This window comes from Jaculus jaculus, chromosome 11 (genome assembly GCF_020740685.1).
Source record: "Jaculus jaculus isolate mJacJac1 chromosome 11, mJacJac1.mat.Y.cur, whole genome shotgun sequence".
In the NCBI taxonomy this organism is placed as follows: domain Eukaryota; kingdom Metazoa; phylum Chordata; class Mammalia; order Rodentia; family Dipodidae; genus Jaculus; species Jaculus jaculus.
In genome coordinates this window covers 5,617,337-5,905,694 of record NC_059112.1, presented here as the reverse complement: position 1 = coordinate 5,905,694, position 288,358 = coordinate 5,617,337, and the positions used below count along the sequence as shown (strand labels likewise).

Genomic DNA, 288,358 nt, shown 5'->3' with positions numbered 1-288,358 from the left:
AGAACATTATGAGTGACGAACAATAGATGTCAAGTTGAAATGCTTCATGCAAAGCAGAAATAAATTCATATTGATAGGTTTCTGTAAAGCAGAGTTTGTTACTAAAAGTTGTCTTAAAAGCAAAATTCTTTTTTTTAATTTTTTTGTATACTTTTATTTACTTATTTGAAAGTGATGGACAGAGAGAGAGAAAGAGGCAGAGAGAGAGAGAGAGAGAGAGAATAGGCACGCCAGTGCCTCCAGCCACTGCAAACGAACTCCAGATGCATGCACCCCTTTGTGCATCTAGCTAATGTGGGTCCTGGAGAATCGAGCCTTGAACCAGGGTCCTTCAGCTTCACAGGCAAGTGCTTAACCGCTAAGCCATCTCTCCAGCCCTTAAAAGCAAAATTCTAATATTAAAACCATGTTTTACTCATCCATTTTATTTCCTATAGAAAAAAAAATAGTCCCAAGACATGTGAAAAGTAATTGCACTTCAGAGGCATGTACTGACTTCACTGATGGAAATGAGGAGATGAAAGAGGAAGGGAGAAAAGATCATTAGTCACAGTGTACAGGCGTGTACTCATTAGATAGACAGAAGACAGGAGCAAGTCTGTCAATGAAAGGCCAGCGGGACTAAATCCAGGCCAGAAAAGAGAAGAGACTGCCAGTCACGACTGCCTGCCGAAGCCAGCACAACAGAGTTTTCAAAGTAACACGGCATGCCCTGAATGGTTGGGTCTATGATCCAAAACTACCCATGCTCCTCACAGTGCTGGGGACCAAACTCCAGGCTCCACACCCACCAGGCTGGCACCCGGAGCTCTGTGCACACTAGTCAAGCGCTCTATCAGTGACCTACATCCCCAGCCCCCAATTTCTGTTCTTTATAAATTTATAATTTCTGTGACAGCAGCACAACTAAGAAAGAATATAAATGATTGATTTTCTTTCTAAAAGTCCTATGATTATACCCTCACAAATTTTGATAGATATAGGATCCCTCAACTTGTGATTCCAAGATCTCATTTCCAGAAGATGGTCACATTACAGTATATGTTTTATGTGGATTTTCAGCACTTGAATCATCCATGAAATACACTAAGCAGTCGTTGTTTCTCAAAGTGATGATCATAGAGAATATTAATGTATCACAGCTCCTCGGAAATATCACTGTGACTGTCAGCTACACTCATAGGCATACACGGAGTTGCTAACAAAGCTCTTGCTAAGGCTGTGACGGGTCATTGAGAGCATGTTAGCTTGTCATCTTCACACTGAGATCCTCGTTATATAATTAGGGATCTCAGAAAATGGCTACAACAGAGATAAGTCATTGAGAACTTTTCTAAAATTACAAGCTATGTTACTGATTCTAATTTTAACTGATCCTCCTATATAAAAATTTACAACTTGTGGTCTTTCATTTCCTTTCTCTTCTCCATTTATTTTTTGGTATTTGATTATAGCATAGTAACACAATCACCAACAGGTGGTCTTCAAAGTCAAAGTCCAGATATTTCACATCAAAGGAAGATATAGAATTATCCAGTAACAATTATGAAATTCTTTTATTGTATCCCAAACTGCACCACCAACGAGACCCTTCTTACACGTGAGGTTTTATAGAAGCATCTTGCTGGTTCCTAAGTCATAGTTTTCAGATCTGTGGTATAGTCATTGGTACAATTCTTGATAAATTCCAGTTCCTCATTGTTGCTAAAGCAATTTCCTACAAAATAGCTAAAAACAATGATTTTATTTAATTCCCCATGACCTGCATAAGCCAGATGTACAAGGTGGCACATGCATTTGGAGTTCATTTGCAATAGCTAGAGGCCCTGGTATGTCCATTCTCCCCACCCCACAAATAAATAAAATAAGATTACTTTTTGCTTTCTCTTGTCCCATAAGGCATATATTCATGGGTCTTGACCTTGATACACAGCCCTTTTTGGAGAATCATTATTCTGCCAATCACAATAACAAAGAGAAACTGTTATAGGGATCCTTCTGGATCATCTACACTATTTAAAGAATAAATTAGACTACTTGGGGTAACTTATCCTATTAGTTTCTTTATTAAAGGAATTGTTCCCTACTTCTCCAGTCCCTTGATATAGCTAAACGGCTCCTAAAAGTCTGAATTTATTCCCAAAAAGTAACATCAACCCAGAGAAATTACAGTTTTCTATTGTTCTTAAACCATGCATCCATAACTAGGCAAACTTAGTCTACAGTTTTTCAAAGGTCAAAGTCCTGATTAAAACCATCACTTTGGCATGCAATCAAAGACCTGGGAGCAGAATCTGCTATGGTCTGAATGTGTCTCCCAAAATTCATGTACTGAAAATAATCCAAAGAACAACATTGTGGAGAGGTGGGACCTTTGAATGGTGATTACTTCATCAGATCTCTTTCTCTTGAAAGAATTAGTGACATATTTTGCTAGATTTAATGAGACAGTGAGTTCTGCCCCCATGTTTCCTCTTTTGTCTTCTGTCAATGTGTATGCATTCTTACCTGCTTTGTCACGGTACAAAAGCCTTTGCCAAAGACCACTTCTTGATCTTGGACTTTCTAGCCTCCAGTACTATGAGTCAAGTACACTTCTAATAATCATAAGTTACTCAGACTGGGGTAGTCTGTGATAGAAACATGAAATGTACTAAGATCTTTTATTGTGAATCTGCTGTGTTTTTCCCATAGAATTATTCAATAACCTCTACAGAAGAAAAAGCATCAGGATTATAGGAGCACAGAGATCATCTACTTTTCTTGCCACATTCAGACAGGGGAGAATATTTACTATGGCTTCAAAGTTGTGTGTGTGTGTGTGTGTGTGTGTGTGTGTGCATGCATGTGTGTTTGGTTTGTTTTAAAAATCTCCAGAGATGAAGATCATTTGTCCCAGAAACATTTCAAATAGGAAATAGCTTTGATTTCTCTTATGTAGACAATGTCTATGTGGCTGCCAGAGGGTACTATTTAAGAAAAAGAGGTCAGAAATCCATCTCATTGCCTCTCAGAATAGCCACGGGGAAAGTGAAGATAATACCAGGAGGGTTCTTACCAGTCTCTTTATCCTGGTACCAGAGAAAAATCTCAGCTGAAAGAAGAATGGATTTTTGCCCTTTTACCAATTTCATTCAGATTCAAACAAATTTAGCAAAGTCTTTTAAGATTTGTACATGAGATGGTCAATGAGATAGACACATAAACACAGTTCTCAATGCCCAGCTGTCTTGATTCTTAGGCTCAGATATGAAGCATAGAGGGTGGCTGTGTGAAAGGTTCTGAGCTTCAAAAGGAAGATCTACTGAAACCTGCCTACTTTCTGCATGTCATAGGCAAATGACATGATCTTCCTCAACTTCTCTTTGCTATCAGAAAAATGGATGAAATTCATACCTATTTCATGGGATTGTGAAGTCCCTATTGCCATTGCTGGGAACCCAATAAATGTTATCTACTGACATTGTCCAAAGTCATTCCAGAATTGTGGAGATATGAAAAATAACAATTTACCTGATCCCCAAATTCAATCCTACTACATGGACAAAAACTAAAGGAGCTAGGCATGGTGGCATACGCCTTTAATCCCAGCACTCGGGAGGCAGAGGTAGGAGGATCACTGTGAGTTCGAGGCCACCCTGAGACTGCGTAGTTAAATCCAGGTCAGCCTGAGACAGAGTGAGACCCTACCTCAAAAAAACAAAAAAGAAAAAACCTAAAGGAATGAATATAAGTTGCTGGGTAATTTGTTCAAATTCTTTTTCAAGCTTCGTTTTGGTACTGCAGATGGTCTTCCACTCATTTTTCTCACTGAAAAAAATCTACAGAGGAGAAACTTCATCAGAAATTTCAATGCTTTGATGGCCTGAAGAGGAGTTGCTAAGGTGTGAAAGCACCAGCGTGGTGGCGCACGCCGTTATTCCCAGCACTCGGGAGGCAGAGGAAGGAGGATCCCGGTAAGGCCGAAGACAGCCAGGAACTACAGACTGAGTTTCAGATCAGCCTGGGCTAGGGTGAAATCTTATCTCACAAAAAAAAGGTGGGGGGGCTGGAGAAATGGCTTAGCAGTTAAGCGCTTGCCTGTGAAGCCTAAGGACACCGGTTCGAGGCTCGGTTCCCCAGGTCCCACGTTAGCCAGATGCACAAGGGGGCGCACGCATCTGGAGTTCGTTTGCAGAGGCTGGAAGCCCTGGCGCGCCCATTCTCTCTCTCTCCCTCTATCTGTCTTTCTCTCTGTGTCTGTTGCTCTCAAATAAATAAATAATTAATAAAAATAAATAAAAATAAAATGCTGGCTGTGGTGGCGCACCCTGAATCCCAGCACTCTGGCAGCGGTGGTAGGAGGATCACTGCGAGTTCAAAGCCACCCTTAGACTACACAGTGAATTCCATCAGCCTGGGCTAGAGCGAGATCATACCTTGAAAAACCAAAAGAAAATAAAAAGTGAGAGCTATCTACTTCATTCTGATTAAGGAATTAACTCTTAAACATACTGACTATGTTCAGAAAACAACCAAGAAATTAGTTCTTTATAGAAAACTAAACCAAATTGAGTTTTCCTTGACGTACAAACAGGTGTGGTTCTAGAAGAAAAGTACTAGCCAATGCAACAAAACTATAGGAGATATGTTGGGCATATAGATGGTAATACATACATACAAACACACACACTCACATATACACATGCACAAACATGGCGGGCGCATGCCCATATTGTAGCATTATATGCCAGGCAGATAGAGACAAAAGGGAAATGAGAGAAGGAGGCCTACTCCTGTTTTCCTGTTTGTCAGTCTTGTTTTTTGTCCTCATTCCTAACTTTATTAAAGATATCTTTATTTATTTATTTGACAGAGACATAGAGAGACACAGAGAATAGGCATGCCAGGGCCTCTAGCCATTGCGAACAAACTCTAGATGCATGTGCCATCTTGTGCATCTGGCTTACAGGGGTCCTAGGGAATCAAACCTTGGTCCTTTGGCTTTGCAGGCAAGTCCTTAACTGCTAATCCATCCCTCTAGCCCTCATTCCTAACTTTCCCTCTTCAAGTCTTCCCCCTAGAAACTTCCTATACCTGCCACACACATTCTCTTCTCCCTAACCCTCTCTCTGGCTCACTCACTCTGTCCTCAACTCACACTCTCTTGCTCTCATTTTTCCTTTCTCTCTCCACCCCCTCTCCAATCATTATATTCATAAAGAAATTGATCATGGACCATCCATACCAAAAAAAAAAAAAAAATCTCAGGGCTGTAGAGATGGCTTAGCAGTTAAGGTGCTTGCCTGAGAAGTCAAAGGACCCAGTTTCAATTCCCCAGTACCTGTGTAAGCCAGATACACAAAGGGGCACATGTATCTGGAGTTCATTTGCAGTAACTAGAGGCCCTGGCGTGCCCATTCTCTCTGTGTCTGTTTCTTCTCTCACTCTCTCTCCTTGCAAATAAATAACTAATTTTTTTTGTAATTTTTTTAATCTCTACATTTGAACTTAAACTTTTCTGCGAATACTAACTTCCTCTGTAACAAAACAACACCTCTAATGCAAGCCTTCCTGCTCTTGACAGTGACCCATTCATAGAAATACACATCATCCCTTGTATCCTCCTCTGTAATTTACTGAAACATAAAAGCTGTCCAGAAAATACAGCTGTGCTCACAGAGACCTTATTGGTTTGGAAGATAAAGTAGAAAGAAGTTACAAAAAGGTAGAAACAAGTGTGAGTGATTCACTGTGAGAACAGACTCCCAGGTAAGATTTACCTACTGCAGTCAGTCCTCTTATGCCCATTGCCACCTGTTCCCCTGCAGTCCACCATATTCCTTTGCCTAAAACTTTGTGAATATTTATTTGGACACCAGCCATTCTTCCTAGTGATACAAACAATACCCAACTAGCTGAAGGGCTTTCATCACAATCATATTCATTTTGAACATTTTGAATTAACTCAATCAGATGGTTTTCCTCCTTGCTTCTGGAAGGGACTTAAACTTAAAAGCATTTTGATTCTGAAGAACATGTAAAAATAATTTAGAAGTACTGAAAGCCTTTTTCGCCTATTCATCTGTTCATCTGGTTACATATACTGGCCGCATCTAAATGCCGGCTCCTGCTCAGGTAGGCCATCTTGCTGACTGAGGAAGCTGGGAGAGGAGGCATTGAGTTGCAGCGCAGGTTGATCAGGGCAACAGAATCTGCGCTAGGAACTCCTGTGAAATCAAACAAAAGAGCACGTCTGACCTTACGGTTAAAAACAGTTCTAAAGATATACTGCCCTTGCTGTGGCAAGATTTGGGATAATTATTATCCTAACTTAATTGACCTGAGGACATTATGTGTAAATGGAGCAGGTGAAAAATATATTTGAGCTATACGTGCTGTGGTAATTTCATTGATTTGGATATTTTTATTAAGTGAGCAACTTGGGTCTCTAGCAGTCTGGCTGGAGGAGGTGTCACTGGGAGTGGATGGTGAGTCCAGCCCTAAGGTATGTGGAGCTCTGGCTGTTCATGCTTTTTTGGTATTTTCTGGCTATTTGATGGTGTCTCTCTGCTTGAATCTATGGAAATCAGCTAGCTTCTTTCACCACTGATTGTATTTTCCTGGAGTCTCTCAGCCTGAAATAAACCCTTTCCTACCATAAGCTGCTTCAGGTTTGATGTTTATCCTAGCAACACATGCCAAGCCATTATCCCCCCGCAGCTCACAGTGCAGAGAATCCTCAGGACCAAATTTTTAGAGTGGATGCCCCCCTCAAGCTTCTAGCCAGCAGCAAGGCAGAAGGGAAAGGGTTTGGTCATGATTCATTGGCCAATTTCTCCTCTACTCCACGCTTTAGGCTGATGGTTGTGCCTTTGTGGTTTCACCTGCCTTCAGGATCAATCCTTCCTTTGGAGACGCTCTTAGCTGCCAGTGACTTCTCACCCTGCTTTGAGTTCCAGTACTAGTAAAATAGCATCTCCACATACAGCTTTAAAATGTGGAAAGAGGACTGGAGACATGGCTTAGTGGCTAAGACATTTCCTGTGAAGCCTGAGAATGCATGTTTGGATCTCAGGTCCCACATAGCCAGATGCCACTGACACAGCACACAATGTCACACATGTGCACAGGGGCACATGCATCTGGTGTCCATTGACTGTCTGACAACTGTCATCATAAAACATCACGCCATAATTCTGACATGCCACTGTGTCTTCTTGTTCTGCTTAATGTTTTTTTTTGTTAGAACTTCTATTGTCTGTTCACTGTTTAGCCCTATCCACATGAATATAAACTACCTAAGAGCACAGACCACTGAGTCCACTGTTCTATACTCTGAGCTTCCACCACAATAGGCGCATGGCAAACATTTCACTAAGTTGAACTGAACAGGAAGTTCATTATGTTGGCACTGAGATAGTGCCCTTGGTGACAGGGGATACACCATCACACTTGCAATCAAATATAAAACTAACCATACTCTCAACTCTCATTGCTATTTATCAAAGGATCTAAGAAAGCATGTCCATCCAAAATTTTGCTCCTTGGTGATTATAGCAGCTTTATTCATAGCTGCCAAAACTTGAAGGTAACCATCATGCCCTGCAAGTGGATGAACTATGGTACATCTACACAATGAAACAGCATACAATGCTTAAGAAAAAATGAGATTTAACATCTTTAAAAGACATAGAGGAGCTGGGTGTGGTGGTGCATGCCTTTAATCGTAGCACTTGGGAGGCAGAGGTAGGAGGATCACTGTGAGTCCAAGGCCACCCTGAGACTCCATAGTGAATTCCAGGTCAGCCTGGGCTAAAGTGAGACCCTACCTCAAAAAAAAAAAAAAAGACATAGAGGAATGTTAAATATTTGTTATGAAGTGAAAGAGGCCAGTTTGAAAGTATACACACTTGTATGGCATCCTGAAAAAGACAAAACTATAGAGACAATAAAAATGATGAGGGCTACAGCGGGCGTGGTGGCGCACATGTTTAATCCCAGCACTCAGGAGGCAGAGGTAGGAGGATCACCATGAGTTCAAGGCCACCCTGAGACTATATAGTAAATTCCAGCTCAGTGTGGGCTAGAGCAAGACCTTACCTTGCAGTGGCTAGAGGCCCTGGAGCACTCATTCTCTCTCTCTCTCTCTCTCTCTCTCTCTCTCTCTCTCTCTCTCTCCCTCTCTCTCCTTCTTTCTCTCTCTCAAATAAATAAATTACTACATAACTAAATAAATAAAATACTCAACCAGCAGCAGCTATGGGAGGAAACAGTTTTGAGAAGTTTCAACATGCTGGGGGCATGGCAGGAGTACACATTGGTGTCACATCTTCACATCAGCAGGGACGAAGCAAACAGCAGAAGAGCACCCAGTGCGGCTAAACTGCAAATAAAGACCTCAAGGCTCACTGCCAGCAACACTCCTCCTTAGCAACCCCGCAGTTCCTAAAGGTTCCACAAACTTCCCAAACAGCAACACACTCTGTGGACTAAGTATTCAAACACATGAGACTATGGGGGCATTTTGTGTTCAAACCACCCACAGGAGGGAGTAAGGAGAGGCCTGGACAAAATATTCTGGATTTCATAAAGGGATGTGTTTGAGTGTGTGTAATCTGCCACTTTCACTTTAAATTCCTACTGTCCCCTATGTCCCATGTCACCCTAGAGCTAATTGTGAGCTTTAATAAAGTTTGGGTTATACGATCTTCAAAAATATTATTTCACTGGAATCATTTTATATGTTAACTTTGAAAATGTCAACAGCAGCGGCCAAGTGGAGGAGCTTAGGAGGCCTATGCATTTGCCATTTCAAAGGCTTAGCTGTCAGCACAGGGGTGGAGCAGCCTGCTGTGCTCCATGTTCTGTATAAACAGTTCCAGAAATGCTTAGCAGATAATAGGGCACCCATGGGGACTGTGAGCTCAAAGGACTCGCGTGGAGCCACCGGCCATGAAAGAGAGCGATGCCCAGCTCAAAGTGCGCTGGCTTGGAGTGGGCTCTTGCTCCCACTACAGAACAAAGCAGGGGAGCAGCAAAAGCCCGTTTCCAAAGGAAAGTGCTTCATATTTGCCAGAAGACAATAACACAGTGGCCAACGTCTGAGTAACGTTCAGTGTCCTTCCTTCCTGCAGCAGGTTTGTGAAGAAGTCTGACAGCCTGAGGATTGAGGGCCAGAACTCATTGCTTGCCAGACGACCACCGATCCCTTCGGAAAGCTCTGAAATCCTTCTAGACTTCATGCAAGGGAACCGGGTGTAGTTAAGGTGATAGTCATCTTTTGTGTGGTTGTTGTTGTTGTATTTTGCACCTAATGGTATTAGTCTTTGTTTCTGAAATTGACCTGAAGTTACAAAGTAAACACAGGAACAACACAATCACTCTCATTCAGTGCATGACAGAAGAGATGGCAGTTAGGTGTGTATCTGCGTTAAATTGTCTAAAGAGTGAAGAGAGTACATTCCCAAAAATACTGCTGTACTTTGTAAAAAATGATGATGAAAACATGCAGACTGGTCCATATAGATGCTCCACAAACATTGTTGACTGCCTCCCAATGTTCTAGGCGAGCATTATCCAAATATTAAGAAATTTTTAAGTGCCTGCAAAATGGGGCTGGAGACATGGCTCAGTGGCTAAAGGCGCTTGCTTAAAATGCCTGTTTGTTTTTTTTTTTAAAAAAAAGACCATGTTGTATATCACCCATATATACAGTATTAATTTTTTAATTATTTGTTTGAGACAAGGTCTTACTATGTTGCTATAGGCATGTCTCAAACTGCTGGGTTCAAGCGACCAACCTCCCTCTGCCAAAGAAAAGATTCCTGTCACAAAGGAGCTTGCAAACCAGTCTATGCCAAAGCAAGCAGCCCTATGATAACTGTCCATGGCAAGCAGCTGCCAGAGCAAGAGGTTGCCTTCCAACACTGCAGGAAGCAGGAGGTGGGCTTCACCGCACCACTCCAAGCCCCACCTGAAAGACCACGCCACTAACTCCCTCTTCTCTTAGATCTTACATGACAGGAACCACAAAAAGCCTTTCCAACATGAAACCTCTTCAAACATCTTCTAGCTCGCTGGTAGGTTTTTTTGTTGTTGTTTGGTTGGTTTATTTTGGAGGTGAAATTATTTGTTGGGTTTCCCTGTCCCATGAAACCTTGCACACCACTTTTTAGTCATCTTTGAAAGAAACCCTTTCCAAATGCCACTGATGGAATCTGAGAAGCCACCTGGGTGCAGGCAGGTTCCGGAGGGAAAGCCTTCTCTTTTGCTTGCCTTGTACTGACATCCAGTGGACATATGCTGCTATGACATGGAAATGCATAACTAGAATTGTAATCTAAATGCTAATAACGAAATTCCATCACCCATCTTCCCTTCATCTGCCTAGATACTTACCTCCTCTACTGGTTTTTTATGCAGATTTTAGGAAACTTTGTGCAAAAACAATGCCAGAAAGTACAAAAATACCCTTCCACACAGAAAATGCAAAAAAGCAAAGGCCCCTTATACTTAGCTTTAAAAAAAGAAACTTGAATTCAAAGTTATCTTACATAAGACAAGGTGACCTCAGTGTCAACCATTGGGGCATGGAATCCCATAAGATCCAAAACAGACATTATACTGGAAAAAAAAAATCTTTCTTTTTATATATCTTCCTTTCCAAACAACTAATTTCCCTACCCGTTCTTATTTCATCACAAAGAAAATTGCATTCAATCGAAGTTTCAGCCCAAGAGTTTATTGCTAAACAAAAAAAAAAAAAGAAAGAAAGAAAGAAAGAAAGAAAGAAAGAAAGAAAGAAAGAAAAGAAAAAGAAATGCTCCCCATGATTTGTGAGGCAATTGGAAGAGGGAAACTCCCTCATCTCTGCCCACCAGAGGCCAACCTCTTTGTTTCTCGGTACCATTTCTCCTGAACTGTTTTCCATAAAGAAGAAATAAACTTGATCTATAAAGGCATTAATAGATTTGATTACACTTGTATGGTAAATGGCTGGGTTGGCATGTCAGCAAGGGTATTCTAAATGTTAATCCATGGGCTATTCACTGCAAGGCAGCTTGCTACTAAAGAGAAGCCTCTGATTAAAACCTCAGTGCCACAGATTTGAATAACACTTGGAACCCCAAAACAGGTAGAATTCTCAAAATAATAATAATTAATACAATTACTTAAATAAGCTGCCAGAGAAAACGAACAGGAAAGTGTGTTAGAACGAGTGGGGCTGGACCACCAAAGACAGAAAAATACATCTGTAGCAATGAAACTGCAATCATATCTTTGTATTTTAATTTTTTAGTTGGCACGCAGCGGTATCATTTATGCTGGTATGCATCCACAGCTTGTAGGACCAGTGGGGTCCACACAGCGTCAAATCCTGTGTCTTATTTGAAAGAGCAGGTGTCAGATTCTACAAACATGTCTCTCCCTCCATATATCCGTATTCTCCCTCTCCCAACTGCCCACCTTCACTTAGATGTGTCTTATGCATTTAGCTAATCTAGACATGATCCCATGTAGAATGTAGTTTTCCTTCAGGAAGTCTTAATGCAACCTTGACGCAGCAAAGAAGTACTATGCTGGGGGAACAACAGAAATTAAATCAAACTTGATTTGGCCCCGGGAATTTTGTTATTCAGTAAAAAGCTGGTAGCACACTTTTCTTCAAGGTCACATATAGTTTTGCTCCAACACTCACAGATAAAACCATAGATCTGACAGGTAGAAAGGCAAATGTTCCAAGATATATTTTGGATAATACTTATAAATAAAGAAATGCAATTATTTTAGCCCAAAATTAGCTTTTTATAATTAAAAAAAACACTGTGGTTGTAGCAATCTTGAGCTCCAAAAAGGGCAATTACATATAAATAACAAGCCAAACCAGAAAAGGTCTTCTTGAAAGATCTTAACTCACAGAGACACCTCTTGAAACTGAGAAACAATGGCTCATACGCTGAAAGGGAGACAATCAGGTGAGGGGATTAGAAAGTAAGAGGCCTCTCTGTTTTTAACTTCATAAAGTTCAAAGTGCTACAAAATGTGTCAAAACATTATCTTCCAACTAAGTGGTCCCTCACACTAAGCCTTGATTATACAGATACTTGGTGCTGAGAACTCACGTCTTCACTCAGCTCTACTGCTGGATTACATGGTAGCCAGATTGAGAATGTGCTGAAAATCTGTTATAGCCCTAATGTTTATATCCTTCAAAACTCCTGTGCTGAAATTGTAACCCTAAAGTGAGATTCAGAGGTGGGGACTCATCATAAAGGTGGAGCTCCCCAAGTGGGACTAGTGAAAGAGGTCTGGGAGAAATCCCATGCCCCTTCTGACATAGGAGGCTCCACAAGAGAATATTGTGTGAGGCAGAAAATGGATCCATAATCCAACACCAAATCTGCCTTGATCTCGGCTCTCAAGCCCCCAGCGCTGGCATAAATGAGTTATTGCACACAATCCCACTCATGGTAGCAGTGCCCAAATGAGCAGGACAAAGCCCCAGCAGAAGAAAAACAAGATAAAGATTTGTGGGAGATAGGAGGAAGTTAGGCTTGACGTACGAGCACTTCAAAGTAAAAACCACATCCATACTCCTGTTTATTCCTGGGGTCTCACTGTGCACAGCAGGACAGCACCATGCCCAGGAGAGCAAGGGCTATTTAAGGGCCCATCTACTCACAACTGCATCTCAGTTTTTTCCATTGTATATCATATCAAAAATTGTCATAAGCAATGGAACGCCCAGAAGCCATAAATTGTTACTAGAAAATTTTTAGTGTCAGGGACAGGATATCTTCCAGTGAGTTCTTGGCCAGGGAGGTCATTGATACCCCCAAAACATTCCAGGCCATTGCCAAGGCTCTTGGTTTCCCACCAGGAATTGGTTGTAAGATCCTATTGCTGAAAACTCCCCATATTTGGGCTGCAAGGCCACTAAGAAATCCTGCTGGAGCTGAGCTGAAAATTTCCTCCATGTAGACCAGCTAACAGAAAGCTAGAAAAAGCAGTTCAATGGGAGAGAGAGAAATCACCAGTGGAGATACTCGACAGTGAATATTGCAATCCTTAAATTTGGCCACCAAGACCAAATGAACCAACGGGTACAATAGTGGCATGTCTGTTATGGAGGAAATCAACCACTCTCTAATTGGCCTGGAGGCCCATTCCATGGGAATGGAATACATCCCTGATACTAAAACCCTACAACAGGGGTAGTCATGAGCCCTAGGGGTATAACATCTGCTAGTATTTAGCTAAATGTATATACTATATTCACCAAACTGCCCAGTAAGCACTTCTCTTAATGTTCATAGCCATATATTAATGCTACTCTCACTTTTGGTTACAGAAGCTTCTCTTTTCAGATGGTAGTGACCTTGGGATGACTCATAAGTCACCATGGTGCTGACAGGGGAGTGCTCAGCACTGAAATATCTCTGTCATACCTTCCAAGGCCCAGAGTCCTTTGCAGAAGAGGTGGTGGAAGAATGTAAGAGCCAAAGGAAGGGTAGGACTCCTTACAATGTGCTCCTCCAGACACAAAATGGCTTGGATATACATGACCTCACAGTATCTGACACTACCTACACAAGCCCATCATAAAAGGAGGAAAAGATCATGACATCAAAATAAAAGAGAGACTGATTGAGAGGGGGAATGGGTATGATGGGAGAGTGGGGTTTCAAATGGGAAAGTGGGGGAGGAAGGGAATTACCATGGGTTATTGTCTACAATTTTGGAAGTTGTCAACAATAAGAAAAAATAAAAATAATAAAGTGTTCCTGATTTACACATTGAGAAAATTGTCATAAAAATAGCTCCTATGTCATAGGTTTACTATGAGAAGTAATTCACAGGCTCCTTAGCAGTGTTGAACATGCAGTAATTGCTGTATGAGTTTGCTGCAGCTATTGCAGCACAGTTTACTTATATTTATAGCTGCATAGTTAGACAGGGAGGACAGAGCATCAAAGCCTTGTGCTGCTTGGCGGTCTACAGCTATCCACCTGCCTCAACTGGAGGACAACAGATTGCTGACTGCCTATATATTTCTTAAAATCCATCGAAATTAAAAGAGAAATTACTAAGATGAGGAGGATTTTATGACTTTTCACTGCCTAAGTTGACCAAAAGAACATGACAATTGATATTCATAGTACAAAGACAGAAACTTCACATAGAACCTTATTTCTGAGTATTGCTAGAATTAGAAGGCTTGAAACAAAGAAATAGCTCAATAGATCAAAATACCATCTGGAATACCAAATGAAGGCAACTTGGAAGATGTGAGCCAGATCAGAAATAACAGACGCTACCCCAGTGATGGCAGTGGGTGAGTAGAGGCAGGCACTACCTGTCCATGGGGGAGCAGAGAAGACCTCCTCACCTCCCAGCATCCCCCAAGAATGCCAGGGATTGAGCCATGCATGCTCAGTCATTATTTCCAACTGGACCACATTCCTAGGGCAGAGGGTTATAGAAAAGATTTAATGTTGGAAATCACAAGTGGTGGAAAAGAATTTCCCACTCTCATATTCCCCAGCTTCCTCCATCATTGAGCTTGAACAGTTAATCCCATCATCACACAAAGGGAAGAAAAGGAAGCAGTCTTTTTTTCAGAACAGTCTTGTTACCGCCTCTTGTAAGACACTCTTCAATACCAACTATTGCTCTTCCAGGAAGACTTGTCAAGCAATTACATTTACTCAAGAAGTCTCTTTTGTAGATCAGCCTAAGCCAATTACAAAACTATTCTGCAGACATAGTTGAAAACCAGCTCCTGGGCCAGGCATGGTAGCACACACCTTTAATGCCAGCACTCGGAAGGCAGAAATAGGAGGATTGCCATGAGTTCAAGGCTACCGGGAGACTACATAGTGAATTTCAGGTCAGCCTGGTCTAGAGTGAAACCCTACCTCCAAAAACCAAAAGACAACCTCCCCCCAAAAAAATTAGCAGTAATAATCAATCAGTTCATTTCCTATTTAATTCTATTTTTCAAACACTATCTACTCTACTATCCCACATTAGTGCAATGAGACTACATAACAATATTATAATAAAATGTATCCTAATAGTAAAACACAGAAAACAGAAATGCCAACTGTTTTCATATAAAACAATTCTCATTACCATTATCCCAGTGAGAATTTAAGGCTCAAGATTAAGAACTCTTACAAGTTAAGAACAAATAGATTAAAGTCAACATCAAAAGTTTTTCTCTGTAGAGATCTCATAGGTAGGACATTACCAAAACACTTAATTTCCCAGCAGAGCTAAAAGGTAAGACCCTATTGCTAAAGATGCCACAGGCCGCAGTCACAGGACATAGGAATAACATGCTAGAACTGAAAGGGAAACTAGCTTTCTCCTGGCTAGCCCTCATAGTGCCGGGAATCCGTATGGGAGCTACTGGGTAATAATGAAAACCAACAGGATAAATAAGCCGGGGACCCTGCAGACTACAGAAATCAACCATCTGGACCAGAAGGACACACCTGTGCAATCGTGGCATACAGCCTCTGTGGGTAATCAACCGTTCTTTGATTGGACATGAGGTCTGCTCAGTACTCATATCTAGTACTGGAAACCCAGTCAGAATTCCATGGTCAAGAAACTCACTTCACAAAGAAATCCCCACCTCTCTCTGGAGAATAAAAGTTGGGTAGCACACCAAAAACCTCTGAAGTAACTTTTCATATCTCCTTTATCCCAAGTTGCTTTAACCATACTTGGTTAGAGAATCTATTTTATTTTATAGATGACAGAGAAAATGGAGAAAAACCAAGCAAGATCCATTGATATGACAAGAAGATAGCCAGATGCCCACCATGAGACATGCCGCCTCTACCACATCATGTGGGGCCCAGGAGTAACTGCAGAGGAAGCTGCAGCTCTTACTGCCAGCCTGACAACCAGCTGCAGGGTGATGGTGACCGACACAGTGATTAATCGAAGTAGAAATCCAGAGGCTAAGGAGAACTCAACACCAAGTCAGACTGCCAACAGACCTGCCCTGGCTCAGGGAACATTGTGGAAGAGGGGTGAAAAAATTATAAGAGCCACAAAGTGGGCAAGAATACCCTAAGGCATGGTCTCCCTGCTACCCCACAGGGACTAACTGACCATACAGAGAATATGATTACCCCACTGAGAAGGGCCCCTAGGGCAACAGGAACAGGGGTGAGGAGATAAGAGTATAATTCATTAGAGTATTAAATTAAAATAAATAAATTAAATTAAATTAAAATTTTTTAAGTTTTCCTTTGTGAATTGTAGGTCAAGTGAAATTTTTAATGAAAATACTAAAAGCTATCAGCTCTTGCCTATAAATCTGTTTATCCAATTTTATGCTGCCCCTGCATAAAGCTATTTAATTTGGGGGTGTTGGTTTGGGTTTAGTTTTTTGGCAGCAGGACTACTCATTTCTTCCCTAGTCAAAATTGTTATCTCAGGGCCCAAATTAGTGAATAAGTAAACACCAAAATCCAGTGCTTTAACAATAAAAGTTCATGGCATCCACTGTGGAATTCTGGTCCATAGGAGGGAAGAAGGTTGTATTCATCACTACAGAATTACTCAGGGACTCAAGCTGATGAAAGCTAAGTCATCCTTGATCTCTAAGGTCACCTTGGGCACCCAAACCTAAGGGGCAAAGTGGAAACAGGAGGAAAGGGCCATATCAATGTCTTCTCTCCCCAGCCCTTACGTCCCGCACAGGAGGGAGCCGCACCTTCCGGAGGGTCAGCTGCCTCTGCCACAGCTCTCAGACACAGTTCAGCTCTGCGGCCCGGGGCTGACACACCTGCATTTTCAGAGTTCAGCGCTAGTATGACATGCAGCCTGCTGCCTATCACTAGAAAGTTGAATGTACAAGGCAATGTCTAACCCTAAGACCATTACTCATTGTTTATAATAAAGGTGAGAAGAATAAATATTGCCCTGCCTAACACTGACCCTGTAAGCCCTTAGAAATATTCTCCCTGTCTGCTTGCAGCAATCAGTTTGAACTTAAACCTATCCTTCTCCAAATGTGATTCTATTTCTCCCCTGAAGCATCATCCCAAACCAATCAATTCCCTCCTTCCACTTGAAAGGAAACCACCATCTTCAAACAGATACCCTAGTTCTCTTGGCCACTTCTTTTCTTAATATTTACTATTTGTAGAGAGAGAAAGAGGGAGAGAGGGAAGGAGTGAGCATGGGTGTGCTAGGGCCTCTTGCCACTGCAAATGAACTCCACGTGCATATGCTACTTTGTGCATCTGGCTTTACAGGGTTGCTGGAGAACTGAACCCAGGCCAGCAGGCTTTGCAAGGAAGTGCCTCTGACCACTGGGTAATCTCCCCAGCCCCTTTCTTGGCCACTTCTGATATGGGATGCTGCTGAGTCCTGAGGCAGCTTTGACTCACTGCCCAAGTTTTATAGTGTTCTTCCAAAAGTATGACAACAAAATCAACTATAGTATTCCTGTAGTAAGTTTGTTTGTCTTTTTTGGTTTTTAGTGTTTTTTTCTGGGGGGTGGGGGGGAGCAGCTCGAGGTAGGGTCTTACTCTGGCCTATGCTAACCTTGAATTCACTATGTAGTCTTATGGTTGCCTTAAACTCATGGCAATCCTCCTGCCTCTGCCTCCCAAGTGCTGGCATTAAAGGCATGCACCAACCACACCTGGCTTGTAATAAGTGTTTAAAAGAATTAGATTTCTTAAAATCCTGAATTTCTCTCCTGCAATTTATTAGCCACTTACACATAAGTTTTTGTTGATAAAATGTCATGACTGCGTTACAATTTCTGGGGCATATATCTGTATTGCTGATAATGTCTCAAGATTATGGGGATACTTTTTCTAGTTTCAAAAGCTACTCCCTAGTTTTATAAACTTGGATTAGTTACATAATTCTTGAACCCATTTCATCCTAAAATAGAATGATAATTTCCCCTTTTAGAGGTCATTTTAGATATCTAAGGCTGCCCTAACAAGCCAGTGCAGACTAAGTGGCTTAAATAATTCATTTTCTCATAGAAGTAAAGGCTGAGATAGTAACTTGGCTGTTTCTTCTAAGACTTGCCTGCTTGACTAGTAGGCTTCCATCTTCTCCCTGTAGCTTCACATGACCTCCCATTTGATACCTGTATCCCCATTTCTCCATCTTTCCTAAGGGCACCCGTAGGGTTTGTGAACCCTAACAAGTTCATTCATCCTTATTACTTCTGTTGATACCCCATTCCCAAGTTATCCATGAATGCTAGGGTTAGGATTTCAGCCTAAGGCATACATAGCTGGTCATATAAAAGGGTCACTAGGAACAAGGAGTTAGTGTGGATAAAGTACTAATAAAACATGAAGACTGAGCTGGAGAGATGGCTTAGTGGTTAAGCACTTGCCTGTGAAGCCTGAGGACCCCTGTTCAAGGCTCCATTCCCCAGGACCCATGTAAGTCAGATGCACAATGGGGCACACACACCTGGAGTTCCTTTGCAGTGGCTGGAGGCCCTGGTTTGCCCATTCTCTTCCTCTCTTTCCCTCTCTCTCTCCCTCTTTCCTTCTCTCTCTGTTGCTCTCAAATAAATAAATAAAAAAACAAAAACAACATGAAGGCTTTGGAATATAGTCACAGCATGCAGAGTAACTCCTGGCTTATACTAGGTACTTAATAATCTGCCATAGAAAGAAAATTAAGTAAGGTCACAGTAGTTTGAATGAAATGTCTCCTATGGCCCCATGTGTTTGTGACTAAGCCTCGTACTTGATCCGCAGATGGCAGAGCCTTTGGGAAGTGCAGTCTGAGGGAGGTGGATTCACTGAGGGCAGGGCTCGGGACTTCATATTGCAGCCCCTTGTCGGTGCTAGCTAGCTCGCTCTTGCTACTCCCTCCCAGCTTATATGACAAGACGTGACTCCCCAGTTATTTGTTCTGCCATGCTTCCCCCCCACCCACCCACCCCCGTGATGAATCTCCCCATCAAAACTGAAAGCTGAAATAAACCCTTTCCTCCCGTAAGCTCACTCTGGTTGGGTGCTGTGTCCTGGCAACAAGAGGGCGCCTGCTGAAAAGCTGTTCACGAACCTTCCACTCCCTTCTCTGCTGTCTAAGCTTCATCTTGAGACCTGACCCCAAACTAGGCTCCAGGCAAATATCTGTCTGGTGCTCTCTTTTGTAAGAAAAGCTCAGTATGATCAGGCAGTACGCCTTTTCTCTGTCATAAGTCTCCACCAGCCACCCTCCCCAGATTGGCTCCTCAGTCACTGCTCGTTCACTGTCTGCATCAGATAATGGACTTCCTTCCTCCACCCTCAGTGAACTCTTGCCTAAGATTTTTTTTGCTGTGTGAGGACAGGGACTAATATTAATTTCTTTAGCATTTCCATTAAAAAAAAAAAACTCTTCCGTTAAAAAAAAAAAACACAAATAGGAGACTAGAGAGATGGCTTAGTGGTTAAGGTGCTTGCCTGTGAAGCCAAAGGACTCAGGTTCAATTCCCCAGGACCCACATAAGCCAGATGCACAAGGGGCACATGCATCTGGAGCTGGTTTGTAATGGCTACAGGCCCTAGCATGCCCATTCTCTCTCTATCTCTCTCACTCTCTGCTTGCAAATAAATAAGTAAATAAAAATTATTTTTAAAAACCCACAAATAGGGGCTGGAGAGATGGCTTAGCAGTTAAGCACTTGCCTGTGAAGCCTAAGGACCCCAGTTCAAGGCTCGGTTCCCCAGGTCCCATGCTAGCCAGATGCACAAGGGGGCGCACGCATCTGGAGTTCGTTTGCAGAGGCTGGAAGCCCTGGTGCGCCCATTCTCTCTCTCTCTCTCTCTCTATCTGCCTCTTTCTCTCTCTCTGTCACTCTCAAATAAATAAATAAATTTTTTTTAAAACTCACAAATAGAAGCTGCTTTTTTTAAATCTTGAAATAAATTGCACTGAACAAAATGAATATTTCCCTTGCCAGAGGAAACAGAGCCCTTGCATAGATATTTCCTTCCATTTCAGATCCTTTTTTTAAATTCCATTATTTTCCACCATATTTTCTCCACACTGTGACATGCCCTACCACAGAGAAAAGTCATCAGATATCTTCCCTTCTTTTTACCTTTCGGTGGCTCGTGCTTCTTTCTCCTTTCTTCATGCCCTGCTGGGATGTTGAGTTGTCTGCATCGCTGATCAGTGGCTAATTTCCTTCTTATCAGGACTAAGAAACTTAATTGCCACCTGCAATACCGCTGGTATAATCCTGACACTATCATACACAGAGAACAGGAGAGCCATTAATAAACATGCAGTGCTGTGAAGAATTTAACTAACCCCTCTCCAGGTCATTAAATCTATGCGTGTTTGATAGGCAATAAAAGAGAAATTTAGAATCATCGTGGCAGCTATAGGAGTCCACCTTAGCTCTCCTGCTCTGCCTTTTCCACCAGAAAAGAGAAGTGACCCATATACTTTTTTTAAATATGACCAGATTCTACTCATTATTACTGATTTCAAAAGTCTATGCATATTTCACAGGCAGCTGCTTCATAAATAAAATGCCGAAATTTCAGCATTACATTCTCTCCACTTCAAGTAGGAACATGAAATTTGGTTTGATTAAATAAGGAGTGGGGTTGTGCTCTGACTAGTAAAGTTGTTTTGTAGGACTGATGTGGAGGGCAAGTGCCAATCAACATGTTTCTGTTTGTCACTTTTTATGAGTTTATATATATATTATATAAAGGATATTATCCTGTGTTGATAAGATACCAAATACAGTCAGATTCTAGTCCCAGAAATAAATAATCAAGCCAGTAAAGATAAAATAGAATGGTCTTGCAAGTTTATTCTCTAAAGTTAAAATCAAAGTTATCATTCATTCCATAAGACAAGCCAAAATTACTTTTGACATTTTATTTCTATTTCTTGCCTCAAAGATGAATTTAAACATAAACTATAGAACATGGAATGGATAAAATACCTAATTTCTGAAAATCAGCTAACTCTATCATAAGCCTTCACTAATGGCTAACACTGAACCAACTGAGACAAAAAGTAACCCAGGAAACATCAGGCTACTGAACATTCATTTGAATTTTATAGGGAGACCTGTGCAGTAATTTGCCCTGATGGCCTACCTTTCTGCTGGGGAAGATCCCTGTGTCGCTGCCCCAAATCTCTGACCGTACCACAGTGATGTCACCGAGCATCAGGTCAGCACAGCACAGAGGAGGACAGCCCTGGCCCTCTTGGCTCCCCCCGCCATCGGGCAGAAGTTCCGTAGGACATGTGGGCTGGAGGGGGCTTGCAGGCCCTGAAGGAGCAGCGCAGGCTGGGGGGTAATGGGAGGACTCTACCATACTAGTCCAGTAGAGCTGTTGCAACACAAGATGGGGCAGGAGGAGAAATGCCAGCATCTGAACCCTCCCCGGGTGAAACCATAGCCCCATTTTGGGGGCTGCGGAGAGATAAGGAAGTAGAATATCCTAGCTAAAAGCTTCTGGGACATGAGACTGAGAGAGCAAAAGATTTCAGTTCACGATACAGATATCCCAAACTCTGTTATTCCCAAGATTTGTAGATTTTCTTTTTTTAATATATTTTATTTACTTATCTATTTGTTTGTTTGAGAGAGAGAAAATGGGCGCGCCACAGCCTCCAGGCACTGCAAAGGAGCTCCGGATGTGTGCCCCTCCTTGTGCATCTGGTTTACGTGAGTCCTGGGGAATCAAACCAGCGTCCTTTGGCTTTGCAGGCAAACTCCCTAACCACTAAGCCATCTTCTCTAGCCCGATTCATAGATGTTCTTGAAAACATATCCAGTGTTCCTTGCAGAGCATTGGGTGATGGTGTTTTGTAACTTTCAATAGGCAAGTGGGTGTTTTACTTGGAGGAACATCTACAGGTGACCTACCTCTGCATTTCCTTTGGCCATGTCAAGCACCTAACCTGCGGTATCCCTGCATCATTTCCTCTGCCTGCCCTTGATTACTCCTAACCCAAACCCCACTCAATTCTCCAAGTATCTGCTTAAATATGAATTCCTTAGAGACTCCCTACCTAATAAAACTTCCAATTTAGCTGAAATCGTCTTGTCATAAATTCTCATATCATCCTCAACTTTCTGTCATACCATATCCTGCAATTCAGGTTGTAATAGAGAGTGATAGTTTGAATGCAAAGAGTCCCCATAACCTCAGGTGTTTGTTATTATGTCTCATACTTGGGCTACAAAGAAGTGGTTAAGGCATTTGCCTGCAAAGCCAAGGACCCAGGTTTGATTCCCCAGGACCCATGTAAGCCAGATACTCAAGGTGGTGCATGCACCTGGAGTTCGTTTGCAGTGGCTGGAGGCCCTGGCACACCTATTTTCTCTCTTTCTCTCTCTCTCAAATAAATAAATATTTGTTTAAGACTCATACTTGATCCATGGCTGGTGGCAATTTGGGAGGTGCAGCCTTGGTACATCACTGTGGACAGACCTCAAGGTTTATCAGCCCAGGTCTAAGCGCAGTGGAGACTACTTCCATCCACGTATATGACAGCTTCCTGCTCTGCTGCGCTTTTCCCTGACACAATGAATAAGGCAGAATAAACCTTTTCTCTCATAGTTGGTCTCACCCAGACTTGAGCCCACACAGTGAATCATCAGTAACTCGAAAATCATACAGTTTAGGGAGGATTCCTGCCTCCCAAAGCTAAGTGCATAGGCTAAGACAGTCATTAACAGAGGTTGGGCTGGTGTATGAAAAAGAAATCTTGACACCTTCGTGGGGATCTTGTGACCTGCTCTGAACTGTCTGAGCAGAGAAAAGCAGCAGTAGGAGTGCTGTGGAATGGACGGCGGGCAGCAGCCAGGCCCTGCCAGCCCCACCAGCCTACGACAAGGATTTACAGGAACCTCCCACAAGCAGCATGAACACTGTAAGAGGGAGCCAGTACTGAGACACCTGGCTGTATTCTGACCAAGAGAGTGTCCTTGCAGGTAAGAGGGTCCCAGCAGCAGGCCATCAAGTACACACCAAGGACATACGAAGGGGTACTCCAGAGATCTTACTGACTGAACGGACACTTGTGCCTGTCCCGTCCCTCCCTCTTCCCTCAGCACTCTGCCAGTGCGTACACTACTCACAGGGTCCACAACAACAAACTAGGGAAGGAAAATGGAATGAAAAGGAAGTGACCTTCTGTCTCTTTCCCAGTTGATAGTTCTCTCACCAACAACCAGGCTCTAATGAGAGAGAGAAACAAATCATGTATCAGAAAATGAATGTCTCAGTGGTTCTGAGCAATTTATTATGTCAGGAAATCCACCCCCTGTCCCCGCCCCCCCAGCACTAGAAATCATTAAGGAATAGAAAAGGGACAATCAACAAATACAGAGTTTAGAGCCAGGCGTGGTGACGCACACCTTTAATCTCAGCACTCAGTAGGCAGAGGTAGGAGGATCATGAGAGTCTGAGGCCACCCTGAAACTACATAGTGAATTCCAGGTCAGCCTGGGCTACAGCAAGACCCTACTTTGAAAATCCAAAAAAAGAAAGGAAGGAAGGAAGGAAGGAAGGAAGGAAGGAAGGAAGGAAGGAAGGAAGGAAGGAAGGAAGGAAGGAAGGAAGGGAGAAAGGAAGAAGAAAACAGAGTTTCAACTTAAGATGGGGTGACTTCCCGACAAAGCCATTATAAATTGAAACTATCTTAAGTGTGAAATATCAGCAATACAGGACACTGTAGATTTCCAGATCTTTACCCTCATGATCCTATGTCTCAGTGGGAGCTGCAATGCTCCAGCATCCCAAGGGAGAAATGGACTGCATATTTCTAGCCCAGGAAAAGCTTAAAATTCCAAGTCTGGAGCTGGGGAAATTGCTTAGTAGTTAAGAAATTTGCCTGAGCCGGGCGTGGTGGTGCACACCTTTAATCCCAGCACTTGGGAGGCAGAGGTAGGAGGATCGCCGTGAGTTCAAGGCCACCCTGAGACTCCATAGTGAATTCCAAGTCAGCCTGGGCTAGAATGAGACCCTACCTCAAAAAACCAAAAAAAAAAAAAAAAGAAATTTGCTTGAGAAGTCTAAGGACCCTGGTTTCAATTCCCCAGGACTCATGTAAGCCAGATGCACAAGGGGTCACATGAGTCTGGAGTTCGTTTGCAGTGGCTAGAGGCCCTGGTAGGCCCATCCTCTCTTTTTCTCTATCTGTCTCTTTCTCTCTTTCAAACAAATAAATACATACATTTTAAATCGAAGTATGTGTCCTACTTTATGAGGACATTAAGCTAAACCATCATGTGTCAGGGGCCATTTGTAACAGAAAGTGTCAATAGGTGATAAAAAAAGTAAATTAAAGAGAAGAGAAAGGAAGGGAGGGGGTACTTAATAGGTTGATATTGTATATATGTAAGTACAATGATTGAGATGGGAAGGTAATATGATAGAGAATGGAATTTCAAAGGGGAAAGTGTCGGGGGGGAGGGAGGGAATTACCACAGGATTTTTTTTTATAATCATGAAAAATGTTAATAAAATATTTTTAAAAAATTTTAAAAAGACATAATTTTAATTATTAAAAAAAACGTAAATTATTTTATGCTTGCGTCCCACTAAATGCAGACAATATATTCATTGATGAGCAAATTATCTAGAGCAGTTTCATGAAATTATCAACGTGTTTGCCAGCTAAAGCTCTTGTCTCACTGGACTGTAAGGTCCGTGGATACAGTGGTCACATTCCCAGAAGCAGCCCAGCTCTGGCATGTAGTGAACTTCTTTTTTTTTTTTAATTTTTTATTTATTTATTTGAGAGCGACAGACAGAGAGAGAAAGACAGATAGAGGGAGAGAGAGAGAATGAGCGCACCAGGGCTTCCAGCCTCTGCAAACGAACTCCAGACACGTGCGCCCCCTTGTGCATCTGGCTAACGTGGGACCTGGGGAACCAAGCCTCGGACCTGGGTCCTTAGGCTTCACAGGCAAGCGCTTAACCGCTAAGCCATCTCTCCAGCCCAACATGTAGTGAACTTCTAATCAATACTCACTAAATAAATTATTAAGTGTGTACAGAAGTTGGTGCTATGGACCTTTCATTTAACATTTTTTTATGACTTTTGGGCCCTAGGAGTGTAATGCCTGATGGTATCTGGCTAAATGCACATATTATGCTCACCAAACTGCCCAGTAAGCACTTCTCTTAATGTTCATACCCATATCTTAATGCTACTCTCTCACTTTCAGATACAGAAGACTCTCTTTTCAGATGGCGGTGATCTCTGGGATGACTCAAAAGCCACCATAGTGCTGAGAAAAAGTGACAGAGGAGTGTTCAGCACTGAAAAATCTCTATCACATCTTCCAAGGTTCAGGGTCCATTTCAGAAGAGGTTGTGGAAGGAATGTAAGAGCCAAAGGAAGGGTAGGACGGCTTACAATGCAATCATTCAGACACACAATAGTCTGGATATCCATGACCTCGCAGGGCCTGGCACTACCTACATAAGACCATCATAGTAGGAGGAGAAGATGACGACATCAAAGTAAAAGAGACTGATGGCAAGGGAAGGGGATGTGATGGAGAGTGGAAGTGTGAAGGGGAAAGTGGGAGGAGGGCATTATCATGGTCTGTTATCTAATTATGAAAGTTGTCAATAATAAAAAAAATTAAGTTTTTCATGTCTTAGGTGGCTGAGGTAGGAAGATCCCCATGAGTTCAAGACCAGCCTGGCATATAGAATGAGATCCAGGTCAGCCTGAGCTAAACTAAGATCCTGCTTCAAAAACAGAGAGAGACTCTAGGGTTGAAAAGAGAAGGGAAGAGGGCTAGGGAGATGGCTAAAAGATTAAAGGCTCTTGCTTGCAAAGCCTGTTCCTCTGGGTTCAATTCCTCAGTACCCAGGTAAAGCTAGATGCACAAAGTGGTGCATGCATCTGGAATTCATTTGCAGTAGCAAGAGGCCCTGGCACACCCATTCGTTCTCTCTCAGATAAATGAAGGACGGAGAGAGAGAGAAAATAGGAGAGAGAGCAACAATGTCTCTAAGGGAAAGACTTCCTTCTCCCAGAGCCTGAAGCTCCTCAGAAGAAGGCTGTGAAGATGTAGCACAGGTCAGTCAGATGGAAAACATCTTCCACGGAAGTGATGTCTCATGGCCCGGAGTAAAGCCAGATGGTCAGAGAGAGAAGGAGTTGCTTTTCCCTGTAGTTTCCTCTTCTCCTACAGTGTGTCTCTTGGAGTAATATTTCATCCCAAAGTTATCGAAGTCCCTGAAATTTCAAGAACAGGCAAGCCTTTTACAAGCAACAGTAAAAAATTCTGAGCAGCTAAGCATGTTGCCAGGGAATTAATAATAAATCTGTACAGATTGCTATTCCCTTGAGATAAAAGGAAAGAAAAAAAATATTAAAAAAGTGATGCTTCTGGCAAATGAAAAACTAATGGAGTGTACAACTCTCCTGGGAAGGGAGGAACGTGGTGCTGGCTTTCATTCCCAAGACTGAAGCCTGCCACAGGAGTAATGAAGAGGACAGCGCCTTACACATGGGCTCTGAGAAAGACCCAAGAGCTGATGCAAAGAGGATTACTCCCGTTCACTGCTCATTAGCACTTCCCCTGCAGACAGTAACTGGCCAGCCTGAGCCCAAACTTCACCACAGAATGTGGTGACAGCACCTTCTGCATCCTAAATAAAGAATATAATAGCACATTGTCTAGTATTCAGTAAGAACTCAGTATGCTTTTCATTCTTTTCTATTATATGATCATTTATTATAGGTAATTTAACCTTTGTCCCAAAGAGCTCTTTACTCCACAAAAAGAAAAAAAAAAATCAGCCTTTACCTACTGACTCTTACAATTCTATATAGTAACTGGAAGTCGATGACTTGGCAAGTGTTTCCTTCTCCAATTCCAAAGACATCACTTCTTTTTTTCTTTTTATTTATTTTTTTTTTCTGTTTTTGGTTTTTCAAGGTAGGGTCTCACTCTGGCTCAGGCTGACCTGGAATTCACTATGCAGTCTCAGGGTGGCCTCGAAATCTCAGTGATCCTTCTACCTCTGCCTCCCGAGTGCTGGGATTAAAGGCGTGCCACCACGCCCAGTTATGGACATTATTTCTTGGGAGTGGGAATCATGCTTCTTTGGATTGCACCTCCTCCCACCAACACCTCCATCACCATTCTCGTTAGTCAGCAACTGATTATAAGAGCAGTGCGGCCAAGATCTATATTTTTCCCACAATGGTACTCCATTAACACAGAACCTAGTACTTTGTAAAGTATCAAGCAATCCCAATAAGCCACGTCCTAGACCAAATTAGTATTTATTTGTATATATGCGCAGTGGAGAGTAGAATAACAGAAGAGTCATATGTGCCCAATCACATGAACACTAAGGTCTGCTCAGAGTTTGCTCCCACTTGCCTCCACGGTCTCCAAATCCTCTAAGTCCAACAGTGGTTAGGGGAAGAGCACAAGAATGAGGAAGCCCTCTGCGGACATCCAACTCACATGTCACCAGCTAGAGCTTGTGGATATGGACCAACCAACAGGTAGAGAGAGAAAGCTGGAAGTTATATACAACTGTGTCTCCAAAGGAAGGAAGAAACCAGTTTCGTGAGACTTTAGCCAGATTCTCTCATGTCACAAGTCAGTCTATATCTATTGAGCAACTATTTGGAATAATGATAAATCGGGCAGAGAATTTTTCAGTCAACAATAGAAGCCAAGGTTTGAGAACAGGGCTCTATGAGGCAAGGATGCATGGGAAGAAAGGCAATAAACAAGACAGAGGAAATGAAAGTCCAAAATCAGACCTAGGACTGAAAATGAAGAGCAAGAAACTGTGAGAGCAAAGACAGTGGTCACTGTCACGGCTCAGCATCGTCGGGCACCCGCAGTAAACCGGTGGCCATGGAGGGAGCCGTCAAAGTTCGCACGCTTCAAGTACAAGTTGAAACCTGAGGCAGGGTCGGCCAAGTTAGATCAGTGTGTCTCAACATGCGCAGGTAGGAGCTGAGAGGAGGGACTGTCAGAAACATAATGCAGCCAAAGCCAAAAAGACGCCTACAGGAAATCTGCTCTTGGTTGATATGAACCCTACCCACTAGATATGACTGGACAGAACAGGGCTCCTCCAGAGACCCTCGGGCCCCCCATTCCTTATTTGCTCTTGCACATTTAATGCCAAGGGGCGGGCCTGAGATCCCTGCATGGACACAGGGGACCGAGGCCCGTTTGTGCCTCCCTCGTGTAGTATAGTTATGTCCGCCAAGGTCATAGAAGAGGGTTGTTCATGAACCTCAGAAAACGAAGGAAGCAGTAGGCTTAAGAAACTCAGTTTGTAAACCTTTGGAAGCTCAGAAAGTGACAAGACTCCTGAGCCCTGCCCCAAGTTTCTATCAGCAGTTACAAAAAAAAGAAACCGCTGGGGAAGAGAAGTCTCAGGTGAAGGTGGCTGCAAGTCCGGCCTGGAACTCCCACATACAGCTTTCCTACGCTGCCACCCTCCCGGGGCGGGCTGGTCAGTGACTCGGCTGTACCAGTAGCACCTACATCGGTCTGTAACCCCAATCAACTCACTGGCTCACTGCGCCCGGCTTGGCTAGACCTGTTCCTCATGTCCTTCCCACATCAGCACTGTATCATTGGCCCATGACCCCCCCCCAGAAGTCACGTGACGCCTCACCTGGATACCTGGCACCTCTGCTGCAGGAAGAACAAGGTGTGTCCTTCCCATGCAGTCACCCTGCACAGCTGCCCTTGGCAGCCCACTCCCCTTCTCACTTGCAGGTTCCCCCTTGTCCTCCTACAGGCATTGCAATTAGTGCTTCCTTAAGGGCTTAATTGTAAATTTGTTTTGATTAATGAGCCTCAGAGCTGACCTGGCAGTTATTGAGACATTTGAGAGCTTCTAGATTTATTTAGTGTTCAGACCCCTGTTCCTTGTGGGGCTCCTCTCTCTGTCAGCAGCAAATCTTCAAGTCCAAAATTGTCTACGGTAGAAAATGTTTTATGTGTCTAATTAACTATTTGTCACTTTGAGGTAAGTACTAAGATAAAATCTCACCATCCCATGCAAGGTGATGGATGTGTACCTTTTTATAGTGCCACACAGAGCAGGGAATTCAAGAATCAATTTCTAGACTTGGGAACAATGACAAGATTGTTTAATGCATTAGTTTGTGCTCTGACATATCACTCAGGATGTGATGTTCCAAATGGTTTTTCAAGAACTTAAAGCCCCCCACTTCCCAAAGTTGTTTTGGGTCTCTACTTCTAAAATTCAATGCAAAAACTAAAACTGGCACTATCTATCCTAGCAGAGCATAGCTTGGACCCACAGTAAGATTTATTGTGAGAGCCCACCTAAGAGATTGGCATCATGCATTCCCAGATTCCTATCCCTGTCACTGAGTACCAGGTGAAGACTCTCAGAAAGACAATTAAAATGAGCTTGAGCAACTAGGGACTGTGTCCACCTCATGTATGGGGTGGTCTGAGGACTGGTCTTCACATGGAACCAAGGCAAACAGATCAAACTATGTATTGCCAAGACTTCATGTCTCACTCTTTTGAAATGTTACATTAGTCTATGATTAGCTCATTGGACCACCAACCCATGACGAAATTAATCACTATAGCAAAGGGAAAACGTAATACAAGTCCTATAGGCTGTGTCTTATTCTTTCTTACAGCTTTGCTTCTCATTTGTTTAAACCAATCACTTCATCACTTAATCTATCTTTAAAAAACAGGCATAAGAATGTCTTTATTTACCTTAATTGGAAGTACACAATAAAACTCCAAAAATCTTTCAGAAAAGGTATTTGAAGAGAAAGTTCTTAGTTGTCTGAGAAAATAAATTGGATCTCTGGGCTGGAGAAATAGCCTTGCAGTTAAGATGCTATCTGTGATGCCTAAGGACCCAGGATTAATTCCCCAGTACCCATGTAAGCCAGATGCACAAGGGGTCATATGCATCTGGAGTTCATTTACAATGGCTAGAGGCCCTGGCATGCCCATTCCCCCCCCTTCTCTGTCTCTTTCTTTCTTACACACACACAAGTAAATAAATAAATAATACAAAATCCATTTTAAAAATGAATTGAACCTCTTGTATACCTGCTCTTGTATCACTTTGTATAAGTACTTTGAGAAGCCACTTGGCATTGTCTTACAGAGCTGGGCCTGCATAAAGTGCAGCCTAGGAACGTCACTCTGAGAGCCAGAGACAGAGCACAGGTCATGCTCAGACATTCTATTCCACCTGCTTCCCCAGTTCTCTCCTGAACTCATTAGGTTTGGCCATCTGGTTACTTTATGGGGAGAGAGAGGGGAGAGGGTGGGGAGAGGGAGGCACCTCCAAACATTTGTAAGCCATTAGCCTACCCATCAAATGATGGCATTACCTGTGACAGTTAGGCTGTCCCCTGGTGGAGTAGGGCTGTTCATCTCATGGGGACCAGATTGCTCTCCTCAGTGGTAACCGCTGTACCAGTTTCTCCAAAGCACCTTGCAGAACCAGAACCAAGAAAACGGCTACCCAGGCCTCACCTCAGCCATCTGCTTCATTATGCAGTCCTGGCCCTGCCCAAATTGTTCTTAAAAAAGGCTCATGTTGGTGCTACCAAGAAAGACATGGAGGTCACCGAACCCCTTTATCTATACTTCCCAAGGTGGACACATTGGTTAAATTGACTTTCCCTACTTTTCATCAATAGCCACCTCTCTAGTTGGTGTACTGGAGAAGTCAGTGTAGACCTTTGAGACTCCTGGAATGAGGGCTTTGGCCCTGATTTGACCAAGAATAATGCTCCATTGTGTTAAACCTCCTATGTCTAGGGGTTATTTGTTGTTTCAGCATAATCGATCCTATGTGGTACAATCCTCAAGAAGACTTGTACACAGGTGCAAAGTGATCATTGTTCATAATGATAAAAATCTGACAACTTAAAGACCCATTAACAAACATGATTGATAAGAATCATGGAATAGTTACACAGTGAAATACTATATGCCAATAAAATACATTCCTATAACAAAACTATAGGTGAGGTATTTTTTAAGTTTATTTTTATTTATTTATTTGAGAGCAAGGCAGATCAAGAGAGAGAGAGAATGGGCATGCCAGGGCCTCTAGCCACTGAAAATGAACTCCAAACGCATGCACCACCTTGTGCATCTGGCTTATATGGGTCGTAAGGAATTGAACCTGGGTCCTTTGGCTTTGTAGGCAACTGCCTTAATCACTAAGCCATCTCCCCAGCTCTATAGGTGAGTTTTAACAACATAGTATCAAGTGGAAAAAATAGAAACCAGGATAAGTTTGGTACTCTTAGTTTTACAAAGGAACAAAGGAAAATGTATTACTTACTGTGATGGTTTGATTCAGGTGTACTCCATAAACTTGGGTGTTCTGAATGCTAGGCCCCAGCTGATGGCAATTTGGGAATCAAAGTCTCCTGGAGGCAGTGCATTGTTGTGGCCAGCTTCCTCTTGCCAGTGTTTGGCACACTCTCCTGTTGCTACTGTCCATCTGATGTTGGCCAGGAGGTGATGTCCACTCTGCTCATACCATCATTTTCCCCTGCCATTATGGAGCTTCCCCTCAGGTCTGTAAGCCAAAATAAACCCTTTTTTTTTTTTCACAAGCTGCTCTTGGGCGGGTGTTTTCTGCCAGCAATGCGAACCTGACTATAACACTTACTTATACAAATCACGACATAATGTGTATGCATAAGCATACAAATACATGTTCTTTTAAAAGCAAGAATGAGATAATCGGAAAAATCAGTAGAGCCAGGTGTGATAAGGCACATCTTTAATCTCAGCACTTGGGAGGCAAAGGTAGGAGGATCGCCATGAGTTCAAGGCCAGACTGGGGCTACAGAGTGAGTTCTGAGTCAGCCTTGGCTACAATGAAATTCTACCTCAAAAAAAAAAAAAATCAATATCGCTTTAAAAGTTGAAGCAGGAGATGAGAGAGAAGAAAACATAGGCAAGCACAGTTACTGGTGCAGTTATAGGGAAAAGTAAGGGTGAGGATGGAATTTTCATGGTTTATTGCATATAATGATGGAAGCCATCAACAGAAAATGTTTAAAAATTAAAATAATTGTTTTTCTCCTACTTCTCGTTTTGAAATGCTACACCACGTGCCCATTTTCTGAAGTTAATACCAGATAATTCTCTCAGTGCTCAGAACACCAGTAGGAGTGGCCAGGGCCAAAACCAAAAAGGCTAGAGAAGATATAAGGATAGTTTTTTGTTTGTTTGTTTTTTTTTTTTTTTTTTTGGTTTTTCAAGGTAGGGTCTCACTCTAGCCCAGGCTGACCTGACCTGGAATTCACTATGGAGTCTCAGGGTGGCCTCAAACTCATGGCAATCCTCCTACCTCTGCCTCCCGAGTGCTGGGACTAAAGGCGTGCACCACCACGCCCGGCAGGATAATTCTTAATGATATAAAAATCTCTCCCAGAAATCTCCATTAAATGACTGGGGCCAGAGCTATGAACCAGAGGAATTTAAGTTCCTCAGACTTACTCTAAAATTAGCTTACCTTACTCATTAGGAATAGTTTGGATTACCTCAAAAAACCAAAAAAAAAAAAGAAAGAAAGAAAAAAAGAAAAAGAAAATAAAGTTTGGGTATTTCTTCTACTGTATTAGAAATCTCTTGAAATTATGGGCTAGGTTTTATTAATCTTTGATTTCTAGGAATCTATGATGGTACATGTAGCTGATAGTTAATAGTATTTAAATTAATAAGTTGCTATAAATGTAACTTTTCAAGTTGTGGTTTTATAACTGAGGAAACTCGGTAGCATGGTGAGTCCTCCTCCAAGTGTAAAAATGCACGTGACCACTGCTCAGTGGGCCTGTGGGCCACCCTGTCCCCATGAGAGAAGTCCTCAGAGCAGGCGTCGCTGCTGGCTGGTCAGCAAATCATCTGCTCCTGCACTCTCCGTGGTTTCCCGCTGTGCATAAAGAAGCAATCAGAAGAGAAGAAAGGGAAGAGAGAAGAGGCAAGAGTTCAGGAACAACTAGTTTTCTGTGTTTTAGAAACGCTTGCTACTTACAATAATTTTGTCAGGTTTTTTGAAATATCAACATGTAATATAAAAAGCACAGTGCTGGGCTGAATACAAACAGGTGACAGAAAGGGATGTTATTTCTGCAGCATCAATATTTACCAATCTGGTCAAACTCTGCAGTAGCCATGATGAACAGGTACCTGGTTATAGCCAAGGGAACGTTGGGTATTTGTTGTAATTTCTGCTCACTAGAAACTGATTGTTTTTTCTTTCTCTAGTTTCATCATTTTTAAAAGCATGTTCATTTATTTACTACGTGGGTTTCTACATTTTTGTCAGGCTGTTTCCCCAACATTATTAGCCAATGTCAGATGCTCATGGTGGTAACGCTTATGAAGGCACCCAGTGGAACGTAATGAGGCCTACAGCCAATAAATAAATAATGTCGACCCGAAAAGAACAGTGAAAGCACAACTCCTGCCCGCAAGTAACTCCAAACTCTTAACTGCTCTACAAAGTATCATGAAAAGAACACTGTGCCCATAGCAACCCAGCAGTTGAACTCTGATAGGGTTTTTGGTGTGTGTGTTTGTGTGTTTAATCTTGGGAGGCAGGAGGATGTGAATTCACATACCTACTCTAGTTAATAATAACTTCTAAATCTGGCATTTCCTGATAATACAATAAGCTTATAGGACAGCTTTTATCCCAGGACCTTAAAAGGCCTAAAATCAGGCAAGACTTATCAGCTCGTGAAAGATGAAGAAGCCCCCAAAGATTCTGCAGCTTGCCCAAGGTCAGCAGAAAACACAACTGAAGGTAACTGGCTCCCAGCCCGCTCTAATTACTAGCCAGTCCTCTCCTTCATTGGCTTGAAGTCTTGCCTTAGGGTCTTAAAACCTTCAACGAATCACTAAGGTCCAGGGAATGTTCCCACAGGGCAGTTGTGGTTAATTGAACATCTTGCACATTGCAGGATTCAGTTATTAGCCTCATTAATTAGCCTAAAGTATTTCTCACAGAACAAATTCTCAAAACACAAGAAAATTAAGGATTTCCCCTTTGTTTTATAATCTCACAAATGAAGACGTTAGAAAGAAATCACAACTGAAACAAATGTATCACACGTTCACTTATATCTCAATAGGAAACAAAGTCAGTTGTCCGGCGCTCGGGTGGAGGCACAGCTCACTGCCCACACTGTTCCAAATGCAGCAGCGTACACTGCAGTTGACCGTGTATGGCCACATATTCAAAACTAGGCAACGACGTGTGTTTCGGCACTTCCTCCTCCACCTTTGTGCTTCTCTGCTCAGGACCCACGCCACCTTTCCTCTCAGCTCTCCTTGGTCAGGTGAGCTCCCACGAGCCTCTTCTTTGGTCCTTCTTGGCCCTGAATCTTTGTCTGCCATCCTTCCCGCTGGTCCGTCTCTGCAGGCTAGAAGCACTGCTGTGTGGGCATCTCCATCAGGCATCTCTCCTGTGAGCCAGTGGGCTCATCTGTATATTAGACTGAGCTTCAAACAAGCAGGTAGTGGATTCACACTCCATGAAAGAGTTTAGGGGTTCTTTCTAATCTACAGTGACATAGGCTGATGCATTTAAGAGTTCAGAAAAGAATCCAAAATTGGTGGCGGGGCGGGGGGGGGATGGATTTTCCTATTTCAGAGCCAAGCCATCAAAGGCTAAGAGGATGTGGCTATCACTGTGGAGGAGGAAGCTGGACAAAAGGAGAATCGATGTGTTCTTGGGCCTGTCAGAGAATAGGAGCCGTGAGGAAAAGCACCAACCCACGACCTAGAGAACCAGACGAAGCTAGAGAACCACAGCTGGGATTCGCAAGCCTCGAACTGACCCTCTGCAACCACACCTGGTAGGAACGGGCACATGGTCGTTTTGAGAAACTGCTTCGGGCCAAGTGCAGAAGAGGAACAGACCCTCTGGGAGCTACAGGCATGGGGGATGCCCATGCCCACACACGTACGGCCACAGTCATGACTTCGCTCTCCAGAGAGCCTACCATGCTCTCATAGTAAATAGCCAAGAAAAATCCTTGGCTGTGGCAAAGGGAAAGAGGAAAGTAACCAGAGTGAACTACCTAGAGATATCGCCACTGCAAAGGCCTGCTTCCCAGAGGGCAAAAAAGACTATACCAGAGCCTTACACCCTGTAGATAGGAACATATTGGTTAATTCCAGCCCTTTCAAGAATTCCAGAGTCACATAAAAGGTAAAAATAAAACTAAGAGACACTGTGAGGATGATAGCCCAGGCTCACTAGGAGGCTGGAATTCAATCTCCAGGTGACAGAATCCTTCCCCTGCCACACCTCACCAGCATACCAATAAGGTTCTGATGCTTTACCACTGAAAGGAGTGCTGGGCACACACTCCCCAAAGAGGACCTGGAAAGACACATATACACCAGGACAGAAAGGCAGGGACACACAGACAATTTGAATCTGTGACACTGCAGCCATAGCAAACATGAAAAACCCTCTTCTCTTCAGAACCGGTGTTAGGCAAAGGGCAACAGAGTGAAGAGAAGTTCTTAAACAAGGTTGTCACTACAGAGAAGTTTGTTTTCTGTAATTTTATGTAAACAAAGTCATACTATATGATTGCCTACCTTCTTTCGCTCCCCGTGATTGTTTTGAGAATTATTCATGTTGTAGGATCTGTCAACCACTCATCCCTCTCTTACGCAGCTCCTGGGTCCCATGTACCGATGTTACGCAGTCCATTATCCATTCTGTCATTAATAGGCTCTTAGGTAGATTCTACCTTGGGGTTATTACAAATAAAGCTGTTACAGTCACTCACTAGGAAAGTCTTGTGTGTGTATTTATTTTTATTTATAATACATAAACAATTAGTTATAAAATAGTGGTATTATACAATATCTGCATTTAAGTATTTAAGATATCAGTCAGCTGTTTGACAAACTGGTTATACCACCTTCTCATTCTCACCAGCAATGTCTAATTAGTTTCAACTTACAATGTTGGGTTATTTCATACTCTCCTCATTACTTGATCTCATTGATATTTTTTCAGCCATTCTAGTAAGCATGTAGTGTGACCTCACAGTTTTAATTAATTAAACTTATTTAACTTCAACAGTGACTAGCAGTGTCACACATATTGACATGCCTCTTTAACATCCGTGTATCATTGGCAATGAGTGTGCTTAAATCCCTATGTTTCTTTTTCTTCTCCTTCTTTGGGGTGTGTCCTTAATAAAATGAAGATCCCTGATGAAAGACAGTGGTTGGAAACAGAGTCTCCCATGAGACTCAAGGACAGGCCATGTAGCCAAGCTTGAAGAGTAGGCAGTGTAAGGAGCCAGTTGTGCCTAAGCCCCTGGGTCAGCTTTCCACGTACTAGGTTCTGACATTCAACAAGTCCTGCCTACTGGGCTCCTGGCTCAAGCTGTGGGAGATGAAGGGAAAAGGCTGAGAGGACAAAAACAGGGAAGGGCAGTGGTGACCTTCCGTAGGCCTGAGCTGAGAGAGAACCAGTAGGAAATAAGAAGTCGCACCCAGGGCTAGGTGAAGGAGAGACTTTTTCTTCAGCGGGATACCAAGTGGCAAGGAGCCCAGGGTCCAGCAAACAAGCCCTCTCTCAGGAGGCTAAGAAACCATAATAAGACTCCTTGGGTCATAGAAACAAGATTTAAAAAAAGACAAGAGAGCCGGGCGTGGTGGCACATGCCTTTAATCCCAGCACTCGAGAGGCAGAGGTAGGAGGATTGCCGTGAGTTCGAGGCCACCCTGAGACTCCTTAGTGAATTCCAGGTCAGCCTGGGCTAGAGACCCTACCTCAAAAACAAAAAAAAAAAAAAAAAAAAAAAAAGACAAGAGAGTAGAGAGGGGACTAGGTGGGAAAAGGCCAATGACCAGTAGAAATGGGAGGGAACAAGAAAGGGTAACAGGGGGAAAATGTCAAAAATACATTACATACATGTGTAGAAATGCCATGATGAACCCAGGGTTATATATAATTAAGGTATGCTAATAGAAAGTTGTGCCCAGAAAAACATGAATGTGCCCAGAAAAACCTGAAGACAGCCCCATGCCGAGCGCTACGAGCTGCAGTGGGAGGGAGGAGCTCATCCCCAGAGCCCGGGGTGGCCCCGGGCACTCAGAGCAGGGGGCTGCGAAGGGAAGGGTGAAGGACGTGAAGGACGGCGCCTTTGGAAGCTGAGAAGGAGACTCAGAAGCAGCCATGTCCCCCGTGGCTGCTCTGCCCTGGAGCTGAATGAACTGGGCGAAGCCCTTCAGCTGCTCTGTCCGTATGTTCATCATCTCGACAACAGCTGGGGACGCGGCTTGGCAGCTAAAGGCACGTGCTTGCAAAGCCTGCTGGCCAGGTTCAATCCCCAAGTGAAGCCAGTTGCACACAGCGGAGCCTGGGCCTGGAGTTCGTCTACAGTGACAGGAGGCCCCGGTGCATCGATTCTCATTCTCTCCCTCTCCCTGCCTGCAAGTAAATAAATATACCTTTTTAAAAAAGAAAAGCACCCCACCCCCTTGTATAGCTGGCTTACTTGGGTACTAGGGAATCAAACCAGGGTCTTTTGGATTCGCAGGCAAACACCGTAAGCACTAATCCATCTCTCCAGCCCCTTAAAACCATCTTTTTTTTCTTTTCAAAAAAATAAATTGGGGGGGGTGTTTCAAGGTAGGGTCTCACTCTAGCCCAGGCTGACCTGGAATTCACTATGGAGTCTCAGGGTGGCCTCAAACTCACGGCAATCCTCCTACCTCTGCCTCCCGAGTGCTGGGATTAAAGGCATGCCCCACCACGCCCAGCTTCAAAATTATTTTTATTAACAACTTCCATGGTTATAAAAAATATCCCATGGTAATACCCTCCCTCCCCCCACTTTCCCCTTTGAAACTCTATTCTCCCCATCTCAATCAGTCTCTCTTTTACTTTGATGTTTTCAACTTTTCCTCCTAATATAATGGTCTTGTGTAGGTAGTGTCAGGCACTGTGAGGTCATGGATATCCAGGCCATTTTGTGTCTGGGGGAGCACGTTGTAAGGAGTCCTACCCTTCCTTTGGCTCTTACATTCTTTCCACCACCTCTTCTGCATTAGACCCTGAACCTTGGAAGGTGTGATAGAGATCTTATAGTACTGAGCACTCCTGTCACTTCTTTCCAGCACCATGATGCCTCTGAGTCATCCCAAGGTCACTGTCATCTGAAAAGAGAAGATTCTCTACCAAAAGTAACAGTAGAATTAATATAAGAGTATGAACATTAAAAGATGTGCTTACTGGGCAGTTTGATAAGCATAGTATTTAAGATGACCATTTAAGTGTTTTCTTTTTCCTCAAGAGGCTCTTTGAAATAATCTTTTATTAGACCAGACTTGACTTACATTATTTATTTTGCATATACATACAGATTTTATTATTTGTTGATTTCTGGAAACTTTTTTATAACCTGTTTTAAATATATATTTTAAAAATATAAAAGCAGATTAGAACATTATTAGAAGTTTTAGAACTTTCCTGACAAACTTAGTATTGAGTACTTTTTAATGTAAATATAAGCCTTGGGGCTGTTGTATGTTAGTGTTCATAGAAGCACAGAGAGAGAAAGTAAATTTGAAACAGTTATAATTTTTTTTTTTAATTTTTATTTATTTATTTGAGAGTGACAGACACAGAGAGAAAGACAGATAGAGGGAGAGAGAGAGAGAATGGGCGCGCCAGGGCTTCCAGCCTCTGCAAACGAACTCCAGACGCGTGCGCCCCCTTGTGCATCTGGCTAACGTGGAACCTGGGGAACCGAGCCTCGAACCGGGGTCCTTAGGCTTCACAGGCAAGCGCTTAACCGCTAAGCCATCTCTCCAGCCCCAGTTATAATTTTTTTATAGGAAGTCCCCATGTGTCAGCAGCAGTTTGGGACTCACCCATCATCCTGTTGGGACCAGGACCTGAGATGCCCTGTGTCTGTAGATCGCCCGCCCCTCCTCCAGCTCTGCAAGCCAGGGAGCCATGAAAGCAGAGCCCTCAGGGATTTCCCTGGGGAGGCGTAAACCCAGAGAGGCTTGTGCCCGGTCTCCTGTCCACTGAGCCTTGTGTGCCAGGTTCCCCCTCGTGCTTTAAGGCCACCTGACCATCCTGTAGATTGAGCCCTGCAGGGAAGCACGAGTGACCCACCGCAACCGCAGGTGTCTGCTCAGGTGCAGTCCCCATTTCGTCCTTGCCTTAGAGAGCTGCCCCAGCCGCAGCATGTGAGAGCAAGGCAGTTTCTCCAGGTTTCCAGCATTGCCTGGGATGGCCCCAGAATTTAGCTCTTCCTCATTGGCCTTTTCTCTATGGGGAGACACAGCAGGACAGCATAACCCTTTTTTTTGTAAGTGTGAAGGGGCTTTCCCTCCTTCTCTGGTAGGTATGTAGTTGGGTTTAGGGCTTGAGTGACTTTTATCACATTTGTTTAGCTCAGAGGCATTTGTAAAACCTTGTAGTGAGACTTTTATCTTGGTTTGTCTTTACTTTCATTGAGCTTTTTTCTCAGTGTCAGGCCTTGGAATGGTGGAATTCCCCAGTAGCCCAGATAACATGATCTCTGCTTATCCACCTTTCTGTGGCCTTGGGTTTTTGCCAATTTTAGTTCTGCCAGCCAGTATCTCATTACTGGAGAGTGTTTTAGAAGGTGGCTGTGTGGAGTAATCTTTGGTCTTGAAGCTTCTCGTCTAACTTCAGCTGAGCTGCTTTTTTGTTTTTCCCAACGAGAGTCTTGGATTTTTTTACAGCTACAGGGCAGCTCCCTGATCTTGTCATTTTATAACTTATAAGAGTAAGAAAATCTTGTACTTTTTTTCTGTCTATAATCTTAGTTACTTTTATTGTTTCTTTTAGGGGCCATTCAACATTAAAAGCTGGCTTTTCTAAATTAAAAATAAAATAATAGTAACAATCAGGCGTGGTGGCACACACCTTTAATCCCAGCTAGGGAGGAGGATTGCCATGAGTTCAAGGCTACCCTGAGAGTAAATAGTGAATTCCAGGTCAGCTTGAGCTAGGGTGAAACCTTACCTCAAAAAAACAAAAATAAATAAATAAGATAAAATAATAACAGCAATATAATGATAAATGTAAAAAATAATAACAATACTGACTTATATACATGGGATATTCTTAGGAGAGCATAAGTAAGTATGCTGTTAGAATCCTACTAAGCAACTAAATATTATCTTAGTAGATTGATGAGTGCTTACCATCACATTTACTGAAGTATAAGATAAAAATATCTCAAAAGATACATATATGTGTATATATACAATTTTTTTCAAGGTAGGGTATTACCCTATCCCAGGCTGGTCTCACCAACATATGTAGACATATAAACAGAATTATGGGAAAATATACTTCAATACCTCAAGTTTGAAAGAGTTTAGGTCCTTTTAATTTTGTCCATTCAAATCTTTATCCTAGAGTTATCTAGAGTGAACTATTGTATAAAGAAAAACATGGAAATATGTTTAAATATGCAATAAGGAAAGGCCATTAAGATAAGTTGACTAGTACAAACCAAAGTCTTCAACATGCTCCAAGAAACAAATTTAAAACTTCCTAAGAATTTATAGACAAGTCTTGATCTGGTTAGTTACCAGTGTGATGTTTAAAAGCTATAGTGCCTGCTGTTATCCAGCGTTCCTTTGTAAAGGGTCTATTCCTTTGTCAAGGGTGTGGGTGAATGACGAGAAAACCCTGTGAGCACCCATTCAAACAAAGACACACACAATGGGAAGACACACGCCCAGCAGGTATCTGTACAATTAAGAGCCCATTTATCCCCAGATGATGTTTTTAGACTGTGAAAATAACCATCATCTATAAACACTAACTTGGTCTGCCTGCCCTGATGGAGGACACTTTGTTTTGACAGTGAGAGCATCTTTCTCCTTCTTCAAATGCAAGAAGAACTCTTCCTGGATGAGGCATCCTTTACTACGAAAAGCATGCTTGGTGATGGAATCACCACCCTGCTGACGGACCGAGCAGCGAAAGCGTGCCTTCTCTCCTGGATTAAAGTGACTGCTCCTTGACTCGGTTATTAGAATGAGGGCTCTAATAGCTCCTTGTTCTAATTTTCCTTATCAGCCTCCACAGGACCCATTTTGTGCGGCCTGTGAAGTGTTAGGCTGCAATTGTGTGCTTGAATACAAAAGGGGAAACTGAATTAGAGCTCCTTAAGACCATTACACTGTCTTATTTAGTGACACTATTCTCTTCACCATTTCTAAGCAATGAGCTAAGTGTTCGTCCTGAGTAGTAATAATAATGCTCACGGTTAACCAGCACTTTGCAGAGCACTCTTGCATACAGTACCTCCTTTGAGCCATGTAGTAATGCTGAAACAACCTTGATGGCATGGCTAGATGATAGCTTTAAAACAACAATTCCAGGAGGCAGAAGCTGATGAACCTGGTGAGAGAGCAGAGTTCTCCTACCTGGCGTGTGGAGCAGGTGAGCGGGGACAAGCATAGCCGCCAGCCTTCCTGCCACACTGTGTAGCGACCTTCAGACCATAACTTAATGATTAATCTTTGAGAGGACAGAGTGGGGGCTCAAGGGGTGAGTATAATCAAAGGACAATACACATGTAAAAATGTTGCATAATGAAGTGTCGTATAACGAAAATATTGTACTGTTCATATGTGCCTGATCGTCTGAATGAGATGTCCCCCATAGCATCACGTGCTTTCAATGTTTGATCCCAGCCAGTGGCAGTGTGGGAGGTGGAGCCCTGCTGGAGGAGGTGTGTGGACTGGGGTGAGCTTTGGAGTACTCTAGCCCAAGAGCTCCTATTTGCCCAGGCTAACGCCCTCTTGCGGCTTTCTGCCACCTACTGTGGCAAGAGGTGATGCCCAGCCTCCGCTCTGCTCTGCCTTCCTGCCACAGTGAGACTTCCCCTCAAGACTGTGAGATAAAGTAAACTACACCATGTGCTAATACAAATTCAAAGACTTAAACTGACTTAATTCAAGGCAATATAGAAGTACTAATCCTATCAGAGAAACTTCATAACAGGGGACATGTGGTGGTTTGATTCAGGTGTCCCCCATAAACTTAGGAGTTCTGAATGCTACGTTTCCAGCTGATGGAGATTTGGGGATTAATGCCTCCTGGAGGCAGTGTATATTTGGGGGTGGTCTTATGGGTGTTATAACTAGTGTCCCCTTGCCAGTATTTGGCACAGTCTCAGGTTCCTGTTGTCCACCTGATGTTGGCCAGGGGTGATGTCCACCCTCTGCTCATGCCATTGTTCTCCCTGCCATCATGGAGCTTCCCCCTCCAGCACCCCCTCTAGCCAAAATAAACCTCTTTTCCCCACAAGCTGTTCTTTCTTGGGTGATTTCTACCAGCAATGTGAACCTGACTGCAACAGGGCATATGCATGAATATTTGTTACTAATCTGTAAATTATGGAGAACACATATTTTAAAGGGTTAACGTTTATTTATTTGAGAGATATAGACAAAGAGAGAGAGCAAGAGAGAGAATATGGGAGTGCTAGGGCCTCTTGACACTGCAAACAAACTCCAGACACATGTGCCATTGTGCATCTGACTTTATGTGGGTGCTGGGGAATCGAGACTGTGCCAGCAAGTTTTGCAAGCAATCACCTTTAACCACTAAGCCATCTTCCCAGCCTGGTTAAGGTTTTTGAGTAACAGTTCTGTGTTGATTCATGTATATTTAGATATTCTGTCCCATGACATGAAAGTCCAAATGTTATAGAAGGTTTCAGTGTTGCCACAAATGATCTTTGATTGTGAATGACTCTGGCACACAGATAGTTGAAAGACAGAGGCCATGAGTAATGATTCACTGGATAAGAGTGCTAGCCCTGCAAACATGAGGGCCTGAGCCCATCAGTGCTGAGAGCTGAGGAGATGGCTTAGTGGTTAAGGCATTTGTCTGCAAAGCCAAAGGATCCCGGTTCGATTCTCCAGGACCCATGTAAGCCAGATGCACAAGGGGGCACATGCATCTGGAGTTTGTTTGCAGTGGCTGAAAGCCCTGGCACACCCATTCTCTCCCTCTCTTTCTCCCTCTCTCTTTGTCTCTCTCTCTCTGCTTTTTTCTCTGAATCAAATAAGTAAATAAAATATATTAAAAAAAAAAAAAAAAAGCTAGGGGAAGCCACACATGCCTGTAACCCTTGTCCCATGGTCAGAGGAGAGACTGCTGGAGAATCACTGCTACTTGTTAGTTAGCCAGTTTTGACCAAAAACAGCAGCTCTGGGTTCAATAGGAAACTCCTTTTCAAGGGAATACAGTGGAAGAGTGATAGAGAAAGGACACTCAGCATTCTCCTCTGGCCTCCACACATGGTGCATGCAGGGATATATATTATATATATTTATATATATATTTATACTATTACTATTTATATACATATAGATACTATTACTATTTATATATATATAATCAAATTAATAAATAAAATTAAATATTTTTTAACTCACTGAGTTTTTGGCTTTCAACTACACTTCATCTACCCACTCAGTGATGTTTTTATGAAGATGTAAAATATTCTTATTCTTCCTCATACTTTTGTTCTCAAAAAGATATAAATGCAAACGTGCATTGCTCTTTTTTCCTTGTCAGTTGTTCATCTCCTCTGCTCCCTCTTCTACTTCTATGGATTCTTTGGAAACAGAGATTATAGAAAAATGGCACCTTTTTGTTTACGAATGCTGCTTTGTCTCTACAACGAATGTCTTTAGGGCGGCAGGAGCCCAGTGCTGCTCTCCTGGGCAGTGCGTGTGCAATGGCCTAGGCAGGGGCTTCCCACAGAGGCCTCTGTCTGCCCAGTTTCTCCACATGGAAGATCTCCAGCTCAATTCAGGCTGCTGTTCCTGGGCACCCCTCCCCGGGCAACCTGCCCTCTTGGGCAGATGGAGGAAAGCATGACAAGATGGCCACGGCCACACTACTTTCCAAAGTGTCCAGTTGTCAAGAAGATTTTAAGTTATGGTAGTAGAAAGGGCCAAAGATTCCTCTCCACAAGAAGGAAGAAAAAAGAGAAAATATATAAAACTGGGTACAGGGCTGGAAAGATGGCTTAGCAGTTAAGTGCTTGCCTATGAAGCCTCAAATCCCCAGGACCCATGTTAGCCAGATGCACAAGGGGGCGCACGTGTCTAGAGTTCGTTTGCAGTGGCTGGAAGCCCTGGTGCGCCCATTCTCTCTCTCTCTCTCTGCCTCTTTCTCTCTCTCTGTCTGTTGCTCTCAAATAAATAAATAAAATAAAATAAAATTTTTTTTTAAAAAACTGGGTGCAATTGTCACATATAACCACTGCCAGAGAAAAGACATCCCATTCCAAATGAGTGGTCCTTCCTAATCCCGCCCCCCTCCGTCACCTGACGTCCAGGCCTTGGCCCTTGCTCTCAGAGCACTGCCAGGTGACTCAGTGACAAAGGCTGTTCAGATTCCTGCTGTGACATGGATAAGCATGAGTAGTGTAACAGCTTTTCCCACACATCTGACACAGCAGCCGTTTCCAGAGTCCCTGCAAAGCTGACACACAAGGAAAGAGAAGCAAGGAAAACTGAGCACACTGGACATGACTGGGGAAAGGGGATGCTTCTCTCGGATGTCTGTTTCTTCTCTTTTTTGGTTTTGAGATAGGGTCTCATGTAGTCAGAGTGGCCGAGTCTTGAACTCTTGATCGTTCTGCCTCAGTATGAGAGCCGGCATTACAATCATGAGACACCACATCCAGCTCAGTTCTTCTTATATCCATAATTTATCTAAGTAGTAGCCTTTCCTCATCCCAAAAGTGTTGCTATCTATATTTGTACTTAAAGAAAATCAAATAACCTTATGCGATTTTTGTGACATGTTTTGAGATAACGGGAGGCCCCCTGATGTGTTGTGAAATGAAAGATAAATTGTTTGCACTAAGTGAGGTAGTTGTGGAAAGTGCAAGGTGCTTCTAAAGTAAAATCAAATGCACAAATATTTCCTCCAGAGCTTAAGCTCCAATCCTGAACCCTAAAATTATTGTGATCCACTTTTGCTGAAGCCTCTTATGACAACTTATGTATGATTCCACGAGCCCTATAAACTACGTTATGCTCTATCTTTCTTTTCCTTCATAAAGCTAAACTAAGTCAGAAAAGGAATTATTGAAATGATAAGCTGCTCAGTGTGCCACCTACTGGCACAATGTGTAAACCCATGCAACGTTCCTTGATTAAAGCTGATATTCTTAGTCTGGTATCACCAAAAATCAAGGCAAACAAAATCAAAACCTTAAGTTTTTAACAAAAGAACGGAGCATACACTACACACAAAATGGATATTTATTTCCTGAAATAATTCACAAATCTCTGAGAGATCAAAGTAGTGTGCATGTATGTATGCAAATGTCACTGGGAAACATTAGCTTATACAATGAGTATGTGGAAATAATAATAGTTGGACATAATAACAGTATGACAGCCCCTTCCTGTCCTGGCAGGAAAGAAGCATCAGAGCATAATTGGAACCAACAGTCTTTCTAACTTTTTCGCAACCTGACTACCCTTAGCAATTATCTCATTTTCCCGTGACTTTCCATTCTAGCAAATCTCAATCACTAGGAGTTAACCATGTGCTGGGGCCTTTTATTTCCTAATGAAGATTGGCATGTTACATAATAATTGTATTAAGTAAATTTGTATTTTTATTAATGATTTTGGATAGAAGAAAAGCCATGTAGCAGGTGTGTGGGCTGCACACCTTCAGCCCCAACATTCAGGAGGCTGAAGTAGGAGGATCAAAGCTAGCCTGGGGATACAAAGTTAAGTTCCAGGTCAGCCGGGCTAGAGTGAGATCCTGTCCTTAGGAAAAAATATATTTCTGCCCTACATACATGTGATGTATATTATTCATTATGTCAGTATATCACTTAGTATATATTACACGTTGTACTATATTTACAATGTAATTTCTGCCTAGGTACAAAATAATTAAAGCTTTGCTATTGCTATTTCTTTTTCTTTTTACTAGTTCTACTTGTTTTATTTTTGTTGGGGACAGCATCTCATCAAAGCCAGGCTGCCCTTGAACTCACTGAGTAGCTAAGTCGGGCCTTGAACCTCTGATCCCCTTAGCTACAGGGATCCCAGGTGCATATTGCCACATCGTGATTAAAGCGCTGCTATTTTTTAGCACGTATTCAAGGTTCTAGAGAATAATGGTGAAAATCGAGGGCTCTGGACTGCGACTACGCAGAGTGAAAACGTGACTTCCACTCTTTACTCACTACGTAATCTGGCCACTGACCATGGCGAGCTTCAGGTACGTCTACATACACACGGAGGTGGTGACAAGAGTGCCACCTCACAGGGCCAGGGAAGAGACTGGGAGCCACTAGGCACATCGGAAAGTTTCCCCTTCTCTGTCTCATTAGCTCAGAACGCTGCCGGCACCTGCGTCCTCGCCCGCGCTGTGCGCGTCTCCCCGGCTGCCCTCAGCAGTGTGTGAAGTAGAACGCCACGTCTCAACGGCCCTGAGCACTTCTCCAAGTAGACCGCTGCCTTTCCCAAATCTCGTCTTCTCTTAGGATCAAAACGTAAGGTAATCATTCTCATTTTATTTTCAGAAGGATTTTAGCATATTCGACCTCTGTAACAGATTTTAAATGTTAAATTCTAATCGTTAAACCAAAACATAAGCAAACCAAAACCTCACTCCTTCCCCTTCCCTGGACACAAATAAAATGCAGATTATTAAAATGCTGAAATATTTTTGAAACCGTAATTATTATGCCTATTACTTACTCAACCCTTCCACTAAGTGAATGACAAGGTAAATTAGCTCGAAGGGATGCATCTTTTAGTTTAGGACAAAGAAAACAGAAGGCCAAACCTTGGAAATTAGTCATTCTTCTGCCATCTTGTGGTTTAGCTTCCACACTGCAATGTGTTCACTTGATCAGCTCTGTAAAAACTAGACCAGACCGAGAATGTTGTATATCTATGTAATTCTAAAATTTCTGCACCTACTTAAAGCTGATACTTAAGAGTACAAATGATTACAGTTTGTCTTTTTTTGTTGTGGTGGTTGTTTCAAAATGCCAGATGCTCAAAGTTTTGAGAGCAATGAAGCCACTCTTGACTCAAGGTGGGCTTAGCTTAGGAGTTAGAATGCTGAACACTCAGTCAATAAATTATAATCTTAACTGAGTAGAATTTATAAAACAAAATGCTTTTGTTTCCATGGCTCCAGAAAGGACTGCCACAGAAAACCTTTGAAATAAGAAAAACCACAGTTCAAACAGATCCATCATTTTCCTCCTAAAATTAGGACATTAGACTACAAATACATCCATCCCTAAATAATGCCCCGCTTTGTTGCAGGTATCCTGTGATAAATGGCTTCATTAGACACTTCCTAGTCTGTGTGAAACAGCTACTGTAACTGATGCTTGCCTGTGAATTCTCTACCAGTTGCATTAAAAAGCACCAGAACATAGTGGTTTAAACACTACATCGCATGTCAGTAAGTTTCGCGTGTGTATGTGTGGTCACTTGCTATGTCAGAAGAGGGTTAGTCTAGGATGGCCTCACCTGGGACAGCTGTTCTGTGCTACCCATGGTCTGTTACTCAGCATACATGTGGTAGGTGTCAGTGCTTGGTGGAGCAACTCACAATTATAATGACTTACTCACTTTGGCATTTACAATTTACCTCTTCCCTTGTCCAGTCTCTGGCTTTAACAGATGTTGATATATATCTGCTTCCAAGTCCAGCCAGTGTCTAGCTCAGGTTTGAGAAGGGACAATGTCTGACTGCAAAACCTCCTGGTACTGATGGCAAAGACCGCACAGTGCTTGTCTCAGCAAAATGCTCATACTTCTAAACACAGCAGAGAGAAAGAGACCAGGTTCTATGACATCCCTCAAAGCTGTACCTTAAGTGAACTATGGGCCTTCCACTAGAAACTACCCCTTAAAGGTCCACAGAGCCTCCCAATATCTCTTTGGAAACTAACCCTTTACTTATGGGACTAAGGGAACACTCAACACCCAAACATAAAACAGGGCATTTTCAGAGTGTAGCAGGAAGCTTACATGATGTGAGTGGAGCCGCTGCTCCATGTTGATCTGCTCAATCACTCTACTCACATGGACTGGTCTGTAAGTTCCTTCCTCTTGAGCTTTTTCATCTAAAATGTTTGAATGCTTACTGTTCTCAGCACGCTAAAAATTAAGGATCTCTCTACCACTGATGACCACACTTACCCCTGGCCCTCATGGATGTTTCTAGTTCTCTAGGACTTTCTCAAAAGCCCCAGCTAGCCCTCACCTCTGGGCTACTACTGGGAGCCCCTTCAGCCACATTCCTTGTTCTCCAATGGAGCCTGAGAACACTTCTGCATCTTCAGGGAGACAAAATGAGCACCTCAATCACTCCATTCCAGAGTGAAGCACTGAGCAGAATATCTCCGCCCAGCCTATCTGTTAAAAAGCCAACACAAGGGAAGAGAAAGGAAGGGAGGAGGGGACTTAATAGGTTGATATTGTATATATGTAAGTACAATGATTGTTATGGGGAGGGGATATGATGGAGAATGGAATTTCAAAGAAGAAAGTGGGGGGGGATTAACATGGGATTTTTTTATAATCATGGAAAATGCTAATAAAAATTTAAAAAAATAAAAATAAATAAATAAATGTTTTAAAAAGCCAACACAAATACAATTCGCCTGCAATTCTCCAACCGACTGGTCTCAACCTCCCAGAGGCCTGGGTGGTAACAGGGAGCAGGGCCACACTGCCTTCTGCTACTCTCTTCTCCCTCACCTGTTCAAGTTTCCACCCGAGCTGAGAAAGCACATACACCTCTTTCCACGTGACAAGCACCCTCACGTAGCCTACATTCTCTTTACTCCGCAGCTATAGTGTAGGATCTCCTTACACTTTTACACTCTTAAAATATTAATGAATCTCAGCCCATCGCACCTCACCAGGGCCCCAGCTGAAACCACAGAGTTATTGGGGACATGAGCAAGAGTGCTGCTTTCTTGTTGAACTTGGTACCAGTACAAGGGTGAAAGAGATAGACACAGAGAACACTTAACTCCTACCAAACCTGATATCCAGAGACACAGAGGCTGCCAAGACCTCATCACTGAAGTAGACCTAAAACTAACCCAACATGGCTCAGGGAAATTCACAGAAGAAGGGGTGGAAAGATTGTTACAACCACAAGTTGGGACATTATACACAGAGACATTGCCTCTTCCCCATAGCTGATGGCTAACTCCACAATGCATGACCCACAACCCACAATGAAGAGGGTCCCCGCAGAGCGGGGGAGGACAGGGAGGAGGCTAAACATGGTACCAACATGGCTGTTTACACACTGAATATGTACACAACTACTAAAGAAAAAAAATTAATGAATCTAAAGACCTTCAGCAGAGGATGTGTCTACTGATATTTAGTGAGTTGGAAATTAAATATGATATAATTTCAAAATATGTCCAAATTAACTTATAAATAATAAATTAATTATATGTTAATGCAACATACATAATAAAATTTCATAGATTAAAAAATAAATGCTTCATTACAAAGGAAAATCAGGGCTACAGAGATGGCTTAGTGACTAAGGTGCTTTCCTATATAGCCTAAGGACCCAAGTTCAATTCCCCAGTACCCATGTAAGCCAGATGCACAAAGTGGTGCATATCTGGAGTTCACTTTTGTTGGCCAGAGACCCTGGCATGCCCATTCTCTTTCTCTCTTTCTCCTTCTCTTCCCCCATAATAATTAAAGAAAAAAAGAAAACAGAACATTAGGATGGAGAGATTTCTCACTGGTTAGGGTGCTTGCTGAGAAACCTGATAGCCCAGGTTCATATCCCCAGGATCCACACACAGCCAAACACAGAAAATGACATAAGCGTCTGGAGCTTGCTTGTAGTGGCAAAAGGCCCTGGTGTGCTCATTCTTTCCCTCACCTCTCTCCCTGCTTGCAAATAATATTTTTTTTAATTATGAGAAGAATATCAATGAAAAGAGTGACATTATTTAATATTTCTGGAAATATATGACCTCACAGCAGGTGAATAGGTTTATATTGATACAATTGTAATTTTCATTGTTTTAGCTGAAGCATAAGAAGTCTGCTTTATACATCTATGAAGGTGGAAAAGGGAGGAATCTAACAGCCTTTTCAGATTCTACTAGGTGACCTTCTTCCATACGATTCCAAACTTTTTGTATTTTCTTGAAGTTGCACAATGTGATGAGAAAATCTGTATTAGTGTACTCTGTGAGCTCCATTATGTTAAAATGTAATTTCTCATATTTTGAATTGATCTATTCACCCATACGTGATTTGGTACCAAATTGCTTTAAGAAAATATCAATTCACTGAGTAAAACCAAATGTAAAACATTCTCCAAATGTTGACAGACTTCACTATCCCGTATCACAAACCCACTTCCATTAGTACATCATCAAGTTCTTTTTAATGGGACCCAGTGAAGTTCAAGATAGCACACGCAAGTCTTCAAAGAAATTTCAAGTTCTCGCTTGACAGTTGTGTTAATTGCTTTTCTCGTTGCTGTGTCCAAGTACTTGGCAAGAAGCACCATAAAGGAAGGAGGGCCTGGGCTCACGATCAGAAGGCACAGAGGGCAGGGCAGCCTTAGCAGCTCACAGCGCGTGGCCGTGGCCGAGGGATGAGGCCGCTTTCACACCCCTCGGTGGACTAGGAAGCAGAGAAAGGAACAGGCTGCTGCTCACCTGCCCTTCGCCTTGTTGCTTTCTATTCACTCCAGAAGCCCAGCCCATGGGACGTTGCTGCCCACATTCAGGGCACATCCCACCCCCACCCCATGTCCCCTCTGGAAAAGCCCTCACAGATATATCCACAGGTGTGCCCCATGAAGATCTAGGTGTCTCTTAATTCACGCAGGTTAAGCAATCAAAATTAACCATCACAAAAGCTCAAAATTATTATTTGAAAAAGTTACTCTCAATTGTTTTCCTTTGTGATTCATTTATAAGAAATGTTTGCCAAATATTCAAGTCTAAAGCATTCTCAATAGCTGTCAGTCACTCCAGTGGAAATTGTTCCTTCAGGGCTGGAGAGAGCGCAGTCATTAAGTGCATTTCCTACACAAGCCTGCAGGCCTGTAGGAGTGTGAATTTCTAAAACCCCTGCAAACAGCTGGGGGAGGCCACACACCTGTCAGCCCACGCTTGTAGAGAGGGGAGACGAAGAATTGCGGGGAGGGGAGGGGCTCACAGCAGAGCTCCAGAATCAGTAACCTCAGTAGCAAAGAAAAACAGGCAGGTGGATGACTGAAGGAGACACTGACTTCTCCTGCATCCTCTGCAGGCACCACATCAGCACATACATGTGCATATACCACACACACACACACACACACACACACACACACACACACCACTACCACCACCACCACACATATGCAAAAAGAAAAAGAAGGAAGAAAGGGTGGGCAGATTTAAAAAGGGATTTAGGGGGAAAGGATGGGGAAGAGGGAGGAAGGAAAACTATGCATGGATATTCTCTCATCCAGAAGAGCAAGTGTGTGCTTTTAGTGAGCCTCCTATGTAAGTAGGTAAGATTTGACGGGAAGATCAATGGAATATCAGCATAGTCATGGGGGAGCAGTGGGGACAGCAGAGGTGTCAGTAGTACTGCGGAGCATCGTGTCCAGACCTGGTGGTGTCCTTTACTTAGCTTAGTTTATTAGCTCTATATAAATACCACCATCCACCACGACCTTTCTAATTTATTCCTCTTCTGATCATAAATATTTCTATCAAACAGTCAAAATAAAAATCTATTTACTAGGCTGAAGAGAAATCTCACTGACAAAAGCGTTTGTCTGCAAAGCCTAACTACCCAACCCACATAACGCCAGATGCACAGTGGTGCATGCATCTGGAAGTTCATTTGCAGCGACTGGAGGTCCTGGCATGCTCTCATTCTCTCTCTCTCTCTCTCTCTCTCTCTCTCTCTCTCTCTCTCTCTTTCTCTCTCTCTCTCTCTCACTCTCACTCATTTCTGTTTACAAATAAATATTTTAAATATATATAAAATATTTTTAAAAATAAAAAAAAATTTACTGTATAAATGTAAAATAAACATAGATATCACAATATGTATTACGCATACACATACAGACCATACTTTCATACATGGAAAGTGTAATCCATCCCACACAGCAAACATCAAAAATATATACTTAGCTGCAATATGGATTTCATTTGTAGGAAGCTTGCCTTTCTAAACAAATTTTAAATATATGTATGTGTTCTGGTACAGACCTCTCATCCCAGCACTCAGGGGAGTGAAGCCAGAGGATCAAGGTTCAAAAACAGCGTAGCTTCATAGACATTGTCTCAAAATGCATTGTGTATGTTTTGTTTTGTTTTGTGCGTGTGTGCGCACGCATGCACGTGCACGTTGTTACATAATGAACCTTTTTTATCTTTATCCACAGTCTAAATGATCTGCCCAGACTGGACACCAATTCTCTATAGTCCAGAAAGGTATTTGCAGAGATATAAATTGTCAGCTATGTCTGCCCCCACACATGTGGCTTCTCTCTGAAAATACTATTTTCAGCTGACAACATAACATTTTCATCTTGTCTCCATTCTGAATTAAAGGGAGAAAAGACCTAGATCATCTCAATTGGCATAACCTGTGCCCCGTGACAAATTGCTTCTCAGAGAAATTAATGATCCCCTGAGACACAGACAAACTATTTGACTTGTATTCTTCCACAGTGATAAAATGGATGAATAATGGATGTTTTTAGGCAGTACTTGACAAAAAAACTTACAGAATACAAACTTTAAAGCACATCCTCATGGGACCCTATTTCCAATTTTACTATCCATGTCAACATGGTTGATCAGGGTTCCACTAAGTTGAATATTACACACAACACACGATAGCTATTAACAAGGTGTTAGTTACAATCTCTTAGGTTTACAAACAGCATCAAATCCTTCAAGCAATGCTCAGTCCTGACAGTAGTGTCTTCTAAACTGAACCAATACAAAAGTGAAAGTCCAGAAGCCCATGACTTGTAGAATACTCTCACTGGTCTTAACTCACAATAAAGAGAACGTCTGCCATGCTCCTTCTTCTCTGCTACATTATTGTTGATGACTTTTGCATATATTTTATATATATATATATATATATATATATATATATATATATATATATATATATTAAACCCTGGAAAATAAATGACTTCTATAAAGAAAAATCAAAGGAGAATTATTTGCATCAATGGTGTCAGTGTTATTTTAACTGTCTTTTAATCCATCTTGAGTTACATGATTCAGTAGCTACTATTACTAACGGACAAATAGTTCAAGACCCACAGGTGGATACCTGAAACTACAGGTAGTACCCAAACCTACATTCTTTTAGTCAAGAATTGTCATGTTTTCACTTAAAGGAAGCACTCTATGCCTTTCTTTGGCATCGTCAAGTTATTAGCGTCACTACTTATATTAGAACCCTCCACAACTCTCAGAAACAGTGACCTGGTCTTAGGACCTCCACAAGACTGCTATTAGCTTTCCATCATGGGGTGGAAGGGATAATGAGGCCCTGGCCCCTTTGGGGATATAAGCAATTAACGGATGTTGGGGAGCACAAAAGACCTTTTCCATAGCCCTAAGTTTCCCAAATTCCTGAAACTAACTCCTGACTTAAATTTCTTTAAATAGCCCCAACTAAACTCATTGTTTCACCAAGCTAGACTTAGGTGGGATAATTCCTTTGGCCTGTCATTGGTGCCCACTTGAGAGTGAGTGGAAGTTTGTCTACCCAGGGAAAGATCACACACTATTCTTATGATTTGGGACCATTGTTAAGTAAAATATAGGTTACTTCACTCAATCAGTACTAAGACACTGTGTGTGTGTGTGTGTGTGTGTGTGTGTGTGTGTGTGTGTGTGTGTGTTCCATTTATCTCTAACTTGGAACTGGAGAAGGCACCAAGTCACTCATCCCTCTTCCAAAGTCATGTCAAGAAAGGATGGCTTGCTAGCTAGGACTCAACACACCACACCACATACACTCTGCTTAAAGAACTCAGCTTTCTTCCTTCATAGGCAACAGGATTGGCTGAACTTGACCAATCACCAAGTGGTAATGAGGCACCTCCTCCAGCCTTCATGCTAGGGTAGGTTCAGGGAAATTTTCATCAGTGAACATTACACAGGAATGCAGCACTCAGTGCTACCTGCTAGCCAGTGCTTAATTCCTAATGGGGAGCCTGATTACCCACCCTCATCTAGCAGCAATAGGGCAGCCCTTCCACACCTAGGGTGCCAGGGGGGGTGGGTCAGGAAACCGTCTACTCCCACTCTGTAGAAACGACGAAGTAACTCCCTCCCCGCCTACCCAATGTGGGAAGAGGCATGAAGTAGGAGTTTTGAGTAATGCTGACGTGTCAATGAGGGTCACGGTAGCAGATGGCTTCAGGTTCCCTGAGAAGAACTTCCAGACCAGGCACAGTTACGGCAGAAGAAGCTGGCCTGCTTTCACAGGACCAAGCAGACAGAGAGAGAAGTACAAGCCTAAAGCCACACAGCACAGCACACTTCAGGAACTCCAGCAAGGAGGCACACTTTACATATCTTTAGATTGAAATCTGAAACCCACCATCATGCCTTAAGATCCACCCAGTGACACTGCCTCCAGCCAGGTGGCTGCAGATGCAAACTACAAACAAACAAACAACTGAATGTATTGGAAGCCACCTATTCTATTCAAACCACCACAGTCATCAAGTGAACAGGGCTCAGTGGAATGCAGGTTTGGGGATACAGAGGGCCAGGCCGAGGTTGCCCATGCTTGGTCCCTGCATGCTTGACCAGCTGAGACATGAGTATAATACAGGTTTTATCTTCATCATTTTGGTTTGTGCCTTTTATTATTTTTTTTAAGTTCAGACAAAAAAATAACATTCAGTTGTGCACTATCTCCAATCCTGAAACCCAGTGGTGAATGGTGCTTTCTGGGAGACAGTCTGCCCCAGCTTCCACATGGAGCCCCAGCAATGACCTCATCCTTTCCTCTTTGTCCAGGTCATTGAAGAGGACTTCTGCGACCCAGCAAGTTAGGCTGAGCACTTGATCAGAGAAGACATGGGCCCCATGCCACTCAAGGTGACAGGGCATGCCAGCCCTGCTCCCCCTGAGTACCCACCAGCACTTAAGAGAGCTCAGTCTGTACCTCAGTGCTCTCTACATGCATGGGCAACAGGCTGAAAGAGGGCACACTGTCTAAAGGTGACTTAGGAGGTTCTTCCTCAAAACTTCAGGGTTTGGCTAGGCGTAGTGGCGCACGCCTTTAATCCCAGCACTCAGGAGGCAGAGATAGGAGGGCTGCTTTGAGTTCAAGGCCACCCTGAGACTACATAGTGAATTTCAGGTCAGCCTGAGCTAGAGTGAGACCCTACCTCGGAAAACCAAAAAAAAAAAAAAAAAAACAAAAAAACTTCAGGGTTTGAGAGCAAGGCCTCTCACTTATCTACATGTGAGACATAGTATTGTACCCACCTTGGTATTGTACCAGACCTTTTCTGTATGTATTTTAAACATCTTATTTATTGAGAGAAAGAGGAAGCGAGCGAGAATAGGTACACCAGGGCTTTCAGCTACTGCCAGCAAACTCCAGACACATGAGCCATCATCTGCATCTGGTTCACGTGGGTACTGGGGAATCTAAACCTAAGTCCTCAGGCTGTGCGGGCAAGTGACTGCTAAGCCATCTCCCTAGCCCTTTTCTGTATGAAAAACTATGCAAAACACTTTAACTAAACCCAAAATCAACCCAAGAGACATGAGAACATATCCACTTTAAAAAAAACAAAACAAAACTGCTCCAAATGTGAAAAATAACCCAGACATCCGTGAAGAGGCAAATGAGAATATTAGCATATTCATACAGAACATCACTTATCAGCACTGATCTGCATACTACAGTAGCTTAATGGTACTGTACTGAATGTGCGAGTCTTTGTTTACCATGTATTGCTTTGATAAAATTAAGGCTGGGGGCATCTGAAAGAACTCCATTTGCCTAACAGTTCTGGTAGCTGGAACGTTCTGACTGAATTTTGGCAAGGGTCTCTTGGCTATGCTAACACATACCAGAAAAACAGAATCAGTCACCCATAGAAAGAGCCAAGGGTGTGGGATGGGTCTCACTTTATAACAACCCATGCCCACAGGAATTAACCTGCTCTGATAAGACTGCATGAGTCCACTCCAAGCTTAGAGCCCTGAATGTCTAATTAGGCCCATTTCTTATAGGTCTTGCTGTGTAGCCATTTCCTCTGGACTGAAGAAGGAAGGAGGGAGAGATTAGGCACACCAGGGCCTTCAGCCACTGCAAATGAACTCCAGACACATGCACCACCTTGTGCATCTGGCGTACATGGATCTTGGGGAATTGAACCTGGGTCCTTTGGCTTTGCAGGCAAGCACCTCAACCAGTAATCCATGTCTTGAGCCTCCAATTGGCATTCTTGAAAAAGAAATGAGTCTCTCACAGCCTGGCTCATGAGGCTGTAGGAAATGGGACTAGTCGGAATGCCTTGGAAGCACCAAAACTGAGTAATAATTACTCTTCCCTCCTTGAGACAAAGCTGGCATAATCTGAAGCAATATGAGGAGATAAATCATTGATCAAATGGCTTATGTGAGCTTGGTTACCTCCAGCTGAGGTCTCCATCAATATTAGGGACTGAAAGACAATAAAGGACAGGCATTGCTGAGGAGGCTAGACATACGACAAGCAGTGAGTGTTTGATGACCAATTCACCAGGTCACAGAAGATTATGTTCCCAGGAGAGTGAAAAGCAAGTCAATCAAGCAAGGACTTTGGGACTAATTTGGGGTTTAGTGGCTTCCTGGAGCTCCATGGTGAGCTTTATAGGGTAGGAGGCTCTGGAGGATGTGAAAGATTTAGACCAGCATCTAAATCAAGTTTCTGAAGTGCTAAGACAAAGCTGAAGTGAGGGAAGGGGAGGAAAGGGCTCTTTGTCCAGGTCATTCAAAGGAAATGTGGCAAAAACCTGTGTTGAGCTAGTTTGTGGGTAAGAATGATAGGAAGCCAAATGCTGCGCTGTGACTCTGGAATGCATTCAAAGTGTAAATGGCTGCTGTAGTTACCTTCTCATTAATGGGACAAAACATCCAACCAGAAGCAGATGGTGGGAGTAAAAGATTTATTTTAGCTTGTAGTCTTGAGTGGAAGACTCAGGATTGCAGGTTCAAATGGCAGCACAGAGGCTGGACATTACAATGGACCACAGCAGGTGGAAAACATGAGGGAACCCTACTCTGGCAAGGGAAAGCTTTCAGATTACAGATCCAAGACAAATTCCATAATGGCAGAAGCTGGACCCCTTTTGCATGGTTTGATTCAGGTTCCCTCATAAAATTAGGTGTACTGAATGCTAGGTTCCCAACTGATAGTGTTTGGGAATTAATACCTCCTGAAGGCAGTGTATTGCTGGGGTGGGCTTATGGGTGTTATAGCCAGTTTCCCCATGCCAGTGTTTGGCACACTCTGTTGCTATTGTCCACCTTATGTTGGTCAGGAGGTGATGTCCACCCTCTGCTCATGCCATCATTTTCGCCTGCCATCATGGGAGCTTCCCCTCGAGTCTGTAAGCCACAATAAAACTCTTTTTTCTCAAACACTGTTCTTGGTCGGGTGATTTCTACCAGCAATGGGAACCTGACTGCAACAGTATAAATTGGTACCAAGAGTGGGGTCAATTGCTGCTAGAAACTTGTGTGGCTTTGGCTTTTTGGAGTTGATTTTCAAAAGAAATGTGGAAGGATTTAAAACCTTGGCCTGGGATGGCTTGCAGTACTATAAGTACAGCTTGATGGACTATTCTGGTCAGAGCTAAAAGGTCTGAATGCAGTAAGAACTATGACTGAGGTTTGGCTGAGGGTGAGAAAGAGCTTTGCCTGGACTGGGCTAGAAGCAGTTTGTGTGAGAGACTTGCTGTTATGCCTGTGTCCTGAGTAGTTGTGTAGGATTGCTTTGCATAGAAATGAGTTGGTATGAGCAGAGGGATATAGCATAGAAGTGTAATCCTTGGGCTAAAACTTCTGCCCATTCAGCTGCAATTACATGAGATTACAACCTTTGAGATTAGGCCAGCTGACCTTTATTGGAACAACAGCAAGAATGTAGACTCTTTAAAAAAAAAAAATTATTTGAGAGAGGGAGAGAAGAGGAGGCAGATAGAGAATGGATGTGCCTGGGCCATTAGCCACTGCAAATGAACTCCAGACACATACACCATCTTGTGCATCTGGCTTACGTGGGAAATGGGGAATTGAATCTGGGTCCTTAGGCTTCACAGGCAAGTGTCTTACCCACTAAGCCATCTCTCCAGAAGGGGCCTGAGTGCTCAAGGAGTATCCTGTTCTTCAAAGACTGCTTTATTCCCCCTGGATTAACAAAATGGCACCTTATCTGGTAATGTGGAGTGTAAGAATTGCAGGAGAGGGTCATTGAGTTTGCATCATGATCTTGTGTTTTGGAAAGGGACATGGACAGTGTGAAACAGGTTTGCTGGATGCCTGCATGGAGACCCAATAGAGCCGTGTGGATGGACCGTGGGTGGGTTGCAGTGGAGATCCAGTGGAGATGCTGGGACCACGAGATGGATGCTAAGAACTGCCCACCCGGGCTCAAGTTTTCCAGGACTATGAGTAGCCTAGCTGGAGGGGTGGAATTGGAACTCCAGAGGCTTGTTGCTGGTTAGAATTATGACATGGAGATTTGTCACTGACTAGAGTTGTGGACTTGGACTATAGTTTGATGTTTGCCCTGTTTAAATCTTGTGTTTGTTGAATATTTCTTCACTATGCCCAATGACGTCCTTTGCAGTATGAATGCTTATTCTGTACCATTATGTGTTTGAGGGAGATTTTTTGGCATTATGACTCAGATGTTTGAATATCATTAATATTGATTAAAAAAAAAAAAGAGGCATCTAAAAGGGCCTGAATGTATTGCATCTTATATCATGTATGGTTATCAGTTTATGGGGGCCAGGGTCAGAATGTGGTGGTTTGATTCAGGTGTCCCCCATAAACTTAGGTATTCTGAATGCTAAATTCCCAGCTGATGGAGATTTGGAAATTAACACCTCCTGGAGGCAGTGTATTTATTGTTGGGGGTGGGCTTATGGGTGTTATAGCCAATTTCCCCTTGGCAGTGTTTGGCACTCTCCTGTTGCTATTGTCCACCTTATGTTGGCAAGGGGATGATGTCCACCCTCTGCTCATGCCATTGTTCTCCCTGCCATGATGGAGCTTCCCCTCAAGCCTGTAAGCCAAAATAAGCCTTTTTTTCCCCCCAAAACTGCTCTTGGCTGGTTGATTTCCAACAGCAATGGAATCCTGACTGCATTTTTTTTTTAAGTGACTGTATTATGTAAGCCTCACTCTAGCCCGGGCTGACCTGGAATTCACTATGTTGTTTCAGGGTGGCTTTGGATTCATGGTGGTCCTCCTACCTTTGCTTCCCAAGTACTAGGATTAAACATATGTGCCACCATACCTCATTACCACCATTTTCAAATAAATGTTACTTCTCTACCAACTGCCTCCCAGATTCTAAGCATGTAAGAAAAAAAGATACAAGGCAGGTAATATTTGACCTTCTGAAGACAGGTTGAGCTCATTCTAAAATGAAAAACAACAAATGTATACTACCCACATGAGCTGTATGTTTCAAGCATTAGCATAACGATGTCTTCAAAATGATAGGGAAATAAATTTCAAGTAGATATATTTTTTACTACCTCAGTATTTAGCTTGCAAGTGTCTATGCACATGAGTAAATGTATTAATGATACGGTAAACACTCGAACTTTATCAAACTGTCTTGTGTATTAGTCAAAACTAGGAATTTTAAGGAAATAGCTTTAAAAGTATAAAAAGTAGCTGGGCGTGGTGCCACACACCTTTAATCCCAGCACTTGGGAGGCAGAGGTAGGACTGCCATGAGTTCAAGGCCACCATGAGACTAGTGTGAATTCCAGGTCAACCTGGCCTACAGTGAAACCCTACCTCGAAAAACCAAACAAAAAAGGCATTAAGTCATAGGGGCCAGGCGTGGTGGCGTGCGCCTTTAATCCCAGCACTCAGGAGGCAGACGTAGGAGGATTGCCATGAGTTTGAGGCCACCCTGAGACTCTATAGTGAATTCCAGGTCAGCCTGGGCTAAAGTGAGACCCTACCTCGAAAAACCAAAAAAAAAAAGTCATAGGGCACTCTTGCTAAAAGTAGGTATTAAATAGCTGCTATGTGCTTATAGCATGTATGGTATCTGCGGAGCAATCACATGAAGACAAATGGACCCTCTTTAGTGTTTGTGTAGAAAAGTAGCATGAAAGGTCATCGATCATACTGAAAGTTTCTTGAATATATAGGAACCCCCATAATTTTTTTCATTTCAAACTCTTGCTCAAAGATCTGCTGAAGCCTCTGGCCTTAGGTAATTGCATTTGGTTGGAACACATTTTCCTATCCAAAATAAAAGACAACACATTGCTTCCACCCCCTCTTCCAGTGTTCCCTGAGCCCTGGCAGGTGGGAGAGACATCTCATTGAGCACTTAACTCTGAACAGCCTCTTTATTTTCAGGACTATGATGAGTTTGGTGTCTCCTCATTATCTACCGCCATCCCCCAAGAGAAGCTTTTCTGATCAAAGCTGAGACAGAGCTACTATTCTTTCTGTCACCCCGTTACGTCTGCTGGCCCCTTGAGAGTGTAACAGAATGTCTCAGCCAGTACCGAGCAGCTGAATATTACTTCTCATCATCTTGATGAGTCCTGGGTCTCTCCAGTAGTCAGTCATCTGCAAAATGAAGGTTTTCTAACCAAAAGTGAGAACAGCCCTATGGGCATAAAGATAACCATTTAGAGGGGATTAGATGAGCACAATGCATCCATTTAACCGAAGAACTATGGTAGATTCCCTCCTATGGCCAACGATCTTCTAGGCATAGACTTTTGATTCGATACCAAGCATAAAGTCCCTCCCACAGTGGTCCTCAAATCCAATTGGAGAACAGGTGGCTGGCTACTCCAGTAACTGACAGGTCACTACTGCACCAGTGGGCACATCTTGCCTAGTTGGCCAGTTGAGTGGCTCACAATGTCTACTGCTGATGAAGACTGTTAATGACTTTTCTCTCATGGCAGCATGAACAGCACTTTCCAGCACTAAACCTGTGAGTCAGCAGGGTGCTTCCAGCTCAGTTCTAGCTTGATTTCTGGGTCCTATGGTTGAGGTATGTGGGATCTTCAGCCACAGGGCCTTAACATCGAGTCCTGACGGGCAACCAAGAACACTAGCCTGTACTGTTTTGAGTGGGTCAAGGGCCTCCTGCACCAACTCACTGGAGGTGTCCCATCCCAGCACAGTACTCATTCTCTTTTTTAATTATATATTTTTAATTAGCTAATGAAGAAGTAAATGGAGAAGAAGGGTATTAATAAGTTGGGTAGGGGATTAGAGGGTAATTGGGGGGAATAAGATTAAAATAAGTTACAGGCATAAGAATGGAAAAAAGGTTTTTAAAAAAATCATTTAAAAAATAACACAATTACAGAAATGTATCATATATACAAACTATGTATGACGTGTGTGTACATACACACACATACATACACATATATACACAGTTAACTTGCTTCATCTTTCATCTCTTTATTTGAGTAAAAAGAAGAACACTTTCCTCATTCCGTAGGTTTCTGATATTATAATAATTACCTAAAAGTAAAATAAAATTATCTCATCATTTGACAGTTATGGCACATAATGCAGTACAGAAACAATTTGCCTAACTAATATAAGACACAGCACTACATAAGTAAAGTGTAAGATACGTCAATGCTACTCTCGCAAGGTGATCAACTGTATCAAGTGACAGGCAACAGATGTGCCACACAGGGCAGGCTCGCCTGCATTAAGTACGTGTACCGAATCTTTCTGAACATAAGAAGTGCGCCCTAAACTTAAGTCAGGAGTATTCAAAGCAGAGCGGGCACATAAGCAGCACTGTGCAGGGTGGCAGGGCAGCATGTGCCCAGCCTGCAACAAAACCACACAAAAGCAGAACTGCATCAGCACCGCCACCACCCCAATGCAAGCTGCATAAAGCATAAAGATTTTAGGTGATTTTTTTGTTATCCTTCACGTTTTGATCCCGAAGCCTAAAAGCAATGCCTGACCATGGTCTGTATATTTAAATTATCCACTAAAAATGGGGAAATAATGTCCCTAACAGATAACAAAAAGGAAATAATTTCCCTTATAGCCTGAAAAGAAACATTTTCTACTTAATATTTATTTTCATTTTTACTTATTGGACAGAGAGAGAGAATGGACACACCAGGGCCTCCAGCCACTGCAAACAAACTCCAGATGCATGCAACTGGCTAACGTGGGTCCTGGGGAATCAAACTTGGGACCTTTGTCTTTGCAGGAAAATGCCCTAACCACTAAGCCGTCCCTCCAGCCCTCTACTTAATATTTTTAAATGTGACAACACACAGTCTCTGTTCAATCCAAACACTAGTGCACTACTCTAACGAAAGAACTGTGCACCAGACGGTTTGGGTGTCATTCTACTTCACCCTGACCACTGCAGCCTCCCTTTTCATGGAACAGACAAGATTTAAGCACCTTAACTATGCAAAATAAAATCCTTTAGTTGTTCTCACCTGAGGGAACATAGAATGAATCCCCAGTAGCTATTAGATAAGGTGTTTCATGTAAGGTACACAAAAGGTCACCAAAGCTGACATAAAAAATCTGCAAAATTAAAAACAAAAACAACAAAGAAATATCATTTCCAATTGGAAAAAAAAAAAAAAAAACCCTTAAAGAAAATGAAGCAGGAAAATGGCGACTCCCCATGGCGGTCTATGATGTAGTTCCTAGAGCAGTGAAAACGCAACATTAGATGGCAGGAGGGACCTGGGCAGAGGGAGGCGGCCCTTAGTCATCAAGGAAGTCCATCTAATCACACGAACACGAGGAAATAAAGAAGCCTGTTTTTCCCCTGGAGGCAGTAGAGGTGTGGTGGAAAGAGAAATTTTAAGCAGAAAAGACCAGGGTACTGCCGGTGGTGGTAATGCCAGTAAGGCTAGGAGTAAGGGTCTATTTCTACACACTTCGATGGTGAACAGCCAGGGAAAGGCAGATCTACAGTCCTGTAAGTGCTTGGGAACTGAGCTGTGTTCAAACAGTATCAATGAAACTGGGAGGAAATGAAAGCAGAATATGGAGGTCCCAACATCGTGATTCAGAGTAACAACCCAGCCTAGGAGATCTGTGGCTGACAAAACTAAGACAATTAAACCATAAGGCATATGGTACTTTGTTAGGGCAGCAACAAAAAAACTAATGTGATTTCATTTTTGTTCCAGTCTTATTCTTTATTTATAGTTTTCTTCTGTACAAAAAATCTCAACAGCTTTGCCACGAAGCTTTATTAGAGAAAAAAGTACCTAGATTTCATGTAGGCCTTAAAGATCACATGCTTCTTGCGCAATAAATTACTCAATCTGAATGATAAATCACAGGTAAGAAGCCAATGATTTTTTAAGTCCTTTAATTTCTATAATACCCTTCAGCTCTAAAATTCTTATTTATTTACAAAGCTACATTCTAAGACTCATTGAAGGAAACATCATTCCTGTAAGCCTCTGAACCTGAAAGCAATGCATAAAATAGCCACTTTAACAAGATCACTGACAGGTCAACTCCAAACAGAATAACAAGTAAAATGATTTCCCTGAGCAGTGTAACAACAGGACTTCATTGCCAAGGAAACATTATTTTATTGCCTCATCACATCCCATGAGTCAGAGTTATAAATATTGCAGAACATAAACAGAGAAGATACTCACCAATATATCTGGACCTACATACTGCCTCCCCTTTTCTTCAAGGGGTCCTAAAACCAATTTCCCAGTAGAAAAAAAGGGCGTGTCCAATGTTTTATAAACTTTTAGTTCATCAAGCTCAATAAAAAATTTATACGTATCTCGTGGCCGTATAAGATCTAGAAAGAAGCAGTAGTAAAAATAAAAAGCAATGATAAACTGGACATGTTGACACAGGGTTAGAATCCCAACACTTCAGAGCTAAGACAGCAGGACTGTGACTCCTAGGCCAGCTACACTACAGAGGAAACTCCTCAAAATATAAAGTAATAGCAATGATGCTTCTCAATAATATATTATAAACTTATTTATACCAGAGTTACTTAAACATACTAACTCTACATTAGACAGACTAATTAGAACTACTGGTTTTGGAGCTGGAATGCAGAAGTCAAACTTCCTGTCTTATAAGCAGCATGACCTTAGACAAATTACTGAGCGTCTATCACTAAGTCCTTTATTTCTCTTTCTATAAAATGAACACTAATTACTATATAATTAAACAGATGCTGTGAATGACAAAGAACTAATGCAAAGCATTTAAAACAATGTCTACCTGAAAGTAAGCATGTTATTAGTGTGTTAAAAAGTGGTACTATTATCATTTTTATTGAGATTCCATAACAAAAGAACTCATGTCTTTGAAAAGCTAAACATACAATAGAATCCATCATTACAGTGATGGCAATCACTTCTTCCTCAATCTACAGATGATTAAAATCAGACAAAACCTACCAGAAAACAGTTTCAGGCTGAAGAGATGGCTTAGCAGCTAAGACATTTGCCTGCAAAGCCAAAGGACCCCGGTCTGATTCCCCAGGACCCATGTAAGCCAGATGCACAAGGTAGTGCATGCATCTAGAGTTCGTGTGTAGTGGCTGGAGGCCCTGGCACACCCATTCTCATTCTCTCTCTCTCTCTCTCATTAATAAAAATATTTTTTAAAAAGAAATCATTTTCAACTTCTACTCAGAGGAAAAAAAAAAAAAACACTACCTCACTTTCTAGAGTTTCCCTTTTCCTTACAAACTCCAGACTTATAAAACATTTATTAATCTTCATCAGCTTCTGACTCAACTTCCCAATCTACCTGGAGTATTAGTTATCCTGATACACTGTGCAGTAAGGGAAATACATACTACTTTTGCATCAGATCAAACGTGACACAACTGTAGCCAGGTATAGCAGCACACACCTCTGACCCCAGCACTGGAGGTAGAGGCATAGGGGTCACTATGAGTTCAAGGCCATCTTGAGACAACAAATTCCAGATCCGCCTGGGCTAGAGCGAGACCCTACCTCAAAAAAATCACAACAAAAGCGACACAACTGGGCTGGAGAGATGACTCAGAGATTAAAGGCACTTGCCTGGAAAGCCTGATGGCCTGGCTTCCATTCCCCAGTACCCATGTAAAGCCAGATGCACAACGTAGCACATTCGTCTAGAGTTCACTTATAGGGTTAAGAGTCCTAGTGCGCCCTTCTCTTCCTCCATCCCTCTCTCCCTCTCTGCCACCCCCTCAAAGCAAATAAGTATATTAAAAAAATTTTTTAAGTGACACAACTTCTTAACCTGGCAGAGATCCAGCAATGCTTGCCTTGCTTCCTTCCTTAACATTTTCTTTGTAGAGGCTGTGCATACACGTGTATGAATGTTCGTAAGGGTTCAGAGACAGCCATCAGTGTGCAAGGTCTTGTGCTCACATGCATGTGCATGTCTGTGGGGGTCAGAGAGGCGTCCTCCCTCAGCCGCTCACCACTCTGTGTTTTCTTGAGACAGGATCTCGCACCTGACCCACAGCTCAACAATCTCCTACATTAGCAGTGAGCTCTCGGATCCACCTGTCTCTCCCTCTCCGCTGGATTAAAGACGTGCTACCATGCCTGGCATTTTACATAAGTGCTGGAGATCTGAACTCAGGTCTTCACATTTTGATGTCATAGTGTTTTACCACAGAACCATGGCTTCACTCCTCGAACAATATTTTCTACACAAAACTAAACCGTGCTTCTATACTAGCTGCTAAATAAACATGTCAATACAGGATAACTGTTCAGATGTTAACTCAAGACATCCCATGGGAAAAAAAAAAAACACCTCACTGCCAAAATGTATGTAGGAATAGCAATAGTGTCTTCCTGGTTTGAACTTTGTGTGTCTGACTTCAGAGTAATCATTCATGGTGCTAAATAGTACAGTCCAAACAGCTGCTTAGACATTTGTCTTGGGAACCCGTCCAGCCTCACAGAAACCAGCTGTTTCTTGTCAGTGTAATGTCGCACAAGGCTGCTAGGCCCGTACATTAAGACTGAAGGTGCCCTGCCCACAACTCCTGCCCATCCCCATAAGTGGGTATCCTGGAGGCTACTGGAACGTGCTGTACTTCCTAGTAAGAAATCCCTGCCAATACATAATTTCCCAGACAGAGAAGGCCTACTGACACTGCTGGAAGAGGCTACACTTGTACTCCTGAATTGACATCAGCATTCTCCCAGGACTGTCCTCAAAGTGGCCGTTCACTGGAACATATATGAATATTGGAAGAGTAAGAAAGGAAGGAGAGAGAGCAAGAGAAAGGAAGGCCAAACATCAAGCCAACAGTTTGTTTTGGCTAAGATGGAAGTATTTTCAGTACCATTCCTAATCTTACCCATGGGGATAAATGTGCTTGTTTCTGGGTCCTTCACTCGTGTTGGCTGCAAAGGATCTCCTAGAGGTATATCCAAATTCAATGCCAATTTATCACCTGTAAAAGAAATACCATTAAAATACAAACTACTTAAAGATGGGCATAGTGGCATGCACCTTTAATTCCAGCACACAGGAGGCAGAAGTAAGAGAATCACCATGAGTTTGAGACCACTCTGAGACTACATCGTGAATTCCAGGTCAACCTGGGCTAGAGCAAGACCCTACCTCAAAAAAAAAAAAAAGAAGCCTACTTTACTTAAAATTCTTCTCAATTAGCAAAGTCCACTGTAAAATACAGCTACTGACAAGAGGTAAAACAGCCAAAAGCATGTAGCTTCTTCTGCTTACATACAAATAAGCACTCTTATAATAAAAACTCAGGCTCCCAAGCACACAACATAAATAAAGTCAACACCCTCTCATCTCTGTGCTTTCTTCACACCTACTAATGTACGCCAACTTACTCTTGCGTCAACAAGGAGCTAAATGATGTCCTGCAAAATTTCTCCACACTAGTTATACATTAAACTTCAGAAAGAGATCAGTAAAAAGTCTACTGTCACCAAAGTGTGAGCACAGAATAGGGAAGGCTCATTTTAATTGGGAAATTTACTTATGAGGGAAGGTTCCATACTACATTATTTTTTTTTAAATTTTTTTGTTTTATTTATTTGAGAGGGACAGACAGAAAGAGAATGAGGCCTACAGAGAGAGAGATAGAGAGAATGGGCGTGCCAGGGCCTCCAACCACTGCAAACAAACTCCAGACACATGCAACACCTTGTGCATCAGGCTAACGTGGGTCCTGGGGAATTGAGCCTCGAACCGAGGTCCTTAGGCTTCACAAGCAAGTGCTTAACTGCTAAGCCATCTCTCCAGCCCCCATAATACATTATTACTGCTAGTTTTCAAACCATGAAAATAACTTACTTTTAAAATTAAAAATAAATGCAGTGAACATTAAAAACAGTTTTACTGACAGATATTATGTCTAATAAGAGGTAAATTTCAAATTTGCAAAGTACTGCATAAAATCTAGGGCTGGAGAAATGGCTCAGTGGTTAAGGCACTTGCCTGCAAAGCCTAATGACCCAGGTTCTCAACTCCCCAGTACCCATGTAAAGCCAGAAGCACAAAGTGGCACATGCATCTGGAGTTTGTTTGCAGCAGCTAGAAGCTCTGGTGCACCCATATTCATTCATTCATTCATTCATTCATACATTTTCTCTCTCTCTCTCACTTCTCTGTCTCTCTCTGCTTATAAATATGTAAATTTAAAATTTTTTTAAATGAAAAGTAAAATGAAATCTAGGTTACTTAGGAACCAAGTCATACTTCTTTCATGGTTATCAGGACAGATACTTTTTGCGTTAACTTTTTTATTGACTTTCCCAGTGTTTCCTTTCGCCTTCCTTTTATATGGCACTGGGGCTGGGGATAGTACTCCATGAATCACGAATCCTCCTGAAATACAGTAACAAAAAAGGTATAAATACATGCCTTGGAATGTGAAAAGCTTGCAACAAATACCAAAAGTAACACTTCTTTTCAGAGTGGAAGGTATTACACTTCCTCTCCTTTACAGCTGATAGTTCCAGTAACACAAATACTCATGACCTTCAGTCATTCTTCTGCAGTCTAGAAGCACTGAAGAAACATGAATGAGAGATCTGGTTTTGCTGGACATCAAGTCATCAATGGAGAGTTAACAAAATAAGGCGTCACTATTGCAATGAGTTCCAAGTAGTAATCCACATGAGTGTCCTTTCACTGAGCTATATCCATCAAAATAAGAAAATAATTTTAGCACCTTAGTTCCTTGCCTACCCTCAATGACTTTATAGAAAATAAAATGGTTGATAAGAATGATGAAAAGTCTTTAGCATTATTAGCTATAATTCTAAATGTGGTAGTCTGAATGGATGTTCAAGAAGGAATTTTATTCAATTTTATAACTTGGTGTCACTGTGGGTGGATCCTAGGGCCCAGCCCTGAGATATATTTGGGAGCAGATCTGTTTTCTAGCAAAAAAAGACATGCAGAGTGCTTGAGTTCTGCCTGGGTTTCCTTCTGTGTGCTTCCTTCTGATGGTGGTTGTATTTCTCTCTGTGTGCATCTGTGAAAGAGGGCCAGGTTCTTCTGCCACTATGGAACTTCCCCTGAGTCTGTAAGCTTCAATAAGTTCCTTTCCTCCCATAAATTGTGTCTTGTCTAGAAGTTCATCTTGGCATCTGAAGCTAACTACAACATATAATGCTTAATTTCATGCAATTAGGAACTATACCAATAACATAGTCAAATAGCTGCCAAAGAGAAAAAAAAAAAATCTGTCTCTCTAAAGTCACTGGAGAAATATGAATATGAATTCTAGTCTACCAATGTATCTGAAGTTGGTGTGGTGTGGTGGTTTGAGGTAGGTGTCCCTCATAAACTTCATCTGTTCTGATTGTCTTGTTCCCAGCTGGTGGTAGTGTGGTTGGTGGAGCCTTTCTGGAGATGTGTTGTTAGGAAAAAGATGATGTGTGTTATAGCCAATGCACCCTTGCCAGAGATTGGCTCACTCTCCTACTGCTGTTGTGTTCCACCTGATACTGGCAAAGAGGTGACGTCCGGCCTCTGCTCTACCACCCTTTTCTCTGTCGTCATAAAAATTCCCCTCAAGTCTGTAAGCTGAAATAAAACCTTCCCTTCCACGAGCTGCTTTTGGTCAGGTGCTTTTGAGCCGGCAATGAGAAGGAAACTGTTGCCGTTAGTAATCCAATGCATAATGAATGTAAATGTGCACAATGTGCCAGATACATGCCAATTTAAACCAGTTATAACAATCGTGTTTTCATTATTAGACACAATGATGAAAGTCAGGTCTTACCTGATGGCCTTTCTTGGTAATCTACCCTTTCCCCTCGCCAATATTCCAGAGGCTTCAAACGTATTCTCTTGGTCCTGCGAACATTTGGTGTGTTGGAGGGAAATACTATTTAAAAAAAAAAGTTTGAGAAAAATATGTTTATACATGTTTTTAGTTAGATGACAGAAATGGAAAGACTCCTATTACCTTTCAGTACATGAATGATTGTAGACAAACTAGAAAAACAAAACTTTGAGATATATTTGTGCCAATAATGAAAGAAAAAAAAATGAAAACTGAAGCCTTTATATTGGCCAAAATGTAAAAGTTTGATACTACCCATCTATGCTCAAGGCATTCTCAACAATGCTAAGTTCCATATGTCAAACAGAACAAATTCCTGTTTTATTGACTTCACAATTACCAAAGCTATCAATTCTGGATATAAGTTCCATGACAAGGCTTATTAAAATCTCCACTACAACTGTGCTATTTAAATTAAAAAAAATCCTCTTACATTTTCTACCCGTGTTTTGTATACACGCTAGCTGCAAGGTGGCTCACACAGACACATTTAGGATGTCTCCATCTTCTTCATGAACGGCTTACCTCATCATGAGCTTCATTACCATGCTTGTAAGTTTAGGAGTCCACTGCACTTGGCCTCATTTTACAACCACACTACTTTTGTTTTTGTTTGCATTAGCCTACCTAATTCTTTGGATTTTTATTTATTTATTTATTTGACAGAGAAAGAGGGGTGGGGGATGCACCAGGACCTCCAGCCACTGCAGATGAGCTCCAGATGCATGTGACCCCTTGTGCATCTGGCTTACATGGGTCCTGGGAAATTGAACCTGGGTTCTTTGGCTTTGCAGGCAGACACCTTAACCACTAAGCCATCCCTCCAGCCCTGGATTTTCATTTTGATTTTGTGGTACTGGGGACCAGATCCAGGGCCTCTCAAATATTAAGACAAATATTTTATCATGAATTACTCCTCAGACTGACTTACCTGAAAGCTTAAGCACTCATTATAAACTCTCAGATTGTCAGCTGGTATCTGCTAATCAAATCCAATAGTTTCTGAACACGAGGAAGCCAATCCATGCACAATTAATTACTGAACCACATGCTTCTGTTTATTCCTCCATGATTCTTCTTGCTCTTTTTTGTTTTGTTTTGTTCTGTTTTGAGGTGTGGTCTTGCTCCAGGCCAGGCTGACCTGGCATTCACTAGGCAGTCTCTCACAGGAATCCTCCTCCTGCCTCCTGAGTGCTGGAGTTAAAGGGGCGCACAACCACGCCCACCTTCCCTCCTCGTTTTTAGTGTTTTAGTTAAATACCCATTCCTTGTCTCCCTTGTACTTCTGTTCATCACAAGGATTTATCATGCTTTTGCACTTGTTTAAAATTTTATTTTGTATTTTATTTTGAATAGCTTCAACCAAGAGTCTATAAGGTTTTTTTCACTCTTAATATAAGAGACCCTCTAATTTTGACACTAACAAATCAGACTTCCTTTCTCCATGATTATATGAAAATAACATTCCTTGGGACTGGAAGTATAACTCAGTAGCAGAATGCTTGCCTAATCAGTAATGTCCAAGGCCACTCTTAACATGCCAGAGTAAACAGAGAAAAAGACACCCTTTATCCATACATTCAACCTTCACTGTTTTTCCACTAGGTAAAAACGAAACTTATACACTAATTTAATTTTATTATCCCATTTCTTTCTGAACTTTCTCGCCCACTGTACTAAGTTTTACTAAGAAGTACAGGTTGGGGCTGGAGCAATGGCAGCAGTTAAAAGCACTTGCTTGCAAAGCTTGCTGGGCTCTGCTTCAATTCCCTTGAACCCATGAAAAGCCACATACACAAAATGGCACATGCATCTGAAGTTCATTTACAGCAGCAAGAGGCCCTGGCATGCCCATATTCTTTTTCAATCATTCCCTCTGCTCCTAAATAGAGTAAAATATTTTTAAAAAGAAAAAGCAATAGTAGCAGTACAGATTGCAACTTATTATGAAAATCCCTACGCAAGCATCTAGTCGCATCACTGTGTAGACATACCCTATGGTATAAGGCAACGGTTTGGGTACCTACCTAATTCCTCTCTACAGTGTAGCTGGGGCCCATGACTGTCTTCTAATCAAAATGCTAAAGTAAAATAAGCAAGAGTCTCAATGAAATATGACAAGTAGTTCAATGTTTCCTTTGCTACTTGGAATCTAGATTTAAAAAAATAACAAAGGAGGCGGCTATTTGTGAAGAGCAAAGATAAGCGAGAGGGGGCGGAAGGAATGGGAAAGTGATACAGGAAGAATACAGTCATATACATACACGAAGCTACCATAATGAAATCCATTAATTTTGAGCAATATATCCTCGCAAAAATATTTAGCAATTGAAAACGCACTAGGCCAGCCGGGCGTGGTGGCGCACGCCGTTAGTCCCACGCTCGGAAGGCGGAGGAGGGAGCCCCGCCGAGTCTGACACTAGGATGAGGCTGCACAATGAATTCCAGGTCAGCCTGGACCAGAGTGAGACCCTGCCGCGGAAAGAAAAAAAATAAAGTACACCTGGCCACTGTGATGGGGGATTACTCATGTAATTACAATCTGACTTCACACACCTTTGTTTACAACACAGAAAGCCACTGTGTCACACAACTTAGGAGGTCCCAAGAATCTTTTTTTAAAATTTTTATTTATTTATTTATTTTCTCAATTTTTATCAACATTTTCCATGATTATAAAAAATACCCCATGGGCCCAGACGGGAGGCCTAGTGGAACTTCCTGAGCCTAACTGCCTCTGCCCAGTCATGACTCAGCAGGGGGCCAAATGGCCTCTGGCCTGCCACTTCCGCACAGGAAGTAAGAATCTCCTGTTCAACCAGTCATCTCAAAGGTCGCAGTGTGCTATTGGCCCTTACATCTCACCCCACCCTAAATTCTCCACCTTAGTTCTCAACATTATATAAACACCTGCCTGTAACAATAAAGTGAGTTCCTGCTTCAAAAGGAAAAAAAAAAAATATACCCCATGGTAATACCGTCCCTCCCCCCACTTTCCCCTTTGAAATTCCATGCATGAATCTTTACTGGCAAGTACCTTGTGGACAGCAATGGATTTTTGATCCCAACACAAGCATTTCACAGGTCCTATAGCTCCCACATTTGCTGCTGTTTAGCAGTGAGCTGAATGAACACAAAGGAAGCTGTCAGGGACATTCCTTACCTGGCAGTGACATTTTCACTAGGAATGAGAACACTCTACCTTAGCTTCTTTGATTAGGTGATCAAAGATTGAAAGGATTAATAAATCAACAGCAGACTAATTCAGCTTATGAGGATGTCATATGAAATTCATGAGAACTGAATGTTTTACCAATCAATATAGGTAATAGTTTTGCTCCTGCTTAAGAAATACTAACTCATGCTAATAAAGAATGAATATAGTGTAAGGAAAAAAATAGCTTACCTATTTTGGGGTGCATTCTCCTATCTGGTGACTCCTCAGGTTGTTTTTTTCTTGAATTATCTATAACATGCAAAAGATAGTATCAAGAGCAATGGCTTCTAATTCTATGTTGACCTAAACTGTACTAATGGCAAAATTAAATGTAAATAAAAATAAATAAACAAATAAAATAATGTAAATAAAAATTAATCTGAAAACTTTGGCAATGTGTTTTTTATTGCAAAGAAATTTAAACTATGGAAAAGCCATGTAGCATTACTTTAGACCTTGCTACAGTTAATAAATTTAAAGACCATAACAGTTAAAATTAACAAAAAAACAACAGATTATTGTTCCACTGGTTAATTAAAATGTATGAAAAGATATGCAAACAAGGGGCTGGAGAGATGGCTTAGTGGCTAAGCGCTTGCCTGGGAAGCCTAAGGTCCCTGGTTTGAGGCTCGATTCCCCCAGGACCCATGTCAGCCAAATGCACAAGGTGGTGCATGCATCTGGAGTGACTTTGCAGGGGCTGGAGGCCCTGGCGTTCCCTTTTTTCTCTCTCTCTGCCTCTGTCTTGTCACTCTCAAATAAACAAATAAATATAAATAAATAAATAAGCAAACAATATGCCAATAATGTACACTATGAAACCTACAAACTCCACCTGCAACTTTCATAAAGTTCTAATAGTATACAAATGTACTAAAATTAGCAATGAGCTTACACACTAAGGAATTCTCAACTTTAAGCATAGCAATGAGCATCTCAAGTTGGCTGGCATCAATCCTTTTCCTTCCTATATAACAAGTGATCTTTATTACAAAGCAGAATCTGGGCTGAACAGATGGCTTACTGGTTAAAGTGCTTGCCCACGAAGCCTAAGGACTGAGGTTCGATTCCCCAGTACCCATGTAAGCCAGATACACAGGGTGACACATGTCTGGAGTTTGTTTGCAGTGGCTAAAGGCAGTGGCACACCCATTCACATATTCTGTTGTTTTCAGGAAATAAGTAAAATACTAAAAAAAAAATTAAAAAGCAGAATCTCATTTCCTTCTTGAATATTTAGTAGCTTTCTTTTAATTTATTACACAAGTAGATAACCCCTGCCATTTTTAAAAGACTTCACTCTGAGTTATCAGGGCACATTCATCACACTCTACCTAACATGTTCCAGTCAGGAAAGACAGTCATCGCAATCTATGCAACAAGTTCCAGTCAGGGAAGACAGTCATCTCAATCTCCTTAACAAGTTCCTGTCAGGGAACACAGTCATCTCAATCTATGTAACAAGTTTCACTTATTGGTCTTCTGTATCATGAATTCTTTCTTACCTTCAACTACTATTTTTTTAAAAATTGGGCACATACTGATCTAATTTGTGTCACATCTATTCATGCAACTGTCTTTATGTCTCCTTTTGGGTTCTAAAAAAATAACTGACTAAAAATCTATGGCCACATCTTCATTTATTCTTTTTTAAAATATCATTTTTATTTCTTTATGAGAGAGACAAAGAGAGATAACAGGCGTGCCAGGGCCTCTAGTTGCTGCAAATGAACTCCAGACACATGTGCTACCAAGTGCATCTGGCTTATGTGGGTCCTAACAAATTCAACTTGGGTCATTAGGCTTTGCAGGAAATAACTTTAAAAAAAAATGTGTAAGTGGGGCTGGAGAGATGGCTTATCAGTTAAGAAATTTGCATAAGCCAGATGCACAAGGTGGCATATGCATTGGGAGTTTGTCTGCAGTGGTTAGAGCCTCTGGTATGTGTATTCTCTCTATATCTCTACCTCTTTTTCTCTTTCTGTCTTAATAAATAAATAAGTAAATAAAATATTTTTCAAAATAATTGTGCTGGGCTGGAGAGATGTCTTAGCAGTTAAGGAGAGTGCAGAAAGATAATTTTCATTAAGGTACAAAAGCTTGCACTGACTACATAGATTTTGATAGTAATTATCATATACTAAAACAGGTTCTGAAAGGAAATTAAATATTACTGACATCTGTTTAATAATCAAGGGAAACAAAAATTTAAAAATTTAGCAGAAAATACTTTATGCTAATGAAATATCTCTAATATACATTAAAAGTCCTGTTATTAGATTATTGCCATGATTTCTTTTCCAGAAATAATACAATTTTTACTAAGAAAAAAAACATGTCAAATAGCAACATATACTCATATCTGTCAAATATCTTCATGTATGACTACATGTTCATGTGCACTGTCTACATTATGCTTATGATTTTAGATTGTTTATATGCATAAAATGGCTATGAGTAAATTATGTATGTTAAAATTGTTAAATTTGCTCAATTTCCTTTTTAAAAAAAAATTATCTGAGCCAGGTGTGGTGGCTCACACCTTTAATCCCAGCACTCGGGAGGCAGAGGTAGGAGGATTGCCATGAGTTCAAGGCTACCCTGAGATGACAGAGTTAATTCCAGGTCAGCCTGGACCAGAGTGAGACCCTACCTCGAAAAACCAAAAAAAAAAAAAAAATTATTTGAGACAGAATGGGGTAAAGAATGTGTATGTCACAGTTTCTAGCCACTGCAAATGAACTCCAGATGCATATGCCACCATGTGCATCTGGCTTTTATGTGGGTTCTGGGTGGTCAAAGCCGGGTCCTTAGGCTCCGCACAGACAAGCGCCTTACTGCTAAGCCATCTCTCCAGGCCCTAACCTGCTTTTGATTCATAATATAACAACAGTCTTACAAAAAGATACCACATAAAACACTCATTTAAGCTGGCTTAGCGGTTAAGGTATTTGCCTGCAAAGCCAAAGGACCCAGGTTCCATGCCCCACACCCACGTTAGTCAGATGCCCAAGTGGGCGCACATGTCTGGAGTTTGTTTTCAGTGGCTGGAGGCACTGGCGCGCCCATTTTCTCCCCCCCCCCCCCCGCCGTCTTTCTCTGTGAAATAAGTATATTTTTTAAAATTGTGTAAGATATTTGGAATTTTGTTTGGTAGACTCTTATGTGATAAAATCATGCCATTCTTGCCATTCTTGGGTTTTGATAAAGCTACAAATCAGAATATTATATCCTTTTATTAGTCATGTTTTGTTATGACTATTTTACTTCCCAGACCTTTTTAATGTAGTTCTTAATTGTAATGGTCTGGTTCATAAAAATGTTGTTTTTCCAGCTAGAGAGATGACTCAGCAGTTAAGGCACTTGCCTGCAAAGCCTAATGACCAAGATTCCATTCCCCAGTACCCAGGCAGAGCCAGATGCACCAACTGTTAACATGTATCTGGAGTTCATTTGCAGCAGCTGAAGGCCCTGACACTCCCATTGTATCTTTCTCTATCTCTGTCTGCTTGCAAATAAATAAATAAGAATCTTAAAAAAAAAAAAAAAAAAAAAAAGAAGTGCTTTTCACTGGGCACGGTGGTACACACCTTTAATCCCAGCACTCCCAGGCAGAGGTAAGGGTACTGCTTTGAGTTTGAAGCCAACCTAGGATTAGAGGAGGTGTGAGTTCAGGTCAGCCTGGGCTACAGTGAGACTCTTCCTTGAAAAATCAAAAAAAGAAAAAAAGGTTTATCTAACCTGATTTTTCTTTAATTTTTTAAATATTTTATTTAAATATTTCTTAGGGGGGAACGACAAAAAGGGAGGGAATGGACACACTGGGGCTTCTGGCCACAACAATGAACTCCAGACACATGCACCAGCCATGTGCATCACCCTTCTGGGGAACTGAACCTAGGTCCTTAAGGATTTGCAGGCAAGTGCTTTGACCCAGAAGGCATTTCTTCAGCCCAACCTAATGTCTTTATTTAGCCAGTTTTCAGTACACCCTCTCACTATGCACACATGAACAATTACATACTAAAGACAGGGAATTTAGACCCAGATCATGATGGCAAAGAGATATGACCTGATCCAGGGGTTTCTTCCTTAATGGCATGAGCAATTGTATCTCTCTCCTGAAGGCTGTCTTCCTATCAACTCGATCTCGCCTACCTCAGATGCTAAGAGTGAGCCCTCCTAGCACCTCGCATGAAACATTTTACCTCTGAATGCACAAAAGTGATGCTTTGCCAAAAGGGGGAACCGAAAGCCCAAGTTCCCAGAAAAAAATAAATAATAAAAAAAAACCTCACCATATCAAACTCTGTGATTGTAAAGAGCTAAAATGCTGGGAGCCAAAAATTCATCTTAGGCTATCTTTGGCCCTCTAAATAATCATAAATCACACACTTCCTTGTGACAATCATGTAAATACTCCTAAAATGTACAGATAGCTAGTGTCCTCCATGAACTCGAGAGACCACCCTTTTCACCTGATGAATATAAAAACCTATAAATGGTAGAATGGGTTGTAGCTACTATAACCTTAGGATCTTGTGTGCTTAGCTGGTAACTTAAGTCTATCTTCTCCCCTTTACAGTGGGTCTACCCACATATGGTCCTCTAGGTTTCAGAGCTTTTACTCTTGTAAGAGGAATGCGAAGCTGGCATTTAGACACCAGCAGGCTTCAAAGGCACTGAAGATGGACTCCTCCTTCATGGCCAGCTTTGGATGCCACCTTCATTAGCCATATGAAAAGGTGGGGGTAGCCAGGCATGGTGGCACATGCCTTTAATCCCAGCCCTTGGGAGGCAGAGGTAGGAGGATTCCCATGAGTACGAGACCACCCTGAGACTCCACAGTGAATTCCAGGTCAGCCTGGGCCAAAATGAGACCCTACCTTGAAAAACCAAAAAAAAAAAAAAAAAAAAGAAAGAAAGAAAAGAAAAGAAAAGGTGGGGGTATTAATTGCTTTGCTGAGGTCTACTGAGGGAAAACTATTCCTCCTGGTCAAAAAGAATGGAATCTGACCAAAGGGTTGTGGTTAGGAACACATGGCCTGGAGGAGAACCAGTTAGTGTAGTCAGGCTAAATGCACAGCAGATCAAACTGCCTTCTAAATGTCTGTATTTGGGGGCTAGAAAGATAGCTCAGAGGTTAAGGCACTTGCTCGCAAAGCCTGATTCAATTTCCCAGTACTCATATAAAGCCAGATGCATAGTGGCACATGCATGTGGAATTTGTTTGCAGCTGCTCGAGGTCCTGGTGTACTCATCCTCCTTCTCTTCCTTTCTCTCTCTTCTTCCTCTTTTTTATTTGAGAGTGACAGAGAAAAGGGGGTGGGGGGGAGATAATGGGTGTGCCAGGGCTTCCAGTCACTGCAAACAAACTCCAGATGCATGTGCCCCCTTGTGCATCTGGCTAACATGGTTCCTGGGGAATCGAGCCTCGAACCAGGTAGGCTTCACAGGCAAGGGCTTAACCACTAAGCCATCTCTCCAGCCCTCCTCTCTCTTCTTGCAAATAAACAAATAAAAGTGTGTGTGTGTGTGTGTGTGTGTGTGTGTGTGTACTCGTTCCCATAGATTAGTAATGCTTGAAGTATTAATCACAGTTTCTTACTACAATGAGCAAAAGTTAATTCAGAGATGCACAGCTGACAAAAAAAAATTGTTGTGTGTTTAGCTTCAAACAGGTCATGTGAAACCACCCCATCCAAACCCCAGGAAACCTCATGGAAGACAGGGCAGAAAGAATGTAGGGTGGCACACACCTGTAATCCTAACACTCGAGAGGCAGAGGTAGGAGGATTGCTGTGAGTTCGAGGCTACCCTCAGAATACAGAATGAATTCCAGGTCAATCAACCTGGGGTAAAATGAGACCCTACCTAGAACCCCCCACCCCTACAAAAAAAAAAGAATGTAGGGGCAGGAGGATGGGGAGGAAGGCTGTTACATATTGTCTTCCAGACATGGCAGCTGTGATTTCCTGCGCAAGACTGAACCTGTCAACACTTCACCATTGATGAGGGATGGACACATGAAACTTGACACCTCCCATAGAACCTAATGACTTCTATGGTTGCGGGGAGAGGGGAGCCAGGTTCGCCAGTGGAGTAGCCACTTAAGCTACACATACCATGGTAGATCATCTTTCACCTGTGATCATGCAAGCAAGAGCCTGATTTAACTCAGTGGGGACAGGATGAATCTAAGATGGATATAATGGGAAAGAAGAGGGTGGTAATGGGGGGAGGGGAGAAAAGAGGGTAACTAAGGATAAGATCAAAATGTACTATATACACATACAAAAACGTCAAATGCAAAAAAAATATATTTTTTAAATAAAAAGCATGGAATATGAGTTCTCCCTCTGGCTCTGAATGGAAGCAAAACATTTTTATCTGTCCCAAATATAATATTCAAACATTGCATACTACTAGCTCCCCCCTCGCCACCCAAGAGTTAATCTAACTGGGTGAGTCACCTGTCAGAAGAGGACGCCTCAGTACAGCTGAGGAGATGGGACACAAAAGCCCCTTAATAAGCTGACGCACTGACACACCTGTTGCTTGCTTACAGACATGCTCAGCAAAGCCTCAGCACTTCCTCAGTGGTAACTCAAAAGTGCACACTTTCCTTTTCTCCTTTCTTTCTTCTCTGGGTAACTCCCAAAAATCCTGAACATGCTTGCCAGGACACTCTGGGCTTCCTCACGGTTTCTCTGAAGAAACTCCCCACCTTTATCCAGCTGCTTACAGACCTCCGTTGCTGGCCCCAGCTCAAAAGGCACGACTCTTGCTGTTGTCCACTTCCCTCCTCCAGGCAACTGCCAAGATTTACAGTTTGCCTGTCCTATTTTGCTTTCAAACAAATTTGCCCTCAGTCTTTAAAATCTTGTCTAAGAACTCTCTAAGTAACTCCTAGGAAAAGGAAAAAATCACTCTAAGGATAAGTTATAGTAACACTACATAGGAAGATCTATGAAATGAAGAAAAAAATGTTCTCAGGCAAAATCTACAGCTTCTTCACAAATAAAAAAGTAAATAACACACACATACAAAAAATGTTAAAAGGAGATATGTAAACATTGTCTACAAGAAGTATTTAAATTCTAGGAGAAACATAAAACTAAAGAGAACAGAAGGGAAAAGAATTCGTGAATTTGCAAGCAGGGAGCAATGTAATATATCCAACCACACATTCTTTAAGAACATGACGAAACAATTTCTCAAACTCTTTATGGAGATATTAACAACACTTAGTATGGCAAGTTTCAAAATAATTCAGTACATTCGGTAGAGAAAACAGTATAACGAATTCAACATATCCATCACCCACCTCCAGCAGCCTTCAGGTAATCTTGCTTCATGAGACCCCTTTTCAATATGGCTCACACTCCATACGTGCTGGCGTTCATCTACCCTGCTGAAGACCTAGGCCCACCCTGCTGCATCTCCACAGAGCAGATATGGAGCATAACAACATACCTAAATATTCCTGAACGTCCTCCTCCTCCATGTCAGAAGTACTCTTTCCTGATACCACAAAGTTCTTCAACCTGGAAGGTCCACTTAACATAAAAACAAAACAAAACACTAAATATGTGTGCTTGTTTAATACAGATTATCTATGCATCTATGATTTATGATTATTTTCTTAAAACTGCCATTGGTTTCTTCCTGGTTTAACTTAAAGTGCTATTACAGCTCACTGAGAATGTATTCCCACGAAGAGTAAACAAAGTCTATGATTTAACCCTATGACAGAATCAAACGTCTTTATTTTATAGCTTTGACTATATTTAAGTGTATAAAAGATGAGTTCCGTTGTGCACCTAAGCTGGACAGAATCTCCCTTGTGTTACCCAGGCTGGCCTCAAACATGTGATCCTCCTGCCTCAGTTTGGTGAGTTCTAGGATTACAAACAGACATTTACCTCTAAGCTCAGACATAAAGTTTTAAACTAATTCATAGGTCAAGTATGAATTAAGTCAAATCCAATGGCAACATTGTTGTATAAAAATAAAATTGAGGGGCTGGAGAGATGGCTTAGTGGTTAAGCACTTGCCTGTGCAGCCTAAGGACCCAGGTTCAAGGCTCGATTCTCCAGGACCCACATTAGCCAGATGCATAAAGGGGTGCACGCATCTGGAGTTCATTTGCAGTGGCTGGAAGCCCTGGCACACCCATTCTCTCTCTCTATCTGCCTTTCTCTCTCTCTGTCACTCTCAAATAAATAAATAAAAATGAACACAAAAAAAAAAACTTTAAAAAAATAAATTAAGTTAAATTGAGGGCTAGAGAGATGGCTTAGCAGTTAAGGTGCTTGCCTGCAAAGCCAAAGGACCCAGTTTCAATTCCTGAGGACCCACGTAAGCCAGATGCACAAGGGGGTGCATGCGTCTGGAATTCATTTGCAGTGGCTGGAAGCCCTGGTGCACCCATTCTCTCTCTCCTTCTCTCTGTCCCCCTCTCTCAAATAAATAAATAAAGTTTAAAAAAATATCAAAATAGGCCAACCTGCACTACAAAGCAAGTCCTTGTCTCAAAACAAATCAAAACCTTTAACAAAGAAGAGGTTAGAAGAATATGTAATTGTGTTTACTTGTATGTAATTCAAGGAAAACAGGAAATCTGAAATGTTCTGCTCTTTCCACCTTTATGTATTCTGTATATGCTCTGCAGTGAATCAAAAGAGAAGAACCTTGAAGATATGCATAGCTGGAAAAGAACTCTTGGAGGGACAAAGCATGCAAGGGAAAAGTCATTTTAGTGGAATTCTTACTTGAAACAGGAATAGCAATCTTGGAAATATTGTCATTAAAATAATCCCTTTTATGAATTGTAAAGATTGCTCAGTGGTTAAACATGTTTGTTTATAAAACCTGATAACCTGGGTTCAATTTTTCAGTACCCACATAAAGCCCAGATGCACAAAGTGGTGAATGCATTTGGAGTTCTTTTACAGTGGCCGGATGCCTTGGCACACCCATATTCACTCTCCCTGTCTTTTTCTTTGTCTCTTTCATAAATAAATAAATTTTAAAAAATATATCAAAAAAAATTGAAAGCAAATGAAATCTGTGTAATATTAAAAAATGGAATTTAAAATGTAGTTATAACAGTCCTAAATGCTTTTCCTCCTATTATGAATCCAGGACAGTCTTGGTTATAATCTCAATAATAAGGAAATATTAGTCATCATTTGTGAATCTGAATTTTCTATAATTTGCCCCTTCTATTTATTTAAAGGTTTGACTTCAGATAAAATACATGTAGATTTTTAACAATATATCCACAAACTCTTTGATATTCTTCCTTTCAAAAAGTGTATCTTAAAGAAAAAAAAAACGAGAGCCTGGAATGGTGAGGTGGCTCAGCAGTTCAAAAGCAAGTTAAAAAGCTCAGCTTGCTTATAAAGCCTGTCAGCTTAGGTCAATTCTCCATTAAGCATGTAAAAGCCAGATGCAAAGTGGTGCATGTGTGTTCATTTGTGGTAACCCTACAAGAGACCCTAGAACGCCCATACATACACATACTAAGACACACACAAATGAATGGATGGAGGGAGGGAAGGAAAGGAAGGAAGGGAAGGAAAGAAGGAAGGAAACAAACAAAGAGTAGATCCTGGGCTAGGAAGATGGCTCAGTATTTAAAAGCTCTCTTACAAAGCCTGACGATCCAGGTTCGATTCCCTGTATCCATGTAAAGCCAGAGGCATCATGTCTGGAGGACATTTATAGCAGTAAGAGGTCCTGGCTGGCTCTCCCTCATTCTCTCCCCCATCCACATATCAATCAAAAAAAAAAAAAAAAAAAACAATTTTTAGGGCTGGAAAGATGGCTTAGTGGTTAAGTGCTTGCCCGTGAAGCCTAAGGACACCAGTTCAAGACTCGATTCCCCAGGACCCACGTTAGCCAGATGCACAAGGGGGCGCAGGCATCTGGACTTTGTTTGCAGTGGCTGGAAGCCCTGGCGCACCCATTCCCTCTCTATCTCTCTATGTGTGCGCGTCTCTCCCCCCTCCCTCTGTTACTCGCAAATAAATAAAGAAAATGAACAAAAAAAAATTTTTAAACAACTTTTAAAAAGAGTAGTTTCTCATTTCCCTCCTGCTGAATGTTATCTAGACTTGTGACATACTTCTAATGAGCAGAACACAGTAGACAAAATTGACAATTCACAGAATAGGCCACTACAAAGCACATGACTTCTATCACAGGCGATGTTTTCTTAGATCACTTGCTTTGCTGGAAGTTGGCCAACATCTGAGCAGCCCTACTGAAAAGGTCACATGGCAAGAAAATGAGCTCTCACAGCAAAAGGGATTCTAGCCAACAGCCATGAACAGCCATGTGAGTGAGACCTAAGTGGAGGCTCTAGCTTCAGTCAAAGGAGTATCAACAGAAAGGCATCTTTAGGGCTGGAAATGGCTTAGCGGTTAAGGCACTTGCCTGTGAAGCCTAAGGACCCATGTTCCACTCTCTAGGTCCCACGTAAGTGAACATACAAGGTGATGCAAGTGCACAAGGCCGCACAGGCACAGAAGGTGGTGCATGTGTCTATAGTGCAGTCGCCCAAGGCCCTGGTGTACTAATTAACTCTCTCTCATTGAAAAAAGAAAACATACACCCTGAGATTACACAGTGAACTCTAGGTCAGCCTGAGCCAGAGTGAGACCCTACCTCACAAAAAAAAAAAAAGAAAGAAAGAAAGAAGAAGAAAATACAAAGCCAGTCATGGTTGCACACACCTTTAACCCCAGAACTCAGGAGATCCTTGTGAGCTCAAGGCCACCCTGAAACTACACAGTGAATTCCAGGTCAGCATGGACTAGAGAATGAGATGCTACCTTGAAAAATCAAAGGAAAAAAAAATACAAAAAAGAAGCCTATTTACTGTCAGGCACTAACAGGCACAGGCTGGAGCCTTCAGGACAGGGGCTTGAGCCAAGGCTAAGGAACCCCCCGGCTGTAGGAGGCCACTCCCTCTCAAAGGCAGGCACACATTAACTTAGGCTTTCCCCAAAGTCCTGTAACCTTTGTCCAGTTGCCTAGGAAATTCCTTAGTACCTTCACAGAGCCCATCCCCCTGAGGCCCTAGATCACCTGACCCCACAACCTCAGATGCTTATAAACCCACTTCCCTGACCACAAAAGGAAAGAGCTGTTCAACTCTCTCTTGGCAGTGTCTTTCTCTCCCACGCTCACCACCCCACTCACCACCCCAGTTGTCTGGGCACCTTCAGGGGGACCACGGCCAGCCCAGAGCAAGAACCCAGGAACCCACAATTTACTACTAAGGATCCCTAAATTCCAAGAAGATAACTAAGCCAAAGAAACAACACATTTGAAAGTCAGTAACAAAATTAAGGAGGCTTGGGATATGTCTTATTGAATTAGAGACTGAGACATCCCAAGTTTGATTCTCCAGCACACATGATGTAAAAAGCTGGGTGTGGCCATGCATGTTTGTAACCCCAGTCCTGTGGAGGGGGATTTAGACCAGAGAACCACTGAGGCTTACTGACCAAAAACAGCTCAGTTTGAGGGTCGAGTGAGACTTTATGTCAAAGAACTGTGTGGATCAACAATAGATGAAAGACATCTGACATTCTCTACTAACCCTAGATATGCACATACAAATTCCACACAATACATCACATGCCATCCTATACATACTCACACACAATCATGAAAAAAATTATTAAAATTAGGTTTGGGGATAATTTGTTACATTGCAATAATAACTAATATAGTGAGTAAATTCTATTATTACTAGACTATACACCTACCTCACTTCCAAAATTGAAATTTTAGATTCCCCAGAATACGAATTCGGCTCTGTTGGCATCTTGGTGGCACACTCACTGGTCTGAGACTGCAGGTGAACACTCTGTGCACGAACAACACTATTTTGATCCTTGCACTGCCCCTCAGCTCTATAAAAATGAAAAATATCAAACTTTCTTCCTTTGAAAACTCTTTTAGAAATAACATATAAATAGGTATAAACAATATAAAATCAACTGTAGAAATATCAGCCATAGTCAAGTCCTAAGATAAGTAGTTCAGAAAAAAGTATTCAAAGACTTATCAGTATTTCTTTTTTTTTTCCGAGGTAGGGTCTCACTCTAGCCCAGGCTGACCGGACTTCACTATGGAGTCTCAGGGTGGCCTTGAACTCACAGCAATCTGCCTACCTCTGCGAGTGCTGGGATTAAAGGCGTGCGCCACCATGCCCGGCTTTATCAGTATTTCTAATTCGAAAAATTCAGAAAGAGCACACACTTTGTCTAACTGAGGGTAATAAAGGAATGGCACTGGGAGACATTAGCTATAGACAGCATATGAGGCATACTACAAAGTGTATTAGCTATAACTCCCGATTTGTTGTTGTTTTATTTTTTGAGGTAGGGTTTCACTCCAGCTCAAGCTGACCTGGAATTCACTATGTAGTCTCAGGGTGGCCGTGAATTCACAGCAATCCTTCTACCTCTGCCTCCCAAGTGCTGGGATTAAAGGTGTGCACCACCATACCCAGCTAACTCCCAATTTTTAAAAAATATTTTATTTATTTGACAGAGCGGGGAGAGGGGGGTGTGGACAGGCTTCTCAGGGCCTCCTGCTTCTGCAAACGAACTCCAGATGCATGCACCAGAGGCATCATGTGGTGTGTGTGTCTGGAGCTCATTTGTGGCAGCAACAGGCCCTGGTTAGCTGTGTCATTTGTTTTTCTCTCTGTCAAATAAATAAGTTTAAAAGAGTAGTTCCTCACTTCCCTCCTGTGGAATGTTGTCTGGCTTGTGAGTTGTTTCTAGTGAGCAGAACACAGTAGGCCACTATAAAGCACACGGCTCCTACCATGGCCACACTGTGCACCTGGATTTATGAGTACTGAGGAACAGAATCTAGGTCATCAGGCTTGGCAAGCAAGTGCCTTTAACTACTGCTCCAACCAATTCCCAATTTTAAAATGAGGACATGAGTTCAGGGTAGTACTGTGCTAGGTGTCCCTGAATTAACTGCAGAACCTAGATTTCGTAACAGCTCTTTAAGAAGGCAGACTGTCTTAAGCAAACTCTCTGTATAATAATTAAGTAACACATATTGCACATAAAGGAGAAATTACCCAGGACAGCAGAGGCTGTCCTTCGGAGCCAGGTCAGCTGTGTCACTGTCCGGTGGCCCACACTGGGAACTGGAATGTTCCTCGTGGCCAACAGTAGTTCTTCTAGAGCGTTTAACCTTTACAGACTTCTGGACTCTTGAGCTGCGCCGAGTAGCTGCCTTTTGCCTTTCTGGTGGGACACGTCTTCCCCCAGCATTCTTAGATAAGTGATTTCTTTTCTTAGTAGGTTTTGCAGGCTTCTGAGACTTCTGTCTATTCTTATGACACACTGGTAATTCATTTCTTATTGAAGAATTTCCATCAATAATACCTGAAAGAGGCAGTAATAATTTAAGTTTAGTAGTTTGTTCAGATGGTCTGGTTCACTATAGTATTTGCAGGTAAATACATATACACTGACAAATTTCATAAGCTAATAAATTTCTTTCTGTATTAACGTTTTTAGAAATCTTCAGTTTACAGACATGTATTAGGCCACCTTTTTTGGGGTGTGTGTGCGTGTGGTTTGTATGCACATTTGCATACAGGTGGAACCCAGATGTCGGGTCCCTTTCTCAATCATTCTCCACCTTATGTTTTGAAGCAGGGCCCCAAAGCTGATTTGGCCAGACGAGTTAGGCAGCTTGCTCGGAGGTGCTTTACGCCTGCGCCGCCTGCTCAGCTCCGACACAGGGCCTAGCCTGGAGCTCGTCCATGAGAGGCGGCAGGCCAGCCAACAAACTCCAGGGGTCTTCTTGGTGCTGTCTCCTAGCACAGGAACTAAAAGCGTGCCGCCATGTCTGCCATTTCACTGCTGTAGTGGGGACTGAATTCAGGTCTTCCTGCTTTTAGGATAGCTAACCTCTGGTTGCCAACGTGACAGGATTTAGAACCACCATGGACACGAGTCTCAGGGAATGTGTGTGAGGAATTTTCTGTAGTTAATTGAGGTGGGGGGATGCACCCTACCTGTGAATAGCACTCACTCATGTGCTAGAGTTTCCAAATGAATAAAGAGGATTCAGCAAGTTGAGCAGCAGCATTCACTCTGAGTCCAGTTCCTGCTGCCATGCACACTTCACATTAGCATCATGGAATGTGTCATAGTCGGCTTCATGTTGCTTGGATGAATCTCCAAACCAGAAGCCGTTCATGGGATGAATGGGATTTATGTGAAGCTTAAAAACTCAGGGAAGCCGAGCGTGGTGGCGCACGCCTTTAATCCCAGCACTCGGGAGGCAGAGGTAGGAGGATCACCGTGAGTTCAAGGCCACCCTGAGACTACAGAGTTACTTCCAGGTCAGCCTGGACCAGAGTGAGACCCTACCTCGAAAAACCAAAAAAAAAAAAAAAAAAAAAAAAAAAAAAAAACCTCAGGGAAACACTGTAATGGGGTGTTAGGGGTCCAGGAAACTCTTTGAACCCCAAATCCTAGGTTCGTTTTTAATTTTTTTCTGAGGTAGAGTATCAGTGTAGCTCAGGCTGAGCTGGAATTCACTATGTAGTCTCAAGGTAGCCTTGAACTCATGGCGATCCTCCTACCTCTGCCTCCCAAATGCTGAGATTAAAGGCGTGCGCCACCACACCCGGCTCCGGCCTCATATTTAATTTCAATCAAACAATTAAATGAAAAGACTGAGAAGGAGGCAAAGACGGGAGGATCGCTGTGAGTTTCAAGCCACCTGGACACTACATAGTGCATTCCAGGTCAGCCTGGGCTAGAGTGAGACCCTACCTCAAAAAAAAAAAAAAAAAAAAAAAAAAGATCGAGAAGGAAAATTACTGAATTATTATATTCATTAAGGGAAGTACCATGTGGTGGGCCTGGAAAAACCATGGAAAGAAAAGGGAGAAAATTTGAGGAGCTCCTGCCATGTGGGAAGCTGGAGGGAGAAAAGAAGTCCATGTAGAGACTAAGGGCTAGGGGACTCTTAGGGCTAGGCCTGGGCCAAGCCAGCCAAGGCACAGCTTAAGTTCCCAAGTAGTCAGAAAGCCCGCCCACCCCTTGTTCATAACCTTATAGTGGTGGGCTGGCTTCCAGCTCAGATGAACCAAGAAGGACAGCTGATGTTAGCCCTGACACAAAGTTCCAGGGGTTGAACTTAACCAACCACAATGTCTGAATCCTCTGAAAGCCCTCCCTCCCAGGAGGGTTCAGGTGGTTTGTGGAGAAACAGGTCTAGGTAAGTAGGCAAGAGATAAGAAGTCAGATCATATTTGATTTCTACCAAGTGCAGACTTTCCTGCTTAGCATTCAGTCACCCTAACTGTACCCCCTCAGTTCCCTAATGGCACAAGAATCTGGCCCCCTTTACACAGATGCACACACGGAGAGAGAAGCTACCACCAGCACCACCAAAGGAAAGTATCAAAATCCACAGAGAGGGGCTGGAGAGAGATGGCTTAGCAGTTAAGGCGTTTGCCTGAAAAGCCAAAGGATCCCAGTTCGACCCTACAGACCTACGTAAGCCAGATGTACAAGGGGATGCATGCATCTGGAGTTCATTTGCAGTAGCTGAAGGCCCTGGCATGCCCATTTTCTCTCTCTGTCTCTCTTTCTCCCTGCCTCTTTCTCTCTCTCAAATACTAACTAACTAACTAACTAACTAAATAAATAAATAAATATTTAAATAAGCACATCTTTAAAAATCCACAGATAACCCCAGGCAGAGCTCAAGCATTCTGCATACCACCTTTAGGCTGAAAACAGATCTGCCCCCAGTAACATCTTAGGGCTAGACCCCAGCATCATCCATAGTAACACCTCTTCCAGCCTGGCGGCTGGAAGTCCAAGTTATAGCTTTAATAAAATATTTGATTCAGCCAGGTGTGGTGGGACATGCCTTTAATCCCAGCACTCAGGAGGCAGAGGTAGGAGGGTCGCTATGAGTTCGAGGACACCCTGAGACTACATAGTGAATTCCAGGTCAGCCTGAGCTACAGTGAGACCCTATCTCAAAAAATAAACAAACAAAATAAAAATAAAAACAATGAAGATTGAGGGGTCATAATAAAGGGAATTCTTTGAAATAATTAATCCTATTGGGAGACATAAATTCAAGATACCACAAAACATAAAGATGAACTGTAAGCCCAAACTATACCCTGTACCTTAAACTGTTTGCTATCAGGTGTTCTGTTTCATCAATAAGAAAGGTAACTAATTCAAACAAATTCTTTTTTATTTTTTGTGATGTGCACCTATACATACATATGTATCTATCTCCGAACTTGTGTGTAGGCACAGGCATGTGTGATGTGTATGCAGGTGTATGTATCTATATTCACTGTGTATGTGGGCACATGTGCATGCATGTGTATGTGTGGGCACATGTACAGGAGCAGGACACAAGCACGTGCAGGGCCAGAGGACAACCTCAGGCTTTATCCTCAGGAGCATCTACCACTTTTTTTTGTTTTTGTTTTTGTTTTTCGAGGTAGGGTCTCACTCTGGCTCAGGCTGACCTGGAATTCACTATGTAGTCTCAGGGTGGCCTCGAACTATCAGAGATCCTCCTACCTCTGCCTCCCAAGTGCTGGGATTAAAGGCGTGCGCCACCACGCCCGGCCTTACCACTTTTTGATACAGGGCCTTTCATCAGCCTGCAGCTCATCTATTAAGCCAGATTGGCTGGCCAGCAAGCTCTGGGGATCCTCTTTCCCCACCGCCCAGCACTGTAATGACAAACACCTGCTACCAAGCCCAGCAGCACATGTGGGCTAGAGGTCAAACGCAGGTCCTCACGACAGCACACAGCTCGTAACAAATGGTTCTGTGCTTGCCTGTCTTCAACACATTCTTCACACAGCTTCAAGAATTAACTTTGTAAGTCAGGACAATAGTAAGACCTCATTTAAAAAATAAATTTGGAGCTGGAAAGATGGCTCGGTAGTTAAAGGTACTTGCTTGCAAAGCCTGACAACCCAGGTTCAATTCCCCAGTTCTGACATAAAGCCATATGCACAAAGTGGCACAAGCATCTGGACTCTGTGTGCCATGGCAGAGGCCTTGGCATACCCACTCTCTGTTTCTTTCTTTCAATTTAAAAATAAATAAAAATATTTTAAACATAAATAAATTTTTAAAAATTATGAGGCTCTACAGTCTTAGGATTAAATCCAAATACTTTCAATTTTAGTTTATTTATACATTTATAGTTTGCTTACTTCACTGGCTGCAACTCTTAACCCCATCTTCCAAACAAGTAATGAACAAAAACGCCAGTAACAGTTAAGGAGCTTCCTTCCAAAGCCTAAGAACCCCAGTTCAACGCCCAGGACCCATGTAACCCAGAGGCATAAGGTGGCACCTGTGTCTGGAGTTCATCTGCTGTGGCTAGAAGCCCTGGTGTGCCCATTCTCTATCTGCTTCTTTCTCTGTCCGTCTCTCTCAAATAAATAAAATATATTTTTTAAAAAGCCAATAAGGGGCTGGAGAGATGGCTTAGCGGTTAAGCGCTTGCCTGTGAAGCCTAAGGACCCCAGTTCGAGGCTCGGTTCCCCAGGTCCCACGTTAGCCAGATGCACAAGGGGGCGCACGCGTCTGGAGTTCGTTTGCAGAAGCTGGAAGCCCTGGCGCACCCATTCTCTCTCTCTCCCTCTATCTGTCTTTCTCTCTGTGTCTGTCGCTCTCAAATAAATAAAAAATTTTTTTAAAAAGCCAATAGGACTGAACTACTGCAGATTCTCTAAAGCACTGGTCATCAAATAGTCATTCCTTAGACTATTAAGATGAGCATCACTTCGGAACTGGTTTGAAATGTAAATTCTCAGGCATGCAGAAACAAAAACTCAGAGCCAGGCGTGTTGGTTCATGCCTTTAGTCACAAAACAATCCCAGGATGCAGTAGGAGGATCAATGTGAATTCAAGGCCAGCCAGAGAATACTTAGTGAATTTCAGGTTAGCCTGGGCTACAGTGAGGGCCTACCTCCAGGAAAGAAAACAAAAAAGCCCACAAAACTCACCACCCCCCAAAGTCTGCTTGAACAGGCCTTCCAGCCAGTTGGAAGCAACTAAAGAAAGAAATCTGATCCTGGGCTGGACAGAAGGCACTTGCTTGCAAAATATGATGGCCCTGGTTCGATTTCCCAGTACCGGTGTAAAGCCAGATGTACAAAGAGGCAACCCATACTCACACACTTTCTCTCTCAAATAAATAAAAATACTTCTTAAAAACTGGTCCTAGTTGTGTTCTCCTGAGACATGTCATACTTCCTTCAGATGCTACTAGCCCATAATTCATCTTTTCTTAGAAAGTTTTACCCAATACTCAACTCTGAGAAAGGTTCTCAATCGTCTAGTGATGTTTCTCGCACACTTTACTGCTTACTTCTCTCTACCTCCTTCAGCCAGTGCACAGCTCTTTGAGAGCAAGGAATTGACTGGTGTTTTCCCTAACATATGTTTATGACTATTCTTAGGGACATTAATAGGGCACTTTCAAGAGACTGAGCAAACAATACTGCCCTAGTCTGGGCTGGTGAACCAGTGAATTTATTGAGGCTACTTTTTTTGTTTTGGTTTTTTCAAAGTAGGGTCTCACTCTAGCCCAAGCTGACCTGGAATTAGTTTGAGGCTGGCCATGAACTCACAGCAATCCTCCTTCCTCAGCCTCCCCAGTGCTGTGTACCACCACGCCCGGCTCAAAATTACTTGTAAGAAATGGGTGACTAGTGGCTGGAGAGACGGCTTAATGGTTAAGGTGCTTGCCTGCAAAGCCAAAGGACCTCAGTTCGATTCCCTAGGACTCATGTAAGCCAGATGCACAGGTGGCGCATGCATCTGGAGTTTGTATGCAGTGGCTGGAAGCCCTGGCACACCCATTCTTTTTCTCGCTTTCCCTTTCTCAAATAAATTAAAAAAAAAAAATTTATAAAAGAAAAGAAATGGGCGACTCAAAGGCAGCCGTACCACTGAGAAAATCACACATGCAGGTAACAGGGTGGTGATGTACCACACCACAGTCACACCTGGCAGCTCCTTGCCCTACCTACAGGCAGCGCCACTAAAAATCACACGTGCAGGTATCATGGGTGGTGATGTGCCACACCAGTCACACCTGGCAGCTCCACGAAAGCTGCTTATTCCTCAGCGACCTTCGGAGCTGACTGAGCAGCCATTTTCTCAGTCTTGGGAGCTTTCTGCCTCCTCCCAGGAGAGAATATGTCATTTTGGAGGAAATAGCTACACAGCAGTACTCTTTAACATATAACAACAGGAGAAAGACTGTTGTAAAGACTTGGGTGAAAACTGAAGCAGGTACCCACTTTCAGGCTCATGACGTCACACAACCCTGAGAGTATTTCTATTTCCTTAAGTTCTCCACTTGCCCTCATGCTGCCTTGTGTTTCGATGCCTCAGAAAAAAATAGCAGATGTTACTTTCATGTATGTAAAATGTCAACAGTGCAACATGTGTCTTTCATACAGCTTATGAGCAACCCATACTTTTCTGGATTTCAAATTGCAGTTTCTTCTGTCATCACATGATGAAGTCTCCACTCATGAACTATAAACATTCTACTGCTTTTGTGACTCCAGGCCTAATCAAAAACTCATCAACTTCACAGCTCTTAACACAAGTCATCTCTTCTGATAAGCTACAGATTCTAGGTTATTTTTAATGCTTTATTTACTCAAATAAAGATTTATTTACTCAAAGACAACTACCTACCACAATACAGGACTTCAGACAATCCAGAGTGCAAAGTGCAGTTCACCAAAGAAGTGATAGCATTTCAATGTCTACGTAATCATATTTAAATCCTTCTAAAACCTCAAAAAGGCCCTGGGAGATCTAGTATTCTCTCATATTTCCTATTAAAAAAAAAAGCATCCAACTCTACCTCTCCACCCCTGCCATCTCTATCCTTCCCCACATCATCTTCCTCCACCAGAATGCAAAACTACATCACAGCAAGACTCTGGTCTGGGGCTATTTTCAAAACACAGGTCTACACCAGAATACTGTGTGGGTCTGAGCATAAAGCACTCTTTATAGCTGATAGAATATTAATGATCCAATCTAACTTTGTCTACATTATTATTATTTTGAAGAAGAATGTAAATCAAACATAAATCTCTTAGAGAATTTTTTGGGAACCTTACAATAGGACAATAAAAATAAAAATACTTACTTCCTTCTGGTTTTACCACCCACCAATCAGATGGACGCCTGGAAATTCTGTGACTTCTGTTGACAGTCAAGGTCACGTCTTTAGGAACAAATCTGCTCCCAGACCCACTAGGAAGATGTTTTTCTCTAGATTCTTCCGCATCTTTATTGATGCTACTTTTTCTTTTCTTTTTTCCTAATGTAAAGAAAACCATAAAAACAATTCAAATTCTGCATCAGTTTTCAGATGATTACAACAAATTTTTAAAAGTAAAATTCTCAGGGCTGGGGAGATGGCCCAGCAGTTACAAGTACTTGCTTGCAAAGCCTACTGGCCCTAGGTTTGATTCACCAGTACCCACGTAAAGCTACGTGCACAAAGTAGAAGTTGAGTTTGAAGTTCTATGAGGCCCTAGCACACCAATGCTCACTCCCTCTTTCTCTCTCTCAAATGAATAAGTAACATTCTCTATTATAGAAAATTCTTAAATTTACACTGTAGGCTACATTCACCTCTGTTTCCTAAAGATTTATGTTTTCACTAAGAATTCTTACGTCAACTACATGTAAACATTTCACCTTACTTGCTAATTATCCTTCACTCCAAACCTAAAAGAGTATCTTTGAAAAAAGGAAAGTATATTAGGGTCTTTTTGGGGTTTTTTTGTACTATGCAGCAATGTGCCAAGCTAACCTAAGTATTTAGTGCTTTTCATTTCGGAACCATCAACGATCTTACTCAATCTAACTTTCTGAAGAGACTAAGTGTGATCAAATTATAAAGGTAGAGATGAGATTAGATTATGCAGAATGGCTCAATCCATGTGCCTTTAAAGCTGTAAGTGAAGAGAAATGAGATGATGGAAGAAGGGTAAGAGAAATTAGGAACCTGAAGAGCCTGGTACTGTTGGCTTTGACAACACAGGAGTACCAGAAAACACAGGTGGTTCAAGAGACTAGAAGAGGGAAGGGAATAGATTCACTTGCAGAACTACCACAGAATACAGCCATACCAACACCTGGGATTTTGTTCAGTCAAACTTCTGACCTATAAGTGACAGATACAAAATGTGTGTTGCTTACGCTACCAAGTGTGTGGTGATTTGTTACAACAATGGAAAAAGCCACTCATTAACCAGCCTACACAAAAAACACTCAAGACACAAGGTCTTGTTTTCTGTGCTTTCTTTTTCATCTTGTACATCTGTGGTATTCATCTGCTTGCCTCAGACACCATAAAAACAATCACGATGGCAATGGAAGTGTCTCACTAACTTGTCTTTCACCTGCCACCTTAGAAACAACAAAAACCACATGAGTTGGCAGTGAACTATATAAAAATCTTGATACTCTAGAAAAGAACGTATAGGCTTATGAGACAGGCTTAGATTGAATTTGTCCGCCTTCCAGAGCTCAACAGAGTATTAACAATGTACAATGGAGACGGGTGTGGTGGCGCATGCCTTTAATCCCAGCACTCAGGAGGCAGAGGTAGGAGGATCGCCATGAGTCAGAGGCCATGCTGAGACTACATAGTGAATTCCAGGTCAGCCTGAGCTACCGCAAGACCCTACCTCAAAAAACAAAAACAAAAAAATTATATATATAAAATGGAGAAAATAAATACACAGTAATAACTGATTTAACACTTACCCACAGGCGGCACCTCCTGGGAAACAGGATCATTTTTCATCTCTTCACAGCCATCCACTCCTCTCTCTGAATTTCTTTGTGAATTGTCTTGGGCAATAGATGGCATCTCTCTATCTTTACACTGTCCAGTACTAAGCTGTTCTTCCACTACATCAGCTGTTAATGTTCTTCTTGGTTTCTGTTTTGCAGTCCTTTTGTTTCCCGATGAACTTGTGGTATTCTTAGAATACACTTCACATTCTGGAGATCTGCTATTATTCTCCACTTCATCTGTCAAAGCACAACTTGTGCCCCGTTTTTTACTAGAGGGCTGAGATCTCTCTACCGATTGTGCTTGATGAACGTCTGAGTTACCTGTCAAAGTCCTGCATGACACAGTGTGGTCTTTTCCTCCTGACTTCCTGTCTTGAAGGACTGTAGCGCTTTCATCAGCAGAAGGTGCTACATGGTGTTTCGAGTGTTTGCCTTTTCTTGGTATTGTAACCCAAGGTTGACTTACAAAACTTCTATCTGACTTATCAATGATAAATTCATCGTCTGCCAAGTTCACGGTACTTGGAGGAAATGGGAGACGCGGAGCCACTGCCGTATGCCTGACAACGGGACTGAAACAGAATGAGACTTTGATCATCACCTCCATGTAGACAAGAAAAACAAGTATTCTGAATAGGAAATAAAAACATAAGTATCTCAAAAAAGATGTTCGTATTTTCTCAATTCTCTCTTAATCTCACAAATTTCTCCTTTTTTGTAACAGTTAAGAGGACCAGAGAGATATAATCTGAACAAGTGATGTGATGCCCCTCTCCAGCACATACACAAGACCCAGAAATTTACAGATACACCATTACAACTCAAACACACTAACTTACACTACAAAATGAATGTCATATACACTAAGAAATTGTGTTTGTTGCATAAAATGCTTTTTCATCATGTGGAAAAAAAATAAAACTATTTCTGAAAAATCTTATGAAATGATATTTTTTGGGGGGATACATGACTTTAATCCCAGCACTCAGGAGGAAGAGGTAGGAGGATGGCTGTGAGTTCAAGGCCAGCTTGAGACTATATAATGAATTACAGGTCAGCCTGAGCTACAGCAAGACTCCTAACTTGAAAAAAACAACCAAAAAAAAGGGAGGAGGTTCTACATTAAATAAGTAAAATTAGTAATCTTTAGGTATGGTTCATATAAAAAAAATTCTTTTTTGACAGCTTCAAAATAACTAACCTCAATTGGCTTTTTCTCTCAACAGTTTCTAAAAACAAGGTGGAAAAACTCTTCTTAGTTTGTGGTTGGATTTCATATTCCAAATCTTGCCCTCTTCTTTGAGGCATTTTTGGTGATGACCCTTCTTGTCCTTCTGATATGTTCTTCTTTACTTCTGAGACGTTACTCTCTCTTTTGTTTGAAGTATTTTTATCTTCAAAATCTAGTCTGAAAGGTTAAAAAGGAGGCAAGTCAGATTCTCCCATAAGGTCAAATGCACTCATCCCAAAGGTCTCCAGCAGCAAAAGATTCTACACAGTGCACTTTGGTTCCCAGCAAAGAGGAAGCTCCAGGCACGGAAGCGTGCTCGTAGCTCACCCACACTTCACTGTCCCGGGAGCGACCTCACAGCCTCTCCTGTCAACTCACAGTGCATGAGCATGAGCTCAGCACGGTGACAGACAGACATGAAAATGTCAATGGACATCAGGACTTTGTAAGCTCACTGACAGAGGACTGCAGAGATGGATTAGTGGTCAAGGTGCTTGCCTGAAAAGCCTGAAGACCCAGGTTCAACTCCCCAGAACCCACATTAACCAGATGCACATGGTGACACATGTGTCTGGAGTTCGTTTGCAGTGGCTAGAGGCCCTAACACCCATTCTTTCTCCCTCTCCTGCCCCCCTCTCTCTCATAAATAAATTTTATTTGAGAAAATTTCCCAATAGATTATTGAAATTAACCTCCACATTTCTCAAGTACATTTTAATAGCTGCTTCACTAATTAAAAACTGAAGCTACACAAAAAACTGTTTTTTCTCATATTATCCCTTAAACCTTGATTTAAAACATTAAAAACTGAATTACCACTTTTTAATTTGAAAGATAAAAGCTGTAAGCAGGATTAGTATTATTTAAATAAATTTACCTTTTTCTGGTTTTAAAAGAAACCTCTGTACTGGAAGACCGTGTATTTACTGAACGTATGAAACTGCAAGCCTCTGTCCTTTGGGCGTCAGAGGGAGCAGCGCTCTGTGGCGGAGGCGCCGTGGCGTGCCGAGCAGCAGGCGAGACGACCGACAGATAGCACTCATCGTCAGCCTCCTGGCAGGAGCCGCGCTTCTCACCGGACCTTCTCTTCAAGCTGGAGGCACTTTTAGGTGTGTCTTTACAACTGACATCATTTGTCAGGATGTTCTGATGAACTTCACTAACCCGAACTAGGAAAAAAAAGATCACAAAAAGGTATTTGTTAGTGGCTGGAGATATGGTTTACCAGTTAAGGCGCTTGCTGGCAAAGCCTAAGGACCCATGTTTGATTCCCCAGGACTCATGAAGGCCAGATGCACAAAGTGGCGCAAGTGTCTGAAGTTCGTTTGCAATGGCTAGAGACAACGGTACACCCATTTTCTCTATCTTCCTCTTTCCCTTTCTCTTAACTAAAATTAAATATTTAAAAAAAAAATTTCAAAGACTTTCCATTGTTGTTTGGTTGAAATCTAAGTTCCTCACCATAGAAAACTAGTGATTAGGCAACTTACCATTTAAAAATAAAAGATGGGAGGGAATTACCATGGGATATATTTTATAAGCATGGAAAATGTTAATAAAAATTTAAAAAAATAAAATAAAAATAAAAGATATGTTAGTTAAACTACATTAGACTCAAATATGCTTTCTAAAATTCAATAATTATGTGTAGTTTTCAGAAAACATGTCATTAAATTTAGAAATAAAGATCTACAAATAAAATATACAAGTGGGCCAGAGAGATGGCTTAGTGGTTAAGGCACCTGCCTGAGAAGCCCAACAATCCAGGTTCGATTACCTAGTGCCCACATAAGCCAAATGCACAAGGGGGTGCATGCATCTTGAGTTCGTTTGCAGTGGCTAGAGTCCCTGACATGTCCATTGTCCCTCTTTCTCTATCTGCCTCTATCTCTCTCAAATAAATAAATAAAAATAAAATATCAAAAACTAAAATAAAATACACAAGTACTTTAAAAGTTGCAATTTAGGGGGCTGGAGATGGCTTAGCGGTTAAGCGCTTGCCTGTGAAGCCTAAGGACCCCGGTTCGAGGCTCGGTTCCCCAGGTCCCACGTTAGCCAGATGCACAAGGGGGCGCACGCGTCTGGAGTTCGTTTGCAGAGGCTGGAAGCCCTGGTGCGCCCATTCTCTCTCTCTCCCTCTATCTGTCTTTCTCTCTGTGTCTGCCGCTCTCAAATAAATAAATAAATAATTTAAAAAAAAAAAAGTTGCAACTTAGGGCTGGATGGATAGCTTAACAGTTAAGGTGTTTGCCTGCAATGCCAAAGGACCCAGGTTCAATTCCCCAGGACCCACATTAGCCAGATGCACAAGGGAGCACACTCAGCTGGAGTTTGCAGCGGCTGGAGGCCCTGGAGCACCCATTCATTCTCTGTTCCCCTTGTGCTCACTATGCGTTTTGATCCACACCTATCCATAACAAAAACTCCTAGTGCAGTAAGGACAGACTTATCTTATAAAGTACCTCTACCAAAAATAAAGCCCCTCAGTTAACATGACATCATATTAAAAAAATAATTGGGGGCTGGAGAGATGGCTTAGCAGTTAAGGGTTTGCCTGTGAAGCGTAAGGACCCCAGTTAGTGGCTAGATTCCCCAGGACCCATGTTAGCCAAATGCACAAGAGGGTGCACACATCTGGAGTTCATTTGCAGTGGCTGGAGGCCCTGGCGCGCCCATCTTCTCTCTCTTTTTATCTGCCTCTTTCTCTCTCTGGCTGTTGCTCTCAAATAAACAAAATAATAATAACAATAATAATTGGAGCTGGAGAGATACGTTAGCAGTTAAGATGCTTGCCTGCAAAGCCTAAGAACCCAGGCTCAAATCACCAGTACCCATGTAAGCCAGATGCACAGGGTGGCACATGCATCTGGAGTTCGTTTGCAATGGCTGGAGGCCCTGGCATACCCATTCTCTCTCTTTCATAAATAAACAAATAAAAATAAAATATTTAGGAAAACTAAGCACTCTCTTCAGCAGCACATATATTAAAATTGCAAAGATACAGAAAAGATTAGCATCTTTGCACACACTCGTTGGCTAGTCATGTATCCCTTTGGAGAACTGCTTATGTTTTAATTTGGAGAAATGTCTGTTCATGTTCCTTCTCTCTCTTTCTTTTGTTTGGTTGTTTGTATTGGAGAGCTATAGGAATGCTTTACATATGCTGATATATATGCAATCAGACAAAGGGCTTCAACATGTTGCCTCTTCCACACTGTAAAGTGTCCTTCATACTTGTTGAAGGAACAGCTGCTTCCTTTGTAGAAGACATAAATAAAAGTGTGACTCCTCAAAAAATTACTATTAGAATTTGAGCCGGGTGTGGTGGCGCACGCCTTTAATCCCAGCACTTGGGAGGCAGGTGTAGGAGGATCGCTGTGAGTTCGAGGCCACCCTGAGAATCTATAGTGAATTCCAGGTCAGCCTGGGCTAGAGTGAGACTCTACCTCAAAAAAACAAAAAAAAAAAAGAAAAGAAAGAAATTGAATGCAATTCTAGCTAAAATTTCAACAGCTGACAGGAACTGGGTAAGACCAGAAGTTCAAAGAAACCTAGAGTGTAACACTGTTGGACAGACACAGTAAGAAACAACCAAGGTCAAAGTTCAAGAGCACACTGAATTATAAGAGATTCAATACATGAAAAGTAACACACTTGGGCTGGAGAGATGGCTTAGCAGTTAAGCGCTTGCCTGTGACGCCTAAGGACCCCGGTTCGAGGCTCAATTCCCCAGGACCCACGTTAGCCAGATGCACAAGGGGGTGCATGTGTCTGGAGTTTGTTTGCAGTGGCTGCAAGCCCTGGTGCGCCCATTCTCTCTCTCTCTGCCCCTCCACCCCCCCACTCTCTCTCTCTGTTGCTCTCAAATAAATAAATAAAATAAACAAAAAAATTAAAAAAAAAAAGAAAAGTAACACACTTAGAAAAGAACAGACTACAGCTGATAAAACTGATCATCTGGAAGACAATGGATTTGGAAGATTACATCAGAATTAGAGATATTTAATGTGACTTACAGTTTTAAGGTATCCATCTATTTCACAATTTTACCTAGGCTGTTCCTGACCTTGTCACATGAGCCAGCACCAGTTTTGGCACTGTCAACTATTCAACTTACCCTGAGGTACATTTTACCATGAGTATGCCACAGACCTGATGTACTGGTTGTTCTGTCAGGTGCGAGGCCTTGCAGAGAGGCTGCTTTCGTCCTGCAGGAAACAGGAACTGACTTTGGAAGTGATGACTGGCACTGAATATAAAAGAAGTGCATTAGATCTACTATTTGTCTACAGAGTCAATTCTCATCAAACATGGCTTTAAATTTAAAACCATCCAGCCAGCAGTGTATGCTGAAGTACTGACTGACAATAGATTTAATCAACTATCAAACAACCCTATTTCACATATCACTGTTTCAGTTTTTATATATTATATACCATATATAATCATATACATCATATATGGCGTATATAAAATGGTTAAAACTAGAGTAACACAAATGATTACGTTAGCCCAAAATCACTGTTTCAGTTTTTATATATTATATACCATATATAATCATATACATCATATATGGCGTATATAAAATGGTTAAAACTAGAGTAACACAAATGATTACGTTAGCCCAAAAGAAGCACATTCATCCAAGTATATACTGATCCCCCCACTTTTTTCTGAAGTAGGGTTTTGCTCTAGCCCAGGCTGACCTGGAATTCACTATGTAGTCCCAGACCTGCCTGGAACTTATGGCCTCTCGAGTGCTGGAAGTAAAGGTGAACACTGCCACTCCTGGCTTTACCACACGTGTGTAAAGTCCAAACACACAAAAGTAGAAAACAAGGAAGTGCTTAGGGAGTTCACTTTCTGTCTGTCAAAGGGCCTGCTCCGTGGCCAGCTGGGCTCGCGCCTATCTGCAGATTGGCTTGTTCTATCTGCCAAAGCAGCCTGCCCCAGTGTTTGTACAAAACCTGAATTATGGTGAATACTTATTTTCTTTCCTCTGCAAGCATTAAATTTTATACAATAGAGATGTCCATGGGAACAGAATCCCCCCCCCCCATGGACTCAGTTTCAAAAGGGGAGAACAAGTTGAGTTTTACTGTTGGTACAACAGGCAATGGGTTTATGTGTGTGTATGCGTGTTTTTAACCTCCATTAGTCAAAGGATATTGTGAGAAGGGTTCAGAGAGGGTCTTTTGCCTCAGAAGTATAGAAAATTAGTTGTAAAGGACATACTGCTAGTCCTTGCTTCCCTATCTCCTTAAATTCCATGAACATACTTAAGTTTGTGATTTATTCTCAAATGGCTGATTAACGATGGGATCACTGATGGACCACTATGACCTACTCCATCCCATCTACAGGAACCTTAAGAGTGGGGCTGGAGAGATGGCTCATGTTAAGGCACTTGCCAGCAAAGCCTATCAAACAACCAGGGGTCAATTCCCCAGCACCAGTGCCAGAAGCACAAGTGGCACATGCTTCTGGAGTTCATTTGTAGTTGGAGCCTCTGGTATGTCCACTCATTCTCTTTCTCTCACTGGCTCTCTGTGCTTGTAAATATTTTTTTTTACAAAAAAACAATAGTAAAAGCCTACAACAGATTTTGCTTTTTTAAAAAATATTTTTATTGGCAAGGGAGAGAGAGAGAGGGGAGTGCACCAGAGCAAATGAACTCCAGATACTTGCACTTCTTTGTGCATCTGGCTCTAGTGGGAAGCTGGGAAAAGAACCCTGGTCACTAGGCTCTATCAGCAAGAACCAGAACCCGAGCCATCTCGCCAGCCCCACTCCTGAGGCTCTTGGAGCTAGGAGGGAATAGATCATAGTGCTCAGTCAATAATAATCCCGGCTCTTCAAAAGAATTTTAAAGGGAATAAAAGGATAATATTCATCAATATAGCTGCACAATTTAAATATTTGCAAGCTAAATCAACTTCATGAAATCAAAAAATTTTATCCTAGGACTTAGTTAACTTTAACTTTTACAGGTCAAAATGATTTCTCACAATACAGAAAGCCTCTCAATTCTGACAGAAATGGTCCTGTCTTCATTCCTTGGAGCCAAAGGTTCTCTATATAGGCAACGATCAGCAACCAGGATCATGAGTTTAAGACCAGTCTAGGTACATAACTGAGTTCCAGGCCAGATATAGTGAGATACTGGTTGCTGACTGTGTATTTACAAGTTTTTGGTGAACACTGTTTCTAATAGCACATATCTTTTGAACTATTTACCTTGGATCATTAGCTTCAAAAATTCTAGCTGAGGGCTGGAAAGATGGCTTAGCGGTTAAGCGCTTGCCTGTGAAGCCTAAGGACCCCAGTTCGAGGCTCAGTTCCCCAGGTCCCATGTTAGCCAGATGCACAAGGGGGTGCATGCGTCTGGAGTTCGTTTGCAGAGGCTGGAAGCCCTGGCGCGCCCATTCTCTCTCTCTCCCTCTATCTGTCTTTCTCTCTGTGTCTGTCGCTCTCAAATAAATAAATAAGTAATTTTAAAAAAAAATTCTAGCTGAGCATGCTGGCACCTTTAATCCCAGCACTCCAGAGGCAGTAATAGGAGAATCACCATTGAGTATAAGGCCACCGTGAGACTTACAAAGTGAATTCCAAGTCAGCCAGGACTAGAGCAAGACCCTACCTCAACAAACCAAAATAAATGAATAAATAAATAAATAATAATGGACTTCTTCAGCTGGGCGTGGTGGCGCACGCCTTTAATCCCAGCACTCAGAAGGCAGAGGCAGGAAGATCACTGTGAGTTCAAGGCCACCCTGAGACTACATGATGAATTTCAGGCCAGCCTGAGCTAGAGTGAGACCCTACCTCAAAGAAACAAAATCAAAAACAAAATCAAAAACCAAACAAACAAAATCCTAATAGTTCTAGGTATAACTCAATGAAACACTATGTGCTTATTATTCATATACAAGGTACTGAGTTCAAACAAAGCATTAAAAATATTCTCACTGGGCTGGAGAGATGGCTTAGTGGTTAAGTGCTTGCCTGTATAGCCTAGGGACCCCAGTTCGAGGCTTGATTCCCCAGGACCCACATAATCCAGATGCACAAGGTGGCACATGCATGTGGAGTCCGTCTGCAGTGGCTGGAGGCCCTCGCATGCCCATTCTTTCTGCCTCTTTCCCTCTCTGTCGCTCTCAAATAAATAAAAATAAACAACAAAAATTTTTTTTGAAATAAAAAATATGCTCATTGATGAGAGAATAATGGAGACAAGGAGGGGATATGATGGACTGTGGATGTGTGAAGGGGAAGGTGCGGGAGGGGAGGGAATTATCATAGTTTATTGTCTCCATGGAACCTGTCAATAAAAAAGTGTCAAAAATACTCTAATTGAAAATTTACTGTTTCAGGGTCTGGGGAGATGGCTCAGTAGTAGATGCTTGTTACAAAGTCTGATGGCCCAGATTTTATTCTTCAGTACCCACATAAGCCAGATTCACAAAGTGGTGCATGTGCCTCAAGTTCATCTGCAGTAGCAGGAGGCCCAGGCACACCCATTCTCTCCCTCTCTCTCAATCCTTCTCTAAAGTAAATAAATAAACCAACTAACAATTTTTTTAATTAAAAAAAAGAAAATTTACCAATTTACTTAATAAAATAAATCTATTAAGGTACATAACCAACCAAAAACTGTTTTCCCTAAAAAGCAATACAGGGCCTTCAGTCTTCAGAAAATAACCAACTTGTCAACCTCATCACAAACTTTAATACCTACACATTTTCCCCAAAACCTGAGTATTATTTTAGAACAAAGTATATGTAAAATTTGGTAGATCTGGCCAGGCACATGCCTTTAATCCCAACATTCGGGAGGCAGAGGTAGAAGCGCAAGGCCTTCCTGAGACTACATAGTGAATTCCAGGACAGCCTGGACTAGAATGAGACCCTACCTAGAAAAATAAAAAATTTGGTAGTTCTAATTCCCAATTTCAAACACATGAAATACCAAACCAAAATTTTTAGAATACCTTCAAAGTTCATGAGGATTCTATTTCAAAATAAGATATGTACATTAAATGTAATAATGTACACTGTTTAGTCTCATGCATTTAAATATTAAGCTTACATTCTACTTCCCAACTTACTTTGCTTGGTGACTGAATACAGTCTTTAACTTTGGGTGTTGAACAAACCAATGATGCTGTAGAATTTGTGGTAAGATCAGTGATGAGACCTAGAAGCATAGAATTTTAAAATAAAATAACGTATATGTAGTGGCTACAATTAAAAACGGCTTTCTTTGCTCTGTGAAGAAGTGTCTGTTGACTCTATAGGCTCAATTATCCTACAGTAGAGGCATGAACTCAAAGTTCAAAGGCATCAGAAACAGAAAAGCAAGCAAGATTCCTGGGGAGACATCAGCTCTTCTTCCAGCCTGTAAACCAACATATGCTACCACTGGCTTAGTGCATTTTGTGCTGCTATCCCAGAATACCTGACACTGGGCCAGGGATGTAGCCTAATGACCACAAGGCCCTTGGCACTAGAGAATTTGGGAGGCAGAGGCAGGAGAACTGCTGTGAGTTTGAGGGCAGCCTGGGAATCCAGAGTGAGTTCCAGGTCAAGTCAGCCTGGGCTAGAGTGAAACCCTATCTTGAAAAGCAACGACCCCCCCCCCACTCACCCGACCCACACACAAAAAAAAGGAATAAAGAACATAGGAGAGTGAGGGACTTACAAGGACCAGAGACTTCAGAAATTTAGTGGCCAGCACAAGCTTTTTGCTCATACAAGTGCAGCAGAGGGAAAAGGCAAGTGCACAAGTGCCAGGAAATGAAAAGGCAGTCAGATCATAGCCTCATGACCGTAACTGGCATAAACCCGTTACGAGGGCAGAACCTTGATTGTCTAATCATCTTTCCACGGCCTCTCTGAACACTGTTGCATTATGGATTGAACTTCCAACACGTGCTTTTGGGGGAAACAATTAAACAACAGCATCCACTCACCTTACTTTTTTCATTGGCATATTCATGCAGATCAGCACTTAGGTAAGGTTTTTACCATAATTCACCACTTCCTTAGAGATAGCTGTAAATTTACAAAGATCACTTCCAACTCATATGATCCCAAGGATTATACATACATTCCCATTATAGCCTCTCTTCATCTGAAATGCTAGGATCTGGAAATACTTTGGATTTCATGGGGTTCACCCCCCAACTTTTGGACTATGTGCATATATATCCATTAGGAGGTATTTTGAAGTCAGGTCTAAACACAAAATTCACTTACATTTCACAAGTATCTTAAACACATAAAATTGAAGGTAATTTTATATAATATGCCTAATTTTGTGCATGAAAATGACTTCCATGGTGTGACATATTTACACTAAAACTTTTAGATTTTGGAGCACTTCAGGTTCTGGATTTTCACATGAGTACTGCTCAATCTGCATGTAAAGTATACTCTCTTATGTAAAATATGTGTGTACAGACAGAGATGACAGAAATCTACTGTGAACTAAAGGTAAGTTTATCCTTATCTTTAAATCTAAGTATTATCCTTACTGTTCAAAAGGTACAAGAAAGATTATGCATATGTACACAAAACTATCAACAAAATTTTACATATATTTAAATGGTAGAACATTTGACATTAATTAAATATAAATTTTATTTTCATCCACTCAAACCATCCAGATTATCTAGAAATGAAACCTTACTTTTTTCTTCAAAACAATCTTGTAAGACCTCCAGCATGTTCTGGCCTTTTTTCCTATGAATGTCAGGTGCCCTAATTAAAAAAAAAAAAAGAGTAAATATGTTATATAATTTTTATAAGGTACTTAATTTTTTTCCATCCATTTGAAAATTCCAATACTTATACTACTCAAGCAAAAAACAAGGACATGACAATCTAAGAGTTTTGACAAGTAAATTCATCCTACAGAATTAAGTATGTTGTTATCTACATAAACATGCTCCAGGCTTGAACATTTGTGTCTAAAGCTTTTTAAGGCTGGAGAGATGACTTAGCGGTAAAGGTGTTGGCCTGCAAAGCCAAAGGATCCTGGTTCAACTCTCCAGGACCCATGTAAGCCAGATGCACAAGGGGGCACAGGCATTTGGAGTTTGTCTGCAGTGGCTGGAGGCCCTGGAATGTTCATTCTCTTTCTTTCTGTTTCTCTCAAATAAATAAATAAAATATATTGAAAAAAAAAAAAAGAATCAGGGCTGGAGACAGCTTAGCGGTTAAGGTGCTACCTGCAAAGCCTAAGGACCCTGGCTCGATTCTCCAGGTCCTATGTAAGCCAGATGCATGTGGTACAGTATGCATCTGGAGTTGATTAACAGTGGCTAGGGGCCCTGGTGCGCCCATTCATTCATTCATTTATTTTCTCTCTCTCTCTCTCTCATAAATAAAAAAACTTTAAAAGAATGAATCAGGGCTGGAGAGATAGCTTAGCGGTTAAGTGCTTGCCTGTGAAGCCTAAGGACCCCGGTTCGAAGCTCGATTCCCCCGGACCCACGTTAGCCAGATGCACAAGGGGGCGCAGGCATCTGGAGTTCGTTTGCAGAGGCTGGAGGCCCTGGCACGCTCATTCTCTCTCTCTGTCTATCTGCCTCTTTCTCTGTCGCTCTCAAATAAATAAATAAATAAATAAACAATAAAAGTATATGCCAATATCATTTTTAAAAAAAAGAATCAATTTTCCTTTATATCTTTAAAAAAAGGGGGTAACAGCCGGGGTTTGATGTCCCAGTGCCCATATAAAGCCAGCTACACAAAGTGGCACATGCATTTGGAGTTCACTTGCAAAATAGTAGGAGGCCCTGGTGTGTTCATACTCACTCTCTGTCTCTCTCTCTCAAATTAATTAATTTTTTAAAAATCTGCTTCTTAAAGTAAAGATAAAACTGCAGGGTACAATAGTGCAGCCTTTAATCCCAGCACTCAGGATTGCTATGAGAATGTTTAAGTGTGAGAGGGAGGGGTCTGGCGAGGTGATTCATCTCTTCTTTACAAGCCTACCAGCCCAACTTCAATTTCCCAACACCCATGCAAATAAACCAGAGAAAGTGCTGCACATGGCGGTAGAAGGTGGAGGCAAGAGTTGGAAGCTTGTAGGCCAGCTAGACTGATGCTCATGCAGTAGCAGAAATGAGACCCTGTCTCTAGGTATATCCACACGTGTGTCATGGTACATGTATTCCCATACACACAGTTTAGACACAATACATACCTGGAAGGACGGCAGAATCTTGCTCTGTAGTCATTTTTCAGATGATCCTAAAAGCCAGTAACAATTGGTTATCTTTGTTTTAAATAGACTCAAATGCAACATTCCTTTGACCACAGTAGCTGCCCCTTACCTTCATGGACACCATCCTCCCCTCACTCCACATCCTGACATCCTAAGCTGGGGCACTCTCAACCCCACTCATGTTCGCTCTTATATACTGCTCTGTACCTGCAGCTTCTCACCCACAGGGGCAGCAACCCCCTTTGCGCCCACAAAATAGCCTTATATTTTATTAAGAAACTTGTCTTCAGTCGATTTACATTCCTTCTAGTTATTATATACCACATTTAAATCAAAAAAGCTATTTCAGAGACCAGAGATATGGCTCGGTTCATAGAGTTCTTTGCACATCTGTAATGCTATCATCCTGGGGAAGGCAGAAGGAAGAGTACCAGGAGTTCAAGGGCATCCTAAGCTAAAAAGTTAATTTGAAGGCCAGGCGTGGTGGCACACGCTTTTAATCCCAGCACTTGGGAGGCAGAGGTAGGAGGACCGCTGTGAGTTTGAGGCCACCCTGAGACTACACAGTGAATTCCAGGTCAGCCTGGACCTGAGTGAAGCCCTACCTCAAAAAGCCAAAAAAGAAAAGTGAATTTGAGGCAAGCCTTGGCTACATGAAAATTTGTCTCCAAAACAGGACAAACAAAAACAAAAACTTGGGAAAATAAAAGATATACTTCAAACTTCAATTTATTCATCAGTTGATTTTCAATTTGAGCTTCTCCTACTCACTGTGAGATTACGTTCCTCAAAGAAAGTAATACTATGCAACACAGCAGAAATGTCAGTCTCTAACTGCCGGTGGTCTGGTTGTTGTAAAGCCTTTGTTGCTTCTGACTATATGTCATGCATCTATATATATATATATATAATGTGTTATGTGTGCGTGTGTATACATGACATGTTGGTACACAGTACACACTTTTCATACATGTGTGCAAACAAACACAACAAAAGATCAATGACACTAAAGATTTCTTGAAAGAAAAAATAATCCAGCCAGGCATGGTGGCGCACGCCTTTAATCCCAGCACTAGGGAGGCAGAGGTAGGAGGATCGCCCTGAGTTCGAGACTACCCTGAAACTACATAGTTAATTCCAGGTCAGCCTGGACCAGAACGAGACCCTACCTTGTAAAACCAAAACAAAAAAAGAAAAAAATAATCAGGCCCAGTGGCACACATCTTTAATTCTAGCACTCAGTAGGAAGAGGTAGGAGGACTGCTGTGAGTCTAGGACACTCTAAACATTCATTCCAGATCAGTCTGGAACTAGAGCGAGACCCTACTTCGAGAGGGAGAGAAAATACAGGCTTAGGATAAATGATTTGGTCTTTGGAATATGTTGTAATCATAGCAAGTTTCGAAGTAAGAAAAATCACGGGTGTCAAGAAACAAAAACCTGGCTGGAGAGGCGGCTAGATGCCTAAGGAGCCTGCCTGCAAAACCTAGCGACCTAGTTCGATCCCCCTGTACTCCTGTAAAGCCAGATGCACAAAGCTGGCGCATGCATCTGGAGTTCATCCGCAGTGCCTGGAGACCCTTGCGTGCCAATTTGTCTGTCTGTCGCAGCTTAAAAACAAACAAACAAAAATACTTTTAAAAGGGGGTGGGCTGGAGAGGTGGTTCAGCGATTAAGGCGCTTGCGTGCAAAGCCGAAGGACATCGGTTCTATTCCCCAGGATCCACGTAAGCCAGATGCACAGAAGTGGCGCACGCACCTGGAGTTCTTTGCGGTAGCTGCCCTGCTATGGCCATTCTCTCTCTCTCAAATAAACATTAAAAATTTACAACAAAAACAAGTCCAGTCCTCATCAGGCATGCAGCTTTCTAAAAGTTCTATTATTATTTACTCTGTGTGAGAGAGGGAGGGAGGGAGGCAGAGAGGGACGGAGGGAACGCGCGCGCGCGCCGGCGGCGAGGGACGCGGAGGTCTGAGCCCGAGCCCGGGCTTCCCCGCCGGCGCCTTCCTGGCACGGCCCGCCCCGAAGGGCGCGGGCGCCCGCAGCCCGGCTCGGCGTCGGCAGGCTGCAGGACGACCCGGAGGCGCCCGCCAGGCCCCGGAGAACGGACGGGCCGCCCCGCCCCGCCCCGCCCCGCCCCGCCCCGCCCGCGCTCACCAGACCCGACGCCGCCGCCGCCATGTTGCCGCCGCGCCGCACGGAGCCGCTGACCCCGGCGGCCCGCCTGCCGAGGCTCGCGGAGGGCGAGCGCGCACACAGCCCCGCCGCCGCCGCCGCCCTACATCACCGCCGAGCCACTCCGGGAGGGAGCGTCGGCCCGCACCGCCCCGCACGTCCGCTCGGCCCTCAGCAGAACGCGCGGCGGCGCGCGACGCCGTTCAAACGCGCCGCGCGTGCGCACAGCGGGCGGCGCCACCCAATAGAACGCGACTCGTTGTTATTGGGCGGTCCCGCGCGCGCGCCGGCCACGCCCCCTGCGTCGCCACGCCCCCGCGTTGCCACGCCCCCCAGCGGCGCCCCGCCCTCCCTTGCTGCCAGTCACAGCCCCGTCGGTTCGTGGGCCGCTGTGGAACGCCCGGCCCTCCTCCACGGAGTCCGAGCGGGCCTTGAAGGTGCGGCCGTGGTGGACCGTCAGGTGACGCAGCCCCGTCGCCGGGCTGCCCATGACCTCTGCAAATAGACTCCCGTGTGTGACACTGCAGTTGCACGGAGCGTGGCCGAGAAAATGGCCTGCGTCAGCTTCCGTTAAGAATGATGTCGGGGCGAGGGTAGGCTCACGGGTTCAAGGCCCTTGCCCACAAATCCTGGCGCCCCAAGTTCGAGTCCCCAGTATCCACCCAAGAGCCAGATGCGCAAAGTGCTGTGTGTGTCTGGAGCTTGTTTACAGTGGCAGGAGGCCCTTGGTGCTCCCATGCCCAGCTCCTGTCTTCCTCTTTCTGTCTCTCTCTGTCCAAATTAGTTAATTAAATACTTTAAAAAAGAAGGCTGCTCTGAGGAGTGTTTTACACCTCTTCTGAGTGATCTAGAGTCCACCTGTGTGGAAGATGCTACAAAATTCATGCTCCAGGACGTCCTCAGGTGAGCCTCTTATTCCAGAGGCAAATTCAGGCCATTTGCAGAGGATCATGGGTGCCAGGGCAAAAACCTTTAGAAAAGAACTCAACTCAAGCCCGCCATTCCAGCACCTCAGAGATGGAGGAATGAGGCTCATTTAATTAAGGTCACTGTATCCTATAAAAATCAAACGTGAAAATACCACCTAGGTACTTTCACATATTTTTTCCAAAGAGTTACGCACCCAAACTGAATTTACTCTAAAAATTACAGCACAGTTGCAATTACAACAAATTTTGCTGAGGTGGAAAAAAATGCTTTTTATGCTTTGGGATTTTATTTTTGAGTATAATGTTTTTCTTACCCCTTACTTCCAAATATTGGTACTGCTGTTAAGTAAATTCACTTGAAATGGCCTTTTCAGAACAAAGTGTTCTAAAAAGGAACTCATGTTCTAGCCCACAATTGCCAAGTTAGTAAAGTGTGTCTATAAAGAGTGCAGATAGGTGGTAGCAGACTCTCAAAACACAGTTTTACTATGCAGTGCATCATTAAGGCCTACAGTGATTCCTTAACTGCAAGTAATTATAAATTTACATATACATGTATGTATATATGTGTGTGTGTGCGTGTGTACATTAAATGAAATGCTTTTTACATTTACAATTATGTCAATCACTTCCTTCTAAGATGCAGTTATTTTCCAATTAGGGACATATTGTTTCTCCTAAACTAAGTGCACATACAACCAACATTCACTATGTCTTTGTTATATTGTACTTTACTTGTATGAAAAGGAAGTTTGTCATCAAAAATATTTTCAGAAAAAAATATTTTCAGATTCTATACAGCAAAACAACAAAGTTCTGCATTTTAATTTTAGGCTGATGAAGAATGTAGAGCATGCCATTTACATCTCAAGCAGTCTTTGCTTTGAAGGTAGTATGGGACTATAAAAATGACCATGTATGTCAAAAGTGTGAAAACCTATCTTTCTTAATAATGTGAAGAATTTGGGTTTTGTTTACTTGCCTTCAGAGATTGTCAAAATGCAAACAACTCTCTTGCTGTTATAACTTGATAGAGAAATGAAGACAATAACTTAAAACATTAGCAGCATTGAGAATTAAAGTATTGAGATGGCTCAGCATTTAAAGGCGCTTGCTTGCAAAGCCTGATGGCCCAGGTTCAGTTCCCCAGTACCCACATACAGCCAGATGCACAAAAAGTGGTTGTTGTAGACAGCTTTACATTGCTGGACTTCCAAACCAGCCACAAGTATGGGAGGAAGGGATGTATTAAAGCTCCCAGGTCTCTGGGGAAGTTCGATAATGGCAGAAGAAGCTGGTCCCTCTCACAGGTCAGAACACAGAGAAATGCCACCACCACCACCTGCGTAAGCAAGCACACTGCAGAACTCCAGGCAGGACTCCAGCACTCTGCATTCCTTACGCTGGACATCAGATCCGCCCCAAACGCACCTCAGGACTGGACTCTAAAATCTGCCCACAGTGACACCTCTTCCAACCAGGTAACTGGAAATCCAGGAAGCTTTAATAAGGCTGGAGTGGTTACTTAGTGGTTAAGCCACTTGTCTGCAAGGCCTAAGACCCAGGTTCAATCTCCCAGTACCCATGTAAGCCAGATGCACAAGAAGCATTAATGAAATTAATGATTCTAAAGCCGGGCGTGGTGGCTCACGCCTTTAATCCCAGCACTAGGGAGGCAGAGATAGGAGTATCGCCATGAGTTCAAGGACACCCTAAGAATACATAGTGAATTCCAGGTCAGCCTGAGCTAGACCTACCCCTCAAAAAACAAACAAACAAAAACCCTGAATCTATTGGGGGCCGGCCATTCAAACTACCACAGTGGTGCATGTATGTCTGCAGTCAGTTTGCAGTAGCAAGAGGCCTGGCTCATGAATTCTCTCTGTCCCTCTGTCTCTGTCTCTGTCTCTGTCTCTGTCTCTGTATCTCTCTCTCTCTCTCTCTCTCTGCTGGCAAATACATAATATTTTTTAATTATCAAAAGAGTTGTTTTCAGTGGCTTGCCATGTTTTTACAGAGTTGAACATATTGGTGAAATGTCATGTACTTGATAATGTTAGCATATTTTTAAATTAAATATACTTGTCAATTTAAGCAAAACTCATAAAGAATAAAATGTCAAACCTTATCTTTCAGGCAGTACCTAAAACGTTCATTTTGGGGGTTTTTGTTTGTTTGTTTGTTTTTGTTTTTCGAGGTAGGGTCTCACTCTAGCCCAGGCTGACCTGGAATTCACTATGGAGTCTCAGGGTGGCCTCAAATCCGGCAATCCTCCTACCTCTGCCTCCCGAGTGCTGGGATTAAAGGTGTACTCCACCACTGCCAGGCAGATTTTTTTTTTTAAGGTTGAAGAAATAGAAGCTAAATTGCAGAGATGTGGCACAGGAATGATGAGTGGTTGACATAGGGAAAATTTGCATTTTGTCTATTGAAAACACTGTCCTACCCTGCCAGTATAACAAAAATTCACTTGTAGGCCGGGCGTGGTGGCGCACGCCTTTAATCCTAGCACTCGGGAGGCAGAGGTAGTAGGATTGCTGTGAGTTCGAAGCCAGCCTGAGACTCCATGGTGAATTCCAGGTCAGCCTGGGCTAGAGTGAGACCCTACCTCGGAAAAAAAAAAAAAAAATTCACTTGTATTAAAAACTATGTTTGAATCATCAGTCATTGGTAGGCCATAAATAGTCCAGTTGTGGTTAAAATTAAAGCTGTTTTGATGTGTAAACATAATTATATTCATTCCACATATCTGTAATCTATTACAATGCATTACAATACATATGACATACACCATTGATAAATGTAAGTCAGTTGAGGGTCAGGAACAAGAAAGTACCAGGTGAGCAGGGCACAGTGGTGCACGCCTTTAATCCCAGCACTCAGGAGGCAGAGGTAGGACCACTGTGAGTTCAAGGCCACCCTGAGACTACAGAGTGAATTCCAGGTCAGCTTGAGCTAGAGTGAGACTTTACCTTGAAAAACTAAAAAAAAAGGGAGTAGCAGGTAAGAACTGGAAGCTCCTTTTCAGACTTGCTGACTGAATCAAGGCTAATAAACAGTAAAGCCATGCGGACATCCGGACATCCAGAACTGTGGTGAAAATATGTACTCATCACTTTGAATGACTCAAAAGAAGCTGGGCGTGGTGGCACACACCTTTAATCCCAGCACTCGGGAAGCAGAGGTAGGAGGATCACCATGAGTTCAAGGCCACCCTGAGACTCCATAGTGAATTCTAGGTCAGCCAGGTCAGCTAGAGTGAGACCCTACCGCAAAAATCAAAAAAAAAAAAAAGAGTGAATGACTCAAAAGAACACTGACATGCTGGTTCTACATGACTTACTCTGACACTTCATTCAAAGCTGTTGAATGTGTTTGCTGCGTGACCATTTCCTGTGGCAGAAATATCACTGGTGGGGCTGGAGAGATGGCTTAGTGGTTAGGCACTTGCCTTTGAAGCCTAAGGACCCTGGTTCAAGGCTCGATTCCCCAGGACCCACGTTAGCCAGATGCGCAAGGGGGCGCACGTATCTGGAGTTCGTTTGCAGAGGCTGGAGGCCCTGCCGCGCTCAATCTCACTCTCTCTATCTGCCTCTTTCTCTCTCTGTCACCCTCAAATAAATAAAAATGAACAAAAAAATTTAATAAAACAATAAAATTAAAAAAAAAAAGAAATATCACTGGTGACTGTGGTGGTGAGGCTCTGGCCCTTTCCTAGTTTGTTCTACATGGCAAGAAAAGAATCACATGTCAACCCATGGAACTGTCACCATGGCAAATTAGAATCATGTTTGGGCAGGGAATTCTTCATTAAATAAAGCACATTGCAGTCTTCTCCCGATCAAACCCAATTTAACACAAACTTACTTTTGACTCAGTACCTACAGAATATGCTCAATAAACAGTATACAGAGGACAAATATCATAATAGAGATGTGTGCAAAGCGCAGTAGGAATGAAGAGGCGAGAGTCGCAGACGTGGGTCTTAGAGGATGAGAAAGATAGCCCCACATAAGCAAGGAGAAAGATGGGTCTACGAGCACAAAGTGTGGTGAGGGAAGAGGCGTGAGGAGACGAGAAAGGCAGAGGGCACCGACACGTGTAGGAATAAGGAGAGTCACTGCAGCGGAAGACACCCGACTCTGCAAAGGCCTTCTCCCGCGGACCTTGGTAGAACACGCTGGTGGTGGTCCGTGAACAGTAGAGTTCTTCAGAAAATGAAAGAGGGAATCGCAGAACCATGAAATCCGTTAAGAGTTTTAAGGAAGGGGGAATGTTTGGATTAGGTTGAATGTCAAATGAGTGAGAGAAAAAACCCTGGTGACAAGGAGACTTTGAAATATCTGTAAGAGGATGTCCATGGTGGTGGTGCTGGGGAGCAAAGACGCTGGAACTGCCAAAGGGACTAATTGGCTAATAATGTTCAAACCAGATTTTTGCATTTTTTTTAATGTTTCGTTCATTTATTTGCAAACAGAAAAAGAGAGGGAGGGAGAGAGAGAGAAAGAGAGAAGAAAGAGAGAATGGGCATGCCAGGACTTCTAGCCACTGCAAATGCATGCGTGCACCACTTTGTGTGTCTGACATTAGGTAGGTAGTAGGGAATCGAACTCAGGTCATTAGGTTCTGCAGGCAAACACCGTAACTGCTGAAATATCTCTCCAGCCACGGTTTTTAAATTAAATTAATTTATTTATTTGAGAGAAAGAAAAACAAACCAAGGTCGTTAAGCTTTGCAGGCAAGTAAGGCCTTAACCACTGAGCCCAGTCTCCAGGTCCCCTGTTAATTTATCTAATTTTATTTGTTTATTTGAGAGTGATAAAAAGAGGCAGAGAGAGAGAGAGAGAGGGAGGGAGAGAGAGGGCGGGAGGGAGGGAAGGAGGGAGGGAGGGGCAGGAAGAATAGGCACACCAGGGCCTCTAGCTGCTGCACACAAACTTCAGACAGATGTTTCACCTTATGCATCTCGCTTTATGTAGGTACTAGGGAATGGAGCCTGAGTCCTTAGGCTTTCCAGGCAAGTGCCTTAACTGCTAAGCTATCTTTTTTTTTTTTTTGCTTTTTTGTTTTTTTGAGGTAGGGTCTCACTCTGGTCCAGGCTGACCTGGAATTAACTATGTAGTCTCAGAATGGCCTCAAACTCATGGTAATCCTCCTACCTCTGCCTCCCAAGAGCTGGGATTAAAGGTGTGCACCACCACACCCAGCACCCCTGTTAGTTTTTTATGGCATAATTTTATTGACAAATTTCATGCATGCATAATGTATTATGATCATAACCCCCCCTTATTTTCTTTTGTCCTCCCTCCACCCTTTCCAGATAATCTTCCTTTCCCAATTACTTCCAGTTTGATGTCTTCTGTTTTGCTTTCCTGTTGAGTCTTTTGAGGGAGGGAAGACACAGTTTGGTCCTTGGCATACTAAGGATTAACTGTACTTAAAAAGCAGCAGACCAGGGCTGGGGAGATGGCTTAGTGGTTGGCATTTGCCTGCAAAGCCTGACGACCCCAGCTTGATTGCCCAGGACACACATAAACCAGATGCACAGGGGCGCATGCATCTGGGGTTCAGTTTGCAGTGTCTGGAGGCTGTTGCACATCCATTCTCCTTCTCTCTCTCTCCGACTTTCTTTCTCTTTCTCAAATAAAGAATTTAAAAAAAAATCAGCAGACCAAAGCAACACATAGTGTCTGATGAACTGGTTTTAATGATTTTGCTTATTTATTTATTTATTTTGCAAAGGCAAGAAAGATGAAATTAACCAGATGCTAATTTAACAAAAATATTCTTGTCTTTATATTTTTTGGAGACAATCTTTTCTCTTTCCTGTTAAACTCTATGCCCATAAAATGAGTGACTACTTTTTCATATTGCAAACCCTGCCATGGAGGCTTTCCAAACTCATACAAAAGGTGGGTCAGGTCACTCAAGTCAGGAATTTTCCCATGTCATTAAACTCATTTTTTTTAAAACACACACACTTTTTAGGGCTGGAGAGATGGTTAAGCAGTTAAGGCACTTGCTTGCAAAGCTTAAGGACCCAGGTTCCATTCCCCAGTTCCCACATAAGCCAGGCGCACAAGGCCAGCATGCACAAGGTTGCACATGCATACAAAGTGGTGCCGTGTTTGGAGTTCAGTTACAGTAGCTGGAGGCCCTAGTGTGCCAACTCTCTCTCATAAAAAAAAAAAAAAAGGCCAGTTTGTTGGGCTTGCCTCAAAATAAAAAAGACTTTTTGCTGAAAACTTTCATAAATATAGACAATATACTATGTTCATAAGCCCCTCCCACCACCCTCTCTCAATTCATTTTCTTAGTTTACCAAAACTGAAATGTAGTTATTATTTTGTTTTTAGAAAATACAGTGGGAATTGTATTCTATCGTTTGAAGCTTTGAGTTTCAAAAAGTGGATCTAGACGTAATATAAAGGCAAGCCAGCAATTCTCAACCTTTAAATCCAATGTCTGTTTCAAAGTGTCCTCATTCTGAGAATGCACCCCTGTTGTTTGTTGGCAACTAGTCTGCATTGTTCCAACCCTACCAATAGACAATTTGGCCCCACAACCAACCGCAGTTGTAGTTTCAGGGGATCCACGTCCCTAGGGAGACATATGTCTTCTCCATCAGGAAAGGAGAGGTAGACTGAAGATTTGGCGGTGTTTTGATTTCTGAGAACAGAATGATCTAACCAAACCCAGATTGTTTTTATTGTTGTGGTTTTTGTTTTGGGAGCTTTGTTTGTTTGTTTGTTGTTTGTTTCAAGGTAGGGTTTCACTCTAGCCCAGGCTGAGCTGGTGGAATTCACTATGTATTCTCAGGGTGGCCTCAAACTTACAACAGCGACCCTCTTACCTCTGCCTCCCAAGTGCTGGGATTAAAGGTGTGTGCCACCATGCCTGGCATGATTGTCTTAAATTTTGAATAGTTCTAGAATGCTGGTAGTAAAGCAGACAACGGCGGGACTCTCAGGAATCTTACAGAACAAAACACAAGTCCTGCTTACCTTTCCTCTTCCCGTCATCCCCTGTATTGTACTGGGCCAAACGCAGTATCTCAATGACTGTTTTCCACAAGCAAATCATGACTATAGTTTGGCCACAATATTCATTGAATCTAACAATATCCACAGATCACAATATCTGTCTGTGGACCACATACAGAATGCATAAAAGAGCAAAACAAACCTTTGAAAAATTTTTTAATTTACACACTTTGCTGGCTGTGTTGGTGCATGCCTCTAACCCCAGTCACTGGGAGGCAGAGGTCAAGAGGCCAGCCTGAGACTACATAGCGAATTCCAGGTCAGTCTGGGCTAGAGCAGGATCCTGTCTCAAAATTTTTTTCTTTCTTTTGCAGATTTCTTTGCTGGATGTTTATTTTATTTTGCCAAATACCCACCGATAATGTACTTACTGAAAACATTTATGAATAAACGAGTGAGAAATTCATGTTCCCAAAGCTAGTGAACCATAAAACTGGGCATGGGATAAAGAAAGCTAGGTTATTTTATTTTTAAATTTCAACAAAGTTTGGCCCTTAGCATGTTTAATCAACAGAATCAGTGCTAACAAAAATATACTATGATGTAATTAATGAAGGACAGTTTATTCAGGTCATGTCTTTTAGAACTTCAGATGGACATCAACAAACAAAAGAATGCTGGAAAAGCCGAGTATGTCCTTGATGTCTCCCCTGAAGCCCACAGTGTCGACAGACACCTGTTTCTTTCATCCTCAAGCGATGCTAATCCTCTGTTTATTTTAAGTTTACACAGAGCTGTCCTTTCCAAGTTGTTCTGTGCCTGATCTTTCTACCTGATAAAAAGTAAAAAAGCACTTGTATGTATGTATGAGTGTGAGTGTGAGTGTGTGTGTGTGTGTGTGTGTGTGTGTGTGTGTGTGTCCTGTTGGTGGTTAAAAAGCAAGTGGGGACTTCCTCTTTGAACAGTTACTTGCCTTTCCTCTCATACCACGGAGCAACGGAGAGTTCATTTTGTTTGAGACTGGATAGAGCTGCAACCAAGCCAAACACGAAAGAGGGGATGATGGCTAAAAAGCCCCCCAAGCCAGCCCCTCGCAGGATCTTCCAGGAGAGATCAAAGATTACTGCTCTACCATTGTACTTTGAAGGATTTTTGTTAGTCAAGCGCTCTGACGACCAGGTAAGTCTGAAACTGTAACAGTGAACTTGGGAGTTTGTTCCTAGCATACAAGTTACCTCATGGTGATGTGATGTGGCAAAGCTTCCTTGTTTCTGTTTGGGTTACATCCCTTTTCTTTTCCTTGAAATTGGAAAAATGATTCTAACTTCTTTATTTTTTGTTTTTTTAAGGCAGGGTCTCACTCTAGCCCAGGCTGACCTGGAATTCACTACATGTTTTCAGGGTGTCCTTGACCTCACAGCTGTCCTCCTGCTTCTGTCTCCCAAGTACTGGGATTAAAGGTGTGTGCCACCACGCACAGCTGATTCCAATTTTATATAACTTAAGTCTAATGTGGCTAAAACATAGATGCACATGATAAAGTTCATACTGTTTAGCATCGTGTTCAGTTATATGATCTGAAAAAATTGTTCAAAATAGTAACTTGGAAACAGACTTAGGGTGCTATCGTGAGTGGTAAGTACACTAAGTTTAAAGGAATATACATTTGCTGTAAAGTGAAAAAGCATTACATACTTTTAAATGTAAAATTTTAAATCTATGGTTAGCCAGAATTATTGCCTTTAAAATTGTAAATGTGGTCAACTTTTTAAAAAAATCAGAAATAACCACGAAAAGGCATTATTAAAGAAGAAATCACTAATTTTGGTAAAATTGAATAAAATTTTAGCATTGACTGAAGCTAAAAAAAAAAAATCAAGTGTATTCAGAAACAGCAGAAGAAACATTCTAAAGTTTTATCTTGCTTTGCTTTTCTCCAAAAATACCAGGGTTAGGCTCCATCTTAGAAGGCACACACGGGTAAAGCTTTAGAGCGGAGGGCTAAGCTCCCAAGCAGAGTACCTGCATCCCCCTCCTTCCACAGGCTCCCTCAGCCCCACCCGAGCCTAAGCTACCTCTTTCAATGGAGGCCTCGCCAGAGAGGACTGCGGCAGCCTCTTACCGCGCGGCGCGGTACGGCTGGGAGATGGCTCAGTGCTCGGTGTTCGCCTGCAGAGCCTGACGGCCTGGGTTTGATTCCCCAGTGCCCACATCAAGCCAGATGCATAAGGGGCGCAAGTGTCTGGAGTTGTGTTTGCTGTGGCTGGGAGCACTCATCTTTTCTCTGCCTCTCTCACCCTTTCTCTGCTGTCTCTCAAATAGATGAAAATATAGTTTTAAGTAGTTTGCTAAGCAAAACAAACTTTCAAAATACACTGGGTTGTTTTTGTTCATTTGTTATAGGCCAAACCTGCGAGAGTTCAAGTATTTTTCAACATTGTTTAAAACTGTTCAGTCATGTAAGACTTACAAAACACATGCCTGATCATTATGCCTATAGTTATTAACAATTTCTTAAGTCAAATTTCTCACTGTAGCCTTTTCTATAAATCTCTTTTTAAAATATTTTATATTTATATAAATTTACATATGTTATATTTATTTGATAGAGAAGGAAGGAGAGAGAAAGGATGGGCACACTGGGGAACTCCAGCCACTGGAAATGAACTCCAGACGCATGCGCCCCCTTTGGCATCTGGCTAACGTAGGTCCTGGAGAATCGAACCTGGGTCCTTGGCTTTGCAGGCGGATGCCTTAACCACTAAGCCATCCCTCCAGCCCCCTTTTCTATAAATATCTTTATTGGGCTATAGAGATGGCTCACCAGTTAAGGCACTTTCCTGCACAGCCTTACAACCCAAGTTCGATTCGCCAGCCTCCACATAATGCCAGACGCGCAAGGTGGCGCACATGTCCGGAGTTCATTTGCAGCATCTGGAGGCCCTGATGTTCCCACATTCTCTTTCTCTCTCTCCCTCTGTCCCTTCTGCATGGTGGTTCATGCCTTTAGTCCCAGCACTTGGGAGGCAGAGGTAGGAGGATAGCTGTAAGTTCAAGATCAGCCTGAGACTACATAGTTAATTCCAGGTCAGCCTGGGCTACAGCAAGATCCTATCTCAAAAAAAAAAAAAAAAGGGCAGGGTATAGTGGCACACACCTTTACTCCCAGCACACTGAAGGCAGAGGTTTGAGGATCATTGTGAGTTCAAGGCCACCCTGAGACTACATAGTGAATTCCAGGTCAGCCTGGGCTAGAATGAGATCCTACCTTGAAAAAAGCAATCTCGTTATTTAAGAAAATATTTAATGGTTATTTTACATATGAGTGAGAATGGGTTTCATTATGATGAAGTTCACTATATTTCTTCCTCATATAGAGACACATTGAAATATATCTATTTTGAGATAGCTTTAGCTTCCACTGCTGTTTTCCGGATACACACTAAAAATTATTAAACAGGGTCTGAGGAGATGGCTCAGTTGGTAAAGTGCTTGCCTTGGATGCATGAAGACCTGGGTGTGAGGCCCAGTACCCTTATAGAATACAAAGCTTCGTGTTGATCGCTGTGGAGACAGAGACAGGTGGGTTCCTGGAGCTCACTGACTAGCTAGTCTGACCCAGCTGGTGTGCTCCTGGCCAATGAAAGACCCTGTCTCAAAAAGAAGTGGATGGGATAGCTAGGAAACACACTGAGCTTGTTCTCTGGACTACACACACACACACACACACACACACACACACACGTGTACCTGCAACAATATGTGCACCCTACACATGTACAAACATGCATATGCATATATTGATAACACACACCAAAAGATCATACATGAGAAATTTTTATGAGGATAGTGAAAGATGCAAAGTATCTATCAATGATGTGAATGGTGAAATAACACTCAGTTTTGCTGCTGTTGTTCAGCATTTATTGAATGCTTGCCATGTTCTGGGCCCCATGTCCTTTACGTGCATCATTACCCCATCGAAGGTCCAGCAAATCCACAAAGACAGAGCAATGGACCGCATTCTCTACGTCTATCCTTGGTCTCTCAACAGTGAACTCTCACACGTGAGACACTGTGATAACACGCATTGCTGTTCAACAGGCTTTTATCTTTATTTAATTTTTTTTTTTTTTTTTTTTTTTTTTGCCTTTTCGAGGTAGGGTTTCACTGCAGCTCAGGCTGACTGGAGTTCAGCATGTACTCTCAGTGTGGCCTTGAAATCACGGCAAGTGCTGGGATTAAAGGCAGGCAATGAGCCACCACCGCTGGCACTGCTCAGTAGTTGTAAGTATATTCATAAGCCTGTGCAGTGAGCACCACTATGTCTAGGATATATGAGTCGCTATGAAAAGCAATTCCACGAGCAGTCATCCTTCTCTCTTCTCCAAATTTATATCTTGATGATTTCCACTTCTTTCGTGTTTGAAACCACCAGACTCAGGAATCACAGAAAAGAGAATCCATCACTTACTAGTATCACTGATAAAGTCCATCAGCGTGGGGCTTTGGTGTGAGGTTCAAACTGCTAATCCTTTAACCTAGGTTTAAGCCTTGAGCAACCTGAAGTCACTGACGTGGTTTGAGAGGTCCAAACCCACACTTCTTGGACGCCCTTTGTCGCCCAGCCCAGCAAGCAGCCGAGCAAAGCACTCCATCTGGTAAAGGAGGCTGAGAGAGGACAGAAAGGGGCTGAACGGACCATCCTGCCACCCAAACTTACCTGTGTTCTTCAGAGGAAACCAGACAAACATACTAAAATAAACTTGAGAGAGATTTCACTAAGTACGGACTGCCAAGGGGCTGCAGAGAGGACGAGGCTTCAGGGCACACCCTGTGCCTGCAGAAGGTCCTGGTCAGGCCTGGAACCACCTGAGTTTGAATGTCCAGATCCCAAGTAAACAGCTGCTGTGGCAACACACACCTGCAAACCCAGTCTTCCCAAAAGGGAGAAAAGACCAGGGAATTGCCTGAGTTCACATTAAAAAACAAAAACAAACAACAACAAAACCCAGCAAGCTCTGGTATCAATAAGACACTCCAGATCAACTAAAAATGGTTTCTTTGGCACCAGAACCTAGTGTTTTGCTCTGACCACTGAAGGGGCATACTTCATCCATTGCAGGCATTAAAATTAAAATCAGCCTGGTGTGGTGGCGCATGCCTGTAATCCCAGCACTCAAGAGGCAGAGGTAGGAGGATCACCATGAATTCAAGGATACCCTGAAACTACATAGTAAAGTCCAGGTCATAGTAAATTCCTGGACTAGAATGAAACCCTACCTCAAAATAAATAAATAAATAAACAATAAAGTTAAAATTACCAAATAGAAAATATATTTATGTGACACTAATTAAATAGACTTATGATTTCTTTCCCACAGGAATACAAACATTACTGGACAGAGTTGAGAGGAGCCACACTTTTCTTTTATACCGACAAAAAAAGTACAATAGTAAGTAGCTTAACATGTTCAACTGATTCAACTTCCCCACTAAACCCTTATCATGCAGTCTATTACTGGTTTTGGGTTTTCTATCAACAAGAAATAAAGACACTCTGGGAAGACTAATTCAGATGAAAAAGTTAAGTCTACGCAGGTTTTTAACTATGAGAGGCTTCATGGTAAAGTATTCTCAGGCACCTCAAAGTATTAAGTCATGCTTTGGGCTTCGAGAGGATCACTAGAACTTAGTTTAAAAGTGGAAACGTCCGATATCTGGGTACAAATTGCTTAACGCCAAATGAAAGCTTCCGTTTTCTTCCTTCTTATCATGTTATGGCGTAAGGAGCAACATGATTCCCCAAACGTCATAGCATGCACTGTTACAATTCAATTTCACTAGGCGGACAAAAGCATGCCGAAAAACAGAGACTTTTAACATCTAATAACAATAAACCAATTCTGGGACTTATTTGCTTTAATTTCAAATTGTGACTGTGGGCTGGATAGATGACTTAGCAGTTAAGGCACTTGCCTGTGAAGCCTAAAGATGCAGGTTCAAGCCCCCCAGTACCAGCGCCTTTAACCACTGCAAATGAACTCGAATTGTGATTGTGTTTCATTTTTCCATGAATAAAATGTGATGTTTTTGGCTGGGAATATCCTGTACCACTTGCCTACCATGTATAGAACCCTGGGTTTAGTCCCCAACATGGCCCCCAACAATTATTAAAAAAATTAGCATTTTTATTTTTTTAATTAACTTATTTACTTGAGAGAGATAGAGGGAAAGAGGGAGGGGGAGAGAGAGAGAGAGTGGGCAAGCCAGGGACTCTTGCTGCTGCAAACGAACTCCAGACATATGTGCCACCTTGTGCATCTGGCATACATAGGTCCTGGGGAATAGAACCTTTGTCTTTGCAGGCAAGAGCCTTAACCATGAAGCCATCCCTCCAGCCCTTTTTTTAAAAAATTATTTATTTGAGAGTGACAGACACAGAGAGAAAGACAGATAGAGGGAGAGAGAGAATGAGTGCGCCAGGGCTTCCAGCCTCTGCAAACGAACTCCAGATGCATGCGCCCCCTTGTGCATCTAGCTAACGTGGGACCTAGGGAACCGAGCCTCGAACTGGGGTCCTTAGGCTTCACAGGCAAGCGCTTAACCGCTAAGCCATCTCTCCAGCCCCCTTCAGCCCTTTTTAACCGGTTTATTGACAACCTAAGATATAATAATTTAATGCAAATGTTGATCTACCTTGGGATACTAGTAAGAGATTTTTTGTTTAGTTATGAGTACTCTAGATGCCTTGATATCATTAGAACTATCATGTACAGGTCTACTGAAAGAAATAGAAAAAGAGCTTCACATATTCCATCTATAGGCATTTACCACCCTTAGTAGTGAACTATTATGAAACCCACCTGACTCATAATGGTCATCTCTCATCAAGAGTTCTAGGTAGAAAAGACTTACACAAAGACATTTACAAATACCATAATAAACTCGTTTGTTTATTTATTTATTTTGATTTTTTTGAGGTAGGGTCTCACTCTAGCCCAGGCTGACATGGAATTCTCTCTGTATTCTCAAGTTAGCCTCAAACTCATGGCGATCCTCCTACCTCTGCCCCCCCCCCCAAGGACTGGGGTTAAAGGCGTGCGCCTCCACACCGGGCTCCCTTGTTTTTCGAGATGGGGTCCTACTCTGTCCACTGGCCTCTGACTCATGATCCTTACATGCCCAAGTTCTGGGATTACAAGCATGCACACTATTTTTACTCCCGACTTAAGAGTCAAAAATAGTCAATTTAAGGAACAAGAAAACTGTAAGTTCACACAGCTAATAAAAGAGGTGTAACCATGGTCTTGCTTCTTAACTGCTGTGCTGTGATTCCTATGTGTGATTAGAATGAAATGCTGACAATGCCAGTTTTGATGAAAAGGATGAAGACCTTTGGGAAAGTTTTTTGGGTGCTCAGCTCAGGAGAAAGCACTGGGGCAGACCAGGGGAGAGCGGGAGGTGTTCATCTGGCCTATGCAAGGAGGATGTAACGCTGCCTTCACATACCTGCAAGGCTGTGAGGAAGCCACGTGAAACAGTCACTGAACTGGTTCAGTGCTATTCCAGAGAAAAGGACTGGGGCTAGTGGATGGAAAGCACATAGAGAACTAGTGTAGCTCATTGCAAGAAAGAACTTTCCCGTAGCAGAGCTGCCTCTGCCTTCTGTGTTGCTAGACACGTTGAACCGGAGGCTAGAGCACAGGATACATCTGTGTGGTATAGCGTGTGCCTCTCACCTGCTAGGCGATGCCTGCAGAGATGGCCTGGAGCAGATTCATGAAGGCCAGTTAGACCGACAGCCTTTCAGGCTCTCTACAACACTACCATTGAGAACAAGAGATAGGACTTCCCGAATGAATGGATGGAGCCACTCTCTCTGACTGGCCGCCTCTTCCTCTGTTGTGCCCTCCTCAGAGCTCAACCTGCACAGTCCACCAGAAGAGATGTACATTTCACTTAAAATTCTGGTTTTGTTTCCTTGTATCTCTCATTTTTAAAAATGTTATTGTTATTTTTTGGTTTTTTGAGGTAGGATCTCACTCTGGTCCAGGATGACCTGGAAGTCACTAGATAGTCTCAGGGTGGCCTTGATCTCAGTGATCCTCCTACCTCTGTCTCCTGAGTGCTGGGATTAAAGGCATATGCCACCATGCCCAACCTCCTTATATTTTTTTAATTCTTCTTTTTTTTCCATTGGAAATAAATAGGTCAACCCAAAGTTGCCCCTCAACCTCATCAATATAGAAATGAAGCTGGAAAAAATTTGCCCATTTATATGTCCTACCTTAGTCAGAAAAGTCAAGTGAGAAGGTTTATCAGAGTATAGAACAATGAATGGTATGTGGTATAACCACTAAAAACTAAAAGGAGATTTAAAAAAAGAATGGAGCTAATTTGGCAAAAAAATTTAAACAAATGAGCAAAGCATAAAAGCCTTATTACAGATGGCTCTTTTTCAGATTAGAGGGCAGACTGCCTGTTATAGACAGACAAACCCATCAAGACCAATCGCTCAGGACAATTGGTTTTCCTCTTTTGTTTTTCAAGGTAGGGTCTCACTCTAGCCCAGGCTGACCTGGAATTCACTCTGTAGTCTCAAGGTGGCCCTGAGCTCACAGTGATCCTCCTGCCTCTGCCTCCCGAGAGCTGGGATAAAAGGTGTGTGCCACCACGCCCAGCAGAGCAAATGGTTTGGTGTAGATGAATCACAAGAACTCCCTAACAGCAACCTTGTAGCCGTGCTGTATGGCAAATGTTGAATAATGGCTTTCTATAGAAAATGTACGCAGGAATGAACAAAAGCTCATAAATGCAACTAATTGATAGGGAAGATGTGTAACAGACAATGAGAAAAATATCCAGTTCTCTCTTTGTTGTCACTTCCATAAGATGCTTGATCCAAATAGAATGCTTTCCTTAATTTCTGTTGAATCAAATCCTTTGGTAGATTCAATATTAGGTTTTTGAATTCTGAAAGAATATTTTAGAAATTATTTCCCCATTTACCAGGAAACAGTTTTAGACACAACCAGCATTGAAGTTCTATCTGAATTATTGACATTTATTCTCTAACTGTTTGAAGTCTAGACTCAGGGACAAATGAGTGGATGTTGGGGAAAATCTAGCCTGTACCTTGATCTTATACAGTCATTGAGCAAATTATATCTTTTTACATATTTAAATTAAACACGACAAAGACAAACCAAAACCAAAGAAGAATATGCAACAGAGACATGTATATGTATGTATGTATGTATACTCAAAATCTTTATTATTTGGTCTTTTAAAAATGTTATTTATGTATTTATTTATTTGAGGGGGTGGATAGAATGGGCATATGAGGGCCTCCAGCCACTGCAAACAAACTCCAGACACATGTGCCACCTTGGTCATCTGGCTTACTTTGGTCCTGGAGAATTGAACCAGGGTCCTTTGGCTTTGTAGGCAAGTGCCTTAACTTCTAGGCAATCTCTCCAGCCCTTATTTTGTCTTTTGTGGGGAAAAAACAAGTGCTTCCTCTGGGACAGCAGTTAATTATACACTGATTTGTAAGTGGTTTACCAATTTCCATGGTGTAAATGCTGTGGCCATGGCTGCTTCAGCCTTTCAATGTGACCTTACTGAGCATGGTGATAGAGAAAAGGCACAGTAGTATTGTTGCATGGTACCTTTTACTCTACAGAACAAAGATGTGCATAACCTTGAGAGCACAGAGAACAGTAAACTATAACAATATAATTCAAAAATGGTAAAAATTGAGTTTTGACTACAATGATGATCTTATTTTTAATATAATTTATTACTATCTGCTTACATAACTAAAGTTTGAATAATGGCTATGTTAAATCACCTGCACAGTTAATGAAAATTTAATCATTGCCTTTTGCAAATTTGTGAGTCAGGTCGAGCATACTGCAGCATAGTGCATTTCCAAATACCCACCGGTGTTATATCATACAAAGTGCAAATAAGTTGAAACTGTCATTTTTTCTCTTTATGCCAGACCAAATGTGTTTAACCCTAACTAATTTAATGAGACTTCCTTTTATCTTTGCAGTATGTTGGCAAGCTAGACATAGTGGACCTCATATGTCTTACTGACCAGAATTCAACTGAAAAGAATTGTGCAAAATTCACCCTGGTTCTGCCCAAAGAGGAAGTCCAAGTGAAGGTGAGTGCGGAGAGACAGTAGTTTGTCGAGAGCCAGGCTTATGAATAACATCCACCTCGACAACCAGCAATTGAGTTACAGCATGGCCTGCGTCTTATTCGTACTTTGTTAATATTTCCTGCCCTCTGCCAAGGACGATTGTTTTCTGAATTGGATTTTAAAAGCACGTTTGCATTTATTTAGTATACAAGCACAGTGAAATTTTATACTTCTACCCTCTGACAAAGTCAAGGATCCCACCTGGTGTTTTTGTTGTTCCTGAACCAGCGAAGTGAGCTCATAAAAGCCAGCCAGCAGCCATGGGCATCACGTAACAGGGACTTGGAACCGGTGCAGATGATACTGGAGAAGTTGCCAAAAAGTTACCCACTGACTTTGAAAGTGCTGGTGTTTAGTCTGATAAGAATCACCTGGATTTAGGAAACTTGAGGCTCACCAGCCAGAACCTGGGGCCCAGAATCCATGTTTCAGCAAGCTCCCCATGACTCTCGGGTAGGGTGGTAAAGAACTCAGGTAAAGAACGTCGGGTGCCTAGGTTTAACTCTGGCTTATGAAGGCGTGAGCGTATGGCGGCAGGTACCTTACTTAACCTCCCTGTGCATGCGTCTGGACTTCGTGGCTCAGAAGTCAGTCTCTCTTGTGACCTACTCGAACCACTTTATTAGAATTGCAGCCTTATCCCTACTTGGCCCTCTGGTCACACTATCAAGCTGGCTTGCCCTGTTCTACGTTTTATTTTTCTATTTATTGCCTTTGGACCTTCTTAGGTGCTGTGCAGTCTTCCTTGTTACAAAACCCCATGAGGACAGGACTTTTGTTTTGCTCCCAACACCTACATGATGTTTACCACTTAACAGCATCTATCTTTTAAATGGACAGATCTGTAAAATAACAATAAAAACCCCTTTTCATGAGGTGCTAGGAAGACAAAGGACAAAATTACAACTACAACATATAAAAAAAAAAACCCTCACAATTGGTGTTTTTTTTTCAAGGTAGGGTCTCCCTCTGGCCCAGTTATTTTTTACTCTAGAATCAGGCACCCTTCCTTCCATTAAACAGAGTAATGATTCCAGTGGGCTGAGCAGAAAAGATTGAGTTCATAGTCATGGAAAGGCTAGGAAAATGAAAAACAAATAATAAGTGAGTTGGTCATTTTAAAAGTTCCCATGTAAGACAAATAGAAAGAGAAGAGACAGAAAAATAATTAAGTGGTTAACATTAGCCTACTTTTTGGGGTATGGATGAAGACAGGGGAACTTCATGATTGTCCCAATTAAAAGTGGACTGTGTTAGAAATCTGGTTGTGATGTTACTTTTCTGATATCTCAGAAAGGGCAGATAACAACTTAGTTTTGGTTTACTAATGTAGAGCATTAGCAGGAACGACTCTGTTTGACTGTTAGTGTGGTCTATAGGGCTCCTCCAGACGTATCTACCACGTTGTGCGTTTGACTTATGTGGGTCCTAGGGAATTGAACCAGGATCTTTTGACTTTGCAGGCAAGTGCCTTAACCTAGGCTATCAATCCAGCTCATGGTTTCCCAAAATTTTAAGCATGCCAATGCTAAATACCAATGAAGAGAATAAGCATTCTTTGATTCTTTGACAGACTGCAGAAATAAATTTGCTAAGATTAAAGTTTTTTGCTTAAGTATTAGTCTGTATGATTCTACTTGTTTAATAAGCAAGCACCTTAGAGATATACATTTCTGTTTTTTCTTTCCTTTTTTTTGGTTTTTTGAGGTAGGGTCTCACTCTAGCTCAGGCTGATCTGGAATTCACTATGTAATCTCTGGGTGGCTTTGAACTCATAGCAATCCTCCTACCTCTGCCTCCCAAGTGCTGGGATTAAAGGCATGCACCACCACACCCAGTACATTTCTATTTTCTGATAAAAGAAAGTGGAGTTAATGTTAATAGTTCTAAGCAAAAAGGAGAATGAATTATTTCTTCTCTTTTTCTAATTTGAAATAGTTTAAAAATTTCAGCGGACCTTTTTTCAGCAGAGTAATATGTAGTTTGGTCAGTGTTGCTGAGTTTTGATGGCTGACATATTTTGTCATAAAACAATCATGTGAAATTATGCAGTTACCTAAAGTACACAGACAAGGCCACCTGAGACCACATAGTGAATTCCAGGACAGATAGCCCGGGCTAGAGCGAGACCCTACCTCAAAACCCCACCCCCAGAAAAAATTAAAGTACACACACAGTGATGCTCATATTGTTTTCTGCCTTGTCTTTTTGTTTTTCTTTTCATGCTTAGGCAGAAAACACAGAAAGTGGGGAAGAATGGAGAGGATTCATCCTTACAGTAACAGAGGTAAAAGGTTATTCCTTTCTTTTTCTGAGACAGGCTCTCAGCATGTAGCCCAGGCTGGTCTTGAACTCAAGATCACTTGTCAACACCTACTATGAACCATGGAGAAAGAAAGTAGTTGAAGGAAATGAAGTTGAAAAAGAGAGGTCTGAATCCTTGATTTTATTCCCAAAGTTACATCTTTTTTTTTGTTGTTTTTTGAGGTAGGGCCTCACTCTAGTCCAGGCTGACCTGGAATTCACTATGGAGTCTCAGGGTGTCCTCGAACTCACGGTGATCCTCCTGCCTCTGCCTCCCAAGTGCTGGGATTAAAGGTGTGTGCCACCACGCCCGGCTTCCAAAGTTACATCTTTATCAGGTAGGAAGAGAAGGAAAAACTTAACACGCAGCATCTTTTCACACTGTCATAATTCTTGTGAGGGAAATGACTGGTGAGCGGGGGTCGGGGTCAGCTTTCACCATCTTGTCTTTCCGACACAGGGTTACTGTGCATGCTGCTGACATCTGTAGCTTCCATAGCGTACTCTGAAATGATTACCAATTCTCGGTACTTTAAAATGCTGTGATGGGTTTTATGAATAGCATGGGCAGCATAACATAGGGAGAGACCATCAAAATGAAACATTGCCTTCCAGCATCTGCACAGGGGCCCTAAGACAAAGGGATGCTTATCTGTTAATGGTGGTATCTTATCAGGAGCAAATACTGAGACCTACTGCTTAGAGTTAACTGTTGCAGCAAGATAACTAACATTAATTTGAAAAAAGCCACTGTAGCAACTGTCTTCAAACACATGATGCTCTGATAGCCAGTCTTCCTCAGACAGAGTGCCATATTGTCTAATGTTTGTAGAGCACAGGAAGACTTCCAGGCTTATTAGGGTCAAATACAGGTTCGGTTGCATGGTAGTTATGAGCAAAGGCTTTGTCGTTACAAGAAGTAAGCTTGACGCTTTACCAAAGTAAATACCAGGGTGTTTTTTTTTTTTTTTCATTGTTATATGTTTGTTTCAAGGCAGGGTCTCACTCCACTGTACCCTGGGTTGACCTAAAATTCATGGAGATCCTCCTACCTCTGCCTCTTGAGTGCTGGGCTTAAAGGTGTTTGCCACCACACCTGGCTGGTTACCAATCTTTATGATAACCAGCTACAGGAAAAAGGTCAGAGGTTCAACTACTGTATAGGGAAACTATAAGAGGATGTAAAAGTAGGTTTTAAATTTGCAATGGACATACTGACTTGTAGGAGTTGAGGGAAGAAACAGTGGAATCGTACTTTTTCTTCTGTCATTGAAGGGCCCTACTGGGTACCATTGTGGCTCTTTTTGTTTGTTTGTTAGTTTTCTTGAGGCAGGGCCTCACTCTAGCTCAGGCTGACCTGGAATTCACTATGTAGTTTCAAGGTGGCCTCAAGCTTACAGTGATCCTCCTACCTCTGCCTCCCGTGTGCTGGGATTAAAGGCGTGTGCCACCAAGCCTGGCTACCATTGTGGCTCTTAAACTGGATACAAACATCCCAAAGGTATGTAGCTCAATATGAAGGAAATCACTAACCTGAAGGGAAAAATCTTGGCCCATATTCCCAATACACTAATAATACTTGATATTTTGGCCCAACATTTTCTTATACTTTCCCTTGAGATGGGGATTTAAAAATGCTGCATTTGCTTATTTATTTATCTTTATTTTTTTGAGGTAGGGTCTATTTCTAGCGGAATTCACTATGTAGTCTCAGGGTGGCCTCGAACTCACAGCCATCCTCCTACCTCTGCCTCCTGAGTGCTGGGATTAAAGGTGTGTGCCACCATGCTCAGCTAAAATGCTACTTTAAATTAAAACATAGTTATATTACAGAAGATAATACAAAATTCATGTGAATAGTTGAGAGAGGACAAGTTGTTTCAAATTTTATACTCTATATGTATCTGGGGCCAAGGTCCCAGATCAGTTTGTGTGAGTAATTCATTTGTGAAAATACTTGACCAGGGCTGGAGAGATGGATTGGCAGTTAAGGGGCTTGTCTGCAAAGCCAAAGGACCCAGGCTGGATTCCCCAGGACCCATCTAAGCCCAATGCACAAGGTGGCACATGCGTCTGGAGTTCGCTTGCAGTGTGGCTGGAGGCCCTGGGGTGCCCATTCTCTCTTCCTCTCTCTCAAATAAGTAAATAAGAATTTTTTAAAAAGTTAAAAATAATGAAAAAATTCTGGCCATTGCGAGTATGCATCCCAAGAGAACATAGCTGGTGGCAATGAGGCCCTGAATCCTGGCAATGAGTACAGCTGAGGAGGGCGCGCGGGCATGCCCGGGGGATCCCTAGAGAGGGCAGCCGCGGCAAAGCTAACCCGTAGAGGAGAAAGTCCCCGGTGCACCTGGAGCGCGCGTCACAGGCGCGGCACCGTGGAGACCCCGCGCAGCCCCGCGCAAGCCCACGCTGCCACGGCGAGGCGGAGCTCTTTGCAAGTTCCGCTGAGAGAAGGTGTGAGCAGCGGTCCCGGGGCTTCTTGACACTGCTGAAGAAGCGAGTTCAGGATGAGCTGAGGGGGCTGATGATGAGCTCGTGGCACAAGGTCCAGGCGCGTCGCTCCGAGACCCGAGCACAAGGGCGCTTTAGGAAGAAGGGTGGGATATCACGCGCAGGTTTTGGTTGGTTTAGAGGAAGGCCAAGGTGTCCACCTTCGGCGCAGATGCTCTGTGTGTGTGACCCTACCTCTACTGTCGCGATCCTTCCTATCGTTGGAGCGTCTTCGCAGCCTCAGGCCTGTCTTTACTCAGACTAGTACGCTGTTGGGCTGTCTTTCTAGTCTGCACTATTCTAACTGGTTTCAGCTGTCAGTCCCCCAACATGTCTCTCTTCTACCTGGACAAGTAATTCGACTGCATGAAGTCCTAGAGAGAGAGAAGAAAAGAAGACTTGAGGCACAGCGGCCACCAGGCGCGTCTGTCGACGGAAAGAAGGACCCGGGGGAAGGATGCGCCGGAGCCTCGAGCCCCAAGCCAGCGTAAGTGCTCCTAGACTCCGCTTTAGTCTCCCGCGATCGTGACTCACCTCCAATGACCAACTAACTACCAACTCGAGTTCCACTCCTGAGCTCTCTAAACCAAGGGACTGAAAGTCTTGGGGATGAACTGCATATCACTGAACACCTGCCAGAGTTCCTCTCTTATCTCATGATCAAAATAATGCAGATTTGAACTAACTCTCTCACCACAGAGGAAATCCCCTTCTACCCACACCTTAGGCCAAATAGACTTCTTTCCGGAGCTCAGACCTAAATAAAAGTGCCTATGAAGAAGGAAGGAAAGAAAGGTTTTATTTTTTTCACCCCACAACTCTACAATTGATAAATCTTCTATCATTAATTATACCACAGAATTTTTTGTTTTTTCGAGGTAGGGTCTCACTCTAGTGCAGGCTGACCGGGAACTCACTATGTAGTCTCAGGATGGCCTCGAACTCATGGTGATCCCGCCTACCTCTGCCTCCTGAGTGCTGGGATTAAAGGCATGCGCCACCACGCCCAGCTTCACCACAGAATTTCAAATACTTGAAATATTCTGTTTGATTAATAAACCACCAAGCAGTCACTGACTTTGTACTTTGAGGAAGGATGTGGGTAAGGTTATAGGGTGCTGGAAGAAACGTAAGGGACAGCATGCTGGAATCATGAACGTCCCACATGCACACGTGCACCTTCTTCATTGTTGAAGATTGTGGGCCCTTTCCTCCTGGAACGGTCAGCAAAGCGTGTCCCGGTTCCATCTTTGACCTCAGGTCCTGCTGTATGGTCTGTATGTCCTGTGTCACTGCATCTGACACTTATTGCCTGAAGATGAAACCACACAACAGTCAACTCACAGGATAAAAGTCACACAGACTGCTGCTTTTTCTTTTTCCTCCACAAGCAAGTAATAACTTTATTACACATAAACAAATAAAATATTAAAATTATTCCTTATCACTCTACTCAAACATTTTTGTGATTAACTTAAAAAAATTTTTTTTGATGGCTTTCTCGGTTCTATTTATTTATTTATTTATTTGAGACACAGGATAAGAGGCAGAGAGAGAGAGAGAGAGAGAGAGAGAGAGAGAGAATGGGTGTGCCGCTGCAAAGCAAACTCCAGACACATGTGTCCCCTTGTGCATCTATCTGGCTTACATGGGTCCTGGGGGATTGAACCAGGGTCCTTTGGCTTTGCAGGCAAATACCTTAACCATTAAGCCATCTCTCCAGCCCAGTTTTCTGGTTTTTCAAAGTAGGGTCTCAGTCTAACCCAGACTGACCTGGGATTCACTATGTAGTCTTAGGGTAGTCTCGAGCTCACAGCTATCCTTCTACCTTAGCTTCCCATGTGCTGGGATTAAATGCATGTACCACCTTGCCCAGCTGCCATTAACATTTTTGATGTAACACATTTTCTGCCAGGATTTTTCTGTGAGTATGATTATTTATTTCACTTCCTACAATATACATTGAAATTAGAAAGTGCTGAATTTTCTGTGTGTACATGGCATGTGTGCATACCTGTGGGTGTGCATGTGTATGGGTGCATGTGTGTGTACATATGTGCATGTGTATGGGTGCATGTGTGTGTACATATGTGCATGCCAGAGGCTGCCCTTGGGAGTCTTCGTTGATCACGCTCCTCGTCTTCTGAGGCTGGGTCTGTCATGTGGACCCGGGGCTTGTGGGTCCGGCAGTCCATCTAGCCAGCCGGCCCCAGGCCTCACTCTCTGCTTCCTGCTGGGATCACAGTGGACACCACACGCATCTGACATTCACATGCATGCTGCAGATCTGAACTCTGCTCCTCATGTTTGCACAGCAAGTGCTCTGCTGACTGAGCCCTCTCCCTAGCCCTCAATTTCTTAATTTTCTTCTTAAAAAAAAATCACAGGTCTGGAGAGATGACTCAGCAATTAAGGTGCTTGCTTGCAAAACAAAAGGACCCAGGTTCGACTCCCCAGGACCCATATAAGCCAGATGCACTGGGGGCACACGCATCTGGAGTTCATTTGCAATGGCTGGAGGCTCTGGCATGCCCCTTCTCTCTCTCTACCTGGCTATTTCTGCATCTCTCTCTCTCAAATAAATAAAAAAAAAAAAAATATTTAAAAAGTCACAATGCCATAGATGCATTATACCAAAAGGAGCCAACTCAGACATACTCCTAACGCAAGCTCCGTAAACAGAGCGCAGGGAGAGAGGCGGTGTCGGGCGCTGTGCAAGGAGACCATCGGGAACTGTCAGTCCAAAACTGCGGGCTGTCAACTGATGCTGGGGACGCAGCACTTTTGCTCGAGGCTGTCACATGCTGGTGATGATTGTGTGTGATTCCTACATAGCTCCCCTGGTACATTTTTGTGTCAAAGACAATTATTGCAGGCTAGAGAGGAGGCTCTGTGGTTCAGGCACCTGCCTTCAAAGCCTAACGACTTGGGTTCGATTCCCCAGTACCCACATAAGTGGTGCATGCATCTGGAGCTCGTCTGCAGCTCTGGAGGCCCTGACTAGCCCATCTCTCTGTATGTCTCTGTTCTATCTTTCTCTGCTTGAAAATAAACATTATTTTTAAAAAGATAATAATTACAACTCTTCAACATACTTTGCTAGCATTGCTTTTAGGTAATGATCTTCATCAGTTTTTTTTTTTAAATCTCTTTTTATCTCATTTCTCCAGATGTTTTTATACAGTTTCCCGGAAAGAAGCAACTGAGATGTTGGAGAAGAATCCTTCTTTGGGAAATATGATCCTGAGGCCGGGTACCGACAGTAGAAACTACTCCATCACTATCCGCCAGGAGATAGAGTATGTTAACTAAAACTGTCAAACTATGTTATCGTATAGGACTAACATCACACAGGTTCTGGCCAGTACCAGCTGTGCATGTCATTGGGACTGAAAACAGAAACACCAGAAAAGGAAGTAGCGTGGCATAAATGCAGTTACGACTGAGCCAGGGCTGTAGCAGGAAGAAGCAGGATTACTTTGATCTGAATCACAGCTGTCTTGTTCATTCAACTCAGCACCTATGTGCAAAGTACTTCTCTAGGCACTGGGGGTGCAGGAGGATAAAGCACCTACTATGTGGTTTCAAGGACGTTACATTCTTGTAAGACGACACAGACTAAGTAAGTCCATGTCAGACACATGGAGTAAAATAAAGCAGGGTGAGAAAGACGGGACTCTTAAATGGTAATAAAGAGGATGTGTCTGTGGTTGTTACTGTTTTAATACAGAGTCGTTGTGGAAGATTTGCTTGATAGACATTTAAGCAGAGGTGTGAAGGGAGTGAGGGAACAAATCGGGCCAGTGTCTGGGCAAGAGCCTTCCAGACAGCAAAAGCATGCATCATCGGCAGAAGAGTGTCTGGCTTGTTCAAGAAACAGAAAGAGGCCATTGTGTCTGCAATTGAGTGAGCAAGGAGAGAAGGGCTAGGAGAGGCAAGGCGGGGCCATCGCCCAGCGTCCTGCAGACCCCCGTAGGGAGAGCTGGCTCGGCGTGGTGTGGGAGTGCATTGGACTGTTTGACGCACTGGTTTATTTATGGTTAAGGGCTATGTAAAAGTCTCCTGCTAAGGTTCTTCTTTTTTTAGCAAAATGCTTTACCTTTGATAGAATAATGCTTAAATGCAAAAGGCAGTTTTTCTCTTTTGTTCTAGGAGTTGGATCTTTTCCTGTTGTGTGTTCACAGGTGAGCAGGTACAGATGTGTTTGCAAGCACATGTGCATGTGGAGGCCAGATAACAGCCTTGAGTACAACCTTGGGTGTCCTTCCTCAGGCATAGTTTATTTTAATAAAAATTTATTTGAGAGAGGCAGAGAAAGGAAGGCGGGGAGGGGAGTGAGAGAAGGAGAGAAGGAGAGAGAGAGAGAGAGAGAGAGAGAGAGGGAGGGAGGGAGGGAGGGAAGGAGGGAGAGAGAGAGAGAGAGAGAGAGAGAAAGGTCATACCAGGACCTCTAGCCACTACAAATGAATTCCAGATGCATGCACCACCTTGTGCACCTGGCTTTCATGGGTAATGGGGGATTGATCCTGGGTCCTCAGGCTTCATAGGCAAGTGCCTTAACCACTAATCCATCTCTCCAGCCCTTATCTACCTTAATAAAAACAACAAAAGCTTTTTATTGGGCAGGAAAGAAGGCTTAGTGGTTAACACACTTGCCTGCAAAGCTAAAGGACCCAGGTTTCATTCCCCAGGACCCATGTAAGCCAGATGCACAGGTGGCAGATGCATTTGGAATTTGTTTGCAGTAGCTGGAGGCCCTGGTGTGCCTATTTTTTTCTCTCTCAAATAAATAAATAAAAATAAAATATTTAAAAAACTTTTTTTCTCACATTTTCCATGATTATAAAAAATATCCCATGGTAATACCCTCCCCCCCTTATAAAGCTTTTTATTGACAACTTCTATAAATATGGACAATATACCATGATTATAATCCCCTCCCAACACTCCTCTTATCCCCCCGCCCCATTCCCTCTCCACTGAAGCTCTTCTTTCCAGGTAGCCTCTCTTTATTTTGATCCCATAGTTTTCTTTCCTTCCTATTAGGCAGGTCTTGTGTAGGTAGCATCAGCCACTGTGAGCACGTGAAGATCAAGCCCACTTGTGTCTGGATGACATCATTGCTTGCAGTCCTCCCCTTCCTTTGGCTCACTTCTCCCTCTTCCACAGTGGCCCCTAAGCCTTAGCGGGTGTGATGGAGATGTCTCACTTAGTGAACTCTTCTTCTCAGCACTTGCTCATTTCTCCCATTGGTCATCACCATCTGACTATCTAGCTGTTTTTGAGATAAAACTTCTCACTGGCCTTGAACTTGCCAGGAAGGCTAGATTAGCAGGGCAGCGAGCCTTAGGGATCAGTCTGTCTCCACCTCCCCACTGCTGGAGTTACAAACGTATGTGGCCATGCCCTGCTTTTTATTTTGTTTGTTTGTTTGTTTGTTTTTCGAGGTAGGGTCTCACTCTAGCTTAGGCTGACCTGGAATTCACCATGGAGTCTCAGGGTGCCTCAAACTCAGGGTGATCCTCCTACCTCTGCCTCCCGAGTGCTGGTATTAAAGGCGTGCACCACCATACCCGACCATGCCCTGCTTCTTTATGTGGACTCTGGAGCTTAGGAAATTGAGTATCACATAAAGCACAATGTTTTCTTTTAATTTAAAAATATATTTATTTATTGGATGAGTGGGGGCAGATTGAGAGATAGAATGGGTACCCCAGGGCCTCTAGCCACTGCAAATAAAGTCCAGACCCATGCACCACCTTGTGCATCCGGCTTACGTACTCACTGGGGGTCAAACCTGGGTCCTTAGGCTTCATAGTCAAGCACCTTAGCTGCTAAGTCATCTCTCCAGCCCACAATAATGTCTTTTAACTGTTGACTTCCACTTTTACAAAAGAGCATACCAAAACTAAATCAAAATTTACATAGACTATTCTAAAAGAGAGACATAGCCTAAGACAAAACTAAGACACAAGAGTCATCAATTCCCACCTCCATTTTACTCCCCTCCCGGTCTGACTGATCAGTTTTCATGAGACCCTGTACTACTATTTTGCATGAATGAACAAGGTCTCAAGACCCGTTGGCTCCTTGTAAGCTAAGCGCTGCATAATTTCCACACAAGAGCAGGTCATCTACGTGAGCTCAACTTCTGCACTGCATTTTCCACACAATTAGTAGATGGGCAGCAACAGCGATTTCTGCTACAAACATGGGTTATGGCCAAAGGCAAACAGTATCTATACTTTGGAGTTGAATTCATTGTCATAGTTTCTACTTAAATCTGTATGGTATTTCAGCTATATTTTAAACTCATAAGTTGGCAAAAGGAGTTCATATAAGTTACATGATGTTAATTTTTGTAATTTTTTAGTCTTCCAGTTTGAAGCCAGCTGGTGGTCATAAAAGAGTATGTTTTAGGGCTGAAGAAATGGCTTAGAGGTAAGGTGCTTGCCTGTGAAGCCTAAGGTCCCATGTTGGACTCTTCCGAGCCCATGTAAGCCAGATGTACAAGGTGACGCAAGTGTGCAAAGTAACACATGCACAAGGTGGCGCATACATCTGGAGTTCAACTGCAGTAGTTGGAGGTCCTAGCATGCCAACCCTCCCGTTTTTTTTCTCTCTCATATAAAGGCATGTGCCACCACGCCCAGCAAAAAATGTTTATTTTATGAAAAATGAACCTCTTTCCTTTCATATTTAGGAAATAAGAAATGAGGTAGGGTAGTAAAATTAGCACATTGTAACACGAGACAGTGTCCATTTAGGCTTTTGAGGATATTCACGAACATGGCTCAGGAAACTTTGAACTGTTATGAGTCTGTATTAAGGACTGTTAACGTCACAGCAATCTGTGCTCTGTACTGTATCAAAGCAGGCCTTTGGCCTGGAGAGATGGCTCAGAAGTTAAGAAGCTTGTCTGCAAAGCCTAATGACCAAGGTTCAATTCCCCAGTACTGATGAAAAGCCAGATGCAATGGTGCACGCATCTGGTGTTAGTTTGCAGTGGCTGGAGGCCCTAGCGTGCCCATTCTGCTTCTCTTCTATCTCTTGCTGCTTGCCAATAAATAAAAAAATTTAAAAAGCAGGCCTTTGAGAATGCCCAAATTTAGTATCTTCTATTTATTTGCTGATTTTAAGGACAGCTGCAGACAGCATTAGAATTGTAGCTGGCTGACAGTGTAGAACTTAAAAGATTTTGGCATGAATCTAGACTAGGGAACACAAGTTTTTCCTCAAAAAACCCATTTGTTCTCTTTAACAGGTAGGTTATGGGAGAAATGCACAGCCATTCAGGTTAGATGGATGTTTCTGGTAAACACTAGCTGACAAGAACAAGCTGGTTTACAAAGCAGTACTTGAAAGTAAGTTTTTTCCTCATGTGTTGACAGATAAACTGTAGGCCCAAGGTTATTTTCAAGAAAAAAGAAAAAAAAACCAAACAAACCCAGAACTTATTAATGCCAAATTACCAGGTGACTCCCCTCTTGGCATACAGTAACATCTGTTTTTACCCAACTCGGTGGTAAGGGGCTATAAGGCATAAAGGGATACCTACAACACATTTCATGTTTTCTTGTATAATTCTCTTGACTATGTGACATGCTAGTGTTTTAGACACTTTGAACAGTCATTAACAGATGTGGAAGCTGCAGAAAATCTTCATGACAAATTCCTCCTTTTGCAAAAAGTAAGGTCAAAAACTAAGAGCAAGTACTTAGAAGCACACTTAATGCCATCTATTCCCTAGACTAATTTTTTCGCTCATTTTTTTAGTGTGCGTATGTAGAATGTGTGGTTTGTGTGTGTCATGTATGTGGCATAGGCACACGTGTGCCAAGGCCAAATGAGACATCAGGTGCCCTCCCCTTCACTGCGCTGCCGCTTCCTTGAGACACAGGCTCACAGGATTCTGAAGCTCGCTGTTTGAGTCCCTCCAGGTTGTGCCCCCCACAGGATGGGTTACAGATGTATGTGGCCACATCCCGTCATTTGTGTGGGCGTCAGGGTATCAAACTCAGGGGTCCTCAGGCCTCGTTTTGCTCTCATGCTTGTTCAGGAAGCACTCTTACCCACAATCCATCTCTCCAGCCCCACTGTTTTGTTTTTGAGACCTGATCTTACTCCATATAGTTCACTCCTAGAGGAATATGAACTGGAAGTGGCAAAGAAGTGATTTAAAAGATAAGTGGAAAGGCCTATAGACCAGCAGGACCCGATGAGTATTTTTAAGACACCTTCTGAATATAGGGCGCATATTGAATCAGCTTGCTATTCAAGCAAATGGCGTCACAGTAAGTGATGTGCACTTTTCAACGTTAAAGTCTTGGCCTACCCAGCGGTGAGCCGGAGGAGCACAAGGCCAGTGATGCTACGCTCTGTCGTGGTTCTGCCCTCAGTGTGTGTTTGTTCCCTTCTAGCAGATAGCATAGGATGAATTATGGATGCATATTTCATCAATTAAAAAAAAAGATTTTAGTTATTTGCAAGGAGAGAGAGGCAGACAGAGAGAGAGAATGGGCAGGCCAGGGCCTCCAGCTGCTGTAAGCGAACTCCGCACACCTGGCTTTACACGGGCTCTGGGGAATCAAATCTAGGTTGTTAGGCTTTGTAGGCATGCACTTTAACAATGAACAATATCTCTAGAGCCCAGTTCTTGACTTAAATTTTTTTTTTTGTTCATTTTTATTTATTTGAGAGTGACAGACAAAAAGGGAGAGAGAGAGGGAGGGAGAGAAAGAGGGAGAGAATGGGCATGCCGGGGCCTCCAGCCACTGCAAACAACTCCAGACACAGGCACCCCCTTGTGCATCTGGCTAACGTGGGTCCCGGGAAGTCAAGCCTTGAACCTGGGTCCTTAGGCTTCACAGGCAAGCACTTAGCCGCTAAGCCATCTCTCCAGCCCCAGTTCGTGATATTTTAAAAATTTTGTTTTATGAATATATCTTAAAGATATTATTTACTTGAGAGAAAGATGCAGAACAAGAGAAGAGACAATGGGCATGCCAGGGCCTCTTGCCACTGCAAATGAACTCCAGATGCATGTGCCATCTTGTGCATCTTGTTTATGTGGGTCCTGGAGAATTGAACCTGGGTCCTTTGGCTTTGCAGGCAAGTGCCTTAAGTGCTAAGCCATCTCTCCAGTCCTTGTTTTACAAGTATTCTATTGAATATCTAATACTGAAATAGGAGTGAGTAGAATGTTTTTTTTTTTTTTGAGTTTTAAAAATTAACAACTTCCATAATTATAGACAACAAACCATGGCAATTTCCTCCCCCTCCCACTTTCCCCTTTGCCACTCCTCTCTCCATCATAACCCTACCCCTCTCAATCAGTTGTTTATTTTGTCGTCGTCATCTTTTCCTCATATTATGATGGTCTTATATAGGTAGTGTCAGGTACTGTGAGGTCATGGATATTCAGGCCATTTTGTATCTGGGGTGAACACGTTGGCTCTTACATTCCTTCTGCCACCTCTTCTGCAATGACCTTGACCCTTGGAAGGTGTGATAGAGGCATTTCAGTGCTGAGCACTCCTGTCACTTCTTCCCAGCACCATGGTGCCTTCTGAGTCACCCCCAGGTCACTGCCATCTGAAAAGAGACAGTTCTGTAACCAGAAGTGAGAGGAGCACTAACGTATGGGTGTGGGCATGAAGTGCCCACTGGGCAGCTTGGTGAGCACAGTGCATGCATTTAACCAGACAGCAGCAGACGTTGCACCACTAGGGCTCATGGCCTCCCTGTGGTAGGTTTTCAGTGTCAGGATGTATTTGCTGCCGTGGGGCGGGTCTTCAGTCCAGTTATGGAGCAGTTGGTTTCCCCCATAACAGACGTGCCTCTATTGTATCCATTGCTCATAAACTTAAGGCTTGCAGTGTCCAGTTGTTTATCTTCACTACTGATTCCCCCCCCCCCCCACGGAGCTGCATGCAGCATAGTTTTTTCCATGTCAGCTGGTCTACACGGAGGTAGTTTTCAGCTCAGCGCCAACAGGGTTTCTCAGTGACCTTGCAGCCCATTTGTGTAGACTTCAGCAATATAATGTGCTTTCTTGTTCTTAAGCAATTCATAATCAACAGAATACTCTACATTGAGGATGGTGATGGTTCAGAGTGCTATGTAAGTGGAAAAGGAAGACGTGAAGGTGCGTCTGCTGTATTTCCCTTCTTGCCTGTCACATGGCACCTAACCCGATTCCCATCTCTGAAACAGCCCTGAAGCTGCCAGCAGGCCGGGCTGCTATCTGGGATAGCATGTGTACCAGAGATGGAAGGCGGTCTGCTCAGATTAGCAGTACAGGGAGTAATACGCATCTGATTTGTATATGCCAACATCTTTTTTTTTTTTTTTTTTTTTGTAGTACTGGGGATTGGACCTAGAACCTTGAGCATGCTAGGGAAGTGCTCTACCACCAAAGTACATACCCCTTACATAAATATTGTAATACTGTTTACAGGTTATTCACACTCAAGTGTATTTCTGCTCCACTTCATTCTTTATTTGCCCAGCACTGACCCAGATATACTAGTCTGTCACAGCAAGCTCCCCGGAAGACACAGTGAACTAGATTATTGATGGTGACAGTATTGGGCACACAGCTTTAGTGCACAGGGCGTTTCACTCACTTCACTTGCACTGACTCAGTTCTACGATCACATGAAGACCAGCCTCTTGTTTCCCTTCAGCCTGCCCAGAATCAAGCACTACAAAGTGATGAGCAATGGGAAGAGCTACACCATCGAACTGGAAAAACCTGTAAGTGGCACTAACTGTTGGGCTTCCCCTGTGGCCTCCCAAGCCCACTTCTTCCTTACAGCCACAGTGCTGGTGGACAAGAGGCCGGCAGGTAGGTGGCAGATGGAAGGGGAGAAGACGCGTGAAAGGGCAACGGAGAGGCTGGAGGATAAGGTAAACTGCTTGTTTTTTTTTTTTTTTTTAAATTTTTTAAAATTTTACTTGAGGAAGAGGAGAGAATGAGAATGGGTATGCCAGGGCCTCTAGCCGCTGCAAACAAACTCCAGATGCATGTTTCATCTTGTGCATATGGCTTTACTGGGGAATCAAACCTGGGTCCTTAAGGCTCTGTAGGTAAGTGTCTTAACCACTGATCCATCTCTCCAGCCCTAAGAATTGTTTTCACTTTGCTTTCTTTGTGAGTCATTATCAATACAAATATTTCAAGGAGAAATATTCTTATTGTCTGTTTTACATAGCCTAAGTACTTCAATTCTTCTGACAGGGGAAAAAAAAAATCTCTGATTGTTTAGCCGTATAATACCCACCTTGTAGAAGCAGGTTTTTTTTTGTTTTTTCGAGGTAGGGTCTCACTCTAGCCCAGGATGACTTGGAATTCACTATGAAGTCTCAGGGTGGCTTCGAACTCATGATGATCCTCCTACCTCTGCCTCCCGAGTGCTGGGATTAAAGGCGTGCACCTGGCAGCGGTTCAGGAATCTTAATACACCAGAAAATAAGGTTTCCTCTTTGTCTCCAGCCCCTCTCCCAGCCTAGCTGACTTATCACAGGATGATGACAGAACACCTTAACCCCCAGGTTGCATTTCAATGAAGTCTTCATTTCAAGGTTACTTCCTAGGGTATTAAGGTTTAACCAGTTTGCTTGTTTTTTTTTTTTAATTTTTATTCTTTCTTTATTTATTTACTTATTTGTTTTTTGGTTTTTCAAGGCAGGGTCTCACTCTAGCCCAGGCTGACCTGGAATTCACTATGGAGTTTCAGGGTGGCCTAGAACTCACGGCAATCCTCCTACCTCTGCCTCCCAAGTGCTGGGATTAAAGGTGTCTGCCACCACGCCCGGCTTTATTATTTATTTGACAGAGAGAAAGAGGGAGAAAGAGAGGGTGAGAATGGGTGAACCAGGGCTCCAGCCACTGCAAATGAACTACAGACGCACGTGCCCCCTTGTGCATCTGGCTTATGTGTGTCCTGGGAAGTCGAACCTGGGTCCTTTGGCTTTGCAGACAAACACCTTAACTGCTAAGCCATCCCTTCAGCCTCAGTTTGCTTGTTTTATGGGGTAGATGCATATTGGTTACTTGCATACCCCTGAATCATCCTGTTATAATGAAGGACCCAATGCGTAATTCCCTGGTTTCAAGAACAGGCAGCCTACTATGCCTTAAGGAAAAATGAACTCATCATCATCATCTTATAGGGAACACTCTGAAGGCTAGCCTATCTTCAGGAGTTAGGAAACAACTATACTAATAGTATCTAATGTTAAATTAGGAAGCTTTGTCATTTCTCGTGCTTCTATTAAATTCAAAGAAGGGAGCATCTTTTGCCTAACTTGAGTCAGTTTTGTTTTAACTGGGGGATGGGGGAAGGAGGAAGCTCTCTAAATAAATTCAATAGTGAACACACTGTCACTGAAAAAGAGACATAAGGCATGAGTAAGTTAAAATAAGGTCACTCAGCAAGTCTCGGAGGCTTGGCGGTAACTTGGTTCTTCTGGAGGTCAGGAGATGAGACAGTCATCTCTACCAAACTGCAGATGCTTTCCTCATTCCACCTCAACACAACCACACTGGGCCTTCTCTGGCTTTCTGTTTTTGCAGGTAACTCTCCCAAACCTTTTCAGCGTCATTGATTATTTTGTGAAGGAAACTCGAGGCAATTTAAGGCCATTTATATATTCAACTGATGACAATCGTGGTATGTGCTTTACTTTATTAGCATGTTAAAGAAAGCAATCCTACACTAACAAAAACAAAAAAAACACTGACATAATTTGAAATGCCAGCCAAGGTAAAACAGGTTTGATTTGAAATCCACCCAATTGGTCATCTTTTGTTCCCCCCACTGAGTCTGGAAAAATAAAACCACAAAAATATTCTTGTGTAGCTTATGAGGCCGGTACTGTGATCAGTAACTCTGTCCACATTTTGCTTGGCTTTATCAAACAAGTGCAGAGATAAGAGGACAATATGGAAGTTGGTCCCTAGGTAATAAATAATCTGTGATACAGCAGCTTTATTCTGCTACAAAGGCAAGACAGCCAGGAGTGACCGGAAGATTGCTGGGGCGACTCTGTATATCCAGCACGGGACCCTGGGCCAACCTCACAGCTCCCCTACCCACCAATCAGCTATGTTTACACCCCAGTTTTTGGCAGAACAAGGCAGGCAGGATGTGATAATTTTCCCTATTCTTTCCAATAATCTGTTCTACACATGATCAGTGAGCAGCTGAGCAGGAGGGATCAAGTACTCTTAGCTTGTCTGGGCTTCAGACTTCAGAACAGTTTCTGTTCTATGAAGGAAAAACTGTACTTGGTTACCTGATCAGGGGCACAGCTGGAAAGTCGAACTACAAGGGCAGTACGTTTGAAAGCCTAAGTTCTTAAAAATGTCAGCAGCAAAATCCCAAAGCTCAGCCTGGCTCCCAAGAAGCCAGAAAGATGGGCCTGTATGCTGACATGCAGCTAGGTGGCCCTGGGCAGCCCAGTATCTTCAAAGTGAGAAGAAGTTCAACATTCTCATGTCCCTGAACCCACCTCTGCAGGGGCCCTGGCAAGAACAGTTTCCTCTTTGGGTGTTGGGTGCTCTTCTTGTCATCACTACAGTGGAGGACCTGGCGTTAAAAATCGTAAGTTTAGGAAAGTCATTTCAAAATATAGTAGGGCAGGTGAATAGAACCTTAAGGCAAGAGTAAGAAAAGAAAGACATGACAGGTCTACGATACAATAAAGATTAAAAAGAACCTTGAACGTTCAGTGTCTAATTACCTAACAGTTATTTTCATAGTGTTTTAGGCACAACTAGAAAAACAACTCTTACTGAAAGAACCACTTGTCCTAAAATACTAGTTTAAAAATTAGGTTTTTCTATCCTTAATTTTTTAGGCCAAGAACCCAACACAGAAGAGAGAAATGACAAGTTGAAGAAAATTCCACATAAGCCATGAAATATGATAACTGCCCTCATGTATCTTTGAGATTTGTATTTTTGAAAGGAAGATTTTCACTTTTAAAGAAAATTACCTCCATTTCCCTTTGGTTTCTAAGTCACTCATTTGGACACATGAAGCATATCCACTGTTTCACCAGCAGGAATCGAGTCGCTGGGAGGCCAGGCCCCGTCTGTGGAGAGCCTGGCAGCCGCGCTCCTCCGCGCTGGCCGACGACAGAAGAGAGCCACAGCCTCCTCAGTGGAGCTTCTTGTCTTGGCCTCAGCTTCTGATGTGGATTTCCACTGCACAATCTCTACTCCTCGACATCCTACCAATTCCCCAGCAAAACAACCCTACCCAAAGCAATCTTACTAGGTTTCTGGTGACATGTGATTTGACCAGTTAATCAAATATGCTATTTAAATTATCCAGCTGGTCAGACATGAAATGTACTAGTCAGTGCCCCGCCAATGAAAATAAACCCAGCTCATTCCTTTCTGTGCTCTCTGTATTATCTTTTTGCTATGCTAGTTCAACATTAACCCAAACATCTTTTTTTGGTTTTAGGGTCTTATTCTAGCTCAGACGGACTCTGTAGCCTCAGGGTGGTCTCGAACTCCCATCAATCCTCCTACCTCTGTCTCCTGAGGGCTGGGATTAACTGTGTGCGCCACCACGCCCGGCTCCAAACATCTTTTAAAGGATGGTGACATGCCACTCAGTACCATGTACATACATGTATACGCGTACATGATGCCGTATGCACCTCATGCACTCAAGTCATAGTGATGGGGGGGGGGAGGTGACTCAGGGGATCAAACTCTTGCTGCACAAATGTAAATAGCAGAGCTCAGGTCCCCAGCGCACCCACCTGTGAGAGCAGAGCGAGAAGAAACGCCAGAAGCTCTGGGCCCAGCGAGCCTGTTAAACAGAGCACAGAACCAGAGACTCTGCCCCACCCTCACGAGGTGCAAGATGAGGACGGACACCCGAAAGAGGTCCTCTGACCTTCAGGTGTGTACTGTGGCACACGTGCACAAGCTCAGATGTAAGGACACACGCAATATATCCTTTTGCCACACACTAGATCTACTCAATCAAGACTTAAGGCATACTAATTCATAAATATTTTCCTTGAAAACATTTAGGTTAGTTCTGATGGTTACAAAACTTAAGAATCACACCATCAAGTGAGGAAATATTAAAGACAAAAAATACCTTATAATCTGTACGTATGTCTTTGTCAGTTGAGGGTACATAGCTCAGAACACTTGGCTACCATGTACAAAGCTCTGGGTCGAATACCCAGTACCTCAGCATGGCAAAACAAAACAAAAAATCCAACCCAACCACCACAATTCTGATATTGAAGACAGAATTAAGCATTTTCAGAATGAAATCATGAGCAAGCATGCCAGCAGCAGACTTTCACAAAATAAATTTCCAAAGGAAACAGAAAGTGATGCCAAATGGTGTCAGTCCATTCAGACTCTAGAACAAAACATCTTACACCAAGTGATTTGCAGTAACAGAAATTTATTTCCCACAGTTCTGGGAGTTGGGAAGTCCATAACCAAGACGCCACTGAGGTGACACTGACGTGGGCCTGCTTTTAACTGTCAGAGCCAAAGAAATGGGGCTCCAGGGAAATGACTTCCTGAGGTTGTCCAGTGCCCGCTGTTTCAGAACTCATGGTGACTACAATGAAAGAATCCCTGTTGTTTTCACTGACTTCCCAGGGTGACCTGGAACTCACTCTGTATTCCCAGGTTGGCCTTCAATGCAGAGTGATTCTCCTATCTCTGCCTCCCGAGTGCTAGGATTAAAGGTGTGCACCACCACGCTCAGCTTCTATCATTCTCTTATACTATTTTTATTTTTTACAGAGAAAGCCCGAGAGAGAGAGAGAGAGAGAGGGGGGGGGGGAGAGGGAGAGGGAGGGAGGAGGGAGGGAGGGGGGACAGACGGACGGACAGACAGACAGACAGACAGAGAATATGGGCGCACCAGGGCCTCTAGTCATTGCAAACGAACTAAGATATATGTGCCACCTTGTGCATCTGGCTTATGTGGGCATTGGGAATTTGAACCTGGGTCATTAGGCTTCGTAGGCAAGCACCTTAACTGCTAAGCCACCTCTCCAGCCCTCTACCATCCTTTTAATGACAAAATTACATGATCTGCAATCATTCATATTGGAAAACTGAAAACTTCTCTCAATGAAGAGCTAAAAAAATAACCTTCTGCTGTAATTCTCATTTTGGGAATGGGGAATGAAATGACATGATTCTCTTTAAAGTGAAAATACTGTATTTAGGGCTGGAGAGATGGCTTAGTGGTTAAGCGCTTGCCTATGAAGCCTAAAGACTCTGGTTAGAGACTCGATTCCCCCAGACCCACATTAGCCAGATGCACAAGGGAGTGCATGTGTCTGGAGTTCATTTGCAGTGGTTGGAGGCCCTGGCACGCCCATTCTCTCTCTCTCTTCCTCTCTATCTGCCTCTTTCTCTCTCTGTCACTCTCAAATAAATAAATAAAAATGAACAAAAAAATATTCTATTTTCTCTCCATTAAGTTGCTGAAAGAGAATAAAAAAGACTCCACTAGTAATAATTTTTTTAATTTCTAATTTCCATCGATTTCCTAGAATATTCCCTTTACAAAAAAACATTTCAGCCTTATACACTATAACAAGTTTAGAGATCCAGCTAAATAAAATAAAAGCATACTTAAAATGATTAGCCACACTTATCTGTTCACATTCACGGATTTTCTAAGAGGGTTGTCAGAGCCCATGTTTTACTGTTAACATTTAGTCCCAGTTAACAGGTGCCCTATGGCCAAATGCTCCCTGTTCACAACACTGAGGAACCAACAAAACCCTGGCCTGGGGAGACAGAACTGAGCACTGTGTGGAGTAAGAAGGGACAGGAAAGTTAGACCCACTCTTCTCCTGCCATTACCAGCCCTCTGTTCCTCAGTATATTACATTTTCAAAGCCTGAACATAGAAGAAGTCTGAGTGCCAAACACTACTCATATTGAAAAATGGGTCTCAGATACTAAACAGAAAGAAAATCATAAAACAGGATGAAACTTTTTGGATAGCTGCACTTGCTGCTTTAAATTTCTTCATCCTATTTCCTGTGGTCATAGATGAGCGTTTTGTTCCTCTCCATCCGCAGACCTGATACGCAGGTTCCCTGAAGTGTTTGTTTTAAAGGGTTCCAGCTCAAAGCAGCTGCGAGCTCTGCTCCAAGTGCTCTGGAACCCTCATGCAGCGGCTGGTGACTCCTTCCGTTAATGCAGTATCACGAGCTGATGATCTTGCTCCTGAACTACTCTCCTAAGTCAACTCTGGAGCACCTTCCAAGACACCTACTCAGAGCCGTGGCTGAAGAAATACCTCACGGGTGGTCCCGGCAGGTCCTCGTCTCCGTCAGTGTCCGGGGCAAAAGACACAGTGAGATCCACGTATTTCTTCTCGGTGGAAGGTTTCACCAGCTTGTGCATTCTAAGACAAATGAGTAAGTTTGGTAAAATGAAAGAACTATTGCTAGTTAACACTACCCAGAGGCTCTCAAATTGTACCTACAGTTCAAGATATAATACTTAACTGCTCTTAAGATACTCTCTTTATTAACAGTTCTGAATACACAACACTCACCTAACAATAAGCCACCTTGTGAAATGATGAATACCAATCACTTACTAAAAAGTTGTTCTCCATATTCTCTACAGAGTTTAGAGATCTGTTTTTAAACTATTTTTATTATTTATTTGCAAGCGGGGAGGAGAGAGAGAATGAATATGAATAGAGAACAAATGGGGGCTCCAGGAACTTTTGCTATGCAAATGAACTCCAGATGCACGCTCTACTTTGTGCATCTCGTTTTATGTGGGTGCTGGGGAATCAGACCCAGGCAGTCAGGCTTTGCAAGCAAGTGCCTGTAATGGTGGAGCCATCTCTCCAGACCTGTGGCAAATTTTGCATTCCATTAATTCACTTCATGACCACATTGCACTCATAGCTAAGTAGCACATCACACAGGAATTCTAAGTGCAGCTGCTAACTTCCTCAAGAGGTTCACAGGGGTCCTAAAGAAAAATAAGTAAAAGGCAACTGAATGTCTCAGCTAACATAATAGTTCTTTACGTAAAGAATTTTCCTTAAATTCTTTTAGGTAATAAGATGGATATAATTTAAAAGTGATTGAGAGATGGCTCAGCAGTTAAGTGTGCCTCCCGCACAACTGTGAGGGCCTGAGGGGGTCTAAGACTGCTAGTGTGTGAATCCTCAGAACCCACGGACACAGCGGGCATGGCCGCACATGCTGGAAACCCCAGTCCTGTAGACCCGAGTCTTTGGCGCCCTGTAAGCTCCAGAATAAGTAGACTTCAGCTCAAAACACAAACAGGCAGAAGAGCAACGGTGTGGAACACTGGGTGCTCTGCTTCAGCCACTACATGCAGGGGTTCCTCCCTCAGGCCAGCATAGGGGCGCCACACTGCACGACACTGCATGCACAGAGAAGCAAAAAGTGGAGGGGATTAACGTTGTTGCTAATCAAAACGAGTAAGGATGTTAAAGAAAACCACACCGAGATTAAACTTAGTCATATAAGGACTTCCTGGGACAATTATATGCAGGTATTTGAAGTTCCAAGTAGACTTACACTCTGGGAAACGTGCTCGTGTGAGTGGTGGAGGGACTGACAAAGACAATAAATAATACGAGGAAATATGCTGTAGCCATGATACAGTGGTGTTAGGAGGAAGTAAAGAGAAGGAAGCATGAAGCGAGTGGGTAGACTGGCTGCGGAAACGCACTGCACTGTTAAACCCACACAGCTCAGTCCTGCACTGCAGTGTCACGTCCGCACAGATCATACAGGTTTTTTTGTTGTTGGTTTTTCGAGGTAAGGAAATACAAAGACCAGAGGATGTCATGATCCCAATAACCTGAGCCAAAGTCCCACACCAGGGCACCACAGAGACCGCAGGAGACTAAGAAGACTGGAAGACTAAGGAGGCTACTGTCGCTGAAGCACTGTGAGGGGAGAGAAGTGAGGACAGGCCATGGAGGGATAACTAGGGGCAGCCTCTGATAGCCTCGCAGACAACTGTAGAGAGTTTGGCTTTCTTTGGCCACCTGTCCATCTCTGCTGAAATGCCACTGTACCTCTTCATTTGTTTTCTTCACAGTGTGCACCACCACCCGACACCCTTGTAAAGTCAAGTAGGAAGGTATTTTGATCACTGCTACATCCTCAATCTTGCAACAGAACCTGACACATAGCACGCATCTTTAGCAGAACTCCATTGAATACATAATTATTTGGCATTTTTTTCTATACCTGTTTCACAAGCTTATTCTATTTCCATATAAAAGGCATATCTACTGAGGACTGCTGAAGATCTGAAATGATCTATAATAAATTTATGATTTTCTTGAGTGCTGGACTGTCAATTCAATCTTAACTAATGGCATTAGAAAGAGTAATGCTTTTGACCTGAATTTCAATAGCTTTATTTTACTTTCCAGGGTGTATTCAGCTGATGTTTTGATTCCTGTGAACCCTGTGAATATAATGTTTAATACATACGTTAACTTTAATCTTTTGGCATGGCCAGGCATCACGGGAACATAAAGCATCTTGACTCCTTGTACCACCATCGTTGGTTCAATGCCATACTTCTCCTAGAAAGGAACAAAGAAGGGAAACACTCAAGGTCTCCCCCAAACTTACAATGCCTGGTTATTATGTTCCACACAAGAGTAACAATCTCACACTAAACAGTATTGTAACATCCACTGAACCTGTAGATTGAAAGCTACAGCAGTAACTCCATCACCTGTGACTTCACTTTCTACAGTCAAACACAGTCCAAAAATATTAAATGGAAAATTTCAGAAATATACACCCCAAATTTTAACTTACATGCCATTCTCGGTACTGTCATATCCACACTATCCGCCTATCATCACACGCACGCCGGCCCCCTCAGCCCGCCCACACCGCACTGTCACTGGCTCGCTCGCTCAGGCAGCTGCTGTGGGGCTCTAACAAGCCTCATATGTGAGGATGGCCCCAGGTGCAGCAGTGGTATTGACAATACACACACCCAGGGAAGCCAAGTTCTTCCTGATAGAGGTGAGAGTGCTTGACTTCAGAAGGACAATCTGCTTTCCTGGAAAGAGACTTTTGTCATAGTGTAAATGTCATAACTCTGTTGTTGGCCTCTCTGTCTCATTTGTACAGACAGGAGCACACACAGAGGGTAAGGAGCTCAGGACTACTGGATGTCTTACCATTTCCCGCAACTCCCACAGCGAGAGGGACCACTGTGCACATAAAGCAGACTCTGTGCTCTACTGAACCAAGCGAATAATGAACATTGTACCTTGACAGCATTGATAAAATCCAAGAGCGTGAAATCTTCTTTTCCATGGACAGTCCACCTGTCCCAAATTGTAAATGATATTCCATTTCTGTTGCAGAAAAATTGAACACAACATTTTATTTATTATGTTTTGGTTTTTCGAGGTAGGGTCTCCCTCTAGCCCAGGCTGATCTGGAATTCACTATGTAATTAATTTCAGGGTGGCCTCAAATTCTCCTACCTCTGCCTCCCGAGTGCTGGGATTAAAGGTGTGCGCTAGCATACCTGGCTTAGAACAAAGCACTTCAAATTTCTTCCCTTTAGTAATGTTCCTTGGGCCTACTATTTATAATTTAGTTAGAAATTAATGTGGGGATAAATAAACTCAAACACAAGAACCACATGATCATTTCAATAGGAGCTGAGAAGACCTTTGACAAAATACATCATCACTTCATGATCAAAATGCTGGAGAGACTAAGGATGGAAGGATCATATCTCAACTTAATAAAGGCTATACATAAAGCACCTGTGGTGGTTTGATTCAGGTGTTTCCCATAAGCTTAGGTGCTCTGAATGCTAGGTTCCCAGCTGATGACAATTTGGGAATTAACGCCTCCTGGAAATAGTTTATTGTTGGGGGTGGTCTTATGGGTTCTAGCTAGCTTCCTCTTGCCAGTATTTGGCACACGCTCCTGTTGCTGCTGTCCATCTGCTATTGCCCAGGAGGTGATGTCCACCCTCTGCCCATACCACTGTTTTCCCCTGCCATCATCATGGAGCTTCCCAAGTCTGTAAGCCAAAATAAACTATTTTTCCCACCAGCTGCTCTTGGTCGGGTGTTTTCTGCCAGCAAGGTGAACCTAAGTGCAACAGCACCTCAGGCCTACGCGGGGACACGTGAAGAGTTTCCACTGAGATTGGGAGAAGATGGGCGCCCACTCTCACCGCTGCTCTTCAGTGCAGTGCTCGAAGTGCTGCACAAGCAGGGAGGAGAAGGAAACAGAGGCACAAAGTGGACAGAAGGAGTCAAACAAGCCTATCTGCAGACGACACGATGCTGTGTAAGTGACCCCAAAGACGCCTCCAAAAAGCATCTGTGACTAACTCTTTCTGCAAAGTGGCAGTTTACAAAATCAACACACAAAAACCAGTTGCCTTCCTATTCACTAAAGGAAAACATGGAGAAAGAGATCAGTGAGCCTAACCTGTTTTCAACAGTCACAAAAAATTAAATGTCTTGGAATTTCACACACCAAAGAAGCCAAAGAATTATACAATGAAAACATAAAAACACCGAGGATACGAGAAGATGGAAAGATTTCCCCTGCTCATGGATTGGAAGAATCAACATTATGAAGATGGCCATTCTGCCAAAAGCCATTTACAGATTCACTGCAATATCTGTAAAAATTCCATCAACTTTGTTCACAGAGAGATGGAACTACAGAAGACCTCAGACACACAAAACTATCCCTAGCAAAAGAAACATTTCAGGAGGTATCACCACACCTGACTTCAGATTATAGTACAAAGCCATAGTAATAAAAAGAGCATGGCACTGGCACAAAGACAGACATGTAGACCAATGGAACAGAACAGACGATCCAGGCCTTAGTGCAAGCAACTACAGCTACCTGATCTTTGGCAAAGGAGCCAACAATGCACACTGGAGAAAAGAGCATTTTCATTAATGGTGCTGAGAAATTGGATAACCACATGTAGAAAATGAAACTAGACCCACTCCTTTTACCATGCACAAAAGTCAACTCCAAATCGACTAAAGACCTTAATGTAAATCCTGAAACTCTAAAACAATTAGGGGGAAAAGATAGGGAGAACTGTCCAAGATACAGGAGTGGGGAAAGATTTCCTGAATAGGACCCTAGTGCTCAGAAAATTAAACATTCAACAAATGGGATTTCATGAAGCTAAAAAGCTTTTGTATAGACAAATATGCCACAAGCAGAGCCAACAGACAACCCACAGGTTGGCAGAAAATCTTCACTAGCTTTACCACTAACAGAGGCCTAATGTCTATCTAGAATCTACAAAGAACTCAAAAAAACTAAGCCAAAAAAAAAAAAATAATAAATTGGAGGCATAGAACTGAACAGGTTAATTCTCAAAGGAGGAAATACAAATTACCAAAACTCACTTAAAGAAATGTTCAGCACCCTTAGCCATCAGGGAAATACAACTTAAAACAACTCTGAGATTCTATGTTACTCCAGACAGGATGACAATCATCAAAAACTCAAATAACAACAAATGTTGGCAATGCTGTGGGGAAAGAGGAACCCTTATCCACTCGTAGTGGGAATGCAAACTTGTACAACCATTATGGACATCAGTACGGGAGACTCCTGGAAAAGATGAACAGTGATTTATCATTTGACCCAGCTATTCCGCTCCTCAGCATCTTCCCTAAAGATTCCACTCTCTACTCCAGATACTTGCTCTATCAGCCCACATGCCCATCGGCTGCTGGATGCATAATGAAGATGTGGTGCATTTTCACAACGGAATTCTACTCAGCAGTAAGGAAAAATGAAACAATGAAATGTGCAGGAAAATGCCAATCATTCGATGTGAGGTCACACAAACTGAGACAATCATCACACGCTGTCACTCATATATGGCTTCTAAGCTGGACCAGTGGAAGAGTGTGAAAGGGAGAAAGCGTTAGGATTGCGGATGGTAACTGGAATGAGGCCAGGAGAAAGAAGCCAGGGAAGGAGAGGAGGGCTACCAGACAAACCAGTACAAGGAATGAACACTGTGGTAGGAGGGTGGGGAAGGGTTCCGGGGAAGGGAACTCGGCAAAACCAAAGACTAAAGCACTCAGCACCACAGGACTCTTCCTCCTGGAAACTAGCACAGGAAGTAGAACCCCCAAATAAGGGAAGCGGACACACCAGACTGAAATGCCCAGGCGAGCTGGAGAAAGCTTAACCCTTTAACCATGAACTCTGGCTTGTGGATCCCAGGGCCAGGTCTGGGTTAACTCCCACAGTGTGCAGTTGGCCAGAATGATCTGTGTGATGGCACCTCTGCCAAATGCAGGTCTTTGCCAAGCACCTGGTTAGCAGATAGAGCAAGACCTTACTGCTGAAGACACCATAGGCTGCCATCTCAGAACACTGAGCGACAATGTGGGACTTGAGAGGGAAAAAAACAAAACAAGTCCTTGCCTGGCAAACCCTCATGGCACTAGAAAACGCTATGGGACAACGGTCACTAAGAGCACGGACGAGCAGGAGACCCTGTGATCCACACAATCTACCAGTGGGACAAGAAGTTCACACTTGTGCAATAGTAGCACAAAGCCCTGTGGGTAACCGACTGCCCTGTGACCGGACATGAGGTCTGCTCAGTAGGACAGAACTCATAACTGGTACTGGAAACGATGTCAGTACTCCATGGTCAGGATAATCACAATACCCAGAGAGAAGCCCCAGTGCTCTCCATCCAAGTTCAGTGGGTAGCCTCATCAAAATGCCTCTCAAGTCCCTAGGAACATCCCCTTTAGTCAAAGCTACTCTCACTCTTGGTTGAAGACTGCTTTATCTTATAGATGGCAGACAAGAGTGGGGAGATCCAAGCTCCGTAAACACAAGAAAAGACGGTGGCATGAGCATGGCTCCCACTGCTCGTCTGACACCCACACCAGGCAAATAGCAACAAATCCTGTGGTGAACCGAAGCTCATCGCAACAGCAATACAGAGACTACAGAGAAATCAGCACTAACCAATGACACACCTGCCAAGGCTCAGGGACTGATGGGACGAGGGGCTGGGAAAGTTGTAAGAGCCACAAGGTGGGTAGAAACACCGTAAACACAGTTCCGTCTAGCGACAGAGGACCAAATTACCCCACAGTGAATACCAATAACCTCACTGAAGAGAGCTGACAGGGAAAGGGGGACTGGCAGATGGGACTTCAACCTATGTTAAAAAAGTAATAAATAAAAAAAAGAGAAATAATATGTGGGGATACGAATTCTAAAATAGTTCATAATTTGCTTTCTTATAACATCAGATAACGTTCTGTCAACTTTTTTTGGTGCATGGATGCACCAGTGTCTCTGAAAAGCTAGTCACTTACACCACTTTGTGCATCTGGCTTTTTGTGGTGGCTGGGGAACTGAACTAGGAAAGGGAGGCTTTACAAGCAAGTGACTAACTGTAGAGCTATTTCCCCAGCCCCACAGTGGTAGCTCCTATCTGTACTTTGCTTATTCCTTCAACGTCTTATTCGAAGTGAGCACGCCATGAGAGCGCCCTTGCTCTCTTACTATTTCAGCTAGCGCACAAGCCGGTGGGTCTGGCGTGCTCACACACAGCGTCCCCACGTGTGGCTCGCATCTGTCCTCTGTCACCCCGACTCCAGGCTTGTCCCTGAACCTCAGTGACCCTCCTCCTGGTGTCATGTTAAACATGTATATGAGGGTACCTATGCATGCATGTGGATGGTATGAATATATATGCATATGCATACTTAATGTCTTTGAGAGAGAGATTGAGAGAGAGCACACGCACACACAGCAGGGCCTCTGGCCACTGCAAACAAACATGCACCACCTTGTGCATTTGGCTTAACTGGGCGCTGGGGGTAGGCTTTGCAGCCAAGTGCCTTAACCACCGAGCTCTCTCTCCAACCCTTTGATGTCTTTTACAATAGCTAGGGGGTGACGCTGTGTGGATGCCCTCCTCACCTACCGATGAACATAGGGATTATTCAGGTTGGCTGGTTTTCATAAACAATGTCAGAATTATTATCTTAGCACATATATAAATTGATGTGTGCAAATGCATGTGCAAGCTTGAACCACAGTGCCACACCTCCTGTCAAGGCTACAGTACTCTGTAGGACTGTAAGTGACAGACAAGAGTGAAGACAGGGCGTGCTCTTCTTGTAAAGACAGTCTCATGCAAGTTTTGGCTGTTGCCAATATGTGAAAAAGTGGAAGTTCAGGGATCTGTTTCCTCTGTCACAAAAGTGTGGAATTAAGATTTCAAGTCCTGGGCTGGAGATATGGCTCAGCAGTTAAGGTGCTTGCCTGCAAAGTCTAACGACCCAGGTTCGATTACTCAGTACCCACTTAAGTCACATGCACAAAGTGGCGCATGCATCTGGAGTTTGTTTGCAGCAGCTGGAGGCCCTGGTATGTACATTCCTTCTCTTTCTCCTTGCAAGTAAATATGTACATTAAAAAAAAAAGATTTCAAGTCTCATAATCCATGTCAGAGAGGCTTCAAGATTATAAGTATCCACATTAGACAGAGAGAGGCTTCAAGATTGTCTGAGTATCCATGTCACACAGAAAAGCCTCAAGGTTATCTGAGTTCAGTGAGCAAAGGCAGCCCTCAGCACAGTGCTGAAACAGGTTGCAGCATTTGTGGCAAGAACCCTCTGGTTCATCCTGAAGAGACTGAAAACATGAGGGTCATGAGGTCTTGAAAGAGCAGCAAGAACAGAGTGTGTTGGCATATGCCTTTAATACCAGCACTTTGGAGGCAAAGGTAGGAGGACTACTGTGAGTTCAAGGCCAGCCTGCAACTTCCTAGTAATTCCAGGTCAGCCTGGGCTAGAGGAAGACCCTACCTAAAAAAAAAAAAGCAAAAATTAGCAGAAGAAACAGAGAGAAAAAGAAGTACTTTTCCTTTTCATTCTGATTATCCAAGCAAAACAGAACTTGATACATACCTGATTTCTATTTTTCTTACTTCAGATGTCTCTGTAAACACTATTATTGGAATGGCTAAGTTAAGGAAGCAGTTTCTGTAAGCTTCAAATGGATAGCTGCCAGTCACCTTGATCATCTCCAGAGCGACCTACACAACAGAAGTGACCCGCTGAGACAAGCCTCTGAGTACCTGGAGGTCTGCTGAGTCCTCCAAGTTCTTTTCAAGCACTTCTTCGTGAACAGCACAGATACCAAAAGGGTTACAGTAATATGCACTTCTTACATGCTTATCTGTACATTTTTAGTTCATTTTATTTTTAAATGGTCAAACTACCCTATGCCCTGTAAAAAAAATGTGAGTATTTAACTCAGAAACTAAAGCAGTCTAAAGTCATTCAGCATAGGGGAAGATACCTAATTGTAACCATTAGATTGTTTTATTTAAGAAAAAGAGTATCTGCTTTATTTGCAGGCTATAAGGATCAACGAGAAAATCCTTATTCATAAGAACAATTATAATCTATCTTGAGCTTAAGTATTTTTTTCTTTGAGGAATAAGCTCACCAAGCCAGAAACGGCAGCAGTGGATGTTGCAATAGCAGGTATGATTTTCCCAGCTATGCGCTTTGTTTTGAAGCGGTCAGCTGGTTCAATGCTATACATTCTGGCTCGGAGGTTGGAGGCAGCAGTGATGAAATCTATGTGACCATTACTGTCATCGTCTTTTTCAAACGAAAGGACTGCCATCCGAAGGTCACCTGTCAGACACCAGAAGAACAGTTCCAGTAAGTGATTTGGTAGATACAAAGAAAGCAATGTCAGTTTACCACTTTTAAAGATTCTTAGATTCTTCCACATATACATATATAAAATTTTTTTCTTTTGGTTTTCTGAGGTAGGGTCTTCCTCTAGCCCAGGCTGATCTGGATTTTGCTGTAGTCTCAGGGTGGTCTAGAACTCATGGCAATCCTTGGGATTAGAAGTGTGTGCAGCCACACCTAGTTTCTTTTATATGTCTTTAAACAAATAAAAAAATACAAGAATTCAGGCAGCCGAAGTTATAAAAAAGTCATGAAAAGGATGGCACCAGTACCCCTAAATTAGAGAAGTTTCTATATTAGAAAATCTAATAAATAGTAAAATAAAGTTTAAGTGCAACATCATGTGTGGCCAAATGATTATTGTAAAAAAAAAAAAAAAAAGAGAGAACTTTTGGTGTTGCTTATAATTCATTCCTTAAATCAGTGTAGAATATCTAACAATAAGCAAGATCAGCTGGTCAAGTAATCCTTTTTTTAAATAAATGAAAGTCAAATTTTATTAGATTTATAGGCATAAAATATATATGGTCGAATGAACATAGTAGGAAAAGAAAATATGTATAATACTTACGTCATTTAGGGTGTTATAAGACAGGATTACAGACGTACTGTAACATGCGTTTTCTTTAGTTCCGTCTGATGAGGTTATGAGGGAGCTAACAATGTTCCATATCAAATGGCAATCTGCACACTATCATGAGCACCACACATGTCAACATTTAAGGTTTTACACCACATTTCTTCTTTTTTAAATCTTTTATTAACAACATACTTTGTATGGATATATCATGTGTTGGTACTCTTTTCCCTTGTCCCTGCCCCCATTCCGTTGGGAACACTCCTCAGTGGGTTGCAGGTATTCCCTATGAGGATGTGGTTTATGTATCGTGGGAGCAGCAGTAGCTATTTTTGGGGGGAGGGAACGTCTCTGGGGATAATGTCTCAACCTGAGGCTCTTACAATCTTACTGCCCTCTGTTCTGCAAAATTCCCTGAGCCATGGTAGATGAGTTTTAAGATACTTCAGTGATGAGCTCTTAGGAGTATGTTCCTGAATGACCTCTAGATGAGTGACTGCCAGTGTTTTGTAAAGATTACTCTACATCATGTTTCTGAAATCTGATTGGTTCATACAAAAAAAATTGCCAGTTTTGGAAATAATAATATGTATAACAAAGGACAGACAGATGACAAATAGCTTTGCTTTTAAGAATTCAAAGTTCAGTGTCACATAAAGCATTATGTGAAACAATTTAGCAAGGTGTAGGCAAGTTAGTTTGGATTCTATAATAAGTGCTTGAGGAGACTAAGGATCTAAGAGCTCTGTATGACTCTATCATAAGTTATTTACATAAGCATGTGTAAGGAATTAGTTGCTACAAGGACCCCACTACTAACATGACTTTTTTTTTTGTTGAGATATGGTCTCACTATGTAGCCCAAGTTGTTCTCAAACTCACTGATTATAGGCATGCACCAGGTATGACCGGCTAACCAGAATCTTTAAATTCTTTTAAAAAATAGCTGTTTGTTTTCACAATTATTCACTATCAAAGACACAACCAATGAATACAACATCAAAACAAAACCATGAAAGCAGTTAATGTGATTTGGAAAATCAAGACTTCAGTACTTTCAGGCAGAGTCACGAGTAGGAAAGTGATGAATTTGATCACAGTTAAAGATGAAGAGGCTTTTATCTGATGATGTAATCCACTATTATTCTTCTTCAACTATATGGACTTCTCAGTGTGAAGCGCGGGGACAATAAAAGCCCACCCAGTTAAAAAATGCATGCACTTGTTGTGTGTGGGCACGTGTGTGGGTGCATGTGCAAGTGAGGTCAATACTGGGTGTCCTCTTCACTCCCTCTCCCCTCATGCTTTGAGACAGAGTCTCATACTTAATCTACAGCTCACTGATTCAGCCAATGGGGCCCTGGGATTCCCTGTCTCTGCCTCCCCAATTCTGGGATCAAGGCATGTGACGTCATACCTGGCATTTCAGGTTGATACTGGGGATTCAAACTCAGGTCTGTTTGTGTGGTAAGCAATTTACCTATGGTGCCATCTCAAAATATTTTCAACAAGTCTTTCTCTTACTTTTGGTAGCTGCATTAGATGAAATTGCCTTTTCTAGATGGAAAATAGCATTCCTTTCATCTTCACTGGAGATAGGAACATGGTCTGGTTTCCTTGCGTTTTCATCTGTTTGAACCACCTGTAAGCGTGTGTACACATCTATTAGTGCAAGCACACCCTGCACCTATGTCTGGTTATCTTCTTATGTTTAATGAAATCATCAAGAGGAAACCGTTGCTCGGTGAGATGCGGCAGGTAACACTGCAGCGTCTGTGCCTGCTTGCTGTCAGCGCACGGCACGCGCACTGCCCGAGAACCGGCCGCCTCTTCCCCAGCTCACTCAGAGGCTTTAGTCTACCTACGACAAACGCTTTATACTGGGCCTTAAAAATAGCCACTGAACAGCTTAGCTTATAGCCATGGCTATCTTTTTTTTTACAATGAATTTGATATTAAGGTAGTTTTAATTTTGACCAATCTAACTGGGACTTAAATTGCATAATTCTAATTAGCACATAGCTGTCTCATATAGCAAAAACTACCGAAGCCATATCTAAAGCATATGAGACACGGCATCAGTTAAGTATTTGCCGATTACCAATGTGCCCTTCTCCGAAGGAAGATATCTTCCTTCATCTACAAAGTACAGTGTGATTCTCACAGCATACACGGCAAGTGACCTATCCTTAAGAAAGTACTTAGTAGGAAATTTATGAGATCAGATTTTCACACCAAAACACTGTCTTTTAAAAAATTAATTCATTCTGGGCTGGAGAGATGGCTTAGCGGTTAAGCGCTTGCCTGTGAAGCCTAAGGACCCCGGTTCAAGGCTCGGTTCCCCAGGTCCCACGTTAGCCAGATGCACAAGGGGGCGCACGCGTCTGGAGTTCGTTTGCAGAGGCTGGAAGCCCTGGTGCGCCCATTCTCTCTCTCTCCCTCTATCTGTCTGTCTCTGTCTGTCACTCTCAAATAAATAAATAAATAAAAATTAAAAAAAAAAATTAATTCATTCAAACACTATCTCTAGTATTTCAACACATGGTGGTACACGCCTTGAATCCCAGCCCTTGGGAGGCTGAGGTAGAAGGACTGTCGTGAGTTTGAAGCCAGCATGGGGCTAGAGTGAATTGCAGGTTAGCCTGAGCTACCTAGACCCTACCTAAAAAATACTCTTACTGAAAAACAAAAGATACTCCTAGCGGGCTGTGTGGCACTCGAGCTGTGGCTAAGTGCTCAGGACACTTGCTGCGGCGACGGGCGCTGTCAGCAGCAAGCACGGACGGTCTCTTCCCTCGGCCTTCTCTTCACGCTTTCCTTGCTCCTGCGTCTCGAGCCCTCACTCAGCGGAGTCACTGCACACAAAGGCTGTTTTCTCCATAAATACAAAGGAGAAACAAGACCTGCAAACATTACCTTTTGAAGGTTGCTTGCCTGATAATGTTTAGCGTGGATGCAGAAAGGCACATACCGCACTTCACGTTCCCTTGTCACTGCTTTCTCTCTCTGACGCACGCCTGCCGCTGTGCAGCCTGCAGCCTGCCTCCCATGGACTCCGCGGCAGGCTACTAACATCTTTTCCCGAGTTTTCTCCTCCCTTCAAACTTCCTTCACCTTCCTCCCTCCCTCACTACGAACCACTCAGCTTCCTTCTCATTGCAACTGAGAACGTTACAATTTCCCCACCTTCGTCCTACTCATATTTCAATTTCAGTTTCTTAGACGTCCTCTCAGGACAAAATCCAATCCTTTCTCTTCACAGTCCTACCAGCTACTACTTCACACTCCATCATCTTTTGCAATAACAACAGCTTTTACAGTTTTCTCTTCATAGCATTCTTAAACAGCCAGCCATCCTTTTAAGTTTAACTCATATCCTGTGACTACCCTAATCTAAAACCCTCCATTAGCATTGTAAAAATAATATATTTTTGAGACACACCTACCCACCCACGGTCTCTTGTCACTGGAAACCAACTCCAGACACATGTGCCACTTTGTGCATCTGGTTTTACTTGGGTGCTGGGAAACTGAGCTTGGGCCCGCAGCCTTTGTAAGCAAGTGCTTTTAACACTGAGCCATCTCTCCCCAGCTCTCCATTAGCTTTCATTTCACAAAAGAACACTTATCCTAACTAGGTGACTGTAAATCTCATTTTTCCTTCATATATGTTCTTCTCTAGGAAAGCCCTGGCCTCTCACAAGAGCCTCTGGTCTCTCCACACTTGCCCCTGCTCCCTGGTCTCTACCGCTCTGCGGCGGCGGGAACCACTACCAGCTTCCAGTACGCTTCATTCCCTCTCGTCTACAAACAGTTAGTGAGGCTTTCCCCTCTATGCCACATAAAATGACGCCAGCTACATGACTCACCTGCCCCCACTTTACTCCTTTTCTCACTAGTAGTAATGACAAGGCAATATTACACACTGTATATTATTGGTTATTTTCATGTCTGCACTGCAATACTACATACTATGTAGTTATAGGCATTTTGTTTACAGTCATATCCATCCTACTGGAATGTATCATTCACAAAGGTAAAAACTGTTCATTACGGTTTCTCCAGGTTTAAACTGGGACTTATTACAGGCAAAAGTTTAATACAATTATAGCTAAATGAATGAATTTTTAAACTTACTTTGTTGGAAGGTTTGAATTCCTGAACTTTTATCTCTGAAAGAATATTCATGATGGTATTCACTGATAAGTCCTGTTTTATAAAAAAGTAATTATGTCAACATTCTTTCCAATTCTGAAGCTAAAAACATCCAACAGGTCCCTTACCATTATTAAACTATTTAACAACTGTACACAAACTTGTCAAATGAATGTTCACACTACATCCATTTAGATATTGTGGTGGCTTGATTCAGGTGTCCCCCATAAACTTATGTGTTTGGAATGCTAGGTCTCCAGATGATGGCAATTTGGGAACTGGAGGCCCCTGCAGTTGATGGGGATGGGCTTATGGATATTATAGCCAGCTTCTCCTTGCCAGTGTTTGGCACACTCTGCTGCTGCTGTTGTCCACTGGATGCTGGCCAGGAGGTAATGTCCATCCTCTATGCATGCCATCGTTTTCTCTGTCATCATAGAGCTTCCTCCTGTGTCTGTCACCAAAATAAGCCCTCACCTCCCACAAGCTGCTCTTAGTTGGGCGTTTTCTGCCAGGAAAAAGAAGTTGATTACAACAGGCATTCGCCTTCATTTCTTTAGAATTTCGTAACGCTACTGGGAGAGAGAACCAGGAATGAAATGTACTTATTAACCACAACACCTTAAATCTTAGTTTTGCTAAGCTTTTTTTTTTTTTCCCCCCCGAGGTAGGGTCTCACTCTAGCCCAGGCTGACCTGGAACTCACTATGGAGTCTCCGGGTGGCCTTGAACTCATGGTGATCCTCCTACCTCTGCCTCCTGAGTGCTGGGATTAAAGGTGTGCGCCACCACGCCTGGCCAGTTCTGCAAAGTTTTAAATGTGGACTTCCCCCCATTTCCTTAAATTGTACTGTCTTATTTCCTGAGTAGTGTTATACTCAAGAAATAAGTTAATGGAATTCATATGATAATAAGCAAGAAGCCAAATGACTAATGAATTTAAGGCTATTGTATCCACATTCACTAAGGAGCTGGGGTTGTAGCTCAGTGGTACAGCCATTGTCTCGAAAACACAAGGCTCTGGTCTAGCACCAAAAGAAAAACACAAAAAGAAAACCAAAAAACAGAGGTCAGATAACTCTGGGTGTCCTTCCTGTACAGCTAATGCACATATTTCCTTGAGATGGCGTTTTTCTCTGAATGCTGTGATTTTTGGTCACCCCAGCAATTCTCTAGTCTGTTCCCCACAGGACAGGCTGACATGTATGGCCACATCCAGCTATGTACATGGGTGCTGGTGAATCCAACTTAGGTGGTCTCAGGCCCTCTTGCTCATATCAAGTGCTCTTACCCACTAAGCTATCTCCCAGTCCCAGTTCTTATAAAAGTTATAATTCTTTCAGAAAAATTTACAAAAGTAACACTGTTTTTACTTGATTTTTATGCACTATTTTATACTGATCCTAAGATTAATCTGCAGCAGGCATGTCAGGCTAATTATGGGTCTGTAACTCAGAATGGTTGTACACATTGGTGACCTGAGCAGTCAGGAAGCTAAACCAGGAGGGTCATGAGCTAGAAGGGAGGTCAGCACTGATGGGGAAGGGGGATAAAAAGTAAAACTCAGTGGCAAAAAAAAAAAAAAAATCTACTTCCTGCTTCTCTACTCGAGTCTACTTGAAGGCACAGCACTTCTTGAACTCTAGCAGGCATTTGAGAAAACCAGCCTATGCACAACTGCTTCCTCTCAATCCCGCACTGGCCCTGTTGCAGTAACTCAGTGCAGACGATGCCCAGGAGAGGAACTACGGTGTCAGGACCTCCTTCTGTTACTGGCACTGCAATCAACAGTCAACTTTTGCTAGGTAAGAATGGGCAGTAACAAAATAAAAAAGGTTCTTATCAAGAAGAAAAAGTATTACAACGTGAAATACATTCTGATACAATTAGCAGACTAATTTGCACCTGGTTTAAGTACTTTCTAGGGCTTGAGGAGCACCTCACCTTTTCTGAAAATGGAATGCAATACACCGCAGCATACAGTTTTGCAGCATTCTGAAGGAAACTGAAGTGCCTTTTGAAATAAAAAGTAAAGCAATTTGCATGGACATTTAAAAGACATTTCATTCATCAAGACACAGCTTTTAAAATAACACTTGAAAGGCTGGAGAGATGGCTTAGCGGTTAAGGTGCTTGCCTGAGAAGCCTAAGGACCCAGGTTTGATTCCTCAGGACCCACGTAAGCCAGATGCACCTAGTGGCACAAGAGTCTGGAAGCTCTGGAGCACCCGTTCTCTCTCTCTCAAATAATAAATGCAGATAAGACATTTAAAGTAATACTTCAGGACAACTATCTATAGAGACTTTGTTATAGATTTACTTTTTATTTTTGAAGGTGGACAATGAAATTCTAGTCTAAACACTGTATAAATTATGAAAGAAAATATCTACCTAATGTCATCAAAAACACCAACAATATGTAGGTAGACACCATGAATACCACAGAATGGAGTGAGTGTGACAATGAGAAAAAATAGACTAGTACAAGAGAATTCGTTTTAAGTCCTAAGAAAATAATATGCAACAGGTATTAATGAGTATATATTGGGTTCAAACCAAATAAATGAATTTATAAACATAAAAGGGATAATATAATGTCTTGGAGGAAAACAGTTCAAGATAATGCAACTAGAGGCCTAAAGTAATAGGTCAGAAATTAAGCAAAGAACTCACTGTACAAGGCAAGCTAAGAGTTTAATTAAAATACATAATACAAGTGGGGTTCTAATAAGTGTATGTACCTAGGTATTCATGCATAGACAAATGTCTGGAACAATTAATTTGGTATTAATTTAGAGAAATGGTAGTAATTATCCCTTATAAATAAGACTTCTTACCTTAATATAGAAATCTGTATTGTCATTTTACTTTCTGATGGACAAAGTCAGATATGCCTGCTTTCCTCTAAGATATTGTAAATAAGGAATCTCTTTACCATGGGAGGAAATGGATTCACATTTGTGTATGAACAAAGGTGGTGGATGACTTTGTGGACAAGAATGACTTGTTAACTCTTAGTTTAATAAGGATGCCATCATGTAATTTCCATGCCCTGCAATATGCAGTTCAGTTAGGTATATATACTTACAAAGGTTCATTTAAATCAAATTTTATTGGAGAAGGTGGCCTCTTAGGTGACTGCCAAAAGAAGCCTAAGAAAAGATATAATATCGCATTTAACATATATGTAAACCAGGAATCATCAAGTTAATGACAATCTCTCTCAAAAGCCGGGCATGGTGGCGCACGCCTTTAATCCCAGCACTGGGAGGCAGAGGTAGGAGGATCACTGAGTTCGAGGTCGCCCTGAGACTCCATAGAATTCCAGGTCAGCCTGGACCAGAGTGAGACCCAACATTAAAACAAAACCGGGCCGTGAGCCGGGCGGTGGGCCGCAGGGGTCATACTCACTGCCGTCTTTCAGGCGCGTGTCGGCAGGAAAGCAGTGCAGCAGCTGGCGTGCCTGAGGACAGAGGACAGCCCGTCAGTGGCCGCGCATGCGCAGTCCTCATCTGGGCACTATGCCACGTACGTGTTCCTCCACGTCTTTAACTTACACAAGAGGAAACACAAAAGCACAGTGCGTGCTTATGAGTTACGGTTGGAAAAACAATTACACTGACATCTCTGACTGAGGTATGTTTTTTCAGTTTCTTGCCCTTATTTTAAACAAACCTTAGACTACAGACAGAGGAATACATTCCTTACTACCTGGAGAGAAAAACCGAATTTGTACACAGGCAAGGTTCGTTTAATGCATACTTAAAGCTGGTAAGTGCACGTTATAAATGCCTTTATCAGTCACACTGAAAGAGAAGTAACTCATGTGTGCAGCCTTTATTCCCACTTAATTTACTGTTTATTGCTGAACAGCTTGGTAAAGAGTAGATACTGTAGGCTAGTGAAATTAGTAATAACTAAATGAGCCAAGACCTGCTGCTTACCATCTCAGAATGCATACTTACCTTATGGTTAAAATATTTTTCAAACTTTAACCTTGCCAATTCTACACACTGGAACCAACTTCTAGGTCTTCTGCTAAGTAACTTAATAACTTGAAAACAGCCTTCTAAGCTCTGTCCATTCTGCATCTTCTAGAATGGGAAAGAAAAACAACATGAAAATAAAACATGTCCTGTTATAAGCACACATGTATATACTCTCCACTGAAGTATGAGCTGAAGCCTAAAGTACCAGCACTTGTGGGTAATGTTTGTACTTTTTTTTCCTACCTCACGTGCTCAATGGCTATTTTTCTCTTTATTTTATTTTAGAAGAGAAGCAAGAGACAGCATAAGCAATTTTACCTTTCATATTTAACTTACAAGATATATCCACACTTTTGCAGATGTAAATACCATGTAAGTACTTAGTATATGGAATCCTACATGTAATATTTAATAAAACACTGACTTTTTGAGTAATATAGAATTAAGAAATACAAGGAAATATCTTTGAAGGTGACTTTATAATGGAAGCAGGAAGATCAATGTCCATTCATGGAATTTTTACTTATATTTACCTCAATTTTTCCCCACTGAGTTGACCAAACCCTTTATTTAATCCTTTTAAAAATCACTATTACCACATCTTTATTAGTTTGAAACACATTAATTTTATTTTGTGGGTCAAATAGCGATGATTACATGTTACTTCCACTAAGCTAAAGAAAGGTCACTTGTGACTTAATTTCAAGAACACATCACTGTTTACGCACAATGATAAGATGCTCCTATTTATGCATGCCAATTTACCACTTTGATTTGAAAATAAGATTTTACTGACACAAAGCATTAGGTTTGTATGAAATGCACTTCTTTTACCTGTAAGACATCTTCTGCAGACAGGTAGGTTTGCCAAAATTTGTTAAACAATGAAGGCTTGTGGGCAAAGGAACTTTCAAACTAAAAGAAAGGAAAAAAGTTGTGAATTCTGTTTACAAATTATAATAATCTTCTTTCCTGACTTAAAGAAAACAAATTCCTTGAGAAGAACGTTTACCTTATCTCGTGCCCACTGGATAGTGTGCTCAATAGTAGCCGGGAAGGACTTCAGAGTACAAAAGGGTATTTCCTCTTCTGGGGGGTCCCGCTAGGCACAAGGACATCAGATATGCTGACAAGCAATGCCAAAGTTCTGTACCAGTGTCACGTTCTGACCGGAAAGCTACGTGGGGTGAACTATAGGGAATGCTCACTGTCTATGCTTATTTGCTGTTTTACTCGGTTATCTCCTTTTACTTCATCTATCTCTAATTTAGTTTGCTAACCTATGAGCTACCAGTGAAATTTTACACCTAAAGAGAGAAGAAGAGTATTAACTTCTGCTTTTTATGATTCTGAAGTCAAAAACATTGGAGAAGGATTCAGAAAAATGCGACAGAGAGAATCAGGAACTCAGAATTGTACAGCATTTCCTATTTTGAGAATCTTCCAATTACATGATTCTCTCCATCTAATCTCGTTCAAATTCGACTTGTCAATTTAGTCTATTATAGTATTTTCATTATATGTATGAACCTATTCCTAAGAGGACATGGAAATCAAATTATACTAAACCAAGCTTAGTCATTAAAGAAAGGTATATTGTTCCTGGAAAAAATTTTATACTTCTAATTATTTCACTTGAGTTGGTAATTTTTTTTTTTTTTTTTTTCTTTTTGAGACAAGAGTTTCACTTTAGCTTAGGCTGACCTGGAATTCACTATGTAGTTTCAGGCTAGCCTTGAACTACAATGATCTTCCTACCTCTGCCTCCTGAGTGCTTTATCACACCTGGTGATAAAGTTTAAATTACAATGCCTATACTAATTTCCTAGATTAGCAGTTTCAACTTTGGCAGTCTCTTAAAATCTCTAGTAAAAATGTTTTTCTCATATTAGTTATGTAGAATATATATAAATATACAACTTGATTCTACTGTTGTTGCATTTGATTTTTCAGTTAGGTTTGGGGGGGGTCTCCCGGGTTGTATTTTTACCAGGTTTCATGGGTATTTCTAACAATGCCTGCAGGAGTATAAATTCCTTGTGAGAATAAATATTGGCCATGAGTGCACAATCACTACATACTTTTAAATTCTTTATGTCAGCTAGGATCTAACAGATGAATATAATTTTAAATCTTTGATGACAGTTTTATTCATCTAAAAGTTGAACTGCTCTTATGAAAAAAATCTGGGCTGGAAAGATGGCTTAGTGGTTAAGCGCTTGCCTGTGAAGCCTAAAGACCCTGGTTCAAGGCTCAATTCCCCAGGACCCACATTAGCCAGATGCACAAGGGGGCGCATGCGTCTGGAGTTTGTTTGCAGTGGCCGGGGCCTTGGCGCGAACATTCACTCTCTATTTGCCTTTGTCTGTTGCTGTCAAATAAATAAATAAACTACAGTCAATGTATTTACGACGCACATGCACAGATGAAGGTAACTGGCAGAGCAAAGGGAAGATGATGAAAGCTAAGTCAGATGTGACTCAATGATGTGGGAGACATAAAGACACTTACTTCAAAACATCAGTTCACTTACATGACTACTGTAAGACTCAGTCAGGTGAGGTACAATAATTTCAGTGTGTCCCTTTGTGCCCATCGTTCCAGAATCTAAGAGCGGCCGCAGATTCGCCAAGCAGCGGCTGTGAGGAAGCACAGTACGTCCACATGTAAGAGGGAGCAGCGGCAAGTCAGCAAGGAGCAACTCCACACAAGCTGCCGTTCCCACGGGTCACGTGGGAGTTCGGTATTGTAGGAAACAGACACAACACATCCACCATTTTCACTCCAGTCCTACCACATATGCAAGTTCTACTGCTCAATTTAGTAATTTCTTTCTCTCCTTTACAATGCTGTACATAGTCCTGGGGTTTGCTAGCTCCCATTTCCAGGTTAACTTTTAAACAGGCTTACTCTTTCTTTTCTTGCTTTCTATCTATTCCTTGGTTACTTTCTGACTATAGAGTCTACCACATTATCTCAAAAATCACTTTATCTCAAAACAGAATTAACCTTTTCTAAAAGCTAACATTGTCTCCAGATTTTCCCCACTTTAGTTTCTTAGAACTGTCTCATCTTTCTTTCTTCTGCTCACGATTGCAGGCTTCCACTGCATTTCTCACCTGGTAGACATTCTGCGTACAGGCGCCTGTCCTAGTACTCTAATGCTGGGGAGCTATGTAAGGATGTGGGTGGTGCCAAGACTGTGTCAAGTATACACGTTTAGTCACTTGTCTTCACAAATTATCATGAACGAAACGATTAGCACCAAAGATACAGTGCTAGAAAAAAATGGTCTGGGATATAAGATTTAGTGAAGAAACAAACATTACATAAGCATCTATGAGTTAGGCATAGTGATGCATGCTTTTAGTTCCAACACTCAGAAGGTTGAGGTAGGAGGACCTCTGTGAGCAGAGTGAGTTCCAGGTCAGCCTGGGCTGGAGTGAGACCCTAGCTTAAAACAAACAAACAATAAAATAAAGTAAGTGCCATGAAAGAAAAAGTATTGAGGTAAGTAGATTTAGAGGTTAAAGTCTGTTTTAAGAAAGACACTTAGTTTGAAAGTGCAAAGGGTAAGGATCAACCTAAACTAAGGAACAACAGGTCCACCTGCAGTCAGGAATTTTGGAGGAACCTAAAGAATGATATATTAAAATCCATGACGTAAAAAGAGCTATTAAGAGCTCTCAACATTAAAGAAGACATCTCAAAGCCGGGCGTGGTGGCGCACGCCTTTAATCCCAGCACTCGGGAGGCACAGGTAGGAGGATCGCCATGAGTTCAAGGCCACCCTGAGATGACAGAGTTAATTCCAGGTCAGCCTGGACCAGAGTGAGACCCCACCTCGAAAAACCAAAAAAAAAAAAAAAAAAAAAAAAAGAAGACATCTCAATCACACCCTCCGAAGACCAGGGACCACTGCAGAAAGGAGTTGGCGAGAATTTAAAAGCCACAGAATGGGAAGGAGTACTTTGAGATACTGTCCTCCAGTCAAGAACCTACCGGAACATTCATGACTTCACGAGGTTGTCAGTGGTCCCCTCAAGACCTATTCATTTTGCCATAGAGAACAGAGGATGACAAGAAGACTAATACATCAAGACAGAAGTGCTGCGTGGCAAGAGGAGTGTGCTCTGGAGAAGACGAGGGGACAAAAGAGGCTGGGAGGGTAGGATAGTATGTTCTTCTGTTAAAACTCTCAAAAAGGAAAAAGAAGGGGCTGAAGAGATGGCTCAGTTGTTAAGGTGCTTGCCTGAAAAGCCCAAGGACCCAAGTTCGATTCCCCAGTACCCATGACACATAAGGTGGTGCATGGGTATGGAGTTCATTTGCAGTAGCAAGGCCCTGGCATGCCCATTCTTTCTCTATCTGGCCTCCCCTCAAAAAATAAGTAAAAACTGGGAAGAAAAAGAGCCAAAGGCCTTCTAAGAATCAGAGGCATGTACGAAGCTGGGGCGAGGAAAGCCAGGGTGGACCCGGAACAGGGTCAGCTGGGTGGCACACGTGGTGCACGCCACCTGAAAACAGCTCGGCGGCGCCCACCTGTACCGTGAACGTGCAACGGGAAATCTGACGCAAGCCGAGCTTGGAGGTACTGCGCACAGCGGGACACGAAGAGTAACCAGAATACGGGTAACTTTGCACAAAGCAGGGTGGAAACAAGTAAAAGTGAAAGTAATTCTTTAAGAACTTGAATTTCAACAACATACCTGTCTACATATCTCCTGGCTTCCACGTTATCTAATGCTGTAATAATGATATCTTGTTTTGTATAGAATTCATCATTGTAGATGGTCTCAGTGGCCGGACACACTTTATTCATGTGTGCGTCTATCTTCAGCTGAGGATTTATTTTCAGAGTTGCTTCAGCAGCAGTATAGCTTTTAGCTTTCTAAACAAATAATCAATGTTCAGAAAAGATCAACTATGACTGAACTTGTATTTTCTTACCACTGTTTTATATTTTTGCTCTAGCCCAGGCTGACCTGGAATTTACCATGTAGTTCCAGATTGGCCTCATACTCATCGCATTCCTGTCTCAGCCTCTCAAGTGCTGAAATTAAAGGTGTGTACCACTATGCCCAGCAAGTTTGTGATTTTTTACAATTTCAAAATAGTTACTAAGACTAAATATGGAAATGTACTTTGGTGATTACAGAATGAAAATGCTAATCATGTTTTACAACTCAAAAAAATATCCAGAATACAGAAACCAGTACTTTGGCATTAAAAGATAATTTCTTATTTTTCCCATCTTGTCCTTCTTAGTATGTGGTATCTTGAGGGATTCTAATAAAGAATGGGGATTATCAGCCGGGCATAGTAGTGCATGCCTTTAATCCCAGCACTCGGGAGGCAGAGGTAGGAGGATCACCGTGAGATCGAGGCCACCCTGAGTCTACAGAGTGAATTCCAGGTCAGCCTGAGCTAGAATGGGACCCGACCTCGAGAAACAAACAAACAAACAGACAAAAGAATGGGGATTATCCAGTCATGCACTTAATTTGAAAACAGCGCCATACCTGTATGTGACGTGGGCGGAACAGGAACTGTCTATTGAGGTTGGATTTTTCTATCAAGTCAGGATCTGTAACTGTTACCTATTGTCAAGAGGTGAACAAAACAGATAAATGTATTTTGCATTTCTCAATTTGACTATAATACTTTTAAATTATTATTATTTTTATTATTATTTTGGTTTTTTGAGGTAGGGTCCCACTCTAGTCCAGGCTGATCTGGAATTCACTATGGAGTCTCAGGGTGGCCTTGAACTCACGGCAATCCTCCTACCTCTGCCTCCCGAGTGCTGGGATTAAAGGTGTGTGCCACCACGCCCAGCTCTTTCAAATTATTTTGGTTGGAAATAAATAAATAAACAAATAAAACTCCAAAATGGGTATCAATACTGTGCTTTTATATTTATATTAAGCTGTTACAACTAATGCTCAGCACAAGATAGCCAAATAAGATAACTGACTTATCTTGTAACTCCAATCCAAAACTTTGTTCTTTCTTAAAAAAAAATTATTTACTTGACAGAGAAAGAGGGGGAGAGACAGAGAGAGAATGGGTGTGCCAGCATGCACATCTGGCTTACGTGGGACCTGGAGAATAGAACTGGGGTCCTTAGGCTTCCCAGGCAAACACCTTAACTGCTAAACCATCCCTCCAGCCCTATTCTTAATTTTTTAAGATGCTGAAAACAACCTGCCACCATTTAGAACTATAAAACTAATTATGCAGAGCTCTCTTTCTTATGAGACCTAGTCTTTAACAGGTTTTTGAGAACTTTAATACATGACCATACTGCAATGTGATCGAGTTTCCATCCCATCTCCTTTAGCCCCTTCCACTCCCATTCCTGTTTCGACGTCCTCCTCCCTCCTGCACTGGGACGATAATCTGCAAAGGGTGCTACCATACTTCACCTGAGTAATCCAGATACAGTGATCTCTACAAACTACACCCTGCTGTTTTTTATAAATAAAATTTTGTTGTTTACTGGTGACTGTTTACATGTTGTCAGGACACAAGTGGGTGACTGTATGCATGAAGTATTTTCAATCTAGTGCTATTAAGCAAGCTTCCAGATTTCTATTCTAAAGGATCAAGAAGGTGACTAGACCTAACATAATCTGAAGTTTTCACAAAACATTTGCTACTAACTAGTATATCAAACAAGGTCTGCCAGGTGGGGCACTTCCCAGACTGTTCTGGCTGTCAGCACTGATCAGGGACCTTGCAGCTGGCGTTTCCCTGAGGTGTTCACATTTCTGTGTAACTGAATAAAGGTCATGGCTTTCTGTTGGAACAACAGTCTGTTAGGTTTGGATATATGTGCCGCAAAGCTCAAGATCTGAAGGCTTAGTTTCTAGCTAGGAGATCCAGTCACTGACTGATGACTGAGTGACGAGAAATGGTCCTACAGCACTGACTGACACATTCACTGCACAATGGCATGCATCACTGGGAAGTGAGGTCTACAGGAAAGAAGCAGGTCGCTTTTTGGTTTCTGTAGGTGAGCAGCTGTACAAACTAACTCCTTGTGCCACTACAGTAAGCTGCAAGCGCACAGTAATAAAGTGACGGTGGACTAAAACCTCTGAAATGCCAGCTAGAGGAAACTTTCTCCCTTTTAATTGTTTTTCAGGCATTTGTCAGCAATGAAAATCTGACAAAAGGAAGCATTAGCTGTCCTGTAAAGAACCAAACCAGCTCCTAATTGTGATTATATCTTTGTCATAATAACCCAAGCCTGACTCTCTCCTCTGCCTTCTATTACAATAGACACATTTTCTTTTTTTTTTTTTTTTTTTTTTTTTCAGGGGCTGGAAAGATGGTTTAGCGGTTAAGTGCTTGCCTGTGAAGCCTAAGGACACCGGTTCGAGGCTCGATTCCCTAGGACCCATGTAAGCCAGAAGCACAAGGGGACACATGCATCTACAGTTCGTTTGCAGTAGACACATTTTCTTGATAGTTCAGAAATTACATTTTTAAGTAGTGAGTTTGGAATACATTACTTGTTTCCCATTATCTTTTCTGTCTCTAGAAATTAAGATCAAAATTAACTTGAGATCCCAGCTACTTGAGAACTGAAGTTGGAGGATTTCAAGTTCAAGGCCTACCTGGCTACAGAGTGTGTTTAAAGCCAGCCTGGATAACTCAACGAAATCCTGTCTCAAAGTAGAAATAAGAGGACTGGGAATGCCGTCTCGTGGTAGGCATTTGCTGACAATGCACAAGGTTCAACTCCCAACACACACAAATCATGAACTTTAGTTAAGGGATCTAGGACATCCGAATTATTTAACTTGTAATCTCCTTCCTACTTTCTAGGTTATCAATGCTATTTTAGTTAAATTATTTTTAACCATACTAGTTCCAAATCAGGAATTATTTTAGGTTTGGTTTTTCTTTTCTTCTTCTTCTTCTTTTTTCTTTTTTTTGAGGTAGGGTTTCTCTGTATCCCAGGCTGACCTGGAGTTTACTCTGTAGTCTCAAGGTGGCCTCAACCTCACAGCCATCCTCCTACCTCTGCCTCCCTAGTGCTGGAATCAAAGGCGTGCGCCACCACGCGTGATTGTTTTTTTTTTCTAAAATTTTTATTTATTTATTTGAGAGCGACAGACACAGAGAGAAAGACAGATAGAGGGAGAGAGAGAGAATGGGCGCGCCAGGGCTTCCAGCCTCTGCAAACGAACTCCAGACATGTGCGCCCCCTTGTGCATCTGGCTAACGTGGGACCTGGGGAACCGAGCCTCGAACCGGGGTCCTTAGGCTTCACAGGCAAGCGCTTACCCGCTAAGCCATCTCTCCAGCCCTTGTTTGGTTTTTTGAGACAGGGTCTTGCTCGAGCCTTGGGTGAATTCACTATGCAGTCTCAGGGTGGCACAGATCCTTTGCCTCCCAAGTGTTGGGATTAAAGGGTATACCATCACGTCCAGCAAAGCAAATTATTTTAACTAAAGGCTTTAAGAGTGTATTCGTATTTCATTTACATCAACCTAAGAATGAGTGCTGACCGTGTTTCGGTTTAACCTTCAAGCACTGCCCACACTATCTAGCAGCTCTTCCAGTACCGAGTGCGCCGTCATTTCACTAGTCATGAACCTAACTCTGCTCTCTCTCTCAAAAGGTAACTCTGAATTACAGAAACTTATGTGACAGTAATTTTCCCTTGCATTGTAAATGCATTTCTATTTCTGTTTTGCATGTACAGTTTGATGTTTCTTACACAACCTCTTTTTATCCTTGCTTGTGATGAGTTCAGACCTTTTCAATTTGGGCACTTGTTTTTCATCTTAGGGTGCTTTTTGTTAGGATATATTGTTTATTCTCCACAATATTTTCTATGACTAAAAAGGGCATCTTTCTTCACTACGAGTTATTAATTTTCACTCATTATAGTTGAAATTTAAGTTCATTGATATACAGAAGGTATTCTGTACAAGTTTCTATGTTCTCACATTTCTATTTATCTTTATCTTTGTCTTTTTAAAAAGTTATTTGAGAGGGGGGGAGAGAGAGAGAGACAAAGAGGCAAATAGAGGATTGACGTGTCAGGACCTCCAGCTGTTACAAACGATCTCTGGATACATATGCTACATTATGCATCTGGCTTATATGGATCCTGGGGAACTGAACCTGGATCCTTTGGCTTTGCAGGCAAGTGCCTTAATCACTAAGCCATCTCTCTAGCCCTTATGGTTGTAAGATTTTTCAGTTTTGGCAAAACTTCTCTTCTCTGTAGGACTTAGGGCACTGTTTACTTGCCTTGGCTGAATTTTCCAATGAGGCAGTCCCTCCCTTTTTTTATACTGGCTTGGCATTTTGAAATGTAAGTAATCCTCAACAACTGAATTTTTCTGTACAGTCACTGTGCTGGATTTGTAAGGACCACTTTATGTAACTGGAGCTCTGTATGTAACTGGAGATTTCAATTTCCCCAAATTTTTTTATATCCATTTCTTCCCTTTAAGGTTTTGTACAAGAGAATTTTGGACAAGTGTAGTGTAGGTACTAAGAGTTCTACTTCCTCATGAATGACTTCCCTTTCTACTTAAAGCTTTGAAAGTAGAGGCAAGATTTTGGTTATCTGGTGTTTAGTTATAAACTTTCTTTCTGGGCTGGAAAGATGCTTAGTGGTTAAGGTACCTGCCTGCGAGGGCAGGTTCAACTCCCCAGGTCCCACGTAAACCCGATGTACAAGGTGGCGCAGGCACCTGGAGTTTGTCTGCAGAGACTGGAGGCCCTGGTGCGCCCATTCTCTACCTGTGTCTCTCTTCCCAACACCGATAAATAAAAAAAATATAAAAAAATTATTAAATTTTCTTTCTTTTCTGAATCTGGTTACTTGGGGATTTTTCTTTACACTTTGGCTACATATATGAGTGCTTAAAATTTTTTATTAAGTCTCCGTGTTTAACAGGGCGCTCGTAGCATGAGCTTACTTTATTCCGCTGTGTGACGCCAGCAGGTTTTCGCGACAGTAGTTACTAGTAAGCACTGTGATTTTCCACACGGTGGAGACTATCAGGTGACACACATGCTGATGTTAAAGCATGGAAGCCTACAGTGGTCAGTGGGTTGATTCAGAGACTGGGAAGCAGGGACAGTGTCAATGGGCAGTACCTACCTGCAGATAAGATAGGACAGCAACAATCCTTTTTAGGATTCTTTTTTTTTTTGAGGTAGGGTCTCATTCTAGCCTAAGCTGACCTTGAATTTACTATATAGTCTCAGGGTGGTCTCGAACTCACAGCGGTCCTCCTCTCTCTGCCTCTCAAGTGCTGGGATTAAAGGTGTGCACACCACGCCCGGCAGTCCTCCTTGTTATATACATACAAATGTTCCAATCTACCCGTAGCTATGACAGCAATGAACCTTCTTTTTACATAAATACAGATGTTCACATCCACCTGAAGCTGTGACAGTAACAAATAACAATAAGCCACTTTAAATAAACTGAAACATGTGAGTGACCACATGTGCTTCCACTACTTAAGTGGTCTATAATGCAAGTGGTCATGCACAGTTACCTTAATAAATACATAGAATCACCAATAAAAGCTAGTTCCTATTTTTTCTTTTTTAAGGCTTAGAGCCATTAATAGATTAAGAGAAGGAACGAGGACAATGTACAGAGAGCTCTTCTTGCCCATGAGGAGGAAGGATGGGGTAGAGGCCTCTAGTCTATATTATTGTTTGTTTTGTTTTGTTTTTATTTTCAAGGTAGAGTCTTGATTGAGCTTAGGCTGACCTAGAATTCACTATGTAGTCTCAGGGTAGCCTGGAAGAAATATATTTTTTAGTTTTACTTATTTACTTATTTGTAAGACAGAAAAAAGAGAGGCAGATAGAAAGAAAGAGAGGGAGGGAGGGAGGGAGAGAGAGAAGTGGTGCACCACAGCTTTTAGCCACTGCAAACAAACTCTAAATGCATGTGCCACCTTGTGCATATGGCTTACATGGGTACTGGGGAATCAAACCTGGCTCCTTAGGCTTTGCAGGGAAGTGCCTTAATCACTAAGCCATCCCTCCAGCCCAATATGGATTTTTTTTTTTTGTTTTTGAGGTAGGGTCTCACTCTAGCCCAGGCTGACCTGGAATTCACTTTGGAGTCTCAGGGTGGCTTCGAACTCATCGCGATCCTCCTACCTCTGCCTCCCCAGTGCTGGAATTAAAGGTATGCACCACCATGCCTGGCTCCAATATGTTTTTAAATATATGAAGTAATTTTGCAAATAACTCACATTTGGTCTTGTGAATTTTAATTGGACAACATGGTCCATAATAGTTCCACTATATTTGAAACTCACTAACTGAAACTATAAGTCCTGTACAACTTTCTAATGCTCTCCCTCTCATGTTAAAGATTTATTCATTAACAGTGTAACAGAAATACTCATTATGTTTTTGGTTTTCCAAGCCTTCCCACACTGACGTTGACATTGTTGATATGAAGACAACAGATTTCAGCTTAGACGATTAGAGAGGACAGAAGTGAAGAGTAGACAACTACGGTAATTCGCCACAAGGTTACACAACTAGAAAAGTGATCAGAACACCAACAGAATCTTCTAATTTCCAGCTCATGGACTTGTCTTCAAAAGTTGATAATGAGGGCTGTAGGGATGGCTTAGTGGCTAAGGCACTTGCCTGAAAAGCAAAGGGACTGACATCTGATTCCCTAGTGCCTAAGTAAAGCCAGATGCAAAAGTGGCACATGTGCTAGGCGTGGTGACGCACGCCTTTAATCCCAACACTGGGGAGACAAAGGTAGGAGGATCGCCGTGAGTTCGAGGCCACCCAGAGACTCCATAGTGAATTCCAGGTCAGCCTGGGCTAGAGTGAGACCCTACCTCAAAAAACCAAAACAAACAAACAAAAAAGTGGCACATACATCTGGAGTTCAATTGCAGTAGCTAAAGGTCCTGGCACGCCCATTTTCTCTATCTGCTCCTTCCCCAGCCTGTCTTTTTCATAAATAAGCAAATACATAAATAAAAACAAAAACACTCAGGGTCCGAGAGGTAGAAGGATCATTATAAGTTCAACGACAACCTGGAACTATAGAGAGAATGTAAGGTCAGCCTGTGCTAAACTGAGACCCTACCTTGAAAAAAAAAAAAACAACAAAAAAAACCCAAAAACCAAAACTGATATTCCACATCTGTATAGACAAATATAATAGCTTGAAATGGGCAACAACAGGTATATAAACATTTAACTTTCAGAGATTTGAAACTTACCATTCCTTTTTCTTTGCTTGTACCAACACCTAATAAAGCAAAATTTTTTAACATCTCACAGCCTATGGCTCCACATCCCACCTATGGAGAAGAAGAAGAATATGTTTAATAAGACAAGAATGTGAAGCTAATAAGCAATTTCATTCTAATTTCTCCAAATGTTGTTTTAATAAATATATATTTTCAAAATGACCATTAGTGGGCTGGAGAGATGACTTAACAGTTAAGATGCTTGCCTGAAAAATCCCAAGGACTCAGATTTGACCCTCCCGCCCCCAGGACCCACATAAGCCAGATGCACAAAGTAGTGCAGACGTCTGGAGTTCATTTGCAGTGTGGCTAGAGGCCCTGAGGCACCCACATTTTCTCACTCTCTCCTCTCTATCTGCTTCTTTCTCCCTCAAATAAACAATCAAAGAGAAGAAAATGTATAAAGTAAGGAAAACATTTATAACTGTTTAAACAAAAGTCATTTGAAAATTGAACTCAATAAAACTGCCTCTATTTTTGTATTTTTTTTAGAAGTTTTTAATTTTAGCTGCATATAGAGATTTAGGTATCATTTATTCTGCTATTTTCAAATCCAAATCCAGCTCATTTTAAAACTTAGTTTTATTTATTTGAGAGAGAGACAGGCATAGAAAGTGTGTGTGTGTGTGTGGGGGGGGAGATAGAGAACGGGTACGCCAGGGCCTCCAACCACTGCAAACAAACTCCAGACACATGTGCCACCTTGTGTATCTGACTTTCATGGGTCCTGGGGAATTGAACCGAGGTCTGCTGGCTCTGCAGGCAAGCGCCTTAACTGCTAAACCATCTCTTCAGCCCCAAGCTCTTTTTTTTTTTTTTTTAATAGAGGGTAGAAATAATCAGCAGCAACAACAAAAGGACAATACATTAACCAAAATACTCTTTACTTTTAGACATTTCTCACAACTCATCTGATAGACCAGAACCATTATAGATTTCTCTACCATGAGTTTTAAGTAAAACAGGCATTCAAAATACAACACGGGGCTGGGGAGAAGGTTGAGCAGGCAGGAGAGCACTTGCTGTGCGTGTATGGTGAACCGAGTCATGGCCCCAGCAACCGTACAAAGGCTGGGCACAGAGGCACGTGCTGGTGGCCCGAGTGCTGGGGAGGCGCTGACGGGCGCAGGCCTGGGTCTTGCTGGCTAACTAGTTCAGCCACGTGAGTGAGCGCGGGGTTGAAGGAGCGGCCCTGACAATCGAGTAGACACCCACATCCATCTCTGAGCTCCACGTGCACATATACAGCTGCACACACATGTATGCCCACACACTAGAGCACACACATGCGAAGAGATGCCTTCTGGGCTACAGAGATGGGTCAGTAGTTAAGGCACTTGCCTGCAAAGCCTAATGACCTGGGTTTGATTCCCCAGTATCCCCGTAAAGCGAGATGCACAAATTGATTCATGCATCTGGAGTTTGTCTGTAATAGCTAGAGGCCCTGGTGTGCGCTCTCTCTCTCTCTCTCTCTCTCTCTCTCTCTCTCTCTCTGTTTGCAAGTAAATAAATAAAAATAATTTAAAAAACGATGCCTTATGAGGGTAGATTCATACACACGCAGCAATTCAGCAACAACTGCCAGTTTTTACAATGCTAGCTAGCTTATAAAAATGATTATTAAAAATTAGCAGAGTTTCAACACTGGCTAATAATAACAACTATAATAATAATAAAAGGACTTTTATACTTTTGAGGAAGTTCATTGCCATTTAAGATGGACAGAATACCCCTATACATTTCTTAATTTACTAAGAGAAAACCACTTTTTCATATACTTCTAGAAAATCATTTTATGTTTGAAACTACCATACTGCTATTTTATTCTGAGATGTATAGGTTCTTATATGAGTTGGCCAACTTGTAGAGTTATTATTCTTGCAGGCTTCATGACTTGTCACAACTACCCAGATTCAATGCATTTCACTAAATTAACTTAATGATGGACAACAATGGTTGAACACAGTACTTACTCTCTTTATTATTCATACTTACTAAGAAGATATTCAAATCGTGAAGCTTCTGACACAATGTATTCCCAATGCAGGCTCGTAAGGCGTCATATCGATCTCCTCTGAAGAAAACAGTATTTACCAGAAAAACAGAAAGACATTTTAAATATATTATTGCTAATGCCAACCAAACTGTGTGCTTTACAACAGAATATACTTTGTTTCCCAAATCTATCATGTCAACTAACTTATCAAGGCAAAGACCTTCCTCCTCTGTCCTATACAAAGAAATGATTTTCCTTTCTTCTGTTTTGACTTGGTTGTTCCCAATGTCTTCAGTGAAGGTGATTTCAGTGTCCTCACTCTTCTAGCCACAGGAAATGTACTCCTGCATCAATGGGTGCCAGAAACCTTTGACGGAACCAGTATCTACATATACACTGAATTTCACCCTACTCATACATAGTTAAGTTAAATGCCATTTCACCTTGGCATTTATTACATAACACAGTAGTCACTTCTACATACTGAGGGCAAAAGAAAAACCATCTTTTCCCCTTCTTTACAATTCTACTGGTAGAACATGTATGCATGGACGTCTTATGTGTGAGATGATCTCACTGTGTTGCTCAGGTTGGTCTTGAAGTCTTTCCTTTCTGTACCTCCTGCCACGTGGTAACTAAAGCATGTGCTCCCACGCCTGACTTGATTTGTCCTGGCCACAGACCTTAACAAACTCAGTGTATCACATTTCCCCCCCTTGGGCTGGTACCTTTCTTTCCCTTCTCATCTTACTTTCTTCTCTTTGGTGTGTCAGTGCTGCCAGTACCACTACTATGACATCAGCAAGTGAAACGAGGGTGACTTGGAGACTACCAACTCTGACACCCACGCCTCTGATGACTAAAGCACAGACAAAATGATGATTCATGTCTGAAGAAGGACAATGTGAGATGTTATTCAGAACCATGTGCCATTTCAAATTTATGAATTGTTCCATAATTTTCCACTTAGCATTTTCTGACTGATTTTTAAAGTCAGATTAAGAAGCACTACTGTATCAACAAAAAATACTGTAAAACGATGATTACTATTGCTATTTTTTGTTGTTATTTCTGGTTTTTTCAGGTAGGGTCTCTAGCCCAGGCTGACCTGGAACTCACTATGTAGTCTCAGGGTGGCCTTAAACTCATGGTGAGCCTCCTACCTCTGCTTCTCAAGTGCTGGGATTAAAGGTGTGCGCCACCACACCTGGCATGATTATTTTTTTCTAATGAATTCTGATCATAATCCCTTCCCACTACCTTCCTCTGTTTCTCCTCCCCAGGTTTTGAAACTATTAAACCCATTTTAATTATATTTTTGTTTAAGGAAAATGAAGTTTCTAAAGTTTTAACTGTTTATGTAAAAAAGTTACAACCCCAGACAGTGAAGTGACTGATGTAAAACTGCAGATAGCTTTTAAATGCTGCAATCCTAGTGGAAGATTGCTAATTATTTCCATGGCCTATACTTTAAAAGTTCACACTCAGTATTTACAAAGTAGTAAACGAACCTACTAGGCAGAAATGGTATGATAGTAATACACAGCCTGTAGGCAGATAAGAAACAACTGCAGAAGAAAAAACTTAGGAGAAAGGTCCTTAAAAACAACTGCACACTCAGGCAAAATGCTAAATCTCTCCCTCTTATAGATACCAGTAAGAAAACAGTAACATCAACGCCAGTGTTACCGTGGGAGGAACTCGTCACGTTCAGGACGGCCTAGGGATTCAACAATGTCTGCAGCTTCAAGATACAACTGAAAGTAGAAGATTGAAAACACAACTTACTACGTGTGACACGTTACTGAAAAAGCAGTTATTTTCTTTCAGTTATTTAATAATCATAGGGAATGATGACGAAATGGCGATTCAGTGCTAAAACAGCATTAGAAAATTGTTTTTTTTATGTTATTTTACACTCATTACAATGATGTTGAAAGAACCATTTAGAGGTGCTTATTTATTTTTTTGTTTTTCGAGGTAGGGTTTCACTCTAGCTCAGGCTGACCTGGAATTTACTATGTAATCTTAGGGTGTCCTCAAACTCATGGCGATCCCCCTACTTCTGCCTTCCAAGTGCTGGGATTAAAGCACCGGTGAAGTGCTTCATTTATGTCACTTATCCATTCTAAAGGTGATATTTTCTAATATTAGTTTTTTTTTTTCACCTCAGAAGTATAGCAGTCCCATTTAATTTCAGCTACATTTGAATAGGTAATGTGATTATCAGCTTCTGAGAAGAAAGTACCTAGTCTGTAGTTATTTTCCAACTTGATACATTAAATATCTTAATCCACATTGATTAGAGATGGGAAGATCTAGTAAGCCACTTACAGCTTTTTTCCCCCCATTTTACTGGATAAACACGGTGAACACTGGTCATATCCTTAGATGGCTTAGTGGTTAAGGTGTTTGCTTGCAAAGCCAAAGGACCCAGGTTTAACTCCCCAGGACCCATGTAAGCCAGATACACAAGGGGGCACATGTGTCTGGAGTTCATTTGTAATGGCTGGAGGCCCTGATGTACCCATTCTCTATCTGCCTCTTTTTCTCTCCTCTCTCTCTCTCAAATAAATAAATGAAAAAATAAAGAATTGAATTCTGAATTTCAATTACAAAATTAAATTGCTCCCCTTTCATGCAAAATAAATTTAACATATGTCTTCTAACATATTAATACTATAATACACAACACAATCATTTTATTAGAACACTCAAATCTTAAATGTAAATAAATGACAAAATACAGAACTAACCCACTGACACAAAGGAGAAAACTTCCCCGTCACAGCTTTTAGTGCCTCCTGGCTGGCCACCCCGCCTACTGCTGCAGCGAGCGGGGGCAAGTAGCCTCGAGCAGTCCAGGAGAGCCCGTACACCACGTGGGCATGCACTTCAGGCTGAAACACAGAACAAGAGCGCAGCGTTAGCAGCCCTCTCCAAACTTCAACGGCTGATGCCGGTTATTAGAACTCAGATTCCAAAAACACACAAACTGCTCATTTATAGAAAATAGCCTGGAATCACTTAGATAAAGTATAAATACCTACCATCCTTACATTTTGTTAAGAGAATAGTGATATTTACCAGCAAGCAGTATTTTCAAAACTATAGGAAAAAAATCAAACCCCAAAATGAATAACCATAAAATGAAGCACAAAAAAATGATGATAGGGAAAACTGCAGATTACGGAGCCCCGGCTCCCGCGAGTGTCGAGTGGCACGGGAAGCCCCGGTACCGAATGCAGCAGTAGAAGACGCCAGAGAGCAGGTGAATGCAGAAATGCTGAACTCTCATCTGCATAGGAAGCAGTGGCCCTGACTGACGCCGCGTCCTGCACAGAGTGCGGACGATGGGTAAAGTCTCTCTGCGGGGCTCTGACAGAGGGAAGGAAAGTCGGTGAGCATGGCGGACACGACTGGCCGAGACACCATTCAGGACACCGAGACTGGCGGCACCCATCTCAGAGACACGCAAGGGCCCCTCCGCTTCTGGCTTGTTCCCTAGTGCAGTGCTGGGCCATCACCCGAAGAAAAGGTCTTCTAACTAATCTTTTGACTAGAGAAAACAAGCTCTTACACTCAAAGAGAAAGCACCTCCAATTCTGAAGGCTGCCCTTCTCCAGTGGTCAAATGTTCACCCCCCACCCCCAGTCAGCGTGGGCCCCAGAAAACGGGCTGGAACTTGGACACAGCCCCAGGTGCAGGTGCAGGTGAGAGTGGGGACTGCCGTTAAATTCACACGAACTATTCATACCTACTCAAACAGGAAACAACCCACATGCCCACGAACTGATGCAGGGACACGTGGTACACGCACACACGAGAACCCAGCTCAGTAGTGAATGAACAAGCACGACCTCAGACGGGCTGTGCTTGGTGGACACAGCCCACTCCACAGGCTGTGTCCTGTGTGATGCCATTCGCGTGGCACCCTGAGACAGGCACGCCAGCAGTGCTGCCAGGCTGTGTTGCAGGCTGTTAAGACGTCACAGAGATGTGAGAGGGAACTTTCTGGCATTATGGAAATATTATGTCTTGTTTAGAGTGACACATATAAAAGCGTACACCTTAAAGAAAGACAACAAAAATTTCAAACAATTGTACAGCTATTGCTATGTCGGCAGCTGCTAAAGCGAAACCACTGGTTGACGTAGTATGAGAAAGCCTTTTCTAGTTGACATTTTCACGTCCAAATCTGATGTGCAAAGCGCAGTGATGAGGATCGAGTATCTAAGGCGTGAAAGAGGTGCCGATGCTCTATCATGAGACTTGGGGTAACACAGCCACAAGCCACGGCAGTGTGACAAGGAGCAAGGCTGACCCTCAGTGTGGGGTGACAGCGGCGGGGAGCAACGGCCACATGCCACACAGTGAGCGCTCCTCCAGCACCGACGGCACAAACAAGTGCACACTTAGCAGTAACCTTCAGTAGTTACCTTCTCCTGCAAGGTTTCACGAACAGACAATGCCAGTCTAAAAAGCTCATCTGAATCTTGATGGCATCTACAATTTGAAACAAAATACCTCAACTTTAATTTTATGAACTGCCAACAGTAGGTCATATTCAGAACTAAAATGTAAGATATATATAAGGGAATGGAGAATTCTGGAAATACGTAGTCCAGCATTTTGTTGACTTAAAGGTAACCAGTTTATTCATATATTACTTCAGAATCATGATCGGCTAAGGACAATGTAAGATTCAAATACAAAAATTCATATTTAGTATGATTCTTTCTTATAAATTGATCATTTTTTCACTCCCACCAGAACAAACAGAAGACATTACCTAATATTTGGCTTGCGATTGTAGTTTTCCTGAAATTGGTCCAAGGCAAGCATAGCTATGTGAGTCTGTAAAGGTGCCTATTTAAGAACATTAAAAATTGGCCATTAATTCTTTACTGTGTACTAGGCACTATGCTAAATGCTTTATCCCAGTTTTTAATTTCATCCTCACAATAAACATATAAGCACATACTGTCTGTCATGACCATTAGAGATGGATTTCTAAGGAATATCTCCAAGTCTTAACTAAGTGATAAACACGCTTCCTACTTACTAGGTCATACAAAGGAGCAGTTTTTCATAAAAGTATCAACAGAACCATAGTAGCAAAACTTTTGTACAAAATCACTTTATTTCCCATATTTGCATTTATAAATTGTTTATTCCTTCCATATCATTTACATTTATTATAAAATTATATTAAGTGATATAAAAACAGGATCTATATACTTAACGTTATTTCTTTTGGTATTTCGTGAAATTTGGTTGAGAAAATACTTAAATACAATCATATTTATTTTACTGAAATTATTAATTATAGATACTGAAATTAATAATTATAATTAAAAGGACAAGTCGTAAAGTACAATTTCTTCTTTTAGTTCTAAACCTTTTCTATGTCATGGATTTATTTCCATTTTTAATCCTTTAGGGTCAACTTTGGGTGATACAACCTTTGTTAAGAAAGTGTGACAGCAAGGTATACACATTATTACTCCATTTTAACTTTAGAATCACTTACCAATTCCCTTCCCCCTCTCTGTTGCCTTTCAAACCTGCAAAGTGTTTATTTACCTCAGGTTTGCTAAAGTCCGCAATAAGGCATGTTGGATGTTTTATCTGCTTCTCCAATGATTCCTAGTGGAAAAACACAATTACTTCAGAGCTAGTGATTCGTCAATAAAACACGTGGCTATTATGTCATGGCACTGAAAGCAGTAAGGTCAGAACCAAGTGAGGCCAACTGCTAGCTTGTAACTGAACTGTAACATAGCTGCTATTCACCCTGCTGCATTAAAAATAAATTCTCCAGGCCTGGAGAGAGATGGTTTAGATGTTAAGGCACTTGCCTGCAAAGCCTAAGGACCCAGGTTGGATTCCCAGGACCCATGGAAGCCAGATGCACAAGGTGGCCTTTGCATATGGAGTTTGTCTGCAGTGGCTGGAGGCCCTGCTGCACCCATTCTCTATCTGCCTCTTCCTTCCTTCCCTCCCCCACGTCCTTCCTCTTTCTCTCTCTTAAATTTTAAAAATAATTACAGTTGGAGAGATGGCTCAGTGGTTAAGCGCTTGCCTGTAAAGCCTAAGGACCCGGTTCGAGGCTCAATTCCCCAAGACCCATGTTAGCCAGATGCACAAGGGGGCACACGCATCTGGAGTTCATTTGCAGTGGCTGGAGGCCCTGGCGTGCCCATTCTCTCTCTCCCTCTCTCTCTGTCACTCTCAAATAAATAAATAAAAATAATCAGAAAAATTAAAAATAATTAAATAAAAAAATAAGTACTCCATATGGCAAATTTGGGAATAATTAGTGAAACATATGTTCAAAACTGTGTCTTAATATGTTAAAGCCACCAGTTATCTTCTGATATCAAGTAAGATTTGTTATGCTCGACAAATCTTGAGCAGATATTCTAGATTAAAATCTTAGGTGTGTGAAGGACAGAGAGATAAAACAAACAAAAATCTGCAAACAACAGTCTCTAAGCACCTAACCTGTGTGAAATTATTTCAGGGAAGATTAAACTATCTATGGCTTATGTTTACTGTCAACTTGACAGAGCTTCTGGGCTTGCCTTTGAGGGTGATCTTGAGTAGGTTAGCTATGGGGAGCTGTCACTCCACAGGCTGGGTCATGGACTGGACAGAAAGCAGAAAGTTAGCTGAGAGCATTTACAGCTCTCTCCTTCCTAACTGCAGACACACTGACCAACTTTCTCTAGCACCCTGCCGCCATCTTTCCTGCCACAATGGACTACACAAAACTAAATCCCTTAAGTGGCTGTTTGCCAGGTACTTTGTCCTACCAATGAGAAAGTAGCTAAGACACTTTTAAATAAAAAGAAAAAACAGGCCTCAGCTCCGGGACACAGCAGTACCCAGAGACACCAGGACAGCGAGCAGTGCCCGGGCATAAAGCAGGCCTCAGCTCCAGGACACAGCAGCTTCTAACCCCTCTGTTCGGCAGCCTGTCTTACTTCCAGCAATGAAGAGCTTATGGGAGTTCTTTCAAAATACACACTCTTATGAAATTTTGAAATTAAAAAATAAATTAAGAATAAAGCAAAGCCAGTGCTGTTTTTTGAAAACTTATTTCTTATCTTAGGAAGTAAGTAATACTTACAATAAACTCATTATTCAAGAATCAGGTATATAGTTTACAAATTTTTTCAAGGAGAAAAATATACTTACAAAGCAAAATGTTTTTGGCATCTTGACCTGCACAGCAGTGCCTCCGTGTAAGTAAGGGTCCAGTTTTGTAGTGTCACCAATGCTGAAGGAGAACGGAGACACCACTGCGAGACGAGAGAACGCAATGCACATGGAGACAGGGCCACGTGGGAAGACTTTTGCTCACAAGTATGTTCATTTACCCTTGTTTATAAAATTAAGTATCTAATACAGATTATTATTCTTTACACAGTTGGGAGGCTGTGGAGACCTATACAGAGCACTACTTTTCGGAATAAATGTGAACATAAAAGTCATCGAGACAACTTAAGAGAGAAAAAGATTTAGAACTCTAAGGGTGTCTATGCTCTTCCCAAATCACTGTTTCCTATGTCCTTTCCTGAACAAGGCCAGCTATGGATCAGTCTGAGTCCCTGTCTTATAAACACTAAATATAGTGTCTGAATCATAAATGACTTGACAATATACACCAACTTACCAGTTATCTGCTGTGTAGACCCATTTAAACCTGTCATGCCATTAATTTCTCGAAATGTTAGGAACTGTCCAGTCTCCAGCTTGTGGGGATGATTTTCAAGGCAAGTGACAATGCCAGGGTTGGCCTAAAATCAGAGAATCCATCAAAAGTAAACTTTGTGTGCTTTATCAGTACAAGCCTCAATCTTACACAAAAATCAGTGTTCTTATGACTTTTCTAGCACCTTTCTCCATTAGCAAAAGCAACCCTTTAAAGAAGTGATCAACATATTATTACATTTTTATTCTATTTTTATTTATTTATTTATTTTTTATTTTTTTGGTTTTTCGAGGTAGGGTCTCACTCTGGTCCAGGCTGACCTGGAATTAACTCTGTCATCTCAGGGTGGCCTTGAACTCATGGCAATCCTCCTACCTCTGCCTCCTGAGTGCTGGGATTAAAGGCATGCGCCATCACACCTGGCTTTTATTGTATTTTTAAATGAATGCTGCAGTAAGTTAATGTTTGATGGGAGATGTCCAGAGATTCCATAGAGGAGCTCAAATATTTCACAAATTCAAAAAGTTCTATGACTTATAAAATACATTTAAAGTGATACAACATGTTTTAAAATCAGTTTGATAAAAAACTGGTACATAAAATATTAATAGCGTAACTCTTAAAATTAAGCTGTGGAGCAGGGCGTGCCCAGCACTCGGGAGGCAGAATCAGGAGATTGCTGAAAGTCTGAGGCCATCCTGAGATGACATAGTGAATTACAGGTCAGCCTGGGCTAGAGTAAGACCCCACCTCGAAAAGAGCAAAATATCAAAAAACAAAAAAAACATGTGGAGGGGAGATAGAGACTTGGGATTCTGACAGTTGATAAATTGCTCAATATTTTAAATAAAATAATGCTAAACTTATCTCCTGCATTATTCCATACTGCAGAAATAGCAGTGCGCAGTAAGAATTCACTTTTTTTTTGCAAGTGCATGTATGTGTGTATGGTGTGTGCATGTGTGCTCACTGCATGTGGTCATATGTGTAGGGTGCATGTTTGTGCAGGTGTGGTAGCCAGAGGAAGATACTGGATGTCTTGCTTAGTTGCTTCCTATTTGATTTTCAAGACAGGGCATCACACCCGTTCAACAGACCAGTTAGCCTACAAGTAGCAGCGGTCTTTGCCTGCCCCTCCAGGGTGGCGATCAGAGGCACACACCACCAGGCAGCTGCCATGTGGGTACCCATGCTTTCACGGACAGGACTTCACAGAATGTGCCATCTCTCTGCACAAGCGCCTCTACTATTCTTAATATTTTATTTAATTTTATATTTTATAGTTTATAATTTTATATAATTTATAATTTTATAATTTAATATTTTATTTAATATTCTTAATATTATTCTTATTATTCCAGCAGTACTATTCTTAGGGAGAAATTAAAATGAACTTCATCAGGCTGAAGGCTGACTAGAACATTGATATGCCTGGAAGTAATAATGGGAAATAATAAACTACTCAGTAAGCAGAAACAAACACATGATTATTCAATGAATCTTTCTTTTTTTTGAGGCAAGCCCAAGAGATTAGCCTTTTCTTTTTTAACGTGAGAGAACGAGAGTGGGGGGGAGAGAGTGTGCCAAGGTCTCCAGCCACTGTATTCTAACTCCAGATGCGTGTGACACCTAGTGTGCATGTGCAACCTTGCACACTTGTGTCACCTTGTGTCTGGCTTAAGTGGGACCTGGAGAGTCAAACATGGGTCCTTTGGCTTTGCAGGCAAGTGCCTTAACTGCTAAGCCACCACTCCAGCCCTATGTTATTTATTTTTAAATATTTTATTTATTTATGAGAGAGAGAGAAAGGCAGATAAAGAATGGGTGTACCAGGGCCTCCAGCCACTGCAAACAAACTTCAAGTGCACGTATTACCTTATGCATCTGACTTATGTGGGTACTGGGGAATTGAACCTGGGTCCTTAGGCTTTGCAGGCAAGTGCCTTAACCACTAAGCCCTATCTCCAGTCCTGCATTTTTCTTTAAAAAGGCATGAGAAAGGTCATAATATCATTAGGGGTTAAGGAGATAGCTCACTTGGTAAGTGCTTATCTGCAAGCATGAGGACTTGGGCGCGACTGCCAGTGCCCATGTGAAATGTCAGGTGTGGTGGAGTGCGCCTCTCATCCCAGTGCTGACCCTCGGGCCTACGAGCCAGCTAGTCTAGCCTATGAGATAACCAGTCTCAAATTCAGGTGGACAGTGTTCCTGCAAAAGATGTCCAAGCTGTCCGCCGGCCCCTGTGTGCACATGTACACAAGCTACACACACACACACACACACACACACACACACACACACACACGAGAAACACAAAGCGTAACATCGGAAGTGCAGATACGACCTTGTCAAAGCATGGCGTCACTGCCCTGCTGCTGACTTCTTTAGGACTTAATGCAGAGTGCAAATAAATTCCTTAGGCTAACAATGAAGTATTAAAGGGGGATTTAAGAATTTATCCAATTCTTTTAGGGAACAAAACATTATACTTACAAGAAATTAAGGTAGATTGGTTAAAAAATTCATGTTTTGGGGCTGGAGAGATGGCTTAGTGGTTAAGACATTTGCCTGCAAAGCCAATGGACCTCGGTTTGATTCTCCAGGACCCACATAAGCAAGATGCACATGGCACATACATGTGGAGTTCATTTGCAGTGGCTGGAGACCTTGGTGTGCCCATTCTCCCTCTTTGCCTCTTTCCCTTTCTCAAATAAATAAATAAATAAATATTTAACTTATTTATTTGACAGCGACAGGTGGGGGGTGGGACAGGAAGGGAGAGAATGTGCACACCAGGGCCTCCAGCCCCTGCAAACGAACTCCAGATGCCTGTGCCACCTTGTGCATCTGTCTTACGTGGATCCTGGAGAAATGAGCTTCGAACTGGGCTCCTTAGGCTTCACAGGCAAGTGCTTGAACGCTAAGGCATCTCTCCAGCCCTAAATAAGTAAGTTTTAAAAACAAATTCACTTTCTGATGTAAAGGTTAATTCATTCTTAAACTCCCACTTTCTTCTAAACATTATTTTAGAAATATAACAGATTAGAAAAGCTTTTGTGTAGGACTGAGATGGCTCAGTGTTTAAGCATGCTTGCGGTCAAGCACGAGGTCCTGAGAAGGCTTAATGTACTGAGCTCCACTCCCCAGCACCAACATAAACAGCTGGGTATGGCCATGCGAGCCTTTAGCTTAGTCTTGCAGAGAGCAGCGGCCACAGAATTGCAGACTCAGGACTTGGTCCCATGGAAATACATGAACAGAAAAGAGAAGCAGAGGACACCTGATGTTCTCTTCTGGCCTCCATGAATACACGCTGAGCTGAGCATCTGTACACAATGTGCATGCATCATATTCAAGCAAAAAAGAAAGCATGTGGGGATTAATGATCATGGCATACTGTCTGTATATTGGATGTCGTCAACAAAAAGTTACAAAAAAGGGCTGGAGAGATGCTCCATGGTACACCCATTCTCTGCTTCCTTGCAAGAAATAATAAAAACAGTTAATTAAAAAGATTCTGAATAAGGTTTAAAAAAGCTTTTGTCTAAGAAGATGTAAGTATGCCTTTTTCTCAATCTATAAACCCTGGGGTCAGGTTACTTCTGACAAAGTTAGAACATTCCTGACCTGACATAGCACTTCAAACAGCACCACAACTCCTGTCCCACAGGAGCCCAAACAGAACAAACGTGAAGTTTATGAGAAGCAAGTGCTGAGTCATGTAAGAAGTAACATCTGTGTGAATCTTAACAATAGTCCAACTTAAAGTTAGTCTAACAATGCAGTCAAGCAATTAACAAAATGTTACCTTAAAGCTTTATAAATGAAGCAAGTTTATTATAATATTGTGCTAATATTACTTACTAAAAAAATAACACATTAACAATTTTAGTTTAAACAGTTGATTACTATAATCATACTTGCGTTATATTTGAAATGAAAATTTCTTTCGGTTCTTCTCCTGTTGTATCTGAAACCTCAAATTCGTCACCAAAATCACAGAACAATCGCGACCAAATTCCATGTACATCTGCACTAATGAACTGTAGAAAGTCAAAAACAAACTTACTTATTTATGTGAAGTAAAAAGGAAAACAGTCCAACTAAATTGTCTTAGGTCTTTTCATGATAATTTCACTTGTAATGATATGTATTCTTTGAACGTCAAGTGAGTCATGAGTAAAATCTGTTTAGGAACCCAGGAATTCAGCATTTAGTGAATGGACATTGGGTGTAACAAAGTACCATTAACATGTCATCACATATTCTGTGACTGCTTTAAGCAACAAAAGGTCTGGCTTTGTCATGAAATTCAAGTACAGTATATAAAAGAGATATACTGGCTTAGTGAAATCAGAGTAGACAGAAGTAGAAATACACACTGACCAAAAGCAATGGAGTTTGTGCAACTTAGAAGCCAAGAGCAGTCTACAGAAAAAAAGGCTGCAGGAAGTGACATGTGAACTAAAGCCATGAAAGACAGATGTGAGTCTTTAACACTTGTAAATGTCTTTCTGAACATACTTTTCAGCCTTTGAATCTACAAAGGAATTATTTATCTCAAAACTATGTGAACAGCTACTACAAATTCGGTCTAACCTAGAGCATATCCCACCCACCACAAAGTGATGGTGTGTCCACTGTGAGTCAGTCAGCTCAGTGAGAGGCACAATGCACATCCTCTCCACAACATGGGCTGAGCCACCAGGTGACTGCAGATCAGATCACGGCACTTTAGCAAGCCTTTCATACAGTGGTTCTACTTTGTTGTCTAGCTCAAAGGGACAACTAGGTTTTTCTTCTTACACGGATATTAATGACACCTCAAAGAATGTGTAGTAATTATGATTTTCTCATCTAATTTGCTTTCCATTGTTCCCACCAAGCATCTTAAAGCATCTTATTATGCTGGATAACAAAGAAAGAGCCATCTTTTTTTTTTGGATTTTTGAGGTAGGGTCTCACTCTAGCCCAGGCTGACCTGAAATTCACTATGGAGTCTCAGGGTGGCCTTGAACTCATGGCAATCCTCCTACCTCTGTCTCCCGAGTGCTGGGATTAAAGGCATGTGCCACCACACCCAGCTGAAAGACCCATTCTTGATGACTGTCTTTCAAAACTAATTATTTACCCAACAAGAAGTTCTATGAGCTTAAAAAATTATGTTAATATGTCCCACTAAATGATTTCTCATGCTTTCTATCATTACTGTTTTTCATGGGTTGCCAGCAGCTCTGAGCTGGACTTCTGTAGCAACTCCTAACTAGTCTCACTGTCTCAACTGTGCTCTTATTAACTAACAATTCTCTTGCTTTCAGTTGCCCATCATAATGACTTCACACTCTTCAAAATTATTGAGAGCCTAACAGCCCCTGATTATGTGACCTATACCTCCTCATATTTACTACAAGAAATTAAAATTAAAGACACATCCTGCTAGCTGTCAGAACAATGGCATCACAACACACTGTACTGATTCAGGAAAACACACTGTGTGCCATAAGAACTAGAGGGAAAGAGGTAGGCACCACCTTAGGAATATGAAGCTGGTTCAAATGTGTTGAATCTGAGGAAAGGTCTCAGGGGTTTTCAAATGTAGCAGACCAAACTCATGAAAACTGCTGTTCTACAGACTACTCGCCATACACAACTAAAATGATATTTATTTATTTATTTTTTTTGAGGGTAGGGTCTTACTCTCGCCCAGGCTGACTTGGAATTCACTATGGAGTCTCAGGCTGGCCTGGCACTCACAACAATCCCCCTACCTCAGACTCTTGAGTGCTGGGATTAAAGGCGTGTGCCACCACACCCAGCCAAAATGATCTTTTAAGAACATAAATGAGATCAAAATGCAGCATCTTCAAACACCTCTAAGACACGGCCCTGTGCTGGTTTCTGTAAACCTAACTTCTTCTACCCTCCTCTCTATACCCACTCCATTTTGGTGCTGGCAAGCCTCCTGAAGTTGCTCAAACACACCATGCTATCACACGCACTATCTCCCTCAGCTCTGAATAGTTGCCATCAGGTGGCTTCCTGCCTGTCTCTTCCTCAATGAAGACTCTATCAAACATCTCTTCAGAGAATACGCCTCAGTTTTCTACTATAATAGAAATGGAGCTGCTGTAACTTCATGCAGATGTTGTCGTTTAGTTTTTTTCCCGATTCCCCACAGTACTAAAAACTATTTTAAAAGCACGTCATACTTTTATTTGTATGCTGATTTTCACATGCTCCCCATCAGACAGGAATCTCAGGAGTGGTGGCTTTCATGCACAATGCCCCACGGGTGTCATGTGTGTGAAGCTGTGTTGATGGCACTGCTCTGGGTGGGCACGGAACCTCTAAGAGGCACAGCCTCGCTGGAGAGAGTCTTTGGGGCAGGCTGGAAGTCTATAGTCCAGCTTGGCTTGCTGGTCTCCCACCTCCCTTCTCCCTGCTGGCGTGACAAGCTCCTGCCCTGCTTTCCCTGCCACAGCGCTCTGTTTGCTGACTGCAAGCCAAAACAACTCCCCCTCCCTCAGCTGCTTCTGCTCAGGCGTTTTGTCCCAGCAATGAGAAACCGGTACACCTGAGTAGGAAAGTTTGTCCTGCTCACTAACATATTCCTAGTGTTGAGAACCTAGACCACTGCACATTCTGATGAATGTGTGCCAGATGAGACAGCTGTCCACTAGAAGCCATCATCTCTCTAAGATGACGAAGTCAGTGTTTATGATCAGCTCCATTCCTAAACTTAATTCTGGCTAATATCTAAAGCCCAAACAGGTATATCCTAGTTTAAATATAGGAAATGAGTATGGTATCAAAGTTAAAGGGGGAAAAATTCTTGTGAATGTATGAACATGAAAAGAGCTTTGTATGTAACTCAAGGAAAAGCTACAAATTCTAATAGTAACTAACATTCTTCCTTTGGTGCACTGCATGTCATTGTTAAATGATAATGTCCATTACCTTAATTGGAGGGCAATGAGAACGGCAAAAGGAATTGATCTTCTTTTGTAATCTAAGTTTCATCTCAGTCAATATTACACACTGTTGAGAACAAAAGAAATTAAAGAGTAGGAAATGCACAATTCCTTTAGTAAAATACAGCTTCCCAGTCAGCAGCATGACAATTCCAATTGTGCTGAAGATACACTATGAAGTTAACAAGAAAGGAACTGCACTGCACTGCACTCTGCTGGAAGGCTAACACCTGCAGAGGGTTCAAGAGAACACCTGCACACACCTACATTCACGTGACATGAGAGTGCTCACAATTCCGAGCAAGCCTCAACATTGCTTGTTGTAATTTACAAACTTTCCAAATGGAAACAGTTGGAAAATTTATGTATTACTATGATGGAAATATTAATCTAATCACTAAATATAATTTCCAGACTGGCTTGAAAGGATGACAATTATAATCTTAAGAAACACTCTTTGCCCTAACTTCTCTTACTTCTGAAATTCAACAAGTTCACAAAATAAGCTTTTGTTTTATGATAATGCATTTGAGAAACCACTTAGTACTACTATTTAAGATGGCAAATAAATAATAACTTCCAATGCTTAATTCTTCTTCTTTCAAGGTAAAGTCTCACTCTAGGTCAGACTGACCTGGAACTCACTCTGTAGTCCCAGGCTGGCCTCGAATTCACAGTGACTGTCTTACCTCTGCCCACTCTGCCCCTCACCCAGTGCTGGGGTTAAAGGAGTGTGCCACCATGCCTGGCTTTACTTAATTGCTTATGATTACTCTGTGATGTAAGAAGACAATTTGAAAATTTGATATTAATAATTACTTTAGACTCACATCAAATAATTTCTTAAAAGTCATTTGTCTTATTATAAAACCTCAAATCAGAGCTTAGATTCTCAGTTTTATGGTTTACCTAAGTGCTCATACACATGAACTAAGTAACAATTTTCTAGAACATATGGAAGAGGGAATTAAGAGGCCGGGGATATGATTCAGTAATTAAAAGCACTTGCTGGCAAAACCTGCTGGGTTCAATTCCCTAACCACACATATAAAATTGGACAAGCATCTGTCTTTAGCAAGAGACCGTGGTATGCCATATATACACATGCACACACACATGGAGTAAGAAAGAGTGAACTCAGCATATGGTATGCTCCTGTAGTGAAAATTTCCTCCAAGGATCTCCTTTCCTTTACTCTCACTACATGTGTCATGAATTGAAGACTTTTTACTTGGGGCCATTTCTCAGGACTGTATTTTCCTTGTAAAAGCTTGAGGCAGGTGTGTCTCCTTCAGCTACAGAAGACTCACTCACTGCTTGCTTCGCAGCAGCACGTTCCCTAGGCTCAGTGTCTCCTTCAAAGCAACACACTACTTGGGTGGGCACCTGCTGAGCCCAGTGCAATGATGCGCCTGCTGGCTGACTGATGAGGCTGCCATGCTCCCACCAGCAATTCTAGGGTTGGCAGGGCTTCAGTTACAGTCTACAGAATGAAGCATACATTACTTTTTAAACAAGTGATAGCAAAATTTAATCAAAGAAAAATCAAGATCAATCTACTATTTTTAGGATATCCAATGTACTGGTTACTTAAGAAACTGGTACTGCTGGGCATGGAGGTACATGCCTTCAAAACCAAAATGGGACTGGATAAATGGCTAAGCGGTTAAGGTGCTTGCCTGCGAAGCCTAAGGACCCAGGTTTGATTCTTCAGGTCCCATGTAAACCAGATGCACATGGTGGCACATGCACCTGGAGTTTGTTTGCAGTGACTAGAGGCCCTGACAGGCCCATTCTATCTCAAATAAACAAACATAAATCTGAAAAACAAAACAAAACAACAACAAAAAACCCTGGGCAGGAGAGATGGCTTAGCAGTTAAGGTACTTGCCTGCAAAGCCTAGGACCCAGTTTCAATTCTCCAGGTCCCACATAAGCCAGACACACAAGGTAGCACATGCATGTGGAGTTTTGTTTGCAGTGGCTAGAGGCCCTGGCATGCCCATTCTTTCTCTACTCCCCGGCCCTGCTCTCTGTCTCTCCCTCCTTCCTTTCCTCCATCTGTGTCAAATAAATAAATACCCCAAAGTTGGTACCTATGGTAGATGCATTTTACTCACAACTGCATCACTTTCCTGTATCTCCTGAGGAAGAAAAAGTGTAGTTTCCTGCTCCATAGCCTTAGGTTTGGGAATATGACTTTCTAGACCAATGGGATGTTAACTGAAGCAACATTACTTGAGAAGTTGGACTTGGTTTGTTTTTATTGCCAGTAGGACATGAAGAGGGTCTTGTCAGGTCCCAGAAGAGATGCAGGCAGAAAAAATTCATACACTGGAGTTCAGCCCAAGCTAAATTCAGCTGAATCCCCAACAGACAAGTACATGAAGCAGAAGAAATATGTGCACTTTTATAAACCCCTGACTTTTAGTTAGTTTTAGTTTTTTTAAATGTATATTACTGTTAAAAGTCAACTTCCTTTCAATAGTTACTAGGGCTTTTTCCAAAATGGAGCACTTGATAGCTATTATTTTAACTTGAAAAGTTTTGCTCCCCAATACACTAGGTTACGTAAGTTATAGTAATGGTGACTTTGAATCTTTCAGTAACGTTTAATAGAAAATGTTACACTAACCTGGTACTGCTCTAAGAAGGAGAGATCGGTGGTTTCATCAATAGGAGTAGAAGATGATGAGACATGAACATATGGATTTAGTTCTGCAATACGACCAAGTACAGCTTCAGCCCTGAAATTTTACAAAAGTTTTACTATTCTTCATAGAATAATGTTATGCACTTAGTGATACCAGAAAAACCTGATATGCTATGAAATCTCAAAACAAATTTAACAGATGAAAACCAGATTTACTTATCTGTTGTATAACAACATAACCCTAAACTGTATGAGCATAGACTATAGTGAGCTTAAGTTCTCCAAGTGCACCCTCACGGTGTCAAGCTCCAAGGTCCAGTCTCCTCATGACAGAACACTCTACCGACTTCCTCTAGGCACAGAAGTAGAAAGCATTTACAAGATAGGAGGAGCAGGTCAAAAGAGGAGGAGGGTGACTTGACAACAGAAGAGGGAACTATCTGAGGGTGAGGTGACCAGCAAGAAGGAAAGGAGGACAGCGCATGTGTGTGTGTGTGTGTGGGGGGGGGGGGGAGAAACAAAGTATGTGTATCTGTTTGTATATATGTATATAGATACACAATGCTAAGATAAAGCTCTTTATTTTGTATGCTAAATAAAATAATTAAACAGACTTCCTTTAGTAATCACAAAGAAATTCTAGGAAGCAATGTAACAGAAACTTGAGAAATACACGTAAAAAAATAAACTTTATGGTAAGACATATTTATCTAAGGCAGTGTGAACCTGTGACTAGTTAAACTGCTAAGACTAAACTGATGTTCTGGGTTAGGAAAATATTCTCAACAACTGAATGACTAAAGAAATTCTCATGATAACATACCAAATCAACTTTACCTGTTTCTTCCACTAACAACATCATCTTCACAGAGAAAGAAGTTGGTTCCTAAATCCCATGCTTGGCATTTTTCTGTATCATGAATTGTAAGTGCCTTCAGTAGAAAACAAAACATATCTTATTAGGAACAGGAAGATCTAATATTATTTATATTATACTGGAAGCATTAAGTGTAAACAAAGAACAAAAAGTACTTAGGAGCATAAAAATTAAAAATCAAAATTTTTATCTTTATATGACTACATATATGATGTCTAAAAACGTCATTAACTCGATGGAGAAATTGTACAGAAATTTTAGTTTATGAACAGCATGTTATAAACATCAAAGTAAGGGCTGGAGAGATGGCTCAACGGTTAAGGTATTTGCCTGCAATGCCTAACAACCTGGGTGCAATTTTCCAGTACCCATATAAAGCCAGATGCACAGGGTGGCATATGCATCCGGAATTTGTTTGTGGCAGTTGGAGGCCCCAGCATGCTCATTTTCTTTCTCTTCTCTCTCTCTGCTTGCAAATAAATATATATATTTTTAAATCAATGTAAAATTCATATAAAATTCTGAAAATTCACATTAAAACAGTTGAAAATACACCATGTGCCATGTGATGAAAGTGACAAATTAGAAAAATATTTATAACTTATGTGAGGTCACAAACCTTATAAAGGAGGAGCAAGATTAATTTACAAAAACATAGAAAAACTATAGCTCCTAAATATGAAAAATGTTCATTTGGGCTGGAGAGATGGCTTAGCAGTTAAGCTCTTGCCTGTGAAGCCTAAGGAGCACGGATCAAAGCTCGATTCCTCAGGAGCCACGTAAGCCAGATACACAAGGGGGCACATGCATCTGGACTTTGTTTGCAGTGGCTGGAGGCCCTGGCATGCCCATTCTCTATCTATCTGTGTCATTCTCTATCTGTCTCTCTCAAATTAAAAAAAAAAAAAGTTCATCTGGGTTCCACTGAACTAAATATTTTCTAAAACGTGCTGTGCCGAGGAAGATGCTGTACACCAGCCATTCCGCATTACTGACGTGATGTGATGTACACCAGCCTGGTGTCTAGTCTGGGATACCACCCTCTTCCTGACTGTAGGCAGGGCTTATTTAGGAGACGTAATATGAAGACTGAGGGACACCTTCCTCGTGTGCTCCCTCCCTCTCTGGGCTCGCTTACTGCCACATCAGCAGAGCCTATGGCGGGTCACATGGCAAATCACTGAAAGCCCCCCCCCCCCTGCCCGGGTCAAGAGCCAGGAAGGAACCGCACCCTCAGTGCCACAGCCTGCAGAGAACCCAAGCGGCAAGAACCACGACAAGCCCAGGGAGCAAACTGTTTGCTGAACTGGCCTCAAGGTATTCGCAGACTTTTAAGACTTTACATAGAGGACTACTGAAGTCACCCCTTACCCACACAAAAGGGACATAATAAACCTGCTGCTGAGGCAACTGAATTTTGTGTAAATGGGTACCAGTAACTTCACAATATAACTAATACAAAATTATTAAGGATTCATTGCTTTTTTTAGGTGTGAAAATGGTACTGTATTGTGGTTATACTTACAAAAGGTACCTTCATTTTTTTGGTTTATTTTTATTTATTTATTTGAGAGCGACAGAGAAAGAGGCCAACAGAGAGAGAATGGGCACACCAGGGCCTCCAGCCACTGCAAACAAACTCCCAGACACATGCGCCCCCTTGTGCATCTGGCTAATGTGGGTCCTGGGGAATCGAGGCTCGAACCGGGGTCCTTAGGCTTCACAGGCAAGTGCTTAACCCCTAAGCCATCTCTCCAGTCCTACTTTCTATGTTCTAAAATATGTAAGGACACATAATACAACATCTGACTTATATATAAAAAAATTTAGCAACTGCAGCCAGCAAGGAATGGAAAGAATATATATGATGCAAATGTGTACACGAGTTGGTAAATGAAACAGTGTGAAAGTTCAGGTTCTATTAAATTATTCTATTTTTATGTCTGAAATTTCCACAAGGTTTAAAAACAAAAACAGCAGAATGCAAATAATTTTGTTATATAAAATGAATAAACAATAGCTGAAGTAAAAACACTGTGGCCACTACAAATCTGCAGAACAAAATAGTCCGGAACAGTTTTCCATACTATAGATACATACTTACTTTAATTCCTGCAAGAACGAGGTTCTTTGCTATAAAAACAAAACAAAACAAAAAAGAAACACTATTATGAACTTGTATGATATAAAGCTTCATAGAGTATGGTCACATCTCTGAACAACTCAAGAAATGGAAGTATGTTGTTTTAAAAAAAGTTAGAGGGCTGGAAAGATGGCTTAGCGGTTAAGCGCTTGCCTGTGAAGCCTAAGGACCCCGGTTCGAGGCTTGGTTCCCCAGGTCCCACATTAGCTAGATGCACAAGGGGGCGCACGTGTCTGGAGTTTGTTTGCAGAGGCTGGAAGCCCTGGCGCACCCATTCTCTCTCTCTCCCTCTATCTGTCTTTCTCTCTGTGTCTGTCACTCTCAAATAAATAAATAAAAAAATTAAAAAAAAAAAAGTTAGAAAAATATAGATGAACAAAAACAAAAAAATAAATTGTGCATAATTGTACCATCCAAAGTTGGCTACCAACACCTAAAATTTTGATATATTCTTCCAAACATGTTTTTATGAATATATATCATGCAACTGTGAGGAATTAATAAAGAATGATCATTTAGGAGCTATTACCATCACCAAGAATAGAAGAATGAGAGGAGTCTTTAGCTCCTTGCAAAAGACCGTATCAATATCATTAAGTATATTATCAAAAGAATCAAAACTGAATCTGATCAAGGTTTGAATCTAATTTCCTTTAAAAGAAATATGAGTTAGATTCTTTAAAGTGCGTTACGTAGTTCAAAAATGTCACAGAAAATTAGGAAAAATACTTACCAATTTCCAAACCAAGACCACCCAGACCACTTAAGAAAATATGGGACTTGGCCATCTTCTGCATTGCTGTGTCACCAAGAACGTACCTCTGTCGGCTATATATAAAACACAACAAAAAATAAAATTGTGATTTTGTCAAATTATGTCTTAAAAGTTTTTTCAGACAACGAAGTTAGGAGATTCTACCCAGAGTTGTTTTGGATGATTTGCAAAGCTTTAAAAATTGAATTACCAAGTGTGACTGTTGGCTAATCTCTGGTTGCCAATTTCACAATACCTACGGAAACAATCTCTGGGCCCCTCTGTGGAGGATTTTCTAGAGTGGACTAGGAAGGACCCACCCTCAGTGTGTGCCACGCCATGGACGGGGTCCTGCTCTGGAGAAGGAGAAAGCCGGCTGAGCAGAGCTTCACAGTTCTTCCTCCCGGCTGATGGGAGGGCGGGCCATGGATCTCTTTATCTGCCACATTTTCCTCACCACAGTGGACTTCCTCTCAAAACCAGAAATAAGCCAGCCCTTTCTTGCCTTTAGCTGCTTTGCCACAGTAACTGATACACCAAGTAAAATCCCAAATATGACATATTTTTAAAAATTAGCTGATCTGGCCCCAGAATCCACACTCAGGGAAGGCAGAAGACAGATGGAGTTGAGTAAGAACTGCCCCCTTAACATGGGAAGGGAGACTTGATATGGTCCCATTCTTTCCTGCTCTTCCCACTCAATCCCGTCAGTAGCCATACAGCCATTTGATTCTGCTCACTTCACTTTAAAACATTCACTACAAGTAGGACATCTGAGGCAGAACTGTGGTTCTCTGAAAGCAGACTGACCAAGCAGTTTTTGAGTCCCACTTTACATGTAGAACTTGGCACAGTACGTGTATGATCTCAAGCTATGCATACTAAAGAGTAACAAGTAATGTGAGTACCACAGTTTAAATGTATATGCACTAGCAACTACAGGAGGTTGCGTATGCGGATAAAGTCAGCAGTAAGAGTCTAATGGGGAAAATTCGATGATATACGGTCCCTGACGATAATAAAAATTCCAATGAGAATCACTTGGTAAATGAGTTCAGTAAGATTAACAAAGAACTTGTAACACTTTGGTTATATTTACTGACATATTTAGTGTATATTTGTTCAAAAAATAAATGTTTAATTTATATATTTCAGAATTTCATATACAAGGCTGAAAAGACATTTTTATCTAGTTGAACAGTCTATAAATACAAGTGATCTTTATTAGTTCCTTTCTTGCTCCCTAAAAACAATTCCATCCATGGATTTACATAATCAAGCATGCTGGGGATCATGCTCAGGGCCTCAGGCAAGGCAAGAACCTGACCAACAGTGTTATGCCTCTGGCCCACAACTTGCAATGTCGTTTCCCTTGAAAGAAATTGCATTTATGAGATTTAGTCATGTTGTTGACTGCAAGTTGTCAGTAATTTTCACTTCCCCTCACTTATTATAATGAACTATCCCACTGAAACAAACCACAACTTAGCTATTCCATGGTTTTGAAGAGTTCACCAACACCAGGACTAAGAGCACTGTTACAGGGTCTCCTGGGGCATAAATGTTCTTTCTGGAGTGTATATACTTCAGATGAGGAATGCAGGGTTAAAAAGCTTGTACATATTCATTACAATGATTGTAATGGGGAGGTAATATGATGGAGAATGGAATTTCAAATGGGAAAGTGTGGGGGTGGGGAGGGAGGGAATTACCATGGGATATATTTTATACTCATGGAAAATGTTAATAAAAATTTTAAAAAAAGCTTGTACATATTCACTGCATAATCATACTTTTTTCTTTTTTGACACATTGAAAATCAATGCAGTTTATTTAAAAAATAATTTTTGATCAGCAAACATAAGGACAGACATCATCCCCTATTACATACTTTTTAAAGTTTATTGTTATTAGTTATGGACATACTTAGTATGTAAACAACACACATGATGGTACCATCCTTTCTCACATCCCTGCCCCCTTTCCAAAGGGGCCCTACTCTCTGGGGACACAGGTCATCCCCATGGGGATTGTGGGTTATGCATTGTGGGAGCAGCAGTCAGTTATGGTGGACAGGCAATGTCTCTGTGCATAATGTCCCAATTTGCGGCTCTAACAATCTTTCTGCCTCCCTGCCCCCCCTCCCCCCGCCGGTGAAATTCCCTGAGCCATGCTGGGTGTGTTTTATGTCTATTTCAGTGATGGGCACTTAGGAGTAGCTGTATCTCCGGTTTGGTACATGTTCAGTGTCCTCAGCACACAGTTTTCCACAAGTGTCTATGTAAGGGGGGGGGGGAGGTAAAGTACGTACGACATATGTAAGAAAAATGCCTTATTAAAATGCACTGCCTTGTATGCTAACTTAAAAAATTACTTTTCAAAAAGTAGATAGATGTACTAATTTCCTTTCCTTATGGCAGTATATGAAAATCCCTGTAGCTTCTTAATAACCTTTCTATCTCAGCCTCATGTCTGAAGGGTCTGGTTACAGGGCTTGTCATTGCCTAGCAACTATGAACTTGATATGTGTCCCATGCAGAAAAGAATTTGCATACAAGAACAAAACTTTCATAGTACAGTAAGCAGAGGACTTGAATTCTTTTATGTTCACAGTTATGAGAACTATATTAAAAATGTTTCCTCTGAGTCTGCTTCTCTGATGAGTAATTTGCCAAATAATTATGACATTATGGTTCTAAATGATAAAGACATACAGATGAAAGGAAAAAAGATGCACTGAACAAACGTTCCAAAGAATCATATCCTCTAGTGAATCACAGCTGTGAGGAGCAGCCGGTGCAGTGCTTGCTGAGCATGCACGAAGCCCTGAGGTTGATGCCAGCCCCACATCAGCTGGGTAGGACAGAACACGCTTTTAATCCCAGCACTTCTGAAGAGTTCAAGGTCATCCTCAGCTACATATCCAGCTCAAGGATAGCTTAGCTTTATATGAGATGCTGTCTCCAAAAGAAAGAGAGAAAGAAAAGGAACGAAAACAGGAACCAGCTGTATTATCTTACTTTAAATAATTGAAAACTACTAAGTCTGCACTCCTTTCCAGACAAGCAAACTTCACAATACACAAAGGACAAGAGACAGACTATACAGGTATCCATCAGTACTGGATAAAAACTACCCTGTAACTAGCCTGAGAGTCCTCTGTTAGAATGGGGACCAGTTCAATTCCAACCTGGTAAGAATGCCCAACTTCTACTCTCACAGCTACTTTAAAATGCAAGACGCATTCAGTCCTTTTCCAAAAGTACTCATGGCCTAAATAGTTTAAATACTTCTCAAAAGTCTAAGTCCATAATATTTTTGAGGCTTTAGGCAAACTGTTAGCTGTCATTCCCTGTAAGATCAGAAAATGGCATGGGGTAGATGCTCCCTTTCCAAAAGGAATGGACCCAAATGCAGCAGGCAGAGCTCAAGCGAGCCCCGGCCAGGCTGAGCAGCCCAGGGCGCGGGCGAGCCCCGCCAGGCTGAGCAGCCCTTGCCGGCTCCCAGGGCCTGGCCTCTCTTGGGCTGGCTCCACGTACTGCCTGCAGCTTTGCTTGGCAATGGCTCATGTTCTGGTTTCTCCAACTGTGCAGTTTCCCGAGGCTCTTCACCCACCATCCTCTCAGGGGCTGCCTACAGGATCCTGCCTAGCGCTCCAGGGTCCCACTTCACCCGTTTCCAGCCGAGTGGCCGTCATCTCCCATCCTTGAGCGGTGGCTACAGAGAACAGCCACGACGAGAGCGCTGTTCAAGGTGCCAGTGCCTCCACCTGTGCTAACGACACGTTATCTCTGGAGCCTCCCAGTGGAGAAGTAGGTTTTTACATGGGCATCTAACCCAGCATTCTAATTTCCGGGCCTTTAAATCTCTTTACCAGCCACCTCCCCATGATTTACAGATCAGTGCTCTGTGGGTGGGCGGGGGCACATATGTACTGTGACGTGTGCACATGTGGCAGTGCTCCTGCCCCAGGAGGTTGTGTGGGAAGCCGACACACACCGGCTGTCTTCTCGGTCACTCCCGTGTGCTCCCTTGACTGACAAGAGTTGTGGTTTTAGGTCGGAGGGCTGGTCAGCAAGGTCCAGCAGCTCTTCAGGCTCTGCTCTACAGAATTAAGGTACGGCTGCGCAGCCATGCCCTGACGTCTGTGGTGGTGCTAGAGACCAAACTCGAATGGCCTCCGACCCCCTCGGCCCTACTGGCTTGGCAAGTGCTCTTACCCACTAAGCCATGCGCCTAGCCCTAGACCATCTTTTGACACACTTCAGTCAACTGATGAAATATATTTTTAGTACCATTTAAGCTTTTTAAATTTTTAAATTTTTTATTTTTATTTATTTGACAGAGAAAGAGGGAGAGAAAGAAAGAAAGAAAATAGGCGTGCCAGGGCCTCCAGCCATTGCAAACGAATTAACTCCAGACACCTGCACCCCCTTGTGCATCTGGCTAACATGTGTCCTGGGGAATCGAACCTGAGTCTTTTGGCTTTGCAGGCAAACATCTTAACCGTTAAGCCATCCCTCCATTTAAATTTTTGAACTGCAACTTTAAACCCAGAATCTATTTAATGGACCCAAATTAATGAAGTCAGCCTGATCCTGTTTTGTGCTCCTGGCACCGTTATCCTATGTACTTCAAATTTATTCCCGTGTGTTTCTCAAGCTCGTAGGAATTACACACCTTGAGAAGTTTCTAGGAGGATGAAGCAACTCATCTCGAGGAGCCCATTGCAACTTAAGTAAGGATATTAAGTCTGTGAAGCAAAAACGTGCGGTGAGGGCAAATCCTAAGGTGTGAAAGGCCAGTGTCATTATGAGAGGAAGGCCATTTGAGCGTTCAAAGTCCTCTACTTCATCAGCACCTCACACATCCCCACCCCAAGCTACAGGGTCGCATTCTTTCTAGTCAGTGCCTTCATACTGACTGCAGATCCCTTGAAATCTGAGAGTTAAATTGCTGCTTTGGCAACTTCGGCCTTATGGGTTATAGAAGAAAGAGAGGAAATTCCTTCCTGGCAAGCTGAGAAGACTTAGGGCCAGTTTACACCACCTAGATCTGTGGAATGTAATCTTAGTTCTCCTTCATCACTTTGTGCAGAGATGCTAACACACAATGTTGCCTCACGCCTTAGCTGTCTAGAGCTGTTCAAAAGCATCATACATACAGTCACTAAATTCCCTGCCTCTCTCAAGTGGTAAGTGAGGAGTATCCAGTACATTCACTTCGTACATCAGAGAGTGTTCAGCAACTTTACGTCTAATCAAATTAGAAACTAAAAAACAAAATTAAAAGAAACCCATCCGCAGAATTCTGTTTCCCTAGTCACTCCCAATACTAAAATTCCATTTTTCTCTTCTCTATGACACAATACACAAACATTTTAAGGAGAAAAGATGCAGTTATTCTGACTCACAGTTTCAGAGAATTTACTCCATGATGGCCCCTTGGTCTCATGGGATTGTGCACTGAGAGTGACAAAGAACAACTCACATCAAGATAGGAAGCAGACACAGGCAGGAACTAGGCGTCTTCAGAGGCCCACCCTTAGCGAGCCCTTTCTCCATCTAGGCCCTACCTCCTGAAGTTCCTACACTGTTCTCAAACAGCTTCACCAGCTGGGGACGAAACATTCAAATACATGAGCTTACAGGAGATATTTCATATTCAAACCATACTAGAAACAACGACGACGAAACAAGCCAACCAACTCATTAACTTCTATTGAACTTACAACTCAGTCTTGTATTTCTACAGTGTCTATATATTATGTTTTCTTGAGGATACACCAAAATAATTAGATTCTCTAAGTGCAACTGTACAACTAAAGTGAATCAAATAAATCCTCTTCTCCAACCCCAAGTGATATGTCTTTGTGACACACAGCAAAATCCTTCTTAGTCTTATCACTGAAGTCTAAACCAAAATGACAGTAACAGAAATTTCAGTTCTAACTTGAAAACAACCTGTAAGACACGCATATGAAATTCTGCATAGGCCTAACTACTAGATTACTTATGACTTGAGAAACTAAAACTTCAGTATGTATGAAGTGGTGTATTTATTTATTCATCTTTTGGCCTGTGAGTGCATGTTCATTTGCATGTGGGTGCACACACAGCACATGGATATGTGGGTGTGCGTGGAGGCCAAAGGTTAGACTCAAGGTATCTTTCTTGATGGCCCTCTACTTTATTTACTGAAGGAGGGTTTCTCATGTGAGTCCAGAGCTCGTCTAGTTAGCTCATCCCAGAATCCATCTGCCCTCAGAGCTCTGGCATGGCAGGTGGGCTCCCACACCCACCTGGCACTTACATGGACACTGGGGCTCCTCACACTTATGTGGCAAACACTTCTATCAACTGAGCCAAATCCCCAAGTAAGCACCACTGTAAGGTTCTTACCTGTATAACCCATCATCAATCTCCACACTGTCTGTTGACATGGTGGGCAAACTTTTACTCGCACTGGAGGGTGGAAAAAAACCTTTTTAATTATTAAATATTGACAATCACCTTATATTGTATTCAACGATATTCATGTAACATTCAATTATACATGGGATCAATTCACAAGTTACTAAAGGTTTTTATATAACAAATATGTATCTTCTTACATGTCAGATCCCTTATATATCATGTCCCTTAAGTTTTTAAAATGTACTGAAATTAAACTTACTAATTGTTGCTCTGTCTAATATTTAAAGTATTTTATTTAGCTGAGGTGGGGGGAGAAGAGAGAGAGAGAGTGGCTGCGCCAGGGCCTCTCCCCACTGCAAACCAACTCCAGACACATGCACCACCTTGTGCATCTGGCTTACGTGGGCGACGGGGAATCAAACCTGGGTCCTTAAACTTTCCAGGCAAGCACCTTAACTGCTAAGCCATCTCTCCAGCTCTCTATCTAATGTTTATTGAGACAAAGCCCATACCTTATCATTAACACAATTATTCTGATGGATCTATACTCGTAGCAGTTTTTCTTGACAACATGTTTCGCATGTGAAGATCACGAGGGGGTGCCGCTTTTGCCTTGTCCCTGCCCCTATTCCGCCGGGACCCTCAATGCTGTCACATGAACTTGCTCCATATACACTCTCTTTACACTCACGTACTCTTGGTTTTTTTTTTTTTTTTTTGGTTTTTCGAGGTAGGGTCTCAGTCTAGGCCAGGCTGACCTGGAATTCACTATGGAGTCTCAGGGTGGCCTCGAACTCACGGCGATCCTCCTACCTCTGCCTCCCTAGTGCTGGGATTAAAGGCGTGCGCCACCACGCCTGGCTCTCACGTACTCTTAACTTATTTCTCCATGCGTCACCTCTCTTGATCCCCTCCCCCAATCTATCTGCCTATCTCAAATAAATAAATAAAAACAAAATATTTGCTGGGCATGGTGGCACACACCTTTAATCCCAGCACTTGGGAGGCAGAGGGAGGAAGATCGCCGTAAGCTCAAGGCTACTACTCTGAGACTATATAGTCAATTCCAGGTTAGCCTGGGCTAAAGCAAGACCCTACCATGAAAAATTGAAAAGCAACAAAATTTTAAAAAAGCACCTAGGTATGTTGGCCAAGGCCTTTTATTCTAGCACTCAGGAAACACAAGGATTAAGAGCTCAAGGTCATCCTGAGCTACATCACAAGTTTGGACCCAGTCTCAAAAACATTTTTAAAAATAAGAGATAATATCAATGCTCCAACTAAAGAGTAGGTTTTGGTAAGATTAAATATCTCCCAAGTCATTTTGTGCAGTGTTAGCGAGAGAAGACAGGACTACAGGAACTTCCCTAAAACCTGAAACTAGCAGAAAGCTCCAAGTTATGAAGTTACTCAACCACTTCTAAATGCGGCATGTGGAATCTTCATAGCAGGCAAAATACAAATTATATTCATTAATTATAGGATGAAAAAGAAACTCATATCAAAAACATTGGTAAGGGTGTACAAGCTACATGTGTCCTCCCTGCTAATTTTGCAGGTCCAGAAGGACACAGAATAGAAAGGGAAATACAGGATCCCTGTCTTCTGTTCCTCTAGTCTGGAGGACCCAGGACATCCACTCTGCCCTTAGTTCACCCTGACTTGTTCCCTGGGCTGGTCGTGTGCGGGAGCAGGGTGTGGGGTAGGAGGGTGCGGGGGGGGGGGAGAGGAGGAGAGTCATAAGGGGAGGAGAGTCACAGGGAAGGGGGTGCACAGAGGATGGAAAAGGGGAGGAGGAGGGTGAACGGGGTGGAAGGTGCAGGGGGGGGCAGGGGAGGAGCCATGGGGAGGAGTGTGCACAGGGAGGAGGGTCACGGGAGAAGAGGAAGGTACATGGGAAGGAGTGTGCACAGGGAGGAAGGTTGCGGAGAAGGAAGGTGTGGGGGGGGAAGAGAGGGGGGGAGTCATGGGGAAGACGCTCATGAGGAGGAGGGTCACAGAGAAGGTAGATGCACGGTGGAGCAGAGGAGAAGTCACGGGGAGGAGTGTGCACGGGGAGGAGGGTCATGGAAGAGGAGGGTACAGGGGGGCCTCCTCTGCCGGGAGGACGCTCATGGGGAGGGGTATGCAGGGGGGGGGACGGGGACGCCCATGAAGTGGACTGCACGGGGAGGAAGATGCACGGGAGAGCAAGAGAGAAGTCATGGGGAGGATGCTCATGGGGAGGAGGATCACGGGAAGGAGGATGCATGGGGGGAGTCATGGGGAGGACACTCATGGGGAGGAGTGCGCACATGTGGGAGGGTCATGGAGGAGGAAGATGCACAGGGGTGGGTGTGGGCGGGGAGGAGTCATGGGGAGGACTGTGCACATGTGGGAGGGTCATGGAGGAGGAAGATGCACGGGGTGGGTGTGGGCGGGGAGGAGTCATGGGGAGGACTGTGCACATGTGGGAGGGTCATGGAGGAGGAAGATGCACGGGGTGGGTGTGGGCGGGGAGGAGTCATGGGGAGGACGCTCATTGGGAGGAGGATGCAAGAGCAGGAGGGTCACAGGGGAGGAAGATGAAGGGGGGAGGAGTCATGGGGAGGAGGGTGCACAGGGAGAAGGGCCCGGGACGGACAGCGCCGGGTCGCCGTAGCCTCCCCGTCACGCAAAAGCGCGGCCCCAGGCCCCGCAGAGTCCGGGGACGGAGGCGCAGGCCGGCGCGGCGGACCTCGGGGCAGAGGCCGGCCGCCACACCCACCCGCCCCGCGCGCGGCGCCCGCCCCGCCGCCGCCTCGTCCCCGCGCCGCGCCGCGCCGCGCCCCGCCGGCGTCCTCGTACCTCACGGCAGCCCAGGACGAGCAGCACGCCGCCGTCGCGCCCGGCGCCCACGGGCCCTCCATGTCGCGCGGGACACGCCGACGCCGGCGCCCGGAGCGCGAGGGGGCGGGGCCGCGGGCGCGAGCGCGCTGACGTCACCCGACGTCGCCGCGCTGACGTCACCGGGGCGCGCCGCCTCCCAGCGGGCCCCTCGCCGCCGCGCTTCCTGCCGGGGCGCGTTTCCGCCTCGGGCGCGGCTTCCGGGGGCGTGGCCGCGGAGGGACGTGCGGCGTGCCCACGCCGACCTCTTCCGGGTGGAAGCGTCACGTCGGCGGCCAGGGCCGGGCGCTGTGCGGTGGAGACGGTGCGTCGCAGAGTCCCGAGTGTCGGAGAGCGCGCGAACAGGAAATGATGATATAAATTAAAAAAAGAAAACGGAGCACGCAATGACACCACATTTCCAGGCTGGATTCCGCTTAAACATTCCTGAGGAACTGTGCACATCTGCTAACTTAATGCAGACAGGTCTTTTTAAATTAATTAATTGAGTTATTGGGCGCCCCAGGGCCTCCAGCCACTGCACACGAACTCCAGACGCCTGCACCCCTTTGTACATATAGCTTATGTGGGAGAATCGAACTGGGATCTTTTGGCTTTGCAGGCAGGCCCCTTAGCCACTAAGCCATCTCCAAAGCCCCAGACATGTCTTTAGAATATTGGAAATTGGTATATACTTTTTATTTATTTATTTAATTTTTAAATTTTTATTAGCATTTTCCGTGATTATAAAACAATATCCCCTGGTAATTCCCCCCCCCCCCACTTTCCCCTTTGAAATTCCATTCTCCATCATATTTCCTCCCCATCTCAATCGTTGTACTTACAAATATACAATATCAACCTATTAAGTACCCTCCTCCCTTCCTTTCTCTTCCCTTTATATCTCCTTTTTAACTTACTGAGCTCTGCTACTAAGTATTTTCCTTCTCACGCAGAAGCCCAATCATCTGTAGCTAGGATCCACAGATGAGGGAGAACATGTGGCACTTGGCTTTCTGGGCTTGGGTTACCTCACTTAGTATAATCCTTTCCAGATCCATCCATTTTTCTGCAAATTTCATAACTTCATTTTTCTTTACCGCTGAGTAGAACTCAATTGTATAAATGTGCCACATCTTCATTATCCACTCATCAGTTGAGGGACATCTAGGCTGGTTCCATTTCCCAGCTATTATAAATTGAGCAGCAATAAACATGGTTGAGCACGTACTTCTAAGGAAATGAGATGAGTCCTTTGGATATATGCCTAGGAGTGCTATAGCTAGGTCATATGGTAGATCAATCTTTAACTGTTTTAGGAACCTCCACACTGATTTCCACAATGGCTGGACCAGATTGCATTCCCACCAGCAATGTAGAAGGGTTCCTCTTTTTCCACATCCCCACCAACATTTATGATCATTTGTTTTCATGATGGTGGCCAATCTGACAGGAGTGAGATGGAATCTCAATGTAGTTTTAATCTACATTTCCCTGATGACTAGTGATGTAGAACATTTTTTAGATGCTTATATGCCATTCGTATTTCTTCCTTTGAGAATGCTCTATTTAGCTCCATAGCCCATTTTTTGATTGGCTTATTTGATTCCTTATTATTTAACTTTTTGAGTTCTTTGTATATCCTAGATATTAATCCTCTACCAGATATATAACTGGCGAAGATTTTTTTCCCATTCTGTAGGTTGCCTCTTTGCTTTTTTCACTGTGTCCTTTGCAGTGCAAAATCTTTGTAATTTCATGAGGTCCCAGTGATTAATCTGTGGTTTTATTGCCTGAGCAATTGGGGTTGTATTCAGAAAGTCTTTGCCAAGACCAATATGTTGAAGGGTTTCCCCTACTTTTTCCTCTAGCAGTTTCAGAGTTTCCGGTCTGATGTTAAGGTCTTTAATCCATTTGGACTTAATTCTTGGGCATGCAGAGAGAGAAGAATCTATTTTCATCCTTCTACAGATATATATCCAGTTTTCCCAACACCATTTGCTGAAGAGTCTTTTCTCCACTGAGTATTTTTGGCATTTTTATTGAATATCAGGTGGCTATAGCTACCTGGACTTACATCTGGGTCCTCTATTCTGTTCCACTGGTCTACATGTCTGTTTTTGTGTCAATACCACACTGTTTTTGTTACTATGGCTCTGTAGTATAGGTTAAAATCAGGTATGGTGATACCACCAGCCTTACTTTTGTTGCTCAGTATTATTTTAGATATTCGAGGTTTTTTGTGATTCCAAATGAATTTTTGGATTGTTTTTTCTATTTCCATGAAGAATGCCTTTGGAATTTTGATAGGGATTGCATTAAATGTGTAGATTGCTTTTGGTAAGATTGCCATTTTCACAATATTGATTCTTCCAATCCAGGAGCAATGGATGTTTTTCCACTTTCTAGTGTCTTCTGCAATTTCTCGCTTGAGTGATTTAAAGTTCTCATTGTAGAGATTCTTTACTTCCTTGGTTAGGTTTATTCCAAGGTACATTATTTTCTTTGATGAAATTGTGAATGGGAGTGATTCTCTGATTTCATCCTCTGTGTGTTTGTTGTTAGCATATATGAAGGCTACTGATTTCTGTGTATTTATTTTGTATCCTGCTGCATTGCTGTAGGTTTTTATCAGCTCTAACAGTTTGCTAGTAGAGTCTTTGGGGTCCTTTATGTATAGAATCATGTCATCTGCAAATAATGATAACTTGATCTCTTCCTTTCCAATTTGTATCCCTTTTATATGTGTCTCTTGCCTTATTGCTATGGCTAAGACTTCCAAAACTGTATTAAATAAAAGTGGGGACAGTGGACACCCTTGTCTTGTTCCTGATTTTAGTGGAAAAGCTTCCAGTTTTTCCCCATTTAGTAATATGTTGGCTGTAGGCTTGTCATAAATAGCTTTTATTATATTGAGATATGTTCCTTCTATTCCCAGTCTCTGTAGGACTTTTATCATGAAGGGATGTTGGATTTTGTCAAATGTTTTCTCTGCGTCTAATGAGATGATCATGTGATTTTTGTCCTTCAACCCATTTGTATAATGTATTGCATTTATAGATTTGTGTATATTGAACCATCCCTGCATCTCTGGGATAAAGCCTACTTGGTCAGGGTGAATGATCTTTTTGATATATTCTTGTATTCTGTTTGCCAATATTTTGTTGAGAATTTTTACATCTATGTTCATGAGGGAGATTGGTCTGTAATTTTCTTTTATTGTTCTATCTTTGCCTGATTTTGGTATCAGGGTGATGCTGGCTTCATAGAAGGAGTTTGGTAGAATTCCTTTTTCTATTTCCTGGAAAAGCTTAAGAAGCAATGGTGTTAGCTCTTCCTTGAAGGTCTGGTAAAATTCACCAGTGAGTCCATCTGGGCCTGGGCTTTTTTTATTTGGGAGATTATTGATAACTGTTCGGATCTCTATGCTTGTTATAGGTCTATTTAAGTGATTAATCTCATCTTGATTTAATTTAGATGGGACATATAAGTCAAGGAAATTATCCCTTTCTTTCATATTTTCATACTTTGTGGAGTATATGCTTTTATAGTATGTCCCTATGATTTTTTTGAATTTCTCTGGTATCTGCTGTGATGTTGCCGTTTTCATTTCTAATTTTATTAATTTGTGTCTCTTCTCTCTTTTGGTCAGATTTGCTAAAGTGAAGCATTAGGTTGTTTACTTGCGACCTTTCTAATTTCTTTTTTTTTTTTTTATTTTTCGAGGTAGGGTCTCACTCTAGCCCAGGCTGACCTGGAATTCACTGTGGAGTCTTAGGGTAGCCTTGAACTCACAGTGATCCTCCTATTCCGCCTCCCAAGTGCTGGGATTTCTAATTTCTTTTTTTTTTTAAATTAATTAATTTATTTATTTGAGAGCGACAGACACAGAAAGAAAGACAGATAGAGGGAGAGAGAGAGAATGGGCACGCCAGGGCTTCCAGCCTCTGCAAACGAACTCCAGACGCGTGTGCCCCCTTGTGCATCTGGCTAACGTGGGACCTGGGGAACCGAGCCTCGAACTGGGGTCCTTAGGCTTCACAGGCAAGCGCTTAACCGCTAAGCCATCTCTCCAGCCCTCTAATTTCTTAATATAGGCACTTAAGGCTATAAATTTACCTCTTAGAACTGCCTTCATTGTGTCCCAGGGATTTTGGTATGTTGTGTTCTCATTATTGTTTGACTGTATAAATTTTTTGTTTTCCTTCTTGATTTCTTCATTGACCCATTCATCATTTACTAGTGTATTGTTTAATTTCCATGATTTTGTGTATGCTCTATAGCCTTTCTTGCTACTCATTTGTAGTTTAATTCCATTGTGGTCAGATAGAATGCAAGGAATTATTTCAATTTTCCTGAATTTGTTAAGATTTGCTTCGTGTCCTACATATGGTCTATTTTAGAGAATGTTCCATGTGCTGCTGAAAAGAATGTATATTCTGCAGCATTTGGATGAAATGTCCTGTATATATCTGTTAGGTCCATTTCTTCTATGACCTCATTTAGTCCAGATGCATTTCTGTTTATTTTTTTCCCAGGATGACCTGTCAATTGATGAAAGTGGGGTGTTAAAGTCACTCACCACCACTGTGTTTGGTGTTATCTGTGACCTTAGTTCTAATAGTGTTTGTTTGATGAATTTGGGAGCCCCCATGTTAGGTGCATATATGTTTAGGATTGTAATGTCCTTCTGTTGGAGTGTACCCTTAATCGATATAAAGTGACCTTCCTTATCATTCTTGACTAACATTGGACTGACGTCTACCTTGTCAGATGTTAGGATAGCAACCCCTTCTTGTTTTCTAGGCCCATTTGCTTGAAACACTTTTACAACCTTTCAGCCTAAGATAATGTCTATCCTTTGTGGAAAGATGAGTTTCTTGGAGACAACAAAGTGTAGGATCCTGCTTTTTAACCCAGTTTGCAAACCTATGTCTTTTGGTTGGGGCATTGAGGCCGTTACTATTAAGAGATTTTATTGAAAGGTGTGTATTTAGGTCTGCTCTGTTTGCTGGAGCTGGCCACAGGTGGTGGGGGTGGGGAGGGAGCCACAGATGCTCTGGTTCTCTCTCTGTTCCACGTGTTCTTCTACCTTGTGATCTGCTCCTCCATTTTTCACTGCCGCTCTCCCTTCACGTTTCTTGAGTTGCGGAGAGCGCCGGTGTGAGTGGAAGCTCCCCGCATCTGGCTTTTCCTGTGGCTGGAGCCGAGCCTGGCAGTGGCTTTGTGGTGCGCTGCCACCGCCATGGTCAGTGGACCTGCTGGGGCCGCTTTTGCTGGTCTGGGTGGGCTCTGGGTGCTCTGGATCTCTTCTACTTCTTTGCTATCGTTTCAATTTCCTATACCCCTAGCTTTTTAGTAAAAGTGTGTATTTTGCTGAGTTTTTTTGATCTCCCCCCCGCCCCAGGCTGCTTTGGCATGGTACGTATGCTGCCATCTTAGCCAGAATTCGTGGCTTTTACATTCTTTCAGCCACCTCTTCCACAATAGATCCTGAGCGTTGGAAGGTGTGATAGAGATATTGCAGTGCTGAGCTCTCCTCTGTCACTTCTTCCCAGCACCATGATGCATTCTGAGTCATCTCAAGGTCACTGCCATCTGAAAAGAGAAGCTTCTCTACTGAAAGTGAGAGTAGCATTAATATATGGGTATGAACATTAAGAGAAGTGCTTACTGAGCAGTTTGGTGAGCATAGTACATACATTTAGCCAGACAGCAGCAGATGTTATGCCCCTAGGGCTCATGACTACCCCTGTTGTAGGTTTTCAGTATCAGGATGTATTCCCTCCCATGTGGGCCTCCAGCCCAATTAGAGTACAGTTGGTTTCCACCATGGCAGACGTGCCACTATTGCACCTGTTGGTTAATTTGGCCTGGCTGGACAAATATAAGGCTTGCAATGTCCACTGTTTAGTATCTTCACTGGTGATTTCTCTCTCTCCCATTGACCTGTATGCAGAATGGCTTCTTCCAGCTTTATGTCAGCTGGTCTACATGGAGGAGGTTATCAGCTCAGCTCCAGCAGGATTTCTCAGTGACCTTTGCAGCCCAAGTATGTGGAGTCTTCAACAATAGGGTCTTACCATTGATTCCTGGTGGGAAACCAAGGGTCTTGGCAATGGCCTGTAATGTTTTGGGGGCATCAGGGACCTCCCTGGCCAACAACTCACTGGATGGTATCCCATCCCTGGCACTAAAAATTTTCTAGTAACAATCTATGGCTCCTGAGTGTTCCATTGTCCAAAAATGTAGGTTTCCATATGATTTATTTATAGCCTCTTAGATCTGGATTAGCCCTCCCTCCACCTTTCCTTTACTCAGTCTCTTCCCCTGACCTCACTTAGGCTTTTTCACCCCCATTAATCTATTCTTCTACTTACATATATACAATACTATCCTATCAGCAACTCCCTACCTTCCTTTCTATTCCCTTCATATCTCCTTTCTAGCTTACTGGCTTCTGCTACTGAGTTTTCTTCCTACTCACACAGAAGTCCAGTTATCTATAGCTAGGATCCACATATGAGGACACCACAGCCTCTTAATGAAACAACATCCAGGGCCCTGGTAGAGAATCACACTCTAGCCATGGTTATATTCACCAATGGTTCAACTGCAGTCTAAAACATGCTAGTTCACTTTGGGTTCTTTTTTCTTGATTGAAACAATGTGAAAGTCATCTCCTTTCTCATATTTGGTTTGTTTTCTTCTCATTGATTTAAAGTCAGCTCCTCTGGTGCAGTGGACATCTAATTTCATTAGGCATCCTCACCTACTTGTTAAAGCACTTTTGGTGGATGTCCCACTAGCCTTACTGCTTCATTTTGTGTTGGTGGGAGCTGAGAATTTGCATGGCTGAAAAAGCTCCCTGGCAACAAATGTTCTGTTATTGTTTAGACACAAGTGTTATGGTGCACAAACCTGCTTCCACTAAGCCCAGTTTGGGCTACCTCTTGTCTGCAGTGGGGCTTGGTTGATTAGGTTCTGGCCTTCACTGATCTTCACTATGGCTTTATTGTTTCTCTTGTTATGTGTATTTGCAGTCCCATTTATTCTAGCTCTGATCTATGGCTTTATTTTCTGACTTCTGCCTTGAGATATTCCAGAATAGGGGTCCCTGGGTCCCCTCTCCACTTTTAGTTTTCCTCTAGGTAGATTTAATTTTTTGCTTGCTCTGGTCTTATGTGTTTGTTATAACACAATTAGGGTAGACATCACAGCTGTGCAATAGTCCGAGTGCTTTATCTGTTCAAGGGCAGGAGTCCTGACCAAGAGCAGGGCAAGCTACACAGAAAATATGAGATTTTTCTCAGTTTTACACTAACAAGTTGAGCATCTCTAATCAGAAAACTCAAAATCTACAGTGTTGCAAAATCCAAAATCCTTTGATTTCCAACATGATACATCTGATTTCATGTGGTAGGTTTTAGTGAAAACACTGCTGCATTAGAGATATTGCATAAAGTTACCATCAGACTATCTATAAAAGGTTGTAACTATTGTTACATAAGGATAAAGGAATATTAGGTTTAGACGTGGAACCTATCTCCAAGACATTTTGCTATAAATATTGAAGTCCGAAATCTGAAAAACATGAAAGCTAAAGCAAGTTATTTGCATGCTGAGACTAAAGACACATGTGCTGGTGACTTCAGTTCAAGACAACCAGATATGACAAGGAAGGGGATGGAAAACTGATATTTTTTCCTTTGTTTCATCCTCCCACACCCACCATGACATTCTCACATTCTTTCCCTACGGCGTGTGTGAACTGAAGTTTCCAGAGAAGACCTTAGCTGTGTTAAAGATTCTATAAAGTTGATTAGAGCAAGGTTGACTGAGTAGAACTGCCATGTTTGTACAGGATCAGAATGTGGCAGGTCTGGAGCCAAATTACATGAGCTGTCTTTAGCCTCCTTAACAGCCATTAAATGCCCACGTCTGTGTTTGACCCAACATCCTAGTAACTTGTAGGTGAAACCTCTTGAAATGTACTACCAGACCTCAAATTTCAAGTTTCTACCAATCCACAGGCTAAGAATACCGTCAAATACCATCTGAGTCCTATAGCAGACTTCCCCACTTTTCTGTAACATGTCTACCTCATCACGCCACCAATGTCTTTTCTTTTTTTCTGTTGCTATAAAAATGTCATGAAACTGTTACCACATCAGATCATGGTTTTAAGGGTGACCTGGATCTGTGTTTCCAGACCATGGTTGCTCATAGTTGACTCCAGAATAAACTTAGTCTCTTTGAGGTGAGAGTAGGGTTTTTTTTTTTTTTTGCATCTATACATGCATGTTTCAGAATCACCCCCTTCCATTTCCTCACTTTTATACCTCATGAACAAATACACTCTTGGGTGTAGGCAAGCCTGGGCCTCAGCCCTGCCTGCAGAGTTGCTCTATGGGAACATGATGCCTCTGCTTGGCAGTCTACTAGAAGAGCCGACAGTGGCTGAGAAAGGATGCCAGCCTTAAAGTCCAGGAAACACTGGTCTCTCAAGTGGTACCAAGCATGGCACTGAAGCCTTCATGTGACTCTGGTAGCATAGGCACGTAAGGGTCACACGTCATCATCTAGTTGAGTTGTTCAGTGCAAGCATCAGTAATTTATGCTATGAAAATGTTTGTGTATAGGCTTGCCATGGAGCCACAGTCACCAAGCTGATTGAGCCCGCAAAGGTGAAGAGGAGGCACCTGGGAGATAGGAGCCACCTGGCCCCAGAGCAAAGGTGGGTCTGGGCCCCAGTAAGGGGTTAGAGAGGTGCAAGGGACAGGGGAGAAGGGACTGGCTCGTCTTATGGAGTTGCTGGGGAGGGGAACAGCCTGGCTGGAGGCATGAAGTTGGGGAGGTGTGATTCTGCCTGTGGTCTGGTGGGAGGCGCCTGTGAAGGCAGGGCAGGCTTCCCACTCTAAGCACAGCTCTGAAGAGGGAGGAGCTGGGGAAGGGGTGAGCCGTGAGTGAGGCAAGGGGGTCTGGGGGAGTCAGTCCTTACCCCCAGGGGAGGGGAACTGTCTGGGTCTCTAGAGAAAAAGCTAATTCTCTGCCTGAAGAGGGCTCCTAGCTGGATGGGAGGCATGATTTTTCAGGGACAGTTACAGTAGGACTGAGAGAGGGGTCTAGTGTTGTTGAGGGGCGTCGGAGTCCAGTGAAGTTCAGGAAGAGAGGATTACTGACTCAGAGGACAAGCGTCTTTATGGAAGTTCAAGCAGGGCCTTGTACCAGCCATGGGAGTCTCAGGAATGATGGTGACTGGACGCTGTGGGTCTTGAGAGTGCCCTACTCTTTACTCCTTTAGTGTTTGGATTTTTTAAATATATTCTTAAGGTAGAGGATGAAGAAAAGTAAACATATTTTCCATGTCTCTTGGTGGCTCCAAACTCAGTCCCTATGCTTCTTAGCCTAATGGATGGTCTTGACTGTAGTGGTTTTTTCTTACTGTTTCATATCCCATGAAAGAGTTAATAAGAAGTTGGGAGACATTTTGCCCATGTCATTCTCACTTAATAATGTGGCCCTCAGTGACCATAATTAAAGAGTTGGGGAATGCTACAGCTCCTTGGCCATCAAGAAATTTGACTAGAGTTGGTGAAACTTTTGTGAGAGTTAGACTTGCGTATTTCCTAGACAGGAAATGGAGTTAGCCAGGCCTTGATCTGTGAGGTAACGCTCTGTTTATTTCTTGTTACAAAAGCAGCATACACTCATTTGGAGAATTTGAAGTGACAGATATCCACAAAGAAGAACACACTGACAAATCAACAGTAATAACTCTATTAGCCTGCATGGATCCATTGCTTCTATGCATGAATCTTACTTGTTACAAACTAAAATTAGACTAATCATCTTGTACTTGACTTTTTTGCCTAAACATGAAATAATAAGCAGAATTAAGTTGGCCTATATTCTTTTATTTATTTTTCTTTGTAAGAAAACACCTTATATTAATTAAGTCACTGCACATTGATTAAATGTTTAAAGCTAGGACACAAATAAATGAATTATAAAAATACTTAACTGCCTAACTATGTTATTTCTTCATGGTTACCGTGCAAGTGTTGAGAGGAAGTCACTCCAAGGAGATTCCTGATTCATCTATGCTGATTTATACTTCCCTACCATGCAGGATGTTTTTTCTAGGTATTATGTTTGTAACTGAAAATTAATCAATGCAATCTTTGTTTGTTTAAGTTTAAATTTGTGTTACTTCTTTACCAAACTGAATTGCTGAAAGAAATTCAAGTTTTTAATTAGTTTAATAGGTTAAATAAAAGAGAAAATCCAGATATAGCATTAATTTTCTGACAAACTAGATTTACTTTGTAGAACAAAAAAATTGTTCATTTTTATAATTTTTTTTTGTTTTTTTTTTGCGGTAGAGTCTCACTCTAGCCCAGGCTGACCTTGAATTCACTATGTAGTCTCAGGGTGGCCTTGAACTTACAGTGATCCTCCTACCTGTGCCTCCCCAGTGCTGGGATTAAAGACAAGCGCCACCATGCCCGGCCTTATAAATAATTTTTAATGATAATTGGAAATGGACTAAACCAATGCATTAACAGATTTGAAATGCTCTGTTGAATAATATATCTTTCACTTAAGGGCACATTTAAAATTTGGGCATGAATTTTAGTTTAAATACATATTCATCTTATTATGTATGGACTGTATTATTGATGCCGAATATTTATTTCTTATGAATTTTCATGTAGCATATTGAAATGTAAATGAGTTTCTGAGCTTCAAAAGAACAATGAACTGTATTGAAGCAATAATTTACATACTAACATTTTCATGCATGTATATAAACAAGAAAATACACATTGACACATTTATTATAATAATCATCCTTATAAATATACAAAACCAATCCAATGTTATTAACTTCTGGGGGCCCTTTTTTGTGAGGTAGGATCTCACTCTGCCTCAGGCTGACCTGGGATTCACTATGTAGCCTCAGGTTGTCCTTCAACTGACGGTGCTCTTCCTGCCTCTACCTCCCTACTGCTGTGATTAAAGGCAGGGGCGGGGAGGAGGCTTTTTTTTTTTTTTCTTTTTAGCAGTCTGGTTCTCTGGATAATCTTATTAAGTGCATAAAGCAATGCAAACTGGAACAAAAATATGTTGAATATGTTGAAGTATAATTCTATTCATGGCTTACATGTTAAGGAACACTGCCTCCAGATTTTGAATAGCCTTATAGTAAATTTATCTTAAAAATCGCTTCAGAGCTGGAGAGACGGCTTAGTGGATAAGGTATTTGCCGGCAAAGCCAAAGGACTCAGGTTCAATTCCCCAGGACCCATGCAAGCCAGCACACTCATCTGGAGTTTGTTTGAAGTAGCTGAAGACCCCGGAACACCTGTTCTCCTCCTCTCTCTCTGCCTCTCTTTTTCAAATAAATTAAAAAAAAAAAGAAAATAAAAATGCTTCAGTAATACTTGAACAGTTTTTTGAACACATAAGAAACCAGGTTAGATATGTTCATTCAACACATATGTAATAAAGCCCTTGGATTTCACCTTTTAAAACTTTTATTTTTGCCTTTAATTCCAGAAGCAAAATGAGAGTCAGCCTAGGAATGATGTTTGATGGAGGGTGCTGGAGAGGGTGGTTGGGTTGTCAGTGATCTAAATCCATGTCGGCTAGCGGTAGAATCTTCACAAGAGCACTACAAACTGTGAGCCGCGTCCACTTGGCTGCGCAGCTGGGCATGGGTGGGCTAGTTAAAAGTAGGAGTGAGTAACAAAACGTGATATGAAAGGCAGATAGGAGGAGGAATAGGCTCAAAAGAAACAGAACTAAGGCCGGGCATGGTGGCTCAAGCCTTTAATCCCAACACCTGGGAGGCAGAGGTAGGAGGATCACCATGAGTTAGAGGCCACCCTGAGACTACATAGTGAATTCCAGAACAGCCTCAGATAGAGTGAGACCCTACCTTGAACCCCCTCCCCCCCCCACACTCCCAAAAAGAAACAGAAAATGAGGTGCAATGTAAAAAAGCATTTCACAACAGAAAATATGGGGCTGGAGAGATGGCTTAGCAGTTAAAGGTACTTGCTTGTAAAGCCTGAAGGCCCAGGTTAGGTTCCCCAATACACAGGTAAAGCCAGAAGCACAAAGTAGTGCACGCGTCTGATGCTTGTTTACAGTGGCAGGAAGCCTCGGTGCACCCATACTCCCCCCCTCCCAAATAAGTAAATATTAAAAAAAAAAGCCAGAAAAGTTAAGTCAAGAAAAGTAATGAAAGGAAGGATTTCCCATTAGTGAACAATTTGCTTACCATAATTTGTATACCCTAGCATATTCTAAAATTACTTTTATTTTTTGTGTGATGTTACATAGTTAATATCAATGTCATATCAATTTAAAAATGTTAAGTAATCATTGGAGTTAAATGCTTACATTTTTTCATTATTCTCATTTTTATGAAAAGGGCAGATGTAGGCCTGAATTAAATAAAATAAGTGGTATTGTGCAGACATATTTGCAAACTGTACTCAATAACAAGTCAGTAGATGTTGGTTTCACATGTACTAAGGTTTTTTCGTTTTCTCCTGTAACACTCTGCTGTCATGACCTGCACAGACTGAGGCTGGACTGCTGTCCGCTCAGGCTTCTTTGGTATGTCAAACATCTTGTTGCTTGTGTATTCGCTGAACTTTTGTACTGATTTTCCTTGGTGATTTATAGTCATGGAGTCAGTAAAATCAAGATGTAGCCAAAAAATCCCTCATATTATTCAAATGAATGATATAATATGCATAAACATAGTCAGTGTACATCTTTCTTTTTTAAAAAAGTTAAAACTGGACTTGTGTGGTGGCCACACCTACATATTTGAGAGAGAGAAAGGTGGGGAGAGAGAGAGAATGGCTGCGCCAGGGCCTCCAGCCACTGCGAACAAATCCCAGATGCATGCGCCCCCTCGTGCATCTGGCTAATGTGGGTCCTGGAGAATTGAACCGGGATCCTTTGGCTTTGCAGGTCAATGCCTCAGCCCTACATCTTCTCTTAATAGCATTAAAATACTTGCTATTAGTGGTAGTTAGTTACCCGAAGTTCCATGTATTATACAGCCTAGAGGAATATTCCAGCCTCGTATCCAAAACTTAGCTGCCCGAGCACCCCTTATATAGAGTGACTTCAAAACCTGTAGCACCAAAGGGAAGGAACACTCTCCCATGTAGCTACTGGCCAGGATGGTAGGATTTGTGATTGCTTAAGCACCATAATGCTCTTGAAGCCAAAGATAAAAGTTGGAATTTAAAATTACAGCAGTGAAAATGGAGTGTGCAGGGTAGCACTGTTTCCATGCCGTAGGAATTGTTATAGAACCAGACTTTTATTGCTTCTGAACACTTTCTGGAGGAAAACTTGCCAAAATATGCCAAGGCTAAAACTATGCTGTGATTTCTCAGACTTGCTTTTGTGTCTCTTTTTACTGTAGGCTTGGTTATTAGTTTAAGCATATAAATATATTTTTATACCAGGAGTCAGTGAAAAGAAGCCCAGGTCTTATGTAGTAGGAAGTTAGGTTAATCAAAAATAATAGTATTTTTTTGTGAGGATTTCTTTTTCCTTTCAATAAAGATTCTGACAGAGACGTTTCTAAAAGAATAAGGTTGCAATGCAAGCTGAAGTCAAGGCTTGTATGCTGTGAGTATGTTACAGCTTCGTGCTTCTGACTCTAAAGTGGAGAACTTTGTCACTTTGTCTCTCTTTATATTACTTCCTACATAGTTCATCAGTTACAGAGAGAAATACCCATATATAAGTGGATCAAAGCAGGGGTTTAAAAAAGCAAAGAGAAAGAAGAAGTGATTGACTGGGTCAGACACTTTGTTTAGCATCTCGGGATCAAACCAGTACCAAATCCCCAGGACATAGTAGGGAGTCCAGCAGATGATAAATGAAGTGGCAAATGCAACTGTCATCTTTAGGGTCCTCAGCCGTGCCCTTGGTATATTGTTTTTGGACTGATTCAGTTGTAGTTCTGCAAGGTAAAGAGAAGAGCAGACATTTAAAAAAAATTTTGTTTGTTAATTTTTATTCATTTGTTTGAGAGTTACAGACAGATAGAGAAAGAGGCAGAGAGAGTGAATGGGCGCGCCAGAGCTTCCAACTACTGCAAATGAACTCCAGACACATGCGCCCCCTTGTGCATCTGGCTAACATGGGTCCTGGGGAATCGAGCCTTGAACTGGGGTCTTTAGGCCTCACAGGCAAGCGCTTAACCACTAAGCCATCTCTCCAGCCCAAGAGTAGACATTTTTGACAGAGTGTTTTTCACAAAAATCAAAATGGTCCACAAGGACGAAAGAATCGAATCCATTTACATAATGAGAGAAAATTTCATACATATATTTGGCATGTGTATACATGTAAGTATGTGTGGTATGTGTACATATGTGTATGAGTGTGGGTGCATGTGTGTTGTGGGTACTGGTTCATATATGTGCATGTGCTATTTGAGGCCAGAGGTTAACATCAGTCACTCTGTGGTGCTTTGATTCAGGTGTCCCGCATAAACTTAGGTGTTGTGAATGCTAGGTCTCCAGCTGATGGAGATTTGGGAATTAACACCTCCTGGAGGCAGTGTGTTGTCGGGGGTAGGCTTATGGGAATTATAGCCAGCTCCCCTTGCCAGTGTTTGGCACACTCTCCTGTTGTCCACCTTATGTTGGCCAGAGAGGATGGTGTTCACCCTCTGCTCATGCCATCGTTTTCCCCTGCCATCACAGAGCTTCCCCTTGAATCTGTAAGCCAAAATAAACCCCCCTTGTCCCAAAAGCTTCTCTTGGTCAGGTGGTTTCTGCCAGCAATGCAAAACTGACTGCAACACACTCTCCCCCTTAATTTTTGCAACAATAAGCTCATTGAACCCAGAGCTCACTAATTCAACTCAGTAGACTAGGTAGCCAGTGAGCCCCATGGGGCAACCTGGCTCTGTCTCCCCAGCCTGGGATTAGGAGATGTGCATCACCTCTCCAGGCATTTTATTTGGGTGCTGGGGATCCAGATTCAGGTCCTCATGCTTGCAAGGCAAGCCCCTTACCAACTGAGGCATCTGACCAGCCCCAGCAGTGTTTTTAGTAATGATAGTTTACAAGCCTTGCTCTTGCAGCAGGCGTGGAGAACTAAGAGAACTGAGGCAGGAGAATCATGATTTTAAGGCCAACCTGAGCTACATGCACACACACCCATGTGTATGTACACAGTTAAGCAGATATATGTATGTGTGTAATTTATGCAGTATAGAGGTAGGAGATCCAAATGAAAATAAACAAGTTTAACATCCATTGGCTTGGAAAAACTTAGCAGGTTTTCCAATGTTCATCCTGTGCTTTAATGGAGTGAGTGTCCTTTTTGCTTTGATGTCATGGCACAAAGTTAGAAGATTAGAAAACATTAGCAGGTTTCATCTGTACTTTGCTGGATTAATAAACAGACCATGTCACAGTGTTACTGTGAATGAGCACGTGCACTAATATTTCTACGCTGCTTGAATAGCAAGTGCCACTCTGCCTCAGGACTGCCTTTCAGATCGTCTACCCGCACCGAATCGTAACCGTAGAGCACACTTACTGTGGGGGTCGCGACGCAGGACCCGGGTCAGGGTGAGGATGATTCTGGCATTGCAGAGCAGCATGATGAGAAGTGGTACGACGAAGAGGCAGCTGAAGGTGAACAGGTTGTAGAAGGCTTGATGCCACCACCGCGGAAAGCTGCAGTGTGTGGCACACTGAGAGAAAACCCCCGTATGCCCAGAGCCATCCGCGAGGTAGATCATCTTAAAGATGTATAACTGTGCGGGAAAGCAAGAAAGCAAAACAGTCATGCTACTGTTTTCAGGCTTCCCTTCCTCTATTCTACCAGCTTTGTTACTAAAGCAGTTTCTAACTGACTTATTATACCTTGACATTTCTGTAAAACTCGTAAGTAGATGTTTACTTAAAATATGTTTGGGGGCCAAGGAGGTTGCTCAGTGGCTGAAGACACTTGCTTGCAAATCCTGCTGGCCCAGGTTCAATTCCCCAGTACCCACGTAAAGCCAGATGCATAAGGCGTTCCATGTTTCTGGAGTTTATCTGCAGTAGCAAGAGACCTTGCCACAGCTGTGCTCTCCCCCCCTCAAGTAAATAAATAAAAATATTAAAAAATATGTTTGAGTCAGTCTGATAGATAGGACTAATACAAAACAATAACTATCAGGTGGACATAACCAGTGAGGGCAATTTTCAGACCTTGAACCGAGGTTCTTTGGCTTTTTTGGAAGGTATAAGTTAATGTTAGAGTTTAGTATTGTAAGCTAGCATCAGATAGGGGAGCCTATTAGTCTGATTTTTTGGCTTATATTGTAATATTTTAGACTTTATACTTCTTTATTGGGTGACTCAGACCATGTAGGCTGCCAAAATTAACTATATATTTTGGAGGTCAATAATAGCGCTGTAGGAGAGACTTTCAGGGACCTGTGAGGAGTTCTATGACTCTCAGCATTGTCATCTGCTAGGGTAAGTCAAGGCCATGCTGACCAGGTGGCCCTCCCTCTGTTGGGAAGCCTGGAGGACTGATTTTCCTCTGATGTGTCTCTCCTGTTGTAGATGCACTGATTTGTAATTCCTCTCTAGGTCTCCATATCCTGTCTGGTCAAGAAGACAGGTGACTTGCCACAGGCTATCAGTTCGCAAGTGTCCCATCATCTGCTGTGGCCTTCTTACCTGGGAGCAGGAGCCAACATATTGGTTATCCTTTTAAGTCCGATGTTTCTAATTGACTTTGGCCTTTATATATGGTTTATATCACTCAGACAGACTACATATCTGATTAGCAAAACAGATTTAGTTAAAAAGGTATAGAACATATGTGCTTAGCAAAGCAGATCTGGACAGAGAATGACACAATAGCTTAAAACATTTTGATTAGTATTTAAGTTTAGTTGTCAGGTGACAGTGTAAGGTACATCAGGAACACAGAAAATATACACATTTTACCTTTTAAGTACCTGTCAGTTATATGTACAGGGAGAACATTTTAGTAGCCTTGAAAGCAATATTTTATCAATTACTTTTAACCAATACCTTTAAGCCAATTGATTTAATCTAGATATTGTATGTCAGGAAAAGACAAGACAGTATACAAACTTGGCATCTGTATTTGAAAACAACTTTGACTAGTCTATACCTATGTAGGTACCAACTACTTCCCAAAATGGAAGAAGAATAGCAGTTTAACATTATTTTTCTAGGGCAGGGAACATATCTTCAATGCTAAACTATTTGTTTTATTTATTTTTTTAAATTTTTATTTATTTATTTGAGAGCAACAGAGAGAAAGAGGCAGAGAGAGAGAGAAAGAGAGCGAGAGAGAGAGAGGGAGAGAGAATGGGCACGCCAGGGCCTCCAGCCACAGCAAACGAACTCCAGATGCATGTGCCCTCTTGTGCATCTGGCTGTTGTGGGTCCTGGGGAATCGAGCCTTGAACCAGGGTCCTTAGGCTTCACAGGCAAGTGCTTAACCGCTAAGCCATCTCTCCAGCCCCAATGCTAAACTATTGAATAAATAATGCAGAAAGCCAACTGTGGTATTTTAAATGAGTGCCCCCCCCCCACAATATATTCAGGATTTTACCACAGTCTGTAATTTAGATCTGTAGGTACCTGGTTGGAGAAGGTGTCACTGGGTGCGTCTTAGGGCCCAGCCCCAAGGTGTGGTGGTGGGTTTGAAATTCCATTCTAAAGGTCCGCAAAGTACATGAGCTCCTCGTGGAGCCCCTGAAGTGTGCTCTGTGGTGTGGCTTTGGGGTTTTGCTTGTGGCTTTATTTTTCCCTGTCTGCTTGGTTCTGTAAGAGGGTGCCAGCTTCTTCTGCCATTATGGAACTTCCCATAGATCTGTATGCTTCAAAAACCATTCCTTCTTTTATAACTGTACCTGGTTTGGAAGTTCATCACAGCAACCTATAGCTGTCTGCTATACCAACTAGTTATAAAAAAATGCAAAATGGGATTAATGATTAACATTTGTAATAAATGATTTAAGTGCAGATTATCAATGAGTGGGACTGGCAAAAACAGTGAAAATTTGAGAAAGGATATTTACAAAATCTTTTTTTTTTTTTTTGAGGTAGGGTCTCACTCTAGCCCAGGCTGACCTGGAATTCACTAATGTAGTCTCAGGGTGGCCTCGAACTCACGGCGATCCTCCTACCTCTGCCTCCCAAGTGCTGGGATTAAAGGCGTGCACCACCACGCCCGGCCAAAATCTTAAAATAACCACCTGCTGGGTACTTCTTTTTGAAGAGTAGAAAATAAAAAGTGTTTCTAATATTTGTAATGGATGGTTTTTCAAGTGGAAAATAAATTTGAATTAATCCACTAGAGGGCAACAAAAGATCAAACTATCAATTTAAAATCAAGAATCCCAAGCAAGTGCAAGTGCATTGAGCTAATTTTATCCTATGATCCAGATAGACTTTTTCTCACACGACATGGTGATTATTTCATTATTCCATACCTTTTTTCAACCTGGCATTATTTAAACTCTAGTTTTAAATTAGGTCAAACAGGTAAGTTGAAGGCTCTGGAAGGTTTATTTCACATGCAACCTGAGAATCTTACATTTGCTTTCCCTTACAGCTCCCCAAATGAGGTTGGAATCAAAGCATCAGAAATTTGACTTTTGAGGCTTCTCCTTTTTGTGCTTGATCACTTTGGCTGGGGGTTTGCCAATCTTGTTTAGTTTTTCAAAGAACCAGCTCTTCATTTCATTGATTTTTAAAAATTGTTTTCCTAGTTTCCAATTTATTAATTGCTGCTCTAATCTTGATTATTTCTTTCAGTCTGGAGCTCTTTAGGTTGGATATTTCTTGTTTTTCTAGCACCTTCAGGTGGACAGTCAGGTTATTGATTTGTGATCTTTCTGTCTTTGTAATGAAGGCATTTAGGGCTGTGAATTTCCCCTTATGACTGCCTTCACTGAGTCCCATAAGCTTTGGTAGGTTGTGTTTTCATTATCATTCAAATCTAATAATTTTACAATTTCTTTTTTGATTTCTTCCATGACCCATTCATTGTTTAAAAGTGTGTTGTTTAGCCTCCAGGAGTTGGTGGCGTTCTTGATGAGTCTCTTGTTGTTAATTTCTAGCTTTAAAGCATTATGATCTGGCATGATGCAGAAAGTTACTTCAATTTTCCTAACTTTATGAAGGCATGGTTTATGGCTTTTGCTCCATGTCATCCTAATATTTCATGTTTTAAGCCATTCTCATGTGGTTTAAATAACAGACACCTTGAAATGTCAGGCTATGAATTGAGTTATCATGTAATAGATTTTTAAAAAATTTTTGTTCATTTTTATTTATTTATTTATTTGAGAGTGACAGAGAGAGAAAGAGGATAGATAGATAGAGAGAGATAGAGAGAGAGAGAGAGAGAGGGAGAGAATGGGCACACCAGGGCCTCCAGCCACTGCAAACGAACTCCAGACGCGTGCGCCCCCTTGTGCATCTGGCTAACGTGGGTCCTGGGGAATTGAGCCTCGAACTGGGGTCCTTAGGCATCACAGGCAAGTGTTTAACCGCTAAGCCATCTCTCCAGCCCATGTAACAGATTTAAAAAAAAATTGTTTATTTATTTGCTAGCAGAGAGAAATAGAAGAGAGATAATGGGTGCACCAGAGCCTCCAGCCACTGCAAACGAACTCCAGATACATGATACTGTGTGCATCTGGCTTTACATGGGTACTGGGGAATTGAACTGGAAATTTTTATTATTTAAACAACTCCTTTGTAGAAAGAACTCTTGTTTTTGCTGCTACAAAAGATGAATTAAGCTGGTGTGTTGGCGCACGCCTTTAATCCCAGCACTTGGGAGGCAGAGGTAGGATGATCACTTTGAGTTCGAGGCTGCCCTGAGACTACATAGTGAATTCCAGGTGAGCTAGAATGAGACCCTACCTCAGAAAACAAAAAAACAAAACAAAACAAACAAACAAACAAAAGATGAATTAAGTATATCAGAGAACTTAATAATTTTGTAGTGGATATTATGAAATTTATGTGACAGCTGGCATTCATCCATGATATGCTAGTAGATATGACTAAACGAGGAATACAGTAAATTAAATGGAAATCTAGTATCTTACTCATATATTAATTTGTTTTAGTCTTGGCTCAATGTCTTTTTTGCTCTTGAGTCTATGTTCATGTCAGTGACTAATACAGGGAGCCACTTTGGTTTTAGTGATTCCTTTGACCTTGGGTTGTATTTCAATTCCTGGTTCCTCTTTATCCCTTACCCGTGACTCATATTCTTATGTTCGCTTCATTTTGGTGTAAACAAGAACATTCTGTTTTTCTTCTTTGAAAGCAATTGAAGGCACTCATTCCTTCTTAAAATATTATCTTTAATCTCTACCCACACCAACTACAGAATTACCTAAACCACTTTGCTCTGCTATAAAGTGAAAAGTACAGTAACATCTACCTTTAGGAGCCTTTGTGACAATTAACTGAGTTATCACATGCACAGCATGCGGAATGTGCCTACATACAACATGGTATAAATCATCTTCATTGTCATCACAAACTTTCTGTGTATCCACATGTATTTATTTGTACATGATAATTTCATATGATGTAATGTTTTTTCCTGATGTCATTTTTGTCATCTTAAGCTTTTCCTTCCTAGCCTGCTACAGAAAAAAAGAATACATAATAGTAGCTAAAATCTCTTGCTATAAAGTTGAGAAAAATTACTTCTTGTACGTAATTTTGAAAACATTTCAGAAAAGGCATTTGCCCTACTTTCCCTACATTCAACCAAGTCATAACACTTCTTTTGGAAGGAGCATCTTTCAAGCACCATGGCTGGAAAATAGTCTTGAGCACCCAAGACTGGCAAATGGGGATGTGCTGACCTGAATGAGCACTCTTTGAAGTAACGCCTTTTGTTTTCGCTGCATCTACCCCACCCCACGCACCCTTAGCAGCCTCTCTAGAGTTCCTACTGTCCTGCAGAAATCCATTTATGCTGCCATTTCCTCAAAATGCAGTTCTCTGTTTAAATAGAATAAACATGTCTTGCTTTGGTCACTTCTTGAGAACCCACCCTTAAAGAGATCCCCATGCCTATGTGAACTGAGCACACTTTTCCTGTTTTTCTCTTGTTAACTATCTCTTTTATCTGTTCCAAGAGGTTTCTGGATCTAGGCAGACATGGAAAATAAGAGAGGAAAGAAGGATCTCTCTCTCTCTCCTGTCGTGTTAACTGATATGTTGGCTCTTCTACTCAGATCCTTTGCTTCTTACAGAATATTCAGAGGCTTGGATTCTTCATGTAGAACATAAGGGCAATAGTTGTACATAACTGGCACAATGGTTGGGAACATTCATGAAAGATTACATATAAAGGCATCTAGCACAATGCCTGGCAATTTTGTATGACTGTACCCATTGTTATTTCTGTTACTAGCTATGACTGTGCTATAAAAACAGTGTTTAGTGTATTGTTCATATGAGGTATTTACTGGATTTAACCTGCTCATCAAGGTCAGAGGTGTATCCTTCAAGTGAATTCTCTTCTGTGGAAGGCAAGTCTCCACACATCTTCAGACCATATGTCCATATTCCATAAACTAAGGGGTGGCTTATATTTCTTTCTTGCAGGCTCGAGTTAACTATAAAATTAAAAACCTGTCTAGGTAACAAACCATATGAACCAGATAAGCCAGGAATATAAAGTCTCTCTGCAAATAATCTTCTACTCTGGAATTCTTGTGAACTTAGATGACTCTCATAATAACAACAAACAAACATGGGAATTTTAACTGGATGTGGTTGCACCTAATTTAGGTATGATTTGTTTTTAAATCTAAAGGTACTCCCAAGACATGTCTGTTGCTGTATCTTTCCTTGCTCTCCTCCTGCCCTCACTCCCTTCTTTCCTTCCTGCCTTCCTTAGAAGACTTGAATTATTATGTTCTGACATAAATAACTTTCAGAAAAGTGGTATTTTGTGGCCAAAGGATATTCTGTGCAAAATTCACTGATCAGTAAGAACACAAATTATAAATTTAAAAAATATTTAAAGAAATCTGTCTTTATATAAGCATTTCTTTCTGCTGTTTCTTCAAAAAATTTTATTTTCTTATTTTTTTAATCCCTTTCTGACTTAAAATACCTATTATGAAAGGAAGAAATCATAAAATTGATGTTAACTGTATGTTTAAAATTAAGTCTTGGGGCTGAAGAAATGACTCAATGGTTAGATGCACTTACCTGCACAGCCTGATATCCTGGGCTCGATTCTCCAGTACCCATGTAAAGCCAAAAGCACAAAGTGGCACATGTGTCTGGAATCTGCAGTGGCTAGAGGACCTGGTGTACCCACACTCATATTCCTCTCTCTCTTCCCTCTCCAAGTAAACAAAAATGACATAAATAAAATTAAGTGTTATGCTGGATTATTTCATATATCATGTGATATGTTCTTTACAATCACTGATCTGTTCTTTTTGTTTTGAGACAGAGTCTTGCCACTGTCTAGAATGAAGCAGCTTTCTGTACCTCCTACCCCCACCCTCATGTCATGTTCATCAGAGAGCTGAGCTCTCCTTCATCCCAAGAGACAGCTGACAGACACCATGGGAAAAACTGGACTTAACGGAAAGGTGTGAGTGTAGCACTCCCAGATACACTGGGGAACAGCAGACGCTTGAGATCAGCAACTCATCTCATGTCAACTTCATGTTCATCTCGTATCAACTTCATGTTCATGCTAGTGTCGTGTCAAGCACAACTTGTCCCAGTGACATATGTGTAACAGAAAGACACAGGGCTGGAGAGACGGCGTAGTGGTTAAGCACTTGCCTGTGAAGCCCAAGGACCCAAGTTCGAGGCTCGATTCCCCGGGACCCACATTAGCCAGATGCACAAGGGGTTGTCTGGAGTTCCTTTGCAGTGGCTGGAAGCCCTGGCACACCCATTCTCTCTCTCTGCCTCTTTTTCTCTCTGACTGTCACTCTCAAATAAATAAATAAAATAAATAAAAAATATTAAAAAAAGAGACAAAGAGCCCATCTAGATCTCAATGTCGTATGCATTTCTAAATTTGAATTATTGATAAAAAGTTTGAATGTCATTGCTTTTATGAGACAGGTCCATTAACCAACTAAGTAAGCAGTAGAGCCCTACTGAATGTCATTACTTCCAAAGGTTAAGCTTCAGTTCTTTTATATGTGAAATGGAGACAACGCATGCTTCTACTTCTAGCTCTCATGCAGATTTTGACCCATAGAGCTCAGTTGTAGAGTGCTAGCCTAGCATGCACGAAGCCTTGGGTTCCGCCTCTAGCACTGCATGAAATAAGGGTTCACCTGTAACCCTAATATCTGGGAGGTGGAGCTAGGAGGATCAGAAGTCCAAGCCCATCCTTGGTTACCTAGCAAGTTACAAGAGGCCAGCATGGCTGCATGGGACCCTATCTCCAAATTAAATAAGTAAATAAATAAAAGGAGTAATCATGTGGATTTTTAAAGGAAACTTTAGCTAAGTGTCTTTTTTCAGTATTGGCATAGGTTTAAAGTTTTTATTTCATATTAGCTATGACAGGAGGGAAAAGAGAGAGAGCAAGGGCACACCAGGGCCGTCAGCCCCCTTGCGCATCTGGCTTACGTGGGTCCTGGGGAATTGAACCTGGGTTCTTTGGCTTTGCAGGCAAGTGCCTTAACCACCAAGAAATCTCACCAGCCTTTTTTTTTTTTTTTTTCCCCCTTTTTCTAAGCAGGGTTTCACTCTACTCTAAACTGACATGGAACTCTGTCTCCAGGCTGGCTGTGAACTCATGGTGATCCTCCTACCTCATCTTCCCAAATGTTGAGACTAAAGGCATGGGCCACTGCTCCTGGCCACAGATATAGCTTTATTTTCTTTTATTTTCAACCTATTTTTCAAACAAATTTTGGTTTTTTTTTACAATGTTTAATAAACTTAAAGTATTGTTGAAGGTAAAGAAGAGTCACTTACCTTACAACATAACATAGTATCACCAGATTCTTTAGTTGATATTCACACAGTCTCCCTGGTAACATACTTGATGTCAGACACATACATGAAATTCCCAAGTGACTCAAAACTAACTTCATGTTTTATCTTAATACATCGAAATAGATAAGTGTAGTATTTGACATTCCCTTTCTATTTTTTGCAGTGATATATTTAGATGAGAGCAACTCAATTAGCCACCATTTTATGTAGAATTTTGGATAAATCTTTCAAAGAGAAGCAACTGTAGGTCTGGGGTTTGTTCATTAGTCCCTACAACTTAGCTTCTTGCCACTTCTGTTTGCTTTTCCAATGTCAGCATCTCTTGTGATCAACCCCTTTCTGATGACTCTCCTTCCTACCCAATAATCTCATGTCACCGCCAGGCCTGTCCTAACCTCAGTGTATTGCTTCTTCCAGTAGCCTTCTTTCTTTCTCTCCAAACAGATGGGAAGCAAACAAGTGCCTTCAACCTGCCTGTCCACGTCAGTGGTTTTATTATTCAATGTTTTTTTTTTAATTTTTTATTTATTTATTTGAGAGCGACAGACACAGAGAGAAAGACGGATAGAGGGAGAGAGAGAGGATGGGCGCGCCAGGGCTTCCAGCCTCTGCAAACGAACTCCAGACACGTGCGCCCCCTTGTGCATCTGGCTAACGTGGGACCTGGGGAACTGAGCCTCGAACCGGGGTCCTGAGGCTTCACAGGCAAGTGCTTAACCGCTACTGCTAAGCCATCTCTCCAGCCCTCAATGTTTTTTTTTTTTTATTTATTTATTTTTTTTTTTGTCTTCTTTTTTTTTTAATTTAATTTATTAGTTTTCTTTTCAGTAAATACAGGCAGTTTGGTACCATTATTTAGGCTCATCTGTGATCTACCCCCTCCCATTAGACCCTCCTTATTATTGAAAACCTTCCCAGGGTGTTAGTTCCTCTGCTCTATGATTAAGTGAAGCTGAGCTGGTTTATGGTCGGGGGTTGTTTCTGAAGCAGGGCCTCTTGCTGTGATTCTTCTGAACTCAGACCTTCAGTCTCATGACTTCACTGACACACAGGTCACAAAGGCTCCTGGTCTGCTTGGCCCAAATATATTTCTCCAAAATATTTCTATTTCAAAAAGTCACTGACCTGGGACTCTAAGAGAGACTGAGGTAAGAGGGGGCAGAGGCAAGAAGATCTGAGTGAGTTTAAGGCCATTCTGGGCTATAGAGTAAGTTCCAGGTCAGCCTAGGCTAAAATAAGCCCTGCCTCAAAAAAAAAAAAAAAAAAAAAAAAGTCACTTAGGCTTGAGATAACAATTAGGCAAGTGACCCTGGTTTGGTTCACATTGCATCTTACAAATATGTTCAATTATTATTTGCCAATTAACAGTGAGATTTAAAATGTTATGTTTGCTCCTTACACTAAAATCAAAGATGCTGTCAGCCCTCCACATGAACTTCAGATGTCTTTTTACTTTTTTTATTTCAAAGTTATCAGTGTCTTCTGTAATTACCATTATTTTTAATCACTCATCCACACATCCAAATATTTTAATGCATATTTAAAATTATTATTTTCAATTTATTTAATTATTTTTCAGTGCTGGGGGTCAAACTCAGCTCTTTCATGCAAGGACTCTCTCACTGAACTGTATCCCAACCTCTTTCTGAGACAATCTCCCTGCACCAAAGACTGAGTTTGAACTTGGGATCCTCCTATTTCTCCCTCCCAACTATGGGATTACAAATGTCTGTTGCCATGCCTAGCATTATTTTTAAATTGATAACATAAAAAATTAAAGATTATACATGCTGATATAGCCAACACTTTTTAATTTCTATTTTTGCTGTAGATATTATTAAGTACAACATATATCAGTTAGGTTGAGCACAAAAAGTCTCCACCACACAGAATCATGTACCTTAATGGCAAACATACGCAGCAAAAATGATGACGGTGTTTATGACAAGCACACAGTTCGCCACACAGTCAAGGGAAAGAGACAACCATTAAACCCAGTTGCTCAAAATTCCTAACTCAACTTTCACTTTGACCGAATAAGTATCCTGCATATATTGGCCATACTTTACTTTTCACTGAAAACTATGTAGGATGCTTCTCTCATGGTTCATTACCTTTTAAACTTGTCATCATTTCAACTTATACTTCACTCTTTGTCATCTTACACTTTTAATATGTTGGCTGTTTTCATATCCACTTGTGTTAGTTTTATGTAAGCTTTATCCTCAAAAGGAATTCCATTTTCTTTGTGGGCTATTTCTTTGTCTCATCAATACCTAACTCGATGTTGGGGACCTGATCTGTGCTTAATTTTCCTTGGGATAAATAACTGGTAAACAGTAATTGTACTTTAAAGAAGTAAAATGTACATTTCAAGAGCATAAACCTTAACTAAATGACCTAATTTCAAAGAACATGTTTGTGCAGCCTAATCTTTGCATATATGGTCACTGTAGAAGTAATAATAATAATATACTCCTCTAGGAAATCAAAACATTTTAGTTTTTTTCCCATTTTTTCCCTGCCATCAAACACATACTAATTGAATTATCTGGTACTCCTCACTAGAATTCAGTGGCGAGTCTGCAGAAAAATCTCTTTAGTGTTTTGTAATACTCAGTGAGTGAATTGTGCACATCCTTCTTTTTTTTTTTTTTAAAGTTTTATATCTAGCCAGTTTAGATGATTTAAATAGATTTCTATTTTTAGAAGTGAGGTTTTGCTGGATCTCAGAGAACTCTGACTTAACTTGCAAACATACCCTTGGATCCTGTCTCATTATGTGGGGTATTAGCAAAGACACGTATTTGCCAGCCAGAAAGGGACTGTGTTATTTTTCAGTGGTTGCACTATTGACAAGGCAGATTTAGTGGGTCACTTAGCTAGGAAAGACACTAATCAAGATACTTCTTCCATCTTAGTGATGGAATTCTTAGTTTGCACCTAATAAAACCCAGTAAATTCCAAGCCTTAAAAGTCTAAGCATTTTCTATGTCTGTAAGTTTCATAGCTCTTAAAAATTTTCTCAAACATTAAGTCCTCATCAACCAGAGCAACAGGAAAAAGAAAAAAAAAAAAACCCTTAAGTACAAAGGGGACACACGTATAATCCCTGCTACTTGAGAAGCTGAGTGAGGCAGGAGGCTTGCAAGTTTGAGTCCAGCGTGGGAAACATCGCAAGACCCCATCTCGAACCAAAAAAACAAAGAAGAAGATAGGAGGGATGTGGCCAATTATCAGGGTAGTTATCTTTTGAGGGAGCATTTGTTGTGTAGTGGAGATCATACTAGCTACCTCAATCCATTACTCATCTAATCACCACGAAAGCACATGAAGTAAGCACCACCCCCACTTTAAGAATCAATGAGCAGAAGCTGGAGGAGGTTAGGAAAGCGCGTGAAGATGAAGGTCCGCTCTGACTGCGCAGCTGCAGTTCTAGGAGGTGACCTAGCAGATGCTGCTGCGGCCAGGCCTTCACTCACGTTTGGATAGGAAGGCTGTGACCGCTGTATTGCTATGAGCTCATGCACAGCAGCGTACCTGTGGTCCTGCTAATACGCTGCTGAGGATCCAGGCCAAGCCCGTCATGGACTGCTCGAGCTTGCCGTGGTTTTGTAGCGCGAGGGGCCGGGTGATGGCCAGCGAGCGGTCCAGGCTGATGACCACCACCATGAAGGCCGGGGCGTACATGGAGAAGAGCTTCAGGTAGCTGAGGACCTTGCAGAGGGGCTCCCCGGCATGCCACTGCACGGTCACGTTCCACAGCCCGTCGAGGGGCATGACGATCAGCGTCTCCAGCAGGTTGGCCAAGGTCAGGTGCTTTAAAAGCACCTTCATTCTTGAGAGCTTCCTCCCTTTCTCCTTCTTCTGAGTCCACTTCTGAAGTTTCAGCAAGAAGCAAGCGTTGAAGGTGGCAGAGAGCAGGAAGAGGAGGAAAGTCATGGTCACGCGTATCTTCCCAGACAAAGTCAGGGTGGGCAGGCTGCCCTGCGCCAGCGGGGCGCTGCTGTTGGCGGCCGAGCAGTGGCTGGGGTCCTGCTCAGGAGAGGCACCGCTCACCATGTTCCCCGGGGTGGGCTTCCCCGCTGGTGGTCGGCTGTCTGCGAACACAGACTCCAGCTTCACTTCTGCTCCAGAGGGAGACGTCACTGCCTCGGATTTATGTCGCACTTGGTTTCCAGCGGACCTTGGACTTGGTGTGAAATATCAAGGTGGGCCTGTTTTGTGGTTTGTAATCCAAAGAGTGCTAACAGGAAGGAGGCCAAACACACCATGAAGGCCAACTGTAACTGTACCTCCTCCGCGAAAGGCCTGGTTTCCATAGCATTCCGTCCTAAGTGAAGAAGGACACTTGAAGCCTAATTCTGAACTTAAGTCAGTCACACTATTAGTCAATTAACTTAATGAAGAGATTTTTTTTTCTAAAAACTTCTGTTAGTACATCTGTCCATCTGACAGATGCAAAATCAAATGAAGATAAATCTTCAAAAAGGCCAATATCATTAAAATCTATTATCTGAAGAATACATGTCTTCAAAATATTTTTCTGTTTAGTTTTTCAAACATGCACTGTGGAACACCCTCACAGCAGACAAATACGTTAATTGAAAAGTATCCTACGTAAAACACCCAGTGAATAACTAAATAGTCACCATCAATTTGATCTAATGCAAATTGGGCTATATTCAAATTGACCAACCTTAATGGCCAGAGTATCTATGCTTACATTGGAGGTAAAATGATTAACTATTTTCACCTTGATTTTACAATTGTCTGAATGTTATATTTACTATTGTAAAAAATGCATAGGTATACTTGATATTGGTGAGAATACTTATATAAATACTGTAATTGCATTTATTACATAATGTGAATATTTATAATCCTTTACATGTCATATGACCACTTCATGTCGAGACCACTTAAAATCTTTCTCTGTGTTTCTCTGTTTAACTTTCGTGGTGAGTGCCTGATGATAACATTATTGGCATGATGTACATTGGAATTTATTAAATCACAGTTTGCTTTTTATAAGCTCAACTAGCTTCTTCTGTCACAGCCAAACCAGGACAATATTAAGAATAAAGGTGGCTATTTTTGACTTAGGTTGTTCCTTCTTTTTGTTTGTTTGTTATTATTTTTATTTTATAAAAGGTTAAACTCTATATCCCCTTACCCCTGTGCCTTTGCTCCCCTTTCCCAGAGGGTCCTCCTCAGTGGGGTTGTTTGTATCCACTGTGGGGTCATGAAGGCCTCAGCCATTCTCTGTGGGGGACTGTGCCTCAGGATAGTTCTACCAGCTCTGTGGTTTTTACAACCTTTCCACCCCATCTTCTGCAATATTCCCTGAACCACAGGTGGGTCTGTTAGCAGTGATTTAGTGTTGAGACTGCTGTGGCCTCTGGGTTTCTGCTTTGATGGGTTTGGATGGACCATGTTGTCTGTCGCCATCTCCCTGGCACTGGAGGCAGAGCGAGCAGAGAGAGCAGGGTTAACCCAGCAGCAGCTTCCTGTGCAGTCTCTCCTGGGCCAGGCTGACGTGGTCAGTGGGGTGCCTCGTGGTAGATGGCTGTTGGCTATGTTTTCTTGTGGTGTTGGTGGACCTCGGATCTCCTCAGTATTCCCTGCCAGCTGCAAAGTAGAACAGATCTTCAGCCAAGAGCGGGAGCAGCTTGGATTACTTTTGGTGTACATGTGCTCACCCTCCTTATCCAGTGAGCATTGGGAGAGTCTCTCTCCAGCTAAGCTTCCTGTCCATGGATACCAGCTTGGTTTCCAGCATGGGAGATGAGTGCGCTAGCCCCGAGCAGTTGGTTTCCCTCATTGGCTGTGTACCACTGTTGCATAGGTGTGTATTTCTGGCCCAGCTTGCTGGATTTGTAGCTTACTGAGTCCCCTGCTTATTCATGCTGTTGGTGACCATTGTCCCTTGGCAGCTTCCATAGCACTTTACAGTGACATGAGGTCAAGCCGGGAGGACACTGGCTCCCGCCCCGTTCCAGCATGACGACTCAGTGTCCTGTCACGAAAGCCTGTGCTGTCCTCAGCAGCGGGGTCTTCCCTTTTCAGCTCAGGCAGCTACAGGTGGTCCATTATTACAGGCTTATTTATTTGCTTACATTGTCTTCTATTCACTTATTTAAATATATATTCTGTTAGCCTTTGCTGGTTGGTTATACAGTGAGTGGATTATCCAGGCCTTTGATAGCTTATTTGGCCCCCTGGTTGTATCGAGCATGTCTTAAATGTCCCCTCAGCTTCTGTTGGCACAGGCCGCCCCCTGGGTTGCACGGCTTAGACGAGATGCTTCTCTGAGTGCCTGCAATGACTGGTTCCTCTCAGCACTTGCAGATGAGGATAAAATAAGCTACGGAGCGTGGAATCTTGCCAGGCATTGTGGGCTCCTCGGTTCTTGCTCTGGGGCCGGCCGTGGTCCCCCAAAGATGCCCAGGCAACCGGGGTGGGAGGGCGTGTGAAGGTAAAAGACTTTTGGGAGGAATTTCGGTGTGAACAGCTCTCTCAGTTTGTTGTTAGTGAAATGGGTTTATAAGCATCTGAGGGTGGGGGGGAGGACCCTAAGAGGATGGGATGTACCAAGTTCATTTCTGATCCCTAACTGCATATGGGGACATTCATTCCTGCATGTAGGCAATGGCAGGGAGTCAGGTGATCTAGGGTCTCGGGACTGTGAAGGCTGCTGGCTGAGCAGAAGTTTCCTAGGCAACTGGCCAAAGGTCACAGGGCTATGGGCAGAACCTCAGTTCAGGTGTGACAGGCTTGGAGAGGGAGTGGCCTCTTGTAGCCTGGGGGTCCTTAGCCATGCCTGGCAGCTCCTGAAGGCTCTGGCCTGTGCCTGGCAGTGCCCAGCAAGGCATGGTTGTGCATTCCTTTAATCCCAGCACTTGGGAGGCAGAGGTAGGAGGCCATTCTGGGACTACAGAGCCAGTGCTATGTCAGACTTAACACAAAACAAAACAAGAACAAACAAACAAATCTCAGGGTGAAACGTTGAAATTTGCATCCTAGAGGCTTTTTTGAAAGATCTGCACACACTTCCTAGCAGGATCCTGAGACTTACTGTTTTGTAATAACTAGTGGGAAGTGAATTAGTCAAAAGTCATGAGAAACATGTCTTTTAGAAAAATAGAGCACATCTACTGTACCTATTAAAAGCAAATGTAGCACAAGCACCGTTGGGTCACGATTTGTCACAGTTCTGATCTGTGAAGTCGCCATGCACACTGGATCAGTGGACATGGGACCATTGCTCCTGGGAAAACAAAGGCAAGATTCCTGGGAGGCACGAAGCCACTTTCGTTGCGTGTGGCTGTCTGCCAGAGTCCGTGTGGAACCGGCCAGGCTCCTCAGCGCTGCGAGCCTGCTCGTCCTCATGATTGTCTCTCTGTAGCACGTGGAGCAGGTGTTTAAGAAATTCCTCCACAGCTGCAAAACCTGTCTCACCTGCAAGGTTAACATCTTCCACAGCATCCTGCTGAGGTGTGCAACCCAACCCCATCGGCTTCCTTGGGTTTCAACCGCACATGTATACTCTCCACTATATTTTAGAAAAAAAAAAAAAAATTTCCATATCGTTGTGGGTCCCTGGATCCTCAGGGCTGCGGTTCCCTCGAGGCGTCCAGGCAACCGTGGACAGCAGGGTCTTGAGCGGCCATGGAAAGGCTGCTACCAGACAGTTTCCTAGGCAACTGGCCAAAGGTCACAGGGCTATGGTGAAGCCTAAGTTTAGGTGTGCTGGGCTTGCGGAGGGAGTGCCCTCCTATAGTCCGGGGAGTGGGGGTGTCTTTAGCCGTGCCTGGCAGCTCAGGCCCATCTCCTGAAGGCTCCAGCCAATGCCTGGCAGTGCCCAACATATCACGAAATCTATAAATTTAGTTAATTTTATGTCTTTTCCAAAGCTTCATCATGGTTGATGTCACATTGACACTTTTGGAGGAAAGTCATGTGCAGATGACAAATTTCCCACCTTTCCAGAAAAGACTTTTCTCCACAGCACACATCACAGCTCTGTTGCCCTTAGGAGCATTAGGAAGAAGGTCAGCATTATACTTGGGGTTGAACCATCAAAAAAAAAAAAACAAACAAACTGTGAAAAAGGGATGCCATTCAGTGCAAGAATAAGTCTAAAAGAAATTTATTTTGTAGCTGCGCGTGGTGGCGCACGCCTTTAATCCCAGCACTCGGGAGGCAGAGGTAGGAGGATTGCTGTGAGTTCGAGGCCACCCTGAGACTTCACAGTGAATTCCAGGTCAGCCTGGGCTAGAGTGAGACCCTACCTCGAAAAACCAAAAAAAAAAAAAAAAAAAAAGAAAGAAAAAAAGAAAAAAGAAAGAAACTCATTTTAACACAATTCTTTGGAATACATATAATTTCACCACAGTTTAATTTATTTATTTTGGGCATGTTTGTGTGTGTGTGTGCATGCATGGGCGCACGTGCACACACGTGTGTATGTGAGTGCAGGTGTATGTGTGGCACAGCGTGTGTGGAGATCAGAGGATAACCCAGTGTGTTGGTCCTTGCCTCCTGTCTTGTTTTAGACAGGCTGTCTCATTCTCACTGTTCACTGCGGGAAAGCAGGTCTGTGGGCTTCTGGGAAATTCTGTCTCTGCCTCCCTTCTGAGGCATAAGGGCTTGGGGTTCGCAGATGTCTGCCTTGGCGGGCTGCTCTCCGCATGGGCTCTAGAGGGTAGAACTCACGTACTCAGGCTGGCGGGGCAAATGCTTTCTCCACTGAGCCATCTCCCCAGTACTGTCTTTTTTTTTTTAACCATGTATGAAAGACAAAAGCAAATTTCATGTTAAAGACCCAGATGTGTCTTATTTTTACAGAAAGAATGAAATCTAGAGACAGAGAGAATTGGCATGCCAGGGTCTCAGCCACTGAAATCGAACTCCAGACACTTGCACCACCTAGTGGGCATGTGCGACCTTGTGCTTACCTGACTTCTGTGCATTTGGCTTATGTGGGACCTGGAGAGCCGAACATGGGTCCTCATGCTTCACAGGAAAGCACCTTAACCATTAAGCCATATCTCCAGTCCTGTAATTTTTTTTAATTTATTTTTCAGAGTTGGTCAAGACTTTAATTTTATAATCATCAATCCTGTGAATGATCCCTCACTTCATAAATATGTAGTACAAAATATAGAAAAATTAGGCTATTTCAAAAATTGTTAGAAGTTATGCTCTATCCCAAACCAAAGCTCATTTAATGATTTTTTTTTTGCAGTAAAACTCATTAGTAGCTCAAACAGTACATTTTTTGCAGTACATATGTAGTATGTGTAATGTGACAAATGTATATGTTTAGATGTGCGTGGCCCACTTGCGTGCCTATGCAGGCCGGAGCAGCATGTTGGGTGTCCCTTCCATTGCTCGTCTGTGTATTTACTTGAGATGGAGTCTCTCTCTGAATGCAGAGCTGCAGGTTCCGTGAGCCCCAGCACTTCTCTGGTGTCTGCTTCCCACAAGGCTGGGGTTACAGACATGCATGACTGTACTCACCTGCTTACGGGTTCAGAGGAATTGAACTCAGGCCCTCTCAGGCTCTCATCTTTATGCAGCAAGCACTCTTTTGCTGGGCATGGTGGCACACACCTTTATGAGAGAGAGAATGAGAGAGAGAGAGAATGAGAGAGAGAGAGAGAGAGAGAGAGAGGGAAAGAGAGAGAGAGAGAGAGAGAGAGAGAGATGAGAGAGAGAGAGAGAGGGAGAGAATTGCTGTGCCAGGGCCTCCAGTCACTAAGTTTGAACTCCAGAAACGAGTGCTACCTTGTGCACATGTGTGAGCTTGTGTGCTTGTCACCTTGTACACCTGGTTTACGTGGGGCCTGGAGAGTTGAACATGGGTCCTTAGGCTTCAAAGGCAAGTGCCTTTACCACTAAGCCATCTATCTCTCCAGCCTCAGAAAGCACTCTTAACCACTGAGCCATATCTCAGGCCCTCAAAGAGAACCTTTTAAAATTAAACATTCTAACAGAATGCCATCCCAAAATATACTAATTTGATACTTACACATGCTGCAGGAAAATATCAAAAGTCTTCCTTTCCTGTTAACTACTATGCTTCTGCGAGAGCAGAAAACTTGTTGAGTGTGGGCACTCATCACATGATGACCTGGAGGCCAAGCTGAGGCATTTCAGTCAGCATTTGTTGGAGCTGCATGGCTTGGAGGTACTTATGTAAGGGCGAAGTGCATGTGGATGCTCAGAACCAAGGAAAAGCCACACGGAGGAGCACTGCTGGAATATTGCAGACTCATAATGTGGTTTTTTGTTTGTTTGGTTTTTGAGGTAGGGTCTTGCTGTAGCTCAGGCTGATCTGGGATTCACTATGGAGTCTCAGGGTGGCCTCGAACTCACAGCGATCCTCCTACCTCTGCCTCCCGAGTGCTGGGATTAAAGGGGTGCGCCACCACGCCTGGCCACAATATATTTGGTTTTAAATGAAGGCTTAATCTAGTTATTGTGCATTCAGAATCCTTTCATTGTTACCAGATGTTTCATAACTCCCACACTGAGCTATGGGAGGGTCTGGATTCACAGTTTAAGAAGCTGTGGTCGTAAGCCTAGGGTGGGTCATGAAAAAGGGCCGTCCAATTTCAAGGCAAATAGTTTGATGCACAAGGATTGAAGTTGTTGGATGGGTCTACCACATGCATTTTGAAAGTCTCATGGACTCTGTCATAAAAGATACTAAATTGTCTAAAATACTTAACAAGTATTGGGTACTTATGTATCAGGTACTGTTTTAAAGCATGTTACATGTGCCAACACATTTGACCTTTACAACAACCTTAGAAGTCACTTTCATTCTGTGATGGAGGAGAGGAGCACACAGAACAGGTCACACGCCTAATCTATGTGAGAACTGGAGCTACATCTCAGGCCGTGCGCCTCGGAGTTCCAGTCCCAGTTTTTCAATAGCATGTTCCTGGCAGGATTAGGGTGGAAAGAAAGACTACGAGCTGTGATGAAGGGCCTCAATGATGAAGGGCCATGGTGTTTAGGCCCTTCTGATTAGTGGAGAAGGAGGCTGTTAATAACGGATGTCTCTTTCATTAAACACAAGCCTAGAAAGGCAGTAGGAACCCAAGCAGCCCTAGGGAGGAGCACCTTTCTCTCTTTCTCTGATGCATGAAGTGAGGTGGTCCTTGGGTGTAGTTTTGTTTCTCTGATGCATGAAGTGAGGTGGTCCTTGGGTGTAGTTTTGTTTCTCTGATGCATGATGTGAGGTGGTCCTTGGGTGTAGTTTTGTTTCTCTGATGCATGACGTGAGGTGCTCCTTGGGTGTAGTTTTGTTTCTCTGATGCATGATGTGAGGTGCTCCTTGGCTGTATTTTTATTTCTTTTTTTGTATTATCTCCAAGAACATAACTAGCTCGCTTTCTCTCTGAATCCCTGTCAGCTTGCAAAGGAAGAGAGGGTGGTGATCTGTAAATGATGTTGTGAACCATTTCCTTATACAGAGAGGAGCTTCAAAGAACCAGAGAAAATGAATCCTTTTTCCATTTTTTAAAAAATACAACTAACCTCGATTGAGAGTTTGACAACTGCAAAATTTGCAAAAGAGGAGCATTTTTATTCAAGTTTAATTAGGAGAATATGGTAAGACCAGGAGCAAATTCTAAAAGTCAAATACATTTTTAGAACCATGTTAAATTATATATAGTATTTAAAATATCTTATTTGAAGAATTATTCTATGAAATCCTATTATAATTTTTGTTTCAATATAACTGTGTGACTCTTCCTAATTACCTTTGGAGGTAAGTACTGTTATTGCCCTGATTCTACAGTGGGAAAACTGAGGCATAGAGTTGTGAGATGACTTAGCCAAAATGATTAAAATAGTATCATTTAAATGCTTAAACCACTTGTGTCTACTTTTTTCCCAGTATAAGGAAAATTCATGTTTGTGATGATGAAGTTTAGGCACTATTCTGCAGCAATAAAGATTCATGTGGGTTTACTGAACTGGATTTACTAAATAAGAAAAATGTTTTGAAAACGTAAGTGCCCAGCTGGTTTAACAAAACAACACAGTTAGAGACATCTATGTCCTGTTGGGATGTGTCTATATAGGTTCATAAGAGTGAAATGTAAGCACAGTTTCCATGTTACTTACTTGGTTTATAATTTATGTTATTTAAGAACATTAATAGTGTGGAATAAGCAACATGGCATTGTTTAAGTACTATCTTCAAGCCATTTGTGCAAAGTCCATGTTTATGTGTTATGTGTGTGAGAACCACCTTTTGGCTTCACTTTTAAACTCAATATGGTTGATGACAAGTCAATAAGCATTGTGACCTATTAATGCATCCCATGGGACAGTCATGTTGCTGTATGTCAGTTAAGGCAAGAAGGGCATAAATGGAGAAGGAGTTGACCTTGGCACAAAGACAAGAAAGAAAATAGGTAGACAGATTTTCTGAGTAACTTTAAAAAAATATTTATTTATTTGACAGAGAAAGAGGGAGGGAGAGAGATAAGGAGAGAGAGAGACAGACAGACAGAGAGAGAGAGAGAGAGAGAGAAAATAGGTGTGCCAGGGCTTCCAGCCACTGCAAATGAATTCCAGATGCATGTGTGCCCTTGTGCATCTGGCTAACTTAGGTTTTGGGGAATTGAACCTGGGTCCTTTGGTTTTGCAGGCAATCACCTTAACTGCTAAGCCATCCCTCCAGCCCTTCTGAGTAGCTTTTATGGACAGTATTACTACAACTCACTGGATTCCACCCTATAAAGGCTCTGGTCTCAGGGATCCTATCCACTTGCTGGTTGGGAGAGGATTGTTTATGCACCAAAAAGGAAGTTTATAATTCACACTTTTTTAATGGATTCTTAAAATATCTCTATCTCCAAAGAAGCAGAGAATAATTCCTTGATAAATTAAAATCATATTTACTCCTATTCTTATATTTATTCGGAAAGCAGCAAGAGGAAAATTGTATGGTTATTGAGGAAGAGTGATATATAAGTCAAATGTGGGTTTGGAGCTGCAAACAGATTGAAGAGGCGTGTCACCTCTGAGCTTCAATCTCCAGAGGACTCCTTCTCTAGAGGCCAGTTTTGGACATGACCCAGTCCCGATAGTGCGTCACTCGAGCGTAGACACCAGGCTTGTTGGGAAGGGCACACTCATCTCCCCAGCTTACAATTCCGACGAGGAACCAGATGCCCCGAGAATCTTCACTAACAAGTGGTCCTCCAGAGTCACCCTAGGGAAAAGAGGATATGCACAATTACCATAATTTCAAGGCCAATACGACATCTTTATTTCTCTTTTGTAGTAAGGCCAGGGCAAGACAGGAGAAGGAAAAAGAACTTGAGGTATTTTGATACTGAAATAATGTTAGTCAAACATTGTGTCATTATATATCTTTGGATATAGCAAAAAAAATAATGGAAAGTTAGTATGAAAAACTTCAACTCAGATCACCCATAGAAGCTAATATTGAATTCATTATTGCTCATGTAATCATAAGTCTACTAAGGACCCCTGTTCCTCATATTATTATTAATTATTATTTGTTATTATTATGTTGAGGAGAAAAGGAAGGCATGTATTTGCCGCATTAAAAGGTTGTATAGTTAAGGAACCGTGTGTGACTGAACCACTCAAATCTACGAGTAGGCAGCATTTCTTCTTGACGTGCTTGATAGCTTGCAAGTAGAGCTGACAGGTCACTCTGTGATTCAAGATCATTAGGGCAGGTGTGGGCGAAGCCGTAGAAGATGTCACAGAACATGCTGGAAACACAGTGCTAAGTACCAAAGCATGGATTCCAGGTTCACACAGGATGGAAACTGTGAGGCTGGGGTGACAAACTGAGAGGGCAGGAAGTAGACATGGGACCTTAAGCTCGTTGTGATCTCTAAGAGTAGGGTTGGTACGTGATAAAACCGGAAGGACTGAAACTTGTAATTAGACAGGATAATTGTGTATTATGAATCCTTGCTTGTATGTCTGCCTGTACAGAGTGCAGGAGAATGTTCTGTTGACTTCAGCTTCCTTGTATAGAACACAAGCCTAGCACATACTGAGTAGCCAGTCAATAATTGCTGCATATAACAATGACTACAATTCCTGGATTTATCCCCAGTTGTGTCAGCCTAGGTGACTATACTTGTGGTTTTCTGCTTGGTACGTTGCTTATAAGCAGCAGTAGGTGCATCAAGTGTAAGGGAAGGTAACTGAGTATTGGGTTCACAGCCAGGGCAGGGAGAGAGCCGGGTCTCCTTCACCATGGTCCCCATTACTGGCTGTGTTAAGTGAGTCACGTGTTCTCTTTGCCACAATCTCCTCATCGAAGTAGCAGAATGTGTGACTGTGAAAACATCCTGCAGAGGATAGCTCTAACTTCAACACATGAGTATAATGAGTTTAAAACTGTGATGTGCAATGCCATGTAAAGGAAGTTGTTAAATTTGTGTAACACTTAGAATGATGGTGCCAGACTGGGAATGCCCTGTGATCACTTGACTTAGCATTAGGCCCAGTAGTGTTTCCTGAAGAAAAGCCAGCCAAGGTGGCCGCTGACAGGTTTCAGTTGTTCACCACGTATTCTAATCGTGGCTCTTTATAGAGTATTACAACAGGAGGGGCAATTTTGCATCTCAGTACTTTCATGAAACATATATGGTATCAATTTAATTTTCAATTAGATTATTTCTTTAAGATCAAGAAAACTGAAGTGCTAACTGGATACCTAGAGCTTCCAGGAAAGCACCTTGGAGACCGACTAGGGAGATATACCTGGCACGCGTCCACACGGCCCTTGAGGAATCCGGCGCACAGCATCCCCGGGGTGATGACGCCACCGTACGCCTTGCTACTGTTGCAGGTCTTGTTATCTATAATCCTCACCGACCCTTTCTGGAGTATATTAGGAATATTTCCTAAACAAAGAAAATTATACAATTTTGACAAGCTTAATATTAACGTCTATGCACATAGGTTATTAGTACTTATTTTTAGCACTATGTACATTTTCCATATCAATGTGAACATGTTTTAGTTAAAACAAGAAATGTTTATGGACATTTCAAGCAATTGCTAAGAATCACCACATTTAGAAACAGTTTGTATAAGATGTGATGAGAATTTTTTTACCTTTAGAATGTTTTGGAATTTAAAAAATTCTTACGCTAAAAGCATATATTTCGTGATCATTTTTATATTTTAGCTGTTTATTACTATAGTTATGAATCTTAGCATTAACCTTAAGGTTTATTTTTTTTTTTGCTTTTAAAATGTATTTATGAGGTCTGGAGAGAGTGCTTAGCGGTTAAGCACTTGCCTGTGAAGCCTAAGGACCCCAGTTTGAGGCTTCATTCCCCAGGACCCACATTAGCCAGATGCACAAGGGGGCGCATGAGTCTGGAGTTCGTTTGCAGTGGCTGAAGGCCCTGGCATGCCCATTTCCCCTCTCTCTCTCTTTCTCCCTCTTTCTCTTTCTCTGTCACTCTCAAATAAATAAATAAGAATGAACAAAAAAAATTAAAAAAATGTATTTATGAGCATATATTTCCACTGAATGTTTATGTCATTCAAGTCATGGAGATGCCCTTGGGATGCATTTGGGGATGCACATAGTAATCCCCTGAAGTTCTTCTTTTCTTTGGGAATTTTCTATATAAAATATACTATATTATTGACTTTTTTATATTTTGGGTTATTGTCTGTCTTTACTAAGAAGGAAATTTTATTCTTTGCTAAGAAAACAGACAAAAATATTTACTTATTTTGGCTGCAAAAGTATCTAAGCTTCCGAGAGCCTTACTGTGAATGAAGATAACACTCAAAACAAATGTTTATTGAATGATGTCACAGATGAAAATTAATCATGGATCCAAATGATATTTCTGCAAAAATTGCTGTTTTAGAGGTATTATAGCCAACAGCTCTGTGCAATTGTTTATATATAGTTTCTATATACATCATTAAGAATAATCCCATTATTCTATTTAAAATGATCCAGAGAACATATTTTTTCAGACACAGTTGTAATTCTGAGTGTGTTTCTTATTTCAATTTAATTTTTTTTTATTTATTTGAGATAAAGAGGGGGAGAAAGAGAGAGAGAGAGAGAGAGAGAGAGAGAGAGAGAGAGAATGAATGGGTGCACCAGGGCCTCCAGCCACTGCAAACAAGCTCCAGACACATGCACTACCTTGTACATCTGGCTTCCGTGGATCCTGGGAAATAGAGCCTGGGTCCTTTGGCTTTGCAGGCAAATGCCTTAACCACTGAGCCAACCCTCCATCCTCGAGTGTGTTTCCTTTTTATTTATTTATTTATTTATTTAAGAGTGACACAGAGAGAAAGAGGCAGAGAGAGAGAGAGAGAGAGAGAGAGAGAGAGAGAATGGGCGCTCCAGGGCTTCCAGCCACTGCAAACGAACTCCAGACGCATGCGACCCCTTGTGCATCTGGTTAACGTGGGTCCTGGAGAATCGAGCCTCGAACCAGGGTCCTTAGGCATCACAGGCAAGTGCTTAACCACTAAGCCATCTCTCCAGCCCTCGAGTGTGTTTCTTTTTAATATCTGCAACTCAAACCATGCAATGGAAGGAGGTTAGGAACTCACCATCAGACTTTAGTGTTCCCCATCCAGTGACTACCGCATTTGACCTGGGTGGGAGCTTATGAGTCACTTCAGGAAGACATACTTTTCTGATGCTACTTGAGTACAACACTGGTGAAGCTAGATGGACCACAGCGATGTCATTATCGTGTGCCGGGTAACTGTAGTTTTCATGGACTATAATGTTCTTGATACCTCGTTGCTTTTGTGGATTACTTAGAAGAAGTCCAAAGCTCACATTCCAGTCTTTGGGATCTTGAGACCTAAGGAGAATAGACTTATAAATTAAAAAATGATACATTTCTGTGACATCCCCCAAGGCCCAGGGACCACTGTGGGAGAGATAGTGGTGGAGAAGGAATGTAAGAGCCAATGAATGGGAAGACAGTGCTTTGGAATACTTTCAGACACAAAGTGATTTTTGCATTTCTAAGTTCACAGTGGCCATTACCTGCACAAGACCTGCCTAATATTGGATCCACAGACATGCCACTGAGAAAGGCTCATTGGCTCTAAAAACCCACAGCAGTGATGGGGAAAGGCAAAAAGACATCAGAATAGAAGGGTTGGAAAGATGAGGGGCTCAGTGGAGTGAGGATGGGAACAATGGAATTTCATGCATTAATTTATTAACCTTTTAAAAATAATCAGATATGTTTCAGCTTTCATGGGACTTACCAAAGTATTTTTGAAAAGCTATGTGTAAAGGGAAAGAAGTAAAAAATTATAGTGACATGTTCAGTCTTTGAATAATTAATAAACTGTGCCAGGCACGGTGTGAGCAGGATGTGGAAGGTAGAGGCCAAGAGGATTGTGAGTTTGAGGCCATCCTGGGTTACCTAGTAGATTCAAGGCCAGCCTCAGCTGCATAGAGAGACTGTGTCTCAAAAAATAAAACAGGGCTGGAGAGATTGTTTAGTGGTTAAGGCACTTGCCTACAAAGCCAAAAGACCCAGATCTGATTCCCCAGTACCCATGTAAAGCCAGATGCACAAGGTGGTGCATGCGTCTGGAGTTCATTTGAAGTGGCTAGAGCCCTGGTGTGTCCATTCTCTGTCTCTCATCTCTCTATCTCTCTATGCTGAAAAAAAATAAATTCAAAAATATTAGGGGAAAAACAAAACAAATCAAACCAAAAAAAAAGATAACTAATAGAAACTATTATAGTTATAACTACTTGAACATAAAATTCTAGTAGGGATTTGGAAAGACAAATATGGCAATAAAAATGATAAGTCTAAATAAAAGTGGGCAGGGGTATGGAGACAATGAACTAATGGAGAAGACAGAACCATTGAAAATGATACAGGAAATATTTTTGTTGTGTGTGGTGGTTGCATACCTTTAATCCCAGCACTCTGGAGAGGCAGAAGTAGGAGGACTGCTATGAGTTCGAGGCCACCCTAAGACTACATAGTGAATTTCAGGTCAGCCCGGGCTGGAGTGAGACTCCACCTTGAAACAAACAAACAAACAAACCAAAAACATAAAAGAAAAAGAAAATCCTTTCACTCTAGCAGTTATTTGTCATCAAAAGACTTGTGCGCTCTATGCTGAAGGCGGAGCTGGGGGAACAGCTGCAGGCTGTCTACTAAAATGTCGCAATGATGGTCAAGTGGGAGGTGAATTTTGCCTGTTTTTGGTCAACTCAGTGGCATGAACGAGGCCCTGGATTTAATTTCCAGCACTTAAAACAACCAAAGGGTGGTGGTGCTGGTAGTGGTTGTAAACTTTCAGTGTGATAATGTATCCTTTAAAGAAGTTATCATTTCATGGGCTGGTAAGATGGCTTAGTGGTCGAGGCTCATGCCTATGAAGCCTTAGGACTCAGGTTTGACTCCCCATAACCCACATAAGCCAGATACACATGGTGTCACATGTATCTGGAGTTTGCGGTGGCTAGAGGTCCTGGTGTGCCCATTCTCTCTCTAATGAATAAATATAGTTTTTTTTAAAAAAAGAAGTTATCTTGAGAGCTTGTTTTGGAGGTTCTACAGGGGAGCGCAGCTCCTCGTATACCCTTGACCAAAGACCAGTTCTCCTCTATTCGGGAAGGTCGTCCTCTTCGACCGAGCGCGCAGCTTCGGGAGGGATGCACATGGAGCGGTGAGGGAGGAAGGGGACACCTGCCTAGCCAGCCAGATCAGCCGAATCAACCCTGGCAATCAATGGGGTGACAGATGTCGCAGTCAGATCAGCTGGGCTTGTTGGCCCATGCCTGTGATCCTAATGTACTGTAAACAGAGGCAGGCGGCAAGTTTGTGGACAGTATGGGCTACACAGTGAGTTTGAAACTATTTTTGTTGCATAATCAGACCCTATCTGGAGAGTGAGTGAATGAATAAATAAATACTTCAAGCAAATAAAACCAGTTATAATAATAAAATAAAGTAACAGAAGACTCGTTCTATTTGAGATTTGAATTTTTAGAGATGAAGTAAATGACTTCGAGCTGGCGGTTCTCCACCGGGGACGTTTCGCCTTTCTTGCCATGTAGGCAGTGTCTGGAGGCATTTTGACTGTCATTGCTGGGAGATATTCTGGTGGATAAGGTCAGGAATCCTGCCGTACATCCCACAGGGCACAGTGGCAATAAGTGGCAAGGGTTCACTACGTGCTCCAGGTTGTCAGCCGCTTGCTCGAGACAAACCTTGCTCCAGGCTTTCTCTGCCTGTTACCTTAATATCTCCCTGAGTAATTCTGGGGCTGCGCCTCACAGGGCCACGTGGTTGGAGACAGAGCTGCACACCCCACTGCTGGAAAGCGCCAGATGTTTAGATACTGGAGTAGCTCTGAGACCCTCTCGAGGGTGGGGTCTTACTCTATGAAGCAGTGAGCGGCACTGACGAGCCAGTTGTTACTGATCAGAGTGGCGCCGCAGCGGTGGACGCTGTGCTGTTGAAGGCTGGCCTGCCAGGGCCACTCTCCTTCCTTGGCATTCTGACCTCCTACGATCTTGCTGCCAGAGGGTGTAATTGTACGTCGTCCACAACCTGTTCAGAGTAGAGATCGTTAGTATTGACGTGGCTCGAGCATGTACACTTCTGTAGTAAATAAGCTCCCCACGATAGGTTCCTGCTGACTGAGGAAAATCCCACAGTACTGGAGAAATTAGAATTGATCTATTGCTGACATGACTTCCTGAGAATTCATTCAAACTGTAATTAACATCTTCCTTCCCTGTGCCTCCCGCTCATCGGTCTTCCTACGGTCTTACCGTGATCGCATGGAAAAGGGAAGTGCAATGATAGGTTTCGTTCTATAGGAGAATAATTGTATGTGGGCACTAAATTGCACAGGGAAATAGGTGCTTTTTCACTTCAGTGAAAGTTGTGGGACAATGAGTGCTACGAAATTGTTCACATGAAAGTACGAGTGAATATGGGTATGGTGCGCCATTGATGAGGGAGTGGATAGAATGTGTTCCAATTGTTTCCCGTGCTGCATGAGTCTATGAAGCAAGATATGCTTTTTCTTTTCTTTCTTTCTTTCTTTCTTTCTTTCTTTTTTTTTTTTTTTTTTTGGTTTTTTGAGGTAGGGTCTCACTCTAGCTCAAGCTGACCTGGAATTCACTATGGAGTCTCAGGGTGGCCTTGAACTCACGGCGATCCTCCTACCTCCGCCTCCCGAGTGCTGGGATTAAAGGAGATATGCTTTTTCTTATCTAGTTAGAGCCAGAGAAAATGTCAAACTTAGAAGTCCTTAAGCAAATCCACAGTAATGGTACAAGTTATTATTCACTAAGCTTCATTCTCTGGTTCCATTGTCTATACAGTAACTTCATCCCAGCCAAAGTACTAAATTTGTCCCTTAATTGTGTTAAATCTTTTACTAGAGATTACCATTAAGTGATAACCATTTTTTAAAGATCAGAGTATCTATATATCTATCTATATCTATTTCATATATCTATATATTTATAATCTATTGTTATTGTTTCTGAGGTAGGGTCTCACTCTAGCCTAGAAACTTCCTACCTCTGCCTCCTGAGTACTGGGATTAAAAGTCTGCACCACTATATACATGGAATAATACATACATACATATATATAATTATATACATAATTTTAAATATACATATACATTTAAAATGTTTCTTCAGAACCTATCACAGAGAATATATAACATAAAAGCTCCATAAATATTTGTAAATATAAAGATGACGCCAGGATTTGAAGTAAGCGATACTTGGTGCAAAGCCTTTTCAGTAGTGGGAATGACCAAGCCCTTAGAGGTGGAGAAAACATGGTGCAGTCAATGCAGGAAAGGGCAGGAGCAGCAGCAGCCCAGCTGTGGGCAGTTCTGGACATCTCTCTAGCAAGGATTTGACAGTATTGGAGACATTTTTGCCCCTCACCATTGGGTCTGGGTTGGAGCGGTGGCTATGGGTATCTAATGTCACATAGCCATTGGGTAAAAGGTAGGGATGTGGCTAACTAGCTTGTAATAAATGACAGAGAAATTGCTGGCCTCGATGTCAACAGTGCTAAGTGAAAAGAATTCTGGATGCCAGATAAGTACTTGCAACAAAAATAAGAATATCAAATTAAAGTGGAAAGGCTAGCTGGTCAGCAGCTTCACAGGGATATGAATTATGTGGGACTAGATGTATTCTAAGGCATTCTTTCCTGAAAGGGGGAAGATGCTGAAAGCAGGGGAGTCACGTAGACTCATAAAGATTTTACTCTCTGAAGTTCGTAAGTTTACGCATTGCTTTTTTAACTTGGTTATTTTCCAGTTGCAATGCAAACCTTGGGGTGTTGGGGCATCTTCCTTGAATCCCCTCGTGGGACCAGAGCCTGTGCGGCCTCCACGTGTGGTGAGCGTCTCTCACGACTCATGAGCGCACCTCCTCTTTCCTTTTCTTCCTTCCACTCCCTTATGGCTTGCCCTACAGAGGATGAAGCTAATCCGGAACCCCGAAGAAAACTGGCTCTTCCCTACCCTCCCTTCTGTTCAAACTCCTCCTAAAGGAAGTTGGCTTTTACTCAGCTTTAGAGTAATATGTAAACTAAGAACCTTCTCTGGGGATAGGAACCTCCCCCAAGTGACGACTTCACTGCTTCTGCTCTTACTCATAATTCTCAGTTTGTTTCTACCCATGCATCAAGTTCCATTCTAAGTTATCATTTCCTCAGGATTATTGTGCCTGTTAAGCTTTTAGTCACCACCTCTTCAACACTACCTTGTTATTATTACCTCTCCTAAAATTCTCCATGGCTCCATGTAGCCTTATTGTGTCAAAAGATAGCATATGGCCAATTTCAAGAATTTAAAGACCATCATGAAGATTGCTGGCTGATAATTTCAGAAACATTAATGAATCTAAAGAAGTCTTATTGCCTCCCTAACCTTCTACGTTCAATGCATTTTAAAGCACTTTACTATATCCCGCAGCAAAGCCCTCTTCTTTCCTTAACCTTATATGATGTTTCTGCTAGCCCCTTGTTTTCGTTTGAAGCATGATCAGAATTGTGGATGGGTCAAGTCAGAATCAGAATGCTAATGTGAAAGGGTGATTAGTGTTCCAGCTGGGAGATAGAAAAATTGGATGATCTTTTTAAAACTACTACTGCTTTTGACTATCCACTAAGCACTTGAAAAATGCCCAGTTGTGGCTATGGTTCCTACAGAAAATAGTTCATTGGCCTAACTGCTTTAATGTGTCTTTTAAATTGATTGAGGAGTTTTTAATCCAAATCTATGAAATAAAAAAAGACCATAAGACAGCTTTGTGATTAGATTTTGACCATATTTCTCATAAGTAACTGAGGGATAGTGAGAGAAGCCTGGGCCCGTGTCACTTCTTCTAGAGAGTGACTTCTCTTATCCTGCATCTTCAGCCCTCAGAGAGGCAGTGCTTCCTGACAGCTTGCTGTGGGTCCCAGCACCCTACCCACCATATTCTCCAGGGCAGTCCTTGGGGACTGCAGGCGGAGTACCTGGCCCAGCGAGGAAAAGGTGGTCTGCTTATCTGGCAGCTTTTCTCTCTGCACACAAACTTAGCTTGCCAGGGTCAGAGTTCCTAGGTCTGGACTTTTCATAGGCAGAGTAAAAAAAAATATAAATATTTAACACACACTGAGTGTTTGCTGTGAGTTCTTACACTTGGGAAAGCATTTTAATTATATTGCTTTATCTTCCCCACATGTTGCAACTAAGGTTTGAGAAGTTAGAACTTAGGTTAACTCAGTTAGTACGTAGTTAGTACATAGTGGTAGATCTTGGACTCAGAATTCGTGTTTAGCTGTTTTTAGGTTCTACTTGTCCCTAGCTCCCATCTACCGTTATGGTATGTGAAAATGTGTCTCATTTTATATCCATTCTACCAGAAAACTTAAAATCAATTGCAGCATCTTTCATGTACATTTCTAAAAACAGTCTTCCTACTATAACTCAAGTAGATGTCGTCTTGATATTTCAAGGAACTACGTGTCAGTGGAAAACAAATGTTGAAGAACTTACACATGTGTAGGAGGTTTTCTGCCATTGGCATTTCAATATCTAAAAGGCAAGGAGAGAGAAAATGAAAGTATTTACATTTATGAGTGCATATTTTTTAGATAATTATTTTATTGTTGGAAATGTTCTATAGGCATAATAATTTTATTTATCTTGAGAATAATAAATCTGTGTTATTATTCTTGTTTCTACAAAGACTCAAGTTTCTTTTGATAAAATATTTGAATAAGTAGAATGATTCTGAAGTGTGCTAAAATATATGAGAAACCTTGACTTCCATGATGTCCCATGCTATACCTGAACACATAGTACCAGTTACTGGGAGAGAGCCCTGAGAAACATTGTCTCCACCATGTCCCACACCACACCTGAACACATAGTACCAGTAACTAGGAGAGAGTCCTGAGAAACGTTGTCTCCATGTCCCACACCACACCTGAACACATAGTACCAGTAACTAGGAGAGAGTCCTAGAAACGTTGTCTCCACCATGTCCCACACTACACCTGAACACATAGTACCAGTAACTAGGACAGAGTCCTGAGAAACGTTGTCTCCATGTCCCACACCACACCTGAACACATAGTACCAGTAACTAGGAGAGAGTCCTGAGAAACGTTGTCTCCACCATGCCCCAGAGTACACCTGAACACATAATACCAATGAGTAGGAGAAAGTATAGGCATTGTTATATTTAGCACACTATTAAACTTTAAAATTATTTTAATTGAAATATATTTTGCAGTGATTTTTTTTTTATACATTATGCTTTGTTCTTATTTTCTCTCCAATATCCCCTGTTGTAGTCAGATTTGCATTGCTGGCAGAAATCACCTGACCAAGAGCAGCTTTTGGGGAAAAAGAGTTTATTTTGGCTTACTGACTTGAGGGGATACTCCATGATGGCAGGGGAAAATGATGGCATGAACATCACCTCCAGGGCAACACTAGGTGGGCAATAGCAACAGAAAAGTGTGCCCAACACTTGCAAGTGGAAACTGGCTATAGCACCCATAAGCTTGCCTACAACAATACACTGCCTCCAGGAGGTGCTAATTTCCAATTGTCCTTAGCTGGGGAAACTAGCATTCAGAATGCCTAAGTTTATGGGGGACACCTGAATCAAACCACCACATCCTCTCTCTGTTTTGCTGATCACCATTCTTACTTCAATTCTACTTCCCATTGCTCTTGTGACACCTGTTCCATTTTTCCTTTTTTCCCCTCATCCCTTCTTTTAGACTTCTTCCTCCTTCCTCATATTCCCGTTTTGATCTTTATGTGCATATAAATTAAATATAAGCTACACACATGAGAGAAAATATGATAGTTGTCTCTCTGAGTGTCTTATTTTACTAAACATGATGATTTCCAGTTCTATCCATAGTCCTGCTTAATGAGACAATGTCATCCTTCTTTATAGATGGATGAAATATCATTTATACATGACCACATTTTCTTTACCCTATCATTTGTGGGTAGACATCTAAACTGGTTCCATTTCTTAGCTATTGTGGGTGTTGCAATGATAAACATGGATGTGCAAGTATCTCTATGATAAACTAACTTTAAACCCTTTGTGTATATTTACAGAAATGCTATAGGGAGGTCATATGGTTTTGGAGCATTTTTTTTTTTGTGTAGTGCTTTTTGCTGTACTTTAGTTATTTGAAAATTTGTATCCTTTAGGTACATAATGTTAATTCTTTGCATTAGTCACTTAAACTTGCTATCTCATTTCCTATTTGTTTGAGTCAAAAAAATTAATTCATAAGTGAGGTAGAGGTTAGCATTGTCTTTTCATTACTGGATAGAAACAAGTCGTTTTATGGATTCAGGATAAAATCATTTACCCCAGTAGATATGCATACACTATATATGCTTGAAAAATCACACATTTTTTTCAGTTAATGTGGCAAAAGTATGAGGAGAGAGAATCAAATGAGCTATGCTTCAAATTCCAATATAGGAAACTTTAAGCCCACTGACTATTTCTACTTAAAGAGCTCAAAAGAGGGCTGGAGAGATGGCTTAGCGGTTAAGCGCTTGCCTATGAAGCCTAAGGACCCCGGTTCGAGGCTCGGTTCCCCAGGTCCCACGTTAGCCAGATGCACAAGGGGGCGCACGCGTCTGGAGTTCGTTTGCATAGGCTGGAAGCCCTGGCCCGCCCATTCTCTCTCTCTCCCTCTATCTGTCTTTCTCTCTGTGTCTGTCGCTCTCAAACAAATAAATTAAAAAATTTAAAAAAAAAAAGAGCTCAAAAGACATAATTTCCAGCTGTTGCATGAGGTAAGTGCTATAAATGTCTAAGCAGGTTCATTTTTTTTTTTTCCTGTGAATGCCTTTTATTAGCTTAAAAAAGAGTTTTTATAGTTCTACTCTAGGATTTTTGTCATGAGTACATTCAGAATGGTGTCAGTGTTTTTTTCTGTATTTATGAAGATGGATTTCTATTAGTTTCTGTGACTGTGGCAAGTACATTGATAATATGCCAAACTACTTTGTCTTGGTATGTTACTTTTACTTGATTACATTTGCTTATATTTTGCTAGAATTTTTGCATCTATGATCATAAAGGCTATTGGTCCATAGGTTTCATATTATCATTATCTAATTTCTATGTCATGTTTTAAAAGACTTATTTCATGTAATAAAATGAAAAGTTTTTTTTTTTAAAGAAAGAATTATATGGCACTGTATTTGAATAGTGAAGTTATATAGACTTGGAGTTTTTCAGGCAAAATGTTTTAATGAAAAAAATCTAATTTCTCTCCAAGCATGGTAGTGCATTCCTGTAATCCCAGCACTTGGGAGGTGGAGGCAGGAGGATTAGGTGTTCAAGGCCATACTTCACTGTGTAGTGAGTTCAAGTCCAGCCTGGAATACATCAGATATTTTCTCAAAAACAAACAGAAACGTTCATTTTTGTAACGGCTTTGAATTTCTCTAATCCAGGAGGAAGTGTCCAGTTCTACATGTCAACTACATTTATACATTTTTACATTAGGTTATACAATAAATCAGGGAGACCAAAGGATCCTTTACTAGAAAATCAGCCTGTCTCAACAAAAAGGCAAGGCCAGCGAGCAGCCACCTGAGGTGTGAGAAGATGAGGCCGCACGTACTTGGAGAAGCCTGGCCTCATCTCTTTAGACCCTTCACGGCGATCTTCCAGAGAAGCCTTTTATTATTATTATTTGATATGATATCTTAAAAGTTCAGGTTTGAGTTTTGCATACTTGGTAAAATATATCAAATCATAGTAACATTTTTAGAAATAAACTTTGATTTACACTGGGAAATTGTCCTGTACTTACATAATTATTTTTTTAAAATGCTCTTTTAGTCATAGAAGCATCTTCATTGTTTGAGATTTCATGACTGTGTGGTTGGCTACAGGGAGCACATGTTGTTTACATCATGGTCGTTCTTTCCCACAGCCCAGAATACTTATGAAGTGGGTGTGTGGAAGGCAAGCCTCAGTGAATGGGGAGCTCAGCTGCCATGCTCTTGGTGTGAGTCACTGCTGAGCTGTGTTTCCTGCCTCGAAAGTCCCCTCGTTCATCCTCAGAGGCTGGAAGTCCTGCAGATTGACTTCTCAGTCAACAGCTCACCCATGTAACCAAAGAGACTGTGTTTATACTAGACACTATAAAGGAAGTGACAGAAAACAATGGCCCTGTCTTTGGGAAGGAGGTAATTATCAGAGGATAATAAGAAGGCTAGGAGTGGTGGCTCCCACTTGTAATTCCAGTACTCCAAGGCTAAGCATGCTGGAGGCCACCCCGAGTTCATAAGACAAAGCAGTTAATAAAAAGAAAACTCAGCAAATGTGCCCTGGTCTTCTCCCAAGCACAGGAATAAAAGCATATGCACAGGTTTACGTCAGTGAGTTAATCTGGAAGAAAGGATGGGAGATGGGGCAGATATTTAAAAATCAGTGTGACCAGTGCTATGGCAAACATATGCATGGAAAATCAGGTGAACTAGAAAAGTCATTTATCAAAAATGGAGAATTTGAACAACTGACAGTTTGGGAAGGAGTCAAATATCAGTTTTTTCCTCCCCAGGAAACACAGTATAATGTACTGACTGTTGAATATTTAAAAAATGCTCAGATGCTCCCCAGGTCAGCAGTGACACATTCCCATGACCATGGCTCAAAGGGAAGAAGAGAGGAACATGAGTCTGGACGCATGGGCAAGTAGGGAGACTCACCCAGAGTCTGATTTCCAGTGAGCCTTTTTTTTTTTTTCTGTGAAAGAAGAAATATGAAATAGATAACACTGGAAATTAAACTATATAATGCTAAGAATAAAGAATAACTTTAGGGGGTGGTGGCACATACCTTTAATACGAGCACTTGGGAAGAGGAGGTAGAAGGATCCCTGTGAGTTCAAGGCCACCCTGAGACTACATAGTGAATTCCAGGTCAGCCTGGGTTAGAGTGAGACCCTACCTTGAAAAAACAAAAATATAATATATTAAAAATTTTTTGTTTATTTTTATTTATTAATTTGAGAGCGACAGAGAGAGAAAGAGGCAGACACACAGAGAGAGAATGTGTGTGCCAGGGCCTTCAGCCACTGCAAACAAACTCCAGACTCGTGTGCCCCCTTGTGTATCTGGCTAACGTGGATCCTGGGGAATTGAGCCTCGAACCGGAGCCCTTAGGCTTCACAGGCAAGCGCTTAACCGCTAAGCCATCTCTCCAGCCCATAATATAAATTTTACATAGAACTCTTCTTAGGTGAGCTTATCACTTTACATGAGTTCAGATTAGTTGATTAAGTAGTTGCTTAATCCTACATTTTACATAGCTTTCATAGGATTCTAATGTTAAAAAATATACAGCTATCCAGCCATATTCTCTTATGGAACATATAAAGATGTTCAACTGGTAGACTTCTAAAAACTGTAAAACCACAAATACATATGGGCTTAGACAAAATAGCCACTAAAATTCTTCCATGATACAGAAATCATTTCTCACTGTGGATGTTTATTCAAGTATTTTCACACACACACACACACACACACAGGGTTCTAATGTAAATCTGCATCCGAAAGAATAGACCATTAATCTGGATTTTGTTTATAAAGAGCTAGAACCCTTCACTCACTGCAGGTTTGGATCAGTCACCTGGCTACCTATCTAGTCTTAATAAATGTTTGTCTTTATGCTTCTAATATAACTGAAAATTCTCTGTGTGGTTAGACATTACATATCATTTGTAATTCCTCAGACAGATGTAGGTTAGTTTTTTATAGCCCATGCCTTCCATCTTGTCATTTTGACAGTGAAAATAAACATGTTCAAGATTAAATTAATGATTAGTTATATGCACAGGTGATAGTTTTAAAGGTACACTGTGTTCTTTTCTTGTTAAAGTGTCTGCAGATCTCAAGCGACTTGGTAGTGTCTACGCTCCCGTAACAGAAACCAGCGCTGACTGTAAGCTTTGAGGAGAGGACAAGCTGCGTCCAGCGGACACGTGGACGGTCCTGCCGAGCTCTGAGCGGTGCAGAAAGCACATGGACTTGCCTGGAGATTTGATGGGCCCTCTTTATTCCTGAGGGCCACTGTGAAAATTCACATGAATTAGGGAGTTAATACTAGGGAATGTCATTTTCATTTTGGAAGGTTTGTTTATTTTTTAATGTCTTTCCAAGTACTTAAACATCTCGTGAGGAAAGGCATTGCTCTTATGTTTCGGCCTACAAAGGCCTGATGGATTCCTTTCAGTTCATGCCGAAGATTTCTCTTCTCCCAGGGCTTAATACTGAACCAGACTTCCATGCGCACTGGACAAGTACCGAACCACTGAGCTGCGCTCCTACCTCAAGGGCTTTCTTTAAGACTCACCTCTGAAGATGCTCTCCTTCCTACCCCTCTCCTCAGATCACCCATAGCTTCATATTCTGTCAGTTTTCATATGTCTGAGGCAAGATAACCATCTCCTGTGTTTATACTCACTTGCTCATGCTGAATGTATTACAAGTTTTCTTTGTGGAATTTAGTTCATTTAAATGAGTAGACTAGAGGTAGTGATTCAGTACCAATTGCTTAAAATTAGTACCTATCAAAAATAACCATTATAAAATATAATAGCTTTTACTCTAACAGATGAGGGAGGCCTAGGACAAGCCTCACTGTCCTTCCTATGAAACTCTTCACAGGAAGCCAGGGTCCTTGGTGGGTGCCGGCTCTAGCCTCGTGCTGAATTTCCTCATCTCCTGGCCTTGAGCGTGTGTGGCTGTGGTAGCTACTGTCAGCATGCTCCGAAATGAACAATCATTTGCACTTGTTTCACGTGAACATTTGAATTATATAAACATTAAATGTCTGTTTGGTTTATATGAACAAGATCACCTAAGCGGTCATAAAACCATAAAGGGGAAATTGTAGCTGGGCGTGGTGACGCAAGGTTGTAACTCCAGCAGGCCAGAGCTTTAAACCGGAGGAATGTGAGTTCTGGGCCAGCACTTAAGGAGGTCTTGTCACAAAGAGCCGAAGGGGGGGAAGGGGAGGACTATGGTCAATTCATTTTAACTCTTGACATAATCATATTTACTTTAAAGGAATGTTAAATATTAGTGAACAGAAATTTTGCATTTGGAAATGCATATTAACATTTTTGCATTGAAAGGAATGAAATTAGTTTAGGAAATTTGTCACTTTCTTAAGGTAATACATTAAAAAAATTTTTTTTGTTCATTTTTATTTATTTATTTGAGAGTGATAGAGAGAGAAAGAGGCAGATAGAGAGAGAGAGAGAGAATGGGCGCGCCAGGGCCTCCAGCCACTGCAAATGAACTCCAGATGCATGCGCTCCCTTGTGCATCTGGATAACATGGGTACTGGGGAATCAAGCCTCGAACTGGGGTCCTTAGGCTTCACAGGCAAGTGCTTAACTGCTACGCCATCTCTCCAGCCCAGGTAATACATTTTTAATGGGCGTGGGGGAACTATATCACATGGAAACTATATATATGGTTTTTCTATTTTTTTATGCTTAAATAGTCAATACCACATGACTTAAGTATCTTACCTTGTTATGATTTACTATGGTAATCATCAAGAATTAATGGACACTTTTCTTGATTAGCTGCTTCTATTCATACAAGAGCAATAATTTTTATCCATGATTTATTTCTGCCCTGAGGTTTATAACATAACTTTTAATGGGCTTATTACCCTGTGTTGAGTCTATACATAAAAAATACATATGAATAATCTCTAATATTCAGCCAGGAAAGTTCATGTCCTTGTTTATCAAAAGAATCAATTAGAAAATAGTCCCTTGATTGTATATATTAGCATTCATTCTACCCTTGTTGCATGCCAGGTACTATGCTAAGTGCACACTACCAAGTCTGCGGTACCATAATCTCTTCATTTATTTATTTCTTTAGTTTTTGGTTTTTCACAGTAGGGTCTCACTCTCAGGTTGACCTGATATCCACTATGCAGTCTCAGGGTGGCCTCAAACTCACAGCAATCCTCCCTCTGGAATTAAAGAACCACCATGTCTGGTTCATAATGTACTTTTCTTTTCTTTTTTTTCTTTTTAATTTTTCAAGGTAGGGTCTCACTCTAGTCCAGGCTGACCTGGAGTTCAGTGTGTAGTCTCAGGGTGGCCTCAAACTCATGGTGGTCCTCCTACCTCTGCCTCCTGAGTGCTGGGATTAAAGGCATGTGCCACCACACTCTGCTTCATAATCTCTTTTTCAATGATGAAGATGAAGTGATTTAAACTTGGTGCAAACTTGTGACAGAATTAGAGTGGTCCCTACAACCCCAACAAGTCTATTTTCCTGGAATCTTACTTGTTTTATAAATATGGAAGAATATTGGGGATCTAATGTCATTTTTTAAATATTTGAGTTCATGTTTTAAGCAGGTGAGTTTCTAACAATATACTTTAGGGTGAAAATTCTTTACAAATGGGAAGGCTGCTTTCTTTCTGTTTTTTCAGAGGTCACCCCTTTTAGACAGAGTAAGCTGTGTATGGAAGACTAAGAGAACATTAACCCCAGGAATTACATTTCAACAAGGCAAAGGCGGCTCATCTAGGAGAAACATGTTCAGGGTTAGGTTTTGATCCTTGCATGGTTCATGCAAATGAATGTTTGGTCTACATTTCTACCTATCCCCCAAATCTCTTAGTCTTCCTTGTCGAAGCAGTGATACTTTCCTCTTATGGATCAAATTTATTGTAGCAGAGAACTGATAGCTTAGAGCTCAGCCTAATTTAGCAGAAAACTGAGAGATATCCCAGCCTACTGCTGTCTGTACTTTTACAAAGATCAGGGAGACACTCACCAACAAGTGAGTGAAGGCACATTGCCCTACCTCTGAAAGGCTGTGTGTGTGTGTGTGTGTGTGTGTGTGTGTGTGTGTGTGTGTGTGAGAGAGAGAGAGAGAGAGAGGAGGTTTATTTTGGCTTACAGACTTCAGGGGTAGCTCCATAATGGTGGGGGGCGGGGCGGGGGGAAGAAATGATGGCATGAGCAGAGGGTGGACATCACTTCCTGACCAGCATCAGGTCGACAACAGCAACAGGAGGGTGTGCCAAACACTGACAAGGGGACACTGGCTTTAACACTCATAAGCCCGCCCCCAACAATACACTGCCTCCAAGTGGCATAAATTCCTAAATCTCCATCAGCTGGGAACCTAGCATTCAGAACACATAAGTTTATGGGGGACACCTGAATCCAACCACCACATTCTGCCCCTGGCCCCCATAAACTGATAACCATTTAAAGGCTGTTTTTTATAGTATCATTTGGGGACTAAATGAGAATTGGAGTACGTGTGACAGTATGAGGCACATCTCATCAAAGGTGTAGTTAGTGAGTTTGGTGTTAAGAGAGATATTCAGCAGTTGTGAAACTAGGAACCTGATTTTTGAGACATCAGGAGAACAGAGGGTGTCATCATGACCCATGGATTCAAAGCTACCTTGCTGTGCAAAATATGTTATTAGAAACCCAGATAGCTTCATAGCAGACAAATAGCTATCACCTTATATGATACAATATTTAAAGAAAGAAAATCTGTTTCATATGTATAACAAACACCCCAGCCAACTTAAAAGATAAAAACCATCCCATAGTGCAAAATTCTTACCTGAAAATTTAAATGAGGAAGTGTCTATAAATAATGCCCCAGTTTGACCATTTAGCTTCTGGTATAAAATGGCTTCAATTCTGTCCCAAAATTTTGCTGTATTATTTTTATAGCAGGATTTAAACTTCATCACAACATGTATTACTACTTTCCCTTTGGCTTGGCTGCAAGATAGAAACAGACAACTAGACTGTGCTTTTATGACTGTATCTGTTACTCTTAGTGGGAGGAGAAGGAGCTTCTGGACAAGCAGGGGTTAAGATAGTAAAGTAGGTCATACTGTCCTTGGTCAGCCACTCTCATGCTGCCCAGGGGAGCAGGAACAATGTATTTAAATGATGTTGAGGTCATTTAATTTGCAGTCAGGGAAGCTGAATTTGATTTTTAGAGTTACTATTTGTCAACTCTTGACTATATCATGTTATTTACACTCTGTATCTAAATTTTCTCATCTGTAAGATGTATATGATAATCTTATTTACTGTAAATTTTTTTGTAAACATCAAGATTGATTTTGGCATATGGTAGATACTAGATATAGAAGTATTTTTGAAACATCTCAGAGGGCTGGATGAAAATTATTTGTTAATGTAAGTACATCTATGTATTGCGAAACCACTATGGACTCTGTAAGGTAATAGGAAATAACAAAGGAAGAAAGAAATGAGAATGAATCACTTATATGTTTTTCTTTAAAGAAAAATGGAGTTATAATTTTCTGTAGTGAGTCAGTTGATTCTTACCTTCTGGATATCAGAACTGTGAGTAGAAAAGTTAGAAGATATAGATAACTTATTTATTTATTTTTTTGAGGTAGGGTCTTGTTCTAGTGCAAGCTGATTGGAATTTACTATGTAATCTCAGGTGGCCTTGAACTCACAGTGATCCTCCTACTTCAGCCTCCCGAGGGCTGGGATTAAAGGTATGCGCCACCACACCTGGCAGAAGATCCTCTTTTATTTGCCACTGGGACTTGAGGATGTCTAAACTGTGACTGAGTTTATGAAGTACCTACTCTGGTCTACTTTCTATTCTGTGTCTTATAACCTTTTCTTAGGTAGTTCTCTGTACACATGCATTTGGAAACCAACAACACAGAGTTTATGTCACTTAAGAATATTCTAACAATGCTCACTTCTAAACCTTTATAAAGTTCATGATCAAAAATAAAAACATAGCCAATATCCAGTATTTTCTGTGACTATAATACCTTATCACTTCCATTATTTTTTCCTGATAATCTTAAAAAAATAAATTAGCCCGTTTCCATATTATTCCCTATTAGTTTATGTTACTAGTATATGTTTACTACTTACCCCTCATTTGAATCTACAATTGGAATATTTTTATTTCTTTTGTATAGTAATAAACTTAGTAACTATGTGTCAGTCTCTTCCACTACTCCATTGCAGGTGCCACGCTAATCTTATCTGATCTGTAGGGATAGCCTCTTTGTTCCTTATGGGATAGCCAAGGACATGTCACCTTACTTTGTTTATTCCAAATGTCTTGTAAAACCACAGATGTCACTCTGAACTCTTCTGTTGGGTCAAATAACAATCTAACATCAAGCTAAATATAGATATATAAATTCTTATTCTGAGGTCACTCAGGGCCTAGGATTCTCTTTATCATTGAAAACATGAATCAAATTACTTGTATTTTCTGTAGATTCACAAAACAATCTTTAGTTTATATGAAAAATTTTGTATTTTTTTTTATTTTCTGAGGTAGGGTGTTGCTATAGTTCAGGTTGACCTGGAATTCACTATTGTAGTCTCAGGGTGGCCTCAAACTCACAGCAATCCTCCTACCTCTGCCTCTCAAGTGCTGGGATTAAAGGCTAGTGCCGCCACCACGCCCAGAAATTTTGTAATTTTTTACCACCAGAAGTTTTCCTTTCCATTCCTAGTTTCCATTAATTCGTCCCTTTAACAAGCAAGCACGTGTTGGTCCAGACAGGATGGCAAAAAGAATTCTAGTTGCAGAGCTGTGTTAGCTTGTAAGAGTACAAGTCTCTGCACTCACGCTGTTGATATTTCAGTGGGAGAGATAACTCCAGGGAAGGGCCCTTGGAACTAAGACCCAAAGACAAGAAAGTGTAAATCATGATAACATCTGGGGGAGGAATGTTCCAGGAGGAGTGAATGCAAAGATGCTTACATTAGTGTTCCCTTTAGCTTTATTAAAATTTAAACAAGCCGGGCATGGTGGCGCACGCCTTTCATCCCAGCACTTGGGAGGCAGAAGTAGGAGGATCACCGTGAGTTTGGGGTCACCCTGAGACTATATAGTGAATTCCAGGTCAGCCTGAACCAGAGTAAGACCCTACCTCAAAAAACCAAAAAAAAAAAAAAAAAAAAAAGTGCACAGGACAATTCCTGACTTATGTGCCCTGGTCTTATTTTAAAAAATTGTAATTCCTTCTTTTGAGGCACATGTCAATTATTTTTACTGTTGTTGTGTGTAGCGTATGCATGTACATGGTGTAGCATGGTGTGTGTGATGAGTGTGCCTCGTGTATGTTGCGGAGGAGTTTGGGTGTCCCCTTATTATTAATTTTCATATTTCTTTCCTTGAGATGGTGTCTCTCCTGCAACCCAGAGCTGCCGTCCACTTCCCAGAACTCCAATGACTCTTCATCCCCACCCTGCACTGAGGTTACAGATATGCATAGCCACACCCCGCTTCTTATGTGGGTTCTGAGGAGCTGAACTTGGGGTCTCTAGCCCAGAAGACGCTCATGCTAAAGCAACAAGCATTCTGTTGCTATCAGGTGTCAGTCTTGAGGTTCAAAAAAACTTCTTTTCAGTTTTTCAACCCAGGACTTATTCTTGTCAGGGACCCAAAAGACATCTCTTTGGAGAGTAGCCCTCAAAGGAGATGGAAACCTATTTCTCGGATGGGTCAAGGTTGTAGCCATAGGAAAGAAAGCACAGAAAGCCTACGAGAAAATGTTGGTTCTCTTGAGCGAAGGCTAGAGGACTCTGAAAGGCAGAGGGCATGAGGAAAGGCTCAGGCTCACTGTGTGTGGGATCTGGTTTTGACCAGAGGACAAGTCAACTTCTATCTTGATGTGCTCGAGCTGGTTCTTCCTTCTACAGTAACTGGATGAGCATCTTGCATCTGGAGCTGGTTCTTTCCTCTACAACCACTGAATGAGCATCTTGTATCTGGTCCTGGTTCTTTCTTCCTCAGTAACTGGATGGGCATCTGGTATCTGGAGCTGGTTCTTCCTTCTACAGTAACTGGATGAGCATCTTGCATCTGGAGCTGGTTCTTTCTTCCTCAGTAACTGGATGGGCATCTGGTATCTGGACCTGGTTCTTTCTTCCTCAGTAACTGGATGGGCATCTGGTATCTGGATCTGGTTCTTTCTTCCTCAGTAACTGGATGGGCATCTGGTATCTGGACCTGGTTCTTTCTTCCTCAGTAACTGGATGGGCATCTGGTATCTGGAGCTGGTTCTTTCTTCTACAGTAACTGGATGAGCATCTTGCATCTGGAGCTGGTTTTTTCTTCCTCAGTAACTGGATGAGCGTCTTGTATCTGGAGCTGGTTCTTTCTTCTACATGAGCATCTTGGTCAGGGGATTTTTCATGGGATTTCTCATCCTGTGAAATTTGATTTCTAAAAGGCTCCAAAGTGGTGAAAGAGTAAAGTGGGTTCTAGTTGAGAGAATGTTAGGAACTTCTATGAACTGAAAAACACCTAATTTCTTCGTATTCTTTTCTTTTAGGCAGAATTTTGCTATGTAGCCCTGGCTGGCCTAGAACTCGTGACCCTCCCTTCTCAGCCTCCCAAGTTCTAGAATTACTGGCAAGCTCCATCATGACCATGCTTTTGTCTAATGTTATCATGTGAGGATGTGGAACCAGGGTGGTAGCTGGATTTTAACAGCATCTCAAAATCCATCTTTTTAAAATATAAAACATTTCAACTTTGATATTAATTTTTTTCTGTGTATAAGCCTGTGTATAATCTATATATAAGCCAATAATATAACTTGCCAATATTGAACCAAGTATTCTGCACATGGCTCCATTATTCATTTCATTTATTTTTAAGTAACACTATGAATTTTGATTTTCTTTTTGACTTTGTACCCTCAAAAAAAAGGGGGGGGCCTACTTAACCTTCATCTGATGCTCATTATTAGCTAGAATTCATAGTTTTTGTCTAACCAATTTCTGATACACTAGAAAACACTTTTTGCAAATTTGAAGTGTTGGGGGCTTAATATAGAAAATAAAATTTCATTTAAATTTTACAGTTGTATGTGAAGGGAAAACACTCTGTTGAGCTATCCATGTAGAGGTGAGGGTCAAAACTCCATGCCTCTTAGATTGCCATGCATACCTTACTTGGACAACGTGGGATGTGACATACTGTCTTCTTAGGTTGGATCCTTGAAATGTTTCATTTATCTGTTAAAGAGAATAAGGGATAATGACATGATTTTTTTTTCCTTTTTAGCATTTTACTACCTAGGAAAACATACAAATATAAATCTCAGAATAGTGTAACAAACTATGTAGCTGTCATCCAGGTTGTTTTTTAATCCTCATATGCTCATTTTAATCCTCATATCCTTCATTTTAATAATTCCTACATCACAGCTATTAAATTATTCATTCATACACTGAAATTTATTCTTCATATCTTCCTGGGCACGAGTGGCAGCTCAGAAGGTGGGAGATTCACTTTGAAGAGGATGTGTTCAAGGACCAATTGTAACTGCTCTCCTTCCATGTGCAAATCACTGAACATGTATGTAATAAAAGCAGTACTGTCTACAGAGATGTGTGTGTGTGTGTGTGTGTCGTATGCTGTCACAGACACGGTAGCCTGGATTGCAATCTATTTGTTCCTGCTTTTTAACTTTATGTTGCTGACAGGTGTAAAATGTTATAAGTAGAAATATCTTAAGAGAAATCTCATGTAAGAATCACTTTCTCACACGCTTCTCTCTCCATCTCTCCAGTGTAATGGATGATGTCCTACAGCAGGTACATCATACACTGCTCTCCATGGTTACTACATTGGCAAATGGAATTTCCATAAAAAAATCTTAGTGATACTGACAAAAGATTTAACTTGTATTTTCCTCCTACTCCAAAACAACTGGAATATATATATTTTTTTTCCAGGAAATGTCTTATGAGCTACAACTGTGAATAAGATCATTACATATTGAAAATGATTTACTACTGAAAGAGATATAATAAGCACATCAAGAAGTTAATGATAAGATAATAGTTTGAGATAGAATTAAGAAATATCAAGAATATAAAATAATTAAATGGAGTCATCCAAGCTTCAGATAAGGTCTCCTGGAGGAGGTGATATGTGATCAAGTCTAGAAGTGGAAATTGAAAATTAAGGGCAGAAGAGTAGGTAGACAAATTAGCAAGTGTGAGGGACCCAGGTAAGAAAGAGACTGATGTATTTGAGGGGGAAAAAAAGCAGTCATTGTGATTTAGGTGAGAAGGGAGAAATGAGTTAAGTTGGATTTTCCCAAACATGTAAGTGTGAGATTCAGAGGACCTTGTAAGCCATGTCAACAGGTTTGGATGTTATTGCTGAGTACCATGAATTCAGAGATCCTGAAAACATAACATATTTTCTTCTATTTATGATTTCTCTCTTGAGAAAAGGTGTCACTAAGTTTCATGGGAATCATGGGAGTACGGGGATAAGAAAGAACTTCCCCAAGGTGAGAGCAGTCTGAGAGCCTTGTGCAGGCAGTACCCCTCAAGCCCCTGGAGGGGCTCGGCTCTGCTGTGTCTGTGGTCACTGCGATCAGCTTCTCGCTGGTTACCTCCGGAGCTCTCTGTGATCCCACAGAGACCAACAGGGGCTGCAAAGCAGTCTCCTTGCCCCTGCAGTAAGGCTTACATAGTGGGAAGAAAGCAGGAAATTGTAGAGTTCCTCATGAGGCTTTCAAGAGAAAAGATAGAATGCATTTGCCCCAAAGGAAGCCAGTAGAATTTATGAACACCCCACCTTCCCTCTCACGAGGCTGCCTCAATAACAAAGCAGCTCTAATAAGCCAGCAAAGAAATATGATAATCCAAACAATGGATCCTGGCAAGCAGCGGGGACAGCAGATTAAGTGCCTCTCAAACAGAGCTGCTGAGGGAGACACAGCAACCAGAGGCACCATGGAAGCCAAGCTCACCTAAGTAGACACAAGAGGACGTCTCCCTGGAAACAAGGCTGCAGGATTAACAATTCAGTAAGGCATTTCAGAAAGACGATGCGTCTTTTTTTGAGAGCTGAAGTTGTCAATTGGAATACTAAATGGGATACGTATATAAAATATTTCAAAGTAAAGTGTTAATGATGCCCTTTATTATGTTTACCAAGAAGTATTTATTATGTCACCTGTTGCTAAGGGAGATGGAGAAAGGGTAGTCAAGTAAGATAATGATATAAACATAAGTTATTTTAACTTTTTGGATAATTTCATGATAGCATTTATTAAAATTAAAATACATGTTGGCTTTTAAGTGTTTTTGATTTTTCTTGGTAGGGCCTCAGTCTAGCCCAGACTGACTTGGAATTCACTATGTAGTCTCAGGGTGGCCTTGAATTCATGGTTATCCTTCTACCTCTGCCCTTTGAGTTCTGGGATTAAAGGCATGCACCACCACACCTGCCCAATGTTGGCTCTTGATGTCTTACTCTAGAAGCTTTTCAAATGTAAAAAAAATAAGAAGATTATATATATTGAGTGTGAGCATGCCAGAGCCTCTTGCAGCTACAAAGAAATGGGGGAGTGGGGTTATGTGGATAGCTTGGTTATCGAACCCAGGCTTTGCAAGCACATTCTTTTACCTGCTGAGCCATCTCCCTAACCTAAGAATGATGTTTTGTTGTAATATTTATTTATTATGGCCAAAACTTCTAAACATACTAACTGCCACCAAATATGGAAACACCTAAAACATTAGGCTCCCTCACCACTCAAGAACATTTTGGAATCATTGAAAGGATCTTTGACTTTGAGGAATCTATGATGATTACTGAAAAAAGTTATCTATGACACCGTGTATAATTGACTATTTTGGTAAAATATGGGTCAACATTAATCTCTATGAATTTTTCTTTATTACATTTTTATAATTGAGAGAAGAAAGGAAAGATACATATTATTATGATAAATATGGGTTACTTGGAAGTGAAATTTAGCCATATATATGTGAGGGAGAAGGAAAATTGAGAAAAGGCAAAAAAAAAAGATAGAAAAAGTCTGAAGCTAAAAATAGTCCTTCTCATGTTACTTGATGTTTTTCCTTTTCCATGTTTTGAATTTTTATGTTTATTTATTTGTCTAAATAAAAGCAAAATTGAGTCTGTAGAATTTTAAACTAGCGAATGGTGTTACTGTATTTTAAGAAGATCTCATTGGCTGTTTGTGGAGAACAACTTATGCGGAAATTAGAATAAGAACAAAGAAAATAGTTGGGAGAAAATACAAGATTTTGGGAAAGAGATGACAGTGGCTATAGTCAAGAAGAAAGGAGTAGAGACTAAAGTTACACTTTGTGGTAGATTCAACATGGTTCACAGATGTGTTGGTTGTGGAGAGTATTCCTGTGGCATTTAGGTTGAACGCCTGGATTGACCTTGGTGTTGTTCACCAAGAAGTGGCAGACTGAGGCAGGAAGGGGTTCTGACAGGAAGACTTAGGTCAGGAGTCACCATGGAGGTGGCCATGGAGCAGAGCTATGAAGGAGCCCAGAGAAGGCCTGGGGCAGGGCAGGTCTGTCTGACGGAATAGTAGTGATCACCCCTGTATCTAGATCTGTAAATGGTAAGAATTCATCAAAGTCTACAGGGGAAACAGCTGGGTAAATTGCATTAAAGTTTGAATCTTGTTAATTATTTTACAACTAGAATCTCACTGTAGCCCAGGGTGGCTTTGTACTCATGGTGATCCTCCTACCTTTACCTCCTGAGTGCCAATATTGAAGGCATATGCCACCACACTCAATTTCAAACACAATTTTTCCTTAGTCTGTAACACCGCTAACCTATATTTAATGAGACAAGAGGCTGGCTATTGTTACTCATTTTTATCATCTTCAATGACATGTTTCTGATTGTGTTGACTCCCACACAGAATTTGACCTCTGTAGGCTGCCTCACAGAGTCACACATGAAAAGCAGTATATGCCCATTGAAGGTGCAGATTAGCTCAGTGGAAGTTTTTTTTTTTTTTTTTTCCGACAAATTCCTTGGATGTATGCTGACTTAATATGCCCCTGGCTCTTGGATGTTCTACTAAATGGTTTGATATGTAAGGGTGGCTGGTCTGGCTTTTGTGGCTAATCTTAGGAGCCTTGAACATATCAAATATCCTTCTGGGCATCTATAACCCAATGCATTTTACGGGTAAAACATATTGAATTTTGTTTGTCTGGTCATGTTAATTACATGTAGTTTGAAGTGTCAAGATTCTAAGATACCTTTGCACTCTTTAATTATAGTACACAAATTCATGAGTAGAAACATGTTTGAAGTGTGACTGGATAAATTAATCTCTTAGTGCCTCAGTTTATTTATATAAAATGAGGGATAGTGTGAGGAGTAAGTAGTAGCCCATAAAGTACTTACATTATTCTGAAAATTAATAAAGCTAATTTTCATTGCTCCTAGCTGGCTTTAGAATTTCAATTTTCTTAATAGGACATTGTCTCTACTGAGTACCTACAAAATAAACAGGAATGCATAGAGGTTTCTTAAATGGCCTATTAGGAAGCCACAGATTTGAACTATGAAAATGTTCTCTATCAAGACCTATCCTGTGTAGTTCAAAAGCTATCACACGTGGCAAAGCAGCTTTTCTTTGAATCCTTTTTATTTTATTTTTTTATTTTTCTTTTTATGGAATCACACCAAGAATTACATAGTGGCAGTCATAATAAGAACTGGTGTGTGGGCATTATTATAATGACTGACAGGCTTGTCTAGTGATTCACAGCTCCCTTTGGTGTGTGCTATGATCACAGTGCGGCATGTCCGGATGCCACCCGCAGGGTAACAGCTATGATGCACCGCGTGTCCCTGTGCTGAAGGAGAGAGGAGGCGAGCAAAGGCCAAGTGTCCCAGCGTGCCACAGATGTCTGGGGCGTGTTTTCACTCCCAGCACACTACAGATGTCTGGGCAGTTTTCATGCAGATGTGTTAGCAACTAGGGACTATGGCTAATCAGGCAGCCTGAAGGAAGTTGTCTTGATCACTGGTTGATATGATAATTACTTAACACTGATTATTTTAGGATATTCATTTGGAGAGTAAGCATGGGAAACTCGGTTTGGGTGAACTTGTCTAAAGTTAGAGCAGGAAGAACAGCTTTCTTAAAGGCTTTTAAGGTTATGTATTAAATTCACCATACTTAGGGTTTATTAAGAACAATAATGAGGCTTTTAATTTGAGGTCATTATATTGCAGGCTGTCTGCTTTAGGGGATTATAGAATAGGAGCACTTCTGCTTAGATCATTACATGTTTCCCATTCTATAATGTGTGCAATCTTATTATGTACCTGCAATTCGTGACCTTATTTTTACTTAAAGTAACCAAGGTGTAGTGACAGTAAGTGGCAAAGGTCGTATAGATAGTAAATGGCTTTAGAATTGAATAAGAAGCTCATGTCCAAAGTTTTAAAATTTTTTTAAATTATTTTTAGTATTATGTATTCATTGTACAAAATGATACCAAAGCTTTGCTCATATTTCCCCCAGTGACTTTGTCTTGCCCTCCTCTTCCTGTGCGTGCGTGCGTGTGTGTGTGTGCGTGCGTGTGTCTGTTAACAGAAGCTTATGGAAAAAGCAGTCAGGATTCTGTTGATTCTTTTTTAAGCTGGTTTTTAATTTTTTTTTGCATTTCAAGGTTTTTTTTTTTTTTTTTTTTTTTTTTTTTAGTCAGCATACAGAGATTTAGGTATCTTGAATTTTTAATCAGGTAAACATGACCATAAAGCCTATTTCTGAGCAAGTGATTTGTAATCTCTACTAAATGCCTAGGACCTGCAAAGAGATCATTATGTTGGATCACATCCTTCCTCAGATTGGACAGTCCTGTTCTTGAAGGGACTGGTTAATTTTTGACCAGAAGCAGCATGACTATGTACATAAAATCAGAAAGATGTTATATAATATATAATGAAATATATGCATACATATTTCATTTAAATTTTTAATTCACCTGAAATGTCTTCCCTTTATATATTTCCTTCTTTATGTTTTTGTTTTTCATATTTTTCAGACAGGGACTCACTGTGTAAATCAGGATAGTCTTGAACTGGTGGCAACATTCCTGTCCCTATTATTGACTAAAACAGCTTTTTTTTCTTTGTTCTTTTAAATATTTACTTTTTTTAGAGACAGAGAAAGAAAGAGGAAGAGAGAAAGACAGAGGGGGACAGGGAGAGGAAGAGAAAGAGGGAGAGAAAGAGAGAGAGAGAGAGAGGGAAAGAATGGGCACACCAGGGCCTCCAGCCACTGCAAACAAACTCCAGACTCATGTACCACCTTGTGCAGCTGGCTTATGTGGGAGTACTGTGGAATAGAACCTGGGTCCTTAGGCTTCACAGACAAATGCCTTAACCACTAAGAAATCTCTCCAACACTAAAAAAAGTTTTAAATGCCTTCCTTGTGTATGGCTTTTTTTTTGGGGGGGGGTCAAGACCAACAAACTTTTTTGTGGTTTTTCGACGCAGGGTCTCACTCTAGCCCAGGCTGACCTGGACTTCACTGTGTTGTCTCAGGGTGGCCTCACATTCAGGGCAGTCCTCCTACCTCTGCCTCCCAAGTGCTGGAATTAAAGGCGTGCACCATCACATCTGACAGGCTTTTTATTCATTTACTTTTTTTATGAGAGCAGGAGAGAGCTAGAGGGACAATTGGCATGCCAGACTTCCATCCTCTGTGACGGAATTCGAGACATGTGCCACCTTGTGCACAATGTGATCTTGCATATGCATCACCTTGTATCTCTGGCTTATGTGGGATCTGGGGAGTCGAACATGGGTCCTTAGGTTTTGCAGGCAAGCATCTAAACCACTAAACCATCTCTCTATCCCCTTGTTTTTAAAGCTGTTGTTCTAAAAGGGCTGGCTTGTTTAATATAGAGCTAAGATATAGGTTAGAAATTGTTTCTAAGAAGGTGACTTCTAGGTTCTTAGCACTTTTAGGAAAATAATATTAAGAGAATAATGCACAGAATAAAATGTTTTAAAACTTACCAAAGATACTATCTTTTTATTTAGGTTTATATATTCTTGAGAATATGGTTTTGCAAACTGGCTGTCATAGTCAATGTTGTTCACCTTGAAGCTGATGTGATAGTAGAAGGGTGTCCTTCCTGAGCAGACAAAAGGAAAAGCAGTTCTTTCATTGTGTGATCGCTGTTATTCCAAGAAAATCACATGAATTAAAATGTGCATATGAGGCGTCAGGCTACCTCACATTTAGAAGGCAGTACTGCCCAGTGAGTGTGGTGTTAAATTATATCCTTACCCAAAAATGTATTTAAGATTTTTAGCATAAAAGTTTAATGTGCCAGTTTTCAAGTTTGGGCAATGTGGAAACTGATATGTTATTAAGAAAGAAAATTACATTAAAATACAGTAATTATCTTAGCCTTTTAAAATTTATTTATTTATTTGAGAGAGTGAAAGAGAGAAAGGGGGGGGGAGGGAGAGAATGGGTGCACCAGGGCCCCCAGCCACTGCAAACAAACTTCAGATGCATGTACCACCTTGTGCATCTGGCTTACGTGGGTCCTGGGGAGTCGAACTGAGGTCCTTTGGCTTTACAGGCAAGTGCCTTAATCACTAAGCCATCTCTTCAGCCCTAGTAAAATATTTTTCTTGTAACTTGTCTTCATGAAGAAAGACAAGGATTACGTATTCTCACTCACATGTAGAAGCAGAAGAGCTGATCCCAATAGAGCAGAAAGTAGGGTGGAGGGACGACTTAGCTGCCAAGGCACTTGCCTGCAAAGCCAAAGGACCCAGGTTCAATTCCCCAGGACCCACGTAAGCCAGATGCACAATGTGGCATATGCATCTGGAGTGTGTTTGCAGTGGCTGGAGGCCCTGGTGTGCCTATTCTCTCTCTCTCTTTCTTTTCTTCTCTTTCCCTCTGAATCTCTCTCGCTCTCAAAATAAATAAATAAATAAATAAATAAATTAAAAAAAGTAACAAGCAGAAAATAGGCTAGTGGTTACCAGTCACTAGCATGGGCAGATGAAGGGAAGATGGGAAAGGAGGTTGGAAAACAAGTGCCTAAATAACTCGAAACAGAAGAAATCAACCCAAAGGGTCTTTATCACATTAAGGTGATTGACTATCATTTACAATTATACATTTTACAAAGAAGAAAAAATTTGAAGATTTTCAATATAAAGAAGTGATAAAATTTAAGAAGATGGAAATGTTATGTTAATCATATTGATTGGATCATTAAGCATTATATACATGCACCAATTGACATACCAATACCTTATGTGCAATAAAAGTGAATTTTTATGATTAAAAGAATGTCTTCATTATTGCAAATGTTAAGAAGAAATGAATTAAAATGATAAGAGCAATACAGAGAGTAGTTGGTGTGATGAACAACTTTTAAGAAAAATTTCACTTAAAAACCTAATTTTTCCTACTTTATGATAAATATATTTAGAAAAATTTGTAGCTTTTTTTTTTTCCTTTGCTGTTCAATGTTGGAAAAGAGCCAACATTTAATGAAGAGTTTTATGAAAGAAAATATTGTATATAGAAAAATGCAGACTGGAATAAGAAATTTAATTTTAGACTTAAAAATCTTGAATTCATGGCTTTTCTACTAATTCATTAATTTAGTTGTCTGCTTAGAGAGTTAGAGTCTTGTCTGCTCTATTCATTCCTGTACCCCTGTCCCATTTTCCCCTAAAGAAGTAACAAAGAGAGCAAATCAGATGTAGTTTTAGAATGCCTTAAGGTAAAAGTCATTCAAGGGCAACACCTGAAATCCAGGACTTTTTATACGTCAACACAGCTTTAAAAACATGAACAAGTACCTTAGTAAACATTCGGGGTCATAAGGGAAAAAAAAGTAATCTGTTTTTCTTTTCTTCCTTAATATTTCTAATTTTCCCAATATGGAGTCAACAAATTCCTGTGACTGCCAAACCATACATAATGAGTACTTACCACAGGCCACAAAATGGACAATGAGCCCAATGATTATTGCAGCAATCATCATCATTACAATGCCCAGGGTGACCTTGCCACACTTCGTGAGCCTTAGTTTTGTTTTTGACTCCGTTCTTCTGAGTGGAAATGACAGAAATGCAATTGTCATAGCTTGCTCTAGGAGACTTTCACATATAAATTTAATGTTACACATAAAAAGTTATTTTACCTCAATGAATGACTCAGTGGACTGCTGAGTTTGGAAGATAGAGAATAGAATTTATGACTACAGTATGGGCCATTTTTTAGTGTATTTGACTGGTAATACTAAATAAACGTTCATTTACCCATTCATTCAAGAAGTATTTGGAGATCATTTGCTGTGTGCCAGGCATTACTGTAGGAGCAGAGTCTCCCTCTGCATGGAGCTTGCCTTTTATTTAAGAGATAGACAAGCAAAGATGTAACAAGTTAGTACAATATATAACAGATAACACAGGATAAAGTGGTACAGAAAACAAGTTCTGGGAAAGATCAGAACTAGAGAGTGCTCGAGTTTGTTGGAAGTGACGGAAAGAAGCATATTAAATAGGCTGGTCTGGGTGGACCTGCTAAGAAGGCAAAGTATGAGCACAGTTAAAACACATGGAGGATTGATGGGCACAGGAACCGGGGTATTCCAGACAGAAGGAGCGACTCCACAAGGTCCCCAAGGTAAGAGCGTGCTTGGTGTGTTAGGGAGCTTGGCTGGGGCCTAGAATGAGGGAGGGGCGGGATCAAGACTCAGAAGCCTTAGCCTGCAAGCCACGATGGCGACTTGGCTCTTCTGTGCCTGCAGTGGACGCGAGGCAGCGTCAAGCAGAGGGCTGTGATGATGTGACCTAATGGACTAGGATTCGATTCAGTTCGATTCAGTGGAATAACCCTGGATGTTGTGAAGATAGACCGAACAGGATAAAGGTCAAAGGACAGACATGATAGAAAATTATTAGAGAGAGAGGGAGAGAGAGAGAGAGAGAGAGAGACAGAGGATGGGGTTAGAGAACTGGAGACAGTGAGTGACCACTGACTACCCTTTCAAAGAGTTAACTGAAAAGAGGAGCAACGAAAAATGACTATACTCGTAGAGAAGTGGGATAAACAGATTGTTTTTAATGGAAAAATTTGAATACACATTAAAGGAAAGAATAGTTTTATGGGTCACCATCTCATATTTTTTATTATTTACTTTATGTTTTCCTGAAGAATTTAAAGTATTTACAATAAAGTAATTACATCATATCATTGGTCCTTCAATAACTTAAATTCCAGCTAAAAAATTTGAAAGTACCTTTTCTATGACCACTGTCACATAATTGAAATTGCCGTTAAGTTCTTAATGTTTTCTGATATAAAATTCACATTATATATCTCTATTTGTCCTCAAATGCCTTTTGAAGATTTTTTGGTTGAACAGAGCTAAAATCGAAATCCCTACATTACATTTGGTTGTTGTACATTACTTTTACTCTAGAACAGTTTTCAATTTTCCACTTTTTCTCTTGCTTTGTGACATTGACTTGATGTTACTGGACAAATTATCATAAAGAATGCTCTTCCTAAGGGAAGACATTTCTATACTTATTTTTAAAAAATGATTATCTTTTCAATTTTATTTATTTTCAAGCAGAGAGAGAGAGAGAGAGAGAGAGAGAGAGAGAGATCGAAAAGAGACAGAGAGAGAATGGGTGTGCCAGGGCCTTTAGCCACTGCAAATGAACTCCAGACACATGCACCGCACCCCCTTGTGCATCTGGCTTACATGGGTCCTTTGGCTTGGTAGGCAAAATCCTTAACCGCTAAGCCATTTCTCCAGCCCTTCTATACTTATTTTAAATCCCACTTTAATTAAATGCTTCACTTTGAAATGTGTGTCGACTCCCACACAGCTGTAAGGAATAATGCAGGATCCTTGTACTCTAGCCAGTTTCCCCTGTGAGTAGTCTCTAGGACAATCTCACTCCAGGGCATTTACACACATATAGCCAAGGCGCTGGGCATGTCTGTCTTTACAAGGACCCCTTGGTAGTGACTTCCTCTTGCTTCGGTAGTGACTTCACTTGTTTCCTGCTCCCTTGTCCGCATAGGCTCCAACAACCACTATTCTGTTCGCTCTTCTTATGTTTCTGTGTTTCAAGAATATTATAAAATGAAGTTATGTAATCTACAACATCTTATGATTGGCTCCTCTTTATTCAAATCTGGAATTTATTCATTGTTATTTACAGACTATATATTATTATAGACATTAAGTACACTTGGGAAACAACCGTTGAACAGAGAAGCAGAATATTAAACACTTTTTGAATCAATAGCCATGTTGTTGAAGGCAATTGTATTCTGACTTATTTATGTCCCAATATTGTAAATAATATTTGACTTTGACATACACAAATGTGAAAGAAATGTCTAGAAGTAAATAATTCATTGTCCTCATGCTCTTTTGATCATTTCAAACATTTTACTAGTAAGTGTAAAACAATGCTGCATTAGCTAGCTTGGCCCGCCGCAGCACAGTCCACAGGCTGAGTGTCTCTAGTGACAGACGCCTGTGATTAAGTCTCGCAGCTTTGGAGCTTCCGGAGGCCCCACCCTGGCTGGCAGGTGGCTGCCTCTCTCTATCCTCCTTCTGTATGTACCTGTGTCCTAACTCCTCCTCTTACAAATAATCACACTGACCTGGGTTCTACCCTGAGAACCTCACCTGAATTCAATCACCTCTTCTTCCCTTCTCTAATATAGCCATGTTCCTTGACAAAAGATATTGGAGCATCAGTAGATGAATGAGGGGACTCAGTTATGTCCATGACATATAGTTTGTATTTGAAGTACATAGTTTGTATTTTACCTTATATTAAATTGTGTGTTAATATTAATATTTTTATAAGCAGGGATATTATTTTATGTTAAAGCATTGTTACATTTTATGTATGTATGCATGATATCATATACAATTTATGTTTTGTATTTAATATATTCTGACATATTCTTTAAAGAATCCATTTTTTAATATTTTATTTTTATTTATTTATTTGAGAAAGAAAAAGAGAGAGAGAGGGAATGGCCACCTCAGGGCCTTCAGCAAATGTAAACAAACTCCAAATGCCATGTACACCCTTGTGCATCTGGCTTACATAGGTTCTAGAGAATTGAACCAAGGTCCTTTGGCTTTGCAGGCAAACAACTGCTAAGTCATCTCTCCAGACCTATTCTGATATTTAAAAATACAACATATATAAGATATTTCTGACACATATGAAGAAAAATCAGTATAAATTGAAATGACTATACTAAATAGCCCATTTCAAGTGCCTATTTTGACTTTATTTAGTAACAAATCCAAATATCTGCCAGGAAATCTATTTTTTAAATTATTTAGAACTAATTTCATGAATAGACGATTTTTCCTACATAGACAATATGAGCTAGAACTCCAACGCAGGTGACATTTCCTTTTACTTAAATAAAAAACAATTCTGGTTTCTCACACTTTTACAAATATTCCTCCAACTAATGCATCTAATGTAACAGACTGAATTATGGGTAAAAAGGGCTTCCAAGTGAGCCTTCATGTTTTCCAGAAAAGAGACCACTGCAGACTGCTCCATGGATGGGCAAGGGCAGGAGATGTGACCGACTAAGTCTTAGAAGTCCAGATGCCAGGGGCAAATTTGACAGCTGTCCCTTGGCTCAGTCTTCCCTCTAATCTAGAGTGTGAACTTTCAAGTTTTACTTTCTCATTTGCTAAAATAGGCCATGGTTACTTGCTTGTCAAAAACAAAACTTTCTGGGTAGGAGGATTGCTGTAAGTGCAAGGCCACCTGAGACCTCATAGTGAATGCCAGGTCAGCCTGAGCTAGAGTGAGACCCTACCTTGAAAACACACACACACACACTCACACACACACACACAACTTTTTGTTCATTTAGAAGTGTCTTGTATAAATTTTGTCCATATCACACATAAAACCAGTATCTCAAGCATTTCTATAGATACATAATATCCATGAACATTTTAGTTTGGGAGAAAAAAGAAATCTCTCCATGTTGAAAGCTTAGTGAATGTCTCCCCAAACCAGATAGATTTTAATGACCCGAGTTCCAGTACAAATGTAAGGCCTGATGCACAAAATGGTACATGTGTCTGGAATTAATTTGTAGTGGCTAGAGGCCCTGGCAGGCCTATTCTCTCTCTCTCTCTCTCTCTCTGTGCCAGACGTGGTGGCACACGCCTTGAATCCCAGCACTCGGGAGGCTGAGGTAGGAGGATCGCTGTGAGTTTGAGGCCACCCTGAAACTGCATAGTGAATTCCTGGTCAGCCTGGCCTAAAGTGAGACTCTACCTCACAAAAAGCCAAATTTATCCACCTCAATCATCTTTGTCTTCCTTTGTTTTGAATTTTTTTGCTCCTGTTTCCGCAGAAAGATTGAGGAAGCTGCTCATTTTTAGAACCTTAAAATGTAAGTTAAGTACAGGATGAGTTTAGTCATTTCAGAAATACCTGCCGAGAGCCAGCAGCCCTTCTGCTGCTTCCCCCCTGCCCCGAACGCACCTGCTCTGCCCGGGTGTCCATGCCTGCTCCCTCTGCCGAGGCTGTCCCTTTGCCATCTTCCCCTCGAGTGCCCTGTGACACAGTCATTCTCCACCTATTTAGCTTACAAGATACTTTTACGTGTTTTATGATAATAACATGATAATAATACATGGCACTTACACAACTTTTCATCTTCAAAGTGCTTTCCTAACATTTACTAATTTATTTTAAAGCATTAGTAAAATGTGAACTACCTACATGCCACTCCATAAATAATTTTCATATGATCCCAGTGGGGGCAAAATTTGAAACTCAGTTTTGGTTATTCAGGAAGACCTAGGACCGTCTGATTTGAGAAGGATGACTTTGTATTTTCTGTACTGGGAGACAAGTTGCTGTTCTTCTTGAACTTCAGAAGTTGTGCTGAGGGCTGGAGAGATGGCTTAGTAGTTAAGTGCTTGCCTGTGAAGCCTAAGGACCATGGTTTGAGGCTCGATTCCCCAGATCCCACGTAAGCTAGGTGCACAAAGTGGCACATGTATCTGGAGTTTATTTGCAGTGGCTGGTGGCCCTGGTATGCCCATTCTCTTCCTGTCCCTCTCTCTGCCACTTTGTCTTTCTCAAATAAATAAATGAAATAAACAAAAATTTTTTAAAAAGTTGTGCTAATGTCCTTCTTGTCCTTTGACAACATGCCAGGGCTCTTTGAGCTCTACCCTCCCCCCAGGACCTGAGTGCTTGCCAGCTCACAGCTCTCTTGTATCTTCAGCCCAGCGTCATGTCTTCACAATCCCGCCTGCACCTGTGACTGTCTTTTCAGTGCTGGTGCTACTTTAGGAATGGTTGATACTTTGAAATCTATAGGGAACTGATTTTTGATTAAAAAATATATGGGTTTAACCAGTAAGTTTCTGTTTTGGGAGCATTCTGTTTCTTCATTGCCAATTTTGATATTGGTGTGGAGGCTATATTTGATTAGCTATGTGAAAGGAAAACACTGGGGTCCTAGTGAGCACGCTGGGAGAGGAAAGATTGCCCTCTGTAACTGTCTTCTTCATTATTGGCTTTGAGACAGGGTCTTCCTAAATATCCTAGGCAGGCCTTGAACTTACAGCCCCCCTTCCCAACACTGACATAGTGCTTTGTTAAAGATACTCAAGCTCATGTGATCAAGCAGAATCATTGTCCAACCTTTGTCCTTTCCAGAGCCTGTCTAAAGAATGGCAACCAGATGAAGCATCATTTTTCTTTCTCTCCCTCCTTCTTTCTCTCTCTCTTTCTTTCTCTCTCTCTCTTTCTTTCTTTCTTTCTTTCTTTCTTTCTTTCTTTCTTTCTTTCTTTCTTTCTTTCTTTCTTTCTTTCTCTCTCTCTCTCTCTCTCTCTCTCTCTCTCTCTCTCTCTTTCTTTCTTTCTTTCTTTCTTTCTTTCTTTCTGTCTCTTTTTTCTTGTTTTGGCTTTTTGAGGTAGGGTCTCACTTTAGCTCAGACTGATCTGGAATTCACGATGTAGTCTTGGGGTGGCCTCGAACTCATGGCAATCCTCCTACCTCTGCCTCCCGAGTGCAGGGATTAAAGTGTGCGCCACCACACCTGGCTCAGAGTAAGCATATTTCTATTAGTATTAAAAACATTATGGCAGTCCATGTTTCAGCTATCTAATCTGGACTTTGACTAGATTTCTCTGTTTTTACTTTTTTCCATTCATTGTTCTTAATCTTCACTACCCATCACACATGTTGAACACATGCAGTGTATTTGCCCCTCCCCCTCTCATTTGTCTGTGTAAATCTGTTCTTCCTTCACACTTGGCCCAAGCCTGCTTTCTTCATGTGGGCTTCT

At 41.9% G+C, this 288,358-nt stretch overlaps 5 protein-coding genes and 1 long non-coding RNA gene across 8 annotated transcripts; 2 read left to right on the top strand and 4 right to left on the bottom strand.

The window, feature by feature from the left end:
- Positions 1 to 61,487: 61,487 nt before the first annotated feature.
- Positions 61,488 to 109,422, bottom strand: Cenpc (centromere protein C). Of its 2 annotated transcripts, none has more exons than XM_045130450.1 (19): positions 109,371 to 109,422; positions 107,192 to 107,238; positions 105,671 to 105,741; positions 104,088 to 104,176; positions 100,132 to 100,228; positions 96,857 to 97,148; positions 95,950 to 96,156; positions 94,716 to 95,320; positions 93,085 to 93,258; positions 85,969 to 86,278; positions 84,632 to 84,778; positions 80,325 to 80,407; positions 73,038 to 73,097; positions 69,569 to 69,673; positions 68,035 to 68,163; positions 66,659 to 66,754; positions 63,972 to 64,126; positions 62,781 to 62,871; positions 61,488 to 61,827 (listed from the first exon to the last, which is right to left on the bottom strand). In XM_045130450.1, exons 1-19 carry the CDS (start codon positions 109,392 to 109,394, stop codon positions 61,757 to 61,759), a joined length of 2,853 nt encoding a protein of 950 aa, XP_044986385.1. In that variant the 5' UTR covers positions 109,395 to 109,422; the 3' UTR covers positions 61,488 to 61,756. The 2 variants fall into 2 exon arrangements, with proteins under 2 accessions (XP_044986385.1, XP_044986386.1); XM_045130451.1 differs by lacking the exon at positions 109,371 to 109,422 and adding an exon at positions 108,972 to 108,990.
- Positions 109,423 to 118,200: 8,778 nt separating this feature from the next.
- On the top strand, positions 118,201 to 146,723 carry Stap1 (signal transducing adaptor family member 1). Its single transcript, XM_045130452.1, has 9 exons — positions 118,201 to 118,480; positions 122,686 to 122,757; positions 127,365 to 127,478; positions 129,748 to 129,804; positions 132,629 to 132,801; positions 135,485 to 135,613; positions 143,003 to 143,072; positions 144,895 to 144,991; positions 146,181 to 146,723. The coding sequence occupies exons 1-9, from the start codon at positions 118,361 to 118,363 to the stop codon at positions 146,240 to 146,242; spliced, it is 894 nt and encodes a 297-aa protein (XP_044986387.1). The 5' UTR covers positions 118,201 to 118,360; the 3' UTR covers positions 146,243 to 146,723.
- A 2,108-nt stretch (positions 146,724 to 148,831) lies between these two features.
- Uba6 (ubiquitin like modifier activating enzyme 6) lies at positions 148,832 to 212,557 on the bottom strand. Its single transcript, XM_045130449.1, has 33 exons — positions 212,480 to 212,557; positions 209,639 to 209,701; positions 203,217 to 203,311; positions 202,445 to 202,473; positions 200,301 to 200,395; positions 199,446 to 199,557; positions 196,797 to 196,877; positions 193,760 to 193,882; positions 189,801 to 189,924; positions 189,323 to 189,426; positions 187,706 to 187,768; positions 186,912 to 186,988; positions 186,559 to 186,625; positions 184,876 to 185,019; positions 183,809 to 183,876; positions 182,119 to 182,197; positions 180,094 to 180,174; positions 173,365 to 173,442; positions 172,552 to 172,733; positions 170,376 to 170,481; positions 168,855 to 168,944; positions 168,677 to 168,757; positions 167,819 to 167,947; positions 167,265 to 167,316; positions 166,942 to 167,005; positions 165,798 to 165,867; positions 163,836 to 163,907; positions 161,223 to 161,340; positions 158,865 to 159,058; positions 158,321 to 158,448; positions 152,632 to 152,719; positions 151,833 to 151,927; positions 148,832 to 149,740 (listed from the first exon to the last, which is right to left on the bottom strand). Exons 1-33 carry the CDS (start codon positions 212,539 to 212,541, stop codon positions 149,605 to 149,607), a joined length of 3,150 nt encoding a protein of 1,049 aa, XP_044986384.1. The 5' UTR covers positions 212,542 to 212,557; the 3' UTR covers positions 148,832 to 149,604.
- A 229-nt stretch (positions 212,558 to 212,786) lies between these two features.
- On the top strand, positions 212,787 to 222,457 carry LOC123453302. Its single transcript, XR_006632728.1, has 3 exons — positions 212,787 to 212,983; positions 221,140 to 221,234; positions 222,198 to 222,457. It is a non-coding gene; the product is annotated as an uncharacterized LOC123453302 (long non-coding RNA).
- Positions 222,458 to 226,254: 3,797 nt separating this feature from the next.
- On the bottom strand, positions 226,255 to 240,612 carry Gnrhr (gonadotropin releasing hormone receptor). 2 transcript variants are annotated; one of them, XM_004665372.2, is made up of 3 exons: positions 240,091 to 240,612; positions 228,092 to 228,311; positions 226,255 to 226,499 (listed from the first exon to the last, which is right to left on the bottom strand). In XM_004665372.2, the coding sequence occupies exons 1-3, from the start codon at positions 240,610 to 240,612 to the stop codon at positions 226,255 to 226,257; spliced, it is 987 nt and encodes a 328-aa protein (XP_004665429.2). The 2 variants fall into 2 exon arrangements, with proteins under 2 accessions (XP_004665429.2, XP_004665430.2); XM_004665373.2 differs by having other exon boundaries at positions 226,364 to 226,499; positions 228,092 to 228,183.
- A 9,019-nt stretch (positions 240,613 to 249,631) lies between these two features.
- Positions 249,632 to 286,594, bottom strand: LOC101607467 (transmembrane protease serine 11C-like). The gene is made up of 10 exons (XM_004665371.2): positions 286,539 to 286,594; positions 281,961 to 282,080; positions 280,014 to 280,128; positions 273,119 to 273,186; positions 268,760 to 268,923; positions 259,627 to 259,665; positions 255,983 to 256,154; positions 253,165 to 253,424; positions 251,332 to 251,474; positions 249,632 to 249,793 (listed from the first exon to the last, which is right to left on the bottom strand). Exons 1-10 carry the CDS (start codon positions 286,592 to 286,594, stop codon positions 249,632 to 249,634), a joined length of 1,299 nt encoding a protein of 432 aa, XP_004665428.2.
- Positions 286,595 to 288,358: the final 1,764 nt, after the last annotated feature.

Bases quoted from the DNA above. Each gene is read 5' to 3' on its own strand.
- Cenpc (XM_045130450.1), bottom strand. From the start codon at position 109,394: ATGGCGGCGGCGGCGTCGGGTCTG. The intron at 100,229-104,087 runs GTAAGTTGGGAA...TTTTATATTCAG, and splicing joins GTATTCAGTCACCAAGCAAA to TGCCAGTCATCACTTCCAAA. The intron at 84,779-85,968 runs GTAATTTCTCCT...TCATTTTTATAG, and splicing joins GACAGCCTCTGCTGTCCTGG to AGCTGAGGGGCAGTGCAAGG.
- Uba6 (XM_045130449.1), bottom strand. From the start codon at position 212,541: ATGGAGGGCCCGTGGGCGCCGGGCGCGACGGCGGCGTGCTGCTCGTCC. The intron at 187,769-189,322 runs GTAAGTATATTT...TTTTTCCACTAG, and splicing joins TGCCAAAAACATTTTGCTTT to GAATCATTGGAGAAGCAGAT. The intron at 167,948-168,676 runs GTAAAAGAAGTG...TTCCCATTCTAG, and splicing joins CTGCAGAAGATGTCTTACAG to AAGATGCAGAATGGACAGAG.
- Stap1 (XM_045130452.1), top strand. From the start codon at position 118,361: ATGATGGCTAAAAAGCCCCCCAAGCCAGCCCCTCGCAGGATCTTCCAG. The intron at 118,481-122,685 runs GTAAGTCTGAAA...TCTTTCCCACAG, and splicing joins TCAAGCGCTCTGACGACCAG to GAATACAAACATTACTGGAC. The intron at 143,073-144,894 runs GTAAGTGGCACT...CTGTTTTTGCAG, and splicing joins CCATCGAACTGGAAAAACCT to GTAACTCTCCCAAACCTTTT.
- Gnrhr (XM_004665372.2), bottom strand. From the start codon at position 240,612: ATGGTGAGCGGTGCCTCTCCTGAGCAGGACCCCAGCCACTGCTCGGCC. The intron at 228,312-240,090 runs GTACGCTGCTGT...TTTCCCGCACAG, and splicing joins GCGTATTAGCAGGACCACAG to TTATACATCTTTAAGATGAT. The intron at 226,500-228,091 runs GTAAGTGTGCTC...TTTACCTTGCAG, and splicing joins CCTGCGTCGCGACCCCCACA to AACTACAACTGAATCAGTCC.
- LOC101607467 (XM_004665371.2), bottom strand. From the start codon at position 286,594: ATGGCAAAGGGACAGCCTCGGCAGAGGGAGCAGGCATGGACACCCGGG. The intron at 282,081-286,538 runs GTGCGTTCGGGG...TCCACTCAGAAG, and splicing joins TGGACACCCGGGCAGAGCAG to AACGGAGTCAAAAACAAAAC. The intron at 268,924-273,118 runs GTATGCATGGCA...TCTATCTTGCAG, and splicing joins TCCCACGTTGTCCAAGTAAG to CCAAGCCAAAGGGAAAGTAG.